Raw genomic sequence first — 225993 nt, forward strand, 5'->3', positions numbered from 1 at the left:
TCTTTTTCTCAGTTCTTTTTCAAATGCCTTTGTCATATAAAAGTGCTGAGAATGGGAATAGGATAGAGAAGTAAGCCAAACACTTGTGAATACTTGATATTTTTGATTTCATGTCTGGATATGAAAGGTTTTTTGGGTGTTGTTAGGGATTATCAAAACAATAAAAAATACAGTGGTTCAGACTAAAGCTTATTCTTGGCTGTTTTTTCCTCCCTCTTAAATGAAATATAACTACATTTCAAAATGAACAATTAGAATGGAAATTTGAAAATAATTATCTTTAATTATCAAATAACACTTTTTAACCACAGAGATTTAGTCAAATACAATGTGACTTGTTTTTCTAGTAATGAGGAGAGAGAAGATTATTGTCTTTCAAGTACTCTGCCAAAAATCCCTTTTCAGGTTTACAGAATCGTTTAGTGCTATCATTCTATAAAAAAATTACAGCTGAATCTGAAAATCAACCAAGTTTGAGCTGACATTTTACAAAACAAATGGAAGTGCTTTATTTACATTACCTGAAATGCACCAGCAATGTGTTTCTAGCCCAAGACATTTTGAGAGGTGTATTATTCTGTTAGCAGAAGTGGAATTGGACTGGGATACTTGCAGTGGAGAAGCAGCCAGTATGTGTGATGATGGCAATTTGTGAGCCATAATAATCTCATTACCAGAAAGATCTTTTTTCTATTGAGAAAGACAGTATTTTCCATTTTCCTAGTTTTAACTGAATCTGCTGAGACTTCAAGCACCAGGTTGAAGAGAGAGAAACATGCAAATGGATTTACAGTTCTAAGAGATTTTTTGTTTAGCTAATTGAATGAACCTTCAAAGAACCAAATGATGTGACTTTATACCACAGAAAAAAAAAAGATGGCTAAAAAACCTGAAAATCTCCCATGTTTTAAAAGCAGCTCAGACTTTGAAATTGGATGTAAGTTGCTAACTCTGTAATAACTTTTCAGATTACTTAAAGACCTTTGGTGGATTTAAACAACTGTTTGTGGGTACACCACTGGTGTGTGCAAGATGGTGCAGAGAACTCAAAGTGGCAGCAGTTGAAGCTATGAAGTCTAGGCACAGTGAACTTCCTACCATGGTCTTGAAGGAACTTCCTTGCAAGCACAGCCCCGCAGAAATACAGACATGCTTCTTCCAGATTTCAGTTAGCTTCTACTCAAGCCACATACAGCAGCAACGAATGCCCCACACTTTAACACCACTTTGTGGGTTAGGTCTGCTCCGGACTCATAAATGCAGATGATGTCTGATCTTGTTCTGAATACCTCAATTACCCAAAAACTGTCTTATGGAAGCTCCTTGGATCAATCACATGCGGTAAGATATTATGGCTTTGTATCAAAGTTTTAGCACAATTTTGTTGCTGAAAACAGGTATGGATAAAGGCTTTTGAACTACAACTTGGGGTTTTGTTTTATCTTCTTTGGTTTATATCTGTCTGCAGACTAAGTCTCCTACCAGTCAAACTATATTGTATAGCTAAGACTATACCTTTTAACTGATGGACAAAATCAAGTCCTAAGATTGTGATTTGCCCAAACTTGGCACTTGGTGGTAGAGTGAAATGTGATGAAACTTAGTCAAGTTTATTTCTCTTTATTAATTCCTGTTATGAAATAGTGGCTAATCACATTTCATGGCTTGTCAATGAATCCTGCTTCTGATGGGTAATAACATATTTTTTGAGCCACCACAATTTTGATATTGTATATGTCCAGAGTCAACCAGTCTGATGTTCTGTTGTTGGTGTGTCGCTGAGACAGACACATAAATGTACTCAGGAAATCTACACAGAAAATATAATTGACTGTAAAAAGAGTGATGCTTAAGAGTTTAATTTTCAGCATGATAGATGATAAGAATTCTTTTTTCTGCTGTTTGCAGTACAAGGCCATAGCTTATTTCAGGGTTTCTTTCTTTATGACTGTTGGGTTTTTATGTTTTTGTTTACTATGGCTTCAGATATTGTTTTCAGATTTATTTTGACAATTGCAGTTCAAGAGGTATGCGTAAAATATTACCATTGCAAGCTGATTGAATTTATTAAACCACACGCTGGAAGCAGATTGGGAATTTAATTAAGTGCTTATCTTTTCTTGACTTTTCATTGGATCCAAAAGTAGTCATAAAAAAGGAGCACAAGAAGAGACTCTATACCTATATCTTTCCACTACAGGCCAAATTTCAAGGTAGTTTATGTATCCCACTTTCTTAAGTGAAGGCTCTGACTGCTGCAATAATATTATTTGTACAAATAAAGAAAAAAGCACTATTAGGACATGCACTCTTAGTAGCTATGAGGAAACATAGTTATATAAGTAAGGGAAAAAACGTCAGCTTGAGCCTTCGTTTAGAATTTCCTGGCTTCAGTCAGTTGATGTCTCTTGGGTGAGCTTGTATTTAATAGAGTACATGCAGTATTTAAGATCAGCTACAAGATTCAAGAAATTTTAGAGAGTAATGTTTAACCAATTATGTACCGTAATTTAATACCATTATGTAATGTGTGTGGATTGAAAGGGAAAATTCTGTACACAACCTGATGTCTATATTCATTTAAAAAAGGCAATATAGCAGATAACTGGCAGTAACTGGCACAGGGCTTCAGTGGTGATGGACACAGTTACCTCAGATTCATAACGACTCCATGGAGCTCATTTGCTTTTATATATTTCTTTCCACTTTAATTTTAAGCTCATAGTCTTTTGGCATCATTTACAGCTGAAAGCTGCAGTGTAGGAATCAATTTCAATGTAATTTAAGGCCCCTGGCTGTTAATCAGGGCCTCCATATGGCATAATAAGAGGTTATCAGAGTCATCTGTACAAACTGCAAGTATATTAGCAGTTTCTCAGACCTTTATTACTTCTGTCCAAGTCATGCATGAAGATGTGCTAGCTACCGTCCCTTTTCTGGCACCTGAACCGTAATGACTCCTATCTGCAGAGTTTGGTGAAAGTTTACTTTCATTCAGTTGAAGACTATCACCTGGACAGTAGACTTGGTTAGGTTCACCAAACAGAGAAGACCCCAAAGAGATTTGTAGATGAAGAGTTTGTTAAATAGTAGCTGTAGTAGGAAATAATCATAGTTCCCTTTTCTTGCCAGTGCTTTTCTGTAGACGAACTCCAAAGATTTTAAAAGAAAGTTTTGAAATAGGGCACAAAAGAAATTTGTACTGGCCACCTTGTATCATAGCCCCAGTAAGCCTTTTGGTATTAGGTTCAGGTTCACTACTAAATGTGCTGTGACAACCTGGTTCTGTTCTTTTTTTTATATCATTCATCCCTTGAATGCCTGATATGATAACTTCTTCCAACCCTTGTGACCCTGACTCCTTCCCCTAATAGGATTCACAAAAAAGAACAAATATGTGATTCTTCAAAGAAGAATTGAAAAATATAATTTTTAGAATTTTTCCTAAATAAGTTTCAAGAATGTGATCCAGGACATTAAATAATAATTAAAATGCCCCTAGTTCTGTTCAGAGGACTCCTTGACTGGAACAATGTGTATTGGCACATTCCTGTTCTTTTCATAAATGATTTTGGGGTTTTTTTTTGTAATTTGTGAACGAAAAAGTTTAGAAATTTTTACGTATTACATTTTTATCTATTAAAGTTATATACTAGAATTTAAATATTCAATTCCGATGTCAAACAAAATAATGTTACTAGTTCACAGAATGACTTCTCTCTCTCCAGAGAGAGACAAAATTTGGACTAAGTACCTTTCTGCTAATTTTGAAAATTTAGCATCCATTACAAGAAAACTTGTAAAATGTTATTTTTCATTCGTGACAAACAAGTTTGAGATTTACTAATCTTTTAAGTAAACATCACAATAATTGATTTCTGCAGGAACTTTCTTGCCTTATAATCACACAGTAATATGAGATTTGTATTACAAAAGTATGCTCCAAAACCATACGAAGCAATGAATGTGGCAAATATCTATATAAGCGGTTCAGTATTTAGGGACAGATTCTCATCCTTAGTGTCCCCATGAACACATAGACACTGTATATGTAACTTATGTTTGCTTACAGACTTCAGGGTTTTTAGAAATATGCCTATTCTGAATGCTTACCACATTATTTGCCATGAAAGTCACATGCACAGCTGAGAAAATATTGAAATGGACATTTGCCCAAATTAAAAATGTATCTTGAAAAGTGTGCTTAGAAAAATTCTATGAAATTACCACAGAAATGCATTTTTGAAGAGTAAAAACTACCAGAGGAGAATAAAAGCCCCAAAATTTGGAATTACAACACACTGTAAATAATTTTGTACACATATTTCTATAATTCTCATCTATTCATTGGAACTGTGGAAATAAAATACACAACCTTTTTCTTTCATAAGCAATACTAAGTAAAACATAGAGCTGTCACTTCTCTAATTTTAGCATATTTGTGTGACAATTGGTGACAATGCTATGAAGAGATCTCAGGATTTTTGCAAGGAAGAAGTAAAGATTCTTCTAAGGCAGCAAAGGAGCTCATCTGAAGCCTATAGATGGGAATGGAAAGATTACGATTGATTTCACCAGGATTTGGATTTAGCCCAAAGTATACACAGAAGTTCATACAAATCAGTGAACAGTCCAAGATTAAGACATTAGCCAATAATTTCCAAAGTGACTGTTGCCTTTGTGCCTCTGTTATGACACATGGTATGCTGATTTCAACAAAGTTTTGAGTACGCAGTGAAAATTAGGACCACTTTATGGAAATGTGAGTTGAGAACCCCATATTATGGGGTTATGAAAGTTTTGTTCTTGGTTCTAACAGGAGTCTTATAATATGGGATCTGTATAGCTGGCAAATCACCGTATTATGTTATTAAATAATATGTTTTGTAACCAATATAAAAGAAACTTACTATACTGCTTTTTTCTGCAATTTGTGGTATTAGTAGATAAGAAAAATAAAGTGCATTATGTAGAGGTAGGTCTGAACAGATGTTCCTGAATGGTGCAGGGGGGTAGGGGTGTCAAGGAAGGTAAAACTTTCCTTCCACTCAGATGTCTGTCTTGAATTTCTCACAGTTTTTGCAGACAGTTTGGCTCGCTTCCAACATACATCGTTGCCTGTCTGGTATGAAAAATGCCATCTGTGGTGTATGGAAGTTCTTTCTTTAAAAGTGGCCTGCTAATTATTCTTCAGGCAGGTGTTACTAAAGTGAAGTCAGGTGTCAAGCATGGCATAAATGTCAAATTGACTAAAATTACCCTATTCTTTCATGCTGTTCTTTTCCAAAAGAATAGAACGAATATTAGAGAGAATTGAAACACTGGTTGATACAGGATTGAGATGACTCGTACAGCAGTATATATTGTGGTGACACTCAAAAACTGAAAGTTAAAGGATGTGGGTTGAATAAAGTGTATAAATTTTCCCAAACAAATATCCTTCTGATTCTTACAAAGTGACCTTCCATTCCTTTACGTTTGCACTGCCGTCTAGCAAAATGTTAAGGGTCCTGGTGCTCTCAGAAATTTCAGACAGGGTAAAAGGTACTGGAAAGAATTTCCTTCTGTGCTCTGAAAGACCAGGAAAGCTGTTTGTTGAAAAGAGTGTGGAAGATGGCTGTTTTGTGTGAATGACACCTGCAAATTCTCACCTATATTCACTCTCCAAACCACTCATGCCTTAAAGCTTTTTGAAGATTAATAGGATGTTTAATGGGCCAGAATCAACACATGAGGGCTGCAGGCAGCCATTCAGCTGATCCATGAGCCCCAGCTCCCAGGACAAGCACTGCTGCTGCCTCTCATTTACAGCAGTTAGTGTGCTGCTCTGTTCCTTACATGACATCAGCCCTCCCAACAGAAGATGAAAACTCACCACACTGAGCCAGATGTTACAACACTTCTCTCTCCCTAACAGATGAGTGTTGTTAGGAGGTGAGGGATTACCAGTATAAATGCAAGGCTTCCTATTTCCTATGCCGTTTCCAGGAGGTTTTTTGCATAAACAATCTTTTACTCTTTGTAATCTTGGTGTTGAGAATGACTGACATTGTTAGCGGTTCAAAAAATGAGGATGAGGAAAGCACAGGCACATTCACTCCTTTTGAGAGTAAGACTTGGCATTGTTTGCTTTATCAGTGGTGAAAGTAATCCAACTTTCTCTCCAGCCTTAAGCAGACCCTTGACAAAATATTTACAGTAGACTGATATGATGTTGAGATAAAGAGCAGTCCTGCAAGTAACTGAATATCTAGTGCTGTTAAATTTTTGATCAACCCTGAGACATCTGGATGATTTTGAACTACCAGTCTTCTACTACGGACAGTTTTATTTTCATAAGGACTTCCTCTTGTGTTTTCAATATCATGCGTAGCCTCTAACAGCCTTAGCATATTGTGATAATGAGATGTACACAAAGCACTGGCATGCAGCATTATTGAGATGATTTCCTTTTTGGCTCAGCCAGATTCCTGTTAAAAGTCATACGGACTCTTTAGAGACTAACAAAAGAAGAATTAAAGATCCAGCAATGGCATGAAGATAAGCCTGATGAAGCTGGAGTTAGGCTCTTGTGAAACTAAAAGCAGATTTTGTATAAATACATTTATGAAATATACCATTGCAATTTCATTACACAACGAAACCACAAAACCCTAAACCCCTTTTTGGCTCAGGTTGAATACCTATCAAAATCCCAGTATTTACTTTGTAGAGTGGGTTCTTCATTAATTTGCAGAATATAGGCTTGGATAAACACATTATGATTAGAAATAAATGAAAACAAAACTGAAATCTGCACCATAATTGTTTTTGTGCTGTATTGCTTTAATGGCTAAAACCTCTCCCATGCCTGCTCACATTATGGATTAAATGAGGACGAAGCCTATAGGTTTGTGACCAAGTCCATCCTACAGTGGCATTTTGAATGACTTTTTGAATAGAACATTTGACAGTTCAGTAGAGAAACTTATTGTCATTCTAGCAGGAGACTATAATCTCCTAATATATTTGCAACTATGTGCAAACACATTCCACTGCCTCAGAATAGCATAAAATCACAATGGTTTAAAAAAAGGCTTCTTCACTGAACACTCTTTATGGTGTCAACTCAGATGAGTCTGATAAGACTCTGATGACCAAGGAAGATAGGGGTTTCTTAGAAATTTTGTCAGTAAAAATTATCCTGATATTTAAATTGGCATCTAAAGAATCATGCTGAAAGTTATATGCAGCTTTAAGCAAACCATAAGCACCTACTATCCCTATTTTTGCCTATCACTGCTGTGCAGCTGTCTTTCTGAGACAAAATTTCACAGCTGTACAACAATTCAGAAAATGGCAACAGAAGAAGTGAACGTGAATAATGATACATCTAACCACAACTGCAGTTACTTAAGTAGCACTGCTTTGCTTACTGCAATTACACAAACTAGATTTTGTCTGGGACACTTGGTTTCACTCCTCTGTTTTTTAATTTCTCCTATCTGGAAAGAAAACAATAGGTGAATCTTTGTTACTTTTATTTTTTTAACACATGAATTGAAGAAGCCAAATATGACTGCAGCAAATTTTATATCAAATACAATTTGTGATTTTTAGTAACTATGAATTGGCAGATATGTCTCACATATCAGCTGAATAATGGCAAATTCCACAGACTAGCATCAATAAAATCATGCCTGGGCATGGTATCTCTAAAATGAAAAGAAAGGATGACAATTTATAGAAAAAAATTTGTCAGCTCAGTTCCCGCACTGATCTTCTCCAATTCAAGTACAAGGGTGTCTGAACCTGGTCTGGCATAAAACATGAAACTGCATTCTACAAGTGATGCTGTGATGCTCAAGGCAACAAAGAGATCTTATTTTTAAGGACATTAAAGATTTTTCTTGTGTGTGTTTGTGAGATACAAAATCCAGGGAAGACTTACTGATTAGTCTGAGATGAAGTCAAACCAGTCCTCTGAATTTAATTTAACTGATTTGAACTCTTTATAGATTCTATCTATGATATCTACAATATATCTGTGTTCACAGAGAACTCAATCTGAGAACCTTTTTGAAAATGTAATTCTTGTTCTCTGGAAAACTTTTATTTGAAATTAATTTTCACCCCAAATCAAGTTACAAAGTGAACCTGATCATAACAAAATCATCAACAAATAAGACATTGACAAGGCAAAACTGGAGCTTGTAGAGAACATATATATATATATAATGTTAGAATGCTACTTGCACATTTAATTTTGTTTCAAATAGGAAGTTGGTAAAATTTTGGTCTGTCTCCACACTATAGCAGAGGCTAAGGCATCCTGCATAAGTGTGATTCAGAAAAACAAAATTAGATTAAGTACTTATGTGACAAATGGAGAGAATTTCAGTTGTCCAAAATAGCCAAGAAAAATATTGTTGAGATCATTGCCCTTCTCATTTGAAAAAATAAAATGAAAACTCTCAGCTTCTGAAATGCCAGTTGGCACAAGGTCAAAGACATTATTAATATGATAGCATCAGTACAACAAGATGCCTGTGGAGGAAGTTGAATGTGCCTCACTGGAAGCAGTGTGACTGGATGTGATGGATATCAACATTTTACATGCTATTTGCCTGGTAGTTTACACACTGTATACCTAGTAGTTTGCAATTACACTCTAAATGTCTCACTGCAAATCCCAGTGTCAGCTACAGTATTATAATGTAAGAGCAAATACAGATCTGTATGTAACCATTACATCTAGGGTCTAGCACAGAAAAAAAAATGGAAAAAAACCACAGAAAAAAAGGGATTTATTTCTTTATGAAGTGTTTATATAGACGGTTTTCTTTGCTCACTATATTAGAGTTAAAAAAGATGAAAAATTATAAAAGCAAAAAAGTATTGGGGACTAAATCAGAGATATAGATCTACATGTTTCAAATTTCTTTAGCTTTGTGACAACACCTGGACTCCAAAGATACACCCATATTCAGTGGAACTTTCAAAATGAGACTGATGTGAATATTAACTTTCTTCTTTGAATTCTGAAGAGTTGATACAGGTAAGCCTGTATTAATTCTTGGTTTCCCCACTTCCCATCCTATTGCTTCTGCTTGCTGCATTCCAAATTCAAATATATAACTGTCCGTGGTCCAAAGGAAAGGGCTAACAATGTTACAAAAATGGCCTAAATATGTGAACAATAATTTTATTGACTGAGAGTCATGGTCTAAAATCTTCACCAATTTACAAGTAACTATAGAGAAATATGAGATCGATATACATTCTTTTTAATTGAAAAATACAAGACAATGTATTTTAAAAATTGATTGATTCAGTTTGAATATTTAGGTTGCGAAAGATTTCATAGTCTTTTAACAATGAACATACATTCCCCAGGTAGCTCATCAGTCTCTTAAAAGCTAGAGAGATAGTTCATGTCAAAATTACGGAGCTGATTCATTGCAAACCCACCCTAAGCAGACAGAACTGACCTTGAGAGTTGCATCTGGACTCTTGCAAATCTTTTTCTAATTTTCCACTATTTTGTCTTCCACTATCTTGAAAAATTGCCACAAAAGAACCACAAACCCTTAAGCGTTCCCCAAAACACTACACACACAAATCTTACTATTCTGATTGGGCTTTGGCTCAGACATTAAAACAGTAAGTGTTTCAGAACAGGTAAACAGCACAGCAAAGAAAACCTTACAGACATCTTGATCACAGCTGCTGTGTAAGTTACTCTGTAACACTGGAAGGATTCCCCACAACTTAATATCAGGGAATACATTCCATACTTATGACATACAAATTTGAAGCCTATTTCATTCCCGAACATAAAAAGAGATTAGAAACATTCATGAATATGTGGGGAACAAGAAAGAAGGAGGAAAAAGTAGGCACTTCCTAAGTGGATTTTGTAGTGGATAGTCTTTTTTTCCCTCAAAGTAACGTGCATGCATAAATGAAATTTCATATTGTTTTCGCTTACATTCATCATATAAAAAAGAGGACAGAAAAAGCGAAAAAAAGAGTTTTTCTTTGGTAAAATATGATATATATATTACTTGTAATTTGATTGATCATACTAATTTCAATCACTTGTTTTATCAAATAACTTTTAGAGTTATTCTTGCTTTTCATATTGTATTAAAAAATGTGCAGCATGAAATGAACCGCAGGTTTGAAAAATGAAATGCACTCAAACATCGAAAACATTTATCTTCAAGTTTAACAGACATGTCCAGCACTTATGGATTACAGTAGTCTTTAGTTACCTCATCATATGCTACCTGGTGCTGGGACCTCTAAATAGATTACTGTTCTAGATTTTATATATGATTTTATATATGAATTTTCACTTACTTGCTTTCCTGTAAGTTTTTTTTGTCTTATCTTTTTTTCCCTCTAACAGTTATTTTCATATTTTGTTGTATTTATTAATTAGTTTTTGTTCTGGTTTTAATTTTTATTCAGTTCAAATTTCAGCATTTAGTTGTTTCTGTTATCTTCCAGGGCCTTCTGGAGCTACAGCTTCATCCAGTTACCTTCTGAAAGGAATGCGGTTGATTTTAAAAATGGCCTGCAATTTCTGTTTTTATCTAATTGCTGATTAGAAAAGAATGTAGGACTTCAGTCAGTAGGACTTCAGCTAGTAGGTATTTTGAAAACTAAAGAGCCAGCTGAGATGTGAAGAGCATGCTGGAACGTCTCCAGGTAGCATGAGATTGCACAATATTGTAAGGTTTGGTTCTGAACATGTTACAGATAAATTACTTGGAGTGTATCAAAAGAATTGGAACAAAGAAGGATGCCCTCATGCAGGTTTGGGCTGCAGGGAGCACTTGGTACTTCTCTCTGGGGTGGTTTCAAGGTGGGAGGTGTGCTTTGGCAGAGGTACTTAGGCACTGGGTTAAGGGAGTAGTGAGAGGATTTGTGTGACTGTAAGAGGAAGTGTCTAATTTCAAGGATAACAGGCAGGTGATGGGCAGTGTCTTCACAGAGCCCCTGGAGCAGTTTAAGCATCAGCTGCAACATACAACAAGCAAAGGAAAGTGAGAGGTTATTTGTGGATGAGTGGTGGATGGAGACTCCCTGGGTGGAGGAGGCTGCCAGCTTGTGATTCTGGGCAGCAGAAGAAAGGCTCTTTCTTTGCCCTCAGACATGAATTTGCAGTATTGATGCACTGGCTTAAAGGCAAGGAAGGGGAGCAAACTCTGCAAAGGGCGAGCACAGAGGCAGCTGGACCAGAAGTGAGCACTCACTCTGAAGTGGTAGGGACAGTAGTTGTAGAGTCCTTTTGACTGGTGGAGAGTTGACAGTGTTCATCTCCTAACATGCTTACTAGCATAGGAGGCTTGTTGCCTGCCAGAGGCCCAGGTAACTTATTCATTGGAAGAAAAGAAAAAGGGGATTTCCACCTTTCCAAAAGTGTTTCACCCCTTTTGGTACCTAAGCTTTTTCCTCTTTTTATTTTATTCAAACACATTAATTGCACTCAGGAGTTATAACTCACTGTAGTTTATTCAAGGGAGTAATACACAGAAAATAATCTCTCCCTCAAGGACTAGGGATTTGCATGCTAGATAGAAACAGAAACTATGTGGTTTTCCCAGGAAAGAGAAATTATTCCCCATTTCTCATGATAAAGAAAAATAGTTGATTTAAGGCCAAATGATTCTTCAAGATCTTAAGTTTTAAAATATTACAGTGATTTTTATCAAGTGCATCTGCTGCTGGTGCTAGAATACATCTTTAAAAATATGTTCAGTGTTAACTTCTGACAACTGCCTTTTTGTTGAATTTCACATATATGGGAATAATCTTTAAAATTCTCTGACTGTTCTTTATTATAAAAAAAATCAGTGTTTTGATTAGTCTTGCTTGAAACGTTGTACTTCACATTCTTCCACTCAGAAATGACTCAAACAATGTCTGCTTGTGCACATGGAGTAAAGTGGTAGCATGTGCTATTATCTTATGTGTGTATCTCATATCATGAGATGTTTCAGAATTCTGGATATTCATCCATTTGGATATTTGTTGATATTCATCTGCTCCTAATTAAAAAACATCAGAGACTGTTCTGGTAATAACAAATAGTTATAATCACGGGTCAGACAGCACAAAGACCTATTAAATAGGTTATAGCATGTCTGATCAAATGATCTTGATGTATAAAGCGATCTATACTGAATCTGAGATTCTAAGCCATATAATGCTGACCTATCATGTAGGCTACAGCACAAAGCAACCTGAATCCTAGTGTTCCTAATAAACTAAACTAAGATTCTCAGAAATAAAAGTACAAGAAATTGCACAGCAGAGCATGCCAAATAAAATTTGGAAAAATACTCGCAACAGGTGGGCAGGCTGTTCTTCTAAAGTTACTTGGTAGGCCTGCCTTGAAGATGGAATTTATTTTTCCAGTAACTCCCATCCCATCCCCTCTCCCACCAAAAAAAAACCAAAAACCCCACCACATTTTTTCCTCAGTAAGAACAAAAGGTTTAAGTATTTCAAATGCATAAAAGGATGGAAAATGTTACAAAAATACTCCAAAATGGTGTCTGCCTTATTCTTCAGCTTGCTTGAGTACCCTGATGACTGCTCCCTGACTCATTAGACAACTGGGTTGTCTGCATCAGAGCTGGGCACAAACAAGTCAGCTGGTGTAGGGCCGCTCATGGCTTAAAAGCAGTTTCTTGGAGCTGATTCAGGTTGTGCAGAGATAAGAGAACTTCAGGGAGTGTCAATAACTTCCCTAATTAAGGATTCACCTCTTTAGCAGATTGGTAGCTGAACACCCAATAGATGGGGCATACGAGGAGCCCAGCCATGGGCAGCTGACAGCCCAGGTGATGAGTCATGCCGACAAAGGATTAGCAGTCATTTATTTAGACCGCATGCTGGTTTATTGACAAATCTTTCTACAGAGCTCAGACATGAGATGGATAAGGTTGAAGTTCCCAAGCTTTCCTCAGAAGGGTAGAATCTAGACTACCATGTTGCCCTGATCATCCTTTCTGTTGTGAATCTCTGTCTTGTCTTCAGACCAGAACAACTCAAGCCAGTTTTAGTGCTTTGTTGGGCCATTTTTTCTGTTGATGTTAAAATGGCTCAGTGCAGTGTCTAATGACTACCAGGGTTTGCACAGAGGAAGCACCAAGAGTCCACAACATGCAGCTAGAAGGGGGGGGGGTGGGCTGAAACCACTACTTAGGCTCTCTTTGGAACTTCTTGCCATTACGGCACTCTTCAAGAAGGCTAATAAGTAAACATGTTAGAGGACTTTCTGCTTGTGATTTAGTTTTCAAAATCAGTCAGAGCTTCAGGATGTATCTCCTCATCTGTCTTCCCAGACAGCAGAGCAATAACACTGAAAGGATTTTCCCCCTAACACTGTTTTACTACAATAGAAAAACTTAAACTGAAGTAACTTCTAAAACAGAGAACACTGAGCTTTTTGCTGAGCACTAATAAAAATACAGAGCATGAATACCAATTCCTGCTACTCACTGTATCCTAATAGGGTTAGCCATTACTTCCAGTATATGTCTCAGCCTGTAATCTCAGCTGCTTTTCTGCAGCAACCTCTGTAAAGCTCCTCTGTCTCCAGGATAACCTCCCTCCTGTGGCTCTGGGCCACTCTTGTCCTCTTTCTGATCAGGTCTCTGCCTCCTCATCTCATGGTACATCTTTCATCTGCTACACCCCTTGAACTATCCCCTCGTGGCTTCCTTGTAGACCAATGGTCCCTTGTGGATCCCACGGAGAGCACCATTCTCCTGTCCTTCCAGAAGATGTCGCATGACCCCATCCACGTGTGGCAACTAGAAGATGAAGTACCAGGGAACTTTCCTGTCCAACCAATACCAACCCATAATATGCAGTATATACAGCACAGGCAAATAAAAGAAAAAGATTCCATCCTGGTAGAGATTGACTTTCCAGAGGAAAAAAAAAAAAAAAGGAAACTTTGAAACAAAGGTACTGAAGTGCTGATGTGAAGGAAGCATCAACTGTTTGGATGTAGTTCCCTGCTGACATATGATAGCCTGCCAAAGCCATATTTTTGACATATGCACAGGAGGCAGTGACTCCATGAACTGTTCAGTTGCTGCTGCTGAAATGAAGAAGTCCTCTTTCCACTTCATTCTCCCATCTCAGTTTTGTAGCTGTGTGTTCTTGCACTTTCTCCTGTGGTTTCACGCCAACTCCTTCACTCTGTGGACACTCTCTTTAGCCACTTATTTCACTAGAGCAGTGGAGAAATATAAAACTGGTTTTTTTCTGGCTTGATTTCTTGCTATGTGAGTTTGTGAAATAAACTCATGGAGCAATCCTGTCAGTCTCAGTGTTAGGGCAAACTAAATGATGGAGGAATTAAAAACAGAGAAGTAGAAAACAGTGCTACCCACACATGTTCTAGGAGAAAATCAGCATCTGGCTCAGCTAAGGGGGGACCAGAGTCTAAGGTGCAAATAATTCCCAAGGTCAATACATTAGGTGACAAAAGAAGGAAGATAAGGAATTTTAGAAATAAAAAGAATTAAAAAATATTTTCTCCATAAGAGAAAGAAGATAGCAGACCTACAGAAGATAGATCTACCACTGTGTTGAAAAAAACCCCAACAAACCACCAACAAAAAACCAACCAAAAAACCTCTAAACAAAAAAACTCAAGAAAAACAAAGTAATGAACAATAACCTACTATAGGATCAGGAATAGATGCTATAACAAACATAAGAGGATAAAACTGTGAGACTAGTACGTACATTTATCACCAACAGACTCACTAAAGGGTGTATTATTTTTGCTGGACGTCTTGGCAACCCTTGAATAAATTGATTTTGCTAACAAGTTGAACTGAATTAAATAATTTAGAATGATCATATAGGAACACTCTTCTGTCATTACCAGTTCTGTGCAGAAGAAATGGAAAGTTAGCAGTAAGTGGCCAAGTGCATAGCATGATGTTGATTAATACTCAAAACATCCTTGTCTTCAGGTCTTTGGAGTCAGTAGTATGCTATTATTAAGAATTGTGCATTAATACATATTGCTTATAATATCAACAAATTAAACACGACTATTTTTTTTTAAATGGTACTGTATGATGTAGGGTTTATCACTGACAAAGACAGCATTGCAAATATTCTGTAATACCAGTTTTATAATAATGCTGATGCATTTAGTGCTCCCCTAATGTCATCCACTGCCAAGCATAGGTGCTGTAGAAGCGGAATGGTGATACAAAATTATTCTGACAGCTGCTTGTCACAGTGTACTCATCATACAAAGTATTTCTATATTCAAAGATACTATCACATAAACAGAGCATACTAAGCCCAGCTCCACTCTGGATGTGATTCAGTTTGCAGTGAATGACTGCCAAGGCAGACTATATGGCCCATCCCAATTTCAACCTGCCCTAATTCCCTTTATGACTTTATTATTTAGTGCTGCTTTAGTGCTTAGAGAGACCCAAACAGGAAGACTCTGGGCGTTCTCTGTTCATGGAGTGGGTGGGATGGAGCTCTTTAGAGAAAACAAAATATGATCCACCTACAGATCATGTTAGGCCAACTTCCCAATTTCCTCTAAGTAGAACAGAGGCCTTTGTTGCCTTAGTTATTGGAATGATCTACTAGTTAACAGCAGAAGCCCAGCCTCCAGACAGAACATCCCTCTGCATTTTTGATGGCAGTATAGGATGGGAAATATCAGCTTTTCTATTCTTTTGTTGCGGTGAAGAGGAAAAAAAGTAGATTAACTCTTTGTAGGAAATAAAATAATTAAAAAAAGTAACTCTCACAAAAAAATTCTGCAAGGTCACTGAATGGAGGTAGCATTGTCTGGGAAAGGATTAATGCCTCCAACAAAGGAACATTCCCGGGTGCTTTATTTTCTTTTTCTTCTTTAGCAGCAAAAAGAATGAGCACTGAAAACTGCATGCTAAGTTTCAGGCATAAGTAGACAAAGCAGCTACACTTGTCAAGCCAGACTACTGAAGCCTATCAAACACTCATAGATGCTCCAGATAAGATTTAAAATTGTTCTTCTCCTCACCAGAGGTGTAGCTATTGCAGTGCTATCAGCTATTTTTCCTTGGATACAAGCTGGAAAACACAACCCATCTTTTTCCCCTGTGAAACGTGATCAAGTCCAAATTCCTTCCCTTGGTTTTGAAAGCAAGAGCTTCAGTGCAGTGATATTGGGGTGACAACTTACAGTGAAATGAGGGTCCAAATAATAATTTTTAAGAAAGTAGAAAGTCCTAAAAACTTGATGGATTATCTTATTTCCCAGAATGGTGTGATACGATGTACTGGTTCCATGGTACCTGAAATGCATCTCGGCTTGTGTGGCTCCCTTTCCCTGCTAATTGTTCTTACCCCAGAGTGGTCCCCCAATACAGTTCACTGATAACAATTTTTATGGGATTAAGTTTAGGCCATTTTTAACTCTGTGAGCTGATGGTGGAGCAAGATGAACATCGGTACCAGAACAATGAAGGGCTCAGGAGAGCCTGCTGAGAGGGTGTGACTGAGGTTATGGTGAGTTAAAGGAGCTTGAATGTGAGAGTAATGTCATAGAAATACTAAAGCTAATTTAAATGAACAGGAAAATGTTTTCTACCACTGCTTGCAATGAAGATCTAGTCAGAATGCTGTTGATTTGTGTGATTTTGAGTAAATTTTGAATTTTCATTTAGATTGATATTTTAGAAGTTAATAACTAGAGTTCTAGAAGAACCTGAGATTATCATAAATCAGTGAAGTTGAGAATATTAGGATGCAATTTTAAAGCATTTAAATTTTATTTTTTTTCCCCTCATATCATAATACTAGTATAAACTATATATATTGACAGAGTGCCCAACTTTATTTCATCATCAATGCCACTTTACAATACTTGTGCCTTACTCAGTTTAAAGAAAAATATTTTATTGGTATGTCCAATGACTTTCTGATATCCCTGCTTTACTTCAGCTGAAATTATCTGGCATAGTTCCTTTCCAAAATTAAGGGTTGATTCAAAGTAAAATGTTTTTCTTAATATAATTACTGCCAGAATTTAAATCGTGGTAAAATCCTTAACAGCAGGATCTACAGTCCATTTCTTTGGCTGACTGTAAGCAGAACCGAACATCTGAGATGAAGGAATTGTTGGGACATTTCATTTTTATTTCTGACTAATCTATCACAAAGCTTATTATTTGTACTAACACTAAACATCAAGTGTGATTGACAAACATTTGACATGCTCCTTAGCTTCAGATTGAAAGCGCTGAATGTAAAAACCTGTCCTTATTCCCATTTCTAAAAGTAATTTTCTATAAGGATCTATTGTTTTCACTGTTTCTTTGTATTTCCCTAGTTTTAATTTTTTTGTAAATGAGAGCAGGATTGATGGCTTCTAGAGGCTACCTTCAGTGTAGTCATGTTAATTGAACTGCATAAAACTGAGCTGTGATAAGCCCTATTACAAAATAAAATGTTTTAGCGTGAAGAATGCTGGACTGGCCCATACAGCTGAACAAAGGAGCCAACAAAGCACACCACGGCCTTTTTCTCAAAATGCTTAACATTTTATTTTTATGCAGAAGTCAAAACCTGAGCAGTATTTTTTATTTTTCTGTGTGGAAATCTGTGTAAAATTGAGAAAGGACAACTTGAGCTCTGCTGTTTTTTGAGGTTCTGACATTTTTGAGGGTACAAAGGGAGCTGGGGTGTGCAGTGGGCAGGGAAGGTGTGTGCGGGGCTTTCTCAACTTCCAGAAGCGGGCCAGGTAGTGATGACACATACAAAAAAGGACGCCAATGCCAAGCAAACCTCCAAAACAGCACGATGCAGAGAAATAAGAAACGGGAGGCTTTCCCCACAGAAGCCCTTAAGCCCGCAGCTCCACGGGGTGAGGAGGCGAGGCCGCGGGGCCGAGCGCTGCGGTGCTGTGGGTGGGCGGTCGGTCGGTCCGTCCGTCTGTCGGTCGGCCCGCGCTGTGCTCACCCCGACCGGAGCGGGGAAGCGGGGGCAGCGCGGCCGCGGCCATGGCCGCGGGCAGCGAGGGCGGGCGGACCGCGGACCTCCGCGCCGCGGCCAGGCCAGCTCCGCGCCCCTCTTCTACGCGCTTCCGACCCGCCGAAAGAGCCTCCTTCCGCTCGCTGGAGGAGGTGCCCAACTACGTGGAGAAGGTAAGAGTCCCCTCCTCTCCCACCCCCGGCAGCACTCCTCGCCCTCCTCCCCTCCGCCCACCTCCGCCTCTGTAAGAAACCACAGCCGGCCCAAAGAAACGATGTCCGCGAAAGGGCACCTAAGTGAAAATTAAAAACCTCGTGTTTCTCTGGCGGCTTTCACTCCTGGGCTTTCTGCCTATAAGCTGCCAGAGTAACCGTGCCCCTTATCTTCATGTATTTTAAATGAAGGCTCAGATGCTTTCTCCTGATACCAGGAGCTAAAGTTTTCAGAGAAGCACCCCAAATATCGGAGGGTTGATGTTAGTGTTATATCCATCAGCACTGACAAGCTGAACAGTGACAGCAAAGTGAAATGAGTAAACCAGAAAACATGATACTATGTTTGGCTGTTACCGTTCTTATAGCAAGCAAAAAGTCAGGTCTCTTTGAGCGCTTAAGGCAAGTAGTACAAGCTCAGTCAAAGAAAGAAAAATAAAAAGTTTCTATTTAAAATAAAAAATAAAGATTGTTTAAGAGAATTTAGAACAAATATTTGTGCTGGAACAGTGCTGTGTCCTAAAGCTCCAATGCAAGAGTACAGAGGTCAGGGGTGAGAACTCCCTTGTCAGCAGGCAGCAGCATATCTCTCCCTCTGCTCCTGCCCTGCAAGTTTATCCACTTCCAAGAAGGTACCTTTGCTCTGTTCTGTCGTGTCTATTGTACATATCTTGACAGTCAGCTCCTGCTGAACCCAGATCGATGTCAGCTGTTCACAGAAACCGCAGATAAACACTATTTTGCACTTGACAAAGAAAATTTAGCCCAGCTTCACTGAAGATCTGAACTTTTTACATGGGTCTTTGTAGTTCTGTCTAGCTTCTCTGCCAGGTGTACCTTGGACTGCTGTGCAGCAGCTGCTGTCAGGCTGCAATGGGGGTGTCATGGGTTTTGTGGGGTTGGGCAGTGTAACACCATCAGCAGCTTTCTCGGAATTGTAGTATGCAGCAGCCCCTCACTGATGGATGTTATCAGCAAAGGTTGCCCTTTTGCATAGGGTAAGCAGACAGCTGCTGCAAGCTCAGCATGTGTGTGCAGTGTCTGGTCGATGGACTACTGTCCTCAGAGGTGTTTTGCAACTATCTATAGCGTCATGGTCAAGGAAGACTCTAGAGCTGGATGGTTTTACCTTGTCAGCTGATATCTCCCTCCAGCTCTTATCTGCTATCTCAGTCCCTTTTACTGCTCCCACATTTCCAAAATAGTATCATTCACTCTCTGGTCAGCAGCATTCCTTAACATCCCTGGGCTTTCCTCTCCTCGGTGAAATATTAAGCTCAGACCTTGGCCAAACATGGAATTTCTTATACTGGGCACATACCTGTAAGTTTGTGTAAGGATTCTTAATACTCGTTTGAATTATAAAAGTGCCTGCAGACTTATGCTGTTGTAGAGCACTGTTGTGACACATTTTAAAGGAGTATCTCACAAAAAACTGCACTAAAAACGGGTTTCCCATTACAGTTATACTTTCGTATAATTCCTATCTTGAGTTAGCTGTACTAGATTTCCCTCCTGGCCAGTGTGTTTGTTACTAGAACAGATATTTTGAAACTTGGTCATGTGGTTGTATGGAAGTAATTTAGGGATATAACTGTTTTGACTCTATGGCTTTGGTTTGAGCTTAGACAGTGCTCATCCTTCCTCTTCTGGCCATGTTTGTGGGCAGAAGGTAACTATCTACAGTCCTTCTCTAGCTGCTTTTCTTGGACTGTTTAAGGAACAATTGAAAGAGCAGCATATCCATTGGAATCATCAGGAATAGATTTAATAGTGAACCGATGAGCCTTTCAAGGAGGGCTTGGAGTGATAACCCCTTGAGTTGGTAAAGATGGAGGTTGGTACAAGTGGATGTTTGAGATCAACCCTACACAGAAGAAAAAAAACAATTCTAGTGTAGACCTGATATTAAATGAAGGCCTCAGCTCAATTAATTCACACTTTTTTAAAATAACAATCATGATGATGCATGTGTGAAACAAACTACTGATTACGTTTGCATCTCCTAAGTAGTGTGTGGGTTTTTGTTTGTTTTTTTTTTTTTTTATTTTCCTGAGACACTGTATAGAAGATGGATTTGCATCTTGGATCTGTGATCTGTCATGTATATTAGACAGATAAGAGTATTTCTAGTACAGTAGATCACATGGCTACAACTGTGGGGGGTTGCACCTTCCAAAAATAGACAGGTGGCAGAACCTGCTAGTTCACTCAAATATTCATGGGTTTAGTGATCTGCAAAACTGAGCACTTGGGAGGTTTAGGAAATATATGCACTTTGTCGGAGTGGCTGCTTAGAGCTAGAGTTTAGTCTGTGCTGTTATAACTAGGCAGGGAATGACAGCAGTGGGTGAAGCAGCTCTGACTTTGGGAACACAATGGTTTGGTTAGCTTAACTTATGCAGTGTACTTTCTGTCTGTGGTTATATTACTTCCATTTTCAGAGGCAGGACAGCTCCTGGTCCCTACATCGTGCTCTGTATGTTGGCAGAGTTGAATGTGAAGGCCCCAAGTCCTGTTTCAAACAGGAGCGGATCAGCTGCTACCAGCGACAAGTAGAAAAGCTCTGCAGCAGCACCCAGGGAAAAGTCACCCTTTCTTCAAAATTAGTCACCCTAATCTTCAAAATTCTGGGAAAAGGGGTCTGAATCTTGGATTATCATCATAGAATTTATTTTTATGTGAGTTTTTGTCACATAAATATGACAAAATGTGAATGTAGAATTCAAACCCCTCGATTTTCCCTTATTTCTGAGAAGAGAGAGTATATTGATTTTTCTTCTGCAGGGCAGAACATTCTGACTTATAAATCTATACTGATGCTTGCCCTTCCCTTTTAAGAACACCCTTTTTTGTATGGGTATAAGATTAGACTCTGCTCTGTTGATTGTTTTTTATTTTATTTTTTTTTAATTTTCTCATAATCTACAGATAGGCATAAGGAATGCTGCTTTTTTGCCAAATATAGTTTTCATGAACCATGCATTCATAATTTTCATAATTTCAACCCCAAAATGAAATTAATTTCAATTTAATAATATTTTTTTTCTTTTCTATTTACTCTCTTGAGAGCCTAAAGACTAAGTTCACATTTAAACTCAATTCACATTTTAGGGTTTGCTTCTAAATAATGAGGCACAGAACCTTCATATTTAGTTTTACTTGAAAGTTGAGAATCTTATAAGAATCTGGGACTTTAAGAAAATAGAAACTGTTTCAAGAAAAGCAATAAAACTATGAATGTATGCTGCGTTTCAACTTAGAATATTATTTTTTTTGCAACAGTATAAAGCAGAAACTGATTTAAAATGGTCATTTGCATTCTGAACCCCTCTTACTAAGTGCTCAGAGTAAGGCTTTCAAGTTATGGATCAGTCATTCAAGTAAGCCACAACCTAGTGCAAATCTCCATTGAGTATTTCTGGTGATGGGAGAAGAAAAAAAAACCCAACAACTGGAAACAAAGAGAGAGTAAAACATAGACCAGAAGATGCAAAAAGTCTCTGGTATCTCTGACCTGGGATGCCAACAGTGGCTATTTCTTAACTTTGTGCCATTTTGTTTGTAGGGACAACTGTTGAAAACTGTTGCAAAGCTACCCATCCTAACAGGTTCTTAAATGTCTTCACTACCATTTTAATTTGAAGCAAAAAAAAAAGTAGTGATTGGGCTGGTGAGAGTATTTTTTCTCTTACTGTCTCCTTTTTTCCTGAATTACTTGCAGTATCCTTCTGTTGTATTACCTCTTATCCTTACGCAGTAGGCTCTCTGGGACAGGGAATGCCTTTTCATTCTGTTTGTGCTGCTTCTAACACAGTATGATCCTGCTTAATGACAATAGATGTTATGGTCACATAAATAATACATACTAGCCTTGACGTAGTTCATCCCTTTGATCTGCTTTGGGCAAGGCTTAATGCAGTGTATGGTAGACAGGTAGTAATTTCTTAGATAGTAAGGGGTATGCCATAAGTCTTTCCTTTTGCAAACTCCTTGATGGGCAGGAGGTTAAGGCTGTCTGAATGTTTCTTTATCCTCCTTGCTATGACACTTCCTATTTGTGAGTCAAAAAGTGCTGTCAAATGCTTGGCTGTTTCACAACTTCACAGCGGGAAGAAAATATTTAATGAAGTCAATGAGAAAGGAGTTATAATAATGTGTATTAGTATAAAATCAAGTGTTTTAACTGTTTCAGAGATTTCTGGGGAAAGTGAATCATCGCATAGAATACAGACATTGTACATTTCCCATTAACTGTTTTCATTTTGTGAAAAAAGCATCCCACTTTTTCTGTCCTGAGCCCATTCCATTTGCTGTGCAGCTTCTGCTGTTTCATACCTTCAAACTGTTTGTAGTCTGTGTTAGACCTGGCTCCTAATACTGTGGCCAAGTGTTTCTTAGTTTTTCTTATTAAATATTTTTTTTCTCTGATGGAATGTACAGCTGTGGTGATCAGTCTTTTTTGATAAATTAGGAATCTGTTCTTTGATGATATCAATTAAGAAAAGTACATTAAAAATCTTTTCTACTCAGAAATGAAGTAACTAGATAGAGCAAAACAAAGAAGTATTTTTATTTTCCTAGAATGCTTAATTGATTTCAAATGGAAGGTAATGGTTTCTTTTTATTTCTTTCCTTATTACTGATTTCAAATATTGAAAGATTTACCACATTGGTTTTCTTGGGTGTTGTTTAGGTTTTATGCATAGGTCTTCCTTTGCTTTCTGAGTTTTTTATATCATCAGTTAGTACATACCACAAACAGGCTTTTATACGCCTAAAATGCTGTAACAGAGCAAGCTAGGCACCTAAATTAAAAAGTGTCATGTTGATATTAATCTCTGTTCATCTGTTATTGTAACCTAACCCTGTGCTGCTGAAGTTTATGAACTTTCACATTTCCTAGACGCCATAAATCTCTTGCTGCTTGCATGGTTTGAATCATCCAATTCTTCTTTGACTGAGCAATCTGGTCTATATCCATCTTAGTCTCTTTAGTGTCCCAGCCTGGTAGGAATTCCCAGATCATATCTCACTTGGCAACAAAAAATGAGCACCCTCCAAAATGCAATGGCATTTGCACAGGCAATATGCTTCTTCCATTAAAATGTTGTATAGGCACTAGCAGCCTCTCTCCTACAGCAGTGCAGTTTGGAGGGTTTCAGTCAGTGAAGCTGTATGTGTTTGCAGGTCATTTGAAGAGGGCAAAAGCAGCAGAAGAGTAATAGGTCAAGTTTGGCAATGTGGTGCCTCCCACAGAGGTGCAGAACGTCTCGCTGGTCTTGCATTTCTCTTGCCCTACAAAACATGGTGGGAATTTTTTGCCTTAATATAGTGAAAAAGCAATTGTCTGAGTGTTTCAAAGGTCACCTAAGAACTTTCTACAGAGCGAGGGAGGCAGTTGAAGGAACATTCGCAGACATGGAGATCTGATAACTCCTTTCTGTTTTCTTTGCCACAGGCCTTCTAGATTTTGGTGGCAGTGGCTAATATGCTGCCACTGCCTTGTCATTCCTTCCACACATGAAGTACAAGGACTGTTAGGACTCCATTGTTAGTAAAAAGAGTATATGCTCTACCAATTACTGTTACTCAAGGCTTTTTTGTTTTTGTTGCCTGTGATGATGAAAATTTGAGAACAGGTCTAAGAGTCTTTCTCTGCTGGTAAAAAACGATGTCACTAAAATGTTACCAGTGCTACTACTAGTCATAACCACACTTTTCACTACTGGGTGCTGCTGTTGTGCATTTTCAACTTGCCAGTTGGTTGGGGGTGCAAGATGGACAGTGAGAATTGAATCCTCAACTAAAACAGTTTTGAATGAGAAATGTTTAAGTCTTGCTCATCATTATACTTTGTTCAGAAAGCCAGAAAATTATTTTATAGTCAGTACAATCCAAAAAAAAAAGGGGAACATTATATTGTTGCTACTTGGTCTGGAAAGAAGACATGTTGTATTGCACAAATTGGAATGGGCTGCATAGTAACTGGGTTCTCTGATGAAAACATATGGAAGAGCTGCTGCTGTTTGAAGGAAAAAGCATGGCAACAGAAATGCTGAGTAGAAATAAACTCACTTTACTATGCCTTTCAGATAATAATGTTGGATGCCAAGTTCAGAGGCTGAACACATTCAGAAAACTTTGTACATATCAAATAAAAACCAGATTCTGTTCTACCTTGTGGTTAGAGAAGCCCACAAACGTTGCTGCCCTTGTTGATTCACTTGAATATGAGAAATATGAGTTTGGAAAGACTTTTGTGTTTTGTTATGATACCTTTTAACAGTTCATGTGCAGAATATACAAAAGAAAACTATGTGGTTGGAGGTTACTGCAATGAATTTATGCTGGTGTTATGGATTAAATGGAAGCTTTGGTTGTTCTGATTTATAAGAGTTTTATCACAGTAGTAGCTAGTAAGGTGCCAGCCAATCTGAGAAGCATCTGGCTGCATAAACTGCTGCTGGAAAGGTGTAACTAATTTTATTTGTGTTGTGACTTCTTTTGTTTCAAACTTTTTTTTCAGAGTATTCCATTCTTCATTACTTTTATTGGGCTGGAATTTGCTGTCAGCTGGATTCAGAAGCGTAAACTGTCGGGTCGGATTAATGATGGCATAAGTTCTCTTTCCTTAGGTATCCTGTCTCGACTGCCAGAGTAAGTATATGTATACAATCTTGAGATTGCTTTTTAATCACTAAGAAGGAAGAAAAGAGAATTATATATTGAAATTGTTATTGATTACCCAAAATGATTAAACAAGGCATCTGGATCTTTCTTTATGCAACTTAATTTTAGCAAAGTGCGTAAAGCCTTTCTAATCTGTAAGGCTAAATATGATACTTGCAGAATATTGTTCAGCTCTGATTCTGTTCATCTGGCTGTCACCTTTTGCCAGTTTTGGAATTTCAGCTGACTTGACCATATCTTATGTTAGACTATATATTTAAATCTGAGTTTTCTTTCATTGAAATACAGAAAGAAGATAATAAAACAAAACTGACAAACCAGGTCTATTATTTTCATTACCCTTTAAAAACAAAATTCTATGCATATAACCAGATTGGTAGAATTGTGAATATGCATGTGATCCAAAGTTCTTTGAATGCCGTCATAATCATGTGTTTGACTTCAATGGAATTGAAGAATTGTTGGAAACATGACCATCCAATCTACTCTCCGATATAAATGCTGTAAGATTTACCTGAATTAGTTCACAGTGAACAGATTTGTATTTTAAACAAACAGCCACTGTGGGTTAACTGTGGATTCCAGTAAGAGGGAATACAGCAAATTCTTTATATAAATACGCCCAAGTGTTTTTCAGAAGCTCTAATTACTTGTAAGGAATATCATGTTTGAGATCTGCCTTTGCATGATATGAGCTTCCAGATGATAGATTTTATTACATCTTTTCGGATGAGATTACATTTCTATTCCCCGTGTATGAGTTCGCAGATGACCATCAAATTGTATACAATCTCTTCATTATATGAAGAAAAGTTTTTTTATTATTTGAGCTTGACTATATGGTGTATTTGCAAGTCTTTTAATTATTCCTGCAGTTCTTTTTCTGAATTCTCTGTGGTTTTTCAGCCTTCTTAGTGTTGATGTCTCAAGTGCACTCCATATTTCAGAAATTACATCAGTGCCAAATAATGAAGTCATTTGTTCTCTATTTCTGCTGGTTGTTCTTCTCTTTATATATCCCAGATCCTTTAGCCATTCTTCATCCCTGAATACTTTTTTGGATTCTGAGGCTTACATTCCTCATTCATAGGCACTATGTTCTTATATTTGACCATATAGAAATACATGGATTATACATTTGGTCCTCCTGAAATAGCCTGAATCCATGAAATGTTGTCTTTGTTACTTAGAGATCCCTGGTTTTTGTCATTGCAAATTTTACTAGAAATCTTTTCCTTCAATCCAGATTCTTGATAAAAATACATTAAAAGAGCACAGTTAATTTTTTTAAGCTTTCTAATGAATAAAAATTTTGACAAGGTCCATTCGGTACAAAGACAATTTCTGATGGTTATGTTAGTTATCAGTAGTAAATATCATGGATGAAACCTTTTAAGGATACTCTCCGAAACTCATCAAATATTGGAAAATAAGAGGCATGAGCTTTCAATATGAAAAATATTCAAACATAAATTAATGTCTAAGTTACTTGAGAATTTTGTGAAGCTATTTTTGCAGCTAGTGCTCAACCTGTATTCAAAACATTTTGTTGCTCTTAATCACTTGTGATCATGATCTGAAAGGAGCAACATTAAACTTTTCAGTATGTTTTAAGCTGTGATAAGAATTTATCAATACATTAGATTTGTGTGGACCAACACACAACTCTGATACAGATTCATCTAGTGTGCAGGAAGCTGATATTGAAATAGTTCAAATGTTGCTTCTTCAACTTAATCCAAATTTTCTACACTTGATGGGTTTACCATGCTAAATACTTACCTTTTTTTTCTGAAATATTCATAACTAAATTAAAGGTACTGAGATACCTGTAAAGAAAGTTTGAATGGTTTTGCAAGGCCTTTCAGCTTTAAGAATACTAAAACACTTCAGATACACTCTTTCCTAGAAGAAATGCTTGCTAAGAAAACTAGCATTGTGTGTGTGGAATGCAGCTTTGCAAGGTGCTGAGTACTTTTATTATTTTGGCACTCAGTACTTTGCAGAATTTGGCTTGCAGGCTATGCAGTTTTCTTTTGCAAGGTTGTTTCAACTGAGTGTACAGAATGATCTTTAAGGACTCAAAGTTTGCAGGATCAGGCAAATCTGCAAGATCAGTACACTTATTTATTGCTACACCAGCAGAAGTCTCTTCCAGGTTGCTTGCGCAGTTCTCATGTCTGGAAATACAAGACCCTCCTCAGTTCATTCCAAAAAAGAGACCTGTAAAACTTTTAGCTTTTTGGCTGAATGTGAAAGAAGCTGGCAAAATACAGACTTCCTAAATTATTTAATCTCATGTTAATATCGCAATTCTAATGGTGACTGGTTAGTGTAACACCTCTTTTGTAAGAAAGAGGAGCTGTGAATAACTGACTGGCTAAAAAAGCTTGAACTGAAAAAACCAGAACAGTTTAGCATTCTGTCTTCTGCTTCCATGGTGTGAAAGAACTGGGTCAGGAAAAAAGGGGAAAAATAGCACAGGCAAAATCTGTTGCTAAGACTTTCACTTCAGTCTTTCCCTTTCAGGCAGAAAAAAGGTAGGGAAAGCTGACAGTAACTGCTAAAACAATATTTCAGCAGAACCCACAGCATCAGGGGAAATAGTAGTGCAAATCATTAACAGCTGAAGGTTAGATTAACACACCATTGATTGTATCCTCTCCTAGGGACTAATTTTCATTTTCTCAACTAGCAGCAATGGTTTGCCACTTCCTTAAAAAAATCTGTGGTTGAGTCTAAAATGGTGGGCTTCAGTCTATTAGTTAAAATGAAGCTTCAAATGTGTCATTGCAAAGAGGTCTTTACATTTAATGAAAAAATTAGGATTCAGCCTCTAAGTATTTTTTTTCCATTTCATAGTCTGTATAACAGAAGTATTGTGTATCTTGAGGGAAAACAGTATTTATTTAGTGTTTCGTACCTTGTTGTTGAGAAAGTGCAAATCATAAATTGTTGATATTTGTATGCCAAATATTAAAAATGTAGGTGCAAGAGGAAAAGTCTAATCATCCAAGGCAATGTGTTTTGTTTTCAGGCTTATTAGACTCAACAGCATGTAGTAAGCTGAATTGCTTTGTATGTACACATCATCTCTTGTAAAATAGCCCATACGTTTCTTGAATATAATTTTCTCTGCCTTAATGCATACTATGCATTCCTCTGCATGTATGAATACTAAATGTTAAATGCAATGAAAAGTAATTTGGGGGAAAGGGAGAAACTTGAATTAGTAAGCTTATTCCCAGTATCCTAAATGTTGGTGGTTAAAAAATTTCTGAGAACTTTTATTCTAAATAAATAAATAACTTTTGTAGCTAACCATTGCCAGGAGACTTTAAATGCTGCTGTAAAAATATTCTCCCAAGAGAAAGTTTATTTTGGGTTTAAATATCTACTATACAAGTATGTGCATTATTTCATATTGTCCCATTTTTTCTTTTAAAGCAGCAGAACATAAATCAAATCAAAAAAAGTGTGTGGGGGATAACTGAGGTAGGTACATTTTCAAACTAGTTGGGAAAGTCTCCATTCTTTATGTTCATGCTCAGTTGCCTATTTTTAGTGTTCAGCTCTGCAATACAATTCAACAGGGTATGAGTGTTCATATATATAATGTCTAACACAGTTTGGTCAATCAAGTCTGCAATGAGCTTCTTAATTTCTAAAGAGAACATTACTTTGATTTTTGAGACAGAGGAAGTTAGATTTCTCTGAAGTGTTGACCATGAGAATGGAATGAGGAAATGCTTTTTGATTGGTTATTACTATTGTGTATCTTAAGATATCTACACATCAGCAATAACTGAATCAAAGAAGTATAAATCCTCTTTCTCCTGTAGACCAATGTATTCAGTTTTTTACATCATCTGGATTTTAAATAATCTTTTTTTCAGAAGCTGGTTTGAAGAGGCAGTTTTATGTAGATTTTAGACCAGCAATGCTGCCAAATGAAGCACCTTTGACTGGCTGATACTTCTGGTTGCTCGTTCCTCCCTTTGTACCTTTGCTCCCCTTTTGCCAGCATCAGCATTTGTGTTGCCCTGTGGTGAAGGGGCCTAGGAAACAGGTCCAGAACCTCCCCATCAGAGTGGGGGAGGCTGCATCAATTCTGTGTCTTTGCAAAATCTTGTGCTAGCACAAGAAATGGGCTTGGAAAAATGCAGCCAGGGTCACAGGACAAGAAATTCTGAATGTGTTTGTAGCATTACTGAGTTATCTGCTTTATAGCATATGTAAAATTGCAGTCTGAAACCAAAGGTTTTCAATTTTTATTAGTAACAACATGCAGAGCTGATTAGCATACCCTCAGTTCAAGTTGGTGCAAGCTGTTCACAACCCTGTGGAGCCAGCAGTGTCCTGACAGAACAAAAAATAATTGCTTGCATGGATTTATCCATTTAAAGTATGTGCTGGTTTCCTGAAGTATCTACTAGATACTTTGTGTGTGACTATGGAAAATTATAATCTCATAAATTAGTGATTGTATTTCGTAGAAGAAAATTTGATACATGCAGTTTCCCATAAATTATATTTTCACTTCCAGACTTATTAGGTACATTTTTTTCTCCACATCTGTTTGACTAAGGCTTTGGACAGATGTTTGTTTAGAGCATGGTCAGATGTGTTGCTTCTGATCCAGCTGCCCCCTCAGATCTGCCAACATAGCTGCACATTTAATTGCTCCCTAACCTAGTCCTGACACGCTAAAAGCAGAAACAAAAGCCCCCCAAGAACTATAAAAGAGGTGTTTAAGCTCAGCTGCATTCATTTTGACAGAGCCAGGTCAGGGAGCAGCTATGCATGCAATTATGCTGGCAGGTCTGAAGGCTGGTAACCACCATACTTAGGGCAGTGATGAGCAGATGGGGCCAAACTGGAAAGGTAATCACTTAACCTGGTTAAATGGGGAGTAAAGCTGCTGCACCGTGCCCTTAAACCGACCAAACTTCTGACAGTTCTATCTTTCCTGTACTCACTTACATAGTCCTCCCTTTCTCTTGTGTTGGTTCAGCTGCTCATCTGATCCCAAATGGAATTATTTTGGTTCACTGTGTGAGCAAAAAGGTATTTGCTTAAGGCAGAGAGACAAGCAAACTGTCTAGGGGTGGGAATGGGGCAGCCAAGAGCTGCTAGACTGTAAGTTCAGTCTCTATGGAACCTGCAGTCATGATCATGCCTGTGGCAGCTAGCTATGGCAATTTAATACACTATCTGTCAATAGATGTTTCAAAAAAAATAGAATTTTTAATAGGTAACAAGCCTGAAGAGACAGAATCTACTCACCTCCCCACTCCACCCACTCTACAAGTAGCACTAGGTAGTTATATATTTCATGAGAGCACCCTCCTGGCCTCACTATCCCATATACACTGTTAATTGTTCCCACATTTTGCCAAAGGTCACAGCCCTCACAACTTTGTCAGAGGAACAGGTTTTGAAATAACTCAGTAATCTTCTGTAGGTAAAGCAGTCAGAGTAGGACAAACAAATTGAGTAAGAGGGTAGCGCTGTGCAGCAGAATCTGGTAGGATTTTCAGCAGGCGAACCTGACCCTGGAAGGAGACTTTCAAAGTTTGTTCAGTTAAGCTCATGGCAGTAACTGTCTTACCTGAACAGTTATTGTTTGTTCTAATTAGTTGTTTGGGTTTTTTTTAATCTAGTTTGCATTGGTGCATTGAGTAGAACTGAATCAGCAAGTTAGTAACTCCTGTGGGGATTAAATATCCTATCTTCTTATTACATCAATTTAACACAGTTTTATAAATTTGGTGTAAATCATGCTGTATCCTCCAGCAAGTCCAAATCCAGCTGTGTGCAGTAAGATGCGAGTGCGTCCTATCTGCTGTCTGGTGCACATCACCACCTCCCTAATCTCCTTTTACCGTCTGCACTTCAGTGGTGAATCCTTCCCAAACACACTAGTTTAAATCTCTTCAGAGATTTAAATCTCTTCAGAGATTTAAACTATAGAATTTTGGTACTCTGGTTCCATTTGTTTGAAGCAGGGTGGAGAGCACAGACGTGGACATGGCTGCTGGCAGGGCACAGGAGTACCAGTGAGCAGCTCTAAACAGTGCTACTTTGTGGTGATGACTAAGGAAAGCTCTGAGCCATAATTTAAAACTCTGGACTTTCTAATAAAATAGCATATAAACTACCTTACATTAAAAGTAAGGATTTGGGAAAGTTGGGATGTTCTCAAACTAATTTACTGAAATGACTGATAGTCTGTACCTACCATAATGTACTAGAGGTTGCTGTATTTCACACAAACCTGTCAGGGATCCAATTACTCTTCTAAGTTGTAACTTCTTATACAGAATGCATGTTCGTCTGCATCCTTAGTATTGCATCATTGCCTTTTTTCTGTACAGTGGGGCGAATAAATGGCTTGGTGATTGGCCATTCTTAATGTCAGAGCCCAGCTTTGCACCTGCAACATCTTTAGAACAAAGAGAAGCTGTCGGAGTTAATTTTCAAATATACTTGTGCTTTTCTGTGAAAGCATATACTGTGAACTAAATTTACCCTTATTGAAAATATGTTCTTAATTAAGTTCAGTAGTCTCTGTAACTCACAAAATATACCAGTTTCTCAAATCCCATAAAGATTTTTCATTCCATGTTTCTGTATTTTGATTTAAGATAAATTGTGTCAGTTTTCACACATTTTGAAAAAAACTCGAAGAAACTGCTTCTGTATAGAGTAGCTTTCTGACTGAACCACATCTCTGTTAAAAGATGAATTAAGCTTAAATCAGGATTCCACTAGATGGAGCACAGGAGTAGCATTTTTATAGCTGGCCAACCTAGTTTCTTGGGTCAATACTTAGAAGTTATGGAAATGGGGGAAAAATGTCTCAATGATTCTGTAAATCAGAATCTGAATCAGATCTGAAAAGAATAGACTTTCTTCACCACTGGGTTTCATGGACAAAAGCACACTGTCTTTTTAAATGTTCAGAAGTATGACCAAGGGAGTTCAATATATATTCTCATGTAAATGTTTTTCCTCTTTTCATCATCTGATATGCTATGATGTCTCACTGAAGCTATTTCATTGTACTTTTACAGACCATAGGAACTGTTACCGGTTCCTTTAGTTCTTCTGAATCCATCTAGGACAATCCGAGTTCAACAGAATACTCTTTTCTCATTACTTGTTTATATGTGACCTTTGAGAATATTATAGGCTTGTTCCCAATTTAACTTAAACTTTAATGCAAATTTTCTCACTTCAGATCAAAATCAAACCTCGAATGGAAAGAAGTTCTAACCAAGTGGTTGTATTACCCTCATATGGTGATATTTGTACAAATATTGAAAAAATCAGGTCCATTGCCTTTCAGGAGATGACATTGTAGGATCTTCCAATATTGTGTATCCTGAAGTTACTGGAACAGAACTGACTGCCCAATATGCTGGTATAAAGAAATATAACTTCCATTCTCATAAAAGAGGAGGAGAAAGCTGCAATGCCAGAAGCTCAGATATACTGAAGGTTTTAAACTAGGATTTTTAATCTTGAAAGATAAAATGACATTAGAAGTACCTAAAGAGATTGCATAACCTTAAGGCATAATGTGTTACTGTGGATTGTGTCACTAAAGGCAGCGGAACTTCTCATGAAAATACTTAAGTTGTGCTGAATTTTTAATTGATTGCTTATTTATGTATGAATTAACAAAGATAAACAAGTGACTTGAATTATGTAGCAAGATTTGGACTTAGGAATAAAAAAATGTACGACTGACTTTTGTTATTTTTCTTCCAAAACCTGTAATTTCATGTTTTATTCCACCTACTACTGTAAATGAATATTAGTGTCATAAATTAAAGGATATAAAGTCAAGTGCAACAGGAATAATTTTGGTGAATGAAAGGTCAGCTTGGTCAGGCAAAATACAACTAATAGGGATACCTGAGTCACCTGCATTTGACTTCATTTTGCATTTGATATTTTCTTTTCTACTTGAGGGAAACTGGAGGTTTGTATTCTTTAGGCTAAAATACTGGAAAAGAAAGCCATACTAAGGAAGACGAGAAGCTTTGATTCAGCTTTTGTGTCTGGTGGGAACATTTTCTCAAAATGTAGGTGCTATTTCCTGTAATCAAGGGCTTTCCAGAGCCTGATAATAATTTCCCAGCTGTATCATTTTGGTGAATTATTTTTTAGCCTTGGGTTATTTCATGACTGGTTTTGCATATTCGGAATGGGAGAAGAGATCATATTCATCTTGATGATAGAAAACAGGGAATAGAACTCCCACAGCTCCCTCTCCCTTTCCCTCCACCTTGTGGAAAGTTTGGCTTTGTGCTAAAGCGTGAAAAAAGCCTTGACTGCAGTGTGTCAGGCATATTTCAGCTCGATTTGTGTCAACCCTAATAAGTCAACTGACAAAGTAATAAATTGAGTGTCTGTTCAAGACCTGGCACCTGTACAGGAAATAAAAGGGGATTTCAGTTGCAGGAGATTTTCTTTATTTTGCAAATGGACCTTTTCTCAAGGCTTCTCTACCTCCTTCCCCCCTTCTTCTCTTTACTGAAATCATGTTATCAAAATGTTTATTTCAATTTTGACTGGAGTCAGTTTTTCATCTGGAAAAGAAAGCTCTATGAGTATCCTTGGAAATGGAAATCCTTATGCTTTCCACTCTGAAACAAAGACTTACAGAGCATTTAATTATTCGTGTATCCTGCTGTTACATAAATGGTCTGAATAATTTCAAATTATTGAGAAACTGCCTTTGTTCAACATTTTGAAACTTTACATTCATATAGTTCAAATCAGGCTAGGAAAACAGAATTTATTTAACCCAGGGAAACTGTATTAGTAATCTCTCACTATTTTTCATGATAATATAACCTTGTGACCAGGGTGTCTTAACATGTTTCCCTCTGTGTCTGACCTCCAAGGATGCAAGTCTGTTACAGCCCTTGAGAGCAGAGCCTTTGTAGGTCCAGCTGTAGGGTTGTGTTTTTAGCTCAGGGGCACCAGGTCAGTTCCCAGTGTGACGTGAGGTGGTGACTGCAAAAGTGGTAAGAGCTGAGGCAGTTTCCTTGGGGTATTCACTTTAGGTACACAGATCTTCCTCTGTTCTTAGAAGAGAGACAACAGCTCCTGTCTCTGCCCCTTTTCCTTTTTTGTGACTGTCCTGGGCACCACGGAAGAAATTTTCTAAAGGTGTGGTTTCAGGCTCTATGGCTGATCTGTGAGTTGGAGGAAGCAAAAGAGGACCTTGTATTCTTTGAAATGGGCAGCTTTCTTTTTTTCCAATTGAATTTCCTCCACCTTTTCCCTCCTTCATTATCCCATAGGGATTTACCATAAGTAGATCTTTATTTCCACATGGAGAGTTCATCTCCCAGAATTTCCTTCTTGGACTTTTTTAATTAGAGGGAGTGATAATCTGACCCAGTGGAAGGTGAAGGGGGAAATGATTTATTAAAAACAAGTATTACCGCCGTTAAGTAAAGTACGTATGAACTTTGGAAACAAGGAGATGAGAACTGTCTCTCAGAGTCAAAACAGTTGTCTAAGAAAATTTTCAGCAGCAATGTTCAAAATCCAAGAAAATAAATCTATGGAATGTATATAATAAGGTTTTATATACAGTCTGTTTTAGGATTTATTACTCCTTATGCAGAGGATTGGACTAGATGAAAAAAGTCTTACCTATCCACTTTGTCACATTTATGGTTATAACATGTAAATGAAGAAAAAAATTTCTTAAGTTCTCTTCAGTATTTTCAAGAAGCGAAAAAGGAACTTAAGGGAGAAAAAAGAGGGAATATAAACCTTTAAAACTCCAAGTGAACTTCCAGAATTGTAATTGAATGCAAGCTCTGGCCTTTCCTATCTATCACACTGTAAATTTTTTAAAAATACTTAGCTAAGCAACTCTTCTTTCTCCAGAATTGCATAGTAATATGATAAACTACTTTAAATTAATTATGGTAATCAGCTAACGTTATGTGCTGTAGAGTTGTGATTCAAGCATGAAGGAAAGAATGTGCAGCAAATTATATATATAGAAAAATGTGTTGCAGGGTTAGCTCAAGTGTTACACCTTGGCCTCAGCCTGTGGAAAAAAAAAAAAGGACTCAAGGGTGAAATACTGAAAGCTGATCAAAAATGGAGGAAATGTTCCAGGTCACATATCTTTGGATGTACTGCAAAGGCATTATGTGTTAATAAAAGCAAAAGAATAAAGTAAGAAAACAGTACCTAATAATAACTGATACTCTATGTTGCAAGAGGTGTTTCAAATTTCCTGGTCATTGAAAATATGTTAAGAAATGCCCGTTTCTTTGTGTTTGAATATCAGCTCCCTTCTGACCTGTTGTGAAATGGATTGAGAATTTATACTGAACTTTACAGATTCCTCATGAGGTGAATTGCAAAAATCTGGTTGGACACATATAATCTTCTTTAAAAATATTTATAGAACACAGCTCTTATGAAAATTAAACATGTTCCAGGTGTGTCTGGTCCACTTTCTGGGCATAGCCAATTTGTTTTTGAAGTTGCAGATACACCTGTCCTTGCTAGTCAAGAGATGTTCTTCATGGGTGTGAGCTGCTGAATTGAAATTCCACCATTTTTTATTATATTTATCCAAGAGAAAAACGGATATGATTATAGGAAAGGTAGGAATGAGTTGCAGGTAAGAGATGAGCCTGGCTGTGGAAAAGACATTAGCTCTCTTCTTCCTGAGCAACAACAACTTGTAATGCTTCAGCTCTCAGGATAAAGTGGTGGATGTGATGCTATTATGCTTGCAGGCTAGTATTGAGAGTTTGGAATTTTCAGATGACTTTGTTCCTCCTTAATAGAGAAGGTAGCACCACGGAAGCTCAAGGTGTTTTCTTCTAGCCTTATTCAAAACACTTATGGGAAGAGGTGCTAATGCTGGAAGTATAAAAGCTCTGAATGGGTGTCTCTGCAAAAAGATGGAGGTGACTGCAAAGTTCAGTTATGGCAGAGGGGGTGGCTTGCAAGCTGAAACAACCGTATTTGCTGAGGTTCCCTTGTGTTTCAGTGCAGCTGCCTAAAAGGACAGGGCATGGTCAGACTATTTTCAGGGATCTTTTTCAGATGCGTGAAACAAAGCTTTAGAGGTGAAGGAGTATATTTCCTTTTTAAGTTTTCAGATTCAAATATTTTTGTGGCTATGCTGTAAACTATATGAAAAATAATCTAGCCAAAAAAAAAAAAAAGGAAAAAAGAAAAAAAAGACAGGGTTTTGGGGAGAAATACCATTGAGAAGTGGTACTGAAACAAGAATGAGCAACATGGACAGAGATGCATGGATAATCTTTTAGCTGATTTCAATGTAAGGTGAAGTTCCAGATGAGTCTAAAGGGAAAGAGAGATGTTGGTCTGTCTTTCAGCTGAGACTTTGCAAGGCTGGGACACCTATGTGCAATTTGTTACCACCTCTATTCAAGTACTGTCTTGCAGGTATGCCGTCTGTAATGTCCTTTGGAAGCTCCCCGAATTTGAATCCCTTAGTCTTCCTTCAACCATGAATATATTTTATAGATTTTTAAAGTCTTACTCAACTTTGTACAAAGGTGTTGCTGATAATTCTTCCACTTCCCCCCAAAAAAATACCAACAGCAAAACATCTGAGAACTAAATTATTTTTTTGTGTGTAGAGGATGGTGATAATGATTATCATATTTTTAGCTCTTAGGCTCTAAACTCAGGTGCAGTTAATTCATTGATATATAGAAAAGGATACGTGTGGCTTTCCCACAATTAGTATCTTTTACCTACTTTTTTTTCTGCTTACTGCTTTTCAGACACTGATGCAGTTCAGTTCACCGCTGTTTCACTACATTTTCAGCAACACCACAAAGGAGAGTAGCAGGAGGAAATGTGAGGAAGCTGCTGCAAATCCTGCTGTTTCTTCTAGGAAAATGGCAGTTTAAATATATATCAGTCTGCAGTTGAGGCACCATTTCACAGCTACCTAAGCCAGTTGTCACCTGGGCTACCCCAGTGCCTACAGCTTCTCAGCTCTCATTTGCTGTGTTTAATGCTTCCCGATCCATCCAGAAACTCACCCTGTAAAATCAAAGTAATTTGTTGGAGATGGCTCAGGCTCCCAATTGGTGAAATGAGATGGCGGGGTACTGAGGAAAGGGTGTGACACTGGCAACTAAAATTTGTATTATCCTGAACATCTGTGGAGAGTTGCCACTGGGTTTGGACTGCCCATCCCAGAGCTCCTTTCTTTCTCCTTCTGGTCTTACCTCTGTGCTGTGTTAGGTCAGGGGTAGCTACTCAATCCCTGTAGTCCAGGAGCTCAGAAGGAACAAATCTGCTGTTTGTGGGCTTTCCTGTCTTTGCAAATTCATGATTTCTCCTGTCTCTTTCTGGCAACCCTGCCATTTCTCTCTTCTTTTCCAAAGGCACTGGGCTTTAGCTCCTCCTGCTGAATTTAGCCTTTTTTAAAGTGAAGTGATATGCTGAGCAGATTGAATATTTCACTGCTCCCAAAAGTCCTGTCCTCTTCCCTGTCCTTCCTCATAATGTCTTACATTAGTATTTGAGCATAATTGCTGCTACACTTCAGTCACTTCTAACCTGTGAGTTAGCAAGGATGGGTTTCTTTCAGATTTGGGAAAACAGGAACACCATAGCACCTGCAGAGCACAGGAGTGCTTCAGCCCTTGAGCATGCCTAATGGGTGGTGAGTAGGAGAAAGTTGGATTTAGAAACCTTGTAGATGTTAAGGCAAGGTTCCGCTGAAGTAAACAGTAGTATTACTTGACAAGATTGCAGAATGGGGACTCTGTTTTTGTGTGTTACAAAAAGACTCCCAGCTGAAAAATACTCGATATATAGTAAAAAGGTTCTGAAATTAAAATTGACAAAATTATTGATAAAACATTTTTTATCTCTATTTCAGTGTTTTATTCAGAAGTGTTGATTTAATTAGTTACATCTATGTATGGAATAACTACAGACTCTTTGAACTGCCCTGGGACTCGCCATGGACGTGGTATTTGACACTTCTGGGAGTGGACTTTGCATACTACTGCTTTCATCGCATAAGCCATGGTAAGATTTCACAAGTTTTTTCATGTTTTTAAATACAAAATATATGAATTGTCTATTAATAAAATGAGGTATTTGTTTTTGTTTCTATAAGTATTCTACTCTAAGCATATATAGCTGCTCTTCTTCTCAAAGCTTAGCAATGACACACTTTTACTTTGAGCATGGAGAACAGTTTACACATCATACTCAATATAGTAAACATGATTTTGTGAAAGAAAGGAGTATCATTTTGAAAGTACCACAGTACTTCAGAAGGTACCACTTCACAGAAAGTGAAGTATCATAAAAAAATAGTAAGGAAAAAATAGTAAGTACATAAAAATTAAAATAGAGAGCAGTAAAAAGCAAAGTAGCCAAAATAATGGAGCCTGTGTAAATCACACCAGTTGTTTCTGTACATATATATGGTGAAGATGTAATAGGATTAATCCCTGTGTATCTGTCTTGTTACATATTTCTGTTTTGTAATGACAAGGTATTTTTGCTCTAGCCTTTTATACCCTATCGGAAAATGCAACAACACTTTCAATCATTCCTAATTGTGGGCCTGATTGAAAGTCTGTAGCAATGAAATAAGAATCTTCTTGTTCTTTAAAAGACTTTGGACTGGGCTTCTCAAAGCAGAGCGCCCACTGCTCACAGAAGCTGTGAGATCTGGTAATGGTACTTTATGTAGTGTGCTTTCAGAAAGGGAAAATGCTTTGATGCCAGTAGGTCAGTGGAATATATGGAAGTAGGTGAGAAAGGAGCCTGAGCTGCTACTGCAAGGAGTGGGAGGGAGGAAGGGTCCCTCCCAGGTGGAGATGGCAGGCGAGCATGAGAACAATGCAGGGTGGGTGTAGGGGGACAACAATGGGGGGGGACAGGGAGGGAGGCGAGGAAGCAGGGGGAGCTGGAACAATGCATTGGGGGGGACATCACGGCTGGGAGCTGGGAGCTCCGCGTGGGTGTACGCAAGACTGGGAATATGCTTGACAAACAATGACATTAACAGTGCTGGCAGGGCTACAGCCTCAGGCTGAGAACTGGACCAGAGCAAGAGGCTATTCCTGAATTTTAAAATAAAAATAATTGTCTACAAGTGTTAGAAAATCGCTAGCTTGGCTGTGCCTTCGCTGGAGTCAGTGGTAAAATTCCCACTGGCAGAGAAGGGAACAGCGTCATCTCTGGGCTCCCTAAAGCAATTGGATGTATTTCTGTTCCTGCAACAACTTTACACTTACTCTTCTCTGTTTTTCTATGTTTTGAGGGGATTGCACACTTTGAAGTGAATCTTAATAGGTTTTAGAATTAAAATACAAACCAATTCTATATATAATGGAGTTGAGGAAACTGTAAGAAAATGCTCTTCTCTTAAGAAGGTCAGTGGTGAGCTATTCTATAAAAATTTACTCTTTTTTGGATTACAGAAATATTGTTCACTGCTACTCAGCAGGGAACTGATACAGCATTGTAGAAAATCACTCTAAATGGAGATTTTAGTTTAACCAACACTCTTTTCTCTGGTCAAACAATGATGAAATCTGTAGCACGGCAACACAGCTGTGAAAGTCAGCTGCATTGGAAGTTGCTGAGGAAATTTAAGTGTAGGAGATGGTCTTAAAAATCCTGAAAAATACCTTGGCATGTTGAGAAGGACACTGGAAAAGCCTCTGGTACAAGCAGACAAAACACACCCTTGTATTAGAAAGTGTGACAGGGCCTGGTGATTCAGGCTTGGATCCTAGAGCAAAGTTAAAAATTAATAGCACATGTATATCCCAGGAAATTCAAGCTATGTGGGTTTATGTGTGGGGATATAAATAATAGCGCTAATTGTTTCAAACTGAAAACCTAAAATTCAGATACATTTTTCTGTTGTTTCTTAATACTTGATATCATTTTTATACAAAGAATTATCATCATTATGTAGCTTTTCCTAGGTGCAAGCAATAATTTAGTAACTCAGTCCCCTGACCTTTTTACTACCTTATTTCATGTTGTCCGTGCAATAATTGGATTTTTCATTCTACTATTTCACAAATAGTCTGAATCATTATAGATTTTAAAGTTTCTTCTGTAGAAGAAACTCTGCTATGCAATATCAAATTTTTACCCGGGATTTGGTGAGATATTTTTTCCTCTTCACTATATGCATGTAATAGCTATTATCACAAACTGAAGTTCTACAGCAACAAAAGGAAGTATTTTTAGGTGTGATCTCATTTTGCGAAGGATAGAGTTATTCTAAGTATGTGCTTGTATTTTCCATTGTTTGCAGTAGCCCCTAAAAGGGTAGAAAATAAAATGTTTCAGCACTTATTCCAATGTTCTTCTGGGTCTGATCCAAAAACCATGGCGGTCAACGGACTACTTAGCCACTGCCTTTTTTTTGTGGCATTGAAATAAATTCAATGTAACTTTTCCCTTTGCTTCAGTAAAACCACCCATTTTTAGGCTGTACTACTAAAAAAAGTAAGCTGTAAAATCACAGGTTTTATTTTAAACAATTTTTTTTTAGGGAAGGATATGTGTGGGTTTGAAGGATTTTTTACCAGATATTTTAATCTAGCATATATGGATTACTCCTCAAGTTTCCTCTCCAGGTGCGGAGTCCTTGCGGAGTTATTCCTGCTAGTAAGGGGGATTTGGTGGTCCCAGAGCAGTGCCGAGCCCCAGCCGTGGCCCAGCACACTCTTCCCCGCGCCCTGGCCTCACAGATACTCCTGTTGCAGACAAATGACAACGGCAGTAAGGAATTTGGAGGCTCTGTAAACTAATTTCTTCAGCAGCCACACCTTTTAATCAGGGGAGGAAATCTAGAGAATTCCAGATCCATGCAAAAACAAGAGAGACAGCGCTGGTGTGGAGCCCAGGTCCCGGCTGCAGGATAGTGGGGTATCTGGTGGTGGATTCTAGTGTGGGGGGCTCTGCCGGGTCCTGGGGCACCCCTGGCCAGAGCAGGTCCCTGTGGACTCAACCCTATGCTCCTGTGGGGAATAGTGGGGAGCTGTAAAGCTCTGGCCCTCTTAAAGGGAGTAGTTTTTAATCTATGCTTCGTAAGGGATTGTGTCCTGAAGAACAGAGTGGGTTTGTATCAGCCAGAGGACCCTCCTCTCCTCTTTCAGGCCCTGGAAGAAGCTGTCCAAATCTGGCAGCCAGCGGGTTTAGAGAGAGAGCCTGTCTCTTTTTAACAGCAGCTTCCAACACCTCTTCTTTTGTTCTCCTTTACTGCTGGGGAATTTCCATTGCTTCAGTGTCCCTCCCTTTAGACAACCTGGGAGAAGCGAGTTTCCTTCAACAGGGCCAACCTCCGCAGCAGCTGCATTGTTCTGCCTGGGCCCCTGTGGCCGATGTCAGCCGCTCGCCCCATTGTCCGCTGGTGGCTTCCAGCTGCCCTGCGGGATACGTGACACGGTCCCTGTCAGCGAAAGGCCGAGCCAATATGAACTGATGGTTTGAGTTACATCAGAGGTCATAAAATAGACCTCAAATGATGAGGATATTCTCAGCAGATTCCCCAGCTGCTACATAAAATTTTTAGTTAATGGTGTGTCTCTTAGTAATTCTGAGTTTATTTATGGTGGATGAGAAATGAGCCTTCTGCACCAGGTGTATTCTAGAGCAATAAAGTCCAGGCTTCTCAGATTCCCCTATCCAAAAGGAGTGACCTTTTGGCCAAGGCCAGCTTCTGGAGGGGCAGAGGACAAACAAAGAAATCCTGAAAACTCACTTCAGCGTTGTCCTTGAAAAGACCATGCCTCAGACTGTGGCAAAATGTCTCAACTGAAGATGTTGAGGATTTTCCTTTCTAAGATTTCCAATAATTGGAAGTTTGATGAACTTTTCATGCTCTGTTTTATAGATTTTTTTTTTTTTTTAAAAAAGGGTGTTTCTCTTAGCTATGAGAAACATTGCTTCTGCCTCTTCTCCCAGTGAGCAGCTTTTGTTACAGTTCCTTCAGCAGCAGAGCTGACTTCACAAGTTTCTGGCTGCTCTTTCCTACACCATGCTGCACTTCGCAGCCCACTCAGTCCTGAAAAAAATATCGTGCATGGAGACTCTGTGCATAAGATCACTGAAATAGTCCATGTTAAAAAAACAAGGTTGTGTTGCATTTCTTTCCTAACAATTCAACTAGTCCAGTAGTCATAGGGGTCAGCTTAACCATGGAGCAGGACATAAGCAAGACTTACTAGCAGAGAATCTATGGGATAAATCGAGACTTGCGAGAGAGCAGACAGAATTTTCTTAGGAGTTCACAGACAGGTAACTCATTACTTTATGAGGAACCAGAGTGGATAAATTGGGATGGGTGTCTCAAGATTTGTGCCATTAAAATGACTGGAATGTGCAATAGTAAAACCCAGTCCTATTCTTTCTGATAATGATATATGTATTGTGTAATAATAATCCTAATCTGTTATCACTTTTGACAGCAGTGCAATACCGTGTTTACTGTTGCACGAGGAGATGAGTTTAAACTTCTTAGAGGAAAAGACAGCAAGACTCAGAGTCTCTTCACCATCTACATTTGCTGATAATTTTTGGAGGGTGTATTGAAATCATATGATTGTGCTATATTTATCTGACCCATTCCTACCTTTGAAGTGCTCTTTTAATCTGCATTTTATAATGTACTTGTCTGAACTCGGTATATTAGAATGGACTTGTTAAGTAGATTTTGGGTTTAAAGTGTTTCAGATTTATGGGAAATTCATTATAATAAGATGATGTCTGACTTTTTTTATTGGAAACGTGGTCAGAGACACACCTTTTTTATTTTTTCAGGAAAATCTGTATTACCCTACAAATATAGTAAATTGCAATGTTCTTTTACGTGCCAAAGGGGTCAGGGGAAGAGATGTGGATGGTGGTGGGTTTTTTTAGGCTTGTTCTTGCTTGTGGGAAAATGTCATTGTTTACCTGACTAGAAATTCAGTACCATATTGGTTATCCAACATGAAATAAATTTAATTTCACCCTAGTGAAAGATAGAAAATATTGGGAACTGTCAAGTGACTAGATGAGGCTCTGCTCTTTTTCTTGTCACAGCTTGTGTTGATTGCAAAGGGAATTGATACCCAATGATTAAGAGAAAAATATCCTCTTCTTGTGAATTTTACAGAAAACATTTTTTAGTATTCTGTCAGTCAGTTGTTTTTCTTATTTTTTAAACAGAGTTGGGAGAGCAGGATATTAAAATGCCCCTTTACTTGCCTTACAAAAATAGCAAAAGCAATAGCTGGTTGTTGTACTTTCTGTTCCATCTTCTGATTGATTCTAGTCTAAAATCTGCAGACAACATAACATGAATTGAAAATAAATAGATAGTTCATGTGATTATGACTCATTCCTTGCCTTCCAAGTTGACTGTAAATAAACTAGATGATTTGTTATTTCTATATCCTTGTTTTTATAACTATCTTTTACCCTTCTCTTACTTTTTAGCAGTAAGAAGTGCTCCTTCACTATGTGTCTTTTAATTTCCTGGGTGAATACTGAATTTGTAGAAGACCAAAGTCAATCTTAGCAAACCAAGATGTTGCTATTCCTTCTTGTATTTAAATGTATATTTTGCTGAGAAAGTTCACCTGAAAACACCTCAGCTGTAATGACGCTTCCTGATATGGAATGTCTAGGGTCCCATAAAATTGTAGGAGCCTGCTTGTATTGTTTTCAGTTTGTTATTGTTCATAATAAGTTCCTGTTGTTTGAAAGACTGATTTCTTGTATACTGGCAAGAATAATGTCCTGATATGAGGTGAGGTTGACTCATTTAGTCTGTTAATTTTATTGTGGCACATGCAGATAGCACAAGCCCCTTCCTGTTTTACTTTAGATGGGGTGAGATAATAATTGACTTTCTGAAAAATATTCGTAACCTGAAGAACTCAGAAGATGGAAATAAGAGGGAAACCCCTAGGGAGTTTTTACTTAATTTCTGACTATCCAAAAGACATTTCCGGGTGAATGGATTTTCTAAATATGTGAAATGTCAGAGGTAATTAAGAATGATGGCAATAACAAATCTGCCAGCAGGTTGGAGGTCAGACAATGATTGGCCGTGAATTTTTGGCTCTTTAGATGTGCTGTAGGATGTGCTCCTGAGTGGAAATACAATATAGTGGAGGGTAGGACATGGCTCATTGCAATAGGTGAGGAATTAAACTCCATGGTCTGGGTTCAACACTATATGCTTGCTTGACTCTTGTAGGTTTTCTGTAAATATCTGGTAATTGCTTTTCTTTCCCCAGGATTCTGGGAGAGACAGATCTCTGACTGTTATGAATTAGGCCTTGATACAAGCATAAAAGCAATCTTTTTTATTTTTATTTTTATGATGCTAGAGGCAATGTATTTTTTTAAATATAATGAAATATGTATTAATGAAAGCGTGAGCTGACACTATTGAGACACAACTTTTATGCCAAAATTCAGGTTGTAATTCCATCTCTTTTCAGCACTGTTTATCTTTTCTCAAGCTCTCACCATGAACAGATAGGGCAAACTTCCCAGTACAAAATGAAAAAGAAACTATTCCTCCATTTTCCTTGTTTGTCATTTTATGGTTGGGAAAGTGGCAGCACAAGGTTAATACTCCTCTAAGTGTCACTTATTACCCTGCTTTAAGGATTTACATAATACGTTTCCATTTCTGAGGCTTTCTATATATAGACATGCATTAGTTAGACATGCATATGGGTGTCTGGAGGGTGGAATTTCATCTTTTTCCTACCTACAGTGCCTGGGTTTTTCCTGAGTACACAGATTAGGGAAAAAACTCTGGATATGCTTTGCACAAAAACAAGTTTGCAGCCTGCTTATTTAGTAAAACATTAGAAAATATGATGAAGTGGAAGAAGAAAGTTTGTTATAAATTAGCATGGTTTGACCATTCAAAAAGTCAGCTGTCTTCACACGTCCATATCCTTGGCTAGTGCTGCCCTCTAGTCTGCACCTGCCTTTTAAACAGGGAAAAAAATAATCCCTTTTTAGTCTGAGTGGAGACATAAGTATGAAAGCATCCAACTCGCTGTGCAGAGAAACAGTTCATTTGACATACTTTTTCAAGTGTGCTGCTGAAAACCATTGAAATGGTTCATAACACTTCTATTTTTTTAAGGTGTTATAGAACATAAAGTAAAACGTGAATTATCAAAGTTAGTGAGCGTAGAAGAGGAGAAACTAGTTCTTTTGCAATAGTTTGAAGAGTTTCTTTTTATGAAGTTTTACCTGAAACAAATGCTTTGAAATATTTCTGTTTTACAATATTTGGCCTCCTAATGTTATAGAACCACCTTCAATCAGGTGACTTCATAAGTTAAAGAGAAGGGACTGTATGTTTGCAAGTCCGACTACTCAAGGAAAGCAGTCCAGCTATGTCTGTCTTATCTTCCTTTTTCTTTTTTTTTTTTTTTGTCTTTTGAATATGTATCATACTGGAAACTCGTATTTTGAGTAAGTGAAGAACCCACCTGAGAATATATATTCCTGTTTCCCTTGACTTAATTTTAAGCCATGACTTCAGCTAAAGGCTTCTTGCTTAATTAGACAGAAATGTAAAAATGCTCACTAATATCTGTTTCCTGTAGAAGATGCACAAAAATCACTTCATCTAGGCTCATTTTTAACCCATCTTTTTCCAAAACCAATTGTGGTGACTTTGGAGATGCTACCTCAGTTTGTGATACAGCAGCTGTGCACACTCTCTTGCTGGAGGGCTTTGTCTGAACTGGCAGGATGTTTGAAGAGGGGCAGGGTTCGTTTTTATGTCACTTCCATCTTTTACCAATCTGTTGAAATCAGCAGATCAGCAATAAAAGGTACCAAATGCAACAACTGGTTTTAATCTGCGATATGAAACTATGATTGTAAGGAATTAGATTTAGAGTAAAAGCACACACCATATAATTCATCAAACAGCAGCAGTGGTAACTATTTTTTGTCACTAAGTTTTAAAGTAGAAGCAGAGGCCTAGAGAAATAAAAGGCATTGTTGAAACAGATGACCCATTGAGATGCTTGTGCTTTCTCTGTGACAAAAAGAAGTTGTTTTTCTCCTCCTGCGCTAGTAAAAATTTCCTGGTCACTATTGCTCTGTTTGTCAGTCTGTATAGTTCTAGCATAGAGAAAAAAAATGAACAGAATGCTATTGCTCTGCACCCCTACTCGAAAGCAGCTCTTTAGCTAACACACACTTTGAAGACCTATGGTATTTGCCATTTCAAATAGCTCTTTTGAAATTTCTTTCTGTGCAGAATTTAGCTTTGAACCCCTTGACAGTCTACCTGAAGGGAAAGGTAAGGGTGTTGCTGTGGCATGTATGTGGTTGTGTGGCTGGGGGATGCGGAGTGGGGGCACAGACCCCGCTCTCCTCCTGGGGAGATAAGCTACTCTGAAAGGCTCCGACTCTTCTCTTCTTCAGCAGGACATTGCTAAAATATCCCATTTCTGCGGTATTAGGACCAAGGACATACCAGAAATATCATAGAACAGTTTGGGTTGGAAGGGACTTTTAAAGGTCATCTAGTCCAACCCCCCTGCAGTGAGCAGGGACATCTTCAACCTAGATCAGGTTGCTTAGAGCCTCATCCAACCTTGAAAGTTTCCAGGGATGGGGCATCCACCACCTCTCTGGGCAACCACTGTTTTATCAGCCTTACTGAAAAACACCTCTTTCTTATATTTAAATTGACCCTACTTCAGTTTAAAATCATTCCTTCTTGTCCTATCACTACAGACCCTATCATTGCTATTTTCATTTCTTCCATTCTCTTTGTGCAGTTTTTTTCTGTAATTTAAATACAGTTTTCCAGTGTGTATCCATGAATATGTGTATTTTATGCATGCATGCATATAAGGTTTTTAATTATATTTGTTATCAGGTTATGTGACTGACTGAAATATTCAGAACTAGCTAAAATCAAAAAAAGGAAAGAAAAAAGCTTCTCCATTTCTAATTGCACCCTCAGTTTTACTGACTGATGTGCACACCTTCTTGCAAAGAATACTGCATGATTATATTCAAATTTGAAAAGGATATTTTTTTTTTTTGCTAAGAATGAGAAATTTAGAACGACTTTTTAATGCAGAATAAAAGTTTATTCCACTCCAACCCCCAAATAGCAAGCTGTTCCTTTCAGGATATTACTCAGATTTCTAGAAGCTGGATGTCTGTAATAGTTTTCTTTGCTTGCTAAAATCTAGCTAGGCCATCACCATTTAAAATACTTCATTTTACATTTCAAGATGGGCAATTAACATTTAAAGTGCGTTTTGAGCAGACAAAACATTATTCTATCTGGACAATGTTCTTTGCATGTAAGTTTCCCTCAATGCATCTTTATTGCCTTAATTAAAGTATTTAAGCTGCCAAAATTGATTTTTAAGTGTAGGAAGGGCAATCTTTTCCATGCTGTATTCTGTCTAAATTGATAGCATGCTGGTGGAAGATGCAAATTAATAAAAATTACTAACCAGATTTTTTTTTTCTTTTTTTTTGATGACTAAAATTATCAGTAAATCCCATTTTGGTATAACTTTTCTTTTTTTCCCCACCAAAGATATTTATGTAACCTACAGTATTTCTCAATAATCGGTGGACATCAAATCTGAATAAATTCATCAACAGTAATTGTTTTAAAAATAAAATTACTTTTAAATTTTGATGAAGACATGCTCTAAATAGAACGTAAACATACTGTTGCGAGAAGATACCTACAATGTTCTTATGTATAAAGCTGTATGAAAGGCAGATATCCTAAATAGCAGTCACTCAGCTATTTTACAGTCTCCATAGTTGGATTATGTAAAGGATTATGTTGGATTATGGACTTGGATTTGTGTACTCGATGTTGGCCTCTGGGCTGCTTATTTTGAGGGCTACATGGGAACAGAAAATTTCTGTTTGTTACTGGGAAAAAAAATTGTGACTAGTCAAATCGTATTGCTATGTATGCATGAGGAAGTACAAGGTTTTGTAGGGTCCAGGAGGAGGATTCTTGATTCTATCTAGCTATTAATTTTCCAGAAATGTTTACAAATGTTTTTCTGAAAAAAACTGTAACCATACTCAGTCCTGATGAGGACATTATGCAGACTGTCAGTAAAATGGTGTGGGCATTGCTTCAGACAGTGCAGTGCAACCTGGACATGTGACCTTTTAAAACATGGGCAAGATTCCCCCTTGCTACTTTTAACTTTAAAATTAGATGAATTCCTTTCCATTTAAGGAACATATATCATAAATATAACTGTCATTCTAAGTATACCTCACCATTTTATTTCTATAAATTCAGGAGTGGCAAAACTCTTGCTAAGTATAAAAAGGGAAGTGCAGACTCTCAGCCTGTAATAACACTATGGCATGTAACATGTTTTCACAAGAAATCATTTCAGAAATCAATGACATTATGTTCATGCCTTCCATCACCTGGAAACGAGCCTATTAAATTGAGACAAGAAGGTAGGATTTTATTGATTGTATAGCACAGTGGTGTAAGGAAAGTACATGCTTTATATGTGCATCATATATTTTACATCCTTCTATGCTTTCTTTTAATTTCTTATAAATTTTCATCGCTATTAACACATATGGATGCTGAGATCCTAAAGGGTTTGTAGTTATAAAAATAAAATCTTATATTTTTTAAGACAAGGTAGCCTATACTTTGTTACAGAAATAAAAATAAAAGGAGTTCTTCACCAAAAGCTGTCTTTGACTTTAATGTACTTCTGACTGCAGATTAAGGGAACTTTTCCAAGTTGTTTGTTGGCTAGAATTGAAGTGAGGCAGGAACAAGCAGACCTGTCAAAGCCAATGCTAAAGTCCTTCCCCCATTTGCAGCTTTGCTCTTCTCCTCATGTCTCTTATCCACTCATCGAAATGTGATTTTTTTTATTATTATAAATGTTGTTTTGGTACTAAAACATATATATTTTTTTTGATGTAAAGTTGAAAAATAAATCTAAAAATATGGAGAAATGCAGTTAAGTATGTAAGCTTATTATATCGTAAGCAGCTTCCCTTGGACCATATTGTTAAAATGAATCTGAGTCATGAACACTTTGTAGCATTCCTATGGGACAAAGGACAGAGTGCAAAGTGCCCTCAGTGCACATAGAAAATAAGTTAAGACTAAATGATAGAATATTAAGAAGCCATAATGTTAATTTTTGCTCTTTTGTTTTTAAATACTGGTATGATTTTTAAATTAACATCTCTTGTAAAAGCACTTCAACTTCACCAAGCAGAGTTAAGTTGGAAAGCATGAAGCTGGTTCAAAAAAATTACTAAGGAGAACTACATGCAACCTTTGTTTGAAGTATTTTATTTCTTGTCTAAAAAATGTTGCTAAGCAATTTCAGATTAGATATCAGGATAGAGATGTGGAAAATTTAAAGTCAGCATATCTTAAAATTACTGACCAATAAGAAAAATTAAACTCATAATTAGATAGATTAAGAAATTATTCACCTTTTCCTTTGCTCAATATGTATCTTTTATAATAACAATCGAGTCTCTTAGAGTACTTTTTTTCATAGTTAAACTGCAAAGTGCATTGCAATGGGAATGAGTTTCATTATTGTCCTCTGTAAAATAGGGGAAGGACAGCACAGACAGATTATAAGACTTTCCTAGTACAGTGGCAGAGCAAGGGACAAACTCAGGAATGAGTTCTGCAAGTGAATTTTTTTAAGAGAATGAATGATACATTTCCTGTTTTGTGACTATCTGAAGTTTAATTGGCATAAGTTTTGCTATATAGTTGATTCACAAATCAGTCTGTATTCTTACTTGTGATTTGAGTAGTTTCTTCTGAAAGTACGTAATAAATATATATATATGCACGTATAGCCTGTTTAAAGACGTAGGATATTTTGCAGGCATTGCAGATATGACTGTGTAATTAATTCAACTGCATATGTATGCTCTCTGTGACTACAGTGGTACATATTCACAGAATAAAAACTACAGTCAAAGGAATCCAGACTGCTTATTTTTATACTTACTGATATCCCAGGGAAAAAGGTAAAAAGCAGTTTATAAAACCTGGACAAAAGAAGGATGTAACTTTTTTTTGTACTCCCTTGGGCTGAATCTCAGCTGAAATAACGGACAGTTTTTGGACTTACTGAAGGAAATGATGAGTGAAGATAAATATCCAGATGTTTGCTGGCCAGATGTGTAAGGTTACATTTTGGAAAGCATAAAAGTTCTACCTGTGTCTTCTGAAAAGGAAGTTGTAAATAGTAAACATGCTAGATTTTTATTTCTACAATTTGGGGCGAAAAGGGGTTCAAAGTAAAACTTTGTTTTGCCTTCAATCTAGAGTCTTAAGAACAGATGCAGGTTGAACATGCAGATTTGCACAGCATGCAAGTGGGATTTTTTTTAATGGCCATTGTGTCTGCATGGCTAACTTAGCACCCTTTGTGCATTGTTTTTAGTTCAGGGGAGATGCAGCTTATGGAACTATCTTAATTTTCCAGCAGTAGGAAATAGGTGTGTCAAGTCGTTGAAAGTTTCCTATTTTTTGTTCCCATGTTTCAAATTGCTTATTTATGACAACAAAAAATTTAAACCTTGACTTTTCCCCCTCTTTTCCCCGCCTCCGCCGAGTCTCTCCCTTCCCACCTAACATGCATATCTGCTTCTTTTCAAATAAATAGTTGGAAGCGGCTGCCTGCTCATACAGCAGCACAGCTCATCTCAGCTTGTGGCTTGCTCTCAAACTCGGGAAGAGGAAAGAAAAGTCTTGTTAAAGTCAAGTAAATAACCTAGCTGCTAGGCAGTAGGAAAAATATTGGATTTGATTGTGTATTATTCCCATATGGGTGAGATATATTTAAAATTGAAAAGGAAGCCAACTCCCTTAAAACTTAAAGTGACAGGTTTTCAAAAATTGGCAGCCAATTTTCACCTCTAATTGTACTTAATGTGAAAGGGATTTTCCTCTGCTGATGAGGGATAAGAGGGTCTTGCCACCATACTAGCAGTGGGGCAGAGGAGGCCCCTTCCAGCATAGATCTTGCTGGCCAGGTCTTTCTCTGCTTACTTGGGCTAAAGATCTCCCATGGCCTGCAGGGCCCTGGAGAGGCAGACGAGGGCTGGAGCTTGCCCCAGTGCATGGGAGGTGATGAACTGATTTATGGGAACTCCCCACTCCTTTAGGAGCTTCAAAACAAGCATACCAAGAGTGAAACCTTTCTTTTAAAAAAACAAGAAAAAAAAAAGGAAAAAACCAAAACCCACCACAAAAACCTAACTCAGCTTCTAAACAGGATTATCCTCCTCCTGGGCAGGCAGTGTTGCAGTATGTTGCAGCATGTTCTAGCCCTGCAAACTCCTTTCAATGGCATTGCCTGTAGTTTTAAATGCAAAATGCCTTGAATGGTTTTCTTGTGCTTCTGTAGACTTGTTTTATGTGTTCCCATCCTGCTAGTGTGTAAACATTAGAAAATATATAGCCATAAAATTACAGAAGTCCATTCTTTTTCTCCTTAGAAAAAATAAAGAGCTTTCAGAAATCCTTGTCTCAAAGACACCATCTGTCAACACCAAATTTCTTCAATTATTCTACTGATTTCTTCTCAGCCATGTATGAGAAAAAATAGGCTCTGGAGCCTGACCTGAAGATGGCCATTGCAAGGATGCAGAAGTTGCTTGTCTCAATTACCATGTGATGCCCAAAACATTGCTTGGAAGTGTCATGTGCTCAGAACAAGGAAAGACATTAATGGTGCAAAGAAAGTGTGAAAGTATCACCAGTTGCAATACTTGCTGTCATGAGTCTTTGCATATAGAGAGGGAGGGGGAGCTGTTCAGAAGAGAGAACAGGAGGAATGGAGAGTGACCATGAAGAAAAAGTGACTAAGTCAAGAAAGAACAAATTGCTAGTCTCTGGGAAAAAACCCTTCAGCTAAAGGCTGAGTAACCAGGTGGCCATTGGAAGCTGCCCCAGCCCATCAGTTACAGTGGCAACACAACTCCCAGGGAAGGCATTGGCTCTGGACTCCTCCACCCACTTGTGGCTGCAGTTTCCTTACGGAGGGATAGGAGAATGGGCTGACAAAATGATAGTTCAGATTTGCTAGTCAAACTAGTTGTTTCTCAAGCGTGTCATGATGACTTATCTGCATGTGTTACCAGGTCTTGCAATATTAGCCTGTCTCAAGAATTTTTTTGTGGTGTTGGTTTTAAAATAATTCTGAGATTATTTCTCCTTGGTTTTGATTTTTGTGCCTATAGGAGACATTTTTCTTTTTTTTTCCTGTTTCTTGGAGGAGGAAAATAATTTTTATAATAGTGGAAAGGGTCTAAACTACAGCAGTTGAAACACTAGGAGAAATTTTAAATATCACAAAAATGACTACAGAAGGAGAAAGCTGGGGCAGGCAAAGTGGGGTACCTTCGCATTGGAAAATGCTATGTCTGTCTGAGTGGGATATGAAAGCATTGCCAGATGTGGGGAAGAGCATGGGGAGGGTTGGATGGAGCAGGGGAATGTGACAGAAAGCAGTAGGCATTGGGATGGTGTGGAGGAATATACTCAGTCAGGACGAGTTTAGGAGGAGTGATGATGGATAGATTTATGGCTACTGCATGTCAAAGTTGAGGGATAAAGCCCTGTCCTATACAAACTGTTAGAAGGCTTGCTGTTAATTGCAAAATGAGAGTTTGCACCAAAAATGAAGGAAAGCACTCTTTTTATATTAGGCACTAAGAAATCTTGTATTTTTTTTTTATATAACTAAGATGCAATTTTCCCGTAAAGTTGGGTAACGCTGTTTGGTCTTCTGAAAATACTCTAGTCTCTTCCCAATTAGATATGCCTCAAAGTTTACAATTGTCAAGAAAATATAATGATTTTCCAATGTGCAGAACTGGCAATAGTAGTTTTTACTAGATGAGTTGGGTGAAATTGTCCTCTACACGGTTAGCATGTGCCATTGCCTTTTCCTTTTCAAAAAACTATACTTTTATGTATACTTTGTATATTATTATTGTATACTTTTTACATCTTAGGAGAGAGTTAAGATTTTTCATATGCTCATGTTCAGTAAAAGGCTGAATTAATATTTTTTAGGTACGTACAGATTTATATCTATTAGTCAAGTAATACAAGCATCCCTTGAGAGGTGGGCTACTGAGTGTTAATATAATTGCTGAAAAGTTTCACACATTTTTTAGTTGGGAATAATATCCAATATGTAGTGGGTTTTTCTGTGAGGTGATAGCACAACATTTTACATATTAATCAAAATAACTCACAGAGCTTACTTCATCTTCCACTTTAGTAGGATATGGTTACTACACAAATAACTTTCGGACAGGAAGTAAGAATAATACTGTAATTAACTGAAATTGCAGGAGAACTTAGGTAGTCAGAATGTAATTATGCAAGGCAGAACTCAGTCAGGAAACAGGATTAACTTTCCTGTTCTTTTGAAAAATGCTAGATGATTGCTAATATTTATAAATGGTTTTTACACATCAGCTGAGTGATGATGCCTGTGACAGAGGAGCTGCCTTTAAAATTATGCTAAGCAGTTGGTTCCTCTGACTCAGTGATAAAGATGCTTCCTCCAGAAGCAGCTGTTGAATTTCCTCCTTGCAAGACAGATTTCCTTAATGGTGTCACATCCTAAGATCAGCCCAATCTCTACTAGTTTGTCAGGACTGTTTTGATTGCAGTATAGCCAAAGTAAAGTCAAATTGAAAATGACTGAGTAAAACTGTTTTATTTTAGACAAAAAAACCCCAGAAGTGCATATGTTATGTCTACGTTATGTCAGACACTGACACAGGAAAGTTAAGTATGGCAGAAACTGGATCAATAGTGAAATGCAGTTATCTCTAACTTTCAAAGGTTTACTAGACTTCTGCTTACTTTAGTAGAAATAGTTTATATAACCTGTATCATGGCTGAAAGTGTTTGCCATGTGGTTCAGAAGTAGCACAATAGAGGTAAAATCAGAAATAAACTGTGCCAGAAGAAATAGAAAACAGGAGTAGCTAAGTAAGTATTGTCAATTAAAATCCAAATGCAGGGAATGATACCTAGTTCAGGAAGAAATTCACTGTATCTGTGATTTGTTCCAAAGAGAGCTTTGGAATGCTAATTGAAACCAAAGTATTGCAGCCCCTAAGTCTGACTCAGGTGAATGCTGTATTGGCAGCAGCTTTGAATGTTAAATATTAACATGGTCAAATGAGCTAGAGTGTAGTCCTAGTGTTTACTATTGATTCCTATACACAAACCACAGCAACTTTAATTGTAAGTCTGATGTTATTCTCAAGTCATGAATTTCACCTTTGATTGTTTTATTTATTTTCCTATTATTTATAAAATTGTGTTTGCAACACTTTTAAGGATTCAAAAATTAAATTGTGGACTACTATGTTAAAATTTGAAACAGGTTACAGTTGTGAGCTATTTTGAGACTGGTACTTATTTTAAAGTAAGAATTAATTTTTGTCTTCTGAATTTCTCTACTATCCATAATGGAGAGTAACTCTATGAATTCTCTATAGTCTACTACGTTGATACACTACATTTATGATATGATGACCATTAAATATGTTAGTTTGCGAAAGAGGGTATGATGTTATACTGATTACAGTTTAGTATGAAATACTTATACTGTAATTTGACACTTCAAGAATAATATTTGCATTGCAAATAAAAATTGTTACTTCTACACCTAATTTTACCACATTGATTGAGTTAGTCTACAAGGGAAAATCCCCAAAAATCCTTTGCCCTCTTAATGATCTTGAGGGATTTGTTCTGCTTTTGGCACGTATGTTTTTATGAAACCTATTTGAGTAAACAGTATTGCTTGCATTAGATGCCTAAGGGCCAGTCTTTCTAATTAGTTAGCATCCTGAGCTAAAGGTCTGAGGTGTGATTTTTTTTTTAAGAAAAATCTAGCTGAAAGGTTATTTCAGCCTTTTTGGATTCTCTACAGATCAGCAAAGAGATACAAAATGTTAATCCTTCATACTAAAGTATATCTGACATCATGAGTGGTATTTCTTGGGGAAGTACTTGCCAAAACTGTAAAGAAAATGTTTTTACAGGGAACCTTACTTTGTCCTGACATCTATGCAAAGACACAATTCGCCATGAACCTTTTAATCTTCCTTTTCCTTCAGAGAATAATGAAAGGAGCCTATTCATCCTGGTCTCTTGGTGTTTTTGTGGAAAAATAATAGTTCAACTTCACAGGCCCACTCCTCATCTGAAATATGAGTAAGCCCTGGAGCTGAAGCAATCTGTGCCCACTGCATATTTCTACCAGGATGCTGGACCACTGCCATTGTTAATAAGGTTGAACCTAAACCCAGCATCCACAAATGAAAGAAATAGATAAAAATACATATCAAAGATCAATGTTTATGGTATAAATGTATCAAAGATCATGTTAAAAAATATCTGTCGTGTAACTGTTGGTTATTACATTAGATTTTAAGACATTTACACTGAGAAATCGCTCCCTACTAATTTCGTAGTTGGGGAATATTCCTTTGGGAGCAATGGCAGGAAGTTTTCTGTTAATCTCATCTATTTTATTTTAACTAGGAAAGGAAAAACTTTTTTAGCCAATTTTTCTTTTTTTTTTTTTTCCTTTTTCCCTGTAACTAGGTAATAAACTTGTATCTAAAAAACCACTTGCTAGAAAGTGCTGTTATCTGTTTAAAATTTACGGAAACGCTGTGTTTTAATGGTACAATAACTAATGCTCAATTATAAAGGAATTCCTCCGGAAGAACAAGTCATGACTGCAAGTGCCAAATAAATCTAGTGGTGTGACATGGATAGTAAAATTTCATAACAATAGTAATCTGAGGGCTATGTTTTCAAAGCAGATTGTGTTGATAGTACTACAACTGGCCTTGCCATGTTTGGTTTGGTGTGTATGTGAGTTATAATGTTGCTAAACTATTGAGGATTAAACAGGATGACCCACTGTATATGAGGTGAAGACTCATGAAATTATGTTTGGATTAGGTACTTAAAAGAAAAAATAATATCATGGCTATATGATGGTACCTCAGATTGGTACCCCGCACTGCAGTGTTGTAACCCAAATGCATGACTATCAAAATAAAGCAAAACACTTTTGTAATGCTATATAAGAAGAAATATTTAAAAACTGAAGGTGAGAGACCAATGAGGAGAAACCTTTTCAAAATAGGAATAGTATCATATAGAATTAGTTTAAAAACTGAATTGCCACAGGATTTCTCCTTGTAGGAGAAGAATTGCAACTCCACTGCTACTGTAAGTTGCAATACTGCTTGCTTTTTAGATTCAAAATTCCCTCCCTGTCCTTTTATCTTGCTGTTTTTTACCCTGAAGAGTCTTAAATCTTAAAAAGTGGATGATATTGTTTTCAGATAAGGTGTCTATGTACTTATATTTTTACTATACCATTAAATAGAACAAAGTATTAGTTTATTCTTGTAGATAGTTTAAAAATAATTTCTTTTTCTGAAAGTTCTGAATAAAAATCTGCAACAAAGTTTAATGCTCTTATTTTATTACGTATTTGCTTTTAAGTTTTGAGAAAAAATATTCCAAAATATTTTTTTGTTGTGATTCCCCCCTCCCCCCATCCCAGATATTCTGGTAAAAATGCACAGCTGACTTCTAAAGGAAGTCCATTCCTCATTTCCATTATGGAAATACAATGTATTAAACAACCAAAGTTTTCTTAAAATTTCAGATTTTTGATTAAATGAGACAGTCCTGGCAATAGAAGACATATTTTTTAGTGAAATAAGATTAATTGCTTTTAGGAATATAAGGGTTTTAGATGAGAGGTTTTTCATTCCTTTCATTTGATAAGTGAATCAGAAATTTTAATTTTCTTGTTGACTGAAGCAATGTCAGGTTTTGTAGGAGCATGATTTGCAGTGGCATAAATTCCATACAGGATGCATAAAATAAGATTGTTTTTCATCTTTAAGAAGCTGAAGAAATGAAGGACTGGGTAAATCACTTCACACTTCTTTACTGAATATAGGTGATATAAGAAGCATAAATAAAAATAGTATCTCAGAAGTAACTTATCATTTGGTTGCTGTAAGTATTAATTCCATAGCACAGCACAGGTAGTAATTACTGCAGCAAGTGGTTATTTATCAGTGTCTTGGATATGGTGATGGCACTGACATTTTAAAAGAACATTTATAGAATTCAAATTTGGTTTAACAGAATGTAGTTAATGTTCAATAATATATTAATTTTAAAATAGTAAGTATTCACTCTATAACAAATACCAAATGCTAGATTTTAAAATTCGAGGTGTCAAAATTAATTATCAAGGCATATAAGTCTATGGAAATAGCATAATTTTGAGAGGAGACTGCAAAAGCTGATATTTAACTATTTCTGTTTTTGCTGTGTATGTGTCTCAATGTGTTGGCAAGGATTGCAATTCATGTCTATTTGACAGCTGAGTACTTTAAGACTATAGGGGAATAACTCTCCACTAGTTCTATGGATCAAGTGAAAAACCCTTCCATTGTTTGGAGTTTCAGTCACTTTGGACATTTGAAAATCAGGTGGCCTGAGAAAAAGTACAAACATAGCTGACCCCGTGGTGGAGAAAGAAACAGGCATGGCAAAGAGAAGATGTTTCTAGTTTGCCTAAGTTCGTTGGACAAGAGACTGTGAACTGTTACAAGGTAAGGACTGAGGAGTGTTGCTGCTGTTGCATGAGGAATCAGAGGGTCATTTGAGTTGGAGCCTCCTTTACATGTGGAAAAGGTCAACGGAAGTGTTACTGGCGATGTGCTGAGGCTGGCTTAGGAAGGCCTTTCCCTCCTTGCCCTGTGACTTGTAATGTACTTTACGTCCAACTGTAGTGGAGGAAGTGTGGAAAAGTCATCTTTGCAGGAAGAAATGTTTTTGAACCTGTGCACATTTAATAGATGGCTATTTTTATATGTTTGTTACATTATAAATATATGGAATATTTTCTATTATAAAATGTCTACTTGAGACAAATGAAAACCTTTAGACATTACGAGGGGTGAGGCCAGTAGGGTAACAAAATTGCTTCTTGAAAATACATCTTTAAAGTTGAGTCATACAACTGTTGAATGAAAAACAACTTCTGATAGTCAGTGTCCTGAAAAAGTGAGAGCATCCCTGTGATACATGTTTGATCTGACCAACAATTTCTATTTTTTAAAAAGCTTGCATTTGAGGGAGAACAGTACTACTTTCTCATGTTTGAAGGGAGCAACTTAAAGAATACTTTTTTCCCCTGAGAGACTGAAGAACCTTATCTCTTACAGAATAACTGTGTTCTGTACTAATTGCTCTTGTGGAATTAACTACTGCTTATGGAGGCATCCTTTATCTAGCTGGTTTGTTTCTGATAGCCATTGAAAAACAGCTTATTACGAGCTCTAAGACTCTGAAGAGGCAGGATAGCTTGTGTTAAATTTTCTTGCCCTGGTTTGCAGTATGCAAAAGAACTAGTTGCCAGTTAGCTTGGGTAATTCTACACAACCTGTGGTCACCTAGGAAAGTCTTCACACTTGGTGACTGTTACATCGCTTTAATCAAGAATTAGTCTATTCTCCAAGGAAACATAGAATGTATACCCCCTGAAAGCATCCTGTGCTGGCTGCTGTTTCACTACTTCTGGAAGAGTTTGACTATGGATTAGGAGAATGTACCTTAAAGCAAACTTCAGAAGTTGTGTTGCACAGAACCATGATTAAGTTTTTCAGAATGGTTTTAATTAATAAAAGCTGGTACATAATTGCTGATATTCTTTTTGTAAAGGTAAGCTTATTCAAAAATTTATGGTTTTATAAAACCATTTTTGTATGTGTGACATGGGTCAAAGGAGAGAAAAATTTGTTTTTTTACAGCATGAATGTTTTTTTACGACTGCCAGGTTCTTCCTTGATAGCAACACATGCATGTATTTCTGAATGAAAGACTTTTCCAATTGCTCAATGATCTGGATGAGTTTATTATGAAATATTAAAGTACCATTAATGTCTTCTGAGCAAAAGAACAGCTTTTGTGGGGGTCAGTGTTATTTCAGCTTGTTTCCTCACTGTTAAAATTGTCCATCATGTGAAGGATTTGTTTCATTGATCTACTCTTGCACTGGCCAAAAAAAAAAAAAAAAACAAACCCAAAGAAACCCAACCAGCAAATTCTAATTTAAGACAGGTTATCCCCCATTTCTGTGCATAGTAAATGGATGTGGCAGGGACAAAATCTTCATTCCTTCTGTCTTATTAAACTTCAGAAGCAGTAGTCTTTAGTTTAATAAAGGCTCTGTCCTCCAGCTGGATTTGTGAAAGGAAATGCTCCCACACAGAGCTGATTGAAACTAATGATTCTTTTATGTGAACATGTTATACCCATCTAGATCTTATGGCACTTGTTGCAGTGAATACAGTCTACTAGTCATCAGTATTTTATAAAAGTGAACAGTATAATCTGTGATGTCTCAATACCTGTCATATTACAGACTTCTATTTATCATTTAAATAATTTGTACTGTATAGTGCTTGAGGTTTCTTTATGTTGTTGATTTCTATATTCACTTTGAAACTTAATTTAAATTCCTTATGCCTTTTGCAGTAAATGACCAACAAATGGTTCTTGCACTTTGTGCACTTTAGAGTAAAGAATATTCCTTTTTTTATTGGTAATTGCACAGCATATTATTTTGTGGTGAAAAAAATCCATTCTTTTCCTAAGGCAGAAACCCAAGTTCCTGTCTGTTTTGCGGATGTTAAAAATCCCTTGACACTCAAAGAAGAAGAGTGGGAGTATTAACTCTCAGGAACCCTTGGCTGAATATCCATGAAAAGAGTCTTCCTCCTCCCAGCACAGGGGACTAAACTTGTTAGGAATGCTTACTGTGAAAGAAACACTTTATGTAATCTTAATAAATAAAATAAATTTAAGAGCATTTTCTTAAGCAGGAGGGGAGGATTGGGAACCAGTTCAACTTTTTATTTTATTAAGAAACATACAGAGGAGGACAGATTATCCGAGGATTTGTCCAAGCTTCTAAGCACGAACTACTTTGGGAAAAATGACTGTAAAAAGAATTTTCCCGACCTATTATTAATATTTTCAAATACTTTTAATATTTGATAACTGCAGTGGAAAAAAAAAAAAGTCGTTTTTCTCTCTCTTCCAAATACTATTTGCAATGAATAGTGAAAGCACTTACACTCTAAAAATCATAATATCCTTGGAAGTAGCTTTTAACATGTTAGCAAAGAATCTCTTAATTACTAGAAATTATGGGAGTTTTTCAGTCAGGGTGACCACTCTATAAAATGAAATAATATTAGTGACTGGCACATAAGAATAAAGGGTCTTGCACTGTAATTCAGTATAATCAGAGCCTCTATAGTGCTTTTATTAGTCTACATTGCAAACTTTTACGGATTTTGTATATTTGCAAACTTTTCCGAATATTCAAACATATAACCCCACTGGCTCCAAGAGTTGAGACTTTATAAATCTGAAGTGGTTCTTGGAGGTGTGGGTTATCTCAGCTGACACAGGCCTGGCAGGTAGCAGGAGATGGGGCTACTGTGCCTATGGGAATTGCTGACCGCCCTCACTAGAGCCGAGGGCTTTGTGTGTGCCTGTTGTTAAGACAAACAGGGAAAGCGAGTGCCAAGAGAGACCGCCCTGCCTAGCTGTGGATAGATGTTATTATTTTTAAGAAGAAGCTCTCTGGTGATATAACAGGGCTGACCCTGTTAGCGGAGACTTCATAAATCTTTCTCAAGTGAAAGTTCCTGGCTGTGCAGGTTGGAGGGCAGACAAAAGAATCAAAAGAGCCAGGATGTGAAGTCTCTGTACTGTACATGTGAGGGTTGCCTATGGGACTCTGCAATAATACAACAATAGCCAAGATTGCAAGGCACAGCTTCAGTTCACTGCCTGCTTTCAACTGCTTCTAATAACAGTTTTAATTTTAGATTCCTCATGGCGTTCTGCATAAAATCTTAAAACTGTAATTATTCTTTACCAAGAAAAAAAAGAATTAAATACCATTGAGATCTCAGCTTAGAAAATTCTCTCATTTATGTCATAGCAAATATAGTAACAATTAAAGATAGTGATTAACATAGAAAATACAAAAAAAATAGAATGACTACAATATGAATATGTTTGATTCACTTTGACTTTCCACATATTTGCTGTGCAGTGATGAAAAGATCTTTATATAATGTATTACCTGTCAACCTACAGGAGACCTTTTTAGTCTTGTTATCATCTATTAATCATTTGAGTTAGCTGGTTTGCAGTACAGGACCTTCTCAAAGCTGACTGAAGAAGCCTCCTTGGAGCATACTGATGACATGCCAATCTCATAGTCCAGAATGAAACTGAGAAACTTTCTTTGTGGTTAATACTTGCACCTGTTCAAACATGATATATGTCTATGGAATATACATAGCCTCTCTTACTCTATCAATACTGAAGCCATAGATCTTGGTGTTTGCCAGCTGTGTACTGGTGACCCTGAAAATGGAATAAATACTTTTCAGGTCCAAAAATCACAAGACTTCAGCTATTTGAGCTAACTGGGCTTACAGTTGCGTTTAAGTGGTTTGCATTGCAGCAGGTATTAGAGATGACCTAATCCCTAAGTCTGGGCTGTGCCTGAAGCTTTTCTTTTATCCCTCTGTGCAGTTGTGCATAAACAGAAATTACTTGTGTTACCCTGGAATCCATACTTCTTGTGCAAGAAGAAAGGGAGCACGGAGAAGTGAAAGTGTAATATTTAGACAAGTATGCAGGGCCAGTTTGAAAGCCATTCAGATTTAATAGGGAGACTTTTACATTTTTCTACTTGGAGTTGGGACAGGAACAGAATGTATGTTGGTAAAGTTTACGTGCTGTGGTATTTTTAGGGCAAATTCTCCTTTCTTTATTTGCTATTTTAATATTTCAGCATACTATCATTCCCCCAAGTGGAAAATTTACATGCGGTGAAACATGAAAACAAACGAGCAAGTCTTGATTGGCTTTGTGATTTACTTAAAATGTTGGCAAGAGCTTTGATTAAGAGTTTAAATTCACACAGGCTTAATCAAAAAGAAATTGAAATCCTATAGAAAGGCTGCTTAGCATTCTCTTACAGAAACCAGAATTGTCATCAAGAGCTAATTTTGTGTGTTTTTATCAAGAATAGGAGAAAGGAATGGAAAATAGAGCATAATGGACAGTTGAAATGTAATTAATACATGTCTGTCAGTGCACTCACAAAAAATAGGAAAAATGCTAAATAGGAAAAATGCTACATGCTGTAGATCTGTGAGCTTGGAGCAGTACTGGCCAGTGGAAGACCCAGTCTGATATGATTGACAGTTATCACCCTTGTGGGTGTAGCCTCATGACATAAGCTGGAAATTAATGAGGACAACCCTAGCAACTGATAATGGGGGTACTTAATGTTCCTGCACAGTAGGACTTTATTTGCTTATGTTACAACCTATGCTCTTCTGTTAAGTAGTTCAGAACATTCTTACTGTACATGTTGGAATTTTAAGGCAACACATTAAACCTAAACAAAATCAGACTATATTGTTCTCCTTATGACTGACTTTCATTATCAAGAATGGAAGTTCTACATTGCAGTGCACTTTAATTACATACTAGACAACAAATGGAAAAGTAGTCTAACAAGTGCTGATTGGAAGAAAAAAATGGGAAAAATAGGAAAAATTTGACTCTGCATTGAAATATTCTCTGCATTAAAAATTTAGTCAATCACACTCTTTTACACAGTCTTTTGCAGGTTAGCACACAAGAGAAATATGATTTTTAAAGATAGCGTTTCAGGAAAAGAACTTCATTATTTCGTAAGGGAAGATGGAATTATTTATGCTAGTCATTGTTGGTATTTTATTTTTGTGGCCTGAGCCACCCATTTTATAGCAAAGTTCACAGATATATAGATCTGAAAATAATTTAGCCCCATAAGTCTCATTATAGATTCCCTGACGCTCCCATGCTTTCAAGTCTGTATCGAATTTAACAAATCTAGTTTCTAATGTTTGAATTTAATTATGGAATATTTAAATGGAAAAAAACCCCAATAATTTCTCTAGGAGGATGTTATTACTGGCATAGCTAATTTTAACTTGTAAGGGTGTCAGCCTTAAATGTGTTTGTTTTGTGTTTTTGGAGGGTATTTCACAATTGTAATTAAATTTGAAATATGCCAAAAGTATGATCCTAATGGACTCTGTGCAGACAATAGCTTATAGCAATTAGGAAAAAATCAAGGTCCTCCATATTAGTATGTATGTTGCTGCCATACTAGGAGATCTTTATTTTATCCAGCTACAAACCTCTTGTATTATGGGGAGTGTAATCAATAAATTGTGTGCTAGTAAAAACTGTTCCGTGTATCACATCATATTTCAGTATTTCAGTTCCCAACAGGGGTAGAAGGTCCCCATGTTTTACTATACTGAACTGTACCTGTTCACTTCTCAAAGCCAGGTTAGGAGGAGTTGTGTTCCAATTCATAGTAATTGCAGTGACAAAAAAACCCATCAGCTTCCTTTTGAACAAAGCAAAGCATTGAATAGAAAAATCCATTTACCTAATGTTGTCATTTCCTCAGTGTCTGTGGCCCTACTATGGAATTGCAAACTGTACAAAATAAACTACATTCCTTTTAAGAAATCTTCATGAGTAAACTACTCAGATGATAGTCATAGTCCCTTAAAAAAGTCAAAGGTGGTTTTGACAATAACAGTTTAGATGCTTTGACATTGGGGCCTCAAATATGTAGACTGATTTACCAGGAAACCATTTCTAAATACAGTTGCCCCTGGTTTATATTGTAGGCTGTAGATACCATGTATGAATGCATATACTGTGCATGCGATTCTGCAAAATACATTAACTCTTTAAATCCTGTGAAAACTGGGCATGGCCCATCACCAGGTTTCAAGTATATATATATTTAGTAAGTGTTCAGAAAATACCAGGTATGTTAAGTCCTGCATTGGTAAGAAGTTTCTTGGAGTTGCTCTATACATTGTTTATGACTAAAATCATGAAGTTAGAAGGAAGAACCATAACAAAACGCAGAATGAAATGGCTTTGATATGCTTTCTGTCCAACCTTTAGGTAGTCAGGCTTAAGAGTTGAATGAAGAAAGAGATCATCTTGAGTTAATCAAGGTAATTGCTAGACATTTAAATACTGTTGCACACAAGTAATTTTTTATTAAAACTGATTTGAGAGAGTCTGCATTTAATATAAAAAGCAGGCTTTTCTACTGGCATGGGAGTGAGAACAGCAGCGTGATCTATGATGGTGGCACGTGACATGTCCAGTGTCCTAGGATCCAGTGCTTGTTTTTCTTGGCCAGTGTCACACAGCAAATTCCATAGGATTTTGTACCCCATTAACTGGGCTGGTGACAAGATCTGAAGTCACTCAGCAGACAGAAAATCAACAGCTATTCAGCATATTGCTTGCATGTGCTTGACTCTACTGTTTTCTGTAAGGTTTATTAGCTGCTTTCATTATTTTTTTGTAGTAAGTATTGCTCTTTCTGATCCAGAACAAGTTTAGACAGCAATAAAAAGAGATTTTGTGCTGCTTTGTATGGTTTTAACTGTGTTTAAAAGTAGAAGCACATGACTGTTTATTGAGTTGCATTGATTTTAATGAGTTTTCAACAGCTCATCTTGGGTATTTTTTTAAAAAGGTTTAAAAAAGGTTGCAATTCCAGAGTGAAATTTCCTCCCTAAACCATCTAAGTGAATTGGTCAGATTACACTGTAAAATAAGAGATTTCCTTTTTCTTCTTTACTGGCAAAAGTTGGCCTACTGTTTGTTTCTCAGTATTTGAAAAAATTGCTCAAATACCCATGTTGGTTTGAAAGAAGTTCCAGTTGTGTGTACTGAATTTTCTGTGTCTGCACCTGTGGAAAAGAGACAGAGAACTGCAGTTGAGTTCTCACCCATTAGTGAACAAAATTCCATTTTGAGCTGTACAGTGCTTCATGTGTAATGTTTTTGTATGACCCTTACAACTAGAATATCTTATTACCTCACAAATGATATTAAATATTTCCACCCATGGGGACATTTTCTTTTTACAGTACCTTTTGCAAATATAAGTGTAAAAAGAAAATTATATATATTTAAATACATCTTTCATTTCAGTGTTTGTTGAAAGAATTTTAACAGGCAAAACAAATTTCATTATATATCCTGTCTTCATTAACAATTGGTCTGCTCCTAGGAAACTGAGAAGCATTTTAAAGTACCATTTCATGGGTGACTTTGTCTCCACTGAACTGATCCTTAATTTATATGTAAAAAGCTGCTGTCAAGAGAGGGCATGTATATACCAGATAGGTCAAAGTTGGGGGGTTTTTAGTAAGCAATAATTCAGGAATGCCAGTTAAAATGAGCAGCTTAACTTTGCAATGACAAAGAACGTCAAGAGTTTTCTTCTCGTGAAAGGCCCAGGCATTGTTTTCATGCTGCATGTTTTGGTGCTAAACGTTATCAGTAGTGAAAGGAAGATGCCTTTTCTCATAGCATCTTTACTATCCATGGTAGGAAGCAGCAAACAAGTGCTGGGAGTTAATCTACTCCTCCCACTCATCTCTTCTCCAACCACAAAAAAGTCCACATGCATGTAAGCCTATCCATTGCCAGCAGGTCAAAGGAGGAGATTCTCTCCCTCTACTCTGCTCTGGTGAGACCCCACCTGGAGTGCTGCATCCAGCTCTGGGGCCCTCAGCACAAGAAAGACATGAACCTGTTGGATTGAGTCCAGAAGAGGGACACCAAGTTGATTAAAGGAAGCCTACAAGGAAAGGCTGAGCGAATTGGCAGTTTTCAGCCTAGAGGAGAGAAGGTTCCAAGGTGACCTATTGCAGCCTTTCAGTACCTGAAGGGAGCCTACAAGAAAGATGGAGAGGGGCTGTGTCCAAGGGCATGTAGTAAGAGGACAAAGGGGGAATGGTTTCAAACTGAAATAGAGTTTAGATTAGATATTAAGAAGAAATTCTTTACTGTGAGGCTGTGGTGAGGCACTGGAAGAGATTGTCCAGAGAAGCTGTAGATGCCTGTCATGGGGTGAGATTGCCCCCCTCGGGAGCCAGGGGGGCTCAGAGGTGATGAGTTTCCAGGGCAGTGTTCCCTGGGGGGCCAATCATTGCTCGTCTTGTTCACTCCTGCTGAGAAATCATATATACACAATCTCCAGAAGTTGTTGGCAATCGGTCTGTGTCTGCTGCTGTGTGAGGGTGTAGAAGGCCAAGGAGTGGCAGAGTCTCCTTCTTTCCCCCTTCGGGGGGAAAAGGGTGGCCCTGCGGCCCCACAACTCTGCCTAAGTCAGGTTTGGAGACAGCATTGGAGTGAGTGTGTGTTGTGAAGGAAGGGATTCACAACACCTGAGGTAAGAGGGAGAGGCAAGCCCCTTGTGAGGAGGCCAGGCCCTCTTCCCCCCCTGCAGCTGGGCTGCGGGGCACCTGGGACAGTGTATAACTGGACTGAGCTGCCTGTGCCCACGGCTAGGGGGCTGTTTTCCCTCTCACAATCAGAGAGGAGAGGGAAGGCTCAGCATTGAAGCAGAGCCAAGTGGACGGGCTGAATACAGCTCGGTGCCAAAGAGATAACCCAGGTGAAATTAGAGACGGACCGGAGAAAGGCCCGGAAGATGTCTTCACAGTAATTTAAATGAAGGACAACCGAAAACCCGGAGGAGGAATCAACATTCCAGGACGCATATGTATGATAAGCTGACTGAACTACAACAGCCTACAGAACCGAGGTATGAGATATGAGAGAGAACCACACAACAGAGATGGCATAGAACCAAGGAGAAAGGACTCAGAGCTATCTTCTTGGACTTAATGAGGAAGAAAGGATTTCAGCAAACGGCTGGAGTTTGGGGGGGGGGAGTGTTCAGGTTCCCTGAACACTCCCATGAGAGAGAGACTGGGTACCTATCAGCCTAAAGAGTTTTTTCCTGGACTGAATTGAGGGAGAAAGCTTAAAGGGACTGATAGAAGTGTAATATATATATATATAGTTGCTTTTAGCTTGTATAGTATTTATTTGTGTAAATGAAATGTATATACTTCCCCTTTCCTGTACAGAAGCCTCTTGCCTGAAAGTTTTCTCTTCGGTGTTGAGATAAAATTGTGGGAAGGGGTGGGGGAAGCCTGGAAATTGGATTTTGGATTTCTAATGTGGCTTAAACTGCCACAATGCCTCATCCCTGGAAGTGTTTAAAGCCAGGTTGGATGGGGCTGTGAGTAACCTCATCTAGTAGGTGTCCCTGCCTGTGACAGGGGTGTTGGAAGTTAGATGATCTTTAGGGTCCTTTCCAACTCAAACCATTCTATGATTATATGATTTCTTTCATCCCCTCTTCTACTGATTTTTTTTGGTGTCTAGGTTGATTTTTAACAGTCTGAAGCTTTGTACAGATGATAAATGAGCTGAGAGTGGTCACCAAAGGACAGATATGTGCATAAACAAATATGTGTTCAAAGAATTGAAAAAAAAGCTAAAAGCATGCCAAGGAGCAGGGTACCTTTAGTGTGCATATGTATACACATATCTCAATTTTTTCTTGGTGATTTTCAGTAAAACAACCTATCTTTCTATCTCCTTTGTACAAGATCCTTGGCTGCACTTCTGTAATGAGTTTCAAGAGATGGTTCTATTATTTTTTGGTTGGTCTTTAAGTGTGCAAAATGGTAAAATTATTAGTTCTTCTATAATGACAAGTAATTAAAATCTTGAGTTGCGTTTTGGAGGAAGTCTGGATTCACAGTCCAATCCAAGACTGTTACTGTTTGTACTGTAACCAACACCTCTTGCCATCACACCAGAGAAGAAAGAGCAGGTCAGCTGTCTGTATCCAACAGAATGACTTAAGTGCTTTAGGCGGTGGCTTTCAGGTGAGGCATCCTCCTTTCTCATCTAAGGTACAGATCTTGAGACTGTAGGGAAAGGATATAGCATAAAATAGAATTTGAAAACTGCTTGTTTGAGGTATACTTTTAGTTGTCTTAAGTTGAGAACACTATCTGACCTTGTGGGCATCCACACCTTTCCCTATGAACGTGCTGATGGGTAAAAGCACTCTCTGAACTTCATGCCTGACTTTTAGGTGTTTCTGTGCTCACTATTGTTAGGACTGTATTTTTATAACTGGGTCTAAATGCTATCCATGCTGGAAAAAGCAGGGGTTAAAAGGAAAACTAAACAGATGACAGAGCCAAGGATGACAGTCCACTTCTCTTGTTTTACAATCCCATCCAAAAACTAACCCATGGAGCTGAATTACCCTGCTGAGTGTTGTGAGTGCCAGAGTGAGCCGGCTTGTGTGTGTGGGTGTTCAGGAGGACAGAGGGGAAGAGCAGTCGAAGAGGGACTTGTGATCATTGCTTTGGTTAGAGCAAACAACCCAGATGGGCTTTGCCGTGTGGTCTGACTTCTCCCTGGAGCTCAGCTCCCCTTCCCACAGAAAACATTTCCTTTCCATGCCTCCAGATGCAAGCTGAAGCAGGACTTTCCGCTTCGGGTGAATCCAGCACAGCCAGGGTGGCACAAGGGGAATCCCTATGGGGCTGGAGTTGGCAGACTTACTTGTCCCTCTGTAAATACTCACATATCCATTATTTTTGGTGGACACACATCAACACTGCCAGGAGAATCACCAGGTCTGCAGAGAGAGCTCTTGGCTTTCCATTGCTGCAACAGGCAAGTGCTATCCCCAGGTACTACTGGCAGAGATGAAGCATCTCCACCTCCTTTCGGGGCTTTGGAGGAGGCAAGGTCAGAAGAAAATCTGTCTCAGAGTTTTGTGAGGTGCAAGTCTGTAGCTGAACCAAAGCTGCTGATTGAAGAGAAACAGCTGCCAATTCACAGGGCTGGTAGAAAGAGGGGATGACAGTAGGGGCTGGAAGAAGCAGTAGGAGAGTTCCAGATACACAAGTGTCTTTCTGTTTTTCTCCTGTTTCCCATTTCTTCCAAGATACAGTTTCACTGATTGCCACAGGATTTCATTGGGTTTTTTATATTATTTTGCTTTTGTGTGAAGAAGAAAGGGGTGGATTTAGTTTTTTGTTTGCTTTTTTGTTTTGTGGGGTTTTTTTTGGTTTTGTTTTGGTTTTTTTGGGGGGGAGCGGTTCTGTTTGTTTTCTGTCATAAAAAAGCTTCAGTGATTGTCCTGTTACTCCGTCAAAAATGTGCACTGAAGCTTTAATTCCCTGGCATCGTACCAGAGGGGAAGAGAGATGAATTCAGAATAAAAACTCCATTGATAAGTGGCAACTCTGATAGTGTGTTGCCATTTTCTCTTAGTATGCTGCTGCAGAGTCAGGGGTTTTAATGATGTTTGACTTTGTTACATTCATGTAAAACTTTTGGACAAGATGATTTCTAATACATCAACTACATAAAATGTGTTAAAGTTGTTTTTCTGTGCTGGCTTAAAATCACTTAGTTTAAAAACACTCTGTGCTAGTCTGATCCAACACTTTTTTAGGAGTGTACGTGAATCTGAAATAGAATTACAGAGCATGACACCCTGGAATGACAGCTTGTCCTAGATAACAAGAGGGGGATGTGGAGTGTAGCTACAAGATTGTCTTCTGTGAGAAGATGCTGGAAGCTTTGCCCATGTCTGACAGGGCTGATACCAGCCGGCTCCAAGATGAACTCACTGCTATCCAAGGATGAGCCAGTCAGCTACAGCGGTAGTGCCTCTGGGATAGCAGATTTAAGAAGGGGGAAAAATAGGTGTGAGGGAAATTGCTCCAGGATTTAGTTTTTATTTCTCATTACCCTACTCTCATTTTGATTTTTAATAAAATTAAACTAAGTGGCCTGAGCTGAGTCTGGTTTGCCCATGACAGTGATTGATCTCTCCCTGTCCATGTCTTGACCCATGAGCCGTTTGTTATATTTTCTCTTCTCTGTCCAGATGAAGAGGGGAGTGACAGAGTGGCTTTGGTGGGCGCATGCCATCCAGCTAGTGTCAGCACAACCCACAAACAAATCCTTTTAATTCTGTAGGGGACAGAATGTTGACTTGTCAATCTAAAGTTTCAAGAGTATAAGGAACAGCTTCTGGCCAGGTCCAGGAAACATCAGCAGATTTTACCCTTACACATTCTTACCATTTCGTTTTCTAAAATTATTTTCTGCTTTACCTCTCAGTGGAACAGAAGCACTTAGTTTGTTTGCTGAATATTTGTATTTAAAATTCTTGATGTAAAATTAAGCTTAGCAGAATGCAGAAAGTAACCTCAAACAGGGCTCAGGAGATGTGTAAGCAGCCACAATTATTTCACATTTAAAATATATCACTGAAGAATTAGAGAGTTGTGAAATAACCCTTTTTTCCAGCAGATTTGGGTTAAAAAGAACCCCAGTCATTCAAGCACAATAAGTATTTAACTTTAGATTTCTAGTATGTGCTGTTATTACGTTCATTCCCACAACATATGAGAAAAACCTCCTCATAAACTTATAATGTGTACTTCTAGTGGCCCAGCAGGATAGAATAACTGTATCTGTTTTTTGTTAGCAATGTATCTACTAGCTGTTTGAAAAAATTCATAACGTAAAGACACTCAGAAGGGAAATAAATATTTTATTTTATCTCTTTTTTTCTAATATAAAGTTGAAAAGGAAAGTGCATCTTCTTCTGTGTGTAATAAATTCAGATTTCCTAGAAAGACACACAGATTTCTTTGCACTTATCTTTCAATTTTGTATTCAATAACTCTTTCAAAACACAATACATCATAAAATATTATTTATACAGAACATAATAAAAACCTTTCCTTTACAACCAGGTATTTGTTATTTCTGAGTAGTCCAAAAGCAGAGACATGAGGAATATCCTTCCTAGGAAGATAGGATCTCTGGTATTGCCATTTGTAAGAATGGAAAGGTTTTCTGTTTCAAGCCTCTGCTTGCTTTTATATCACTCCAATCTCCTCTGCTAAAGTCACAAAATAATGAACTTTATTTAGTGCTGACTGGTGGGTTTTGGAGACATTTGGAGACAAAATGCTGGAGACAGCATTTTGGAGAATGCTGTGATCCTTAGAGGACATAATGAACCATCAGACTAGAGAAAATCTTGCAAAAAGCTGTTTGAGTGGTTCAGATTTGAGAAGGAAGTTGACACAGGGTTTTCTTACATCGGACAGCAGAGCTGGCCTGTGCCATCTCCAAAACTGTGGCCATTCAGATGATACACAAAGTGTCTTCTCTTCAAAGCTGCATGAAATTCCAGTTTGTCATATTTGTACTCCCAGCTGTTATGATCCTGTTTTTAAAATTATTAGAAATGCCACTGCCCGAATTAAGGTACAAAAGAGACCAAATGCCAAAGGCAATAGAATGGGTTTTATTTAATGGTAAATGTGAGACAGAGAAAGATAGAAAGAAATAGGGAAAAGGAGGGGATGGGGGAGAAAAAAGAGCGTGATGGAGACAGATTAAAATAGAAAAAGTATCACCACTCCATGTACCCTGGAGGCGTCCTGTTGGTCCAGTTCTGGTCTTCTTGGTGGTGAGGGTTTCCCAGAAAACATAGAGTCCAATGGATTAATATACATTCAGGAGATGCTTGGCACTTCCCCTTGGGGTGTGTGTGTGGGAAACTTTGCAGTCTCTTGTATCAAATTTGTTGCCTCACTTGGATTATGTGCAGTCTTCTGGTGGTGGAAGGCCTCATGAATGAATTAGGGGGTCACTTTGGGGATCTTTGGTGGCTTATGACCCCTTCTCAGCTGCATCTCATGTGAATGTCCCATGCATATGTGGTCTTCTCAGGGTGGGGGGCAGGGGGTTACTCCTTTGGTTTGCTGTGGAGAGATTTCACCATCGTACACCCAAAACCCTTCTCCCCCACTACCCTCTGGGTCCATCTAGGGCTGATTCTTAACACAGATACCTTCTTCTTTCCTGAGCCTTGTTTACTTCTTCTCAACTTAAGATGATTAGACAATGGTCTTATCTCAATTTCCCAGCCATAGTCCAAACTCCAGTCTGGAGACACTGGGAGGAGAGGGGTGCTTCGGTGGCCACAAACAGACTGTTGCATCCTTGCAGTTTGACAAAAAGTCTTTCTATGATATTGACAATGTTTAAGACATTACCAACATTTTAGTCCATCATACCAGCAAAACAACCAAGTGTTTAGTTATTAATCAAGACTGGTTTTACTCTTCCACAGCAGATATCCTGGCTATTTTTGCCAGCCTGTGAAACACCTGTTGTGTTTCGGCAGAGAAAGTCTGTACTGCACAATCTGTCAAGACAGAAAGCTAAAAAGGTCCATCTCCTTTCATTTTCCTGGGAGTCTCTGGGTTTGCATGGGTCCTGACAGAAGGGCTGGAGGATTTGGCGAGAAATCCCACCACTGTGGAAAGATTCTGGACAAACAGGTTCTGAAGACAAGAAGGGTCTCCTGGGGATGGCAACATTGGCCCCTCTGGGCTCAGAGGACTTTTCCCATTGCCCAGGGTACCCGTTTGTAAAAGCCCATCTTCCAAAGTGTGTTCCCACTTGAACTAGGATATAAACTGTTCATCTGTTACCTGATTAGGGGAAAGGCTGCAGCAGGAGATTAAAAAAGAAATTCAGACTTCATTCCATATGCAGCAGATTATCTGTGACTTTGGTGAGGACAGTGCTTGCCCAGCCCTGTTTCCAGGGTGTTTCCAGCCACACCACATACTTTCTAGAGAAGCCCCAGGAGCACAGTATTGTGCAGGAACAGGATGAATTTATTTGCCAATGTGTGGATTTAGAGACTGATCACATTGGAAAATCTTGGTCTTGACCTTGGGTTACATAGATACAATTTCTGTGTGCATCCACACTATATCTATCTGTCTCTCTCTCTCTCTCTATACACATTCATGTTAGCTGTGTACATATAACATGTACACTTCCTGTGAGTTGCAACCTAGTTCAGGATAAGAAAGACAACACCAAGCCAATGTCAGTATTTTTCTCTTACACAAGACTTAAAATTTTAATAGTACTGCTTCATTGAATCCAGCTATAGCCAATTTTGCAAATAAAAAGTAAGTTTTTCCAGTTTTTTAGGCAAGTCCATAGAAACAATGTTGAGAAAGGAAATTGTATCTGGCAAGTTAAAGCAGCCTGGATTGCTGTTCTTTACTTCGCTACAACATACACCCACACAAACTTTGAGCTCCATTGCATCCTAAATTCCTGCTGGCTGCCTTTCCAAAGATTCAAATTATTTCTAATAAATGAAGTAATCAGCCAGCTTTTCCCTCTGAATTCTGAAATAAATGGTGTGACCTTTAGTTACCAGTTTCCAAAATTAATGGATGAATCATAAGAAGGCATACTTCATTCTTGTTTATAATTTGAAAATGTTGGCCCTCGTGTTTAGGATCTTCTTTTATTATTATTATTTTATTTTCATTATTCACAATTTTACTGTTATAAATGTGGGAAAAGTTCCTAGTGGGAAAAGAATGCTGCACACACACACACAGATCCCAAAGCCAACCCCCGCATTGAAATTTTCCTATTGCCTCACATCTGGAATGTTTAACTTGCAATCTCAACCATAACAAGAATTATTGAACAAGTTGAGCAAGTAAAAATTTTGCATTTGATAGAAGAAAGAAGTTTACCCTGATAAGGACTTTTTTTTCCCTTTACATGAAACCACATTTTTTTTCTTAAGGGAAAAGAAAAAGATGTGCTAAGTTTTAGCCTAACTCAGGAAGTTAAACCCTGCTAATGAGAGCTCAAGCTCACACAGCTGGCTTGTAATCAGGACTGACTGTACTCCACATTGTCTTGCACATATATCCAGTTTTTTTCTTCTTCTTTTAAACAATCTGTACATTGGAGCTGGAACATCATGATTTTTCCAGTTCATAGCTCATATGTAGTGAATACCATAGAGAAGGGTAAGTTGAAAAAGTGGGTTTTGGATTGGAGATTTTGACTTTTATCTTCCATTAGACATAATTCAGAATTTCTGTACTAATATTTGGATGGAGTAAAATAAGACCAAAATAAAAATAACTCACCTAAAATGGTTATATATTTCAAAGTATGCTAAAATCAGCAGCATAAAAAATAACAAATTTAATCTGTCCCTGGCATAACTCATCTGGATTCAGTAAATGTAGCGCTTAGATGATTTTCTGGTCCTGTGCAGGGGCAAGAGCTGGCCTCGATGATCCTTGTGGGTCCCTTCTAACTTGGCATATTTTGTGATTCTGTGATTCTCCTTTCATAATTTCTAGTTGGACAATTAAGAGTTATTATACTTGTGGAAACCTTTGCCAACCTGATATGTCTGAAATTCTGTTTATAGATTTTTGTGCAAATTGACAAAATGTAGTTCATTACAGGTGTTTCAATGTGAATTCATGTGTCCATGAGCTATGCAAGAATGTATAAAAAGTGTGAATTTACAGTTGAACAGTAATTTTTTTATATTCTTTAACTTGCTTTAATAACTAAACTGTCTAATAGAGCATTCATTACGGGATGACCTGAGCCTGATCCAACGATCTTACAGTCTTTGTAAAAAAGATTAAATTGATTCAATTTCCATTTTCCGTGGTCAAATTATAGATGGAAAAACTACACAAAAATTCCGTGAGATCATAACCACGAAGTTATATGTTTTCAAGGTTGATACTACCAAGCAGAGATTTGAGTCTTGCCAAAGGTAAACTCCATCCTGCATGAGTAAAGAAATGGAAGATCAACAGGCTGACAAGAAAGGAAAGCATGTCAGCAAGAGTCAATAAACCCACAAAGATCTACTGCATTTCTAAATAATATAAACTGGGAAGGCATTAACTGAAAGGTTTGATTACATAAATATAGCAATGGTGATTATAAGCAAGAAGTAGAATCAAGAAAAAGAAGACATGGATCATTATCAAGGCACATTGAACACTGAGGGCTACAGAGGCATAGCTTTATGACCTCACTAATGCTGAAGTTGAATAAATTATTACCAATAAGTAAATTATTACAGAGAAGATGTCCACAGCTACAGAATAGTCTTTCTATTAACTGCTGATGAATTTGAATGAGTTGTTTTGTTAAAAACCAGAAAGGTTCCTGACTACTACAGCTAGATGTATAACATGTGTTAAGCACCAGTGTTTCAGATGTGCGCAATGAAAGCATCATTCATGGAATAACTCCCAAAAAAGAGTATACTATCCTGAGAGCTTAAATCCTCCCACTCCCATAGTGATCAGATAAGTATGAAGAATGATTGAACCATTCTCCCTATGTGCTCCCATTGCCAATCTGTAAAAGAACGCTGTAAAATATTGGTGGACATATGATTAGCATATCAAATGCACACTGGAATTTTCTCATCGTCTGAAGTTCAAAACATCAGGCGTTCAGGATAAAGATGTTCGCAGCAAATGACTCTCTTTGGTGAGAAACACAGTATCTTTTTCAAAATAAGTTGAGCTCACTAGCAACCTCCTAAAGATATGCAATATATTATATTAACCTGTCTGTCACTTCAGTAGCTCAGTTTCGAGATTTTTTCATCTCATACAAATTCACTGATTTTTTGTATTTGATGTCGGTCTGATGGTGGTTTTTTTCCCCCTAGTTTAACTACACAGAGGCAGCTAAATAATTTAACAAACACAATATTGGCTGTGCAATAAACTTGACCAAAATGAATGTCATTGCACCTATGGATACCTAAAATGATTGGCTGCAAAGCAGGCATCTGTGAATGGTACAAATTTCAAGTCCCTTGATTTCCAGGTATTGAGTCTGACTCTTGATATCTAAATATATCTATAGTAACTATAAGCAAGATGGTGAAATGAAGGCATTTCCCTTTTCACCAGCTTTCCTTTTCATGACTTTCAGTCAGGTTGGTTGTCTTTTAGAAATCTGAAACTGGTTTGTGCTGACAAAGAGGTTGAAACCCATTAATTAGACAATAAAAATATTTTGATGTTGGTTTTAGAAGAATAAGTGTCCTTCTATTTTTTCTTATCCTTAAAAAAAATGTTTTACTTTCTAGTCCTAGCAACAACAGAAGCTTAATACTAAAGACCTTTAGACCTTACAGTTTTTCCATACATGCATTCCAATCTAAAGATTTTTTACAAAATAATAATGTTTTAAGTAGAGAGGGTTTTTTTTCAAATTTAAATATAAAAATTAGCTGTGAAAATGAAACTGATGCAATCAACTACTTTCTTGAAAAATGTAAAAGATGTCTGTCAGTCACTAGAACAAAGACTTCATCTGTGTAAGGATTAATTTGTTGTTGTCATGGTTGCTGGGAAAGAAATCTAAGTGGAAGGTAGAAAATAAGTCCCATTTCTTTTTCAATGCATCTTTAAATACATCGGTAGAATCTCAACATCAGTTTGATCTCTAAAATCGAAATTGGGTTCAGTAGAGTACAGTGAAGTGAGACTTTCAAAGCAGCAATAAAAGCAGATGTTGAATCTCCAGCATAAGTGTAGTAAAGTGATGTCTCTAAACATGTTAAGGCTGATTGAAGAACAGACCATAAAGTTACTTTTCTTGTGCAAACTTTGGTGCTACCACGGCTTAGGTACACTTTTGCCTTTCAGTCTGAAAGATCCTTTCCAACCTAAATGATTCTGTGCCATCAATACTGATGTGGTGTGAAGTCAGGTGAGTAATTCAGTTTCTAGAAGAGAGGCACTGTCTCTTTGTTCTTGCTTCACTTGTCTAATCACTTCAAGTCCCACTGAGAACTGTCTCTGAAGGGAGCAGCCCTGATCTGGCACTCCCTGTCACCCTGCACCCATTGCTTTGTCCACTATGGAGGCTACCAGTTGAATTACAGAAATTCAGAAGCACAGTCCTCTGCCATACCACCATTCTCATCCATTCACAACCTCCTCTGGTGTTTTCTTCCAAGTCCAGCTGCCATCTCACCCTGACTGTTTTGTTGCTTGGGTGTGCATCATCCTTGAGCTGATCCAGTATACTAATCCACTATACTGCCAGAGAAAGGGATATTTTTAATTTTTCATAGGGCTAATATCCAGAGATATGGGAAATCTTGAACTACAGGTAATATTATAGTTACCTTTATTAACATCACTGGATCATCTCATCCAGCTAAAACTGTAATAACCTTCAACACACTTGTAGGAAATAAATGAAAGATTTTTTACTTTAATTTTGATATCCATTGCATTTTATTATCCTTTTTATGAAATGAACAGAGAACAAGATTTCAATTAAAGATTATTAACTAGAACAAAGTCAAAACATGTCTATTATAAATTTCATTTTTATGGAAGAAGGATTAATACTTTTTTTAAGTGGTAAATGACCATTTAATCTGTATACATATAATGTTAAAAATTTGAGGCCCTTATGTATGCTTTAGTAGCTATTGTAAATTTGCACAATCCTACAGAATGCCATTGACTGGAGTGATTCATGCTAGCAAGGTAATTTACACTCTTTATTTAATCCTGCTGTCCATGTGCAAACATGGTTGATCAGCTGGTTACCAGAATAGCTTGTTAATATATATGTGGTTAATCAGCTTATAAGTGCTTTTTACTTTTAACGATTTCTTTGTTCTTAAGTTACATCCCCTAGCCTCTTTCCTTCATGGCTCCCTCAGCAGTACTGAGGCCAGACATAGCAAGTACATAGCTGATGCTTATTTATAAAGAATTTGACCTATCCCTTCTGCTTGCCCCTTGAAACTTCTCTCTTATGACCTCAACATTTCACTCAGTCAAGTCCTATAAAATTCTTTTTGTGGGAAGAACTTTTTATGAGGGAATGTAGTATCATTTTCCTTGTTTTTTGGTCATTGCCTTCACAATTGCTATGGTAGATTTGGTTGCACAGATGTTGTATTTTGAGCTGAGAATTTTTCATGGCAGTTATGTAAGACTGCCTTAATCACAACTGGCTTCCTCAGCTGTCCCTTGGCTGTGACCTATGACATCTTCCCTCCTTTGCTTCTAAATCCATTTCCTAATAGAACCCAGCAGATCTTATCTATGATAAATTGTAATTCTGGGTTGCAGCTGGAGATTTCATCAGATATGCAGTGTGTTCTGGGGCTCATTCATTAATCCAAAATAGTGGCCACAAGCAAATCCCTACATGAGCGCTTCCAATTTTAAAGTTCAATTGTGGTGGAAACTGGTCTAGTAAAATAGGTTATGAGTAGGATCCATGTTCACCGTCAGTCACCTCTGTCTGTATACCAATGGGTGACTACTGCAGAGGGGATGTTATTAGGTAACATATAGCAACATACTTATGTGGAAGTACATGGAGTATGGCATGTTTATGAATGCTCTAATTTCTTTATTTTACATTTGTATAATTTTACCTTCGAATATGACATCTTGTTAAGAGCTCAAACTTACAATCTTATTGTGAGTTGTATGTAGTCTGCTATTTCTTCTGTGTTTTAAGTGATTTTGCTGAAGAAGTATCAAATCCATCTTGACATGCGAAGTGATACAGTGAATGGCTGACGGGCAGAGGACCGTTCTTGTTCTTTGTCAAGAGCTTTACTAGTCAGTAAAAGATGGCCATGAATACAAGGTGGTGCTTTTTGACTGTGCTGTGACTGTCATAAGTATCGTTTGGGGTCATAGCAACTGGCCTACATCTAAACTAGAGTTTTCCATGAGGATGTTGTTGAGGTGGGGCAAAGCCATATCAGTGTGGCCAGCAGGACCAGGGAAGTGATTCTTCCCCTGTACTCAGCACTGGTGAGGCCACACCTGGAGTACTGTGTCCGGCTCTGGGCCCCTCAGTTCAGGAAGGATATTGAGGTGCTGGAGCAGGTCCAGAGAAGAGCAACAAGGCTGGTGTAGGGACTCAAGCACAAGTCCTATGAGGAGAGGCTGAGGGAGCTGGGGTTGTTTAGCCTGGAGAAGAGGAGGCTCAGGGGAGACCTCATCGCTCTCTACAACTACCTGAAAGGAGGTTGTAGCCAGGTGGGGGTTGGTCTCTTCTCCCAGGCAACTATCAGTAAGACAAGAGGGTGCAAGCTTAAGCTCTGCCAGGGGAGGTTTAGGTTGGATATTAGGCAGAAATTTTTTACAGAGAGAGGAATTAGGCATTGGAAACGGGCTGCCCTGGGAAGCGGTGGATTCTCCGTCCCTGGAGGTTTTTAAGATGAGACTGGATGTGGAACTTAGTGCCATAGTCTAGTAACCATGGCAGTGTTGAATCAAGGGTTGGACTTGATAATCTCAGAGGTCTTTTGCAACCTGGTTGATTCTATGATTCTGTGGGAAATCAATAGCAATGTATGAACTGAAGCTGGTGAGTTGCTCTCATAGGCCCTGGTTCTGTAGTTTGGCCAGTTGAAAGACCTGGTTGACAGCTGCAGATCAAAACATTAGGCATCACACTGAAAGGATTAACTTGTATAGATTCGGATAAATGTTTGGGGGGAAACAAAAACCAGAAATTTCAGGGCAGAGCAGATATATTTCTCCATAATAGTCTCATTCATCTTTTCTAGTACAAATGGAGATTAGTTAGTAGGTTAATTTTTCTTGTCAAGACTTCCTCCAGTATTTTGATGTGTAACAAAAAGTTATGAGGAAACCCAATTTTTTTTAGTACTCTGCCATCAGCAGTTTTTTTTTCTATCCAGAAATACAGAATTCATGTAGAATGTTTCTGAAAGTGACTAGGAACAATCTTCTGGATCTTTATGGTTGGTGATAATCTTGATTTATTTGAGAATGTAATGCAGATGTTTGTCATTTGTGGTTCACTCTTCAAGATGCAAGAAAACCACCCCAACTGTAGATTTCATGGTGCAGGAGATCATAAACTGTGTACTCCTTGGGTCATGAGGTTGGTAATTTATATGTAAGCTCCTAATATCCATAGGACGCCAAAGATGTGAAATTTTTCTGGAGTTTTAGTCCAAGAAAGTTGACTTACAGTCTCTAGAGAGTTGCATTGTTTCACAGGCTTTATTATCTCTTGTTGTTCAAGTCTAGGACTGCAGATCAAGAGAAGATTGTCACAGCATACATACAGTATGTACGCAGTGCTGAGGCCTCTGTACCTTGCAGGATTAAGCCCTGTCTGAAATAGCTGCTTTTCTGATCTGATTTGATAGAGCAGATTATGATAAGAATACTTAAACTATCTCCAAACTACTAAAGTAATATAAGACAAAATACAGAAATACATGGTATAATAGTAAATCAGATCACTTTCTGAGTTTTTGTAATTTTTATTAAAAAATCATAATTATAAAAAAAATAATTTCTTTTTATCATTAAATTGGATTAAAATGAAAGCTTCTAAGTAATTTTAATAAAAAGAAACTGTCCAGGAATCTTTGAACATGTAAAAAAATTACCAGTTCTCACATCAAAACCACTCACATATTTTCTTTAAACAGATCTTTGTCCCTGGTTAGGCTCATGAAACTGTGGGGTCTGACTTCATCTTTTTACTTGATTTCTCTACTGTGAGATAAGAGAGTTGAATGAAAAGTGAACAGAAAGTTGTAACCATGCTCTTTATTTAGTGTTTTTGAGAATTCTCTAAGAAATGTGCTTGCTATGCTTCCAATTTTGAGTATGTTCATCTATTAACCTGTGAGTCAAGTAGAATATGAAAATATGAAAATATGCTAGAAGAGTGAAAGAAAAGACTGTGATGGCTGCCATAGAGTATAATGGTTTTTTCTTTGATTCTATGATTCCATTTTTAAGTGTCCTTCCGATAATCAGACTGATGATGTATGACCATTCTGCTCTTTGCTGCATTAAAACTGGGGGGGAGTAAGTAATAAATATCTTCATTAAATTATGCAAAGGCAGAATAACATCTGCATAGCTGAACATCTGTAAATACAGTACACTAACATAATATTCAGTGAGATGATCACACATGGATTATGGCTGTGGCCTCCAGGAGAAACTCCCCTAAACTACCTCTCAATATATTTTGCTGCACAATAAGCTCTTTCAGCTCAATTTTTTGCATTAATGCTTATTATATTGTACTGAAGTAATGAGGCTGGCATAAAGTGATGCAATACATGAATAAATGCTAAGTTGTTTCAGTTGTTCAGTTACTTTTACAAAGGCTATCAAGACTGTACACGGTGCAAAGTAAAACCAACATTTTTAAATCTCTGTGGTCCTGATTGAGCAAAACACTTAAACCACACAAATAGTCACATCTCTGTGTGATCAGGTTCCAAATTAATGAGACCCTTGAGATACAGCTGCTCATCTGACTTTCCTTGAAATGTGAGAATGCTGGAATATAATGAAGGCTTCCAAGCTCTGAAGTTCTGCCTTTCCACAACAGTGGATACATGTATAAACTAGAACAAGAAAAATCTTTGAATACAGATACCCAAAAACTTTGAAATGTGTAAAAAACCATGTATTGCCTGCCCATCGTGTCATTCCAGAGAGAGATGCAACTCTGAGAAACTTATAGTGAAATCCTGATTTGAATATTACCACTCAAGGGGTTTCCTTCTATCCTACTAGGAAAGTCTCCTTCTTTCCACTGACTTTAACTATGCTCACTCCACTTGTCATTCCACTGACAGGCCAGCCTAGTACATTTAAAGAAAATGTGCTGTGTGCAGTCACTATAACTGGTAAATGAACCAGCCAAAACCCCATAACATGTGTAAATGAAAATGTTTGCATGCCTGCGGGATAAGGATCAAGAAAAGTTGTGAAGTATGTTGTTAAAGCTATTCCTGAAATATGATCTATACTGGGAGCCATAGTTTATTTTGAATTTCAAACTCTTCCTCCAGAATTCCTCTTAAATAATTACAAGGAAATGAAGCAGCAATCAAAAACTATGAAAATCGGTAGCTGAGAGTTGTTCTAAACCTGCTTTAGTAAAGATATATGAAGAAGAGGTATAAATAGTTTATACATTTTTGTAGTTTCTCCTAAGGTTCCTGGTAGATCTGAACTGGAATTTAGCAGTTCTTCGTGTGGCCTCATGTTCCTGCACCTGTAGTCCTTGAAGAGCTCAGACTCTATTTGAACAAGATGACATGTAAAAGTAAATAGACATAAATTCAGAATAATTTCTGAAGTTTTATAAAGTGTATGATAGGCACAGTTTCTGTGTCTTGAATATTATTATGTATGATAACAAATTGCAGTGGAGAGAGTGCTATTTTGGAATGTATAGATAGGTGTTGAATGGATTGCTCTGAAGTCTGGTCATAATACTGTAAATCTTGTCACTCTGTTAGCTTTTTCACTAGATTGTTAGAATCTTTACAACATCAGAGGATACCCCCCAACTGGTAATGTTCACATTGCTAAAAGTAATTTAGATCTGCTGGCATCCAAAAGTCACTCTCATATTAGTCCAAATTTCAAAATAAGTTGTAGTCACATGTGAAAATTGCTTGTATAGTTTTGAAATAAATTAGTGCAAATTGGGAGCTTAGAGACGTTAATTTTTTTCTTGCACCTGTGAAATACCTTTCTGAATTTATATTTATAGACTCTGAACTGTGACCCATGTTAGATGAAGGAGAGATTTAGATGTGTTTGGTGCAATTGTAGATTAATGTGTCATGCAATCTGTGTGACTATGTGTTAGTCATGCCCATTAGTTTTCCTTCAAAATTTCATCTTTTAGTGCAGGAAATATGGTTTGACTTTAGATTTTGTTTGTATCTAGTAGCACTTAATCCTCTAGATTAAGTTTTTGGGGCTTTGCTTGATTTTTTTCTTTCCCTTTTTATATGGTTTGCTATGTAATTGGTGTTGTAAAAGGCAAAACTTCTTCTGTTACACCTACCAGTTTCTCCTCTGGGTAGGCAGCATTGTAAATTATTAAATAGAACCACAGACAGTGTCATGATAAGTTTTAATGTGACAGTGAAGTGAGAGCATTGATTTTATGTAATTTGAGTCAGAAAAATCTGAACAGGTAAACTATTTGTAACTTCTTACAGCTGAATAGGAACATAAGTAATATTAGTAACAGAAAAAAGGCCATCTGGTCCAGCTTGCCTGAGTTTGTTTGACTGGTTGATCATAATCTCAACCACCTGCTTTTCCACTGAGCTCTACTTCACGAGCCCTATCCTATTCTGGTAACAAATGTATCTGTCTCTTGTACACCTTTATAAATCTTTCCTCATAACTTTGAATATTTAGACCTTATGTGGTCTTATGGCACAGGAGATCTGCAAAGCCTCAGAAGAGTTCAGAGTTGGTAGATTCTGTAAGCTCAACAGATGCACAGAAAGAAGAGCTTCTGATCTAACAGTTTGTCATCTAGTTTCAGCGAAAATATGTGGATGATTAGAAGAGTGTCATGATAGATGAACATCTATATAGTGATATAATTGCCTCAGCCAGTTACAAAATGCAAATGTTTGTCTTGCTTTTAGATTCGAAAACAGACACCTTTACTGTACTGACATCCTGCTAAAACTATTATTATTTCATTCAAGTTTTGTTAAGGCACTACTGTGTTTCTTGTAATTTGTGGGAGGAGGGAATAAGGAGAGTATTTATTACTCGTAAACTACAGTTCTTTCTGCTAGTAGCAGAGGGAAGTAAACAACAGTCCTGTGAAGTAAAAGTTTTGTTCTATAAACTAAAGAACAAAGAAATTTACTCTTGTGCCCATGTCTTTCAGTTCCCACTTGCTCTTTATCAAACATGTTGATTCTCTATGGCAGTGGTTAAATAATTGGGAATGTGATTTAAATGGATTAAAATTACCTTAACAGTCACTTAAATAATGGTTTGATCTCTTTCTGCAAAATCACGTCAACCTTTATATCCTTCAAGTTCTTTATAAACATATGTGAATTTACTGTCCTGTTGTGTTTCAGCAACTAAATCTAAATAAGGTTTGCCTGTGTTTTTACAATCCTCCCCCACTGCTTTTTTTTCTTTTTTCTATTTAATTCTTCTTCTCCCTTCTCTCAGCCTGGAGGTGAAATAAAGAAGGTTCATGTGCTATAGCCACTGTCTTAGATGTTGTGATACTGGAACTTGTAAGTTATACTTGTTTGATTAGCTAGGTCCTGATTCCCTAGCATAAGCTCCTAGCATTTCCTCCAGGGTTTTGGCTAAAGAATTTTCTTACCTGGACTTGCACAGTTGTGCTCTGCCTCCCTCTGGCCATTGTTTCGCTAACACTGAGTGTGTCTTGGCTGGGAAGCTGAAAAAAAGCCTTCATCCCTTTCTGGGGCCTGCTACTAAAGACTGTAAGTTAGTGCTGGGATGAATATGGGACAGTTGTTTAACTTACAAGTTTTGAAAGCTCCCATGCTGGGTATAGAGGTAATGGGTACTGTCATGAATATAAAATATCATATGAAATTATACATAGCTACTTACTGTTCTATATGTCTTAACACACTGTAAAACTTTTTGCTTACAAGTATGTTTTCCATAAAAAAATCAACACTTTTCAGATAAGAGAAAGATTCTCTGTCTCCCTCTCCTCCCCTGCTAATAGTAGGAGGAGATTAGCTGTGGAGTAACAGGATTTTTTTGTAGACTAGAGTTACATTTGGCACAATCTGCCTAAAGAAGCCAATAGCACACTCATTTTGGGTCGGTTCTTAGCAATGGATTTTAACCAGAAATCTCAAAGCAGCAAAAACCCTCCTGTTTTTATATTGAAAATAAAATCCCCTATCCTTGCCAGATAATAATGACAATTTATAAAGTAGAGGAGCCTACTTTTCTTAGGCAGATCTGTTTCCTATATACAATTTTAGTGGTTGAGGTAAGTCTGCAGTCTAGTATCCTTCACTTCATAGCTTTAATGCTGATTTTTGTGTGTTTGGAAAGTACAAAGTACAACAGATGCATCCAGCATTGAGCCTTCAGTCTTAGCTTGTTTTATATCTTAGAGCAAACAGACAAAGGATAAAAAATAATTAATTTACAGTGGGATGTGTTAAAATGTCATTATTAATCAGTTAAATATCATTCTTTTCCATACTTGTTATTTTCTGTCTCTGAAATCCTTTCCTTTCTGTTAGCTCTGGTACTAATTATCCAGCCACTAGCTGTTGGCCTTTAAAGTCAGAAAATGCAATATCATTCAGGAGACATGTGGCTGCAAAACCCAGTGAGCATGTAGGAGGAGTGCCTTTACAGGTCAAGTGCTATAGCTGCTCTTTGACAAATCAGTCTGAATTAGCATCACAGGCGCCTGTTGGTATTCCTGCTCTCCTGCACCTCTGGCTTCATCTGTTAGCTGCTGGTGTTGCCAGCCATCGTTTTGCACTTCCAGACCTGCAATATGTTTCAGTGTTTGCTGGTAGTGCTGGAGTACCTTTGGCCCCCAAAACATCACTAGCAGAATTTATGGCACACATTGAAATGAGCTCTGTACCTGAAACTCTACCGTGTGTGGCTTCACCTGTCTTCAACTAGTAATCATTTATCAATATTTTGTGGAAAAAGGAAATGGAGTGTAAAGTAACTCCTCTGACTGATGGTTGAAGTTCAAGAGTTAGCACTAGCAGCAATGGGCATTCAAATAAAAGGCTTTCTTAGAGGCTGTTTCATGCCTTCTGCCTAAATGTGATCATGCTGCTAGTACCTGGATCCCTGTGGATGGTTCCAATGTAAACACCTACTTGTGCAGTCCTAGTTGAGGCATATGTCTGTTCCCTGCTGAAGAGACAGGGTAGGGAGTGGTGGGAGAGAAAACTCTGAAGATAGCATCCTTGTGCTAGAGGCATCCTCTAGATAATCCTAGCTGACACATTTGGGGGTGGGCTCTACCAGATGGGTCCCAGCCTGGTGGGGTGTAGAGGCAAGCTAATATGCCCCCTTTCTTCTTCACATTTAAATTGAGGTTGCCTGCTTTGACAGTTACCTGTGTTCTGCTCTCTTTATCTAATCTGTCTGTCTAAATGGCTTCCATGTCCTTCTTGTTAGAATGATAAATGGAAAAGGCTGTTAAAGTTTCAGCATGCTTAATAATGTCCAGAGCCAATTTCTTTGTATGACAGATGCAGCAATAGGTAATTACTTGATGGACACAGAGGATCTATGGTCAACTATGTGCTTTTAGGAATGGGAGTGCAGAATAAGTATTGACAACACAGGTCCAAAGGTAATTTATGGAAGTATCACATATGCAATAAATAAACTGCATGGCTACCAAATACAATGGAACTATCACTACTTAATAAGTGGTATCCATAACTATATTGGTTCTTTTTATTTCTGTGAGAAATATTTTGACACTTGTAAAACAAATGTATAAATAAATACGTGTGGCTAAACTCACTACATACCTGAACGTGACTTCAAAGGCTTAAGTGTCCTTTGTTTTGAGTTGAATACTATGTAATGAACTTGCTTAAAAATATGTTAAAGTATGATGGATATTTTTCAACTCAATTCACTAAGTTTTGGATCAGGTCCGTAGAGAGTACAAAATTCATGTGCATTGCCTAAAGTGTTTGCCTGTCTTTTTTGTGGTTTGCAAATCAATGAAGGATTGGGACAAAAGTCAGGTGTAAATGGTTTTTTTCCTAAAATATTTTAAAAGTTTATTTAAGGGAGGTGGTGTGCCTTGATGTCCCCCAGGCTTTACCAATATCTCTGTAAATTTCAATAGATTCATTTGCAAATCTAGTCTGCATTTCCACACATCTATCATTCAGGAACTTGGCTTAATAAATCATCTAGAACACTCTGGAGGAGAGGAGAGCTAATTCCTCTTTTATACCAGAATAACTCTGTTGACTTATCAGTGTTAATTCTTACTGATGATGAATCAAATAAATGAATGCAGGAATTCAACCTAAAAGGTAAAAAAGTTACATGAAGGGACCATGAATATTTTCTTTTAAGAAGTGTGTTTATGCTTTCAGGTTGGAAGACTTCAATTCATTCGAGTTCATCGTTTTTTGTTTTTTTTTTTCCTCCCGAGTATGTTTATTTCCCTAGCATTCTTTGAATGTATTGTTCTGAGGGGCAAAAAAGTAAGATTAATGTGTGTATGGGTTAGCATCAGTTATTGTTTTCTTCCTAATATCCTGCAGCTTTATGTTGCTTTAACGTATGCGCATTCAGAGTTTTGAACATTGTGGGAAAAGGTTTCACTGGTATCCATTCTTGCCATTAAAGTGCTTCCCATCTGAATATTGCCTGCCAAAGTATGTGGTATCCTGCAGAGCAAGAGGATGAGGACATAGATTGCAATGAAGCTGAACAGTTTGCACTTCCTAACGGTGACACCAACCATCAATCTTTTGTAAAGACAGCCCAGAATACAGGAGAATGAGAACTCTCACCCCCACTCCCCCACACAAAAAAAAAACAAAAGGAGAATTATCTTTTCTTTTTTTTTTCCATTTCATTGCAGCAATTTCCTTCTAAGATCCTCCAAGATGAATACGTTCTCAAATTGCATAAGCTGACATTTCAGTGGCTGAGACACTTTTGGGGAAGGAAAAATAATAAAAGAAAAGAACTGAAGTAAAATTTATTTATTTTTTAGGTTTTCTGAAGTACCTTTTTTTTTTCAAAAAGAATTTATTTAATTTAATCTCAGTTCTCTTTTTATCATCAGGCTAATGAATACAGTGCTAATTCTATAACAGTTAATGCATTTCACACATTTATACCACAGTTTGACATCAATATTCAGTAACACTAAGTTATATTATACAGGTTGGCAAAAGCTCAGAACTAAAGATTGCCAGTGCTGTAATCAGCCATATTTAGAGAGGCTTCAGTCAAGTCTGCAGCTTGTATAAAGTGGCACAGATCTGTAGAAATCACTTTGCCCCAGCTGCTGGGGATCTTCTCCTTTACACAGAAATTTGTTGCAGGTTTTATTTTAATATATAAACCTAATTTCACCAACAGGATGATTTATAGTTGTGAAATTAATGAGCCATATGCTCCTCTTTGTAGTAAAAAAAGGTGCAGAAAGAGAGAAGTGCTGCAAAAAGTTTCTATATCAATGAGTTGCAGAAGTTAACATATACTGTGTCACTCAGTCAAGAGGCTGTGAGGGTAGAGGGTGGATAAACCAGTAGGAACCCTTACTAAAGAAAGGGTAGTTGGGAAAAACTTGAGGTCAACATTGGTGGGAAATGTTTGACAGGGCTTGGGACTGGGTTCACAAATAGGATTTTATGCTATGGTTTAGTTATCCTTGAAATTGCCATGGCACCAATTTTTTTTTTTTTTTGGTACAAATCAGAGCTATTTTAACACTGTTACACCTAAAGAATCTGCTATGAAAGCCTCAACAACTGGAAAACAGGATACCCAAATCAAGCCTCATACACAAATGAAGGAGACAAGTGAAAGTGTAAGAGCTGCTGCCATCGTGTTTCGTCACAATCTAGAGACTCATATTTTTGCTAAAGAGGTCATCCAGAGCTCAGGCAAATAAAGCTTTAACTAGCTGCAGAGCTGCTCCAAACAACTAGAGCACTTGAAATTGGAAGATGTGAAAAACAGGTTGGTCAGGCAAGTTGGTGTAGCAGAATTTGTGTGAGATACCTGCTGTGGACTGAAAGACTTGCTAAATTCCACTATTTTCAGAGTTTACAGATAAACACAGTACTAAAACTTCATTCCTTCTGTGTTTTTCTTCTTCTTATGAATTTTTCCTGTTTGTGGGAGTGTCCAAATCCAACATTTGCATGCTAAAATTGCTTTGGTTCCTTTGTCTTCTCAATATCTTTTCACACAAAGGAATTCACATTCATTTTCTGACAGAACTATGAGTGAATTAAGAGACTGAGTCACTGTTAATTAATTTCTGAATTTTACCTGATAACCTTTATTCCTTTATGGTTTTGCCTGGTGTATATTGAGAGATACTGTTCAGTTCCTGGAAACTGTATGAAAAGCCCACAGGCCATGGGTTAGGACTGTCCTAATGTAATTAACTGAGATTTTTACTTTGGTTTACATGGATATAACTATGCTACATGAAGTTTGGTCTGTGCAGCTTAGCTTCCAAGAGAGCTGCTCCTACTGGAGGAGTCTTTGGGAATGCTGTGGCTTTTTCTAGCCTTTCCATTGATGTCCCTTGCTTATGAGGATGGCAGGAAAAAACATAGGGCTTGTACAGGTTGAAAGGACTGTTATTTTTCACATGGCCAAGCTCTGCTTTCCTAACCATATGACATCTTAAATATTTTACAGATTCAGAAGTGTATCTAAGTATAATTCACAGCCCCCCAGATTCTTGCTAAGAGGGGATATGATCTGGCCTGTTGTTTGTTCTGGGTAGCATATGTAATACTTTGGCTTATCTTGATTCTTCCCACGTTTCCCTAGTCCATTCTGGAACTTAAGTTTTGCAGATCTTATTGTGGATTTTTTTTGTGTGGGAGCAGATTTGTGTTTTCAAATGGTATGGCAGCAGATCAAGCAGGAGGTTTTGGCTTGTGCATAGACCTGGAGAGGGGTTTTGTAGAAGGTTTCTCCAAATTTTGGCTTTTAAGACATGGGAGCATATACCATGTATTACTTGATTACAAGTTAGCCCACTCATAGTTTGCTGACTGCATACAGTAACGTAAGAAGAGGGCTGAAAAACAGAGATAGTCCTGAACAAAGCTCAGAAAATCACGTCTTGGAGCACAGATGAATCCCATGCTGAATGCCAAGAGAAATCTCCTAATTAAGCTGCTGGATTATGATTATGTAGGATGCTGAGTGTCTCATGGTAGCATTATTTTCTCCTTGGCACTGGCTTTGTGACATGCTGTATTATTGCCTATCCTGGCATTACCTGGGTAGTGCAATATATATTTCATTGCAAAATGACCAAAGAAGACTAGATAATACTGAGGCTTAAAAGATGCTTCTGAGTTGTTCATTTCTCCTGACACACCAATTGCTCTGTGAGCAATGGCTAATGTATTTCAAACAGTGGTGGAACTTCTACTTCTGAAATTTTGAGAACTGGTCTCTGTCAAGGACATGCACTGATACGTGCTTCTCAGTAAAAAGAAGAAGAAAGTTAAGAAAATTGTTGGAAGGTCTATAGTGAATCAAATTTAATTCACCACTTGTACTCAGATCTCCTTACAGCCAGTCTTTTGATTTACATATGTGATCGTCTTGAGAATACAAACTGCTAACACTCACTTTAGCCAACGCCACAATGTAAGGAAAATGTGTCTTATTAAAAAAAAACACACAAAAAACCAAAACAAAGCAAAAAAAGATGTACATTTCCCTGTATACATGCTTCTTAGTGTGTGGTATATAACAGAGCCTTCCAGATAAATTCCTTGGATCTAATCCTGGTCTCATTAAACCTGCACAGCTCTACTAACGTAACTGAGGAAAGAATTTTTCCTAAAGAATTATATTTCTAATAAGCAGGAAGCAAAGCCTTCTGGCAAACCACCTCTCCTGCAACTCTGACTGAACAACACTAAAACAAAAAACATAAAGCAAAATTGTCTCAGAAGACTCACAAAAGAGGGGCTACACCACAACAGACTGAACAGGAGGGTTGCATACAGATCATATCTACTTCTGTTGAGGAGATTATAAGTAATTTGTGTAGGTAGATTTCTGTTTTTACTGCGAGGTAGAACAGAATCTAGGGTTACTTCGGAATTTTAATAAAGGCATCCACTCTGGGTCCCAAAATACAGTTTTTAGCCAACTTTTATTAAAAAAAAATCTGATAATTGTCCTTTCCAGTAACAAAGTTTAGATGGTGCTCTATCTCAGTGTTTGTTCACCCAGTGCAAGTGTAGAATCCATCAGGGAATGAGATTCTGTGAAAAAGCTCTACATGAGAAGAGATTTATTCAAATTCTTAAAAAGCATCAACTGAACACTAAATTTGGAGAAGCTGTTGACTCCCTCGAAGGCAGATAGGCCCTGCAGAGAGACCTAGACAAGTTAGAGGGCTTGGCAATCACCACACACATGAAGTTAAACAAAGACGAGTGCCGGATTCTGCACCTGGAACTGAACAACCTTGGATGTATGTACAGACTGGGTAATAAGAAGCTGGAAATGGATCTGGGGCTCCTGGTCAACAGCAAGCTGAACATGAGTCTGAAGTGCCCTGGCAACCAGGAGGGCAACTGTGTTCTAGGGTGCATCAGGCAAAGCATCACCAGCTGGTTGAGGGAGGTGATTGTCCCACTCTGCTCTGCACTGGGGTGGCTTCACTTTGAATATTGTGTGCAGTTTGGTCACTGCAGTGTAAGAAAGATATTAAGCTATCAGAAAGTGTCCAAAGGAGGGCTTCAAAGATAGTAAACAGCCTAGAGGGGAAACCATATGAGGAGCTGAGGTCACTTGGCTTGTTCAGCCTGGAGAAGAGGAGGTTTAAGGGAGACATCACAGTCTACAAATTCCTCATGAGGGGAAGAGGAGGGGCAGGCACTGATCCCTTCTCTGTGGTGAGATCAGTGACAGGACCTGAGGGAATGGTATGAAGCTGTGTCAGGGAAGGTTTAGATTGGCTACTAGGAAAGCTGCTTCACCCAGAGGGTGGTTGGGTGGAGGCTCCCCAGGGAAGTGGTCACAGCACCAAGCCTGACGGAGTTCAAGAAGCATTTGAACGATGCTCTCAGGCACATGGTGTGACTCTGGGGGCTGTTCTGTGCAGGACCAGGAATTGGACTTGATGATCCTTGTGGGTCCCTTCCAATTCAGGGAATTCAGTGATTCTATGAACAAATCAATTAGAACAAGGCAGGAGGGTCGTGAGTAATCACGCGGAGTTTTTTGTGGATAAGAAAAGCCAATAGCTTAGCAGATAAATTATTTAAATACTATGTATTTTTCACTGTTTTATCTTTATAGGAACAGTTGAAATGCATAGAAAAGGAATGACTGAAAAATTTACCTTCTACGCCATTTTCCTTTCCTTGGTTGTCCTGGGGTTTCTACTAATTCTGACTGGAGAGAAGTAGACCCATGAGATGATCTCTTTTTTGCTTCTGAAACCCTACAGGTTACAGCTGCTGTAAGAAGCAGCAGATTAGGTCAGTGGGGACCACACCATGGACAAGGGGGTTCTTTGCCATATGCTTGGCTTTGTGGACTTCATTGTAATGTGGTAATCCATAACTTAGTAAATGTAATTTTACTGTCTTTTAAGTTTCTGGCTAGATAAATTGTAGTTCCATTCCTCACTGAATGCTAAAGGTATCTAGTCTTGTAAAAGATAGCAAGCATAGCAAAACTGAAGGCTCTGTTTAAATTTAAGTGGGTACCGAAGGGAAACTTTCACCTGTTCTCCTAGGTACAGTCAGTATTGACTGAAAGAGAATGGAAACTTTACATAATTCATCTGTATTTTTTTCCATATTACTTTAGTGCCAGTTCTTATCAGGCTGTATGCAGAGAAATCACATATTTTAATTAAAAGGTCTTATCTAATCTTTTTTATTCACTCAAGATCCATCCAACCTTTACCATTTTACTGATTTTTGAGGATTTTGTAAAATGGCTGTTTTCATTGACATCACTCTTTGAAATGACTACAGGGTTTCTTTGGCATACATTTTCTCTCTTGTTAACCAAAATGTATTGGGCTGTTCAAATTACTTATAATTACAGAAATTAACCAAAAAAAAAGTCTCATTTTGACCTCTCCCTACTATGCATTCTTAAAGAGGAATCTTATGTGCATGATGACCATTTTCTACTACCACGAAGGAAATACTTCAGAAGTAGTGAAGTATGGCCCAGGCATTGTATCTGTATTGGAGACTCATAGAAAGGGACTTGAGAAGTAATGAAAAAGTAATTTGAAATAAATAAAAAAAAAGGCTGAGTAAAATCATAGGTTGCCTTACCACTATGATTGTGAAAGTGTGGGAAACATTACATTTTATTTATGAGTTAGGAGGAGGAGGGAAGGAAGAAAAAGGAGACTAACATCAATAATCTACCTTCATTTAGGAAAACTCAGAAAAGAAAAGGGGGACTGCTCCAAAAAGCCTGGCTCAAGCTTCTTGATAGCCAGTGCTACAAGGCTACTGTTAAATTCCCTCAAAGCCTCTGCTTCTTCAGACCACTTCCCTCAGCTTCTTATTTTCTTTCCTATAACAACAGAATTCATATACTGAACTAACGCTAAAATGACAAATCTTCTTTTCCTTTTAGAATTAGTTTAAAGATACAAATGTCTCAACTGCTTGGAGCCCACTGATTTTACCAACTGCCTGTCTGACTCTGAGACAACTTCATAGAGCCTGAAAAGGCTGGGGTAAAAACTGAGGGCCTGTCTATCGTCGAGAAATTTCTGTGTAGCACCAATTTTCTTTCCTTCCTCACCAAGCTACATGGCCTCATTTATTCTCTGTTGTGATTACATACTAATTCTTTTACAGTTTAAATTGGGTGATGGAAAAAACCACTACAATGGTAATAATAATAATGTATGAAACAACAATTAACTCCAGTAGCAAGATGCAAATAGTTCGTCAGGTCTCCATCTGTTAACAGGAATCTGGGGAACACCACACAAGGAAAGGAGGTACTCGCTGTGCTAGGTTATGATTTGTATAACTTTCCTCACAACGACATGAAAAGGAAATGCCACTTTTATCTTCAGTTATAGTTCTTCATAACAGCAGAAGATGCAGAAGTTTTCCGAGACCACCTGGGTGTAGTACTCAGGAACTTAAAGCTGATCCTGTTGTGAGCAGGAGGTTGGACTAGAGACCTCCTGTGTTTCTCTCTAGCCCGAATTATCCTATGATTCTGTGATGTTCACTCTCCTGAATTAAAAATAGGAGGTTTGTGCATAACTGTATTGTGGTTATCTGTTTTTTAAATTGTATTTACCAATCAAGTTTGAATCATGAAACAACAGAAATTCGATTAAAGCATTGTCTTGGTGGCTTCTCTAATTCCATCACCTAATTTTTTTCTGTGGCCTCACAGTAGAATTTGACTGGAGAGTTCTATAAAATTCGGTAATACTTCCTATTTTCTACATTGATTTTTTTTTTAAATCTGTGTTGGAATTGTCTGTATCTATCTTGATCTCTTTATTGCTCATTATGTAATAATACATATGAGAAAGTGCATGTGAGAGAGTCTTTTATGATTTCATCATCCTTCAAATAATTTTTATCATTTTCTTTCAAGTTATCATCATTAGGTATGAAAAAGTGAAACCACAGCTCTTCTACAGACATATAAAATTTCGTTTCTGTTGTGGGTAGTTGGTGAGCAGTCAGTGGTATTCCCTGAAGAATGCTTGGTCTGTTTCTTGCATTTGAGAGATGTCTTCTAGGCATTATGATTGTAATATTTTTAATGTGCTAATGGTTACAGACTGAGTTTTGGGGTGATCTATTTCACACTTTTTCATGATGTTATTCTTTTGCTTCAAATAAAAAGTTATTGATGATCAGTTTATTCAGATAAATTTTTAATACAAAAATCATTTCCAATCATCAATTTTGCCTATTTTGAAAAGGAATTTTACGTAGTCTGTGCCATTGGTGTCATCAAGAATAGGATTAAGAAGCAAGATTTAATTCACTTAGCTGTAACAGAAGTCAGAAATAGCTTTAGCAGTTAAATTACTTGTGGCAGAATTGTTTGTTTATGTCCCTAATATTCCTGTGGTATATTTTTGAATGATAGATCATTTAAGCTGACTCACACATCTGAAAGGCTAACATTTTACCAATATTCATTTACCTTATTCCATATACTTGTTAGTGTAAGAGGCAGTTTAACTGAAAAATGAATCCTAATAAAATGCCTTTTTAGTAATTCATTTTGAAAACCATTTGACCTTAACTACAATGAAAGTAGACTGTAAAAATCATCATAGATTCCCTTCCTTGAACTTCTCATAATGCTGAAAAATGACTGAGGGAAAGGAGAAAGATCCAGTTACTGTACCCTGTTTGAACAGCTGTACTTCATTGAGTGGAGGCTTGTGTTACACACAGTTTGTGATAGGAAGTAAATGCTTTTAAAACAACTAAGGAGACAGGTCTTTAACCTCCACCTTTTCAGATGCTTTGTTCACTCATTTAGCTTCTGTTGAAGTCTTGGGAAACATTTCAAATACAAATTATTATTGAATACTGAAGCTCACCTGAATAATTAATTTCCTAATGAACTTATTAGGCACTGAGATGATGTTGGAGTTTTTTTTGGAGAGATATCATTAATTCTTGATATACTGAACACTTCTTCCTTCAGGAACAAATACATTTAAAGAAGAAAGAATTCTCAGATTCAGTGTTAAGTGTTTTGTGATAGTTGAAATTACAGATTTATTTCAGCAATTGTAAGTATTTTCAAGGACTTAGAGGACATTCAAAAATGTTTTCATGTAAATTAGTAATTTGTCAAAATTAATTAGATTTAAAATTCTCAGTTTCTAGCAGAGCACAAGACTCTTACCTCCTGTGACAAGACTATTTAGTCCCCTGAAATGGTGAAGATACCTTGCGATTCATTAAGTGGACTTTTTGGCATTACTTCACATTGCAAGTGCGTGTTAATTGCCAGACCTATACTATTTGATGTAAACTTGGCACCAGACAATTTCAGGACTTTTAAATACACATTATAAGATCGTTCTGTGAGTGTGATTCTAATATCCTCCAAAGGCTCTAATGGCTCTGGTGAAACAAGTCAGTGGCAATGGGAGTGTCCAACTGGCAGACAGCCAGTCCATTGTAATTTCTGTAATCAAGCTTTGTGTATACTTCATCCCTTGAAATACATGAGATCTTAAAGGTAGGTTTATGCTAAATAGGCACTATTTGGGCTACGTTGACTACACATCTCTTTCTCTTTTCCTATGATCAAGGTACACTCTGATGGCCATGAATATTTTTGTCCTAATGTCTGTCTGTCTTGCCACTTCAGACTGACCAGATATCACTATACTTACACTATACAGTGCAGAGGGGTCAACCAGATCTGCACTTAAATGAGAAAATGCCTTGAAATATAATCAGGATTTTGAAGTATTCTTCACTTCAGCACATTATAAATGTCATGCCTTCAGAAGACAGGGCTAACACTGGTTTTGCCCTTATTCTAGCAATCTTTTTTTTTTACTGTAACAATAGAACCACTTCTCTCTTTTGGCTGGGTCAAGGGTTCCCAGCACCATCTGCTTGTTTTTCCATCTGTCACTAGTGTTTTGTGGTCTGTGGTACAAGTGGGTTGAAGATTCATGCATTCCAGAAAAATGTCAGCATAAAATCTGACACCAGTTAATTTGTTTAAATTTGATGCAGAAGATTTTTAGAACATTTTGTGTCCCCTTCTAGTCTTGAAATATAACAAATGTGGTCATGAGAGCATCCTCAGTCCTTGTCTCTCTGAATCCCATAACACAGCTCCTATTGATTCGTGTTATCAGGACTCAGCTCAGGCTTTCTTGCTATTTAATTCTCATCTCACACATCCTTCTGCTCTGCCTGCAATGATTTTAGTTCCTGTCACAGCCTCATCTTCCTCAGCATGAAATTCACGCTGACTTGTGTCCACTGACAGACAAATAACCCAGCTTACCCAAACTCAGCTTTGAGTGTTAGGTTTTATTATCTGCTATAATATGGTAAAATAGCAAAGTGTAAATTGGGGGCTTAGTTGCTTTTAGCTTAAGAAAACAGGCCTTGGGAAACAAATGTTGCTTTTTTTCTCTAGTACAAACCTCATTAGAAATTATTTGTTTTGCAGAGGTTAATATAATATGGGCTGCGCACCAAGTACACCATAGTTCTGAAGATTACAACTTATTCACAGCCTTGAGACAATCTGTACTGCAGAAATACACCTCCTGGGTAAGTTGCAGAATATTTGTCAGACAGTATCAACAATATTTAGTAAAGGTGAAAGCATACTGTTTATTTTCCTTCAAAGAAAAACATAATTTAAAGATGTTTGACAATCAAAGCACAGAAGGTGAAGCTGAAGAATTTGAAAATCATAAGCTTTAAAATATATCCACTAATGTTTGTACAAAAAACTTGAAAACTTCTACAGTACTTAAGTTAAAGAAGGCTAATTATATAAACCTGCATTTATATTTTCATAACTTTATGAGTAGAATGGGGAATTTTTTTCATTCAGTTATTCGTGTATAAGTAAGGAAAAGAAAAGAGTATAATGTAACTACTTGAGAATACGTCTGTATAACTGAAAGAATCAGGGAGAGAAATAATTGTTAGAAATTGATTTAGACGTGCAAATGTATTTATTTGTCCCTGCTCATTCATGTCATGTCAGTACTCTATTTAAGTATTTAGGGGCAGTATGTCACTACTTTTACCTAGTGTTATTTCAGATATAACGTATTTGAAATGGTGAACTGTGTACACATGCAATATAAATTGAGTATTCATTTACAGATTCAAAAATATGTATTTCCAAATGCATTCATAAATGTAACATAATATTTAGGGTTTAGTTCTGGGCCCAGGATAACTGCTGATTTCCTCAGTTGCGCTCTCATGTTCTCTTTCGACTCTGTTTTTTTTTTCAGATTGTATTTTGTCTGGTTGTTGTTTATTTAAAAAGAATAACTTCAAAGTTTGATTTTCCAGAATTAGCATTCAAAAGGAATATTTTGTATTTGCATATATAAATATATGCCTATAATTATATATTTACATGTATATACTCACCAATGAGGCATAATATGGGTGGTGAAGGAAACCCACAGTCCTCTGGCAATCTCTACATCCAGCATGTGAGCAAATGACTCAAAATCAAGAATGTGTGCTCACACATGCAAATCCAGTATAACTCCTTTAACTTCAGTAAAATTAGTCTGGATTTATGCTTACATAACTGAACATGGACTTAGCCTGTTTCGGTAACTGTTTTCAGCGCGTATCATTAAATTATTTAAATGTACTAGGTTACAAGAAAATGGCTAGTTCTTCTGAAAATCATGAAGCAGTACTATTTTTTAGATTTGTTTCTTAAACTCTTTTATATAAATCCTCGTTGTTTATTTATTTAGTAAATAATCATCTGATGTTAGTGAGAGTACCTAAAATTTAAATTACTGTAATGAACAAGAGTGGAAGGGATGCATCTTTGTGACAACTCTGCTTCCTCTTTAAATACTGCTATGTTAAAGATTTAACCTTTGGCCATTTACCATTTCGGACCATATGTGCAAATGCTTAACAAAAACAGTAATTCAAAAAAAGACAAAAGGCCTTGTGTACATATGGATGGGTGCATGAGCACTTTGTCTGCCTGCATGATTTTGAGGATGATAGCTCAGAAAGCATAAAATATTCAGGAAGACCAAGATGTGTGGCCACCTTGGATTCCAAAGACCGTCCTCAGGACCACACTGGTGGCACTTGGCAAATAATATATGTGCACTGAAAACTCATTTGCTTTGTGCTAAGGAAATAAGCCTGGGAATACATTGTACTTTTGTGTGCAGTGTTTTTTTCACCAAATATTTCGTATTAGCCAAAACATGTGGTTAGTGTAAATACTGTTTTTCCTACTCCCAGAACTTTTGAGACACATGCCAGTTTTCTTCCTGCAAAACCTTACTGTGCATGATCACAGTTCTTGCTAATTCTTACCGAACTGCTATTTTTGGATTGCCAGACTTGTCCAATACCATGAATGGATCTGCCTTGAAGCTGAAACTCAGCAAAGCCTTTAGTTACTCTCTGAGAGTGATCTAGTTGTTGAATATGTATTGTACTATGTTGTTGAATGCAGTTTGACATTCAGTTTTGTGGAGGCTGTGAGAAAGTTGTGGTGAAGGGTGTGGGATTGTGGGACTGTTCTACTGCCAGCTCTGTAGTGTTTTAAGTTGAACATTGTAAGATAAATAAATCAGCATATTAATCTACGTGGGTTGTGCTCAAACTGATAGAAAAGATGTGAAGTGAAAGAGAATTGCAAAATGTGCTTGACAATCAGTGGTGTGAGATGTACTCCTGAATTAGGAACCAAATGTGCAGTGCTTCATTTTGCATACACAGTGTTTCTTTTTCTCCAGTGGAGGGGCTATAGAGAAGCAAATCTACTGTGAAGATTAAAAGATTGTGTTGAAGCCCATTTTGTGGGAAAAAGACATAGAAAATATATATATTAGTTTTTAAGAAGAAAATAGCAAGCTAATGCAAGATAATGCTATATAAATGAATATATAAATGATGAAGCAGCCAAAGTGCAGTTGTGAAGGGAGAGATTTGCACGTGCACCTTGAAAACTCTGATTTAATGCTCTGAGTACCAGTTCTCAACTTTCCTTCAAGGGTAAGATTTAATTGCACGTATTAGATCCATAATAATTTGATAGCTTTAGACTATACATTTAGAAAAAGAGTTGAGTAATGCCTTGGTATAAAAGCAGGGGAAACATCTATATATAAATCTGGAAAGGGAAGAGGTAACGCAGTTCTTTTCAGCAGTCAGAAGTTCACTTGTCTACTGAGGAGTCTGTCAGGACTGCAAAGGATGTGGGTTTTTTTTTATCCTTACCTTTAACTCCTGCAGATTCCTCACACAAGTTCATGCCCACACAAACTAGTTCTTGGCAGAGGTCCTGCACCACCCCCCCCCACCCTGCAGACCCTCCATCGGCAGGTGGCCCCAGAGACCCAGCGTGGAAGTGGAGGGGCTTGGCGCAGGAAGCTCAGCGATCCTGCTAAACCTCAGGAGTTTCAATTCTTTCCCTTTCTGTAGTGGAAGCATTTATAAGCTTTTACTTACAAATAAAAGGGAGAAAGGTAGAGATGCCCCCACCGGAGAGTGTGCAGTGGACATTCACTCTTCCAAAGGGGCAATGCCTTCGGCGTGGAGGCAGAGCTGCAGTGCGGCAGCTCCATATGAAAAATTCCTCTCCACTCTCACTGGGTGCCTTTCCTGTCAACTATTGTGGCACTTTCTCAATGTCTGCTGCTGAATCCGCAACTTGGAAAAGATCTGTGAGTGTAATAAACGTTTTTCTGCAGTTTTGACCCAAAATTCCATCTTGGAGCCAGGAAAGCTTTTCCTCTACAGATTAGTGAAAGTGTGTATATTCTCATGAAATGGGTGATTTGGTGAATTGGCATTTCCAGGGAAAAACTATTTAATGATTTCTTTTTTTCTGACATTGATCTTGTTTCAGTGGAACCACAAATAGTAGAAATGAATCTTTGTATGGTTTTCATTCCTCCCTAAGGGTTGCACTTCTGTAAATGATCTTTGTAATCCGTTCTGTGAAAAATAAAGCTTACATTGCAAAGAAATGTGAGGCAGCTAGGAAAGCATACTCCTTTGTCAATCTCAAATTTACCTGTAGATTTACATAAAATTTCCTTCATCTCATGACTTAGCAGGGAAATTCTAGTGAAAAGCAGGTTAGAAAATAAATATGAAGATGATCCTACCTTCTCCTCTGAATCATCTGCAAATACCACCAAATTGCCTCTGATATTTTTAGGGGAAAAGTGCATAGTTTTTTAACCCTGCTTTCAATTCTGCAACCACTTCCATGAATAATCTAAAAAACACATGGGTTTTCTCTGTGTGTGTGTGGTTTTTTTTTTTCCTTTTTTAATCAATGTCCTCTCCATTCCTTTAAAAAAAATTCCTGCTGTTATCATGCCATTACACTGGTACAATCAATAATAGGAGAAAACTGAAGTAGCTTTACAAAAATGTGGCTGTGTGTCCTGCTGTGTTGTCTTCTATGTAAGATAACCTTTGAGAAAAAAATATGCCAACCCTCTGATTGTTGTGGGACAAATATCTCTCAGTGTTTTGGGGTTTTTTATATCTTTTAGCAATTAATTACTGAGGTGGTCCAGGTTAGAGGAAGAAGGAAGAAGGAACTCAGAAAAGAGATTGACTTCATACCAGTGTTTAGAGCATTTCTTTTGAAGTATTGGGAAGCTTGCACTACATTTCTGTTTAAGGGCATGGAGATTTGTGGATTTTAAAGTCACTCTTCTGTTTAGTAGTCTTCTGCGCAAGCCAATCTGATCTTTGTTTTTTAATTCTTATACGCGTCTTATGCTGACCTCTACTCCAGAATTTCATGCCTAAATGCCCCCCCCCCCCGATGGCATTTAGCAGCTCCCACCCTAGATAAGAGTTGCTGTGGGTTTTTTTGTGAGTTTGCTTAGGCTGAGTGATTCTTATGGATTGAATGCCCAAATTTCATTTTCCAAGTATAGTTTTCTTCCTTTTTTGTTTTATAAATGCTAGGCAAATAAATCAGCCTTTGAAGATCAGAGTGATTGAAACAAAATAACTGTTTACTTCGTTTCTCCTAAGTTCCAGAAGCTCAGTATTCTTCTATTACCTTTTAATTCCTTTAAGTCTTGGAAAGCAACTTCCAAGACATTCAGCCAGAAACACCCCATGTGTCATTTGTGGGGCAGCTGTGATCCATGAAGTCTTTGAGTGTAGTTTTTGAAATCACAGCTGTCCCAACCCTGCCAGATGATCCTGCAAAGTCTGTAGGGTTTTGTCCTAATGCTTCAGCCCTTGTCTGGTGTTGAAGCCAGCAGACTAAGCTGAGATTTGAGGGCCTTAGTCCTTCTTGGTTCATCACAGTGAGATATGACTGTGGTGACTTCCTTGAGAGCATCAGTTACATCACAGGGATGGGGTGCTGTTGTTTCAGAGACTCAGTGGGACATCTACCTATTGAGTAGACCTTTCAACTAAAACTGAGAGAATATTGTCTTTAAATGCTATGTCCAGACCTACACTAAAGGAATTCCTGGTTCAGGAGCCTGTCATGGCTATCAGACTGCTTTCGCTGATGTTTAAAGTTTTGATTTTAGTGAAAAGGGCAATAGGAATTTGGAAACAGATTTTGCTAATTTTGCCATGTTTCACATGGATCTCTTATCTGCTACAAAGATTTTCCCTGAGTGTTAAAGAGATTTAAAGTTTTAAAGATACTTCTGCTACTGTTTGATTTAGGAAAAATCTCTGGTATAGAGAAGAATTTAATTTTAATTGCAGGTGATACAATACAATGTCAGGTACAAGGGAAAAGAAAAATATAAGCCTTTTTCTGAAGGAAGCAGATTGACTTTTAATGTATGGGGGTCTCGGAAGTTTTATTCTATTGCTCAGCTAGTTAAACAATTAATTGTGGAATTCCTGTGACTTACTCTGTATGTAAGATACCAGAGTGTTTCCTAAGTAAGAAGTTTTCTGATACTGTTTGCATGCTAGCATATTTTAGGACTCAGACTTTAATGGAGATGCTGTAGGAAAGTTAGGGTGAGAATTTATAATTAACTTGGAAAGCCAAGTAAGTAGCCTTAGCCTTATGGTGCTCATATAGGGAGTTCGGATGTTAAAACTATGGTGTTATAAATTCACACCTTGCTTACTCTATGATAATTCTCCCCTTTAAGTGAACCCTTCATGTCAAGGATATGATGCTGTCTGCTCCATGTAATACACAAGATAAACATCTAATATCAGGATTTATGAGTTCTTGTCTTGATTTTTCTACTTGTTCAGTATGACTTTTGGGAAACCACTTTTGGATCAATTTATGTCTCATTTGCTGTAGCACATCTAATAGTAGTATAATGATCAGTATCTATGTATGCTGTGTAATTTCTACATTAAGGACCTATTAGAAGAAGCAAGTATATCATGCAGCGCTTTGCGCTCCTGAGGTAGTACTTCATTATGTTATCATGAGTTTATCTAATGTATGATTTTTTTCTCCTTTTTCAGATGTTCAACTTGCCCATGGCTCTTTTCATTCCCCCTTCGGTGTTTGCTGTTCATTTACAGTTTAATCTACTTTATCAGTTTTGGATACACACAGAGGTAAACCAGGTTTTTAAGCCATACCTAAACAGTTAGCCTGGAGCAGTGTCCTGGAAATCCACTAGCAGCTGATTTATTGTGTAAGAAAAATCTTTGTCTGATTTCTTTAAGGAGAAACATCTGTTCATTTTTATTTCTTTTTCTGAATATATATTGCTAAGTTTATAAGAAGCAATGAGGCCAGTTGGTCCCAATTAAATTTAAAAGTAACTGTGAGGAATCAAAACTTTTCGCTATTTTAATAGTATATTTTCCTATCTTACAGCTTATTAAACATTTTTGGCAGATACTGAAACTGATTTCAATTTCTAAGATAAATATTTTAGGGAAAAATATCCAAATGCCAGTGCTTCTTAAAGATCATTTAGAGCTGCAACTAAAGTCAGATATTTTTTCTTTCTTAGCACTAGTAATTCTCAGATGAAAAATGCTCTTTGATCATTTGATGGCTATTTGTTTATGACTCTACCACTTTATTTGTGTTTTGTGAGTGTGTAGACCATATCTAGTCTAAGCACATATACAGTTAATAACCCGCTGTAATTAATAGGTAGTTCCCAGACTTCTCAGGTAGTTCAACAGCCTTTGCCTTCTTCCTTGCATTACAGTAGAGGTGTTTAAAGGTATTCCATGTTATAGGTCAGTAGCGTATTTCTCAGTAGCCCCGAGTGGGCTGCGGGCTAATTATTTTTACAACACTTACTTCTTTGATTATTCTGCCCATACAGAACCTTTTCCCCCTCTAGTTTCGTGATGTGATTTGTAGGACAGTTCTTTGGGAAAGCAATTTTATTTTCTTTATCTGCTATTTTAGGTGATTGTGTTGTTTAAATTGCAGTTTTTTCTTTTATACTTTCTGTCTGTTACCTTAAAAAAAAGGATTAATCAAAAAATAAAAAAGACAGTTTTAGTGAACCAGTAACAAACTTTGGTTGATGACATTTCACTTCTGTTGGACACATTTCTAAAATCATTAACATGTCTGATGCTCTGCAATACCAGTTGAATAGGGCAGGCTTACGATAAAATTTCACAATCACCAGAACTGGCATAAACTCAAGCAATATACAGTTAAGCTTTTTAAAATGTTTTGAACAAATTCAAGCAATTTTGAAACTACTAGTATGAATCACATGGTAGTAAAGTTTCTTTGCTCATACTTTAGGTTTCACAAATTGCTTTAGTGTGTTTTGCCACTGAGAAAAATGTAATATGCCTCATCTATGTCTTTGCTGTTTGAAGCCATCTCTTCCTTGGCTATGAGGTTTCTAACATTCTGCTGCACAACAGTAACTCAGTGACTCTCAGCACTGGTGCCACAGTGGACGTCTAAAGTTTCTAAAGTGAATTTCAGATGCTTATAAATTGCCTACATCCCTCTAAAGCGCTAAATCCTTCATAGGGCTTAAAAGGAATTTCCATAGCATACGTGCAATGTGCCAAGTTTAGACACTAGTCTAAACAAGAATGAATTTCAGTCTCAATGAAAAGATAAGCACTCCTTACTATTAAATTATTGTGCCAGTAGAAAAACAATGGATCTTTTGTACTGATCCAGTTGATCCACTCATAGGACTTTGCTTAATGTTGATATTGTTGATTTTTTAGCGCAGCTGAAATGAGTTGAAATATGTTGAAGTCATGCTGTAAGGTCAAATATGATGTCAAAATAGAAATAGGGTTACACCATGTATTAGCAGATTTCCTGCTCTCAAGGGCAAGGGATTGACAGAAAAGAGTAAGGAAAAGAAGGGAAATGGTAGCAGCCATGCAGGTTTATGTTACCCAATATTTTTGGTGAAATTAATATGATGCTTCACCTTTATTTTGGATTTTCTTTGCAAAAACTATTAAAATTTAACTGTTTATAGCTGTGTCATCTCTATTTTTTTTTCTTGCAGTCCTTTTGTGAATTTTAATGGTTCTAATTATTTTACACAGATTATGTTAATAAGAAAATTCTTCCTGCGAGTCTCAGTTTCCATCTGTTTCCAAACATATGAGGTTTTTTGGGGGCTGCAGACCTGGGGTTCTATGAAAAACAGTATCCTGTCTCGGTAACTGCTACTAGCTCTTGTTCTGAGAGGAGATATCATCATCCCCCAGCAGCTCTGGTGTCCTCTGGGAGCCCATGGTGGGTGCTGTTACAGGATGACGGTACATATCACTAGGGGCTAAGGGACATAGGCTTTATTATGTCCATTCTGCTGTGCAAGATATAACAGTTTGCTTCTAAAATGAAGGAGCAATTGGTAAGAAATGTTGAGTTTTTCCTCAGATTTCTGTTGTTTTTTTCATCAGTATAGATGTTTCCTTAGATATAATTTTGCCCACATTAACTGGTCAAATATGCTTGGAAATTGTCACTTTACAACTTTTGATTGTACATCTTTCTCCTTGAGGAAAATAAAATCTATTAAGATACAGGGAAAAAAATCTCTCTTTTTTTTCTTTAATAGGTGATTTTTTTTTTTTTTGCTTAGAACTGAAAAGTTTAAGAAAGGACATTCACAATTTAGTGTTTATAGAAAAAAACCCCACATGATATTTAACTAATGGGAAAGATTGAAAGTATGTGAAAGTTTCTAAGGGAAGGTGTTTTGTTTTGGGAGTCATTTACATTGAATTCAGTAATTACAAAAGAATGATCATACTGTGCTGAAATTTTCTATGCCATGTTTCAGCCTAGAGCAAAAGTTTAAAGCCAAATATGATCTCTGATATTTTTCTATCTTTCCTACTTAAATTTTACATGTGTCCAATGTTGTTTCAAGTAGTGTTAAGAGATGTTTCCTATGTTATAACTTTGACTTTTCTCAGTATTTGTTATGTTAGGTTTTTTCCAGCTTTCCTATGAACAGATCAGACATGGTCTATTTTGTTTTATCTTATCCTAAGTGAGTCATGTATTCTCCGACTACAGTATCATGAAGATCAAAAGTACACTCTGGTTTGATCTCATTTAGACTTCTGTATTTCCTACATACTTGACATGTGTTAGTTTTTGTCCTTTTGTATAAAATAGTGCAGCATTTCAAACGCTATAAATCTTATATAAAAACTGTACTGTACCATTCTTGTGGTGCTGGAATCTTTTATTATTACTTATTAGAATGAACTATTGATAAAGGAAAGGCATATCTGAAATTAATCAAGAAAAGCTGGGTATGCTAGAGCGAAAACACAACTTTGTGACTTAACATTACGCACTTGTGTTTAACTATATTGTCCCATTACAAGAATTTTTGTTATCGTAAGTCTACTTTTTTTTTTTCGCTGCTTCTGTGCATTCTGGATGTATGGGCCAAAGGCCAGAGACATGAGTATCAGCAATATTGTGGCCAGCAGGACCAGGGCAATGATTGTACCTCTCTACTTGGCACTGGTGAGGCCTCACCTCGAATTCTGTGTCCAGTTCTTGGCCCCTCACTGCAAGAATGTCATTGAGGTGCTGGAGCAAGTCCAGAGAAGGGCAACAGAGCTGGTGAAGGGTCTATAAGTAAGTCCTGTGAGGAGAAGCTGTGGGAGCTGGGGTTGTTTAACCTGGAAAAAAGGAGGCTGAGGGGAGACCTTATCAGTGTCTACAACTTCCTGAGTGTAGGTTGTAGCCAGGTGGAAGTTGTTTTCTTCTCCCAGGCAACCAGCAAGAGGACAAGAGTAAGTAGCCTGAAGCTGTGCCAGGGGAGAGTCAGGCTGGACGTCATAAAGAATTTTTCACTGAAAGGGTGATTAAGCATTGGAATGGGCTGCCCAGGGAAGTGGTGGAGTCACCATCTCTGGAAGTATTCAAGAAATGACTGGACATGGCACTTAGTGCTGTGGTTTAGTGACATGGTAGTGTTTGGTCAAAGGTTGGACCTGATGATCTTGGAGGTGTTTTCCAACCTTAATGATTCTATGATTGTGTGATTATTGCACCATGTGCATGGCAATCTGAAATTATGTCAGAATTTTTCCAAAGATTTTTTAAAAATCTCTGAGTAGCATCAAGGTATTGAAATAAATTCCTAATTGTTTATTTAAATGAAAAATGAAAAAAAAAAAATCAACCCAAAAGCAACTGAGGAAAACATTTGGCAGTTCTGGGTTAATGATTCACTTGATCTTAGAGTTCTTTTCCAGCCTAAATTCTTCTATAGTTCTGTGATCTCAATAAATCAAGAAAAAACAATTTTTGGTTCATCCAATATGGAATAAGTCAGGAGATCTGCCTGTAGTCCGGGAGAAACATTTCTATGACCAGACAGACCATTCTCATCTAGATCATAAGGGAATGAAAAAAAAACTTCAGTCAAAGAGCACTAAAAATCTAATTTTTCAAAAGCTACTAAATGTTTAAGGACTGTTACTGACAGGCAGAAATACTGCATTTCAGTTTATTTTCACAGGTGATTCGGAAGGTCTATGGCTTATATTAAACTATATCCTTCCATTATGCATTTATTACAACCAATAAGTTAGGTGTGTTTATAACCTGATAGACACCTGTGAAAAACAGAAATTAGTTTCTGTTGGTTTAGCTGTAATTTTTATGAGATGTCAAATTGTATTTGGAAAGTATCAACTGATCCAATCCCTGATGGTAGTAATTGCAGCAGCAGATTATTCCTTGCCTGTTTGATCTTTGACATGTATTACTTTCTGTTTAATTTTCTAATTTAAGGAAAGACTGTAATCTGCCCTTTACCATACTCATGGAAGTCAGGTTTTTTAAGGCATCTCTTTTTGCCTTGTTTAAGTTTTTCTACCCCATCAAACTCTGGGAGCAGAAAAAGGTGAGGAACAACTATTAACCAGGAGTAACATGGGTGAAAACAGGTGAGGAATGGGAATTATTTTGGCAACACCTCGTGCAGACTGGAAAGAGAGACATGATATTGCTACAAATATAGGGAAAAGTACATTTGTTTTTGTCAGAAAACACCAATTCAGTGAAACTGAAACTTGCTGAGGAAATGTATTGTATTTGTCAAAAAAATATTTTGCATTTATGTGCAGTATGTACTGGAGGTTTTTTTCTGTGTCTTTGTTTATTTTTGACTTCTACTCAGTTTTCTTTAATAAAAAACTTTGACAGAAAGAAGTCATGAAGTCATCACACTTTCATGCCCCACATAGCCCATCTAGGCTCCTTGAGTACAGGTGAGCTGTTGTGGCCCAGTCCTAAAGTCCTTGCATCAATCAGCTCATACCTAAGAAAATGATCAGATTCAGGAAAGATCTTCTATGTTTCGTGTTGGTTTTCTGTCTGATAAGGAAATTAAACAAACAGATTTAAGAACCAAGTAAAATTAAGGAAAATACATAAAAATGTACGTACTACTTTTAAGTAGCAGTACACCTGTGATTACTATATCAATAGCAAAAGCTATTCTTGAAACTCTAGAGAATGAAAAGTCTATTGGATGGTGGTCAAAAGAATCATAATATTTTTAAGACAATGTGAAAAATAAGTGACAGCATGAGACAATAGATAAAATATTCAGTTGTTAATTTCCAGGTCCTAACAACTGAGATTGGTATATTTCTTGGCAAATTTTATTTCTGCATTTTCTTAGAACTAGTCTCATTTAAATGAACAAGAAAGGAATACAGGAGTAAAAAACGTATTACAGGGTCTATTTAAAGTACTTGCAGTAGTTTTGTACTTTAGAAGCATGTTAGTAATTCATTTCATAAAACTGAAAGGTATATCTGATCAAGACATGAGACTTTGAATTTAGAAAGCATTTTAACAAAACTTATTTGACTATTACACTTTTGAGTGTTTGCATTGGGAACAAGTTAGTTTTGTTCTTGTGGTTGATTTGTGGAGTTGGAGGAAGGTCTTTAGTACAGAGCTAAAATATTCAATAGTTTTCAAATAAAAACAGACATACTTTGTTAGTAGGTTAAAAATGTCTAGGCCTTGTATAATAGACTGATCTGATTTTCTGGCCAAGATAAGAAATATGGTTAGGCTTTGTGGTTTTTGGTTGTTGTTTTAGTTTGGGGTTTGCTTTTGTTTTGTTGGGTTTTTTTTTAAGTTAAAAAGCATCACCAGTAAAAGGTAAAATCACTAATAATCCAATGTAATTGAGTAAAATTTTGAAGCTGCAGTATGTCTTGAATTTGATACTGGAAGGTCACTTTGAATTCAAATACCATATGCCAACAAAACCTTTAATTTTCTTTATTCTAGTACATTGGTTCATTTAATGAAAGAGCAAAAAGCTGTAGCAAAAACCAGACACAGGTCTGTCTGATGTTCCCCTTCAAATTAGAAACACACACATCTGTCCTAGTCAGGTTAAAAGGGATCAGAAACTTACCATTCAGAAGACTTTTACTAAAAGTCATCAAAGAGATGAATGTAATTAAAGATGATTACAGCCATTCTCCTACTCTGATGTTCAAGGTCATGTCTGTCAACTCTCAGTGATACAGATGATTTAAGTGGAATTCCTAGAAACAGGTCACGTCATCTGACAGCCTACTGGATACTTTCTCACTGTTACAAAGGTCCAAGAAATTATTCTGAAACCAACGGGGAATGAACTATTTGCTGATATGCATACAGAAAAAATTTTGGTTTACAAAAGAAAGTTCTCATCCCATTCCTAAAGCTGACGCTTTTGTCATTCATAAATTCATTGTTTGCCTGCCACAAACTCTCAATTAGAACGTTTACTCTGGAGGTAAAGAGAACAAATAATTCAATAACCACTAGAAAGATAAAAATACTTTCTTCAGTGTAGACAGTGACTTTGTAGGTCCAGATAGAGTATATATACAATGTAGAAAATAAAACTTAAGCATGATTCCAAGAAACAAAGAGATCTCACTGCTTCAATCCAGCCTGTCTGCCAAAATGGCTTATTAGATTTTCTGATCAACCTGCAGGATAAAAGTCCTGTCAACATTGCATTTGCCAGAACATGGAGGAGAGCAAAGCTGACAACATTATCACTAAGCAGAAATACTAGTAATAACTGCAAAATATGTTCTACTTTTCCATGTTTCTCTTCCCCCATGAGGGGAGAAAAGTATTATCTTTCTAGATATATAAAGCACATAACTCTGCTTTTTGTTTTAAATAAAAAGAATAACAAAAATGAGAGAAAATAAAACATTCAGAAGAGAGCACACTGTTCCTATTCTGCTAATTGTAGACTGCACTTGAACACAATTTAATCAGGAAAAATATAGTGGGATGAGGTATGGAGTTCCTTCCTTGGCACCTAAGGACCTCGGTGATGATTAAGAGTTCCGATGTGACACCTTAGTAGCCTCAGGATGAGCCTGCTATTTAAAACCAAGTTCTCCTTGGCACTTTTAAGTATCTGAGTCTACCTGGATGTGCCTTTACACCACGAGCCAGTATTTTATTCTTATCTATCTTCTCTTTCAACCTAACTGCAAATAGAGAGAGGGAGACTTAAAAATATTTAAGTAATTTAAGTGAACTGTGTAGTGCTGTGCACTCGAAAGCACTGAATTCAACATGGAGCACAGGAGCCATGATCTTTTTCATTCAAAAGTGACTGCTCCGTGATAATAGGCTTATATTGGTGATTTGTGTTTGATGGGCAACAATCCAGGCAGAAGAATCCTTCCCTTTCCCTGTTGAAGCTGGGTCAGTAGTGAGGCCAGAAATGAAAACTTTATGGGACAAAAACATAAGCAACGACTTCAAGTTTGATCGCAATAATTAAGTCCTTGAGTTTGACTATTGGCTTCTGGTCCTTGCACCAAAGACTCTTCTTGGAAGTGACAGATGCGAAATGTTTACTTAAGCAGCAGTGGGCCTGACTACTGTTAATATGCCTGCAGAAACCCTAAAACTAAAAATCATAGTTCAAGAGTTTTATTTAGGTCACTTCTGTCTATTAAGTCTCTGGAGAATCATCAAGGTAAAAGTGAAATGAGTTACTTAGAGATGCAAGGCATTTCTTCACATTTTGCATCTTGGAAAAGAATCTAAACAACTGATTTACCAAACAAAGTTAATATAATAATGAAAGGATGCCACATTAATGATGTTAGAGATGCTGTTCTTTGTAAAAAAAAAAATAAATCTAATTTTCCATCTTAACATATTACATGTAATACTCTTGAGTTTTTCTCATTGCTTGTACTCATTGAGAAGCTATTTAAATTAGTTAAATTCAAAGCCAACAGAAAATGTGAAAGACCATTATTTGTTAAAAACACAAACTGTAGGCTGCTTACTATATTTCTGTCTGTTTAAAAAGGAAGATGAAGAGCCTCACTTGGCTATATTTTAGTTTATTTCAGGACTGGCATACTGATTTATGACTTTCTGGTTTTTTCCCCTGCAATTTCCAGCATGTATTTGTCAAACTGCTGAAAAATGCTGAAATTGTATAGCAATTTTTCTCCTGGAGTTTGTTTAAAATGCTTAACTTGATGCATGACTGAAAGTGTGACTTGCTCCTTGCTATGCTATTTGTAATGCTGCAATTAAAACAACCAGTTAGTTTTCTCATTTTTAGTGGAAAAATTGATTGAAGCTTCCTACATGTGCTCACCTTTCCCACAAGGCTTAATTGGACCTTTAAAGAAAAAAAAGTTGCATCCACTTATTGCAACTGTTAACTTAAATATTCGTGTAAGATGACAGTTTGATTCAAACCTTGCCTTCTGGCTGAAGTGTAAAACAATGAAAAGTGACAACAGCGGGCCTTCAAGACAATTTATTATAAACACATTTCTTAAGGCTGCGTGTTTATTATATAAATATGCCCTAAACTGGACCATCCATTAAAACTAGGCTTTCACTTCCCATTCCTACAATCCAGATTTATCAGAAATTCACCCCTATGAAACTCTTTATGATCCCAAAAGGCCTGATTCCTCTGACTTGTTTTATTTCTAAATTATAAATATTGTTTTTTCACTCCTCAGTGTGGAAATCTGGCTATATCCATTTTACATGCTTACTGGAGTAGAAAACTGCCTAATCAGATAGGAAAACAGTTGGCGGCATATAAATCAGGGTTTGCTGAGGATTTCAAAGTGTGAAACTGGCAGACAAGCACATATCCTAGGAGTTCTGCCTTTCCTCAGCTTCCCTGTAGAGATTTCACATGGCAAATCTGATCACCAGAGCCATCTGTATAAATACATGGGTGTGTTGTCCTAAATTAACACAGCAGCTCTACTGGGGAATGTAATTAAGGTCTTATTTTTAAATTTCCCCACCAGACTATCTGAAATATAGATTTATATACAAGGAATAAGAAACTTGTCTTGATTTTGATGAGGAAATGAATTGTAATATGTGTTTTACTACCAACTAGTCTAACAGAAACCCCAAAGTTCAGGGTGCTCCTTAGTGATGCTCCAGGGATGAATTTACCCTCTTCTGTCCTGCAGATCAGTAACACTGTGATGTTGAAAGTAATGCTGTGCTACAAACAGCTTTCCTTATACTCAAAGGAAAAAAAAAAACAAGGCAGAACTTTTTATATACGAATGGTTTTACTGTAAGGTTGCCTGCTCTACTCAGTCGACTTTCCTTCCTAGCGTTCATGTTGAAACAGAGTTAAGTAAAGATTCATGTTGCAGTGGTGACAGGAGGAGTTGTTACACAAGATGTAAAGTTTCCCTTGGATTTCATGTCACGATTTTTTCTCATTACTTAAACAAGAACTACATTGAAGTGGTGCAGGTACCAGGCAATAAAGATTTCCCTTGGTGCTGACAAACTCTGAGACCGCAAACGGAGGTGCTTACATGCCGCAAGAGATATTGCATAATGTTCTTTTCCTTTAGACTAGGGATTGCTGTCACAAAGGAAACATCTTTATATAAGAACTACTATTGTAGCAAAAAACATTTAGTTCTCATTATTTTCAAAGTTTTCAATTCCACTGTGTTTTATTCAGTAATGTATGGAAGCTATTTCTAAATATGCAGCTTTTAGCCTGCCTTTTTTATTGCACTTGTCTTAGAGTTGCTTCAGTTACTGTCAGTAATTCTGCTTTATTATTTAGTGATACCCAAATACAACAGAGGAAATATGTTGGTTTTTAAAGTAAAGAAAGAAAGAATAGATTTTTGTGGAGAATTCTGACAAAGCTTTTATATCTATTATGTGAAAGACATCTACATATCTGATTTGCAGGTAGTTTATTGAGTACATTTGTAAGGACTTTGACAAGTGAAAAATTTATTTTGGCAATGAGATGTTAAACAATGAAGGAAGTAGGATAAGAGTTTTGTTGGAATACTGAAGTTCATCTGTGGGTCACTAGCATGGGAGTTTTGGTGCACGTGACGTGTTTGTTAATTGAGAAAGGCAAAATTGGAGACAGAGGTTGATTTAGAACTGTAGGTGTCTATATCAGGGAAACAAACACAAATGTAAATCCCCACTCATATTGGTCAAAATACAGATAAGGTTATTGTGGGACAACAGTTGAGGTATTTCAACTTTTAAGGGATTGGTAGCTATTTTTCTGTATTCCCCAAATCACTGCAAAGTGATGAGATAAAGAATATTTTATATTCACAGTATTTCCTTTGAATAATATGCAATAAGGTTTGAAATACTGTTGGTAGGGATATTGAACAATGGCATTTCATAGATTTATTTTTTTTACTTTTGAAACTACTTTCCAGTAAAAAAGTCTGATACAAAAATCACAGTAGCAGCATTTCCATTTTTTTAATGAAAATCCTGATTACAGGCAACAAAAACTGAGCTGATCTGCTATTCTTATCACATTTATTTTGCTTTTTTAAAAACTTTTTTTTATTCCTGAATTATGAACATTGTGAAAATTCTTACTCTAAAAAGTCAACTTGAATACAACACTATTTTAAGCTGAAAATGTTTTTCTTTCTTGAATAACTGAGACTTAGTGTATATGCTTTGGTGACTAGTTGCAACTACAGCATAAGCCTGGTTACTTCTACAAAGAATGCTTCTTTGAAATTGAGATTCTCCAAGGAAAATGTCTGGATATAATGAAGGCATGGAAACAAGGATAGACTGACAGATGAAAAGTAAATGGGTAGGTCGAGTAACTGCTGCTGCCTTTCTCTTCTCTGTTACCTGATAGGCATTCTTTGGAACAAGTACTGTTGTTACACCACATTAGATTTTGTTCCTACAAACTTCATTCCTTTCATTGCAATTGCAGTAAGTTCCTGTCAGCCTGACATGGCAGTGTCAGAATCTTGCCTGGCAAAAATTGTCCTACTATCCAAGCCTTGACAATTTACTTTGATGAAAAATCTGCTGAGTTTTGCCCCAGGTAAATGGTAGAATATAGAAAAATTCAACAAATTTAAACAAAATAATTATCTTCTTTGCCATGAGGTGCTGCAGAAGCCTTCACAACTCAGCTTTCCACTAATAATATGTTTCTGTTTGTTGGAATAATTAATTATATTTATAGCATATATGTTTATAAAATATTTATAAAATTTTTGGCACCAAGTTTTCCACGGACAGCATTTTTTTATGTTTTAGGAATGTGCTAAGCATCTAGAAGTAAACTTACTGATAGCAAAGGAAATTTCTAGAAATAGCACCCAGAACCATTTTGACTGTGTTGAAAAAATATTTTGGATGTGTTTTAGACAAAGGATTTCTTTATGGATTGCTATTTCATCATACTGGATTTTTGCTTCATCAGGTACAGAGTTCTGTACTGCCTCTGATCTTAAAAGTCATGCAGTTATAATTGTTATCTCAGATGATATTTCGATCAGTGTGTGGCTAATATATCTTTGCAATGGAAGAAACCTTGACTGAAGTAGGCTCAGGCATCAGTCACTTATTATGCTGTAGAAAAGATATTTCAGTAGATTTTTGAATGTCATCACTCCAAGAAGGACTGTTTTAAAGAATGAGAGAGGTTTCATTATCCAAAGAAAGTAATTTCTCTAGGATTAGTAAAAAATACTTTAAAATTTTACGTAGGTTCCTGAGGTCCTCAGGGAGCCCCAAGACACAAAGTTCTGCTTTGGCATATGGATGTATTATGTAGACTTTCAGAATCATGAATTTTAATTTTAAAATATTAATTCAATCAGCTGGGCATTGAGACCTGAAGTTATTAATTCTGAGAATATTTTATTATAATTCACAGGTAGGCTAAGAGTGAAGACTGCTATTCCGTACTGATTCCCTGCTCTCCTAGTGCAGATTTGGTTTATTTTCACAAAAATTTTTAAAATACTTAGCTAAAAAAATATTAAAACCAACTAGATTAAAGTTAGGTGTGGTGTAATAGAGAAATCACTGCTCTCTCAGGTGCTGGGTAACAGTTCAATCCAAGACATTTGTCTTGGATTAAGTTAAATTAGTGGTCACATCTCATACAGCTTAAAACAGTGGGATGTTCTGCTTGAGAAAGATGGGAAATGGAACTAGCATGAATGATGAATTATTTCTTTCCATGAGGTGGTCTTTTCAGACTTGAACTTATTTTGAGGGAGAAATAAGAAATACAAATGGTCCTACTTATGTTATCCTTGGCTTCTGAGTTAAATGAAACAAAAAAAACTTTTCTCAGTATTCTGCTTTTCCAGTCAAGTGTATGCAGGATTTTAAGAAAGGTGCTACAAATGTTACAGTTCTCTCTACCTGAAGAATTTGCTCAATTCTACACTCCTTTAATTACAGAAACACTCTACTTAACCAGTTAGGTAGATGTTCTTTTTGCTGTTATTAAAGAGAAAAATGAAAAAAAAAGTATTTTTTCCCTTTTATTGTGATACTTTCCTGATTCATAACAATTTAAATATATATGACGAATGTACTAAGTCTGCTTTTTGAGTCCAGATCTACTTGCACTTGCACAACTGTGAAGAGAAATGGAATTGCCATTTTTTGTGACTTTGTTCTGTAAACATTAAATGAATAAAACTCCTTGTATATTTAGCTTTTAGACAAATGGACCTGCTCTCATGAGTAATGACTGCTTCTGTACTTACTGTATTTTGTGCCGATCTTATCTCTATTATTATATTACAGATTAACCCTTCAGCAGTATGAGTATTAAATTTACTAATTAAGTTGTGTAAAAGACAAAGTGATGGATTCTTAAGTTTGTTTCTTAAGGTCTAAGCATTTTTATTTAGCTGCTTTTATGCCCCTCCCTCCTTTTTAACTGCAAAACATTATGGTCATAAGACATGGTGATTAGATACCATTTTAGAATATATTGTGAATACAGATCCTTTTTGGTTAACCGGTGATTTTATCAATTTGTGGCTGATGGATTTGTGTTTGGGATTAAGGAATGGTTGCTGTTTTCAGGTGTCCACACACTTTTGTCGAGCTAACCTGAGCACAAAATTTGAAGTCAGTGGTGGCTTTCCTCCATAATACCGGAGAGTTCCTAATTTAGTATAAACCCTGCTGATACAAACTTAATTCATCCATGTTTTCTGACAAAACTTGGAAAATTAGAGTTGAGTTTATGGCAATTATGCTTTCTATTGCTTTGGATTTGGTATCAGAATGATCAAGGCTGGACTTTCTGTAGTGTTGACTCATTGCCTTAAATTGCAGCTCCACTATGAATTTATGCTGGTCTACTTTCTTTTCATGCCTCCAACTCATGCTAGTGTATTTGTGAGCATATGTTGGATCAGATTCAGGAACTGATTGGGTTAAACTAACTGAGAAAAACAAAGCAAAATTAGTTTTGATTTGCATCAGTTCCCTAATCAGGTTTGTTATGTTACTGCATTTGTGCTGGGATAAAAGAAGGTCACTGATAGAAGGAACAAATAGTCAAAGGTACCGAAGGAGGAAGGAGTACTTGTTTCTGGGTCAATGCCATTTGCTCACGTAAAGTGTTCACATAACTTGAATCACCGAGTTACACTGGATCCCAAGTGCTCATGGATACGGATAAGAAGCATGAGTGAAACAACTCGTATGGAATCACAGGATCATCAAAGTTGGAAGAGACTTTAAAGATCATCTAGAATCACCCCTAAATCATATCCCCAAGTGCCAAATGCAGACACCTCTTGAACATTTTCAGGAACAGTGATGCCACCACCTTCCTGAGCAACTTATTCCAATACCTAATCACTCTTTCAGTGAAAGTTTTTTTTCTAATATGTAATTTGAACCCCACCTGGTGCAATTTAAGGCCATTTCATCTTGTCCTTTCACTTGAGACATAGCAGAAGAGACCAACGCCCACCTCACTACCACCTCCTTTCAGGAGCTGTAGAGAGCAATGAGGTCTACCTGAGTCTCCTTTTCTCTGGACTAAACAACCCCAGTTCCCTCAGCCACTCCTCATGGGACATGTTTTCTAGACCTTTAACCAGCTTTGTTGCCCTTCTCTGGGCATGCTCCAGCACCTCAATGTCCTTTTTGAAGTGAGGGGCCCAAAACACAGTCAATACTCAAGGTGCAGCCTCACCAGTACTGAGTGCAGCAGGACAATCACTTCACTGTGACTCCATGCTATTATTAGTTCTTGATTCCCAGTTCTCTCCATGATTCTCGTAAAATCATGAACTAATAATAACAATAAGAACAATATTTGCTGCTGGATCAAAAAGAAATTTAATTTTTATGTTTTACTATTTTATTCTTTTTTTCATGAAAGTTGTTGTAATAGTACTACAGGGAAATGGTTTAGGCAAAAAAAAATTGCATTTTTGTCTTTTTATGCAATTCACCATAAGATAAACATCCTCTTTTTTGTATTTTCTCCCTCTCTTTTCACTTTTTCTTGATCTTATACAGTATTTTCAAGTTCATTGAAACATTATGTTTTTTAAGGTTATCACCAAACTTGGGCCTCTGGAGTGGATTCTTAATACTCCCAGTCATCACAGAGTTCATCATGGTAAGATAAAAATGGAACCTCTTATTCTTTGGTGTGTTTTTTTTTTTTTTTCTCAAGCTCACTATTTCTATAGTAATAATAATGTAGTAAAATTGTACTGTAAAATCAGTTTTACAGAAAGATTTCAATTTTGACCATTACATCAAAAATAGTCCCTGTTCAGTTAGAAATTTCACATTATTTTAAAAAACTTTTTAAGAACTTAAGTTTATTTTAAAAATTTTATGTTTAAGATTAATTATTGAGCAGAAATTAAGTCTGGATAACATGAAAGAATTTGAAGATTGAGCATAACAATTCAATATTTGTACATATGAAGAATGATAGAAAAATATCTTATCCTTCCCTGACTACTGAAATATCATCAACAAACACGCTTTTCTGTTCAAATTCAAGCACTGTAAGTGTGAAAAGACATGGTTATGTTTTGGAAGAACTGTTAAATGTTTTAATTTTGGCTGGAATTTGGAATTTGGTTTTGGCTGTCTGAATTATTCTCACTCCACACAAGTGCATGATGATTGACTTTTCATCAATATTCAGAGGCATTCAAGACTATATAGCATACGTAAATTGGATTAAGAATGAACTCCATTGCATACTGAAAAATGTCATGGACATATCTGAGGAGTAGAAGTGAATTTCATGGATGTCCTTGGCTCATTCAATGTGCAGAGATAATAAGTTTGAAAAAATAGAGGAACGGAAGAAAAGTTTGAAACAGATTCAAATATGTAGTTATATGTACAGAGGATGTTATTAACATTTATTATATCCTCCCAGTGTAAAGTGTTTATGGCACTGTGTAGACTTTTTAAAGAACTGTGATGCTCTAAGTGTCTAATCCTTAAAATTTGCACAACTACTGGTAATCCTGGAGGGAGACACTCTGCTCTTATTTGCTCTGCTGTAAATCTAAACTTATCCTCTGATCCTGATTGAAGTTAAGCTGAATCACTCTGGAGCTGATCAAGGGTTGTACAGTTACTCCAGAGAATCTCCATGAACTTTGGGATATGTAATTGATGTTTCTTTGTTTGTACCTTTGAGGACAGTCTATGTACAAATACATTCCCTAGAAAAACATAGAAGGATCAGTTTTCCTCACACTGAAATCAATAATAATGAAGGCAGGTTAAGATATAGAAGACAGAGACAGCTGACAGCCATTAATGAGATGATTACATATACATGTATTTAGCGTATATTTTCTTTGGTTAAAAATGGTGAAATTATTTTTGTTCGCTTTTTAATTTGTCTTGATAAACATATTTTGAATTAGTTTTACTCTACAAATGAATCCTTCTATTTCACAGAAATTTTGGGTATGACACATTGGGTTTGCATGTTTGAATCTGAATAGAAAGAGAGCAGTAAGGATAGTAAGAAAAAAGAGATTTTTTAGAATTATAAGGAGTGGTGGGTTTTAAAACTTTTATTTTTAGATTATAAGTGATGCTAATGATGATTTTCCTTCATAATTCAGTTGCATGTATTCTTCTGTATGTCATTACTTGTCTCATAAATGATTTTTATTATAGGTAGAAATCCTTACTGCATTGACAAAAATTATGGCGGCACACTTATTATCTGGGACAGGATATTTGGTAAGCAAAAAAAGGTTTTCTCTCTCATGTTTAGTCAGTGTGGCCAAAATATGTATACCTTTGAATTTGATTGTTGGTTGTTCTTTTGTTTTCTTCTTCCGTCAGGAACATTTGAGGCTGAAGATGCAAAAGTTGTATATGGCTTAACACATCCAGTAAATTCTTTTGATCCCATCATGCTCCAGGTGCTACAGTTTGTATCACTGACTCTGGTATTTTCAACAGTCAGTCATGTTCAAAAGAAAGTCCTCTCTTAGGCACAGTCCTCTCTTAGACCATCCTTACATTGCTGCACAGTCAATTATCTAAATTATCTACATTACCTAAATTTTTTCAGTATTTCATTGCAAGACAGTAATTTCTACTCACTGCACTGAGTATATGCAGAACTTGTAGTAATCATGAAAATACAAAACAGTAAAATCAACAACTAATTACAATGGTGATTGTAATAAGGGAGAGTTCAGAAAGATACTGAAACTGAAACCATAACACCATTGAAAACTCAACCAATATTTATTATTAAGAGGTGGCCAACAAAATGAAAAAAAACCCAGGAGAGAGGAAGGAGGAGAGAAATAAACCCTCAGTACAACTCCCTCAGTTACCCAGGTGTTTTATATGAAGTTATCTTACCGACCCAGAATGCCTATAATTACCATAGCAGAAGCTGCATTCTCGGAGAGTCAATAGGCTCCCAAGGTAGCGGGCGTCCCTGCAAAAGGCAACGTTGTCCTTTGATGTGAAGCTTGCACTTTTCATTTCACCTCCCAGCATGAGCTCTCTGCTTTTTATACAATTAATTGGTGAAGTCTACCTGGGCAGGTGTGGCCAGCACCATCCAGCTAGAGGCCTTCAGTCCCACCCCCTGGTTACGTAAGTGGTGTCTCTTCTGCGCATGCGTGGGTACCTTGGAATTCCGCTTGAGCATGCGCGTTATACCTCAGGGGTCTTTTCTAATTGAGTCTGGGGGTTTATTTCATCATTCTCCTCTTCAGTTTCTCCTTCAAGTGCCCTTGAAAGGCGATGAGCCAGTCATAAGACAGCAATTAATTTCAGTTTATACAAGATGCTTGCTTCAAGGACAAAGTTCTCATTTATCAGTGCTTGTTTTCTCATAACTTGGCAGTAAAAGAACAAACTTTCACAAGTGGCTGGGCCAAACGCAGACCAAAGTATCAACATCTAATTAAGCCCTGATACAGTGATATAACAGGCTTTGGATTGAATGATGTCTGTTTTGCAATATGCAGTAATGCATGGACAAAAATATATTTTTTCTGTTGTTTTTCTTCTCTAAATATTGCTATTTCATAAAAAATTCCATGATTATTTGGATACTGTTTATATCTCTTTTGCATTTTGCTGTTCAGTGTATTCCAGAATGATTTGTGTTGACAGGATTCTATAGCAGCTGTCATGGTCTCAACCAAACCTCCAGAACAAGCTGAAAATAGTTTTTTTTTTAATTAAAAAAGGAAAAAAAAAGTACTTGGTGTGATGCTTCTTAGATTTATTGGTCCAGGTTTCATTTAAGCTAGATAAAAATTCTCTGTAAAAACCTGCAGAGTAGTGGAGTCTGTATTTGCTTTTCATGACTGTTCACCCAAGGAGGCATCTCAAAGAATGAGAAATTCTACCTGCATGAGTGTCTGGGCTGGAAACTGGAAGGATGTGCAACGATATCCATTCTAGTTACATACCAAGTAATTTAGTTATTGAGAGTATGTCATGTCAAGGTCCCAGTAACCAAATTCTAGATTAAAACTACCATAAATATAGCTACACAATATACCAGTAAATACTCTGGATTGATTATAGAAGGGACAGATGGAAAAACACATATTTCTCTGGGCAGAAGTCATTGTAATCCTCACAGTAAACCAAGGGCTTGTTATGGCTTCTGCCTATTTCAGCCAAGTTTTCTGCACTATCTTCATCTATTTCTAATTTATTCTCTTTACAGAGTTTGATAAATCATTTATTTGAAAGCTAAAAATGAATAAAATATGATGTTTTATTAAACTTTATTTTACTAACAGTGAAAAATTACTTGATTTTTTTTTCCAGCTACGTCCCTTGGCTCATATTTGGAACACATTTTGGGCCACACCTGGATTCTGCAATAAGCTTTCTGTCATATTCAAAGGGCCAGGCTGGGGACCAGGCAAACCTAGACTTGGCCTTCCTGAGGAAATCCCGGTGGTAAATAGAACATGCACAGGCTTTCAGTTGTGTGTAATTTACTTGGACCTCTTAATGCTACTGGATCAATGTTAAAAACTCTACACATGCTATTTTAAATTAGCAAATTAGCAGTCATAAAGCATAGGGGAAGATGAAATGGGAACAGAAACTGAAGGAAATTAGTGTTTTAGCTGTGGGGTTTTTTTCTTTTTATTTGAAAGGAAAAATATATTTTTTATTTATTTTTTCATTATTCATTTCCTGAAGAGATTTTCAAAGCTGTTCTATAGAGTACAGTAATTTCTGGGGTTTTTTTTAGCTGTGGACATGCAGACACACACACACAGAGTTAAACTCTGTCTCACAGTAGGTAATACATGAGTCTGACAGTAGATTATCTTTGTGCAATTCTCTGTCTTCCTTTTTGTATTTGTAAGTATAGTAAGGAGCAGGTCACTCTTGAAGACTAATATCTGTTTTGCTTTATACAGATCACTGGAAAAGAAGTTCCCTTCAATCCAATTGTACCAGCTTATCTTAATTGCTATGCAGTTGTACATTTTGCTGTAATAGTGGACTTGTACACTGAACTCCTTGCTACTGTGACTGTAAGTAATTCCTACCTTTATGAAATAACATCTTGTGCTAACAGTAATGACACACAACATTTTTAAATATTAAAGCATTGAGCAGAGGTTCTACAGTCTGACTCGTATCTTATTGGAACTTTGAAAATAATAAATAGATTCTGTAAAAAGAATCAACATAAATGGCTAAATATAATTCTGTATAATTCTATAATATTAAATATACAATGTTTGATAATGTTTAGTGAAGCAGTATCTAATAACCATATCGGTTATTTACAGATGAATATAATTAAGTAATTAAATTTAAAAGTAATTTTCCTGGAAGGCGTATGTGTCTGCTTCAGTTTGTAGGACATCATGAGGCTTGAAACACTGTAGGTTTTAAGATGTCAAGTTTGGTCATACTGTTAGACGCCAATAATGTCCAGGTTTTAGAAGGAAGATTGCAAAGGTCTTTCAGTGTTTGCATGTGGGAAAGTTCATGTCAGCATGAGTTCAGAGTTGGAGTAACACAGTCAGGGCAAATTCTTCTTCCATTCTCCAACATACAACAGCATTGATAGAAATATAGCAAGGAGAGGCATGTATATATCACCTTGTTTATGGGCTGATGGGACCTCCCTGGTAACTGGTTCTTCTATGGATACCTGGCAGCCTCCAAAGGTGAACTACAAGGCCATCTCCACCTACACGAAGTGAGACGTTAACTGCTTCCAAGTTTTCAGATCATTCCAAGGTCCTTTTTTTCATTCCTTCTATGATGACTCTAAAGTACTAAAGCTAAAATTTTCTAGTTATGAAGCAGAATTTAATGCATTTAATATTCCCACAAATCAGTCAAAGACCTACCAAGACCAACCCAAACACCACAAAAGTCTATCAGTTTGATAGACTGTCCTTTGACCATCTTCTTAAGCTCTTTCTAAGACCTCCTTGGTTAAACAGCAGTCTTCTTGTTGTGTTTGCGTCATCCCTGTTGGCACAGGCAGGCTGTGAGCATTCCAGGGGCCTCTTGGGTTCAGCCTCTGGTCTCCTGTGGACCTGTCTTGTCCTGGCATGCTCACCTGGCAATCTCCAACCCTTGGCCAGCAGTGGTTACTGTCCCCTGCCCACCTCAATAGAAACTGCAGCATGTAGCATTCCTGATATAATATAAAAGCTACCTCAGGCATACTCTTCTGATTAGTAATAAGTTATTCTACATATTTTATTTACCTCTGCAAAGGGTTACACTGCAACTGCAGGGAATTTGGGGATTACTGAATCATCCAAGGCTTAGCCTATTCTAAGTTGTTTCTGAGGACAGGAAATTAAGCCAAACATAAGAATAAATAGCTCCACTGTATACAAATTATACAGTATACATGATTGCCAATGTTCTTATATTGAGAAAAGTCTTTGCAAGATTTTCCAGTTTGTTTTTTTTTTTACTCTTTTGCTGTTGCTTTTAGCAACAAGAAGTAAGGATTATGATCATGAAGGTTTTTTCCTATTCTATTCTTTTTTGTTTTTTCCCTCTTTTGGGTCCTGGAAGGAAAAAATGGATGGCTCACGTTATTTTCTCTGCTGGTAACTGCAGCCATTTAAGAATAAGTAATAAGGCAAGTCGAAAAATGCACTCAAGCCCTGGATGATCATTAAAATCTTTCAGTCATGGAAGAAACATCCTGAAGATACACCATTTATGAACTTGTTTTAGAAAAGCAACTAGAAAATTCTCTGCACAAAACTGTGGTGTAATAAGGCAGTAAGGATAAGAAGGAGAGCACAGGGGATTAGAAGCACCTCATCTCAGGACATAAACCTTCAGCGTGGGTGTAGAAAGTGCTGGTCCCAAGGCAGAGTTCCAGCATCGCTCTGCAGTACAGTGGGGAATCTGTCATGAGAAGGAAGCTTGTGTATGAATAACTTTACTTGGCAAAAATCTTTCTTCAATATCAGTTTTCCACTACACTGAGTTATGAAATGTCTATGGATACAACTGGAACTTTCTGTCTGGCTATGAATTATGTCATAACTGTGGCATAGCTCCATAAATGGAGAAAACTAACTGTTTTCCTCATCTTTAGGTATAAGTTCCATTTCATAATAACCATAAGACACAGCACACAGCTATTACATTTCTCAAGTGATTACAGTTGCTCAGTGTTTGGTCTCACGCCCTGCAGAAGTGTTAAATTTCGCTATCCGTAATGAGCAACCATATACCTTCTGTCTGAGTGACCTACATTTAACTTGTGAAAAGAGCAAAACAAGAAAGAACAAATACATATTTTCCACAGGAGAGAGCATACTGTGTTTGTTTTCTATATAGTGATCTGCACTATATCCAGTGAATAAAAATTGCTTCTGAGCTCTACACATCTAGACCTGATCCAAAGCTCATTGAAGAAATGGGATTTGGATCAGTCCCAGAGAGAGTGCTAAGAGTGTAAAATTGCAGTACATTCAAAGCAAAAGTCTCATAGCTCCAGAACTGCATGTATCACATAAATCAAAGTGAAGTGCACCTTAAACACATTTTGTAGTGTCTTTTTTATTGTTGATAGATACTGTAACATTTACTGTGCTTTTAATTCTGTGAATATGTGAACAGTAGACGAAAAGCAGTAAGGTAGATCTCTTGAAAGTTGAGAACACAATTAATGTGTCCATTAGTAGGACATCACCAAGTACTGTGCATGGAATATTGCTAAGAATTTACAATTTCTTTTTCATACAAATTCTAAGTTAAAATGAGTTCATACAGCCAAGGACACCTAACAATATAAATTTCATAGCATTGTATTAGCATTCCTAACTTGAGTGTCGAAAGTGTCTATGACAGCAGGGCATCTGTTAACTTATGAAACAGGCTGACATCATACCTAGCATTTTTTTGAAACAAATCAGGATGAGAAAATACATCTGTGTTATGCTTCAAAAGGAATAAAACAATCTGAGTTCTTTGAAATGTAAAAGTCAATTTGGAATATTTGATTGCTCATCTAAATATACATTGCTATAACATTTCCTTTGTTTAAATGAATTATTTTTTTTCATTACAAAAAACCATAAAATAATAATACTGTAGCATTCCGTTGATTACAAAGCCATGTAAACTACTTACTAAATTCTATAATCCCCTCCCCCTCCTTTTTTAAGGCTCAAAGATATATTTAAAGCTTTCAATGAAATGAAAGTCCAACAGAAATATTTTTTTTCTGTTTGACTGCAGCCAATAACCACATTGCAAAGTTGTGGCTGACTTGTAATTGGGGAACCTGCTGTGGTCCCACATGCTTCTCTGTTTATACAAATACTCCAGTATATAAATACTCATTTATTTTATATATACATCCATACATACTATGTTTAAGTGGACCAAGGATGCTAGCTCTAATGAAGGTGTAAAAGGCACATTCTTTTCACACTGCTGCTTGCAGTGCATAGATTTAATATATGGATGTTAGTTTAGCGATATAACCCACTGACTATTTTGTTGATTTTGGTAAAGTAGTGGCTAGGAAATGGATGCCTCAGCTGCCAGCATCCACTTCATAGGGTGATACATGTTTGAAAGCAAATAAAAGAATCAAGGCAGCATACAACTATACCACTGAGAAAGTTGGAGAAGCAAAATAATAACAGTAAAATCTATGCTGCATGGCTGGTTTTCTAAAACCTGTTATTCCCAATGGCATCATGGTGTATTTCACTGCAAATTCCTTGGTAATCCTTAGCTAGGAGCACAAATGAGGGAACGCACTTTTTTTGTTGTATGTGAATGTGGTGTGTGTACCTACAGTGAAGGGTAACTTACGCCTTCTACCTTCAGGGTTCCCAGTAAGGCTTTATGCCTCACCCTTCATTCCTCCAGAAAGCTGAAGTTTTGGGAGATGGAAAGTTGCAACACTGTGCTCAAGCATTACAGTGCCATGCTTTTGTGTGAATCTGATGATAGTGGCAATTTGAAATTAACTGTGATCTGCAGGTTGTGCTTTAGAGTTCTCCAGTCCTTCGTGTTCTGGTCCACAGGGGGTATTGACCATATGGAATTTTACAAACAGTTAGTGTTCAAAATACTATGGTTCAAGTAGGAGAGTGTCTGAAGAGAAATGGAAATTGGCTTGCGAAAACAAATCTATAAAATATGATCCCATTTGGCTCAGGTAGTTATTATGCCAAAGAACCCCACATAACATTTTAACCATTTAAAGATAAAGGCTTGTTTATATTTGAGTTTGATTTTTTAAGTTATAAGGTTGCTTCAATTCTTCTGATTGACTAACATACATTAAAAAGTATTTCTACTCCCCTTTTTTTTTTTCCCTGGAACTGCATGTTTCAAACTGATATGCAATTTATTAATTTCCTTTCAAGTTCTTAATCTATGCTTTATTTTTCTGTGGTTAGATAAATATAGAGGGTCAAATGATAACTCTGAGCTCCATTTTTGCAAGTCTGAAAAAATGCTTAAAAAAAGTTTGCAGGGTCACAACTCTTTTCTTTCTTTGTGGAGAGAAAGTTATGTCTCTATTACAAAGCTTATAATTATTTCAATGTTCATCAACAACAATATAATAGAAAAATGATAATAAAAATTGTTACTGTTCCTGAAAATATGTTAACTTTGAAAGAGTAATTTTTAATTTCTTTTTCCTACTCTTCTGTAAATGTCAAATAAAATGTATTTTTAAGCAAAGAAAAAATGTAGTTTATAGAAATTATGGGTCAAAACACCACTAAAATATGACCCAAAAATGTCTACTTTGGGGAAGTGTTTCCATCACTCACTCAAATCCAACTCTTACTGCAGTACCAAATTTAGGCTTTAGACTTGCAGTCTAGCTAATAGCAAGAAATCGAATCATTCCCAAAATGCTCTCTCTTCACCAATTACAGCAAAAGTGTAGGTTAATAATAGGTTTTCAGGCACTTCAGTGGAGGTACTTAAAGGCAAGTAGAATGAATCAGCACCTCGGTTCTCTGAAACTGGAATCACGAGGAAACCCAGATGCCCAGGACTTGGTGACTGGTTGTTTAATGGTAGCCAGCTCATAAACATGGGAAGGCAGAAAAGTATGAAATCATGCAGCATTTTTAAACTGGAAATTGGGGACACCCTTATTAATTCACAGCATGTACTCTTGGATCCTCCATGAAAGCAAGTGTTAGCTCTTGTATGAAAACCATTGCAGTTTCATTAATTTTCCATAAAGTGTGATTTTAGCTATATATTCTAATGTAGAACTTGATTGAAATCTGGTTTTGATGTTCAGTTCTCTTTCCTGCCTAAGAGAGATACAAAACCTTACCCTCTTTTTCTCAGAATAGTGCCCTACCACTGTGGGAACATTTTTAAGGCAGTCTGCGGAACCCGGTGCATCACACTGGGAACAAAGCAAAACCTGAAAACCTGAAAACTTAAAAGTCAGGACAGTCTCTAAGGAGAAAAGTCTTGAATTCCAGTCCTCATTCCCTGGAAAACTCCTTTATTTGACAAGTAACAATCATTGAAAAACATATCAAAGCATTTCTCAGAAATTTATGGGTGAGTTCCCTTATGCCTTTGCCAAATCATGTTTTTCTTTGCTCACTTCTTGAATTTTTGTATGACCCAGTTTCTACAGGAAGCTGAAGTGGGAGTTGAACTCACTGTGACTAGATGAGCCGTTAAAGAACTTCTCATTTTATTAAATTCAAATAGAATCTGTGCCTGATTTTTATAAAAAAACTCTGTCCAAGCATTTTGTCACTTCAAAACAAATTGCTTCATGCTAACAGTGGAAAAGTTATCATCAGGAGGGATGGAACAGATTGGAAATATAGAAATGCAGTAATAAGTTTGATTTTCTCCTGGTATAAATCTGTGAAACAGAGTGGCTTGACAGGTATCATTTGTGAGACCTGTGTTCTGGCTTGTTAACTGGTGAGGCTGCTGTTCAGCTTGCTCATTGCTGGGATTGAGTTTTCTTTGTTCAATAACTGTTTGTTAAAGATAGCTAAGTAGGTGTTTGTGATTCTTCAGTAAAACAACAGAAAGCTTTCCAGCCCGACTGTGTGGTTTGATGTGTTTTGCAAACATGGGCACTCTAAGTTCACACAGCTGTAAAACTTGAGAATATCCTCCTGTGGCCTCCCACGCTCACAGATCCTTACCTTAGATCTCTTCAAGGGGTTGGGGCCACCACTGAAGGAAGCTGGGCATGTCACTGAATGGGATTTATTGAAATCAGGGCAGACATTCATAGAGTTTTATTTTTCCAATGCTTGCATTGTGGAAGTGCAAGATGATGTTCGTAAACTGTATTGCTGTTGAAGCAAGAAAAGATTCCTATAACTCAGATCCATTACTTTTGTTTTGTTTTGTTGTTTTTTTTAATGAAAAAACTAATATTTGAAACAAAGTCAAGAAGGAAATAAGAAAACTGATTAAATATTTGATTTTCAAAGGCAGTTGTGTAGAATACAAAAGAAAATTTAGTAAATGAAAAAAATTAAAACTTTACAATCAAAATAATTTCTGTTTTCCTGAATTTTAGTTATATAATTTTTATGTAAATTTTAAGGACAGAAGTCCCCATGCTACTATTCATCCAAGTACTCACACACATGTTAACATTAAAAAATGTTTTAGGTCTGATTGAAGTTAATGATATGAATTGAAGGGTTTTGTTGAGCTGGGAATTGAGTGTTTAGTTGTAATGAAGGGAAAACATTAATTTTGTTTCTTCTCAAATATGGTCATGTCATGTGAATTGTTATTCTCACCAATACATTGGTTTTGGTGTCCACTGGGATTCATACATGACTATTGTAAAGACCTGGTAGCATAAGATGAAAATAAAAGAACAGGGATGCTGGGATTTTTGTCTAGAAATAACTTGTTCCCTCTTTCTAAAGTCATAAGGGAATCAAGTAACTTTAGGAAAACAAAAAGTGCACAAGGGGATAACATGAAACATTATTTTGGAAATGCAGCATTCAGGAAACAACTATTAAGGTAGTTACTCTAGATAGATTACTTTAAAAGCAGACACTAACACCACTGAGTGAGGAATTTGAAGCTACTGTTCTGTACAAACTTAGTTTATTTTCAGCAAATTACTCTAAATGAATTCTTTGCCTACTTTTTAACAGATGTTATCACAGGGAACTGTTCTCCTGAGAATTGGCTTTATCATTCTGTCCCTGGCCTCTTTTGGACTACTTATGGAGAACAAGTAAGATACAAAACATAGGGTTTTTTTCTTCTTTCATTATGTATTACTATAATTATATGGAAATCTCAAGTGTGTCAGAATTTATATGGATAAAGAAATACAGATATACTTGAACACATATGTTGTTTTCTGTAGACTAGAAAACAGCACATGACTAGCCAGCATCTAAATACAGGAGTGTTCCCATAGCAATTGGTGGCTGCATTTATATTATCCCTTGCAGAAAAGTTTGGGGATGGGTTAGTCATATCTCCCACTGTGCTTGCATTTATTGGGTCCACACCTTTGGGTTTGGGACATTGGCAGGGGAGTGGGACCTGCCAGCTGTCCCAAAGCTGTTCAAGGACAGACTGCGATCATATCGTGTTAGTCCTGTGTAGCATGCCAGAGGTGACAGATATAGTGATGGTATATGAAAAGCACACAGTGTAGCTCAATATCATGTGGAAGATTGTGTAGACTTAAGACTAAATTTAATCAGTATGGGTTCAAATGAAATTGGATGTTGAGTACACAAGCCCAGTGAGACATACATTATGAAGTAGGGCATACAGGCACTATGGCCCTACAGAAGAGTAAGTGGCAGCCCTAGTTTCTCACAAAGAAACTATTTGCCCTGCCAAAGCAGAAATGTGGAATAGAAGCTTCCTTTGAGACTGAGGGGCCAGTACTGCTTTGCACCTGCTGTTCATTGTATTTTCAGAAAGGAATACATTTTATTTTTATGGACTGAACAGTTTCTTTCAGGATAGTTAAAAATCTGTCAGTATGACATATATGTGTATAACTAAGGGAGTTAATAATGTGAATTAGTAAAATTTATAGAAATAGACCCATGAAAAGGTGTATATTATAAAAACTTAACTATAAGGTTATGAAAGATGACTCGATGCAGGACATCACAGACTAATTCTACTTTCTGTTTTTCACTGAAGTTAAAAAAGAAAAGATTGGATGTTAATCTGAATTGATTCCCTTTTCTAGGTCCAAAGCAGGAATTTTGGAAATCATCCGCTGCTTAGTCTTCATAGGTATTTACAAACTTGGCTACTTTAGGAGTCAATTTTCTTTCTTGGGCTATGCATATGAGGTAAGACATTTATTTTGAAGTGTCTATGGTGATTACTCTAGATTTTTATCTTTCCAGAAAAAGCAGAAACACTAAACATTTATATTTTACTTTCTTATGTTTTGTTACACTATTTGAGCATTGTTTTTTTCTTATCTCTTTATTCTTCATTTTTTATGATAATTTTGTAAGAAAATTATTTGGGTTTGCTACAGAGATGACAATTTCCACTGGAAAAAAATCATGGAAGTGTGTATTTACCATTTCTTGTGAAAATAATATATTACTGGCCATATGCTTTGAAGAGAATAATGTAAATGAATTGCTGAATTTGAATTGTTTAATTCTCCTTTTATGAGAGAAATCTGGAAATGCTTGGAGTCTGGAAGACTTAAATATAAAATATTTTGGTTTGTACTTGTACTTTACCTCAGAAACATACTTTTAGCCATTGACATTGAACTAAATATATCTATAGTCTGATTAAGTCTGGTTGTTTTTGTGTTCTTAGCACTCATTTTTATCCTATTTGTGTCTTTAGCTTTTTAATCTTTCTTTATTTTTCCAGTACAGTTAGCATTTAATGAACCTTTTAATAGTATCAGAATTAAAATAATCATTAATGAGATTCTGATCTGAATAACATTACCAAGCTCCCTACTGTTGGTCTGCCAGAACTCAGCAGATATTTTAAGGGTTTTACTTGCCTAAATGTAATTTGGGAAATGTTTGCATTATTTCATGAGTAGCCTAATAAAGTAGACAGGCTTGTAGCAACAAATTCTAAAATTTGGCACCTAATCCTGGAGGCCTTGAGATATAACTTTCAGACTTGAATTATTTGGGTATTCTAACTGAATTTTGGGAGAATTATATGTCATAGTATACACTCTCATTACTTGCTGAGTTATGTGTATTCATACGTAATGGTGTTTCTTACTAAGAAATGAGTAGAAGTAAAATTATCATATTATCATTTCTATGGTTGTAGGGAATTATGGTTCTTACTCCATTTGTTATATTTTTCTGTCATAAAAAATTTGACTTTAGTGTCATCTCGAGTTTTCTCTGCTGTACTCTCCTATCCTTTCTTGTGTGCAATGTTTTTCCTTTTATCCTTTATATTACAGTTCTTTGTTGCTCTTATTTTAGTCCCTTGTTTGGCACAGTCCCTTGTTTGGTAGTCCATTTGTCACAAGAAACGGGAGTACCTTGCTTACAATTTTGCTTTGAAAATTCTGAAAGAATAGTTGTCTTTCAAATAATTTGCTGTTGGGGAGACCAGAATAGATAATGTTTCTGAGTGATGCCAATATGTCCACACTTGGGATTTACATTTTATCACGAATCAACAATTCGGTGATATTAATAGCTATTATGATCATAGAATCATAGAATAATAGAATAGTTTGGGTTGGAAGTGACTTATAAAGGTCACCTAGTCCAATACCCTGCAATGAGCAGACACATCTTCAACTATGTCAGGTTGCTCAGAGCCTCGTTCAAGCTGACCTTGAATGTTTCCAGGGATGGGGCAACTACCACCTTTCTGGACAACTTGTTCCAGTGTTTCGCCATCTTCGTCATAAAAAATATTTTTCTTTTTTTAGTCTGAATGCTTGTGATGAACTCCAAAGCATCCCCCATTTTAAAATAAATGATCTGCTTTTGCTCCCAATGCATTATACAGTTTCTGGATTCACGTTAGTCATGTTCTTACGTGTCTAATGGAGTTTATGTTAAAAAAAAAATGAGCAAAGAGAAACTGATGAAGATTTTTCAATTCATGTTGAGAAGTCTTCAAACATTAATGTTTTATCTCAATATCGAGATTGACCCGATCATTTTAAAATAGCAGTACCAGAAAGCATAATAAATAAATAAACAAATTGTTTCCCCAGAAATTAGGTTTAAGATTTATCCTAAAATTGTTTCTGTTCAGCATTCAAACAAGTTATGTATCCTTAATAGTATGATAGTATAGAAAACTTTGAATATCTTTTGTGGCCCATAAACCTAGAGATGCAGGTTTTTTAATTTATGCTACATATGTCCTGGTAATTTTTATCTGCTCGCTTTTCAACTTCCTTTGCTCTGTTTTACTTTCACATCCTCTTAAAAATTTCAAGAGGTATAAATTAAAACATTTATTTATTATTTTTGTTTTCCTTGTCTAAATATCCCTTGTTTAGCATACACCTAGATTTAGCTGACTTGGATCTTTTTAATGTAATATTTCTAGTACTCATAATCTGTAATATGAAATATATCGAAGGATGTCCTCCTTACATCTTTATCCTTATATGTTACCAAATAATGCCTTAGTAATCCAGCGTTCGAGAATGAACACACAACATCATGTAAAAGAATTTCTGTTGAGATTTTTTTTACCATAAATTATGCCTTCAAGGGCATAATTACTTAGGGATGAAGAGAAATTAATTGCAAGAGACATGATGGCACTATTCAGTGTTTCTAGAATTTAACAGATAATTCTGTCCCAGAATTCTTAAGCTAACAGTGCACATTGCAGCAGATAAGTGCAGGACTGATTTTACGAATGGCATGTTCAATTATTAGTGAAAAAGTATGTGACTCTTGTCTATACATGTGGGCTTTTTCTGTTACTATGTTTTATATGTTCATATTTCTCATGACTATTTTAGAGATAGTAGATAAGATTTCAGAAATAAATAACTGCAGTACTATTTGCAGGGTATTCTAACTAGCAAAAATAGGTGCCTTAAACTGCAAATGATTGCATTTGGCTCATAAGAAGGTCTGACAATTATCAGAATTAGTGCATTGGAGGAAGGCCTTCTGGGTGGAAAGTAGATGGGAAAATAAAGAAGAAATGAGAGAAAACTAGAGGATCAGTGAGAGAAGGGAGAAGAACAGAGGAAACAAGGAGCAAGCCTTTCCCACTTTCCATTAAATTAGCTCAGATGGGCGTGAAGAAAGCAGCTAATGATGGCAGTCTGAGGGGGAGGAGCAGTCCTGTCCTCTGGCTCCAGCCTCTTACCCTCTTTGCTGCCCTGCTAGCTGGGTTAGTCAGCTGGTCTAACAGGTAGCCAAAGATTTTTCTTCAGATAAGTGACAAAACTTCCTGTGGAGCAGGTGAGATTCTTAATGCTAAGGCTCAGGGAAGGTGAAAGTAAAATGAAGCTATAGGGGTGTAAGAAAGGACTTAAAGCTATATTTTAATATGATTGTTAACTGTGTCTGCAGTCTAATAAAAAAACAGCATTTGCTCTACTGATACTTCAAAGTTGTGTGTTAGCAGCTTTGGTTCTGTATGAAAATGATGTTATTTTTCTGATCATTTAAATATATTGTTCTCTCTGCTATTGTATTTGAAATCCTTTGATTATATGCTCATGGGGATCTCTTCCAGTGCCCTTTCCTTCTACAAACAAGAAAATAATTTGAAGCTATCATTATCACAAAAGTGACTACAGGAGGTAGAACAGTGCATGTTTCTCAGTATGCATTTTCTGTTAACCTTGTCCTGAATGTATTTTGTATGGATGGTTAGATGAAAGAAGTAGTGGTGATTGTTTGTGGTTGGTGTGTTTGTTTGGAGTTTTATGTTTTGTGGTGATGTATGAGGAAATTTTTAGATCCTAAGAAAATTGTTTCTTGGGTGGAGGTCAGTGAAAACCTCAGAGAGAGAGATATATTTGACTGGTTTGAAGAGCCAATATGTTTCTTTTTGAGAATCTGTGCTGCCACATCCTATACTAGTTAGTTTTCTTTAGGCTGATTACTTCATGCCTGTGTAATGTGATGATTGTGTGTATTACTAAAGCCAAATCATTTTCTGTCAGACTGGGCCTGGAGCCTTCTAACCACCTGGAGGTAGCAGAAAACATTGCTTGTATGTTCAGTTATGTGACGGTTCAGCAGGCATGATATGTAAAAATAAATCTGTGATGATGGTACACCTCTTCAAAGTGTTTCCATCCAACTGCTCCGGTTTGGCATCAACCTGCATATTCCATGAGCTGAATTTGGTCAAGCACTGGCTGTTATTTGACAGTAGTACTAATGAGGAGCAAGTAGAAATGAAAGCCATTGACATGTTGTTGGAACTCTTGTCTTAAATATTTTCAAAAACTCTCATAGTGGCTGCAACTCAGTACTGAGAAAGACTCTTAAACTAAGGGGCTAGGAGTGAGGAAGCTGGAGGAGGAAATAGATGTCTGTCTTGATGTGCTCATTTATCTGGCAGGCATGCATTAATTTACAGGTAGGAAGGACAAAAATCTAGGACAACTGTCATGGAGGAAAAGAGACAAAAAGAGAGACTGTATATACATGTGATGTTTTAAATTAATAACTTGTTTTCTTTTTTGTTTTATGTGGGTGTGTGGTACATTAGAAATACAACTAGCTTTGGAAGTTATACAGAATGTTGTGCTGCAGGGTATAGTTCAGCCCTTAACTAATGAAGGCAGAAATAAGCTTTGTTGTGGTCGAATTGTTTATTTACGCCTCCAGAGTATCTGAACTTGGTAGATTCAGCTGTTGCAAAAACTTTTGGAGACAGTATTCTGTACCAAATGGACCGCTTCTCTGATCTTTGATGCAATTCACGTGTTTCTTATGGCATGGCAACTAATTGGTCTGGATAAAATATAAAATATCTCTTTATTAAAGAACTGATTTACACTGTATCCTGTGTTCCACAGAAGTCCCTCTTAATGTGATATATTACCACGCTACTTTTTTCTCTTTTCATCGTACAAAGAGTTGCTGTTACCTCACTTGTTTCTTAGTGTAATTTACCAGCGTTGGAATACTGACTTATGAGTACTGACTTAAAACAAACATTTACTCATAAGAACTTATTTCCATCAATGATGGTTTTCTACTCTGTAGCATTTTTCCTTGGTCCCTCATTATGATCATGTGTGCCACATTTCAAAGAGCCGCATATCCCATATTTGGTTTCCATTAAGGTTAAAGCTCCATGCCCTGTGTTATGATTTATGGCCTCAGCATTTATGCAGCCTCTGTGCCTTAACTAGATTGGCTGGTGTATTTCAAATGTATTTTAGAAATGAAACTGGGGATGGAAGGAAACTCTACTGCCTTATGATAAAAAACCTTGTCAACACACATGGAATTAAATAAACACAAGTTGTAATAATTTTTTTCTATGTTAGCTTCATTCAGAAGAGTTTGCTATGCCATGCAATGTATCCCAGGGACTGGACTTTTAATATTCTTGACAATTGCCCTAAGGGGAATAATGTCCCTTAGAAAAAGTCACAGTAAAATCTGGCAGTGGATTAAGTTAGTTTCCACTTAGGTGTGACAGCAGAGTCATTACTGATTTTAGACTTAGCCAGTTTGAGAGTCGGCTTCACCACCATCAACTAAAGACTATGATGTATAGTTCCAGATGCTCCGGCCAATTGACCGTAAAATTGCTCCACATTTCTGGCAGAGCAGTTGAGCTGGAGCTTTTAAAATCTCCACTCTCTGAGCTCAACACCCTCCCCCCTCTGCTTAAAAGCTGCTCATTATTCTTCTTCTGCCTGCTGATCTTAGCAAAAGAAAAACTTCTGGAATCAATTAGAAGTGTCTGCACTTGATGAGATTTGCACGTGAGTTCGGAATTGCGAGGCTTTGATAGTGTCAGCCAACAGCTGCAGTTTCAGGTGGTAAAATTGGGGAAGGAATTTTCCAGGGTTTATTTACAATCATAAAAATAAAACAAAAATCAAGACAAGTTGGAAACCATCTAACATGTTGTTAAAATGAAGCCTGAATTGGGTTACATATTTATTTTGTCTCAAAAAAAAAGTAAACTGGTGGTTTATTATCAGGATCTTTTCAATTACCTTGCAATTACTAGGCTGTATAGAGCAGTTGTAATAAAATGCAAGCTATGGTCTGCTTGCTGTAGTTTTAAGTATGAAAGAAGCATCTGCTATTACTTTTGTCACTTTAATTGCTTGACAAGACAAGGAGGTAGTCATACTTAATGGAAATCAGAAGCATGCAGTCAAAGATAAAGCCAAGGTAGTACTGTGAAGATAAAAAATACATATTCACGTATGCTGTCTGAAATGTTGTGTTTTTTTCTGTCAACACACTCATAGTTATAAAGTTTATTTTCTGACCCTTCTTAGCCCAAAGCAGTTAGTGATTGGTTTGAAACTGTATGCAGTGATTTGGATTTTAAAGATAACAGACATGCCAATGAGATTATTAACGTTCGGTTATCCATCTGAGGGTGTCTTTGTAAAAATGAAGCTGTACCATTTCACACACATTGTTACCGAGTGGTTTGGTTCATAAGTCAAAGCATAACTTTTCTAAAAGCCAGTAATGCTACAAACCCCGTCAAACTACATTCTTTTCTACATCACAATAACACATGGATAATGATAGAAATGTCCATACCAGTGAATTGCTTCACCGACATTAGTCCCTGGTGACAACTGAGATATTCCACATGGATAGATGTTTCTGTCTGTGCAATTGCAGTTCTAGTACTAGAGTATTAATGAGCAATTTTTTTTTTTTTTTAATGCACAAATGTGTAAATTTGTTTCATACCTGGTTTCTTCCACAGAGGAAATCTAATCTGTGCAGTATTTTTTAATTAATTTTTTTCTCCCTTTAAATTTAGAGCTTAAAGTATTTCCAGCAGACACACTCAGAGAATGCATGTTGGCAGTGTTAGTTATCAGTGTTAGTACGGAGGCACCTCTGCATCACAAGACAAGCAGTGCTGGCATACACTGGAGTGAGAGGCAGGCATACATACAGACCTTGAGCTGTTTGGGTTCTATAGGAAAGGTGCAAAGGCAGTTGGAGCAGATGTGTTTCCTACTGCTGACAGAGCCATTGCTTATTGGTCTGTTGACACTCTCATACATTTTACGTTCAAAGATGATTTAAAGGTATAGTGGAAAGTACATTGCAGTCTCTAAGAGTCAAAGGTAGGGTAATAAAGGATGGGTGATTCCTGTGTCCTGAAAGAAAGATACTGGCTTGTCTGCTGAGATTTTCCATCCACGCAGGTTGTGTGGGGAGAAGCAGAAGATGAGGTCCGATGAGTGCAGAAGGTATCCCCAGCCATGTAGAACACCCTAGAGCGGGGAACCTTCCAGCGTCACTGTGCCAGGCCAGGATGTGTATGTTCTCTGGGACCTGGCTGTCTTTAGCCCATCAAGCTCACCTCTATGTATGTGCTTGTTAGGACAACCTGATATGCAAAATTAAATAGCGCGCCACCAAAACTATTGTAACAGGCAGGTGGGAATTATCCTAATCTGAAAGAGAGGAGAGCTGTATCTGCATTCCCAAGACCATGAAGACAGATGACTTAGTTTGAATTTTATCTTCAACATGGCAGGCAGAGGGATTGAATCAACTTTTAGGAGATAAGAACTTTAATTAAACGAGCTGTTTCTGATGTGGAATAGATCTGGATTTGGCAGGTACAATGTGACCACAAAGAACCAACCTAGTGTTTAAAGCATTCTGGATATTTCTGTCTCATAAGATTTAAATAGAGAAAACCCAAATGTAAAAAACACATGCAGTCCAGGGTTACTCAATGTTTATGTCTTGCAAGGGAAATGGAGGTACAAGACCCTTCTTCCCATAAATGTCCCTTCCCACTTCTGTAACAGTGAGCAGAACACAGCAGCTGTGAAAACTTAGCATTTCTGCAACAGAATGTCTGTGTAGGATGCACAGAATTAGACTGTAACATAGGCCATTGGAAATCTAAATCAATACCTGTATGTCAGAAAGCAGAAAGTCATTCAAAGTGTTCTATAATATGTTTTAGTACTTTTTCTTTAATCACAAATTCTATCTTTTATCTTTTGCTCAGTCTATTTTTTTCAGAAGCTTCCTGTGAGCAACAAAGAAAGAAAAGCACAGTAAACATTGAGCCTCTGTTTTTCTACTAACAGTACCTGAAATAACCACAGAGCCTGAAAACTAGTTCATGACATTTGGGCAATTGCATGCTAAATTCTAACCAGCCAGCCCCTTTTGTCTAAAGTGGGCAGATCAGTAAGATAAAATCAAGCTGTTATCTGTGCTGTCATTTATTTTCTGTATTACTACCTTGTTGTATCATTCCCTTGTACAAGTTCTGTTTTCTATGATGTTTAGAGTGAGGGAATAAGGGAATATAGAGAAAGCAACAATGCTATATTTGGGTATTGTGGAGCACAAAGAGAATGTTTTAATTTTTTTTTTCTCTTGCCAATGCCAAATAAAAATTACCTGATGAAAGAAGATTAGCAAATGCTATGTTTAACAGCTGATTACCAAATGCAGAACACACAAAACATCTTGTATGTTTAAAAGTTGGAAATAGGTGTTATGAGAAAAAACTAAATGTAAAGCTCTAGTTATCACTTGAAACCAAGGCAAAATAATGCAGCAACCCCCTATAGAGTCTGGGAGTGATCACATCTGTCCTGACAGAATTTGTTTGGTTTGTCTTCATGTGGAACCCATGAAATGCCTGGAATAGGTTGTTAATTTTGCTGATCGGAAGCTAATACACAGTTGAAAATCTCTGGTTTTAGTTTGAATATTTTAGATTTTTTGGAGAAGAGGATGCTATATTTTGTCCTTAGCTATTACTTGAATTCACTGCATATGACTATAAATCTTTAGATCTATTAATTTCTCTTCTTGTTCACTTCATGTAGTTTGGGTACAAAGAATGGACAGATATTAGGAAGCAGTTAAAAGTGGCAGTGAAACAGGATGCTAAGAAGCAGAATCTGGCCATTAACTGCATTGTTTTATACCTACCTGTCTCCATAACTCTTTCCACTTCCCTTTCTCTGAGGCCAACACAGTTAAATTATAATATTTTGGGGAACATACCTACCTTTCTGCATACATAAAAGGGCCTGTCCCACTTCTATGCACTAGGTAAGCAGTGAATAGAGTTGCCATCATCCTAGTTAAGTTCCTGGTCACTTTTTTTCCTACACTTACAAGTGAAGCCTATTAAACAGTTGCCTTGTTTAGAAAACTCAGGAGTTTTTATATGTATACGTAATATTTTTAAGTTCTATGTTGTCTTCATCTGAGAACATTCTAGAACAGGATAAGATGTGTTCAGGAGCATAACTGTAATAACTTGATGGACCATCTTTGCTTCTAATGAAAGTGTTGCACTAAGCTGAATCCATTCCAAATGTATCCTCCATACTATGTGTATGGATGGTAGTTAGCTTCTGGGGTTATCTGAGGCTTATTGAAATACATCCCTCGACCATAAAACATGTAAAAAGCAGAAATTCAGCTGTCAGACTTGTGAATTGGACCTAAAAATGTGTTACCAAGATGCCAACATCTGAGAAGAGCTTCATAAATTTTAAAATTAGGCTACAACTTGCTAGAATTTGCCATGCCCTCTGGATAGCAGTCTAAAACGTGCAGTTTGCTGAAAAAACATGGCATATGCTTTGATATATTTTAACAAGCACTGAAAAAAATTTGAGACTTTTCTAACTAAAAGGATACAATAGTCCTTTCTCTTTCTCTTCCCTTTCATTACTTTTTTTTTTTTATCTATGCGTGAGAAAGGAAAAGATACTAAAGGAAATGGAGAGAATTAAGGAAAATTTTATTTTGTGGTTTATTAACCAAATCAAAATAAAACAAAACCTACAAAATATTTTTACATCCTTGGAAACTGGAAATTACTTCTTTTACAAAATGGAAGACAAACAAAAACAATTGGGAGGTTAGAACTGAAGTTAGAATGTTTCATTCTGGCTGGGTTGATACACTTTTTTTTCACTTTAAATTTTGGGGTTTTTTTCACCCCACTATTATAAAATAAGAACAGTCAAATACCAGAAGAAATTATTGGCCAAAACAAAAACATCTCACTCAAACTTCATTTAAAATAAAGTCAAGAGCCTTCAAATTGCCATGAGTCCATTAATCTCGAAATTACACATTTCAAGAAATAAATTCTTTAATTGTCAGATCTATACTTCTAAGAGCAGAGAGAGGTAAGCAAGTGGCTACCTGAAGCTCTTGCTGTTGCAGTAAGAAGCTTTCTATTAACAGAGGGAAACTGGATATTTAAAAAAGCAAAAACTGTCTAGTTTTAGCACAGTCCTAGGTATCACACCCTGATTTATTTCTGTCATTATACATTACCCAAGGGTAGCTCGCTGGAAACAGATAAAATAATTCTAGAGTACTCTGATTAAAAATAGTGATAGAACCAATACAGTTACATAGCCTTAATTTGTATATAACTTGGTGCTGTCATTCCTTGATTTTTTCAAGGATCTTATTGGACTATTTATCACCTTCTAAATAATTGCTAATTTCTGCCAAGTTTTTATAAAAAGTCTAAATTCCCTAAATGAATCAATTCTGCTCATTCCAGTGATGTAAAACTGACAGTTTCACTCCTGGTTCATGAAGAGTTAAGGAGGCAAACAGGTTCTTTAGTGGATCCAGGTTTATTGTTTTGGCTTTGTAAGCTCTCTGCCTTTCAGAACTTATTAGCATCAAATAAAAATCAAAAGCATCAGATTGCAAAAGTAACAAAAATTATAGCTGTGAAAGCAGCATGCAAGCAAAACTGGTCCATTTTTCCTGGACAGTCCACATAAAACCTGCACAACCAACTACTTTACATGCTCTACCTTTTTTATTTTGATCTTTTGGGAGATCAAATTACATGATCTTCGTGCTTTTCTTTTGCTTTTTGCAGTAGTCCTTACTATTAAACTCTACACAAAAGCATATTGCGACTGTAAAATATTTGGGCATATGTGCCAATAATTTCAGAGAACCCATAATAGATTTGGCGGCGGAGGTTCTGATTTTCAGAACTGTTCATGTGTGGACAAATGTTTGCCTTTTGGCTTAGATGGAGTCTTTAGAATGTAAATCATCTTTGGAAAACTGTCGTTGAAAGGGAACCATGTTGCTAGCTTAATTGTTAAGAAAAAAGGCAGGCTGGATGTCAACTCAGCTAAGAGTTTTGCCTTTAGTCCAAAGTGTGGTCTCTTTTGAGGGAAGGACTTGGAAACTGGTGACTGTCAAGTATATTATTAAATGCAACATTATTCTTTGTTGAACAGAACATTCATGTTCCAATATTAGCCAGGTTAAAAGTGGAGTGGAAAGAAATGGCAGAGGGGAATGGTGGACACAACAGACCCTCTCCAGTCTGTGTAGGGCACAGCTGGTCCAAAGGGTACCTGTGATGATCTGAGAGTGTGTTAGGGTAAGGATGGAAAGTAGGGAGGATTTTGGAGAATGTATTCTCCCAAACTCCTCTTATTACTTCCTTTGTTAAGGAACTGAATGATAAGAAGTTGCTTATGTGAGCCCTGCAATATTGTAAAATTCAAGCTTTACAAGGAGAGTGGAAAATGAGAGAAAAGCCTTGGGTTTATACAGCATTATCTGCAAAGCTTCTATTGTATCTTTCCAGCCCAGATGCCCTGATTTCTAAAGTATTTTGTCATGTCCTTGCAGGTAGATTATCTCTTTGTAGTTTGGGGCAAGGTCATGGAATCATGGTTCAATATGCTATAGGCACATACTTATCTTATTTTCCCAGTAGTCATGAGTTCCTGAATCAGTGATTTAAGCCTAAACATGGTGCTGGATTGTTCTGTCCCAAACTACAGAGAAGACATTGCTATTGTTAATGTTCATTAGCAAAAGTTTTCTCCTTTGAAATTTGTATGAAGTCATCTAAAGTGCAGGTTCAGCTAATGTTGTACTAATGCCAGGCAAGAATGCTGTATGACTTTTCTCCACCATCGTTTCCCTATTACAGTTAATGCAGTCCATCTTACTGAAACCAAAAAGCTATTGCCAGTACACCTCTTAAATTATTCTGAAGCTGCCAGCTGTGCCATTTGCCTTTGATCCTTTCTTTCATGGTAATTGTCATACTGAAAGGTAAAACTAAAATATATTCTGTACCAAGTGCCACCTCTTCATACTTCTGGAGGCTGTTTGTCTTCATGAGATTTCTGCAGATTTCACATGCTATTAATAGTCTTCTCTATGTGCTATTGCTGCCATCAAGTGCAATTATATAATTATGCATGTGCAACTATTCATGTACAGTAATTTTTAAGTAATGCCAGCTCTCTGGAGCTCCAGCATTTTTGTACTTCTTAACTTTAAAGAACACTTAGCATTACATGAAATGCATGAAACACCTCGTTGTTTTATTTTAATGAGAGGACTAAAAAAATTAAAAAATTCTGGTTGAATATGCACTTTGAAGTATGTTGCTGACCAGAAGAATAGATTGCCTTGTTAATAGATGATAATAGTTTAGTGACTTGCTTTTATGTTTCTTTACTCTCCCTGATAAGATAATTGAGAAAAACTGTGGAGTCATCAATGTAAATAAATCCTTTAGTAATGAAAACAATTATATTTCCCTTACAGGTGTTATTGTACGCTAAGAGAAAGACCTTTAAGATGTTCTTCGGACTAACGTGGTTTAAAAAAATGATTTTCAAATATGAAAATCTATATAATTTCTGATTCAAAATTTTTAGAGAGGAAAACACTTTTCAACTGTTTATTTAGTGCTTTAGGAATGACGCTGTCCATTCACTCTACAGCAGCAAATTAGTATTTTATTGTACTAATGAGAGGTTGGACTGCAAGTAGAAAAACACTTCATCAGTGCATTCACTGTTGGCAATGTGCTGCTTAAAAATAAATATTTCCTTTATTAAATCTGAAATCAAACTAGTTGGCATCCAGGTATTCTAATAGTTGTACGAGATACTGTCAAGTCCCAGAACAAAGCGACAGTCCTGCTTCCAGGGATATTCGATGTAAACATGATATGAAAGACAGCAGATAAATGTGGACCAGTATTAGGACCATTGGAGGAGAAATCACAAAGCATTTGTCTGAAAATTGAGCATAATGGGAACTAACAGAATTAGGGAAGAGAGAGGTATGCTGAAAAGATCCTTAAAATGTTGAAAACTAGCTTACTTTTGAAAAGGGTGCTAATGAAAATGTACATAGAGAGGGATGACATAGCCAAAGGCACAATCTAAACCCCGCTTATTTCAGTAGCATTCTGGGTGGACATCAGTAAGTTATAAAGGTTTTGGCAGAGAGAATTGCTGTATTGGATATATGAGAAGACAAGGGTCCGGATGAGAATTCTAGATAGGACCGATTATCTCTGGTATGTTGTTAGAAAAGAATCTGTGCATGTGGATATGGGGAGTCTCAGGAGAGGTGGGAATTGAAGATGATATATAAACAGTGATGATGGTATCTAGAATTATAGGGAAAGAAGGAGGTAAAATTTAGTTGAAAATAGAGGAGATAAGTAATTTAAACTATATTTAACCTAAGCTAACATTCAAACAAACAATAATATTGGGAACAATGGAGTTTATTTGGTGGGAAGAGGGGAATGCGACTTGAAGAGATGAGTGGGATCTGCACAGAGATGATAGATTTATGCTGGCATTAATACCTAGAGGAGTATAGAAAGAGAACAAAGACAAAGCTTGCACAAAAATGGCATATCTGAGCTGTACATGATGGCTTAAAAACTTGATGTTACTGAGCCCTACATAATGGCATAAAATAAACTATATTTATTTATAACTTTATTTATATTAAAGATCTACACAATAGATCTTTTGAATAAAAGCAAAAATGATAGAAATATATTTCATATAAAGAAAACTGGTCAAATATACAACAGGTTAATAGATTTCTTCTTGCTGAGTTCATGGTGGTAAGATTTTTTTTTTTTTTTTAACATATGAAAATAAAGTTTTCTGGCAACTGGGACTAAATGGGATCCCTGGTCATATGGCAGTAGAGTGCTCTAGTACTACAAAACAACTTTACTATTCTCAGAGAGATTCATCTGTGAGATAGAAAGTTTTCCACCACCAATGTCTTCTGCAAAGGCAGGAATGAATTGAAGTAGTGTTGAGAATTCATTAAAAGTATTTGTGATAAATCAATAGCCATGAGAATTAAAGATCAGGGTGCTAAGTAGTATTTAAATCTTTGCTATTAGCTGTCCTGACTGATGCGTGCAAAACCGTATAGACACTTCCCGTTAATCTGGGCAAAACTTTATTTATTATCTCTCTTCATATGAAAAAGGGCCCTCTAAAATAAACCTATTTAAAAATATTTTCAGAAAGAAGGAAAAATCTCCATAGAAACCCTGAAGTAATATATGAGCAACAATAAAGAAAGGTTTCAGGAGAGAACTTCAAATAACTGAAGTGCTAGTGAGACATAAGGACACTGGAAGACTTTATGGTGGGAAGGGCTGAAGAAAAATAAAGTGAAGTTGTGTGAAAGAATGTAATACAATGAAAGGAAGAAGAAGAGAAAGCAAAATAATTTGTCAGGTAAATCAAAGATGTTACGGAAAAAAGGATTGCTAAATGGTACTGCTGTCACATGTTTCTAGGAATCAAAAGTTAATATCTGTTCACAGGACTGCTCTCATGTAGTTCCTTCTAAGACTTCAAAATAGCGGTAAAATGAAAGTGAAAATCAAATCAACCCAAATACTTGAGAAGTTTCATAACAGCAAGTTTGGTGCAATTTTGAAAAATTAAATAGCATTCCAAAGCAAGATAATCTGAGTCGTTGGGATTTTTCTAAACAGGAGAGAATGAAGATGTATAGGCAAACATTTTTGGTGAAAGTACTACACACTCCCTTTGCAAATGTTTTTATTTTTTAACAACTGTAACCCTTTGCGTGATTTGGGACTATTCTGGATCATCTATTATGCCTGAGGGAATGACTCTAAAGTTTCATTATGAGAAGTATAGAGACACTATTCTTTTTGCATTAATTTTAATATATGTGTGCATTTTTTAAAGTAAAAGACATTGCACATTAACGTATATTCTTATATATTATAGAACCCAGAAGAAATTAGCTTCTTGAAAAGCAGTGCAACAGGAAAAGTCTTAGATGATTATAACACCTACTGTGAAGTTTTGCATTTGATATTGCTATTTTAAATGGCTATGGTATGTACTTTGTGCGTGAGTGAAAAACATAACTTGGAAATATTTACATCTGACTGATCTATTTTAAGTAAAAGACATAGATTATTTAGGTGCTAGTGAGAAGTGTGAATATTGTGATTGGCTACCACACAGAAACTTGCAGACAGGTAGTATGTGGGGAGCAAATGAATTGCTACTGTGTAAGCTTAAAACTGTAGATGCAAAAGCTAAAATAATATTTACCTATACATGGTATAATGAATCTTTATTGGCAACTGGTATTCGCAGACTATTTGAAAGGCAGTATTGGCCAGACACAAGTTATTTGGCAGAGATCTTGCCTAGTATATATTTGCAGAGCCTGTCTGAATAAGGATGCTGGCGGGTTTATCCTGATTTCTATTCCAGGTGACAAATTTCTATCCAAGCATATGAGTGATCGAATATTTTCCACTGGAATCTGGGCACTGTAAAATTTCTGAAGCGGAGTAGAAAAATTGAAGGATTTGCTTAAACTGTAATAGTCTCTGCATACCAAGGTGACAGCAAAATATTTCCACTTGGACAACATCAGGGTGAACTGTGCTGAATTGAACTAAACATTTTCTGGAATACTGATGGTATTTTGTTGCCACTTGTCAGTGGCATCTTCTCTTAAACTAGAAGCTGTGATCACCATAGTCTTCAGGTAATTCTGTATGAAAATTAAGCAACAGCACTGGAAAGTACTGATGCACTAACTTTATATACCAAAGCAAAGACCTTGGTTCAAACCAGATGAAAGCTATACCATAACCACATTAGCTTATTTTTTTCTGATGCTAAGCCAATTAAGAAATGGAATAGTTTCCATTAGTTTATTTGTCTTTCCTGGAACAATTACAATTACTAAACTTTCCTAAACTATACAAATGTGGAGTCTCCCCTTGTGACAGGTTGTTTAAATTTATAACTGAAGTTAGCATTTCCATCTCCAATAAAAGCCAAACAGACATTTAATTATGGTGCGTGACATTTCTGACTAAAATAGAGCCAACAGAGCCTGTCAGACAGCTCTCATTGTTCATGGATTTTGAACAAATTGGGGATCTGTGAATTTATAGCCAGGTTTTTCTCTACTATTGTTTAAAATAGCACACATGGAAAACACGCCATGGGTGTGTTGTAATTCAGCTTTAATGATGTAACACTTGGTTTCAGTCAATTGTTGGAGGATCACAGTAACACTGGTTTAGTGCTTCAGACGTTGCATGTTCCTTAGCAATTATAGTCCAGCTTTCAATAATGGCTGTTGGCGGGGTATCCACAAGTGAAGTCATAGCAATTTTGAAAAAGAGCTAATAAAAATACACCTGCCTTGTAGTGGAAAATGAGCCTTTAATATCTTTACTTTGAAGTTGAGTGAAGCCCACAGCATTAACGAACAGATACCAGTGTTATGATGCAGTAATCCACTCCCCCAGGGAAGTCAGGAGATTGAGGTATGAAAGTCTACTATTTTTTAGTCACATATTTTTTAGTCACCATAACATCATGAACAAAGAATGGGAATAACAAGGTGATAATAAAAACTGGAAGGAGTGTTAGCTGTAAAGTTAGGAATATGCAAAGCCATCCCAAGCCATAATTCAGGGATGCTACTTACGGCTTAAGTGATGTATAATGAGTCAGTTGTTAGCTTTAATACAATTCCGTATTTAAATATATCCAAATCCACTTTTTGTTGAAACAATATATAGTCTATTAAAATAGGATTTAAGAAAAAGAATGAGAATTTTTTTTTCATACAACTTCTCAGCTTTCTATTCTGGATCAGTTTAGCTTTTGACAACATTTTTCACAGCCACTGAATATTTGCAGCCATTAATAATCTTCAGTTGGTTTTCTTCACCAAAAGATCTAGGGTGGATTAATTTTGTCCTTTTGTTACATTTTCTTTTATATTCTCTCCTGATATACTCCATATGTTTTGAATTCTTTTTCATTTTAGAAAGCATGTGTAGTTACATCCTTGCACCATATACAGTCAAGTTACATATCTTTCTAGGGCAGTCCATAATGCAGTAGTTATATGCAGTTATAAACTTGTGTTTGGAAGAAGTGTAGCAAAATATATTTTCAGTAAATGGTGGGAAAAAATCCAACCTCTTTAACTACTTCTAAAAGGAGAATAGGAACTTGGAGGATCTGTTCCTGCCTATTACTAAATTAGCGACTGCTTAGGCAAATGACAGAATCTTTCTTCGTGTTGGTTTAACTGAGTGGAAAATGCATCCAAGAATGCCCACATTATAATGAGTTTTGATTACTGTTTTAGCAAAGACCCTCTAGAATTACCCTATTAAAGGCCTTAAGCAACTGGATGTTACACGGTTGAAGGAAACCAGTTCCCGGTGTCCACAGCTTTTTTTTTCCTGCACAAAACTCCACTGCCTATTGTGACACACTACTCCCATCATGCAGATGGCTGTACTAGTCTTACTATGGTGAGCCTAAAGAGACTTCAAGCCAAGTATGTATAATAACAGCTCAGCTTAGGCTTGCAGTTGCTCTGTGATATGTTATGCAGCTGTTTTGCAATCACTACTGTTGAAATTAAGATCCAAACTGCAAAAAAAAATTGTATAGGTACAGACACAAATGGGCCTCTTATCATAGTTGGAATAGAACAGAAATTAATATGATTGGTATATTCTTAGCGCAGTAAGATTTATCTGGAAATTGGCAGAGCTGCTTCCGTATTAATCGCTAGATATAATTTATGAAAAAAAATTTAAAACATTTTGTCAAAAATTTTTCTGCAACCCGAAGCAGCTCAGGAACCCACAGAATACAAATCCTGCAGTTAGACCTTCAGTTTTAGCAGTGTTAGAGGTTCCTCTTAAAATTACCAGAATTTGAACTGTATACCTTCAGGGATGGATGTTGCTTCTCTCATCCTCATCCTCACCCCCACCAACATAGTACAATCCTCTAAGTGGAGAGGTGAAAGATAAAGGGCGCTTAACCCCATGCTGGCCTGATCAAACACTGTTCCCTGCTAACACAGGAAGAAACATTCATCAAAGGGATATCACTTGAGTATGTTCCTACAAAAACATGCACACATGCTTAACTTCATGTTAATGGGACTATTTAGGTGCATGAAGTTAAGCATGTGTTTTAAATCTTTGCTAGATTGTAGTCTGTATTTTCCTTTCCACTAACCTGAGCCTTTACGCAGGGTAGTTACCTTACTGGTCTGAAATGCCGAAAATTCCCTCTGTCTATGGAGAAGATTTTATATGTCTGAATTCCCTTGTAGATCATCCCTAGTTGCCATGGGATTTTAATCTTATTACATCTGTGTTTTCTAATTTATGTTTAGGGATAGTAGCACATTTTTACAAATTTCAAATAACTTGTATGGACTTGCTACTTTTCCAGAGCAAGTATTTATATAATTACTTTTCAAATATAGCCCCTGTAATAGCAACTTATTTAAACTAAAAATACTATTAATAATGATACAGATTTCTAACTTTTGTGCTAGTTTTTACTCTTAACTAATGGTCTTATGGTCATTTCTACTTTACTCTTTTCTATAAGGAATCTTCCCTGCCTTGTGAAGAATATTTATCTATTCCATGTTTATGTAGGCTGCATATAACCAACTTTAGTGAATATGGACTGAGAAGCATCATAATAAATTTACCCCTACAAAAGTAATGTATTAAGAAAAATGTGTTTGCAATCCCACATATTCAGCAGAAGATTTCAGCTGGAAAATGTTTATAAATTAATTTCCCAATGTGTTGATAAGCTTATTTTTCAGAAGGTGAAAGGAAGAACATGAGAGCAAAAAAACCAACTCATTATAAGCTTGCTGTGCCCTTCATACTTGTGGTCCCACAAACCCAAGTCACCAATCCAGTTCACAAAGAGATTCTGAAATACTTATTTCCCCAAAGGGAATGAACTGCAACATAATAATGCCTGCCAGATAACTTGTGATCATTCCACTTTTTTTCTGGAACTTCCACCAACTCCATTCCTAGTGAGTCCAAACTTCTTGTATTAATCTTCATATCTTCCATGCAAATTCTTACTCTCCTCTATGCTCCTGACTGCATGGAGTTGTCTCTCATCACCTCTCATTTCATTGGAGAGGTCCATCTTGAACCTGTGCCTGATGGTTCTTACTCCTGTCATTTATTGAAGTGACTTCTTGAATTATTATTTATTAACGTCTCCCTCAAATCCCCTCTCAGGATCTGCTTCTTTCAGGGCTCCTGAAATACAGGGACCAGTGTGTTAGAGTGTTAGCTGAAACAAAAAAAAACCTTTAGATGGCTGCTGGCACATGCTACAAGCATCCCTCACAATTGTCTCTCTTATTTGTGAGCTTTTGTTTGTCATTATGGGTTATAAGCTCATGAGAAAAAAATGCATTTTAAGGTTTGTTTGTAATTTTTCACTTACTGAAACCCAGATCTTAATTTCTGCTGCAGAAGTTGACTGTGGTAAAATAGTGAACTGACAAGGCTACCCAAACTGAATTGCTGAATTGTGTCTTAATAGGCACTATTAGTGCTATACATGGCTTAGTAGGCGATTTTCAGCCAAAGATACATTATAAATTTGCAAGAAGGTATCTGTGACCTCTATTAGGGCCCTGTCCTGGGTCATGCAGCAGATGTGTTGTGGTGGCTGAGAAGGAGAAACCCTGAAAGCAGTTACACACTACATTTTGTCCTGGAAAACATCAGGGAATTCTTCAAATATTACTAGAAAGCATTGTTATAATGAAACCCTCGAACCTCTGTACAAGACTAGAAATGGAAAGTAACAACTAGGAGAGAAGTATATGGCTGCATTTAAGTTGGGAGGACAGAAAAGAGTTGTAGATAACAGCTCAGGGGCACAGACCTTTCATGCTGAGAACCGTGCCTCAAGCAGAGGTGTTAAATTAGTGTTCCCAGACTGAAAACTTTTACATCATCACGAAGACAAATTCAAGCTTCCTGCCCTGATGGAGCCATCTGATGGAAGTTTTGAGCAGGGAGTTGGACTATGATCCTATAAATGAGATGAGGTTTTCTGAAGAGGAAATAATGCAGCCATATACACTTACTGAGGTTTTTTTGAAGTGAAATGTCACGATGAGGTATATAAACACTCTGAAAGTTTCTTGGATGCATGATTTATAGCTACTAGACATACTAAGGAAGGCAAATTGTATATTGAAAGTTGAGTAGTTAATAGCCAATGACTAAGCATTAAAAAGATGGCCAAGTAAGAATTTTGCTATTTTTGGTAAATAGCTGTGCTTGCAAGTTTACATGTACACCAAACTTGTAGCACAGACTGATAGCCACTGAACTTGAGCCCCTTGAAGCATTGCATTTTCTTGGATCTGTCTAATAAAGCCATTGCCATTTATGTGTCCAAATCGGTTTAATGTGGGCATAAGTCCATGGGAAGAAAACACTCTGTATTTTTGCATTTTCAATCATAAATCAGATAGATTTTTAGTTTTCTTCTTTAATGTTTTACATTTAGAGTGGCACAAGTCTCAGTGTCATAGCTTTTTTGTGTATTTTGGAAATTACACCTGGCAACCTGACAGAAAGCTGTCAAAGTAAACAACCAGAATTAATTACCATTCAGTAGTGTAAAAATTAGATAGGAATGTGAAGCTCATAGGAGCTCCACAGAGTAATATACTACTTTATAGCTCTCTATGTTAGGTGTATAAATAAATCTTTTTAATACACTTTGTCAGTATGGAAGTAAATTGTCATTTTAAATTAGAATCTCATTAGTGAGCTAGCATACACCTTGATATAAGAAATGCACTTATTTTTGTATTGATGCCATGTTATTGAATTAACTGTCAGTGTTCTCCAGTCAACTGAACTAGATAATAATCAAAAAAGATGTGAAATTATTCTTTTCATTTTGGATTTGAACTTTCTTATACCTCTTCCCAGTGCTACATACCCAAGGGAAAAGAATTCCTTTATTAAGTCTGAAGCCTAAAATTCCACTGCCTCAGCTCTTAGGAGAATTTTAGAAAATGAAAAACCCTGCCTACAAGAGGGGCTGAAGAAGGGAAAAATAACCAGTTCACAGGCCTTGGGGGATTAATAAGTCTTCCCATATTCCTTGGAATCCCATTGAACTAAAGTTACAAGGAGGCCATGGAGACAAAGATCTTGTGTCTTTTGGTTTCCTGATCAAAGTGGAAAATATAATTTTTTGGATAGCAAATGGTATTTTTCCCTACTTATTTTATCTCTCAATGTCTATGCCACCGTTTGTTTTATAGATTGGAAATTTAGAACTTCATGTTAGCAGCAAAAATTTGTCAAATAAAAAATGAATTATAAAAGTTTTGATGCTGTTATGGTTATGACATCCTACATATTGAAGGTACAAATTTCTGTGTTAATATGGGAGAATTTGCAAAATATTTCTGTAATCTGAAAGTACATTGTTTATGTCCATGCTGGAAAGATTGAAACAGGTTGTCAACTTGAAAAAGGTAGAATAGGAAAATTAGAGTCCACTCATCTGAGAACTGACATGATAATACTCCTGCAGTGTGATTATTTAAAAAGGATTCACCTACTGAATGCAACAGAAGGGTTGGCTGAACTTTTGTAAACCTAGCTGGAAGGATAGAAAAGAGGGAAAGGTCAGTGGAGAATGTGTATACACTTTTGGATAAAAGGAGCCACTTTCAAAAATAATTTTCAGTCTAGCCACAATTAGAAGACAAATATGAAAGGGTGGGGAGCTGTGGAACAGGCCTGCAAAGGAAACAAGAAAAGAAAAAAGTGTGAAAAAATTCCAAAATATATTGTTTATAGTCCAACAGGAAATTAGCAATAAAGTCACAGTGTTTGTGAGTAGAGTTGAAAGGAGAAAATGGACAGCACTGAAGGGCAAGCTAAGGTAATGCTTTCACTTTCCACAAGCAGCAGAATGCAAAGGGTGGTGAAGAAGGAGTGTTTCTGAATGTGAAAGGGTAAGAGCAAAACTGTGATGTGTGTAGCTATGTGCCCATCTTATTTTGGCAATATAGCAGGAAAAATGGGTAAGTTCGGGACTTTTACATCTAGAAATTGTGTGTTTTTTGAAAATACCAGACTCTGTATTAAAATAACTTAAATCAAGCATTTGGAATGTGTTGCGGCCTTATATTGGGTTCTGTGAACTGAGAACAGAATGCAAATGTGAAAGAGCATCATAGGTGCTACTTAATGTATAATGGTACCTGATGATCTCTTTATGTCAGTTATGTGAGCTGTTGTGTCACCATGGTGGTTTACTAGCACTCATATCTGCTTGCACTTGACTTGCACAGGTAGAACTGTATAACAAGGTACAAAAAGAGAGAAAGAGCCTGTGCAAAGACTTTGTTGGTAAAAAAGGCAGGGAAGGGAGCAGAGAATGTAAAACTTCTTATATAGGAAAGAAATATGTGTTAATTTTCACTTGTGCATTCAGGCATTCTGTCAGGCCTCTTTGTGTGCTTTCCATGCTAATACTGGTTTGACAATATTGTAAGGCTCAATCTTTTATTCCAGTAAAATATCACTTTACAGGATTCCTGTTTTGTTCTTTTTTTGTGGAAATTCCTTATAGAAAGATGAGAAATTTCAAATGTATTGATGCCTAAAGACATAATGGCAGATGTGGTTTCATCTCAAAAAAGAAAAAAAATGGCATAGACATCTCTGTGAGGGATTGTTGAGTATGGTTTGTTGTAGTGGTGTCTAATTTAAGGCATCAAAGTCTTTTTTTGGAGCTGGCTCCAACTGACTTCTGTAAGTCCATCTGTCACGTCCCATTAGCATGTGCTAGTTGCAAAAGCATTTGGGAACCAACAGTGGATTAAATACTAAATGAAGTTTGGATCTACAATAAAGGAAATGCCTCCAACTACCAGAGGGTCCTTCCACAGAAAATCAAAGCCCCTCTTTCCCGCTCCCAAAATATGTGTCTTTTAACCATTAGCTTATGTCATTATTATAAACTGATTTTTTTAAATATAATTTAGTGCGTACGAGTTTAAAGATTCTTCATTATAGACACTTTCTGTCAATAACTTTTTTTGGTTTTGACACTATGAAGTTTATTTGAATGTTGCAGCATAATCTAACATTGTCACAACTTTGAGACATATCCAAGTCTAAGAGTAAATGACAATTAAGATTTAGGAGCAAAATCTTGTCAGATTTGCTTAATTATAAACTTTTTAGGGAAAATGCTATGTGTTCTTTTCATAAATTTTAATCTTATTGTTTGATATATATATTCTGAGCAATATATTCTACCAATTCAATATTCAGTAGGATTTATAAAAAAATGGACTACATGGCGCTGAATGTATTCTTTCTACTCGTGGTAAAAAGCATCTATCAAGTCACTGACATCTTCTTCCCCTTCAGTTGAAGTGTGGTGAACCATTTGTTAAAGTGCCAAGAAACATTTAAAAAATCAAAGGTAAAGACAAAAAGGTCATTCATGGCTATTTACTCCCCACTGAAATGAATATCAAAGAATGTTATCTGTCTGGAAATTCCCCTTTTGTCAACCTTTTTAAAGAAACAAATGGAGAAAGTAAGAGTAAACAGACATTAACTTAGAAAGGGGGTTAATAACTATGTGTTCATATATATATAAATGAAAATAACATACACATATATTTCTGGAACACATAAAGTAATACACATGCACCAACATTTTGTATATTAAATAATAGAGTATACAGTATAGGTCATAGGAAACTCATTAAAAATGAATTAGTATTTGTCTTCATAATGATGAGCTAGATTATCACTCATCCTTTTTCTTGCCTCTAGACTTTCTTCTGAAGTATTTTGAGTTTGGTTTTGCCTATCAAAAATACAGTAATAATGGGGTCACAAATTACTAGCTCTCACAGATGCATTGATGTTTTTTGATATATTGTTTGGCATTATAGGTTTGTTTCACCAATATCATGACTGAGAAAGCAAAAACCTTGAAAAATGGTCACTTAGCTTTAAGTATTTTTCAGGGTCTTGCAAAAAAAGCATCCTAAGGTCTTTTGTGAAAAAATGCAAAAAAATATATTGTTTGAAGTGAGCCTGAAATCACCAATTGTTCTGTGCTATTTTTTTTCCTCCTGGTGTAAACTAATAATGAGTAATTAATGTACAAATTTGCTTATGTTATTTTATCATGATTTTTCTTCTTACTGCTCCTGTCTAATCCTTTTTACTGAATACCCACTGAGTTCTGATTCGTCCATCCAACACCATTGGTTTTATTATTATGGATATATTGATCTTGTCTTGAGCTGTTCAAGATGGAATATTCTTAAATATTAAAATGTCATTGAATTCTTGATTTAGGCCTTTTGATTCACACTTCTAGATTCTAAATTCACTTGTTATTCCTGCAGCACTGCTGTGTGGTGTAGCTGTCAGCTGCAGTATTTTCAACGAAGATAGGATAATTAAAAAATTTAGACAGGGATTAAGTTCAAATTTTATTTTTTTGTTTTAGGTTTACTTCTTAAAAGCAGCCTAGTAAACAGAGTACTGAAATAGAGACCCTTTGAATACACCTTTAGTCATCTTTAACCAATTTGGTGACAGGTGCATAGACACACAGACTGAACCACACGTTTGGGAAGTAAAAACTAACAAAACTGAGAATAATTCAGGCAGAGATGGTAACATATTAACAGCATACTTTTCTACTTGGGAATAGTCTCTGCACTTCAGAAGTGCAAAATGTGAATAGTATTCTAATTTTTTTTAAAAAAAGAAAAAACCCTGAAGTGATATTTGGTGCATTGTAATTGATAGTATTTTAAAAATAATCGATTCCCTCCCCAAATCAAATTCTCAAACTTTTTAGCTTATGTTATTTATAAGAAGCTTTTGTTATGGAGTAAGAAGCTGTGACATTGGAAGGGCCTCTTAGCTAATGATAGTCTTTTCCTAAAGTCAACAATGACAGCCATGCAAAAGAAACTTTTATGAGTTTCCACAGACTTAAGTGTAGTTATAGATACTGTAGGAGTGTTGTCAAACTGCAAATGGTTTAGGAAATAGTGACAGTAATGATTCCACAATTGCTTTCCAAAATCTTTAAGTGGCTGATTGTCTCGAGACACTTTCCATATCCCTCAGAGAACTCAGAGTAAGGCAAGGCGAGGCAAGACAAGAAATTCTGATGGTTTCCAGGGCCCTGCTGCTCCAGGGCTAGACGGTTTAGACTGTTTAGTAGCTTTACCACAGGGAGACTTGGCAGTTGCAGCCTTGGCTGTCTTCCTTGGCTAAAATGCACCAGGGCCACCACTGTGCACAGCAGATGAAAGGTAAGATCATGGATATACAAGGAACTTTGGGATTGCCCTCTAGCCTCACACTGTTTTCTTCATCAATCAAGAAATGGGTTGTTATTTTAGCCAGCTGCACTCCTAGGGATTCAAGGACACCTAAAATTCATTGCAAACAGTAAGCAAAGTAAGAAAAATTATAAAAATAACTGGAATTTTTTGGCCCTTTGTTACTTGCCTTTTAATAATCCCCACAGACCAAAAACCCTTTGCTAAATATTGCTGCTGTTTAAAATTCCATTTCATGGCAATCGATGCACTTCTTTTTTTTTCTGAAAAAGATTAAAAACTAAGCAAAACCTCAGGTACATGAAGCACAACAAAATGCAAGGCTTGTTGTCTTGGTGGAATGTCATGATAACATGGCAAAGTCAGTGTTAGGTTGCTTTGGTGCCTGAGTTAATACACTGAAATTTCCTCAGGCTGCTCATGGCCTTTGCCCTCCTGGACAAGCTATCTGTTTATTGACAACTTTTTACAAAGTGCAAGAAGCATTTCCTTCAGGAAAATAATAATTTCAAACCCCCCCACAAACTCCATAGCAGTGTGACATAGTTATTCTAGCAGAAATCCAACTTTTAATAATACCTTTGATCAGATATTTAAAAAGGAGGTTCAGTGAACATTTTGCCCAGTCCTTTCGTGAGCAGTGATACTGCACCAATGAATACATTTCACAAGCATTTGTGTCTTCTTTACCCTTATACACAACACAGAAACTCAACTCCCTCCTTGTTGTCCCTCCCACTTGCAATTATCTCCAGCCCCTGACTGTAGTAACCCATCCTTCTCTTGTCCTCTGCCCAGTTCTTTCCCTAACATACCAACAGGGATTTCAGATACAGAGGAGATGGACCAGGTTCACCCTTAATGCAATACTGGAAGGGGTAAGATGGAGAGCCGCAGATTCACAAGAAAAGGATAAGTGAGATGATGGGTTGGTCTCTGAACAGCACAGAATACCACCAAAAACTGAGAGAAGGGCTGCAAGAATCACAGAAAATGTCTCTAATACTTCTGCCTTCCCCAGGGCAGGGTCAATAATACTTCCTAGCCGTCCTGGCAGATCGGTTGCTATACCTATTCCAAAAACTTTCAGCAGTGGTCATTCCCCAGGCAATGCATTTCAGTATTTAATTGTTCTTGCAATTAAAAGAATTACTAAGTCTGAATCATACTTGCTGTCTCTTGTCCTGTCTAATGGGGATATATTTTTATTCAGTTTGTTTTTCATGCAACTTAGTTAGTTGTTATGGTTTACACATGTATTTGTAAGGATATTTTTATACATATATCTCTATTTATAAATAGTTTATTTGACCTTTTGTTACAGCATGTTTCAAATATTTACTGTGCATTCCATCTTGTGTTTGGAATCAGGAAATATTCAAGATTTAGGGCAAGTTGTATCATAATATTCTTTCTTCATAATGACAGTTTTATTGTTTTACTTTGTTGGTGTGATGGGGTTCTTTTTGACATTTACTTCCTTAAGGGGTTTTAAGGTATTATGACCACTCCTTAACTCCTTTTCCCTTAGGTAAGTTTTCCTTAAAAACTTACAAACAATTATGTAAGTTTATTGAAGTTTCATTGCTGAAGTGAAGTTCATTGATTTTATTTCTTTCTTAGTCCTTCTTCCTATCCCAATCCTTCCAATATCCCAAGGTAATATTTCATGGTCACTGTGGCCCCAGTTGTCAAATTATGTTTTGATATTCTTGTTGTGTTACTTTTGAAAGTAGGAACTAAGTACAGAGGATCATTTCTTCTTACTGTTTTTACACTCTCTGTCTCAAGAAATCATACTGTAGTAAAAAAGCTTAAAGGACAAGGCAATTTCCCCCCCCCCCAAAAATGTCATTATAGTTACATTTTTGCATTGTTACCAAGACTCATATTATGGATTTTACCACTTGCTCACAGAAAACCTTATATTCAATAAAATAAATTATTAAGCAACCCAGATGTTGGACATGATCTTCAGTAATATCAACTTGGTCTTGTCAAGTCTTGTCAAGTAGAATTGACTCAAAATGGAAATGCAGACTTTTATGAAGATTTGGTATCACAGTGACTATTTTTCTAGTCTCCTTGGGCAGAGGCAATAAATTTTCATATGTTCCAAACATTTGCAGATAATTTTTTTTAACATTATCTGTAAGTTAAACATATAAAGTAAATTAAATCAAATATTATCCAGAACAGCTCTATTAACATCTGATTTTGAACTTAATCTTGAATGACGTGCTATAAACAGTAAGAACTAAATCACATGAGAATCAATTAATTGGCATTATCGAGAAGTCTGTAAAAATAATTACTAAAGCAAAAGACTTCAAGATTCTGAAGCATTGCACTACCTGGAAGACAAGCAGCAGGCAGCAGAAATTCTTTAAACCAGGAATTTTGCCAAACCTTCTTGGGATGAAGTCCAAATGAAATTTTTTTTAACCCGGCCAGATTTTCCATACTGAATCAAGGAAATTGTAGCCCAGCAGAGTCCTAGGAGCCCTTGCATACACTTCATTGCGAGTGAATGTCTGTCTTTTCTCTTTTAATAGTGTCTGTATTAGATACTGACAAAAATGTGTGTTAACAGACTGACAGAAAAAAAAAGATGTGAAAATACTGGAAACGGTACTTGCATAACACAATTTATGATGTGATGTGCATACTGTAAAAACTGAGGGTTTGGTGCTGCAAAAGTTTACATACGTTATTAACATTATGTATGTGAATAATTCCTGGAGGATTAGATTCTACAAGTCTCATTCAAGTCACTATTATTTGAACTTGTTTATGACTGCAAGTCTCAGTTTGCTTATCAGCAAGAATGAAAATGCAATAGCTTTCTGAGATCTACAACAAACACATTGCTGTTTGTTTATTATAATGTTCTTGTAAGCATTTGTTTTCATAATGCCACCAAAGAGTTTCTTTCATTTGACAGTCTCATCTCAGCACGTGTACACATTTGAGTCAATGATTTGGACTTAAGTTGTCACTGGTATGCTTTAACCATTATGCTGAAATTCCAAAATAGTCCCTAAACTGAAATGTAATCATTCTTTCAGTTAGCAGACCTGAAATTGTCTCATAATAAATTAGGTGATTATAATTCTTAGATCTAGGTGAGAAATGAGAAGTCATGCAGGAGCAGATAAGAGAAAAAAAGAAAAAAAGAAAGTCTATATGCAGCATCACCTTAGTAAGTAGATCATGATGGCTAAAATTATGTGCTGACATGAAAATGGGCAAAGACTAGCCTGTTCTACTGTGTCTGCTGGGGCAGAGGTCATTCAAATGGTGATGACTTGGACAGTGCTATCCAATTGTAATGGGGATAAAAAAAAGGATGAAAACCATTGCTGATGTGACTGTAACCATCCTGTTAAAAAAAAGAAACCTAAATAACCACAGCTTTGATCACTTACTGCATCTGATTTTTTTAAAAGCTTTTAATGTTTATTTCCATAAAATTATGGACTAAAAAAGAAATTTTTTAAATGAAAACCAAAGCTGATCCACCAAATATGAGCCAAATTGTTCAGATATATAGCTGCTCTCTGTTGCAGGTGCTTCGGAAATAATTACCCTGAGAAAGAACAGAGATAGATTTTATGATGACATGTAACTGATGAATGATGACTTCAATGTAGAAGATGATTTGCAGTTTTGACTATAAAAATGGTACATACACCTGGCCATGTATACTGGAAGCATTCATATGCCCAAGATAACCACCTAGAAACATGATTTAAATGAAAATTTTCTTACTGTGGGAGTCAGACGGGGCCCCTTGTGGGTGTATGCGTATATGTATATGTGGGCTTATGATGGCTAGAGCTGTACTGAATGATGAGCACAGAAAAATATTTTTGTCAGAATGGTGTAATTTGCTGTCTACATATCCTTGGTATGAAACTGATTTCAAATACCTAAATTATGGAGACTTCTTACCCAGAACTACATTCCAACAGGTGTTGTGGGTAAGGTAAAGTTATTTAATTGCTACTCTTTCATGTAGGGGCATGAAAGCAGTCATACAACATGGCAGAGCATCAGCGAGCAGCAGGTCTGTAAGATTCCTACTGGGAATGCCTGTGATATGAGGAAGTCCTTGAGAAGGTGGAACCTGACTCTTGTGTTGCCTACCTATAATTACTGAAACAAAACTCAGGGGAAAGTTTAAAGCAACTGTCTTTCAGATGAGGGACTGTTCTCTAATAACATCTGTCAGATTGTGAACATAAAGCCGGTAGTCCTGGCTGGGTTTGATGCTGATGTGCGTGGTCAGAGGATAAATACTAGGTCCTGGTTGTAACTCAGTGTTAGATTCAGGCTTTTCTGCCACTGATCTAAACCTGGTTCAAACCACATTATGATTTTTATCCAGTTTGAATAAAGTATTTTTAAAGCATGACTTCAGGACAGGGCATCTTCGGCAAATACAGCTTATTCATGGATGGGGCAACGGTCTCCTCTCTCTGATGTACTTTTTTATTCCCTCTTCTCATAGTTAGTATATTAAATTGTTAAGTAATAAATTCATAGGCTCACTGACTAGCCCTCTTCAACTTGTGAAGGTTTTGAGTGCTCAGTCACAGATATTTCTTCAGTAGAAAGGAGTAATTGAGTCAGTAAAAACAGTCATTGCCTAAAAAGGTATGTGTTTCACTATTTACACAAAAAAAAGGCACTTTGTCCATTTTCTCCTTCCTGGAGATCTTTTTTGGTGATCTTCTGTCAGTTGCTGGAGGGTCAGAAGTGCTGCCCAGCAGCAGGACAGACTAAACTCTTCCCTTGCACAAGCTGTGACAGTTCAATATGGACAGTGCCTTTCCAGCAGCCCTGGCAGGTCTCATTCATGGTGAAATCTGTTAGTTTGTGGAATTGCATTTCTAGCTCCATTCCTCGGAAATACTTAAAACACATCTTTTTGAGACATTGGGAAATGTCTGAAAAGAGCTTGTTGTCTTTTTTTTGGTTTGGATTGGTTTTTTTGTTTGTTTGGGTTTTTTTGTTGTGTTTTCCTTTTGTTTTTTGGTTTTTTTTTAAAGCATCAACAAACCTATATAGAACATGAGCACTCTTACGGCTTAGGATAACTTCACACGTTGCTGGGACTAGAGCTCAGCAGTATCTGTGGCTGTGAAGAGCTGGTGGCTTGGTGGAAGGCTGCAGGAAACCTGTGCGTGTGTACGGTCTCACCCCTATCACTTGGGCATGGATGTTCTGTTGAGGTTTGAGTCCATCCTAACAGGCCCTTTGTCCTTGTTATAGGCAAGTCCATCCTTGTGTGAAAAGCACCTTCAGGGTCAGTCTTGGTTATCAGTGTAAGCCCTGTTAGGGACTGTATCTGTGCTGTCTGTGTGTAGCTCTGAGGCTCCTCGTCAGATCTACCTACCCTGCAGGCAGTGAGTCTTTCAAGAGGCTGTAAGTGAAGATATAAAACATACCCTATGGATTAGGTTATGCAGCAGAGATATTTCATGCTTCAAGCGGTGTATTGCAGCCACTGAAATAACAGTTTTATTAACATATTAATTTTTACTGAACAAATATAATTTTAAAAATTTAGACTATTTAACTGATGTACTAAGAGCTATTACCTCTAGCAATAGACATTGTGCATAATCATCTTTCCCCTCAGTTTGTGAATTGGAAATCACTGGAGGCTGGGAGGGTGTTCTGGAAAGATATCACTGCATGCTTGCCCTGTACTAGCACTCTTCCTTAGGCATTCACATTTTTGATTGTACTAAGTATTTTGTTCGTAATAATCTTAAGCAATACACAGAACAAAAAGAAACCTGGCAGTTTTTGCAGGCAGTTTTTTCATTTTTATGTTATTTTACATGCCTTGCATGCTCGTTGTGGTTTTTTTTATTCAGTGCTACTACATAAAGATATCTCCCAAAAGAAAATCAATTGGAAGTGCTACATTTTCTTCTTTTTTCCAAGCTCTGTCCCATATCTATCAAAAAGTCTCAAGTTTATTCTGAACTTGTCTCCCTTCTGAAAAGAATTTCCAAATTCCGTCATTCCTAGTCTCTAAAGGTATACTTGAATAAATAAATAAATAGAGTCTTCCCCTTAAAACTTTATTAGGGAGCCACATATTATTGTTTTGAGGTTTTTGTTTTATTGCCAGTTAATTATTAATACAGTCTGCTTTGAGTTATCCACAGAAACTTGTCTAAATTGTAGATGTACAACCTATATAAATGCAGAGATGCTGAACTTGATGGCTGCAACCTGGATTATTAGCTCAGTCCTGGCACTTGACAAACATAAGTATACTTTTTCTACAGAGTTTTTGCCCAAGAACAGGCTAGCAGTTCTTGCTCAGTAAGGAACATAAAGTAATAAACCCAGTGAGACATGGACTGCACACATGACCATCTGAGATCTCCCTGGCCATGTCCCCAGTCCAGGGGAGCTAGAGGTGCAGAGGAGCAGCGGTCCCATGGCTGTCTGTAATATTCCTTAAAGGTACTAATTCCAGGAACACTTGTAATTTGGACTGTTACCTTATTCTTTCACAAAGAGACAGCTCATGTCTCAGTTTGTGCCTATACCAACAAACCTGTCTCCTCCCTAAATGTTGTTCCTGGTGAATCACAATCTAAAAGTACCATGTTCTGTCAGTGTAGAGTCGTGACGGTCGATAAAGATACAAGGAGTCAGTTATGTGCAGAAAAGATGTCTTCCCCCTCTTTATTTTCTCATCTCCTTTTTTATACCCCTTGCTAGCAGCAAGCAGTATCCTTATTTTAGGTAAGCAAGCAACAGCATTTTCATTGGCTAGGTTCTGTGGGCGATACATTTGGCAAAGCTCAAGGCCTTATTGCAGTTCCCACATCCTAGGCCTGCCAACTTTACAGTCTGCCTTTGTTTTCTCCATTAGGGCTGCACACTGACTTCCTTATCATCAAGGATGCACCCGAAAATTTTCCCAGTCGATATCTCCATCCTGGGAGCTAATAGACCCGCTATTAACCCCTTCAATTCTTCCTTTCTGTAATTGTGTAAGAAATATTCCCTGTGTCATCTTTTGCAGGGCCCTTTGCCAACACGACAGTATTCTCTGCAGAAAGTTGATCAAACAAAAAGAAATCTTTTTTTTTTTTTATTCTGGCTAAGGACAGACCAGGTTTCACCTTGATTGACCCAGTGTGAGCTTGTCTCTGTCTTCTACTCCTCTGTATTTCTCTACTCCAGATAGTATCCCAAATGCCCAACATTATTGTAAATACCAAAAAGGTGACAGCATTTTTGTTACTCTTCAGTTAGACAATCAAAATGCTGTCTCAGAGATGTGAAGAAATTCTAATGTGAGGAAGAGACATAAATACATAAAAAGAGGGATCAGGACAGAATCAAACAATAATACATGCTTAGGCATATTATTCTATACACTTATAGTATAGAATTGAAGCTTTAATAATAATTGCCCTGTGGAACTTTTTTTAAAAAAGCATCATCATTGCAGAGTAGAACACAGGATGTACAAGATTTTCTGGATGAGGAATAGAGGAGAGACCATAGAGACACTGAAAGACAATTGATCTACAATTCTTTTTTCTCAAATACAGGAGATTTGTGGGCTCCAGGCTTCAAATGGAGCCCATAAACATGAAAGAATTTTTCCTGCACTTCAACGGAGGAAGGTTTTTCTCAAGGCATGATTTTCTGATGTTTTGATATGGTAGGGACTTTTGGTGGTTGCTGTGTGTGATTTCTGATAGTGGAAAACTACCCCAACTAGCCTTCCTACACATCTCCACACACGCATTCTTCAAAGCCATACTCTTCCTCTGCTCTGGGTCTGTCATTCACAGCCTTAACGGCGAACAAGACATTCGAAAAATAGGAGGATTACAGAAACTACTCCCTACAACTACCTCGTGCCTAACAATCGGAAATTTAGCTCTCATAGGAACACCATTTTTAGCATCATTTCCTCAAGTTTAATGGCTTTATTTAATGGCATAAATAATTCCTTCAGTAAGTGTCTTCACATGAAGAAGACATTTTCAGTTTGACCTGTGTAAGAAATGGGTATATTGGAGTATAAACTGAACTTTGTGCTGAAGGTCTGTTCTGACACCTCAGGTTTTCTGTACACTTTTGTACAGATTTGAGCCTATAAAATTACAGGGTTTAGATTTTTTAAAAGCCATTTACTGTTCTTCATACTGATGGAGGTAGAAAATTTTGCAATGTAAATAATTCTGAATGAAAATCACCTTATTCAGATCCCAAACTTCATGGGACAGCTCTTATCTACCATTGCTTGTATATACAATGCAAAATTACTATTAATGAGCTTAATAGTAGCCTGCCTTCCATATATTTTGTTGATAAACATACCTTGAAACCGATTAATTCTGTTTAAACTGCATAAGGTAATGTCAGATGCAGAGATTTAAATTTATTATTTATTTATGCTTATTTTAACTAATAAACGAGACATCATCATATAAGTAGCTTTCCAGAAAAGCAATTCTGAAGTAAAAAGAAACATGATATTTATCATTCTGAATGATAACAAATAGAAACTGCACTTTATTTTAATAAGATAATACCTTTATGTACAAACCTCCTTAGATACCTTGTATAATAAAATAGCTGTCGCTTTTGCTTGTGGAATTGGGTGTGTGGTGATTATATAAAAATGAACATTCTTCTGCTTCTAAATGTGAAAAGCTGACCTTTTAAAAACACTTTAACAAGTTTTAGTGTTATCATAAATCTTACCAATTCTTTAATGTTGCAGTTTTTTGGTTGCATATATTACACCAGTTCTACGAGTCAACTTTTGTTACAGGGAAATTTGGGCCTGGGGCCAGGTAGAGCTTTGGAGAGCTTTTAAGTTTGAGAGCCTGTTTCACAGCTGGAAAGCTCCCCAAAGTGTAGTGATCCCAGAAGAATATGTTTCCCATTACCCAAATCTCTACCAAATCATGCCTTGTAGCTCTAAAATAATTAAGACTTTGGAAGCCCCGAGAGGTCTTTTTTGATCCATGAATGAAGCTACCCCAGGTTCAAATAACTAAAACCTGACTCCCTCTTATACAATGAAACACAAAACCCCTCCATTTGTCAATGTAACATAAAGAGAATGCTCAAAAATGTCAGAGCCTTTACACTTTAATGGATTCAACCCCAGGACATGTCAAGAGTTTTGATTCCAATTGTTGGAGATCAGACTGAGGTGTCTGTGCAAGTCCCAAGGGCAGAAGAATCAATGTATGATGTAAAAAGATGTGTTGCTTTATGTTGAAGTTTGAATGATGATGAAATTCATAAAATCAGAAGAAATCCGTCAAGTCCCTTGTGCAGCTATTAGTAATACACTCTTTAGCAGAGTAAGAACACTGTGATAAATTTTAAGAATTGGGCTACTGCTACTGCTATAAGAGAGAAAACAGTTGTTGGAAAAGGTAGCATAACAAGGTGTTATGAAGCCTTTTGATTTATTTTGTATTCAATTAAACTTATACAATGGCTATGGAAGATATCTTACTGAAAGAATATGTAGAGACATCAAGCACTATTACTAAGAAGAATTTCCAGATTCACTAGAGGTAGAAATCCACTGACATGAATTTTGCTGGAAAAGTAACAAGATAGGGTTAATATGAGTATCCAAACTTCACTGAGGTTCAGAAAGAGAAAAAGGATGGTATTTACAGGCTGTGATTCCTACAAGATAAAATTTGTAGGAAACATAATGATAACATAACTTTCTTTTCATTTCTTTTAGTATTTATTAGAAAAATTGAAAAAGTTTAAAAACTTTACACTGGGATATATGCAACAAAATGTAGTTTCTAGTCTACCTCTTAAGTCTGTGACTTGAAAAAGGGGAAAATTTTGCAGGATGCTAACTTCTGAAAATATACTTCTGTATTCTTGTGCTTGTTTAGTGATTTGTGGATAGAAAAAGAAATATGAAAAAGAAAAACAGAAATAGAAAAAGAAATTGGGATATGTGTTGTGAGGGAAGAACTAATGTCACGTGGACATCTGAGAGTCTGAATGTATTCGCAAATCAGCCATACATATAAATTTAACAATACTCGTTTATAATTGCTGGTGAAATATTAATCCCTCAGTTATGGGTACCTACAAAATCTGAGAACTCAAAGTGTATTCCTTAAATTGAGAATTTTCTTCTGAAACCAGTGTACTGACTAGAATTTCTGATGTCTAACAGGTGGCACTAATTTATTATAATTCCATATTTAATACAGCATAAACACTGTAATAGTTAAAGCATTCATTTAAGCAGCTAAGCTGTAAGGAAATTCATCAAATACTACAGAAGTATTTACACACCTTCCTTTTAGCATGTGCATATTTATGGTTGGACTACTTACTGGATGATCATACTGAAATAAATGTGTTTTAAACAACACTGTTAAGTTGGCCAGTGTGCCTTATTTCTGGCCAGATTAAAGTATTCTTTTATTTCACTGTTCACTGCTTAGACCCTGTTTTGGAAGAAGAGATGCCAACTGATGAAGACTCTTTGCAAATACAGTTATGTTCACCTCATGACTTCCCAATTATGAATCAACTGTCAGCAATTCTGGACAATGTTGTTTTATAGATACCTAATCTGGTAGCTAAAGGATTTACAGCCTCAGAAGAGACTATATGAAACAGTTAGATCTAAGATTGTCATTAAAAATTCTTCCTTACTAGCTACTGGAAGTACCCAGACTTCAGTTGCCTTGCTTGCTTATTGGTGCTGCAGTCTGAACATACCTAAGCCTGGTGGGGACCAAGACAAATGACGCCTATCTTTACCAGGGGGACTCTAATGCCAATATCCCTTTTTACAGAATACTGTCCCAGCTATAACAAAACAGCTGCAGCATCTTGAAGGGAGCTTGAACCTGTCAGTGCCATGACATCTTATACTTTCCTGAGCAACACCTAAATCAGAAGACTTTCCTATCCCAGGAAGTGTTCAAGGCCAGGTTGGATGGCATTTTGAGCAACCTAAATCTAATGGAAGATGTCCCTGTCCTTGGAAGAGGATTTGGACCTAGATGATCTTTAAGGTCGCTTCCAACCCAAGCCATTCTATAATTCTATTATTTTATCTGCTGAATTCCTTTTTATGCAAAGATTCATGTCGAAGTTGCCTAAAAAGCAATAAAAGCATGGACTGGATTTAGATTTCTCAAGTCAGTGGTCTGTAGAGTCATCTTTGCCTTTATTGGCAGACATTTTCTCTCATTTTTTACGTCTTTTATTGTATTATTGTATTCCTGTGTAATTTCAGTATGAATGAAAGAGTATTTTCCCTTTTTCAGTATATTTTTTTTTTTGTATGGCAGTTGGAGCATGCAAAAGAACTCCCTTGGATTAAGGAGAAAATTGAAGTAATCATCCTAACCAACTTATGACTTTATAATAGACTAATTTTTGAAGGGGAGTGCAGTTTTGTAAAAGCTTGGTACAATCATCACCCCCTGCCTCCCTGCCTACATTTGTAAAAAAGGGAATCTTGCTCAACTCTTTCAGGCACCTGTTTGTGGATGTCTCACCTTAGGAAACCTTGAAAACCTGACCCTAGAAATAGACTTGTACTGATAGATGATCAGTTAGATCCAGAAGTGTTCAGTTGAACTACAAATTGAAGCGCTTTTTCTCTTTGGAGAAAAGGTATTTTCCCGTGATTGTTGGTTGTGCTTCCCTGTTTGGTGTCACAGCCCTCTTGGACCTTATTTTGAACACATTTATTTTCCCTGTACATTAATAAGGTGTCTAAACATCTCTGTAGAGTGAGTGGCATCTGGGTTACAATTTCGTAGCAGGTGCCTAAAGTTAAGGCATTCCACTGTGGATCCTGCCCTGGGTTACATTTGAACCTGTGACCCAGAGATGTAAAATTCCATGTTATATTTCCTGTCTTTTGAGTCATCTAGCTCCGTCAAACATATTAATACTGTTGCTAAAAATGTACTGCATATTGACTGTTGACAGGTTAGACTCTTTTTGGCCATTTGCTTCACATATTACCAAGATTTGTACATCAGACCTGGCAGTGTTATTCTTTTGTGCTTATATTTCAGGATTAAGTTAAAGTTTTCCAGAAGAAATAGCTGCAATAGAATTAGATTTATGGTTGCATTTTTTAATTTTTCTATTAGTCACTTTTAAAATTGTAAGTGAAATTTTCAGCTGGAGTGAATCCTTTCCTTACAGAGTTGCCTTAATAAATTATCTTTCATCTTGAATGTGAAAAGAAGTGCATTGATTTGTGCTTTGAGATTGCATAGATTAACTTTGACTTCAGGTTTTCATCTGTTGCATTGATCATATTTAACAAAAGACCTACACAGACAATATGTTTATCAGAACTGGATGTTAAGCATGCTGTTTCGTGAATTGTAGATAGTAGACATTGTCAGTAAGCAGCCAATTGTATTTTACTTTATTTTATTTAGTGTTGCCACATGGGAAAGCTGACAGTTAAAATCTCTTGTGCTCATTTTTCAGGAACAGTGTGTTATATTTATACTGATATTAGAAATATTTATACATCCAACTATCAGAAAACAGGAGTGTTTGCTTTTCTTAAAGAAAAAAATGAGTGGAGTGGGTGGTTTCTGGATGAAAACAATTAATCTTTCTCTCCATGTGATGAGTTAGGAGCAATAATTTCTAATTTGAAAATTTATATAAATAATATAGAATGATGATTAATAACATTCACGAATAGAGTTGGATTAACAAATTGGTACTTTTTAAATTATATTGCCTTAAATTTTATAATTAGAAGTTCTAATATGTCTTCAAGAGCAATTTTGGTCTGAGAGTCAAGGAAATGGCATATTCTTTTATTTGTTTTTTTGTTTCTAGAATAGAAATGGCTTGGTTATGAGTAAGTTTATTTATTTTTTTTGTTTATGTTTCTTCCTCTTCCTCCTCCATTTAGCCTTCATACCTACCTGAACAAACACACTTTCACTTCCACAATCAATAATTCATTCTGACTTTCAGCATAATTCATATTCCTTGCATTCCTTTTTAGCAGTGCACACTTGCTCACTCTTATAACAAAAAACATGCATTGTGGTTAGACACAGAGGTCACCACTAGTGTTGTGTCACAGGTCACACAAGATCACTTACATTCTTTATCAGGGTCATTTCTTCTCCCTGGGTGGGATATGACCTTTTCTTTTTCTTAGAGAGGAAACACCACAGATGTTCACCACTCCTTTTTCAGAATTTCTACTGCATCCTTTGCAGTCATCTTTCATGTAAACTCACAAAACAACAAGGCACGAATCCCCTATAACTTATCCTACTAGTTACATTCATTATTCAAGCAGCAAAGTAACTGCACAGTGTATTTGAGTACACTCATGATGTATGTAAAAGTTAATTGCCTATATTTATAAAATTCTCAAAGTGGTTATTTCTGGATTCTCATAGAAACATGTATATTTTTCTGTTGCATATGATTTCACACTTCTTAATATATCTTGATTTATTACTATAAATGTTATTTGTATTTCTTCTTTTTTTTTCCCAATGCTTTTTCAAGATCTAAAAATTTAAATGAAATTATTCTGGTTAAAAATGTTTGCAGCTTTTTGTGATGATTTTTTCTCTAGCTAAATGAAGCTCTTTTACCATTTTTTCAGCCATAGAAAGGCAATGTTGCCAATATTTTTTATTATTCTTGTGTTTTATTGATCCTAGAAGAAAATAGGGTATTAATTATGCTTTCACCACTGAGTATTCATCTTTCATGGATGAATGATGTAACACCTAAGAAATTCTGTTGGTAATCTTCCCATTCATGACTGAATTTCTTGCCAGTATGTGTCAGCAACATCCCACTTCTAGGTGGTTTTATGTCATAAGCATTTCCTAGAACATATGTCATTCTCTATTCTTTTTAGTCCTAGCTTGCCCTTTTTTTTTTCCAAAAAGTTGGAATAAGAAACTAGCAGTATGAAAAAACCCCAAATAACCAACCAAATTCACAGCAAAACTTTATTAAGAAGTTTCATCATTTCAGATGCTTTCTTCCACTTTTTAAAAAGTGTTGGTTTTTGTTGCATTACAAAAACAGTAGATGTTTCTAGTTGTTGTGTTCACTTGCTTCAGAAAGCAGCATTTATTATTTGTTTTGAGGCATCAGGACAACTACTGAGCCTTTTAGGTTCTCTCTTGAGTGCGTGTGTGATATGTGATACAACTCTGGCTACATTAGAAAGTTGCACAGCACAACAGAAACTAATCTCTAGAACAAACTGGTTGGTGCTGAGAATCTCAGTCTACACTGTGCGTATTTTACTCTGGCCTGGCTCTAGCCTGGTCTGCATGCCCAGCTGCAGCTGGAGAGTATCAGGAGTGCTGCCAGAAGGCATCTTCCAGTCGTGTTTAACCACAAAGGAATCCAGTTCTAACACTCCAGAGCTGCAGTGTGAACCAAAGCTCAGCAAGTGGGGATGACCAGGAGATATAATTTTGGTGTATACTGAGCTCAAATAAAACACTGTGGTAAATGCATTCTTTGCACCTTAGCGTCTAAGTACAGCAGAAATTTGGTGTATATATATTCCAAGAGCAGAGTTCATTATTTTTTCCTCTTATCAATATCCACTTTTTATTCTTATATGTTCTGTCTCAAGGTTAGTTTGTCCCTTCTTGCAGTCAGGCAACAAGGATCTGTTTCTTATGTTGTTTTAAAGGCTGTATCAAACAAGTTAGGAGTTTTGGTTTACGTTTTGAGTGAGCTAGGATTTTATTCTTAACTGGGTATTCACAGAGAAAACAAAGGGAAAAGGAAAAAGATAAGGATCATGGGAGGTGATGTTTCTCATAGAAAAAAAAAAACAGTACAGCTGAGCCCATGTCTAAAAATTACTGACTCATATAACAAGCATAAATAGGTAAAGTCAGTTCACTGACTTAATAGCACCACCTTATGTTATTATTGTTTGACTTACGGTAATACCTAGGTGTTTGTTAAGTTTCAGTATTCCATCATGCTAAAAGTGTGTCTTTTCCATAGTCCAGGGACAGGAAAGAACTTAATGAATATGTAAGACAGAAGGAAAAAAGGTCAATGAAAAAAACAGTCCTCATTCATTTTACAAAAACTGCAGTAGTTATGTTACAATGTATTAGCAAGGTGTTGGAATAGGTTAGGTGTTAGGGTAGTTGAAGTGAATAGTACCAGGCAAACATTATTTTGCAGTATTTGCATGGTTACATTCTTAAAGTTGTTTTTTCACTTCACCCAGTAAAGCATCATATGTATATATATCATATATATATCATATAATATATCACATATATTATATGTGGGGAAATATGTGCAAGTGATTTCATATGATTCAGGTTTATTCAACAGCAGAACGACTGTCTTGCTGAAGTTTGGATTATCAATTTAGACATAGTTAATGGATATTATCATTTAAGCTAGGTATTAGCTGTTCTTATAAAACCTGTCACTTTATAAAACAGTGTAGATGAACGCTGTATGATTTAACTATGATGTTCACATCACCACATTATACCACACTTACTTCACATATACACTTCTTGACAAAATACCTGTGTATGACTTCCTTTTTTACTTAGCATTTCCTTAACTTGACACAGAAAGTTACAATGGAGTCAAACTTGCCCAGCAATGCCATTTCCCTTCAGCCCAGGTGTTACACCTTAAAGCCATGTGTATTTCTACTCCAAACATTCTAATACCTTTTTTTTTTTTAATCCTGAAGGTTCAGGATGCACATGCATATCATTTGTCTCTAGTTTTGAAGAGAGAATATTTCATAATATTTTCAATACATTTTTTCATATAAATCAAAATTTGTTGTGGATTCGATAAGTAATGCTGGAATAGATTGACAAATCATTCTGTTTGGTGAAAATCTAGATGCAAGAATGTGTTGATTTCTGTAAATGGATTAACTATGTGCAACCTTTGAGCACAAAATTATGAAATGCATGTATCTAGAGGAGCAGCAACTTGTCATCACTCTGCCCAACACTTGCATCACATTGTAATCCTGAAAAAGCTTACAGCCTTATTTCCACTAATTTTGGTAACTTACTTTGGCTGTTGCACAGTCCACATCTTGCAGAGTCCCAGTATTTAATTTTAAAATTTATGTGCTTTGAAAAACTGTATAAGGCAAGAAATATTCTTTCACTTTTTATGCTGTAGCTCAGATTTACATTTTTAGAGCTTCCATCAACTTTGGCAAAATGAAGATTAGCTTGATCCAACTTCTGAAGCTGGGTGCTAAGCCAAGACTCTGGTAGTCAGAGATCTGCAACAGCATGTTGCTGCTCTATTACCTGACACTTTTGGCCCTATTGTCGAGATTTTTATACACTCTTTTTATTTTCTTGTATGTACAGGGCTCATATTTTCTTTTTCTCTGGATCAGATCCTATTTTCACTTACCATCATTTGCACATCACTAAAGGCATTATGAAGCAATTAAGAATTCCCTGAACTCATTTCTACTACTCTGGGCATATGTCAACAAACAAGTGATTGAGCTGGCTTACCCATGGAAATTCCCATGTCTTATGACTATTTCATCCTAATTAATAAAACAAGCCTAAATTTTTTCAAAATGCAGATGCTTACAAGGAGTAGCCTTTGTTTCACCCCATAAGTTTTCTCAGCACCTGAGCATTTATTCCAAGTGAAAAAAATTTTCACGTAATATGCAGGTGTACAGTTGAGCATTACCCCAGCTATAATCAATCAAAGTATGACCGGTCCAATTATTCCACAAATATTATTTACTGAATGAGTATCTGTGGATTAAGTTTGTCACAGTGTAACTATCTCTGCTGTAAATATAAATGAATTGTGAAAACAGATCTATTATTAAGGGAAGCCTTTTTCAAACCACCACAATCTCTTCTCTCCTTGTTTCTATAGTTGCTCTGAAAGCAATATTTAAATTAATTTATGAAAATGTTACACATTTCAAATCCAAAATTTGCAGAAATGAGTTCCTATTTAGATATATTTTTGAGAACATCATTTTAATGTTATATATTATGAAGCATTTAAAAAATGGCTTTGAAGGCCATAGAAAGGAAGTATGTTCATGTAGATAGCTTAACTGCAGAAGAAGCTGTATTATTACAACAGGTAGAACTATCCACAGAGAGAGAATGATGCAGAGGAAACAATGGATTCATTTTTACTCTTTCAGCTATGTCTACTTTAGTTTTTGTTTACAATTAAGTTCCTCAGAAATTGTCCCATGGTGAAATTTCATCCGTGAGATAGGATGAAACCTTTGCAAATTGAAGGTTATCGAGGTATTTTAGGGTTTCCTTTTGTCACACAGAGAAAAAAAACGAAATGGAGAAAGAGAATGGAAAAGTTGGCAAATGGTCCTGTGGTAGTAATTTTTGAAATATCCAGAAAAAAAAAGAAAAAGGTTAATTATAAAACACACTGAATTAAAAAACCAGAAAGGTATGCTACTCTAATTTTCCTATTTCAAATGGAATAAAAGACAATGTTGCTAATTATAAAGTATCATGTTGTTCATTCAGTCAAAAACAGTGGAAAAACCAGATGCTATAATTTTGCTTTCTGATATAAGTTAATTTAATATCAGATACTTTAGAAGTAGTTTTTTTACCAGTGGACTATTTTTAAAAATTAATATTTTTGAGATTTAGCACTCTGTAAAAAGGGTGGTTTTTGTTTGGAGTGGGAGAGGAGGTTTTTTCCTTCCTCTTTTTTTTTTCCTTAGTATCTAGATACAGTTTTCAACCTTTAAAAAAAAATCACAGTTCCTCCCACTTTGTTTCTCTTTACTCACATCCCTATTGATGCTCATTTCCAGGGAAAGAAAAAGGAAATTAAAGGTATGGGGTTTAGGGAACTTGACACACTTTGCAAAACAACAAGAAATAAACTGAACTCAAACTACTTTTGCAATTTGTTGTAACTGTTTTCAGCTAATCCTCCAAGGCTTTTCCCTTGATACCAGCAGAATTTCCCACCTTTTTTAGGTTCACTCTGTTGTCAGGGGCCTATACAGGCGTGTGCTTCAGCTTGACAGGTCACAGAAAGTATAGACCAGCCATTCACCTCCAGCTGCCCCTCCACTCAACTTCCTCTAAGCAATATTGGCTTCTGCAACTAAAAACTGCTTTTTACATATAATGAAATTCACAAGTGCATTGGAGGAAATGTGATTTTTTTTTCTGCCCCCACAATTTCAATAGCAGTTTATTCCTTTAAAAGGCAAATTGCAGAAGGGAATAACTTTGAAAGCAAACTGGAAATATAAAGACAGGAAATGAGTCTGTGACTGTATAACAGAGTTCATAAATGGGTCCTTTTTTGGTATGAAACTGGGCTTTTAAAGTAGAAAAATCACCTACTTAACAAAACCATTCGCTGTTTCAGCACTGCAGGAGCATGAAATAAATCCATGTTTCTTTCTAATATATCATTCAGTCTATCAAACTATTTCCAAATGACTTGAGTTCTAGCAGTGCAGCAGAAGGTTCCATACCTCTGCTGGGATGGTGATTTTTTTAATATAATCCTTTGAATTTCCTTGTTCATTCAGGTTTACAAAGATGCCTATAAATCCTCCCTTAATCTGAAAGTGGGGCAAGCAAACTCTTTCTCAAATTACGAGCTACAGACACTCTAACTTCCCTCAGAAACCCCTTTCATTTCTTCTGTAGCAAGAATTTCTGCATTTTAATGCATTCAAACCAAGTCTCCTGTATAAGTCTCAGAGCAGCTGTACATGCTCATTCTACATCAACAGTTATTCAGAATCACCAGGATTGTCCCTAGTCACTGAATTACAGTTCTGTCAAGTCAAACAGAACTGATAGAACACCTAAATCACTTTATTAGCATGGTATTAGGAGAACTCCCTTGCCTACACTGTTTAGAGCAGTGTGCAATCATCAGAGACTTAAAATTTTTCTCTAACTTGACTCCATTTTCAAGGTGAAATAGGAATAATCAGTTGTTTTTTGTGTTCCCCTCCCACTCCCCAAATTAATAAATAAAAGGCATGTACACATGCATATTTTCAAACAGTTCTGTAGGCTTTAGACTGAAATGACTAAAAAGATTCCTTAGTTTTTCTGCTTGAAAAATATTTTTTTCTGAACCTTAAGACGAGACACTGCCAAGCATCGTTCCATAGTCCAGTGCTCCATCACAGTTTCTTACTGCTTTATGGGAACAACTTTTCTCCTAATTGAGAGGTTTAAGAAGAAATAAATATTGCAAATTCTGTTTATGCTAAATGTAAAAAACTCTTGGGAACTTTCACAGATTTGCGTTATCTCACACTGTGTTGTGCATCAGGAGGTGAAACTGCTGCATAGCAAGTGTACCTCGCAAGCAAATGGAGAATAAAGGACAAAATCATTGTGTGCATTAGATGACTAGGGGTGATTCCTGGATATACAAAGTGTTTAAAAAAAGAGATGGCGGTGTATGAACTGGAGATGGTGTCGGTGTCCTGTTTAGTCCATGTGGCTGAGGCTAGCAGCTATGGTGGATGACTGGGTTCAGATATCTGCTTTCAGTAGAACCAGACTTAACCATGGAACTTCAGAAATCTTTTCCTTTTCTTTATGTTTTTCTCTCTGCATAGAAAGCACCCCTGTGCTCTAAATTGTACTTTATTACTGTAGTCTAAAGGTATTGTGATATTACTTTAAGGTATGTGAACATCACACTTAAGATGACTGACAAAATTGTGATATTACTTTAAGGTATGTGAACATCACACTTAAGATGACTGACAAAATAAGAAGAACATCCTTTATCTCAGAAAATCTCATCTTGATCTTATTTAGCCTCATCAGTTTTGTGTTATTTTGGAGTGTATTTTTTTGGTGAGGGTTTTTTTGGTGGTTGCTATTGTTTGGTTTTTTTTGCTTGTGTGGTTTTTTTACCCTTGTCAGGAGATATGAAACAGGGATTGATAATTACATTTTCACTCTATGCAGAGGAACAAAATATACTGTGATCTCAAACCATGGTTAACTACTAAGAATGAAGCTTTAGAAAAATATTACGTGGGCAAGAGTGACGAGGAGGGTGCCAATGAGAGTTTTCTTGTGTTTTTTTTTTTTTAATAGTAAAGGTGTCACTATGCTGAGTCATTTTGCTATGTACCTGAAAATGGCTATTAAAAAAGCGCAAATTGTATGTGATTTGACATTTATTAGTGGTCAGCAAAATCTGTGAAGCTATCATATTCCTTCCTCTCTTTAATTTTATTTTTAAAGGAAATTTTATCCATCCGTCATGTTAGAAAGTGAGTAGTTTTCCTCTCTTTTGATAGGTTATGTAGGAATGGTATTTTCATTATTCTTGTGGATGGGAACTTTGAGAAATGTTTGAATTGTCTTCATTGACATATGAATTATATTTTTTTAAGGAAAAAAAGAATGGACTGAATAACATCTTAAACTTATTTAAATGTAACTCTTTTAATGCTGTTTTAGAGGAAAAATGTCATCTTGAGTAAAATAGAATAGACTGAAAACATCTTAAATTTATTTAAATATGATATTCTTTACTGTGTCTTATGGAAAGAGTTTCTTTTTTAAATTCTGAGCCAAATTCCACCATGTTGCAGTCAGACAGTTTGCATTAGTTTTAATATTAGTGCAAAATATACCCTTCTACAGTACATTTTGTATTTAAAAATAAGATACACAACCTATCTCATAATTACTCCAGGGCAATTAAGAACATTTTAAATTTAATAGTCACTCTTCATCCAATCTTAGACTTGTTAAAACATGCAACTTTTGAATTGTTTGCAAAACTCAACCAACTCAAAGTTGATTGAAATATTTTCTTTCCATAATATGTTTGTTCATTATTTTTTTAAAATTTATTTTCAGTATGTTCATATGCTTAATAAAGCATGAAGATTTTTGTGACTTTGCATCCTGGACAGTGTTCACCAAAGTGTGTTTGAAATGAATCAACTTAACTTCCAGCCAGAGGAGCATGCATATATGCTAAGTTTTGGATGCTGGAGCAATCTGTATTAGCAGCACTACTTTCTAAATGACCGGTTCTGTTTTTCACTTAAAAGAAGATAACTTAATGTACTGTCTATCAACAAGATACTTTTATCAGATGTCTGAGGGTATTCAAATTCACTCATGTATAGACTATCACTAGAAATATTTTCAAAGTTGGATAGGCATAGATACACATCTGACTACCTTTCATGCAACTACATCCGATTTCTGCATCGTTTCAAAATTCTCCTCTTGTCCCTCTGTCATTCACTACACTTAATGCTTCAGGGGCACCTGTTCCTAAGATTCTGAGGTAGCCAGCTGGGGAAGTGGTCTAAGCCACTAACATTTCAGCTTCTAAGTATATACCAGACAAGTTCAGATACAGCTCTGCTGCTCAGACTGCAAAGTCTCAGACAAGTTATTTCTCTCTTACTCTGCTGGAATATACTAATTCATCAAGATTCAGAGCACAGTTACCTAAATAATGCATCAAAGATCATCATAAGTGAATTGATTTACAGGTACCCTAATTTGGTCAGCATCAAGTCTGCCTATTTCTTAGGTGAGTAGGAGAAGTGAGCTTAGCTACTTTTTTATTGACTACTGGGTCACTGGCTTAACCCATGAAATGTATCAGAAGGGTAGTAGGGGTAATATTCTTAAATCTGTCTGAGACTTGAAAAGAAGATTAAAGTTCACCATGCTTTTCTGCTGTTTGATTTTCCCCATACTTTTAAAACTAGGGCCCCTGGTGATAATGAGAGGGCCAGAGTACCTTCTGTAGATGTTTGCACTCTAACACTTTTAGGTGAAGCTCTCATTTTTGAGTCAACATTTTCAAAATTCTATGAAGAAATTGAACTCGATTCTGAGGACTAAACAGAGTGATCAAGCCACAAAGCTGTAGTCTTTGTCTCTGTATTTCAGTGTTCATTCTGAACATATAGAAAGTATAGGAAGTCTCCTCCAATTTTTACTTTTAAATGAATAGCATTTTCAGGTACTCAGATCCAAAGGAGAACTGAAAATATTTAAGGGTAGGAAAGAATTTCCTTTGCTCCTACATCTTTGAGAGACAGGCCTAAGCTTCCTATTAAGTAGTTTAGGCAGATAACTCCTCTGTTTGCCTGTATTTACAGACTGGGTTTTTTTGGTGCTTCTAAAACTTGATATGTTCTTTATGGAGCCTGCACATCTCAGGAAGAGTATCTGAAGGTGTATTTGGCTTCAGGTGTTTGTCTACAAAGGTTAGACCTCTGCTACTGAAAAGGTAAAAATGAGCATTACAAGGGTTTTTTTGGTTTGGTTTGCTTTGGTTTGGTTGGGGATTTTGTTTTGTTTGTTTATGTCCAAACCTTTAAATTTGTTAAGTTCTCTCAAACATCAGGGAAATCTGTAGTTCCATGGCTTTATGTATTCTAAAAGTTCACTTCCTATCATTGAAGCATCATATTTTTGGCAGGACTATGCTTCTAACTTGTAACTTGATTAACAAAACTCCCAAGCTAGCCTTAGTTCAAGCCTGGATTTCTCTTCTTCTTCAAGAATATTATTCCACATCTATTTGCCAACTGTTTTCTTCTGACCTTCCTGTTGTTGAAGCCTTTATCCACCCTTGAGAAAGCTTGCAGATCATCTTGCAGATTTCCCTGGACATACATTATCTCCTACGCTCCAGGCTTTTTTCCCTCCTGTAACCATCCTGGTCTCCCCACCCAGCAGTGCTATGAACTCCTGGGCTTCGAGACACATTCTCTTTCCAAGTGTCATTAACTTGGATGCTAGGTAGATAGTTTAGCTGTATTATCAATGTTATTCTTTCCATGATAATGTTTTTTGTTTTTTTGTTTTTGCTTTAAAGTAAGAACCATGATTATGGTTTAGCCTGATAAGGAAAAAAATCATTCCTGTATTCAGGGTCTTGCTTGTCATAATTTATGCTGAATGAGTCCTGGAAGAAAATATCTATGTCGAGAGAGAAAAGGAAGATGAAATTGAAGATTATATTCTATAATTAGGCTTTCATGATGGAATTAGTAGAAGAGATTAATGAAATTTAGCCTGATTTTTCAGAGGACCTTCAAAATTCTGTTCTTCATCAATACAAAACATAAGTGAACATCTTCTTGCATCACAGGTTAATGATTTCAACTCAAGGCCACCTTCAAGACCTCCATGCTGTTAATGAGGCTTTGGTGAACATAGAAAAGGAACTATGGCCAGCATGTCTTGAGCTGTAGTGCTTTTCAACTTGCTGCATATATAAATTTGAGAGAAGTTTGTTTGAGAACGATATTAGTATGGCTCTGAACATTTCAGGAATTACTTCTCAGAGCTGGGTGGGAAGTCCAGAGGTTAATAGTGAGTTATGGTTATTTCTGAAATTCTTAAGTCTTATCCAGTCTGAGAACTTTATTAGGGACAAGAAAAATCACCCTAAATAGCTCTTTGCCATTGTTTTTTTCTCAAGAAATAGAACTGAGGGGATGTGGCCTTGGAATATCCTGATAATCAGTTCAGGCAAGAATTGAAAGTTTTAGATTAGGTAACTCTTCCTGCTGAGGTCTCTTGCACCAGAGTGTCTGTTAAGCAGATGAAGAAAAGTTGCTGGAACTCATTTTTCTAGAAGAATGTCTTCACATTTCTTCACCCTAATTGGTTACCTCAGTGCACAATAACAAGATATTGAGAATAGTGTTCAGAAGCTGCTGCTCTTGATCCCCTGTTACCTCTTTGAGCTGTCTCATTAAGGAGACGATGAGACTACAGACACAAGTCAGTTCAGGATTTCACCCAGTGGAACGTACTAATTTTAACAAATGGAATTTTCTCTAGTTTGCTGGTCCTTCTGGTTACTTTCTTACATCTGTCATCTGCTTACAGTTTTGCAACTGCTTATGTGAATCTAGCTGAACTTTAAAGAATTGCAGATGTACGTGTATTTTTGAGAAAGGCATTCCAATCATTCCTCTTAGAGTTAAATAGTCTTTCAAATATCCTTCAAATACATAATTCTCTCTGTGGAAAAGCTTTCTGCAGCATGAGAGTATTTCTTTGTTCAAGCTAGGTCATGGTTTTAGCACTGATAATACTTAGTTAAGTAGTCTTAGAAATTGTAAGAAAAGTTCTATGTATATGATGTCTTGGATACCTCCCTATGTGTAGATCATCTTCATATATTTTTCATTTCATATACATTCAGTTACCTGAATGCATTTTCTTGTCCTCTACACACAATTCCATTGCCTTCGCTTTCTAATGTAAAGCATTCTTAGGAAAGTTCATAATGTTGCTTTAGTTGCTTATGGTTGTATCATTCTGAGGGGCTTTTTCCGAGCTTCTATCATGTCAGATTCTTAAAAATAACAGCATCAAAAAGATGAAAAGGGGTGAGGACAAAATTACATGAACAAATGAAAAAATCCTGAGAAAGGAAAACTAAAACCTAAGTATAACACCTGCTTAGAATTAATCCCATTTTAACATGTTATGGAGACTTATGTGAAATTTGATGACGGCATTATTTTTTCCTACTTAGAGATGAATGCATTCTCTAATCCTTTTATGCTTCTAGATTTCTGGGCAAAAATGCCATACCAATATATTTAGGCATCAAATATTTAACTCTGAGTTCAGACGTTATTGAAACTTTAGGTTAATATTATTTTACTCAGATTCTGGAAGCACAAGTGAGATGAAATTGCAAGAGGCTCACCATAAAGCTTACCATAAAGCCATCGAGGGACATTTAAGGAAGCTGAGACTTTGGCAACAAATATATTGTGATTTAGTGTAGCATCTCTGGTTTTCAGCAGGGAGCTGGTATTTTGCATATATTGTCTTTGTCCTCTACACATTTTCAAAGTTTCTCAAAAATCTAATTATTAGTAAGAAATAAATAAAAAAAAAAGGAAGAGGTACTATTTCTGTGATCTCGTTTCTCAACCAAAACCTCTTTCCCCCAGTTCAACCACCTTCTTTCTGCGGAATTTGCAATTCTAAGCATCAGCGGCAAAGGAGTGAGCATGTGTGCCTTATCCAAGGGCATTCTCATGTACTCTGGTAGCTGATCAGTTTCTTTTCAGTGCTTCCACTATTAATGGCATGATCACTCTGCTTTCTACTTCCACCGCTTTCATTCTCCATATAAAGTGTACAGAAGTTTAGTCACATTTAATGCACAGAAGGAAGCATTCATTGAGGGGAATTCCTCTGTACATTACAACATTCCACACAAGTCACTTCCTGGGCAGATAATACATATTTTGATATTATGTCAGTGCTAAAATTTGATAATGAACACTCAAATTACCTTTGTTTTATATTTTCATTTTTTACTATGTTGCATTTTGCTAAGAAATACATCCTGAATGCGTAAAAATTAACATCAAATACAGGAAAAGCTATTTAAATTACATTTTGTCTTCAACAGTGAATGACCTGTTAGAGAGAAGAGTAAATACCTTTCTGCAAAACTGAAAGATAAAGGATTTCCATGAATTCTGCTACTTACAACAATCTGTACAACGTGAAAAATTCGATTGCACTTCAACTTCATTCTGAAAGGCATTTCTATCATCTCTCTTTGAGTGAAATGGTCTAATACATATCACGGAATCATAGAATGGTTTAGGTTGGAAGGGACTTTAAAGATCCTATAAAGATCATGCAGTTCCAAGCCCCCTGACATCAGCATGGACACCTTCCACTAGGCCAGGTTACTCAGAAACCCATCCAGCCTGTTCTTGAACACCTTCCAGGGATGGGGCATCCGTAATTTCTCTGGGCAACCTGTTCCAGTGCCTCACCATCCTCACAGTAAAGAATTTCTTCCTTATATGTAATGTAAACCTACCCTCTTTCAATTTAAAGCCATTACCCCTTGTCCTATCTCTACGTGCCCTTGTAACAAGTCCCTCTCCAGCTCTCTTGCAGGCCCCTTTTAGCTACTGGAAGTCTTCCCAAAGCCTTCTCTTCTCCAGGCTACACAACCCCCAGCTTGGCTTGTCAATAACTTTTGATATCAGGTTATTGAGCTGCTGAGTATAAGCTGTTGAATTTGAGTTTGTTTGCCAATAAGTCAACAGAACATTTTTTCAACTGACAGGAAAATCATGACTCAATGGGAGAAAAATTACTTAAATAAATTAGTAGTAAAAACAATATGATTCTAACTAACCTCGTGTCTGTTCTTTTATATACCTTTTTTTTAAATCATTCTAGAACATCCTATGGTGTCAGATGGCAGATTTTGTAGCAGAGAGCTGACCACAATTTAAGCTGTTCAGCAATTTCTAAGTGTCCTTAAAACAAAAGCACCAGCAGATCTTTGCACAACAATGTAGAGAGAGTTTCTGAAATAAAGGTGACTCCTGATTTTTTTTTTCTTTCGATAAATCCTGGTAGCACACCAGGTGACAATGTGTGCTGCACATCCTTTGAGCACATCACAGAACTGGCAGCTGAGAGTAGGGTGGCTGTAAGTCTTTGTTAACACTGACTCTGGTCTACTCTGGGACCAGCACTGCCAGCCCTGGTGTGATTTAGAAAGTCTTGAAAGGTTGGGGTTATGGAGGCCTGTCTCTAGTTACATCCACTCTGCCTTAGGCTCTAGTTCTGTTTCCTTACAGGCAGGATCATGACCCAGTGTGAGCAGATTGTCTAGGTACGTATGTCGGTGGCCTGGCACTATCCTGAGGTAGCTGTGTAATTCTTGAAAAACAACTTAGGAGTGCGTTTGTATGCATCTGTCCCTGGGGGAATATTGCTGGTTTATGCTTTATGTTGTTTTATACCTGGGATGGAGAGTGGACAAGAATCTGATCCTTTTGTTAGCATTTTAATTTTTGTGTTAGCACATAGGCAAAATATACATGTGCTAAAGAAAAAAGCAGAGAGTCGTTCTGACAGGTTCTTAATATTTTGTTGGGCATCCTTATATTGTTTAGACTTCTCTGAATTAATGGAGCTAAGATTGAATCAAATGATGCTCGAGACGCATTTGCAAGCTGATATCCTATTATTTAATAATGGACAACTGATTAAATTCTCTCCCTAATCCACTTTGTGCCATGCACCAAAATTGTGAGGGAGCAAAAAAGAGCATTTTGAAAAACTGAGTAGATAGAAAGTGCTATACTGCACTTGTTATTTTAATACTAATGGGGTAGTGTATCATATCAAAGCAACTCATGTTGAATTTGAAGTGTGTTGGAAATGATGATTTAAAGACGCTCACACAAAACCACCAATAGCTGTGGGCAACCAACTGTGCAAATCAGAGAATTGCTGCATAAATTCTGGCATTGTCAGTCATTCTTGTTCAAAAGCATGACCACAAAAACTGAAGTAATACATACCAGCAAAAGCCTACTGAATTATATTTGAGGGACCTATGCTAGAGAAATGACTAGCCGGTATTTGCCAACTTCATCTTCTCTTAGCAAGACCCCAAACAGCCAGCCTGTGTCACTCACCACATGAGCTCCAGGGCAGACTGTCCATTTCCTCTTTATTCTATTATATTTTTTAAACATGAAAAAATTTGCTTGAAGCAGATCCTAATCTCTTATCAATAGGAGAAATAATTGGCTTTGATTTCAGCTTCTAGAAATAAGTATTATGTTATGATTTTCCTGTCAGCAAACACATTTTTAAAGCGGGAAATACTCTAAAACTAGGCGACAGAGAAGATGAAATCAAGCGGAAATGCATTCCTCACAGGAGATAGGCTAGTTTTTTTCTTCTTTTCTTTTTTTTTCTAAGCAGTCATTAAAATCTGTTTCTGAAATCTTAACTTTATCAACTGCAGATAGGAGGGTGGAAATATGTGTGGAAAAATTCTTGTTTGAATTAGTTCCATTTTCCCATAACTACAGTTGGGATGCATGATAAAATTATCAATGAAACGTCCTAATTTGATCCTTAACCAAAGGGATGTTGTCCTATGAATCATCTGTGTTTGTGGGAGGCAACACTGAAGCTAACAGAGCAGGAATGGGACCCAGATGTTTTCGGGGAAGCTGGTTGCACTGTAGACTGTGTGTATTACCTAACGTAGGCGACCATATGGAAGAAAAGGTTGGAAACATCCCATTACAAGTCATATATCACTGAGCTGACAGCAAGGATTTCAGCTTATTTTTATTTAAATCATGAAAGCAGCTGCTCAGCTGTCCAGCTGTATAGAATTTAACCCTTTTTCTGTCAAGTGAATTTTGCTTTATGAAATGGCAGCCAAAGAGTTTGTTGTGCTTGCAGAAATACCCACGTTACAGGGTGCTGCCATAACTCTTGCCCCATCCAGCAGGACACCACTAAGGACGGCAGAGCCTGCCACTGGATGACAGTGTAGTCACTCTATACACCTGGACTTCATGAAACACCATCAAACCTCTTCACCTGCAGAGATTGCAAGGAAAGGCACATGACTATGTAAAGGGAGTATTTGTAGATTTTTTTTCCCCTTTTGTTGCACACCTTTAGAATTACTAATTACTAATATTTTTTTTCATTCTTGTGGCCTTCCTTTTTATATTTTTCTTTTCTGTTATTATTGATTCTTCCTTTCCTTAATTTTCTTTCCTCCTCTCTTTTTCTGTGTCACTAGTACATAAGATACTCTGAGGGATTGTCCCTTCACTGCTTCTCTGTCCTATTATATACACTGCATATTCTTTACTGTGGTTTTTTTACGTATTTCATCTTTCCATAGATTTGATGTTTATTTAAAAGGAACGCTTAGTTTGAAGAAAGGCTGTTCCCATCAATAGGAAACAATCTGTGGCTTCCAAATCAATCCTTCACCACATGTGTCTCAAGTAACTTATTGATTTGTTATTTTTTAGCACTCTTTTGTTAAAGAAGGAGAAACCTAACAGTTACAGTTAAGTAACAACCATACAGTAGGTACAGGCTTTAATTTCCTGTGTAGAAATCTGTAGAAGAAATATAAGGAGTATCTAGCATAATACTAAACCAGATTAGTAGTTTTGGCATGCTAATGCATACTAAAGTAAGTTTGTCTCTTACTGTTTTGGAGGCTATATGCTTTATTGTGTGCTATGTCTGCCCTGCTCACCTCCATGTCAGAGTCCTCAGTTTTTCTGTCAGAGCATGAAGGTTTTCTTATTTTCCATCCTTCCTGTTTTATATTCTAGTCATAGTCCTTAAAGTCTGCAGAATATTTTAGAAGGATTTCTTTCACATCCATCAGTGTGAGCCTTTGGCATAATGAAATGGTGTGCTTACATTAGCATTTCTATTTGATACAAATATTTACGTCCGGATTAATTCTCTCTTCCTTAACACAGTGGAAACACAAGGAATTTCGCAGCAATTGCTTCCAAGTAGTGCTTTCCTTCAGTTACTGCCAGAGAGCTCCTGGTGTAAACACAACCCATAAGCTCCAATCCAGGCACTAAAATGTGACTCGGTAACAGCATTAATAACTAGATACCTTTAGAAAAGGGGTAGGATCAAGAACTGAGATCTTTCAGTCAGGATAAGAGCAACCGAAGGTGTTGCACCTGGCCACAGGAAGTTCTTCATGCCCAGATACTGTGAAAGGCAGCCAAGACACTGCCCTCATGCAGAAGAAGTAGCTTCTGTAATAATGTTCTCTCCATGTGATTTCTCCAGTTCCTGGAGGTTCGATTTTCTTGTTATTCAAATGACATCATTATTTTTTACTCTCTTTTCCTGTTTTCACTTCTTTTTCTATCTCCTTAGGCTATTCTTCTGAGACACACAGATGTACCTAGGATATTATCTTCATACCTATAACAGGTGGTCTGTTTTTTGCTAAAAACCTACTGTTCTGACTTTCTGAGGTTTCCTCGTTGTTTTATCTAGTTCACACTCATGCACAGTGTATAAGATAAGGTTTGAATCTCTCTGTTCCTTAAAACTTCCTTGAATTCCAAATAATAATCCAATTGCTAGCTGTAGTTGTCTCCTGGACACTTCTGATGGGGGATTCGCAACATACTGCCCCCTCTCCTGCCAAAGCAGCCTTTCTTTCCTGGTGCAGCAGTGTCATGTCTGTGTCTCTGGTAGCATCTGCTCCTTTCAGGAATGACTTGCATCTGTGGGTAAACTCTGATCTGCTCTGATGGCATATCTTGAGCAGCTAGACTTGCAACCAAAATATGCCTAGAGTATTATGTTCCTTCAGGGGGCATACAGAAAAGGTTTCAGGTTTTTCTGAAAAGTTTTGCTTTACGAAAATATGACAGTTTTGGTGAAAACAGTTGTTTTTGACTTGCTATCACACATTTTTCATTGACTTTCTACAGAGTTACTGTGTTTGCATTATTTTAAAACCTGTTTTCTATCTGTGGTTGTTATAAAGGACTTGTCTTTATAGGCATTTGAAGTAACATCATCTTATTTTCCTTCCCAAATATGATGTCTTATGGATATTTTCTGCAGGTTGATATATCCCTGAAGTTTCATTTTTTATCTAGGGATGCAAAATTCTTCAAATCTCTGTTGCTCTATCTGATAGAATGTTCTTTCTCACTTGTTTACCAGTTTTTATGTAAATCTAAGGCCTCAGACTAAGCAGTAATTTCAAGGAGCCACTGTTTGTTCAATATTTAGTCACTAGGGCTTTTTTTGGTTTATCTCTTAAAAAAATGATCCAAGTTCTTGACTGACTTTTTCCTAGTTATTTACCACATTTTTAGATAGTGCAGCTGGACTGGAGAACTTAAGTTCTTTGTTTTGCCTCTGGCTTTCAAGGAGCTGTGTTCTCTTTTTCTCAGCTTCTCCTATGTGTTTGTGAACTGAACTAGTGTCAGACCTTTGCGATTAAGACAACTAGTATAATTATTAGTCTGTGTGCTAATGTAAAATACAGTGCGGAGGGGAGGGGAAGTTAGAGAAGTCTGTCTCCTGTTTACGTGGATTACCATATACCTGTTTAGGCAGCTAGATGTCTTTCAGGCTGTCTTGGCACTTTTCAGGGCTGCCTCTTGTGGGAGAGATTGGGGTCTCCTGCAGCACAAGAGGCTGCTTTAAGTCCTGGAGTCTTAACACAGAATTTCAGCCGAAGAATTTTACCTGACTTTGCTGGGAGGTCCTCCAGGTGGCAATGCAGACAAACTAACAGGTCAGAGCTTGAAAATATGGTACTGAGAAGATCTAAAATTTAGATTACCAAAGTGGTCATTTTAATTGTGTTTATTGTGAAATGTTCATCATTTGGACAGAACTGATAAGTTCACTTGAATAAGAATTGGGCACAAAATGAAGGGGATAAATTTGGTTTATGTAATTCCATTAACATTACTAGTTAGTAAGATTAAAAGATTACATATTATTAATGTTTAAAAAAAAGCCCCAAACTAACACACGTTACATTTAAAGGCACTAAAATTAGTCACTTTGTTTTTTATGGTGCTTCATTCTCTACAGTCATGTATATTGGTAGCCATTATTACTTGAGGAATGAATACAAAATGTTACTATTATGATTTCATGTGATTTGTACCAATTTGACAAAGTTAAAAATATGTGTATAGTTACAACAGATGGAGATGTAACTTCTGGATGATTTAAAAATTTTTACCCTCAAGAAAAAAACAGCTAATATGTTTAAACTAGATTTTCAGACAATTAATTGCAGTGTGCTTATATATTGTGATTATTTATTTATCAAAAAAGTCTAACTGGTGATGTCTCATGTTCTAATTCATAAACTTTAATTTGCAAGAAAGCCAAAGCCAAAGTCTTCTAGCAGGAAGAAAACAAAACTCAACCCTAAGTTACATAAAAGCTTTAAATAAGATTTTTCTCTGTACTTGTTATAGCGATGTTGCAACAGCAAACAAAAATAAAAACAAGCTCCCAATGCCAACCTACAGGAATTGATGATTTAAATTACTATTACTTTTTGTGGTTTTGTGGAGAGGTGATTAACTTTTGCAGCAGTCACTATGTCCATTCCTTAGAGTACCAACCTGGCAAGATTGCTTTGTCAGGAAAAGAATTTTAAAGGCGTTTAACCTTCTCAATGAGACTTATATCCCAAGTGCTCCAATTTGAAGCTACCTGTAAACCTTTTTCAGAAAAAAAAAAAAGGCATCTCATCTTCTGAAGTTTTATGAACGGATATCTGATTTCTTAAAGAATTTTTTTTTCAACCTGATCCACCATCTGTTTGAATTCCAATACTAGGTTCTTGCATGAAAGGAACAAATACCTCACTTTAAATTGGCCACTCAGGTGGCTAGTGTTGATAAAACCCCACACAACTTTTTTGATTTGAAGATCTGGAGGTTTTTTTCTAAGATACAAGATTTAGGATTTATAGCTGAAATTTACTACATGAATTTTATTTTTCTGAAATGTTGTACCTGTTTATGTCAATTCATTTGTTTGGATTTCACTTTTACTTGTAGTTCCATGCCACGCTGCTATTCTATCTGTACAGAAAACCTTCAAAGGAAATGTTCCTGACGTACGTGTTTTGTTTTCTGTCTTTTTTTTCTGTATCCATTAATACGAGTGCTGCTTCAGCTAAACATTCTACAAATAAATGTACACAAAATTTTTGTGACAAATTACCAGACCACACAATTATTTACAGAAACCACACAAATGTTTATGTGAATTTAAAAAAGTCAAAAATTAATTATGTGAATTACAAAAACATTGTGTGATTTAGAAATGTTCCTCCTAGAAAATTCCAAAGCACACTCTAAGCTATATATAGTCATTTGAGAAACTCTGATATGGAAAATATATTTCTATTTTGTAGTATGTTTTTAGATTTTAGCAAGAGCATAATGAGAAAAGCTGACTCTTACACCCATGAATTTGAGCAACTGTAATTCTGTTCTATGTGTGCCTTTGAGTGCCATTATGGTATCTCTGATATTTTCTTTTTTTGTATAGAGCTATTGTAGATTTTGTGATTTTGTTACAGACTAATGCAACTTAGCAATGCATTTGGGGAAATATTTTTAACTTCTGTTATGTTCCGTAAGTTTTTCTGGACAAAATATTTGTTTGTGTAGTTTCTTATCACTATGGGAACTGAACTTGTTTCAGAAAGTTCTTCCAGTCATACATTTCTAATACCCCTAGCCCATGAAACTCCTGTACATTTGTGTTTCATATTGTGGAATTGATATATATAATGCATTTTGTGTGTGTGTGTGTGTGTATACGTATAATATTCTCATCACTACAATACCTGAGCAGCAATGACCATCCAAGTTCTAAGTTGAGCCACCATGTCCACTTCGCATAGAGTTACTTACAATACCCATATTTGTCCTTTAATACCATAGTTAGAGAAAATTGAACCCTACCTGTTGGCTTCTCATTTGCACTTCCTACTCTGTCTCTTGGGGGGTTTTATTTTATTTATTTTGTCTTTTGTGTGTTTCCTTTTGACCCAGATGCTACTCTCCAATGAGCTAAGCTTGTTGAAATGACCTGAGTTTTTAGTGACAGTTTTCTGGTGGGCTTTCAATGACATACTAATTTAAAGTAATGGTACATCATTTTTGTCCCTATTCAAAGAGAACTTATCAGTTATAAGGCAGTTTAATGATATGACTATATAAATCCTTAATACTGTTTTCGTTTGCAAAATTCTTTCTGACCTTTTTTTTCCCATCATAATTTATTCTGATATAACTATCCACATATTCATAGATTTGGTCCAATGTGTGCTGTCCAAGAAGGGAACTGGGAATGTGAGAGGTGAAGGGCTGATACAGGATGAAAATATACATGTAGTTCCTACAGCAGGTGGGATGCCAGGCTAGGCAGGAGTACACAAATACCATCAGAGATTGCCACAAGCTGCTGTGGTTAAAGGGCAGAGTAACAAAATAAAGTGATTGAAGAGGGAAGAACCCTCTTCAATCAAGAAACCAACAAGGGATTATTGTTTATTTTTATCACTGTGGTGGTGAAATTCTTGATGTAATAGCAGGATATCAAGTGTAACAATGGAAAGAAAAAAAGAGACACGGAACTAGGAAAGAAGTTATAACCATCAGTATTTGAGGAGCATTTTCCTCAGGAGAGCAGCAAAAATGGAATTATGAGAGTTCTGCTGCTGTTCTGGGGAAGAGCAAGTGTTCATTGTGCTTTATATGTTTATTTGTTATCTGTCCCAAGAGCATGTTTCTGTACCTTTTTAAGTTTTGTAAGCTTAACAGGTCACACACCAACATGCCAATGCTGTTGACCTCTTAGTTTTTTGTTATCTCTTTAACATTAAAAAAATAGTACTGACTCGATATGTAGGTAAATAGGCTTCCTTTTGCCACTCATCCTCTATGAATATTTGATTCATTCTGAATGGTACTTTTTCCACTATATGTTTGACCTGGGGATGGAAGATTGTAGGTCTTCTCTTTCCTCTATAAGGCAACCTTATAGAACTGGTAAAGTGGTTTGCCTGCTTGCTATTGCTTGAGAAATAGGAATTTAGTCTCACTCACTTCCATTCAAGTTGAAAAAGACTTTTAAGGTTATAGAGTCCCAGCACTGCCAAGTCTGCTATTAAACCATGTCCCTAAGTGCCACATCTACCTGTCTTTTAAGTACCTTCAGGGATGGTAACTGCACCACTTTCCTGGGCAGCCTGTTGCAGTGCTTGATAACCCTTTTGGTGAAGAAATTTTTCTCAATATCCAAACTAAACCTCCTCTGGCACACCTTGAGGCCATTTCCTCTTGTCTTGTTGCTTGTTTCTTGGGAGAACAGACTGACGCCCACCTGGCTACAACTTCCTTTCAGGCAGTTGTAGAGAGTGATAAAGTCTCCCCTCAGCCTCCTTTTTCTTCAGGCTAAACATCCCCAGCTCCCTCAGCCACTCCTCATAAGACTTGTTCTAGATAATTCACCAGCTCTGTTGCCCTTCTCTGGACTCGCTCCAACACCTCAATGCCCTTATTGTAGTGAGTGGCCCAAAACTGAACACAGCAGTCATGGTGCAGCCTCACCAGTGCCACATAAGGGGACATGATCACAGCCTTAGTCCTGCTGGCCATGCTATATCTGAAACAAACCAGGATGCCATTGGCCATTGGCCTTTTTGGCCACTGGGGCACAACATTGGCTGTTGACCAATACCCCCAGGTCCTTTTCTGCTGGGCAGCTTCCCAGACTGTAGTGCTTCATGGGGTTATTGTGACCCAAGTGCAAGACCTGGCACTTGGTCTTGTTGAACTTCATACAACTGGCCTCATCCCATTGACCCAACCTGTCCAGAACCTTCTGCAGAACCCTCCTGCACTCAAACAGATCAAACATTCCCACTTATCGTGGTGTAGTCTGCAGACTGACTAAGGGTGCACTCAATTCCCTACTACTGAGCCCTGGAGAACCCCACTGTGACCGTCTGCCAGCTGGATGTAACTCCACCACCACTCTTTTAGGGACCAGCCATTCAGACAGGTGTTTTTACCAAACAAAGAGTATGTCCATGTAAGCCATGAGCAGACAATTTTTGCAGGACAACACAATATTTATGCCAAAGAATGTTCCCAGTCAACAAAGCTGTAAATTTCCATCTGATTATGTCAGCTGGAGAATCAGGGTGGTTGGGTACTTTTAAAACTGTGTGCTTTTGTCTGGTAACCAGTAGCTGTAAAAAGTGCTGTATTGGACTTGATGGACCAAAAAGGCTCCATTGGACTCAAGAGATGAGAGGCAGTTCTTGTAGGCTGCTCAGGGACTGCTTTCCCAAAAGTTGTCAAGTACCTTGTCAGGTTTGTACAGGGTAGATGTCTGGATTACAATAGGATGTCTTCATACAAGGTTAAATGTGTGTTTGACGTAAATATAATAGAAAATTGCGATAATAATATGATGCAGGCACCTCAAAGATTTGTAATAAGACATGGTCTGTAGGAAAAGCAGAATCCATATGGAAATAGCTAAATTATTTCAATTAATAAATCTATTGCATAAAATCCACATATTACAGAAAGGTTGAAATCTGTTGAATAAAATTAGTATAAAAAGTGTATCTAAACATACTATACATAAACATAGAAAAGCTTTTCATGGGGATAAATCATTTACAACTGCATTTTTTTAATGCAAAAAAACCCAACATGAAAGTGAACTCAAATCTAGAGATGTATCTTTTAGGTTGATAAGTTCTTCCTCCCCTCATCTTGGTAATAGTCATATCAATCCCACACAATAGTTTCTGTGCATTTTGACAGAATAATGATAGATGTATATGTCTCTACGCTTATTTCCTAATTGCAGATATATATGTCATACTACAAATTTTATTTCATTTTTAATGAACCACACATTCTGCACAACTCTCTGATTAAAGTTTTGAACCATAAGAATGGAACTCTTTTTTGATTTGGTTTTTTAAATTACTATATCCCATATATGTGCTTCATAAAGCGAACATGGCTTTGTGGAGATAAAATCATTTATATAGGTCTGATTGGTTTCGCATATGTTTTTTTACTCTAAAATTGGTGAGCTATGTTAAAGATATATAAATAAATGTTACTTCTTTCTCTCTCACATTTTCCAGGCAATTATATTTCAGTACTGAGTATGAATTCACATAGGAATCAACAGACTTGGAATTCATAAGACTGACAAACCACTGGGCAAAATTACAAAACTATAAAAAATAAATTTTTCATTTTACACTCATTATGTGTTCTTGTTATGGATGTATGTGGGAGAACAGCTTTACAATGAGCCCATTCAAGGACTGTTTTGGAAACGCTACATAGGAATACCATTGCAAAGTGGCCTTTACCATTGTTCTAGCCTTTTGGATGATCCCAGAGTCCAGCTCACCCCGCGTGGATGCAGTGAACTGCTGGGAGTCACCCCGCATGCTACGGTTCCCCAATATTTTGGCATGACTCGTAGCCTGATGAGCACAGTAAAGCATGTTGATCCAGTTCCCCTTTGTGGATTAGAATCAACCCTGTAAGACAGTCCCACAGAAAGCCGCTAACTACAGCTAGAACAAACCTATGCATTTAAATTAAATAACTGTGTGTGTTTAGTTAGTGAAGAACTCATGTTTGTCTATTCAAAAAGACAACGTCTGTGTTCAGACTTGTTTGATTCTTCTTCCCTTTTTTTTCTCTAATCCTGAATGCATTTACATAATATTGCAGACTGTGATAAGCTTTTTTCAGTCTATGGGTAGCTCAGTCATTTCTTTTTCTCTGATTAGTGGCAGGTAGAGGTGGGTTTTTTTAGCCAGTTAGCTGCTTCTTTATTCAAAAAATCTGTTCCCTCTGATGGTGTCATTATGGTTACAGTAGTAAATTCCATTATATACAGACTCATCTTGTAGTATCTGACAGTATTTTCTTTAACAGTCATGAGACTCAATGCCATACTCCACATTTTCTGTAATAGCCTCTCCTCAGGTTCTATCATCTGTCATCACTACAGACATGTCTATAAGTCTTCTATAAGATTATCTTGTTGCTGAACCCTTTTACTCATCTGGACATCTTTTTTTTTTTTTTATGCAATACTTGTTCTCATAGCTGAAAAAATGAGTGGACTTCTATCAGGCTTTCAGGGTTAATACTGCATTTTTTATGTCTGTCCTCCTATAGACTTCAGTAAGATTACTTTTGTGAGTAAGGGTTGCGAGATTTGTTCTTATATCACACACACATGCATATATATACGTATATGAATTTTTCAGAACTGTGCCTACACTTCTGCAAACCTGTTTCCTTTCACTATCTGGCTTTAATAATTATTATGATCACACACTTATTTTCTGTATTTCTGTATGATTCAGTATTAAATATGCAGGCTTTCAACAAAAAAAAAGCAATTTGTTTTTATAGTACTGCTGAAAAAATCATTTGTCTGATGTATATGAATAACTGCAAAAAGCTTCTATTCTGAGAGTGCTTGAAGAATGTAAAAAACAGGAGATAATTTCAACAAAAAATGGAAAAATTCCTTATGAGTTAGTTTAAGAGTAGAAGAATAATTAAAAGAGCTAACACAAAATATTTCAAATAATTAAACTAAAACTAGATATAAATATATCACTACCTAGATTAATTCTAGGTTAATTAGTCATAGGAAAAACCTCTTTGATCCTTAATGAACAATTGAAAATGGTTACATTCTTATTTAAACAGGTAGTGAGGAATTGGTTCTTATTGTCAGAATAGGACACTTTATCTTGAGCAACCACCTGACATTTTTAAGCACCTGTCAATTAGTTTGGAGAAAAAAGGGAGGATTGCTCACTTTTTAGTTGCTAGAGTATCAGATTCTATGTTACAAATACTAGGATAAGAAAGCAGAAAGGTCTGGCAAGGAAGTACAATAAATGAGTGGCTTAAATACAGTAGTTCTTTTTCTGAATTTGTGACTTTTTTACAAGCCCAGACTTGCTGATTTCTCATGTAAAACCACTTGCTTCCTCTTTCTTTCCTAAAAGGATTCATAGGACTCCTTCACCGTCTTGCTGGTGGTTTCTAAGAGAAGAGCAGAAGCCTGCATGGCTGAGCTATGAGATCACCACTTAGAGCTGATCCTTAGAGCTGATCTTATCCTTATGATTTAGAAATATTGTGTCTTCCATACTGGACTTGACTTGATTTCATCAGCTCTGGTTTGAGGAAGGGCTCAGACCCTCAATAACAGTACATTTGTGGAAGCTGTCAATCCAAAGCTATTGCTCTGTCTGGGGAAAGTACTGGCTAGGAATGCAGCTTGGCTTTTAGTGCAAGAGCATTGGTAATGTAATTTGATCACTAGGTTGAAGTAGAAAAAGGTGTCTAGTGTGTAGGCAGCAATCAAGACATAAAGAACAAAAAATTTGGGGGATCGAATGTAAATGAAAGGTCTTGAACAATCGGTGGGAGAGGGATTGCTCTGAGGAAGACTGGTCAGTGGCTGTTTAAGCAGCCTGATGGGAGTCTTGAAGGGAACATCATTTAGATGTCTTGTGGGAAGAATTCCTTTTTAATTGTCTATTAGGAAGCATCACCACTTTTATAGAACTGCTCTTTTCCAAAGGTTTTTGCAGACATCGGTGCTCATCTGCTTACTTCCCTTCTTGATGGACAGATGTTTTTTCATTTCATAGGAAAAGAGGCTGTAACTAAAGGGGCAGGCACTGAATGACCACTGCAGGTAACAAACAGGTGCAGCCATGAGCGAGACTGATAGAGCAGTCCTTAAGCAAATAAACTAGTGAACTGTAAGCTTAACTGAGAGTGCTTCTGCTGATTAATTGAGCAATTAATGACCATTAAATCCAGGGGGTTTACAGTCTTATGTATATGCTGTTCTGCTGTTTACTTATCAGCTGTAACTATCTGCTATTCAATTTTTGCTTACATTAATTTACTGTGTTGTAATTTGACTAATGAAGTCCATTTAAGAAATATTTACATAACTTGAAAAGGTAGAACAGAAGAAAATTTTTGAACAGTGTCAATATGAGGGCTTCAAACCAGCTGTGTAACCTGTGCAGAACAGAAACATAGACTTTTGACCAAGTATATCTATGAAAAGATCATTGGACATCAATATGTATAGGCAAAAAATGGCAGACATGAATAACTACTAAATAGTTACTAAACATTATCATAAGCCACATCCTAATGTAATGTGATTTCAGTGATATTTATGAGGCAGTTGATGTTAAATACAATTCTGGACCAAATCAATGTGTAATATAACTTTGCATATGTGTTCTCTTTGACTTCAGAGAGTTACACTGGGAATAACTATGGCCTCACAATTCAAAATCAAATCTGTATTATAACAATCAGCCTGCTTTCTGATGGAAGAAACAAATCTTTCTAGAAAATGCATTGGATGTATATATTTTTTATATCTGCTTGAGTTTCTGTGTACATATATCTATATACATACAAACGCACACTTCTATGAGTGATATCTTTCAATAGTGAAATAGTCTCTGCTTTCATAATTAAGGTATTTATACTGATCACTAAATTTCTCCTCAAGATGGGAAGGTGGAGAGCATTAGTGCATGCTTTCACCTTTTTATAGTTTGAAATCCAGAAAAAAATTCCTTCTTGAACATTTTTAGTGTTTAAGCAACCACTACCTGTGCTGCCAAGGCTTATTGAAAGCAGCTGGATGCCTGCCTCTGTCCTCCCCCTTTCTTGGAACTGCTGCCAGAACAGGTAGTCAGAAACAGAAAGCAGAGAAATATTTGAGCATCTGTGCTCTCTCTCTCTCTCAGGAAAACATCTGTGGCTTCCATAGGAAGCACTCATTTTTTCCCATCAGCCAAGACTCTGGATACCCTTGGGTCTGGTTTTGGCACAGCAAGCCAAGTAGGATGCAGTTTATGGCTTAAAACTTACAAGAGAAGTCGTTCAGGCAATCCCATCCCTGGCAGAACATTGAGAGAAATTCCCCAGGCTGCAAGCCACATATGGGTCTCTGACCTTTTATTAGCACACCATGGGAGAGGTTAACAATTGTTGAGACTCCAGTCCTCCCTTTGACATACAAATACAACAATACCAAGTAGCCTTTCCAAGACAAGCATATTTAGGGCACAACATGCTTTTTAATCCAGGGTTCAACATAGGGGAAAAAAATGAACAAAACCAAAAACCCAACTCAAAAACTTAGAACAAGAAAAGGATATATTCATAGGATACTGAAACCTCAATTGGTATTTTTTCCAGCATTCTGCCATTGTTAATAATATAGTGATTTGTGAGGGTTTTTTAAAACCAATCTAATCATGAGATGGAAAAAAATTCTCACACCATTTTTAGCTGTTCATGTGGTCAGTTCCATGAGTTATGGAATTAAGATTACTCAATAGCTGGAGTGAAATAAGAAATGCATGCAATGATGTGATTTTTAAGGATGTCTGTTGTGTTTATCCAAGTACATAAATGTTGAGATATTAAAAAAAAAATGGATTCAGAATTATGGATGTGAGGTTTGTCAGAGAAAAAAAAACACAGAGGGCTAAATCTAAGTCTTTTTGAAATGTCTTTGTCTTCTCAGCATTACTGTAGTGAATGAAACTATCTGGGATTTTAGTAAAACAGGGATTGGAAAGTAACTCTTTTTTGGGGAAACAGAGTAAATACTTGTTTTGCAGCTAAGAAACTGTAAAGGCTAAATGTCTTGCTCTATGCTGCCTAATCTATGCCAAAGAATGCAGATTGAATAGCCCAGCATCCCAGGCTATTACCATAACTACTCAATTACTCTTTCAGTCTTAAAGGCAAATGATTTTGACTATGCAGTCCCATGGCTTTAGTGTGGAGTATGGTGAGTGTAAAATGGGAGTGAACTAGCTCATGCTTCTGCCAGCAGCCTTTGCAGCTCTTGACTGAAGAGCCAATGCAAGCTGATCTCAAATGTAATAGTCCTATGACTACTCTAACGGGAAGCAGGTTCAACCCTGTCCACTGGTAGAAACATTATATTCTGCTTTTCATACTTCTACTAAGGTGAAAACCACATCTGAGACTGAATCAGAAAAGTCTTATGCAAGGTTGGTTATAGCAGAAAAAAAAGTTGCTAAGTTATGGTTGCTCCACATGCTAAGTAGTCACATCTTTATTAACCACTGTTCGCAAATTGGAGCTTAGCAAAAGTTAGTTAGAGGTGAAGAGTACTTTTGCATTTGTTGGGAATAAACAAAAATACTGAGCTGGTGGAGAGCCTGCACTGAAGAAGGATCAAGTACAGCTACACCAGAGACACATGCCTGTCTAACCATTTACACAGCAGCTTCCTTACATAACTGATTCCAGCACTGTGTCATCCCTATAGCCATCCATTATAAAATGAAAGTTTTAGTTAGAAAAGATATTGTTGTTTCCATTACCCTGAGCACTAGCTTATCGTCTTTTCTTTTTGTATTAGTCTTTTACATGGCAGAAGATTGATCTTCTTCCCCTTCTGAGTGGTTTTTTGTTTGTTTGTTTTTTGTTTGTTTGTTTTCTCAAGAACGCACAGCAGAATTGCTTCAAGCTTTCCTACAAGTCAGCTTTACTAAACCTTTTATAATTCTTGTAGTCTGCTTCATGACTATATCCAGCTTATCTATGGTTTCCTTAAAGACTTCACCAACTTTCAGTAGACTGGATCAATACCTGTGGACTACATGAAAAGCTTCTCTTAATATCTTCCGCATTGATCCTGACATCTTTTTGTATCACCACTGTTTGGTTGAGACATGTTTTGTTTACAAACTCCTCTAACTCTCAATTTTTTTTTATGTACTCCTCCTTAATGATTATTCCTCATAGCATACTTGGTTTCTCTTACGTTTAGTATCTTCCATTTCTATTAAATCACACATTTTCTTCAACATTTCCAGATTTTTAAAAATCTACTATAAAATCTCCCATTTTTCAGGAAAAGAGAGATATTTCATATATTTTTGTATTTTAGAAATATTATGATATACATGACTGATTTTTCATCTAAATTATGATTATCTCTCATTTTGTGATATAGTAATTTATTCTTCTTTCATGAATGCCTCTTCTAGCACTCAGTTCTGTACCCTCCAGAAAGAAGTTTCATTTAGACCATAGTCCCCTAGTTTTCCTAGTAAAAAGTCACATAGATTACTTCCATTAATTTTTTTTCTTTAACCTAATTAAATAATACAATTACATTGGCTTGACATAATGAGTTGGAATATGAATGATTTAGGCCATTTGAATACATCTGTAGTTAATGTCAATAACAACTTCTTTCATATAATTGAAAGATGATGAGTTTTGGGAACAAATGGGAGTTTCCCCAGACAAGAATAGAAGCAACAAGCCAGCACACAGGAAGAGTGTCTTGAGAGCAGGGAAGAGAGACACCAACAGCCAGGAGATCTACTTTTCCGTGTAAAGGGATGGACAGAGGGCTTGATTGACCTCAGCACATTCTTCTTCTTCTTGAACTTAAAAACAGTCACAGTTCACTGCCTTTGGCCTCAAAAGAAGGTTGGCCAACAGGATGGGTGTGTTCTGTCTGTCTTTGACTTGGACATGTATCTTCCATGGCAAGATTTTTCCTTTATGGTATAAATGAATATTAACCCGTTTCCTTCATTCAAAAGTTGGTGGTTTTTTGGTTGGTTGGTTTTGATTTTTTTGATGCTGAGAACAACCTTCCATTTTCTCCATTTTTAATTAAAGGATTAATTTCTCCTTGCAACGTTAGGTTTAAGAGCAGTCTTAATCCTGGGTGACTTTTAGCCTTGATCTTCCCCTGTCTGTCTTGAATGCTGTTCTGGTGTTCACTCTACTAGAAATCCTGTCCGCTTGTCACTCAATTGTTTTATCCCTCTCTGCACATTCTTAATCCTTTCTTTCACATTTGCTGTTAGTCACAGTAGCCAGCCTTTCCCCATCACTTCTCTTCAACATCTGCAGCAGAGTTTTTCCCGTCAGTGATCTAATGTCTGTGGGTTATAATTAAAGGCTGGGATTACTTTTTTAATATTTTTTCCTCACGCACAATGGAAAAGTTTCCATTTTGGAGCTCCTAGCTAGTCAACTTTTTCTCAAGAGAATATTTAGTATACTAGTGAGTGAAGATCATTTTGCAGCCCCCTTTGTCAGAGCTCTCCAGGCTGACAGACTGCTCTTGGTTCTGTTCATCACCCTGCCAGGGTGCTTATGCACTATAGCCACACTCTGAAAGGAAGGCATCTATATAGAAACAAAGATTATTTTATGTCTGCTAATGATAGAGAGCTTGGACACTGACTTACCTAAAATTTTTCCTGCAATTTCAGTATATTATTTTATTAAACTGACATAAAAAATGAAAGGATTGAAGAGATTGAATTATCTCTGTAGATGCTTATCTGGGAAATGTTACGGAGCCAGGTACTATCCAGTCCAAATTCTGAAATGTTATGTTTAGCAATTTTTCTTTTATGTTCAAACTACAATTTTTTTTTTCTTTAGCTCTAATTTTTCTGTATTTTCAAGCAAGGATGAAGGCATAAAGGAGAGCTCCCTCCTGCATGCATCCTTTAAATGAATTTGCCCTCACAGGATAAGCAGTCTGGTACTCAAACTTTTCTTAAAACCATGACCATATAAAAAGGATACCCTTACTCTTATATATGTGCTCAGCCTTTCTCACGTAGAATATTGGAATTTAAAGCATTCAATTCTTTAAACCTAAGAGAACAATATAAATTTGATAAAATCTAAGATCTGTGCAGTAAACTATCAGTTCAAGTAAAATTAGCCTTTTTTTGGTTTTTTTTTGAATAAGGGAGATTAAACTGCTCTTTACATATAATTTAAATAATATCTTTTAAAGTGAATTACTTCTTTGCAGATGACTGGCTTACCCTCCAACTTGTGTTTGAGCTAGAAGTGATGCAGTGGAGTGTATGCAATTATGCTACAGCTGCTGACAGGCATAAAGTAAATGAGATGTTTCATCTCAGTGGGTACATTTCCTGTTTAAATGTTTAAGAAAATAAACTCAACAGCTTTAGCCAAACTGAGACCGGGCTATCTCAAATATTTCATTTCTGCAATGAACATCTATTAATAACTCTTTCAATCTCATTTGGCCTAAGCCTGCAAAAGATTAAACTGGTATGTTTACAGATTGAGTAAATTTTGTCATCTTGTTTTGTCATCAGTTTTGTTAACTTTTCTGAAAGCTTTATTTTTAACTGTTGATTGATAATATAATAATTGAGAAAATTTCCATGGCTGTTGTTTCTCAAATTTGGGGGGAAATGGAGGCTGAAAAATTACATAACATTTGAAATAAAAAAGGTGACATTCAAAATTAAGGTCTTTGAAAACTGTTGATCTTTGAACTTGTTTTTCAGAACTGTGTTGTCAGAAATGAAACTAAAGCAATATGAAAGATTCTAAAATACTGTTGTGCTCTAGAATGTGTAACAAAGTGTGAGCTTTGTTTGCAGGTTTTATGACATTTTTAAGTGATGATGATAATTCATAAACACTACTTTTTTTTAGAAATTATTTGCAAAATAATGAAACAGACTTGGTTCAGAAGTTATTTTTAGATACGCATTGAACAGATAAAAAGAATTTTTCTGTTTAACATGGTTTTACTTTGAGGACAACTTGAAATAGATAAACATTTTAGAATGATCTAGAAATTTAGAGATGGAATTAGGTAATGCTTTGGAAAGTATTATCAGATGTTTCAATAAAATATTTTAAGACAAATTTCATACTGAAGAGATGCAGAGAGTTTACATTAGCTCATCGTGAGGTGAAGATTTAATAATTATTAACATGTTTTGGAGTTCCAATTCATATGACTGACAGCAAAGCTTCCCACTTTAGTGGGTTTTTTATCTTTTGGGGAATGAGGTAAAACCTTCCTAATCCTAGTGCTTAGGTTGTGGATTATTCTGTGACTCAAGAGAAAAGGTATTTCATAGGTAACAATTCAATAGGATATATTTATCTCCACAAGTGATTTGAGAGACTGGCTTCTCCTAAGGACATGATGCCAGATAACATGGTGAATGCACATAAGGCATTTTAGGTCTAAATATAACTGCAGTATCACTGCTGTGTAAAAATCCCCACATATTTAACTGAGGAATGTGACTTACTAGCTTGTGTGCAATGCCAGGAAAGACAGAGTAAACCTGGTGCTGTGCTGAGATTTAGCAGCTTATGTGCTTGCTAGCTCAGGTATCTCTGCAGTGCACTTGATTTCACAGTGGGGATGTGTCCAGCTGTGAAAGCAACAGAGAAATAGATATCTTTCCTCCAGATCTTTCTTTCTCTTTCCTGCATAGGTAATATAAGCCTTTTAAGGTATGGGGGCTTTTGCAGCCTATGTTTTCATGCATTATCCAGCTTTAGAGTCTTAGACTATATTTTAATAAAAAAGGAATGTTTTAAACATTTAACATAATAAAAGGGAGATATACATATATATCTTTCCTATTATTTTCTCATTATTTGTTTGTAATGGAGTGTAACTAGGGAGGTGTATCATAGAAACAAGAAACCATTCTGTGGGTGAACTATTAATATGCTTTGTGGGTGTTGAAGATATTTGACTTAATCCTGAATGGGCCAAAAGGGTCTTAATCACAGAATCATAGAACAGTTAGGCTTGGAAGGAACCCTTGGATCATTTGGTTCCATCTTCCCTGCAAGGAGCAGGAACATCAAATACACACCTTGTTTTAGGTTAGGGGAATGCTGACGTGAGACGTGCTGCACCAATAATCTCAATGCATGTCATGAACCCTTATGGAGGTTTTCCAGACATCCTGCTACTTTTACAGAAATCTTGAACAAAAGCTGTGAAGTCACTTTTATTGTAGTTGTCTCTGTTCCCTTGTATCCACATTTTCTTCACCAAAAGAAAGAAAAATTGTCTTCCCACATTCTTCTACGTATATTTCCAAGTATATGGGAGTCATCACACAGAGAAAAAACTGTGCTGTTTCTTGGTTTCCCTTTCCAGCTATTATTATTGCAGCTTTTTGCTAGTGCAATCTTCTTGATCTGTGCACTGTACAAGATTAGTGATTTTTGCATCTGCTGTTAATGGCATGACATTTCTCTACAAGACTGCTCATCTTGAAACATTACACTGAGAATGAAGATCCATTCATTTGTTACCCTAATCCTGACTTCCAGAAATAGTCAACCTCTTTCCCTACTTCTGAGAAATATATTTTCTATCTCCTCTGTGTATTTCAGCACCTGTAACAGTCGTCTGTAGAGAAATGGGAAAACAATGGTGGTATTAGTGAAAAATACATCCTTTGGGTACTTATGAAATATGAAATAGATTTTTTCAACCATTTTGTTATCAATATTAGTTTTTTTTAACTGTTGTATCAGTTAATGATATCCATCTTTACTAGGAAAGGACAGTGACATTACTCAGACACAGCCTTCTCAGACAAAGTCTAAAAATTACTCTATCATTACTATTGATAGTATGAAATGATGTCTGGTGGCTTTGAGGAAGCCATGTACAGATTGTTATATAAAGAATTTAAAAAGAGCCTTAATGGTGTTTAATTTGAAGTATCAGTTAAATATTTATCCTATCACATTGACAATTTTCAGCACACATTGAGAGAACTAATTGTTTATCATATTTGCCAGTACCAGGTACACTTTATGATGTGAACAGCCAACTTAATGAAGTACGCGGATGTGCTGATCTTCCTGAGCTCTCTCCAGAGCCAGGAATACATTCCCCAGCACTGAGATGTTCAGAGAATTCAGTGTCATAAACATGCCCATTTGCATGGTGTTGTACCCCAGAAAGAGCAAATTCATTGAACAGTTGCAGGCTGTCTCTGCAGCAAAATTTGAAGTGAACATGTCTGGGTGGAATCTGACAAATGTCAGAGAATCATTGAATGATTTAGGAAAGTATCTGAGGTGTTGTGGTTCAAGACTCTTCCCCCTCCTTAAAGCAGGAATATCTTTGGACATTTGACTACATTTTTAGACCAGTGTCTAAAACCTTCTAATTCCATCCGGATGAAATCTGCAAGAAGAAAGACACTATGTCTAAGCATCTCAGATATACAAAGACATTATAGAAGAGAAAATGGCAGAAAACATTAGTGTTCAGCAACAAAGCTAATCATGCAGAAGTGGGTGCCTGAATTTAGCTAATGATTTTAAACTACTTTACAGCCCAATAAACTTAGATTGCTCCAGTGGGAATTTCCTGTGAAGAGCAGACTCAGTCCTGCAGTCAATCCATTAGTTAAGCTATCTTTGTTCTTGTGAATAATGTTATTTGCATTTCTGTAGGCTTATTCGGAGAGAGAATGTGGCTGTATGGAAATAGACTGTATGAAAGGAAGTAATGTAAATATTTGTAAGAGGACAGTACTGTTCCAGAAGTCTAAAGGACATTCTATAAGTAATCTGTAGTTACTTCAACAGGTAAATGTAACAAATGTTTATACTAAGAGACAAAAAGTTTCTGTTTATCTTGGCTGAATGCATGGTTGGGAGAAATTCTGCATTAAGGCCTGTTCCATATATGACTACTGTCCACAGTAATTTTTAATTTGAAGACAGAATTGAAACTATGTTCTTATGTAATATTGTTTGTGGGAGAACTTTTCTCAGTATAAAAATAGACAAAGGCATAATATCTCATTTTCTCTTTTTATTTCAAAACTGGATGAATTAGGAAGCTGATATGTGAATATTTTTATCAAAGGACAAATATTAATGGGTTTGGAGAATATAATAAGGAATGAGAATTTCTGTGACAAAAATTTAGAAAGAGAAAAAAAAACCAAAACCAAACAACCAAGTAAAAAACCAACTGTTAGAGTGTGAGAGTGTTGGACAGAAAATACAAAATACCTGCACATAGGATTCAGGAAATATGTTTTCCTGAGGGCATTAGAAAAATACTGGTCAACTATAGTTCAACTTGTCTGGTAGAATGCTCTTTGCTGCTTCCTGCTACCCACACTATTGTCTGCTCAGGTTCTGGCACATATCATTGCAGCTTTCCATTGCTGACATCACCTGACTGCACGATTCATTCAAGTGAGTTAAGCCTAGTAACTCCAAAATATGTAGCAGCAGTCAAAAGAAACTGAACTCCAACCTACGCAGCAAGTTTCTGCTTGGTAGCCCCATACAGCTGGCTCTGTTCAGGGTAGCCATTGTTACAGCAGTAGAGCCAGCCAGAATTGCTGTCATTCAAGGGAAGATGTGGCCCCTTAATTTTTTATCCTGATGTTTGGGTTTTACTTAAACTCCCATCCCCCACAACCTTGCAGAATTATTGTTTCCTGAATACATTGTTTCCACAATACTGGCAGTCCTGACATTGATAGGCAGTGAATCAATACTTTTATGGAATCATGAAGCCAAAATGGTTCTGCAGATCTGCAGTGTGCAGTATGTGGTTTTGCATTTTGGATATAATAACTGCAATTTGAAATACTCTCCCATAAGCATCAGTTGCCTGCTTTAGGAAATTCACAATAGAGACTTTAATTAGGAAAGAAGAAACTGCATCATGCCATTTAGAAAGGAAAAATTCACACAAGATTTTTTTTTTTTCAGTTTTGGGCTATAATAGCAATAACTGTCTTTAGCTGAGGACATTTCCTGGGGCTTAATGGCCCATGGCTTTGCTTCTTCGGCTGATCATCATCATCTCCCAACAGTCATTAATCCCCTACAAATGCCCTGCACCTCAGTCATTAAATGTGCTTAAACGTGCTTTTTCTGAAAATGAAATACTTCTATATTTAATGCATCTTCCAGGAATAGGAGTGATCTTTCTGAGGTGACGAATGAAAGAAATTTAGTAACGTGTCAAAGAAGTACTAATTATGACAAGTGGATAAGTTCTGTTTCTGGAGATAGCACAGCAAAGAATTTTTCCACAGTAAGAGCACGTTAGGTGTAAGTCATCATTTTACATATGTCACGATTCACACTCATCCCAACTGCATAACAGCAATACATAACAGGAATACAGGTAGTTATTCATAGTTAGATTTTTTCTGCAGAGTGTCTCAGTATAAAAAAAAAAGCATCTCACAAAACATGGATAGTGTGTGCCTGCAGCACTGCTTAGAAAAAACTTTCCATTCCGTAGCTGTAAAAATAGAGCTGTGCAGTTTTACAAGGTGTTTGTGATAATGCAAGAAAAAAAAAAAGAAGTTAAATCTTTTCTACCTAAGGTCTGAAACTCTTAGAAATAAATCTTCTGGTGAGCATTTTATGTGTCTCTTACAAATAGGTCCTCAAGCACAGCACTAACTGCATCATCAGATTTTTAAACACTGTAGGCAGTAGACTGCCTACCCTTGCTCAAGTAGAATTAAAGCCTTCAACAAAAGCAGTTGAAAGGAATTTGTCTTGATTGAATGAGAATTGAACTTTATTTTATTTTATTTGAATTTTTCTTACTGATACAGTGTGTTATTTTCATCCTGTGCTACTAAGAATGCATAGCTGTCCCAGATTGTGAGAGGGATCAGACCTGATCCTGTCACATTGCCTTTACTGAGTGAAAAATTAGTACCTTTTAGGTATTATGGTAATTTATTATTTATGTTGGACATTGTAATCTCATGTACCTCAGTGAGTGACTATGTAGATAAAAACAGAAATAGAACTTTGGGCATGCATTGCTAAATGTTGAATGTTAAATGATGTTATTTGTAAAATTGGAGCTCTCCTAGTCAATACCTTTTGATTGCAGATTAACCTGAAAAAAGAATTATTATAACCTGACTTCACAATTTCTTTTCAAAATTTTCTGTTCCTTTAAACAAACAAAAAATCACACGAACAAAGTATCTTCCAGTATAAATGGAACTCACAGTAAAAAATTTCATTTACTTCAGTAACCAATAACAACTGCCTTAATTTTGCAATTTTCTAAGTTAGAATAATTTTTCTGTGTGAAAGTCAAAGGTTTCTTTCAGAAAAGTTTAAATACAAAATGACACATACCCACATGTGCACACATTTTATCTGGCTCTCCTTCTTGTTTTTTTGGACAGAGCTATTACCTGATTTAGACTTCACTCTAGAATTATTTCTACTCATCCTAAGGCAGTTTTCAGCAAATAAACTAGTGAAAAAAAGTTCTTAGATCTCTCATTGAGTTCTCTGACTAAGAAAAAATAAAACTGCACAGAGCCAAGGACAAGACAAAAAGTATTACTCCTTTAAGTTGTTTCCAATCTACTTTGTATCTCATCATAAATAGCAGGCTGGGGAATAAGCACTGATCTATTGTACTGCAGCTAGAACACTTCTTTTGCCATAGATTCTGTTTAAGGCTACTTTGGTTATTTGTACCTATCATGTAACTTACAGTGTCAGCATTCTTCAGACCATTTGTCAAAATTCAACAGGAATGCACACAAGAAAGAGTCAGAGAAAAAAGAAGGCCTTTTTTCCATGAATTTTTTTTCTGTGAAATTTTTTCACTTTCCTAAAGTGCATTTATTAGTATGCCTAGAATTCTTGTATAATTTTTGTACTTAGGAGTTCTCTGTTTTCACCCATTCATTATATCTGCAGATAAGTAGAATTAAAAAAAAACCACAAAAACTTTTATAATGTTTCTCATTTTATATTCTATGTTGCAGGTCTTGTTTTCCCTCTGTGCTGCATTCTGGGGGATCCAAATCATGAAGCGGATCACTTTGTTCAAAGATAAACGTCATTGAAAGAGCAAATCTATCTCTTTAATTATGGAAACAGCACTTTGGAATAATGTTCTAAGTTCCTTGGAATTAATCAACCATGAATCTTACTGAATTGCAATCAGTTCACTTATGATAGGAGAGGTTTGTGATTTGGTAAGAATGTTTGAAAGCTTCTTTAGAGGGTGTATTCATTTTTATTTGATTTTTTAAAGAAATATTTAATTTCTCCCCAATTTAAATAAAATGTTCATTCACAACATGGGTTTTTTACATTCATAGGATTGCAAATTTTTAGAAACCATGTAAAACTAACTTCATTTTTGCAATAATTTTGTTAGTAATTATATGTGAAAAGTATTTTTCACAAGAGGAATTATTAAAATCATATTTGTTGTAACCTGGTATAAAGTGACTGACTGTCTTCCTATTGAGGCTAAACATAAACATATGTGAACGTCGGTTTTTCTGTAATGATTGAATTACACCAGAATCTCCCTGTCATGCCCAATTCAGTGCTCATAACATACAGCTACATGAGGATGAGTAGTCGTAGCAAGAAAATGATTAAAAACAGCATGATAAAATAACTCGAACTAGTATGAGTTGAAACATCTTAAATAAAATTGGCTGATGTATGTGTTGTATAATGCAGACATGCCGTTTAGGGTGAATTATTTATGGAGTACACCTGTGTTGCCAACTTTAGATGCTGATGAAGCCAGAATTTACACGTGGGTATCCCATTGACTAAGGTTACTCATGTGACAAAATATTTGCGAGGCTGGGCTCTTAATTTCTGGTAATTTCCTGCCTGAGTTATGTCCGGGGAGATGCACATCTTGTCTTTCAGGAGCTGTTGGAAAGACGGTTTGTACTAAGATAGGAAAATTAAATACAAATGGTAAAGGGAGTCTCCAAACAGCAGGACTGGCAAAAATACTGGATCTAGTTTGTTTTTCTTTCCTCACACTCATCCAAAATTTTTTTTTGGCTCCAAGCCTTTTAGAAGTGCTTAAAGTCAAGTAGCTAAAAAGTGGAGGCTGTCTTGCATGCTTCAAACTAGTAATAATACCTGGATTTAAGAATGAGTTTAAGTTTGTGTTGTTTTTTTTTCCCATTTAATTTTCCTTTAACATGTTAATGACAGTCTAACAGACATCTCAGATTTAGACAGATAGCCTAGTTTTAATTAACCAATATTTTCAGTCTCTAGCTGTAACAGATGCCACTGTCTACATAATTGGATGTTTCCAATAAATTTTCAGAAACACAGTAATATTATATAAATAAAATTGCTACAATCAATGAAATTAGTATCATCTTAATTTTGTCATAGGATCATCAAAATGCTTGGGTTGGAAGGGACCTTAAAGATATTTAATAGAATATTTAATAAAGTAATAGAATCTGATTCCAGAAGTACAACACAATCTACAAACTTCTTTGGTGATCCCATAGGTTAGCATACATAAGTTTTCCAAACTTGTAATGGTGACATCAACCTCACAGGAATATTTTGAGGTCAGTTTAATATAACAAAGAGTCATATTGGAAGTCAGTTTCCATATCAAAATAAGTCCTTCAAAGAGACAGGAACAGGACAAAAATTTAACATCTTCTGCATTTAAAAATTGACAGTCTTAGAGGGACAACAATGAAGAACTGAGTAAAATTAAATTAATTTCAAAGCTATGCTAATGAATGTCATGTATTTACATGAAGTAATGAAAGGAATGTAATTTCGAAGGCAAATATAAAATGTGTCTGATGAAGGCAACCTAGTCATTAAAGCAAAGGCCAAATAAATTTCCACTTTTCCAAGGGTTTTTAAATCCCAATTTCCTATTTCCAAGGACTTGCCATTGTGTATCAGCATTCTTCATTGCATATTTATCAATAGGGTCTGAGAACACCCCCTCTTGCTGAAGGCTTGAACAGACCCCTCATGGGTGTTGGAGACTCATGCACTTTACAATAACATACCCTGGGTATGTATAAGTAATCCTTTGGATACAGACTGGAAGCTAGGATTTGCCCTTAATGGAGAAGAGAGTTTCAAGGACAAGCTCATAGAAACACCCGTGACTGCATCATTGTTTCAGTAGCTATGTGATATGTAGCTGTAGTCCTGTCTACTTGCCTGTAACGAATTTTTTAAAATATAAATTAATTCATATTTTAGGCACCTGACACCACTATTGGATCTAGTTCATGCTGTCTTTATAGCCACTGCATAAGTGAAATAATCCTTCGAAAGGTCTCTGGGTTTAAATAATTAAGAGACTCTGGAGACTAATTGGCCACTGAATGGAATTATGTGGAGTTAATATACATCATACAGTTAATTGAATTAATTTAATGCAAACTGTGTTCATTGCTAGCACATATGAGTGATATTTTGGTAAGCCACTTATTCCTCTCACCTTTTTAGTATTCCATTTAGTATGGGATTGAGTGAAATCAGGTGAGTTATGTGAGGAAATTAGTGAACAAAATATTTATGCAGAAGTGATAAATTTTGTGTGAGTAACTATCTTTCTTTTAGCAAACCAGTCTTTCACATCTCTGGAAAGAAAAATATTCTGCAGACTAACAGCCTAGCCTCACATGTCCAAGTGAGGAACTTCATAAATAACATTTGTAATTTGCACTATTGCATAAGACTTCCTTTTGGTCTTGTTTGTCATTCAACTTCACAGGGACACACCTTAGGAGAAAAGTGTAGATAAACAAAACTTTTTTTCATCAGGATTATGAAAAAAGTGACTTCCCCTGCTCCTACCAGCTGTTGTAATGTCACATCTCTACACATGGCCTTTCCCGGACTATGTACACAGCAATATCAAGTTACTGAAAACCCAGAAGTAAGCAGCTGAATCCTGTGTCGCTTGGGATCTGACCCTACACCATTCAGGTCATTGAAAACTTGCTACTGACCTCAGGATCAGGGCAGAGCATTCCCTGTATGAAAACAAGAATGATGCAATATTTACTGCAACTCAAGCTTCGGTGCAGTGCATTGATTAAAAAGTAACGGAATTGCAGAATTACTTATTCCTGAAAGTAGCTAACATTGTATCCTTTGTGTTATAATAAAATCAGAGCCCTTTGGAGGATAAATGCTGACAGCTAAAGCTGTAAGCTATGTATACCAGATACAGAAGACTCAGGACCCCTTCCTCTTGTCTTTCCTGTCTTCAGCTTTCTCTCAAATCTGTGGGATTAGGGACATTGTTGCTTAAACCATTATCTGAAAGGAGGCAGTTGATCAAATATTTTAAAGCTACCTTTTTACAGACAAATATCTGTGAGCTTTCAGACATTTATGTTGTGCAGTTAGAAACTACTAAATTGTACAGCACCAATGGTAATAGTTGTTTGGACTTTTCTTACTTGTTCTTTAACTAGGGATAAAGAAAGAGCTAAGTCTCAGCAATGGAGTTCATCAAGAATAGTAACTCTCAGCAATGGAGTTCATCAAGAATAGTAACTCCTAGAGAATGCTCAAAGCACTGCCTATTATGCAAACTCTGCTGCCCTTAGTTGACATTTTTCTTAAAACTCTGGCTCCTGGAATCATGTGAATGAAAAAAATATTTCTGCCTGCTGAAAATAAGAGCTATAGAAAGTTCAAAATCTAAAAGGCAAACAAGAATATTTTAAAATATTTTCCCTTTTTAAAACACCCTAGTGATTACAGGAGGCTTGACTCATGGTTTTTAAACTCTTGGGATTGCTAATGCTGAATGGGAAAAACTTTTCCTGTAAAACCTCTGGTTCCAGCACAGGCGTATACAATGACCATGAGCAGTTTTGCTGGGTTTCGTAGTTCCGTGCTGGCATTTGACCAGCAATTCAGTTTGGAAGTAAAACAAAGTGGGCCACAAGCTGGCTCTCTGAGGGCCCCTGACCCTCAGTAACTCCCAGTACATGCAGACCTCAGCCACGGTATGTCCTGTTGCCTTCCACCCCCAGCAGTTCTGGGCCTAGAAAACAAGAGATGTCCTGTGGACTTCAGGATTTTCTCTTTCTATAGGGGAAATAAGTGTTAAAATACTGCATTTGAAACTCAGATACAAACCACAAGGTAAAGTAAAAATAAGGTATGCTGGAGAAGCACTTCCATATTAGTATCAAGGCCAATGGAAAACTTGGCTCGGTTCTTTGTCAGTTTTGCCCCACCTATGGAAAACAGCAGAAAAATGTGGAAACATTGAGTAAGACTGAACTGTTGAGTGTCCTTGTGTTTATGGTTTGGCACAGAAAAGTGATACGAAATGAATTCTCTCCACCCCACCCCTTGCTATATTTTTACTGCTTCCTCCTGTATTCTTTCTTCCCATTTCTCTCTCTCTCTTGTGTTTATTCATCTTTGTAAAATATCCTTTCCTGTCTTGCTTTAGGTTTGCTATGTGTGGAGGTACATATGGCATATTTCATATCCACAAATATTTCATTTTCTTTTAATAGATGAAACCAAAATTACTTACCTAAAGGTGCCTACTTTCTTTACTGTTCCTGTCAGTCAACAGACTCTTCTAATATTCAAAACACACAATATATGGCTCATGAATTGTTAATGTTATATTTATTTATTTCATATGTGTCTGCCTAGTGTCCTCTAATGATTCATTTTCTATTTACACTCCAGTAACATAGCAGTGTTCTTTTCCCTATTTCTACTTCCTCTCCTGTTTCTTTGATATTAATTCCTTGGAGTTACTTTTTGTCTCATAGCTGTCACCGTCTTTTTGGTTCAGGGTGTACCACTGCAGTTTTTATGGACCATTTTCTAAGCTGCTGGTTTTAGCATGGTAGAGAGCCGAGTAATAATAATGTTTATTAAAAAGAGATTAAATGAATAAAGAAAGTCATGGAACATTTTAAGTACTATGGAATTTGTAGTGTTTCTGCTACTCACATTTTTCCACAAACTTTGAATGTAACTACTTATCAGCACATAAATTACAATTATAGACATGTTTACCAGGAAACAAAAATACCATTAAGACAATTGAGCCACAATTTTTAGATCAAAGAATAGCTTATTAACTTACAGAGTGTGATCACGTCTTTTGCTAGTGTCTGTCTGCATTGAGGTCATGAGCCTGTTATTTGAAGATAATGGCATTACTCTTTGCTTCAAATAGCAGCATTTGCGATTTCAGATCTAACAGCCCTTTACCTTCTCTCCACTCATGACTCACCGCTGACTCATTACCTTTAATCATTCTGAAAGCACAGGTTTTATTTTTGCTCTTCTTTTAATCACAATGCAAAAAAAAAAAAATGCTTTGAAGGAAGGTAAAGTGTTATACACTGCAGCAGTGTAGGTATGTACCAACACGCTTATTTTTGTAAATCTTCAAGTATTCCCAGTTTCTTATCCATGACCACAAACTGAATTTCACAGCCATGTCTAACAGAGGAAAGCCTGATGATCAGGGATTGGTGGGAGCAATTAAAGGCAAGTTTCTGAGATTCTGTCAGCAAAGTTTGTCATTGAAGGTCAGATCACCTTTGGTTTTATTTATATATTATTTATTTTAACTGAAATACAGCTATGAGAAAGAAGTAACATATTCATGACTTCATGGCCAGTAATAAGATATACAGTTGAATTTTTTTTCCAGCAATATTCCTTTTATTCATGGGAAAATCTAAGAGCACCTCATGCCTATAGTTAATTATGGTTAATTTTACCTGGTAATTGGACTATGATATGTGTGTTAATGGACTTATTAATGAAGAATAATGAACAGTTTGTGATACAGAAGAAGAATTATTGCTCAGTATTATATTCCCCAGGTTTCCTTCTTGCAAGAAAGCCCTGTGATAGAGTTGGAATTTAGCTTACATAGACATAGAAACTTGTTGTACAGTACTAATCGCTTCCTGCTTGCATCCCTTTATGGAAACCTGTGATATTTTCCCAACCAGCTCTTAAGATGCTGCATCTCTAAGTGTGGCTGAGAGACATCTGAGCATTGGCAGAGGTGGGTGTTGTAGCATGTCAAGCAGCCTAATCAGCATGAGGTGATCAGTCTCCTTTCCAGGCGTGGAAGCAGAGATGGACTGGGGCAGCAAAAGTTGCAGAGTGAGAAAGGAGCACAAGTTATTGCAGACTCTGTTGGGGCAGCCAAAGGGGATGCCCTGACAGTGGTACAGCAGGACATTCACAGTGACAAACCTATCAGGCACAGAAGTGAACAGCACAAAGTCCTTGTCATTCAAAACAGAAATTTAGTAAGAGCAGATATGACAGAGAAGGTGGTCCACAAAAAGTTCCTGTAGCGGAACCACTTGTTGTGGTTATTATTCTTTCTTTGTGCTTTTCCTGTTTAGGAATTTTGCTGTTAGGTTGTGTCCTGGTTAAGTGTAAAGCATATGGGTCTTCTAATACATAACAGGGATTTTTCTAACAATACTTGAGTAAAAAAGATGAAATGGTATTCTGGTGTGTTGCAGCACTTGACTGTATTCACAATACACATCTGTACAGTCCTGTCCGATTCTATTGCACATATATGCAAGATAATGAAATTAAGCAAGATAGAGCACTGGACATTGGAGTTGTTAGAAACACATCCACTAAAGAAGATAATTTACTACATTTCCTACAGTAATTTTCTCATTTAACAGGATGAGTCTATAGGGTTGTATGCAATGCTTGTGAATCACCATCAGAAACCACTTGCTTAGTGGATGCAGAAGTCCAGTATTTTAAAAAATGTATTTCTTTTGAATTTTCAGAATGAACAAAAGTTAAGATACTATTTCTTCTAGATAATATTTCACGAACAATATAGTTGTAGGCAGTGTAACAAAGAGTAGTAGCTATGAAGCTAATTTTTATATGTATGTTGAAGAAATTGTCAGAGATTTCTTGCAGTCAGATTTTAGAGAGAAACAACAGTAATGACTAATAAAAATTTTAATAAGGGCTAAAAAATACTAGTCAACATATTATTAATATAAGTAAAAGCAATTCAAATTTTTAAGTTAAGTTGCACAGTCTGAGCTCAGTCATATTTGCCAAAAATGTGCACTGGGATGTTTTTGTTTTTTCTGGAAGATTTTCTGGAACTTATGGAAAATGTAGTTATGTAGTCTAAATATACTCTGTGGAAAATATTCAACCGTAAGGTCCATTTTCCTGTTGAGGAGATCTCAGAGAAACAGAATTAATTGTGCCTGAGTCCTTGAGCTTGTCTGGTTAGAAGATATGCATTTGATTTCTAAGATGTGGAGATTTATGTCTGAATTCTGACAGAATAGGCTATGTAGATAAACTTCTGTGTTTTCTAGAAGGTAACTTATCTCTAGTAACTGCAGTAATTTCTGGGTACCTGCAGTCATAACCTCTGTGTTTTTACTGACTACATATGCAGCAGACACTAAGGTTAAAAAGGTGCAAAATAGTAACACGACATGGCTTTGTTCTTACGTTTGGCTTTTTTCCGAATAGGGAGAAGTGAGCTAAAATTATGTTGAAAAATTTTTTACTTTCATAGTTTCTGTATCTTATTTGCTTGTCTGGAGAAAATATGTTAATTTTTTCAACTATGCATTGGAAGTCTTACCAAAATTTTCAGCTTTTCATACCTGTGGTCACTGAGATGAGGACTTGACATTTTATTTTCTTTATCCCTGTAGCAAATATGGAGTTATAGACTAGGTAAAGTCCTGTACTTTAGATGTTTGAGAAAATCTGATTAATATTATCCCATTAATGATTTTCCTATGGCAATTGCTCTTGAGGAATGTTGCTTTCGGCTTTATCTCACTGGATTCTTTGAAAGGTCTCAGTGCCTTTCTTACATCTTCTACGGGGAAAACACACAGTGGGGAAAGCCAGGTAGGCTGAGGACCCTAGTATCATCTCCTATATATGGATTACCCATGCAAGATTTTTTAAGAATCAAAAGTGATACTTTACAGTTTAAGTCTGCTTTCTGGCTTCCCATTATACAGAATCTCTGCAGGTGGTCACTCAAGTAAACTGCTTAGACATCATGTGTGAGAACCTGGGGTCTACTTTTCTCTAACGAGCTGAGTTAAGATGAAGAGAGTCTCACAAGTAAGGTTCCTGCTGTCAGTAGTACATAAGAGAAGATTAGTAAGAGGTGAAACAGTAATTCCTCCTCGCAAGAAACAGCAGGTAAAAAGCAAATGGAAAAGGCTCTTACTGTGTTCCCTAGGAGATATTTCTAGATTGTATGTACTCAGGTCATGTTATTTCTGGTGGGAAGAAACCTTGCAACCTGTAGTGTGTGCCCATACTTGGTGGTCTCTAGCATACCCTGATGCATGGTACTTCTTGGAGGTTCCCATTATCCCAAAGCAAAACCGGCCTTGCAATAAATAAAAAGATAAAATTAGGAGGCAGAAGCAGCACTTTGGTCCCATTCCTACAGTAAATCACTAGAAAGAACCTGATCTTCGCCTGATGTAAACTGAGTAGCTGTGCTGACCTTTGTGTTTGGTTGTTTTTTTCTTTTGTCTCATTGAATTTCCTCACATCCTAAACTCATTAAAATATGGCTCAGCCAAATTGCCTGTAAAAAATGGTTTGAAAGCTAAGTGCAGTAGCATATTGTAAGTTGTGTAGCTTCAGTCATAAATATTTTACAAAGATAGCACAAAGGTTCTCTAGACTGGGAGCCACAGACTTGTCTGTAGCAGAACTATTAAGCTGTCTATGTCTTTGGGTTAATGCACAGATCAGGGATTCTAGACAGAGAGAGAAGACTTCCTACAAGAGCAGGAGGGGTCTAGGCTGGGAAATAAGTTATTCAAGTCTTCTTTTCTCTTTGGTCCTTCCGCTAGGTGCTTGTAAACAGACTAACAACCTTTTGAACATATATGTTGCTCAAAATAACTTCAAACTGGAACAAGGTTCACAAGCAAGTCATAGGGAGTCCTCAACATGAGAGTTGTTTGCACTGACATCTTGTGGTACAATTTAATTTGGGGATGGATCCTGATGCAGTTTTTGACAAACTTGCACCAGTGAAAATACTCTACTACTTGATCAAAATGACATTCATCACACAAGCTTACAGAGATTTATAGAAGTCACAAGGTTTTCTAAAGATGGAAAGCCTCCCATTCCCAGGTGCGTTTCCAAGAATTAGGTGCTACAAAATTTTTATTTATTTGAAAATAAATAAATAATTTCTTTTCTTTTTTAAAGTAGCTTTCCAAGGCATGAGAACTAGTAGACTCATCTCAACATCATGTGGTAGAGCCGACACAGTAGTTACAGAGAGTTTTCCTGCTCTATTTCAAACAGAAAGAGATTGTTCAGAACAATGAAAGATTCCAACATTCATACAGAAATTATGTGGGTTTTTTCCAAAGACTTAAGGGTTAGACAAAAGAACAAAGTATCTACTTGGTCAGTACAAAAGCTTAAAGATTTCTGTAGCATGGGCAAATAGCTGCGAAATCATTTTACTCATAAGCTTTACTTCTCCATTTCAAGCAGTGCTGTCATGTTTTGACAGATCATTCCAAAAGCAGTAGTAAAGCTTCACAGCAGACTTACTCCAGATGCAATACAAAAGAACAGGAAAAATGAACATTTGTAAAACACAGTGCAGTAATGTGTATAGTGGGCTGAAGAGAAGATAGGCCATTTTTTTGTAGTTGAATGAGCAGAGAGCAAAAAACATAACAGGAAAGTGCTTATTAGCCCAGACACTCAGTAGGTTCAGTCTTACTTTCATGTTCAGTGAAACTATTAGATGTTTTTGATCTAACAGTAAGGGTTTAAAGAATAAAAAGATTTGCACTCTTTGGCTGGCAGCTGCTCATTTCGAAGTCTAGATTAATGAATTGTGCTGTCATGATGGGATTTGAAGCAGTCCAGTGAGTGAGGCTTCCCTGCTGCCTTTCTCTTTGACTACATTACACAACCAACTCTCTTTTATATTTTTATAGTGACATCTATTGGAGCTTTGAAGAATAATCTTTTGAAAAAAAAATCCAAATGTATATCAGTAAAAGAAAAATTGTTGGACAATCAAAATTTCAGACAAAACAAAAGCAGATACATACCTGTCATCAAAATACACACAAGAATGAAAATTCTGAGGCAAAAAAAAAGAAAAATGTGGCAGGAGTTCATATCAGATTCAAGAAGAAAATTGCACCAGTCTCTATTTTGATGATGGGTGAACTTAGGAACTTACCCAGCTGTCTGAAGTTTGTTTAGAAGGAACCCATCAACCAAAGCTGCAACCTCTAAGTGAAACAAATACAGTATTTGATTGAATTCACTATAGAGACTCAAGACTTTGACAAGTATTAAGAGGACCAAATCTAACAGAGTGGGTACAGTAGCAGTTAACCAGTCAGCAAAGACCTGGCAAGCCTTCCTCTTAAGAAACGGATGTCTGTGCTGTCAAAGGGACAGAACCGTAATGAGTATTTAGAAGGAAATTAGCTCTGGTTTTCCTAAGCAAGCCATCTTCATGGGTTATATTGTGAATATGGCTTGTGTCTGTTTAGAGCTTCAGACAAGGGTCCTAGACTTGTCCAGAGATGTGAGACTGATATACAATGAGTAAGTGTGGCCAATGAGTTTGCATTACACTAAATTACCCAATGTATTTACATTTTTTTTAATGTGTATGCACTATGAAACAGCACTCAGTCCCTGGTGTCACAGTAGGCAGTGCTGAGTAATGCTACCTCACAAAATCTCCCGGAGAAATTAGGAGATCTGAAATGCACAAGGAGAGTATGCTGTGGCAAGTTCTCAGGACAGCACCTTTCTCTTCTGTTTGTTCCTTATTCTCCTGAGGACTTCCAGAGTCCCTTAACGCATAGCAGAGGAATGCACCTTATTTTTCCTCAACCCACAGCTCTACATAACATCTGACCCACGATGAGTATCTTCATATGAAAGTTTCATGATTATTTGCTAGAGGCTGTGACTTTGGGACCTTTTTGCTGGCTTCTTCTGTTCTACAGAAAATGATAAATAATTCCCCATAAATGAAGTAAGAGATTTCTTCATTGCCTCAGATTATAGATTTTGGTAGGGTTTTATTTTGGTTTGGGTTTTTTTGCATATGATTTGATTTCAGTTAATTCTGATTTTTAAAGAAAATTTATTTTCTCAAGCAACCAAAGCTTTATATTACATTTTACTTCTTGATATTGTTTCACATATCTTAAAATCTAGTTTTCCTTTTATTTATTCTGGTGTGTAGCAACAGTAGCAACACAGTTTATATCCTATTCACTCCATTATGGTAATAAACCAACAACTCAGTCAGAGAGCTAGTCAGAGAGGGATCTTACTATGAAATGAAGAGGTGAAGTATGATCTTGGAATAGCAAAGGTAATGGACTCAAACAATCTGAATGCAAAAGTACTTGAGAAAGCCTCAAATTACTGTTTCCTGAACTGCATGTTTTTCAAATTTCTATGCATAAACCACATAAAACAATGCATTCAGTTATTGTTTTCATATAGATCATATATCCATTTCTCCTGCTGCTGAGTGAGAAATGTTCAATTTTTACAGCCAGTGTTACGTCTTTCATTGTTATTCAGGCTTTACAGAACTTGTGGGACATATAAAATGGTAATGATGTTTAAAGACACTTTTTATAATGAAAATGTATCCAAATTAATCTCACATTTCATTTATTTAAGAGGAATTCTATCATGCTATTTGGTATTTTCAGATTGTCCTTAAAAGAATAAAATAGGAAGTAATTAAGTAGTTTACTTAGCATATTGTGACTTTTCTATGCAAGTATTGGTACATAAAAATAGTCCTGGTTTGGCACTGTGTCTGTTTAGCTTTTATGGGCAGTTTTGGTGACATCAGTTCAGGTGAGAAAACACTGCAGTCTCTTTTCTCCATTGAACTGTGCTTTCAAGGTCTTTGATTGCACAAATTACTATAAAAGGCGAATACTAGAAGCAGCAAAGTTTCTTTCTCTAGGCTTAAAGAGAGATATTCAGGGAGAAATTTCTTGATGTGAAATGAGTAAACTCACTAATATCTGTCCTGGGAACTTAGCAGGTAAGATCACAAGAAACAGAGGGACAGGAATACCACAAGGGAATTTTATATATCTGTTTCTGGCACGGCCAGGAAGTTCTGATATACCTGACTATTCTCAACCAGAATCTGAAAGGGTTTTTAGACCTCCATGTACTGCTCTTTTATCATACAATTGGATGCATTAAGCTCAGAAAGGCTCCAGGCTGATTTGCACAGTGCTGTGCTGATAAGCTTCTTGGAACATTGTGTACCGAGAGCACAGGACAGAGACATCCTGCCTGAGCCTGTCCTGTCTTATTAAAATCCGCCTTCATCTCAGCTGTGACAGAGCACAGCTCTGTGCAGAGCCACCTGGATTCCTGCTACATCACTTTCCCCAGTATTCAGGCTGTGGGGGTAGCGTATTAGTTCAGATACATCACCAGATCCATGTTTCCATGTTGGTGCAAGGTAGTAGAAAGGCCCTGCATTGAAGTAATGACACCCTCCCAATGGCACCTCAACAGCTTGTTCGACCGGAGCTGCAAAGATAAAATAATATATCGTCATCATCATCATCATTGTTATTTTTGTTTCATATAAACTGAAGGAAGAACTTAAGTACACAGGGAAAGATCTGATCCTAACTAGATGAATAGTCATGCTAAAAATATACTAGGAGTAAATCTGAAAGAAATGAAGAAAAGGGCTCATCAACAAAGAAAACTTTACCTAGGAAGCCAGACACTAGTAAAGATCAGTTGAGAGCTGCAAAACATTGAGCTCAGAAGCTGTAAAAGGAATGGAAAAATAAATTCAGGAAGTATGCGTACATATCCAAATGCATGCCTTGTTTCAGTTTTAAATTAAGAGGAAGATATAGAATGTGAGACGAAAATGAGGACAATTCATGAGTTTGAATACAGAAAAAGGAAATAACTCTTGGAAACAAAAGTAGGTAAGCTTAATGAGTTCAACTTTGGGCACACATTCACTGTTCAAAAGTAATGAAATAATAAGGATGCTTTCAGCTCTGGAGAACAACAGATAGTGCACTTCTATTAGATAAAAAGACAACATTATTGAAATAATTTGACGCTTATTAGTCTGACCTCAGTATAATTCAAAATTGTTTAAAAAAAAAAGAAAAAATAAAAAGATGCAGGTAAATAGGAAACAGAATAAAATACAGCATGATTAACAAAAGCAAGGTCATTTCAGACTAAATTGCTGCCATTTCTACATGGGGTAACTGATTTTTTTAGACAAGAGCAGTATAATGCATTATCTGTCAATACTTCAAAAAATAATTGTTGCAAAGTTGAGAAAGATTATGATAAAGGCGGTAATTATAAAGCATGTAAGGAAAAAAACCAAAATGGATTACTAAATGCACTAGAAAGAAAAGCCTGCTGAAAGGGAATATGATTGTGGTTTATAAAATCACACGTAGAGACGTCACCAATAGGGCAATGCTCATTAACTTCCTTTAATGTTGAAAAATTTAACTAATTTCAAATGAAGTTATAGGCTGTTAGGTTCAAAAGAAAATGAAGTACTATTTCATCCACCATATAATTAAGCTGTGAAGTTTACAGTTATAGAATGCTATTAATATAATGGTGTTTATGAAGTTCAAAAATACTTGGATTTATGGAATAAAAAAAATCTATGGGCTATTCAAGAAAAAAATCATATACTTTCCCTAAGCATCTAGGCAGAAGGGAAATTTTGGCCTCATGCAGTTCACCTGTTCTAATTTTCTTAGAAGAATCTTATAAAAAACACCCTGGGAGTTAATATTAGAACTCTTTGAGACTCAGTCTTAGGGTTATTATTATTTAACTTTTTTCTTATTACCTTGGCACAGAATGTTTAGGTGCAGAAATGAAAATTGGCTGATAAAGCTGCAAGATATCAGGACAGACAGATCTGGATATAGTATAATCTTAAAGAAATAAAATAACAGAAATTAAACTCTAGTAATATAAACAGCAATGTCATTCACTGAAGGGCTAATGAAAAAAACCTGCTGTTAACTCAAAACATAAGTGACTAAGAGTAATTGAGAAGGAATAACTGGGTTTGCTAGTCAGTTCCAGGGGGCTCTAAAGGATTGAGAAAGGAGGTGGTGTGCAATGACAAATTCCTTGTTAAGATGGAAAAGGCCTAATGCTGTTTTTACAAGATGCTGATGAGTCTCTGTTCATATTACCAAAGTATCATTTACAGTTCCAGTCACCTATATGCAAAGGCAGGCAAAATAGGTTATTTAAAGATTGAAAAAGGACTCATCTTTCAAAGAAATAAAACACAATGTAAGAGGCAGTATGATTTCCCAGGCCGTCTGCAGATTCCATGGTAGTTGATTGAGGACAAAACAAATATTACTTTCAGACTGACATAATTATCTGTCATAGGGAGGGAAGAAGAATGAAAAACCTTGCCATGTACCAGCAGGTAGTCAAAACACAACTGGGATGCACACCAGAACCTGGGAGAACAAAAAGGCAATTTGAATATAACCTTTGAGTCTTTAGGGATTAAACATGAAAAGCAGAAGTTGGTAAATTAATTGGCAAAGAAGCCTTAAAATACAATGGACAAAGTAATCATCAATAAATTTAGAATAAAAATGTGAAAGTAGATGTTTTGGAATTGCTTCTTAATACAACTGGTTGCGTTGTATCCCTTGTCCTTCCTGTCCTAAACAGAGTAATTCATGCAGTCTTACAATATAATATGAGAGAAAGAAATGAAATAGTCACTTCCATTCTTATCATCTCTTGTAAACACAAAAGCAGAATTATTCAACTAACTAAAAACTCACTCAAACTTGGTGTCATTAAGCATAGATGCCTTGAAGGTCTTATTCCTTATTGGAAGCAAATCAAAGTGAGAGACAACAGAATTTTCCATGCAATCGTGTGGGTAAGTGACTTGTGGGGACAAGGAGAGTGCTAGTAGAGACATTAAAGATGAAAGTAGTGGAAAATTAAGATTTCAGATTTTGGGTGTCTTCTAACTTCTCTACTAGTTGCTATTAAGAGGTATCCATTTCCATAGGAAAATTTACATAGATTTACATAGGAAATAGTATTGCTGAGTTAGACTTTTTAATGTTATCACTTGTATACATTCATATACAAGCTCAAAACTTGATATTTAACATCAGATGTGATCAAGGTAAAATCTTTTGCAGATGTAATTTGGTGCTTGCAGCAAGGAGGTGTTGCTAAAGGATGATGTACTCATATTTACCACGTGTGATTCTGTCATCCTGACACCTAGTGTGCTTTTCATTCACAATGGGTGTTTATATTGAAATGAGGTTTTATCTCTACTGCTCAGAATTTGTGATATTGTAACTGTTTCTATTCAATTTACATCACAGACTGTGGACTTTATTTGTGTAGTGTAATACAGTGTATTTTATATATATCCTCTGACTTGATTGATATTGATACACTTACTGTAAGGGATTCTTTCACAAAGATATCAAATTATGTTTTCTAGACTGAAATCAGAGTGTTTGCTTACCAGTATGAGTCACTGTTTTTCTTTTTCTGTTGTTTTTGTTTTACCCTGCAGTGTAGCCTAGATGAATTATTTGGTTTTCTGGGAATCTTAAATAGTACTTCATTATATTCTGTAATTGTTCTACTTTTTGTTTAAATATTTTAAGATACTATTTTTACAAACATCAGAGCTCTTATCATATATTTAGGAAAGACACCAACGAAATATTTCATTAAAGAAGGAATAGAAATTTATTTTGGTTCTTATTAAGTGAGGTAAAGCTTGCTTTGCTAGCATTTTCCCCCTCCTCTCTGTTTATATTGCTGTGATATGTACGGGTCCTTTGCAGTTCATTCACTATTTCATACCGTTAAGAACTGAACACCCTATTCTCATTCTTGTCACTGTATTTCATTTTGTTTACTACTTTGATTTCCTTCAAGATGTTGCTTGATGCTGTGTTAATCCACTGGCTTATTGCTATTACAGTATTTCACAGCTCCCCTTTGTTGCTAAGCTCCTAGATAAATGAATCACATGACCTTGGCAGTTTCCCTCTGTTAACACTGCTGTCATTTTTCCTTGAAATTTTGCTCTTCGAATTGTAACAAACAGTAGGTCTAACTAAGTCTCTACAGTTGGATGCTTGTAGATAATTTGGGCTGTTAATATGACTAGGTGGAGAAATTTGGCTAAACCCAGTACAACAGGGGAACCTGCTGCCCTCAATGTAAATGATTGCATTGGTTCAGTGGGGGAGTTCTGAGGAAGTTTTTTTTGTCTTCCTCAGACTTTTAACCAGTATAATGAAAAAAGGTATTTTACTCTGGAGGTACATGTTATGACATGCTAATGTCTACGTAATAGTAGTATTAATAGAGAACAACTCTGACTCTTCCAGTCTTTAATCAAAAATATTTTGGTATTCTAATGGTGGGTTTGAGTTGGCTTTTTTTTTTCTGGTGTGAACTAGAAAAAAGAACCTTTGCCTTTAGCTTCCCTGGAGGTTTGTTTTGTTGTGTTCTTGCTTTTATTGTTGTTGTTGTTGGGTTTTGGGGGGGTTTTCACATTATTTTTGCCCTTTCCTCTGCATCTTGCTGACCTTTTTGATTTATTCTCAGATCTTTTTTCTTTATGAAACCTTGAGAGAGAGTCAGAGGCCTACTTTTAGAGATTGGGATTTTTGGATTTTTTTTTGTTTAACAGCTGGGGGTTTTGTCTCTTGTTAGAAATAGGCATTTAATATTCTTGACTATTATTAAGATAGCTGGTAATACAACATTTCTCTTCATACCTGAGGACTCTTTTCTTAAAATAATCTGTATAGTTTTAAAGTAGCCTCTAATCAGACATAAATTTGTAGAGAAGAAAATAGTAGAAAGTCAAATTTGGTGGCGGCCACAGTCATTTTTCTGAGCCTTGTTAGTGACTGTCTGGCCCAGAGGGCTGTAGCTCTCTTTTTTGAACTTCCCTGGCAGACACTCCTTCTTAATGTGCTAAATGACAGTGTGTTATTATGTCTGTGCCAATCTGTTATCTCTTGAGGACAGGGGTCATGTCCTAGAATTAAAAACTATGAATGGCATTGCAAGAATGGCTCACAACTTTCTCTCCCTTTACATATTAATTAACTTTGTATAATTTAAGTTATAAGTGTCTCAGTATGTGTCCTGAACATTATTTCTACTGAAGTGTGTCAATTTTCATTACATTAAAGGAACACTCATTTAATTTCCTATCTCACCTCTGAGCCCATTTTGTTAATGTCAGGATTATTCTTACATCCCTCTGAGTCTTAAATGCTCTCCTTATTTTAGTATCATCTGCAAATTTAATGATATGACTTATTACAGCTTTATCTAGACCATTGCATAAAATATGAAAACCTACTGGTGTTAATCTATAGCCCTGTGAGACTTCACTTCTCAGCTGATGCTGCCTTTCCATTTTCTATCCAATTCCCTGTTTTTCTGGGTACTGGTTGGCACCCTGGTACTGCTCACCCCTGAAGACAGGCAACTGCATCAGAACTGAAGGCAACTGAACTTTATAAGGCTTTACAGGAAAATCAGATGCCCTAAAAATCCAAACCAATCAAGGGTGGGAAAGAGTCAGACTTCAGGATACAGACCTTCATATGTGAATGCTGGGTCACAAGTGCTTGATATTGGAGAAAAGTTTTAGTAAAGATTTACTCTATCCACAACAAAACTTTCTTAATGATAACAATGATCCATCATTTTGAATTTCCTCTCAACCTTTTTAAAAACCCAGCTATGTCAAGCCTCTTGGTTTATCTAGGCTAATAACATTTTTCATTTTTAAAAGTAACCAGATTTCTTTAACATGATTTACTCTTTCCATATCCATAGTGACTCATAATGATTAAATAGTGCTTATATAATTATATCCTTTAAAGTGATCTATAAATGTAACATCTCTTAAAGATCAGACTCTGAGGAATAAAACTTCCTTGATTTATCTCTAGAGATAAAACACTAAAGGTGTTCATGGCAGGATTAGGCAAGAGACTGGGAGCTCTAGAAAAGAGGTTTAAAATTTGCTAATGGAAGGGACTTCCATTATTTTACCAGGAGTATTATGGCATAAAACACTTGTGGACTTAAGAGCAGAAGAGCTGAGAGTCACATTGATTTGAGTGTGTGAACAAACCGAGAGAAGGAGCTGTATGAAGCATTTGTATGTGAAGATTAGAGACTTGTGACCATGAGCAAATGAAAGAAAAGACACCAGGCCTTGTAGCTGGAGGCTGGGGAGCCTGGACTAGCCTCCAGTTCAGTGAGCAAGAAGAGGATGAAGCTAGGGAAGCCTGTGTGTTCATGTAAATCAACTGTATCATCATGTCAAGAAAGAAGGAAACTGAAAGTTTGAATGCTTTTTCTGAGTAAATTAATACCTTAAGATGTGAGTTTTTTTTATTTTCCCCTGAAATGTTCAGTACATAGAGTCAGGGCTTATAGTTTGCCTTTGTTTTTTGAGTCAATAGTGAAATACTGTAAAATACAAATACTGTAAGTCCAATTGCAAATCTGGCTATGAGGTGTAATAAATCATATTCTTCCTAATTGCTAGAACAGTAGTGGAGAAAAAAATATATAATTTCAAAAAATGTCATGCATTCTGGTCTGGATGTGGTGGGGCTTTTGGGGGTGGTTTATTTTTTGTTTGGGGATTTTTTAGAACTGTACTTTCACCTTTGAACTACAAATGTCTGAGATATCTTCTGTTGCAAATAGTAAAAATCTGGAGAGCTCAAGTTCTCAACCAAGAGACTAAGCATAAAAAGACAACTGAGAAGAGACTTAGTGATACATTAGTAGCACACAGGGTGTGGGTAGAAAATCACTGCTCTCCATAGAGGGAGAGGAGGAACAAAAACTCAACAGCAAAAATTAACCAGTAGACATTAAGTAGTCAGAGCGAGGTTCAAAACAAAACAATGGATGTGGTCCTTCATATATATAGCTGATCTGTAGAACCTCTTGTCAAAGAATAAAAACTTATATTGGGCGCTAACAATGAATGCCTCATCTATTAGCTCTATGGTGACTA

At 36.6% G+C, this 225993-nt stretch overlaps 1 protein-coding gene across 1 annotated transcript; it reads left to right on the forward strand.

Moving 5' to 3' along the window:
* Positions 1-17832: 17832 nt before the first annotated feature.
* Positions 17833-207537, forward strand: AGMO (alkylglycerol monooxygenase). The gene is given in 15 exon segments (XM_018075919.3): positions 17833-18099; positions 18101-18118; positions 18120-18176; positions 24745-24875; positions 37831-37982; positions 96699-96802; positions 102695-102790; positions 117558-117624; positions 119166-119231; positions 119337-119416; positions 121302-121436; positions 121910-122026; positions 129131-129213; positions 130198-130303; positions 206834-207537. Coding segments are annotated over 15 exon segments (1560 nt in total). The 3' UTR covers positions 206915-207537.
* Positions 207538-225993: the final 18456 nt, after the last annotated feature.

This window comes from Manacus vitellinus, unplaced genomic scaffold, assembly GCF_001715985.3.
Source record: "Manacus vitellinus isolate BGI_N305 unplaced genomic scaffold, ASM171598v3 scaffold_3_pilon, whole genome shotgun sequence".
NCBI classification, from domain to species: domain Eukaryota; kingdom Metazoa; phylum Chordata; class Aves; order Passeriformes; family Pipridae; genus Manacus; species Manacus vitellinus.